The sequence below is a fragment of the Spermophilus citellus genome (assembly GCF_964194105.1).
Source record: "Spermophilus citellus genome assembly, chromosome: 10".
Taxonomy (NCBI): domain Eukaryota; kingdom Metazoa; phylum Chordata; class Mammalia; order Rodentia; family Sciuridae; genus Spermophilus; species Spermophilus citellus.
This window is the reverse complement of record NC_138197.1, coordinates 25330779-25619136: the sequence shown is the minus strand read 5'-3', so window position 1 is coordinate 25619136 and position 288358 is coordinate 25330779. Positions and strand designations below refer to the sequence as shown.

At 42.8% G+C, this 288358-nt stretch overlaps 2 protein-coding genes across 3 annotated transcripts; one reads left to right on the top strand and one right to left on the bottom strand.

Moving 5' to 3' along the window:
- The first annotated feature begins 63612 nt into the window (after positions 1-63612).
- On the top strand, positions 63613-161819 carry NINJ2 (ninjurin 2). The gene is made up of 3 exons (XM_081311183.1): positions 63613-63971; positions 160805-161036; positions 161639-161819. Exons 1-3 carry the CDS (start codon positions 63801-63803, stop codon positions 161803-161805), a joined length of 570 nt encoding a protein of 189 aa, XP_081167309.1. The 5' UTR covers positions 63613-63800; the 3' UTR covers positions 161806-161819.
- A 2323-nt stretch (positions 161820-164142) lies between these two features.
- B4GALNT3 (beta-1,4-N-acetyl-galactosaminyltransferase 3) lies at positions 164143-270317 on the bottom strand. 2 transcript variants are annotated; one of them, XM_081310162.1, is made up of 20 exons: positions 269732-270316; positions 196590-196693; positions 195207-195284; positions 188102-188197; positions 187543-187633; positions 186724-186824; positions 186190-186257; positions 184889-184967; positions 184697-184763; positions 181987-182130; positions 180593-180702; positions 179557-179657; positions 179266-179327; positions 177313-178093; positions 171945-172264; positions 170799-170952; positions 170474-170546; positions 169400-169553; positions 168683-168809; positions 164143-166261 (listed from the first exon to the last, which is right to left on the bottom strand). In XM_081310162.1, the coding sequence occupies exons 1-20, from the start codon at positions 269898-269900 to the stop codon at positions 166153-166155; spliced, it is 2988 nt and encodes a 995-aa protein (XP_081166288.1). In that variant the 5' UTR covers positions 269901-270316; the 3' UTR covers positions 164143-166152. The 2 variants fall into 2 exon arrangements, with proteins under 2 accessions (XP_081166288.1, XP_081166289.1); XM_081310163.1 differs by lacking the exon at positions 195207-195284 and having other exon boundaries at positions 269732-270317.
- Positions 270318-288358: the final 18041 nt, after the last annotated feature.

Here is a 288358-nt window from a genome sequence, read left to right as displayed (position 1 = left end):
CTAAAAAATAAATATTAAAAATTCTCTCTCTCTCTCTCTCTCTCTCTCTCTCTCTCTCTCTCACCTCTCTCTTTAAAAAAAAAAAAAAAAGAACAAAATACTTAGGAATACATTTAACATGAGGACAAAACTGCCAGACATGGTGGTACACACCTGTAAACCCAGCAACTTGGGAGGCTGAGGCAGGAGTATCATAGGTTTGAAGGCAGCCTCAGCAATTTAGCAAGGCTGTAAACAATCTAGCAAGGCTCTGTCTCAAAAAATAAAAAGGTCTGGGATGTAGCTCAGTAGTTAAGCACCCTTGAGTTCAATACCTGATAGAAGGAGAAAGAGAAGGAAGAGGAGGGGGAGGGGAAGGGGGAAGTAGAAGAGGAGGAGGAGAAGAAGAAGGACAAAACTCATACTTAAAAACTTAAAAAAAAAAAAAAAAAAAAAGCTAGACATGGTGGCACATGTTTATAATGCCAGCAACTCCAAACACTGAAGCAAGAGGATTACAAGTTTAAGTTCAGCCTTGACAATTTAGTGAGACCCTCAGTGATTTAGCAAGATCTTGTCTCAAATTTAAAAAAAAAAAAAAAGGGCTGGGGATGTGGCTCAAGTGGTAGCATGCTCGCTTAGCATGCATGAGGCACCGGGTTTGATTCTCAGCACCACATAAAAAAAAATAAAATGAAGATATTGTCCAGATTTAGAATGATCCTATCAAAATCCCAGCTGGCTTCTTTGCTAAAGTTGACAAGCTGACACTAAAATTAGTGTGGAATTTCAAGGGAATAGTCAACACAATCTTGACAACAACTAAGTTGAAGCACTCACACTTCCTGATTTCAAAACATACTACAAAGCTACAGTAATCAAGGGAGTGTGGTACTGGCATAAGGATTAATCTATACATGAAAGGAATAGAACTGAGAGTCCAGAAACAATTCCTCATATTTGTGATCCAATTGATTTTCAGGAAAGGTGAAGAGTAAATTGAATGGGGAAAGATTTATCTTTTTGACAAATGGTGTTGGTGCAATTAAATAGCCATCGGCAAACCAATGAAATGAACACAATCTCAAAATGGATTATAGACCTAAATGTAAGAGCTAAAACCATAAAACACTGCCTCAAAATAAAAATTACAAAGGGCTGGGGATGTATTTCAGTGGTCGAGTACTACTGGGTTTAATCCTCAATACCAATGGTGAGTAGGGGAGACAGATTCTCCTATTTTAAAATAGGCTAAGGATATAAATAGACATTTCCCAACAAAAAATATACAAAGTGCATGAAAAGATTGCTAAATAGCATTAGCCATCTGTGAAATCAAAGTCAAAACCACAATGAGGTACTATTCTTCCACTGAGATGACTATAATCAAAAGGAAAGGTAATAACAAATATTGGTGAGGATGGGGGGAAATTAGAGCCCTCATTCACTATTGGTGGAATGTAAAGTGGTATAGCTGGTTTGGAGAACAGTTTGGTACTTCCTCAAAATGTTAAACACAGGTTTACCATCCAGTTACAGCAAGCCTAGCTGGATCCAGCAATTCCACTCCAAGATATATACCCAAGGGAAATAACAACAAATACATATCCATGCAAAAACCAGTACATGAAAGCTCATAGCACCATTATTCTTAATAGCCCCCAAATGGAAACAACCCCAAAATCCATCAACTAATGAATGGATATGCAACGTGGTAAATCCATACAATTGAATATTATTTGGGCACTAAAAGAATGCAGTATGAGTAAATACTAAAATATGGATAAACTTCTTTCATGTCTCTATTTAATCTTTCCTCTAGCATTTTGAACCTGTAGAATAGAATTATAATAACTATTTTAATGTCCTTGCCTACTAAATCTAATATCCCCATCAGTTCTGAGTTTGACTAATTACTTGCCTCATTATAGGTCATAGTTTCCTATTTATGTGCTCAGTAATTTTTTATTTAATAACATTCATTGTGAATTTATTTTGAAAGGGACTAGATATTTTCGTAGTCCACTTAGTATTTTTTCTCTTTTACATTTTTTGGAGGGTGAGGTTGGGAAGAGTATTGGGGATTGAACTCAGGGGTGCTCTATCACTGAGCCACATCCCCAGTCCTTTATATTTTTTATTTTGAGACAGGGTCTCACTAAGTTGTCCAGACTGGCCTTGAACTTGTGATCCTTTTGCCTCAGCCTCCAGAGTTGCTGGGATTATAGGTGAGCACTAGCATACTGGCTCACTGGCATTCTTTTTTTTTTTTTTTTTTAAGTTGTAGATGGACAGAATGCCTTTATTTTATTTGTTTATTTGTATGTGCTGCTAAGGATCAAACCCAGTGCCTCACACATGCTAAGCAAGCACTCTGCCACTGAGCTATAGGCCCAGCCCCACATCCACTGGCATTCTTGAGTTTGTTCTGGGACATAGTTATTTGTAAATAGTTTGATCCTCTAAGATCTTGCTTTTCTCAGACCAGTCAATTGTCCCACCAATCTGACCAAGCATTCCCCTTCCCAACCCATTCACATCTGCAGGAAACTTCAGGTTTTACAACTTTGCTAATTTGATAAGTGAAAAGTTGTGTCCTGATTCTTTAATTTGTACTTTTATTTACTTGTGAAATTGTATACCATTTCTTATATGCATATCCTACTTATAATTGCCTAATTGTGTCTTTTCATTTTTACTAAGGGGTCTTGGTGGTTTTTAAAAAATAAATTATAGAGCCAGGTGTGGTAGTGCATGCCTATAACCCTAGCAACCTGATAGATTGGGAGGCGGAGGCAAGAGAATTCCTAATTACAGGCCAGCATCAGCAACTTAGACTGTGTCTCAAAATTAAAAATAAAAATAAAAAGGCTAGGGGTGTGGTTCAGTGGTAGAGAACCCCTGGATTCAATTCCTAGTACCAATAATAATAACATAATAACAACAACAAATTATATTAGTTCTTAAAAAAAAAAACTCAATTTGACCTTGTGGGGGTGGGATTAAGATTTGCTTGACAGAAACAGCAACATTTAGTCTAGTGCCAATTTTGTCCCACAACCGAGGCAAGACCCTTCTGAATATTTTACCTAATGCTCTGTGAATGATGGGAGTGCTGATCTGGCAGGTGGAAACAGCCACCACTTCTGGCCCCACGTGAGTTGTAGCTATTGTTTCCATGATTTTTTCAGGTGATTCTTTCTCTGACTTGGAGTAGTATCATACATTCATGAGTTCTTGAATACGCTGCTTAATATCCATTGAGGACCCTCTGAAGATCTTTCAATTTGGTTGCTGCTAGTCTTTTTTCTCTCTGTGTGCAAATCTCTCCTGTTATTCTACCCTGTAAACCTTAGCTATTTGGGTTTCCCTGGACTCTCAGCTCCATCTCCTCATCTCAGGGAATCTGCCAGACTCTACTTAAGTTCTGCCTTTTGCTACCACCTAGAAACTCTCCAGGCAGTAAACTGGACAATCATAATGCTTACCTCATTTGCTTCCCATCTTTGGGGGTTATTGTCTGATGTCCAATGTCATTTTTAAAAGTCATTATTTTCTATATATAAAATTATAGTTAGACTGTGTGACTCTCTCTATATATATGTGGGAGCTGGGGATGTAACAATGATAGGAGCATGCATAGCATACACAAATCCCTGCATTCAATCCCAAGCACTAATAATAACAATACAACATCAACAGTAACAAAGAAACATTGAAAAATATTTTTCCATGTTTTTAGTCATTTCAAGTGGCTGGATAAATTTGGTTATTGTTATTCTGTCTTCGCCACAAGTAGAAGTCTACAATCATACTGTGTTTAGCAAAAAGATAGACTTAATTGGTTTTCATAATAACCATAGAAAGGAAGAAAGTACACTGGCCATCACGTTAACCACATCAATCAGCTCAAATTACACCAGAACACTTTCTGTCTTTCCATGTCATTTATTTCTTAGTTCTAGAATCCCTACCTTACAGCCAGAAAGCCAAGAGCAACTCCTTTTTCCATTTTCAACTTAACCCTGTGAAAGAAAGAGTGGCCTGATGTATACTCCTCCCACATCTGTTTTGGACCAACCATCAAGGTTAGGAGTGTACATCTAGAAAGAGGATCCAACAAACAAAAAACACACATCATCTACATTGCCATTATACACAGAAGTTTGAGAATTTGTAACATTTTCTTGGAATAATTTCCTAGAAATGAAATTGCTCTGTCAAAGATTTTAGCCATGGGGCTGGGAGTAATAGCTCAGTGGTAGAGCCCTTGTGTAGCATGTGTGAGGACCTGGGCTTGATCCCCAGTCCTATAAAAATGGGGGTGGGTAGGGAAAGTTATTTTTTTACATGTTATCAACCTGCCCACCAAAAAGCTTATCCCACTTTTTTCTCCCATCAAAAGTGTGTAATATTACACATTTCCCCTCAGTAATTCCAGCACTGTTTTATATATATTTTACTGTTGCCAAGCCAACAGATAAAAGTGGTATGTCACTGTTATTTTAATCTGCAGTTCTTGATTAGTCCTAAAGTCAAACATTTTGCCATATTTATTTATACAGTGCCAACTATGCCTCATGTAGAATTTTTTAAAAATTTAAGTCATCTGCCTTTATTTTGCTTTTCATACCTTTCTGATATATAACATTTTAATACATTTGTGCCAAGTTTATCAATCATTTCCTTTATGATTTATGCCTTTGATGCTAATATAGTCTTCACACACTTCAGCTGGTCACATTTGGCATGTCTGCCAGTTTCTACTTAAGATTCTCCAAGTCATGTATAGAAATCAGCTTTTGGCACATATCTCCGCTAGAGATTAAACTATTCCTGTCTCTTGCAAGACTCCCAGGGCTGCAGGTAGGCAATTCAAAACATGATTGCTCCCAAAAGGCTAATTAAGGGAGGCAGTACTGTTTACCAAGTTCATTAACAACAATGAGTTACAACCAGATAGTCTAGTTGATGATGCTTTCTGATTATTAAGAAAAATCTTTGGATGATAATACTAATAACTAACACACTTCTCATTGAAGACCTTTTAAAATGTCATTGATAGCTAGCTTATTTCCTGGTAATCTCTGAAGAAAGCAGAACTATTTCCTCCACCAATGTACATCTGCAAGAGCTGTTTGTCTTTTACCTTTTAATCAAATACCTTGCATATCCAGTAAGAGTAACCACCAGAACAGGAAGACTGGCTTATTAGCCATGTCAGAGGGTGCATTCTGAGGTTTGCTGCAAATTTCACAGTTCCAAATATAATTTTTTTAAACCTGTGAAATACACAATACTTTTGCTTAGCCAAAGATATGTCCAGTGGAATTTTCTTTGATGATGGAAATGTTCTATATCTGTGCTATTCAAGATGATAACTAAAGAGCTAAGGGGGTAACTCTGAGAGTACTTGCCTAGCATCTGTGGATCTTGGATTGGATCCCCATCACTGGAAAAAAAAAGATGGGGACTCAGCTGGGCTCAGTGGCACACCTGTAGCTTCATCTACTCTGGAGGCTGAAGCAGAATCCCTTGAGCCCAAGAGTTTGAAGCAGCCTGGGCAACATAGTGCAAGACCAAGGATAAAAAAAAAAAGTAACTAGGAGATGTTATTTTAATTAATTTAAATCGGAATGGTCATGTGCATAGAATTACCAGTTTTAACAAATAAGTACAGGGTGCACAATTAAATATCAATTATAAGCCAGCTTGGTGCACACGCTTGTAATCCCAGCAACATGGGAGGCTGAGACAGAAGGATCTCAAGTCTGTTTTGTTTTTATTTTTTTAAATTAGAACTATATAGTTATGTGTATTAGTTTGGTTCATCCTAACAAACTCATACATGCATGGAATTCAGTTTCAGTTCATAATCTACCCTCCTACTCCTGGTTTTTCCTGAGGAACTCAAGTTTGAGGCCAGTCTCAGCAACTCAGCAAGATTTTGTCTCAAAAATAAATAAATAGGGGCTGCAGTTGTAGCTCAGTGGTAGAGCGCTTGCCTAGCATGTGTGAGGCACTGGGTTCGATCCTCAGCACCACATAAAAATAAGTAAATAAAATAAAGGTATTATGTCCACCTACAACTAAAAAAATTTTTAAAAAATAGTAAAAAAGAGTAGGTTGTAGCACAAGGGTAGAGCAACCCTAAGTTCAATCCCCAGTACTGCAAAAAAAAAAAAAATAATTAATTAATAATAATAATAAATAAATTACAGATACTCAACAGATAATTTTGTAGTTTAAGAAAACCCCAAGCAACACAATTATGCTACAATTATACTACAACACAATCATACTATTCTTTTTTATCTGAAATTCAAATTTAACTGGGAATCTGATATTTTATCTGGCATGTGGTTTGTGGTTACCATATTGGATAACATAGGTATGGAGTGTCCTGTTTCTTGCAAAGCTCTTCAGAGTTATTCACAAACTCCTATTGAATCTAGATCAAGGAGGAAAAAAAGATTATGATCATATTTTGGCAAGAAAAGCCACCTTACTTCTAAGATGAGTTTATTATATGTCAAAGCCAGGACTACTAAGACAATGAAATTCGAGTCAACCATTGTTTATTGGATACCTTCTCCATGAGAACAAACATTCAGCTATACACACTAGTGTGGACATAAGACTTACTTAAGACCTAGGTCCACTTGAATTAGTTGGGCCTTTGCTGTACTGGATGTTAAACCTTTTTTTTGTTGTTGTTGTTGTTTGTACTAGGGGTTCAATCCAGGGCTTCCTTACTGTTTATCTACATCCCCCCAACCTTTTTTATTTTTTATTTTGAGACAGATTTCACTAAGATGCTTCATACCTTGCTAATTTGCTGAGGCTGGCTTCCAACTTGTAATCCTCCCACCTTAGCCTCATATATTAACTATTTTGAATATCATCCTTCATTGTGAGGCAAGAAGGAGGACTAAATATTTAGATCCTCTTCTCTAGGAATTCACAACCTGGTGGGAAAGTCAAGACCCTTATGTTATTTTATTATTTTAATTTTTGGTCCTGGGGATCAAACCCAGGGACTTGTACCTGCTAAACACATGCTTTATAACTGAACTATACATCCAGCCCCAAACCCCAACTTAAAAATAAACAAAATTAAAAAGTTATTTAATATAAAACAGATTCTGTGATATATACAATGAAAGTGCTATAGGTGTATAGGGATCCACCACAGAAGAAACCATGGTGTGAGGTTGACATTGTTGTTTGAGGTTTTTGTGTTTTGTTTTTTTTTTTTTTGCCAAGGTATAATAAACTTTTTTTTAAAAAAAAATAGTTGTTGATGGACACAATACCTTTATTTTATTTGTTTATTTTTATGTGGTGCTAGGAATCGAACCCAGTGCCTCACACAAGCTGGGCAAGCATTCTACCACTGAGCTACAACCTCAGCCCCCTAATAAACTTTTATCTTCTTTTCATCCAAGGACTTGACAAAGTAAAACTTTTAGACTCCTGTAGGATTAAATCAAGGTGGGCATATTTGTGCTGTATTCAAGAAAATTTTGCCTACAAGGCCAGGTGTGGTGGTGCATGCCTGTAATCCTAGTGGCTCCAGAGGCTGAGGTAGGAAGATTGTAGATTCAAAGCCAGGCTCAGCAATTTAGTGATCCTGTAAGCAACCTAGGAAGACCCTGTCTCAAAATAAAAAATAAAAAAGCCTGGAGATGTGGCTCAGTGATTAAACATCCTTGGGTTCAATCCCCAGTACCAAAAAAAGAAAATTTGCCTACTTTCTTCAAAGAGAGTCAATGAATCTCCCAGTCAGGACCCCTGAGCCAATGCCATGCAATTCAATTTAAAAAGACATTTTTAGAGTTGGGGTTTGGGATGTAGCTTAGTGGTAGAGCATCTGCCTAACATGCATGAGGCCCTGGGTTCTATCGTCAGCACCAGGGGGAAAAAAATTTACTAAGTTTCTACACTGTGCAGTGGATGACTCCAGGCTACTGGATCACTCTTATTCCCCCTACCTACTTTCTATACTCCAAAAGAGACACACAGATTTCTCTATTAACTATTCCACCAGGGCTGGGATTGTGGCTCAGAGGTAGAGTGCTCACCTAGCACATGTGAGGCCCTGGGTTCGATCCTCAGTGTCACATAAAAATAAATAAATAAAATAAAGGTACTGTGTTCAACTACAACTAAAAAATTAATAAATATAAATAAATAAATAAATAAATAAAAATAAAAAATTATTATCACCATAGCTGCCCTCTGCTCTAGGGTCATTCAGCCCTTGCTCTGCCCATGTCTAATGCAGAAAGTTACCAATACATCCCTTTCCCCTCCCCTTTCCTAATTTCAGCTCCTAGATGAGGTTCTTCCATCTTCCTCTCATTACTCCCCTCTTACTACCCTCTGGAGAGCGGCAAAAGTTCTCTTACATTTCAAACTTTAAACATGACTCACTGCTACCCAGCAGGTTATTGGAAATACTGGGATTCTCACAGCTGCAACACCTCTCTGGGAATGGCTTCAGCAAGGGAGCTACCCTGCACAAGGTACCCCTTCCGTGGGGGCAGCCAGCATCAAATGACTGGTCACTAGGGAATATAAAAGGCCTGCACTGCCGTTCAGAGCTCCACACAATGGGCAGGAACCCTAACTATAGTTTAATTTCTTCCTTCTGAGACCCTTATTCCCTACAGGTGTAGCCACTCTAAGCTCCCCATAAAAATAAATACATTAATTAATTAATTAAAAAAAACAATTTTGCATGCACATCTCTTGTCTAGAGTTCTCTTTCTGAAGAGCCTTACCTAAGACACAGGTTGTTGAAACATCTCTTAAGTAACTGTCCAGATTCTTAGAACAAACTTAAAACTTTGTTAAGATTGACTTTTTCCTACTGCTTGGGAAAAACGAGAACTGGTCTGCCTTTTTCCAGACAGATGTGCAGAAGACGGACGAGCAGTTTCTGGAATGAGAGAGGAATTTTTCCGGTTTGGTTATGTTGAGTGGGATGATCAGACTGGCAGGTGCCTGCAATTAATCTTCCCATTCCTCAGTAAAGCACAGATGACCCAGGGAGATTTGTAGATCTTTGAATACCCTTAAACTAACCCAATCCTGTCCAATAAAATATTCATTACAGAGAAGGGATTCTAAGACCCAATTTCACTCTGTGAGGAATAACTACTTCCTCCTTCTATGAGGTTTCTCATTTATCCCTCTCCTGACAATTTTCTTGCAAGTCTGGAAGCTGCTTTGTGGAATTCTGGGAGTGGACTCGACACCTCTGATTCACAACCACTTCACCACAGGGAATTTGACTAACCTCTCTTATAGTGCCACCTGTCATACATTCATCTTTCCTCTTGGCTTTGTCTTCTTTCAACTTAGCTGCAAAGTGGGAATGAGGGTAAATTCCTTTTCACCAGAGAATGGCAAGTTCCTATTGGGTACCAAGCACTGACCTAGGTCCTTCGCGATATCTCATTAAATCACATAATAACCACACAAAGTATGTACATCTGCCCTCTGCCCCTAACACACACAACACCAAGGTTCAAAGAGTTATCTAATCTAATTCCTTGCGATGTGGAACCTCTCCTCCATAGGAAGTGAGACTCAGCCAGGTCTTTATGGGATTGTGAAGTGGTGTCTTAGGTTAATTATAATGTTGCTAATGTTAGTCTTGGTAGAACTTGATTTGATAATGGTCAGACTGATTTTACTCCTGAATCTTTTACAGCCTTAACTGTTCAAATGCTATGAGGTTAAAAGAGATATCTGAAGTGATGGTCTACAACATTATTGTATCACCAGCTGATTCATGAATCCATTAAAGAGATGTTTACAGCATCTTTATTGCTTAGAGTATGCAGGAGGCGTTATGGAAGGATCTGAGGGCCCAGTAGTTGAGAGCATAGACTTGATGGGCACAATTGCACACACCTAAAATCCCAGTGACTCAAGAGGCTGAGACAGGAGCAACAAAAGTTTGAGACCAGCCTCCACAACTTAGAAAGACCCTGTCTCAAAATAAGATTAAAAAGGCTAGTGGTAGAGGGTCTCTTGGTTTAATCCCCAGTACCACAAAGAAAAAGAAAAAAGACTTTATTACTTAGTGGCCAAGTGACTTTATACTTGTCCTCAGGTTTTTCAATAAAAAACTGAAAATGAAAACCATAATTTTCAGTAAAATGAAGATAAAAATGCTTGTTTCATGGGAAGGATTTGTTTTAAATAGAATTGTCTGTGTAAAGAGCTTGGTACTTGAGTAACTGCTTGATCAATGGTAGCTGTTATCTTACTATAAGACAAAGTAACTGAAGAATAGATCTGGATCTCAGGAAACAGTCTAGGAGAGGAGATAAGATACCTACCTAAGTAAGTATAGTATCAATTTAGAAAGTAATGATTGATGCAGAGGTAAAAATTATGTACAGTCAAACTAAAAAGAAGGAAATCTTATGTCTAGGTAAGGAGGTCAGAAGAGGCTTCGTGGATGAAATAAATTCAAGCTGATGGGTGATATTCACACTATTCAATATTAAATCTGTGATTGGCAACCCTGTTGTAAACCAGTAAACACCAATCAAAGCTTAAAATAATTCCAAACATAGCAGGGCACAGAAGCCCACACCTGTAGTCTCTCAAGTGCTTGGGAGACTCAGGTGGGAGGATCACTTGAGCCCAGGAGTTCTGAGTCAACATAGGGCAATACATGTCCAGCCCATAGATCTGCTTCCCAGTTAGTTCCCTGAGGGTTATCCTGGCCCAGGCAAAACAAAGATCTCTTGACTAGTGACCTTAATCAGGACTATCTCTGGAAAAGATCCAAATTACTGTCTGTTAGTAAGGGTTTTACCAAGTGCCTACCATGAATTCTAAACCATAGGTATGGGAATCCCTTCTCCACACAGGAATACAAAACTGACCCCTCTCTCAGGGGAGTTTGTATAATCTAGTTAGGATGGTAACCTTAACATAGCAGTTTTTTTAAAGAGAGATAGATAGATAGAGAGAATTTTTAATATTTATTTTTTAGTTTTTGGTGGATATAACATCTTTGTTTGTATGTGGTGCTGAGGATCGAACCTGGGTCGCAGGCATGCCAGGCAAGAGCGCTACCACTTGAGCCACATCCCCAGCCCCAACAGTTGTTCTTTTTCCTGTTTGTAAAAGCAATATAAATTCACTCTAGAAAATTCAGGAAATCATACAGAATAAAAATGAAACCATCCCAAACCCTACTACTCAACATTAACCATAGTTAGCAATTCAAATTATGAACTTTTATTACTCCCCTCACCCCAGACAAGCATATTACCCCTATCTTCACCTCACACTTACTCATAGGAGGAGGTTCTTAGACGAGTAGATCATACATTTTCCTATTTCCTTTTTCCCTTCTGGCTATGTCTGCCTGGGAATGTGATTTGGCTCAAAGTACAGAGAAGGGAGTTATTTTAAAGCTATTCCAGGTCCTCAGTGCAGCCATCAATCAACAGTGAGCTCTGTAAAGACTGATTTTTTGCTCAGGTGAGGCTCATTGCCTTGTAAGGAGACAAGAAAAGGAAGTGATTGACACAACTCCCACAGAAAAGTGAAGCTTGATTCCCATTTGGGCAGCAGAGAGGTCAGTAAAAATTATGTTGCATGTGCGAAAATGGTTTTATTCTGTGAATGTATCTCTAAACTGCACTGAAATTTTATGGTTGTTTTGTAGGTTTTGGTCTTTGATTTGTAGTGTCAAGAATTGAACCCAGGACCTCAAGCTCACTAGGCAAGACTTATACCAATGAGTAACACCCCCAGGCCTCAAATTGTACTGAAACTGAGAGTTGATATCAACTGGGTATGCCTGTATATGTGTGCATGCACATGCGCATATGCATGCACAGGTTCATGTGTGCCTGAGTACATGATTCTGATAACTAAGAAATTCTCATTTTGCTTTCTCACCTGCTGACCTATTAAAGGGAAGGCCCCCTGTGGTGGTAATCTAGACCAGACACCCTGAACTAAGAGCCTCTCATAATGTTGGTCTGTGTAGTGTTGACAATTTAATTTTCAACATGAAACCAATGGAAGATATGATATAAAAATCTGGAATTCTAGGTCCTACTGAGAGAAAAAGTGAGGGTGGAAGGAGAGGCAGCAGAATAGAGAGAAAATCTGGAAATTTTAATTATTTCTTAAAAATAAAATTAGCCCTTTGAATGTCATTCCCCACCTTCCCCAGCTTATTATTTGTCTTTGGATTTGGAGGTGTGTGTTTTGGAGAAGGGGAGAGGACAGAGTCTTGCTTTGTTGTCCAGACTGATCTCAAACTCCTGGGCTCAAGCAATCCTCCTGCCTCAGCCTCTCTAGTAGCTGGAATTACAGGTATATGCCACAGAGCCCAACTTGGAGATTCTTTTTATTATTGTTGTGTTTTGTTTGTTTTTATTTCTATGTAGAAATTTATAGCAAAACTTATCAATCATTTCTCTCGAATACTGAATTTTGCATATTAAAAAGATCTTAGTTGTCTATGTTGGTTTGCTAGGACTGCCATACTGAAGCTCCCCAGATGAGGGGCTTAAACAAAACAGATTTACTTCTTTACTGTTCTGGAGGTTGGAAGTGCAAGAACAAGGTATCAGCAGGTTGGTTTCTTCTGTGACTCCTCTCCATGACTTGTAGATGGTGGTCTTCTTGTGTCTTCACATGGTGTTTTTGTCCTGATCTCCTTATAAGGACATCAGTCATATAAAATTAAGGTCCATCTTCATGATCTCTTTTTAACTTTACCTTTTTAAATACCCTAAATACTCTAATTCCAAATATACTCACATTCTGAGGTGGGCAGTTAGTATTTTAACATATGAATTTTGAGGAAACACATCAGCTTATAACATTAGAAAGGATTTTTTTTTCCTGATTGTTTGATTTTTGTGGTACTGAGGGTCGAACCCAAATGCACTTAATCACTGACTATATCCCCAGACTTTTTTATTTTTTATTTTTAGAGAAGTTCTCCCTAAATTTTTATGTTGGCTTTGAGCTTTTTTTGCAAGTGTGTGTTGGGGTGGTAGAACTGGGGATTGAACCCAGGGATGCTTTACCACTGAGTCACTTCCCTAGTCCTTTTTATTTTTTATCGTTGAGACAGGGTCTTGCCAAGTTGCTTAGGGTCTTAATAAGTTGCTGGGGCTGGTCTCAAACTTTCAATCCTTCTGCCTCAACCTCCTGAGTCTCTGGGATTACAAATGTGTGCCACTGCACTTAGCTTGTTTGTTTATTTATTTATTTATTTATAGTGTTTGATGGGCCTTTATTTTATTTATTTATTCGTTAATTTATTTATATGTGGTGCTGAGAATTGAATCCAGTGCCTCACACATACTAGGCAAGATTTCTACCACTGAGCTACAACTTCAGCCCCTTTATTTTTAATTCTCCCATGTTTTCTTCTAGTACTTTTAAGTTGTTTGTTTGTTTTTTTAAATTTAAATCTATGATCCATGCAAAGTAAGATGGCACATGTCTACAGTCCCAGTAACTTGTGAGGCTGAGGCAGAAGAATCCCCTTAAGCCTAGGAGTTCAGGGACAGCCTGGGCTGTTGCCTGAATGACAGGAACAACGGGAAAACCCCATTTCTTCAAATATATAAATAAATAAATGACCCAGCTGGGATTTGTTTTGGCATAAGAAATGAGATAGGAATCCAATTTTTTTGGTTTTTAAAGATAGCAAGCTAAATGTTCTTACTCCATTTATTTCCCTCCAATTATTGAAATTCTGTCTTTGTTTTATACTAAATTCTCATATATTTTGGGTCTACCTATGGACACTATTTTATACCTCTAATATGTCTATTCCTGTGCCATTACCAAATTCTGATTATAATTTCTTTATATTTTAATCTTTGAGATCATATCTTGCCCTGTTTTATTTTTTCAGAATTTTCATCACTACTTTTGTATATTTACTTTTCAGTAGATGAATTTAGGAAATCTTTACATTGCTTATATTATTGAGAGACAGCATTGTATACCCCTCTGTAATGCTTGAATTTTTAACCATGTACATGTATATGTGTGTGTGTGTGTGTGTGTGTGTGTGTGTGTGATGCTGGGACTTGAACCCAGGGCCTCATGCATGCTAGGCAAGCACTCTACTGAGCTACACTCCAACTCTACATGAATTATTTTTATGACTAGGAACATATTCATTTTTACTCTCTTTTTTTTGGGGGGGAGTGTACCGGATTGAACTCAGAGGCACTCAACCACTGAGTCATATCCCAGCCCTATTTTATTTAGAGACAGGGTCTCACTGAGTTGCTTAGCACCTCACCATTGCTGAGGCTGGTTTTGAACTTGCAATCCTCCTGCTTCAGCCTCCTGAGCTGCTGAGATTACAGGCATATGCCACAGCACCCAGCTCAGGGAATATAGCTCAGTTGATAGAGTACTTGTCTTGCATGCAATCCCCAGTGCCACACACACACACACACAAAAAGAAGATATAGGGTTGAAGGTTAACTTCAATGGTGGAACATGTGTGTAGCATGTGTGAGTTCCTGGGTTTAAACCGGTACACACAAATATATAGATGGATAGATAGGTAAGTAGATATAGATAAAATAAAAAATAAAGGGATACAGCAGAGGTAATCAATGGTAGCAAAGGTAAGTTTATCTAGTGAAGCCATTTTGGAGCTTCTTAAAATCTCCACTCCACAATCATGACTTCTCTTTTGTTTGTGGCTAACTCGTGCTTTCCCATGGTTAGAATAAAATCGATTCAGCAACACATTTTGACACAGTCTGTGTGTTATATTAATGAAAAATATTAGTTCTCCCCTCTGCTCAGTCTCATTTCTTTATATTGAAAAGCTGCACTCCTCTCTCAGAGGCTGTCTAGGCTGAGGGAGGCTGACTGTGAACTTGGCAGTTTTCCCTAACAGTCTCTGGCCAAAACTGTCATTGTCTGGCTGAACTGAAAAGGGTCAGGTTTCCAGTGACAAAGGAGCTGCTGCTTGGGATCCTCTTCCAGTCTCACCAGCAACCAGCTGCTTTTCTCTCCCAGCTCAAGTGTCTTTGCTGCCCCTCCTGCAGCATGCAAGCCTAAGGGGAGATCTACAGCAAGCTGGCACCTTGAGCAGTCTTGACATCTTTAACGTAAGTGAGGAAGTGCATTGGGAGTTACACTTCTCTTCAAGAGGTCATTTAGTTGATTCTTGGTTCCCAGATTAACTAAGGTCTGTATTTCCTTTTCTGTCCCATTTTCTTCCACTCATTTGCTCATTTACATGTGAGACTGATCATAGTATAGTACAGTGTAAGTCAGAGCCTGGTCATCCCTATGCTCATAGCCTTCCATTAGCTTTTCACCTTGGAGTAAGAACTGACGTCATTACAGTGGCCCATTTCCAGTTCTGCATGATCTGTCCACCAACCCTCCACATCATCTCATCATTCGCTCCACTCTAGCCCCAGTGGTCTGCTTGCTGTTCCCTCAATGCCTGGAACACCTCAGATAGCCACATGTTCTCACCTCCTTAAATTATTTATGGAAATGTCACCCATCAGTGTAGGAAGACGGTGTAAATAGAGAAGATGGTCCTGGGACTGAGCCCTGCATGGTTTAGTTACTTCACATATCATAGTATTAGAGTTTGAGTAGAAGACCAGGAGCCTGCCAAAAATGAGCAGGAAAAATGCTCAGAGACCTAAGAAGAGGAATACAAGGAGATTGCGGTATCAATGAAGCCAAGAAAGGAACTTGAAGGTTCTGCCTGGTGTGGTGGCACAGGCCTGTAATCTCAGCTACTCAAGAGGCTAAGGCAGGAGGATCACAAGTTCCAGGCCAGCCTGGGCAATTTAGTGAGACCCTGTCTCAAAGTAAAAAGGGCTGGAGATGTAGCTCAGTGGTAGAGAATTTGGCTTAGCATGCACAAGGCCCTGGGTTCAATCCCCAGTAAACTTCCCCCCACCAAAAATGGTGAGAATTCCCAATTATGACAAATGCTGCTGAGAGGTCAAGTAGAAATTTCCAGAACACTATTCATATGTTCAATTAATACTCAAGCCATGGGCTGGGGATGTGGCTCAAGCGGTAGCGTGCTCTCCTGGCATGCGTGCGGCCTAAGTTCGATCCTCAGCACCACATACAAACAAAGATGTTGTGTCCACCAAATACTAAAAAATAAATATTAAAATTCTCTCTCTCTCACTCTCTCTCTAAAAAAAATACTCAAGCCATATATTAATTATAAATATGACAAAAGCCATCTCTGAGTGGAGAGACAGGAAGAAACCTAGAGAGAGACGAGGAGTCAACAGGGACAGGAGTAAGGGAATGGTAAGAGATGGAGTGAACTAATGACATAGGAAAGGGAAGGGATACCAAAGAGCAAAGTTCTTGGGAAGTGGAGAGGAGATGAGGCCTGGTACTGGGGCATAGGGAGGAGAATATTCATCTCAAAGCTAATGAAACTGAACTCTTGGGGCTCTTCACTTGCCTGGACCCCTTTCAACAACTTTTTTTGCTTTTTCTTTGGGTGGGGTGCTGGGGATAAAATCATGGACCTCATGCATGCAAGCAAGTGCTCTACCACTAAGCTGCATCCCCAACCCAGGGCTATTTTTTTTTTTTTTTTTTTTTTTGGTACTGGGACTTGAACCCAGGCATGCTTAATTACTGAGTCTCATCCCCAAATCCCCAACCCTTTTCACCATTTTTTTTTTTTTTTTTTGAGACAGTGTCTCACTAAGTTGCTTATGGCTTCATTTAGTTGCTGAGACTGGCCTTGAACTTATGATCCTCCTGCCTCAGACTCCTGAATCCCTAGGATACAGGCATGCACCACCACACCTTGTTGAGAGCCACAGCCGAAGGGGCCCCAGCAAACTTCCAGCTGGCTCAACTGAAAGGGCTCCAGCAAACTTCCAGCTGCCGGCACCGCTGCCAGCTGATGATTGGCTCACAGCGGCCCCAGCAAACTTCTAGCTGCCAACTGATTGGCTCCTCTGCGGTGTTGCTCATTGGGCTGTTTCCCCCGCCCTTTCAGACCATGGAGCTGCTCATTGGGGGGCTTTTTTTTGGCTCTGCCCACTCAACCCAGCCAATAGGCCTCAAGAGCAGGAGGAGTGGGGGAGGTTGAGAGGCTTGTGGGAAGCCCGTGGTGGCAGTTGGGCTTTGAAGGTTTTCCTGAAGAGCTGTGTGGTTTGGTGTGTGTGTTCTAAAAATAAAGTTCGTTTCTTTTGACAAGTGGCTCCTGAATTGTGCCCAGCCAGACTGCAGCAACACCTGACCAGGACTGACTTTGATAAGACAAGTGCCCCAGTATTTCTCAAACTTGAGGGATGATAGGAAAATAAAACAACCAAAATTACTTAACTGGCATACAATATATATCAGAGGAACCCATGGAAATTCTGTTCTCCAGTTTGAGAACTGCTAGGCTCCTTGAGACATTCATGTACCTCACTGGGAACTAGGAGGCCTTCGGTCAATGTCTGGCTTCACCTGTACCATGTAAGCTTCACCATGTTAGCTTCATGGGCTGGGACCTATACGATACCTTGGGGCCCAATGCTTGGTTTAATGCCCTGCTATCAGTGTCTTGAAATTTCTCATAATATTTGAATAAGGGGCCCACATGTTCATTTTGTATTGGGCCCAGCAATTTCAATATCTGGTCTTGGTCAAATGATCTTGTAGGGATATATTATGACCTTGGGCAAGGTGCTTGACTTTTTAAAAAATTAAGATATAATTCTCTACCATAAATTGAACTATTTATGACTTGATTTCCTCATTTTCAAACACCATAATAAATTTCACTTCCTGAGTAGGACATGTGATAATGAAAGTAAAGGTCTGTCACCTCCTCCAATGAGGTGACTCTTTCCATTCAGTATGCTCTCATACTTGTTGCATACCACTACTTATCATGCAGTGGTTTCTTGCAGCTGCTGGTGTGGAATTTATTTTATTTTTCATGCTGGGGATTTACTGGGGATTGAACCCAGGAGCACTTAACCACTGAGCAACCTCCCCAGCTCTTTTTATTTTTTAAGACAGGGTCTTGCAAAATTGCGGAAGCTGGCCTTGAACCTTCGATCCTCCTGCCTCAGCCTTTGGGACATTCCTATTCTTAACTAACACTAATGTGATTTTTCCCCCCTTCCTTTTCATACCCAACAAACTTTTTGAAATGAGACCTACATTTATCAATCACATTGTGCTCTTTTCCAAGTGGTCTCTGCTTGCTAGGGTTTAAATCTATAAGTGCTTCCCCTATGTGGGAGGAAGAAGTGATACAAATTCAAGTTGCAATTGAGGAATGTAAGTGTTTTAGGTCCCCTTCTCTTTATGAAAGTGCATAAAACAATAGCTCCACAATTAACAAGAAAAAGGAAAAAAGATACCCAGTTTGTCCCTAACATTTGTGTGGCCCAAGGCATGAATACAGATGAAAAAACAAATTATAAACTTAATATTTAAAATTTATAAATTAAGCTAACAAATTATTAAAATCTTATTTAACCTTGAAAAGTATGTTTTCCTAATGTTGGCCAAGTTTAAATTGAGAGTTTTGGGCAGGGTGTGGTGGTGAATGCCTCTAATCCTAATGACTAATGAGGCTGAGACAGGAGGATTGCAAGTTCAAGCCCAGCCTCAGCAATTTAGAGAGACACAGTCTGAAAATTAAAAAAAAATTAATAAAGGCTGGGGATGTAGCTCAGTGGTAAAGTGCCCCTGGGTTCAATTCCCAATACCTAAAATAAATAAATAAGTAAAAATTGAGAATTTCAGGGCTCTTTGAAGTTCTTGCTGCTGGAACATGATTGTGTGAGGTGAGACAGATTCTGGTCTTGTCCACTTCTCTTCCCAACCCTGGCTCAGAAAATGTTAGAGGATTAGAGAGAAGTAGTTGCAGAGGGACAGAAGGCAGAGGGAATCAAGAACTTTCACACTTCATCCTTGACCTGAGCTGAGTTTGAGGACATCCTAGATTTTATTATTATTGTGGGGATTCATTTCTTTGTATTGGAAAATATTAAGCCCTATTTCAGGACTTCTATGACCCCACCAGGAGGGATTGGGTCAACTGAAGAAAGAACTCAGGTTGTTCTCTGGTAGGCTTGCCTCACACACCCCTGGTTCATTCTTACCTGCCACTTAATGTTCTTTTCCAGGAATGGCTGTCCCACAGCACCAGTTTCCTTTCAGGACAAAAAAGCAAGACCCAAAGCAAAGTTCAAGAAGGGAAGCAGAGACCAGCAGGAAGTTTTGAAGTATGAACCCCAAGACACTATTATTTTCTAACCACTCCACGGTGACATCAGCCTATGTTGCTCATAAGAACAGACAGAAGTAGGTGCTTGCCATTCGGACATGAGGTACATGTTGTGGAGCCTAGAATTTCCAGAGGAAGTTGTGGTGAGGAGAGAAGTGGTGGTGTGATGAATGGCTCTGAGTTTCCACCCTAAAAGAATGTTAGACTACTATTGTCATCAGCAGGTTCGTAAATAGAACTTAGCTCCCGATAGTTGTCTTGCTTTCTAGTATTTTTTTTTAATTTTTTATTGATTATTTAAAGCATTACATAGCTCATGATATATCATCTTTCATACATTAGACTCAAATTGTGTTTTGAACTCCCATTTTCACCCCAAATATAGATTGCAGAATCACAGCTGTTACATATTCACATTTTTACATAATGCCATATTAGTGTCTGTTGTATTCTGCTACCTTTCCTAACCCCTACTATCACCCCTCCCCTCCCCTCCCCTCCCATCTTCCCTCTCTATCTCCCCTGCTGTTGTTCAATTCTCTCCCTTTTTTTTCCCTCCCCCTTGCCCCTCATAGCCTCTTGTAATTTTATGTATCCTTGAAGGTCTCCTACCATTTCCATATGCTTTCCCTTCTCTCTCCGTTTCTCTCCCCCCATTCGTCTTTGTTATCTGTAGTCTTTTCCACATGCTCTTCCTTCCTGTTCTGATCTTAGTTGTTCTCTTTATATCAAAGCAGACATTTGGCATTTGTTTTTTCTCTTCAGATCGTATAAATCTTTCGCTTTCTAGTATTTTTATGAAAGAGATAAGAAGCAAAGGGAACTTCCAGGGGACATATTACAGCTAGGTGGAAAGAAGCCTTCTTTCTCTCTTCCTTATTTATTTGGCACTTGGGATTGATCTCAGGGGCACCTAACCGCTGAGCCATATGCCCAGCCCTTTCTTATTTTTATTTATTTATTTTTAGAATGCCTTTATTTTGTTTATTTTTATGTGGTGCTGAGGATCGAACCCAGTACCTCACATGTGCTAGGCAAGCACTCTGCCACTGAGCTATAGCCCCAGCCCTTATTTTTATTTTGAGACAGAGTCTCACTAAGTTGATTAGGGCCTCACTCAGTTTCTGAGGCTGGCTTTGAATTCATGATCCTCTTGTCTTAGCCTCCCAAGCCTTAGAAAGAAGCTTTCTTAGGATAAAGCCCAGACAGAATAAAGCAGAGCCAATAGACTCAGGAAGACATGAGCATGAGTAATCTGACAACAGGGAGCCATCCCTGCTGGAAGTTTAGGAATTCTGATAAATAGAGCGAATAAACTTTCCCTCACTTTTATTATTTGGTCTAGTTTAATTTGGTATTTTGATCCATTTGCTGTTGTCAACAATATCAGATATGTTGTAAAGGAAAGAGGCTGGAGATATAGTTCAGTTGGTAGAGTATTTACCTTGCATGCAAAAGGCCCTGGGTTCAATTCCCAGCACCACTACCAAAACAAAAATAGGATTATTTGGATTCAAGATTTTGGAGGTTTAAGGACTTGTATCTGGTGATGACCTTCTTGCAGGCAGAGTCCACAGAGACCACACAGCAAAAGTCAGGGAGGACCTCTATGCACGTGTGTCTCTTCTGGTCTCTCATTTTTCTTATAAATCCACTAGGGAGCTGGAGGTGTAGCTTTGTTGTAGTGTTTGCCTAGCATGGCGAGACCCTGGGTTCTATTTCCAGCACTGAAAAAACAAAAGACAAGTCACTAAGATTCAATCATGAGACTTCACCCTAATGATTCTATCTAATCCTAATTGGTTCTCAAAGGCCCCACCTTAAATTTAAAAAAAAAAAAAATTTTTTTAAAGTGCCTGCCTAGCAGCTAATTTCTTTCCCTTGTAGTAGTACTTTAGTACTAAACTACCTCCCCAGTTCTTCATCTTTTTTATTTTGAGACAGGGTCTTGCTAAATTAGGGCCTTAACTGGGTTTCTGAGACTGGCCTTGAACTTGCTATCTTTCTGCCTCAGTTTTGTAGTTGCTAGGATAACAAGCGTGCACCACCACCCTGGCTCCATTTATTTTTTCTTACTCTACAGTTAATGAGGGAAAATCTAAATAAACCCCCTAGCTTCACTTGTTCTTAGTTGACTTACAAATAACTAATTTTGGAGGTCACACAGCTGGATGATACATTATTAGTTTCTAACCAGCTTTGTTGTAGATAATACCTCTGATGTGTGAGTTATGATGATAAGAGTTGCCTAGTTACTTTTCAGGGATTGAAGGCCACTCTTGCTGAAAACCCTGATTCCTCTATTGGGCCTGCAGATGTCTGACTGGAACAGGATGAAAAGGCTTGGCCTCTCTGCCTTGCTACTTTGTTTTTCTCCTTTTATGCCTTAAGCTTTGTGGTCAGAATGTACTCAGTTTTGCAGGTAGATATGCTGATCATTTAAGAAATGTTTTCTCCAGAACTATAAAACAGGGTTAATCTAACCTAGACTTGCCTGGTCTTTCTTTTCTTTTCACCTTTCAAGGCTAAAGATACCTGCCAGCAGCCATGACAGGAAGCACCAGACCATGGAAGGAGTTCCACCTGTTCCCAGAAAGAATGTGACTATTCCTCCCCATTTATTAATCTCTCTCTCTCTCTCTCTCTCTCCCCCTTCCTCCCTCCCTCCCTCCCTCCCTCATTATTCCTATCCCATATCTGTGATTCTTCAACTCCCTGGAGGGGAGAAGCTGATTTGCCATGAGAGCTCTCACTTCTTCATTCTTTAGCCACTGAATAAATCACTTTCTTGCCAGGCCTGGTGGCACATGCCTGTGATTCCAAGGATTCAGGAGGCTGAGGCAGGAGGATCACAAGTTCGAGGCCAGCCTCAGCAACTTAAACAACTAAATTTCTTCTCTTGGCACTTTCTCTTTGAGTCACTGGCTATATCAAGCAGCAGCAGCAGAATCAGATCTTTTCTTGGTTACACCACCACCTGCCAGCCACCATCAGCACACCATCTACCCCTCATTCAGTTACCTGAATTTCTCCTGTTATGTAAGGAAAGCAAAGAAAAGCTATATGTAGTTCATCAACCAACTGACAATAAGACCCAAGAAAAAGGGCATATTGTCTTAATTACATGGTCACACACGAACACTTCTAGAGTATAAGGTACTAGGATAGATACAAGGCAGATGTGGAGAAGAAGAAACTCTTCCCTTAAGAGTATATGAAGTAAATTGGGACATAAAACCTAATTAGTATCCAAAAAAGTTTTTAAAAAGAAAATACAAGCACTTTGGGAAGTAGTTCAACAGTTTGGTTCCTCAAAAAACAAAATAAACAAAAACAAGACAAAAAAGCCATGACATTATTATTAGATTCAGCAATTCAATTTCTAGAGTTAAATAAAGATTATAAGAGGCCATTGTTTTGGATTGAGCTCCTGCACAGATTGTGCTTAAGATAAAAAAAAAGTCACTCGTGCAAAGTTCCATGTCACCAAACTGAAACTAACTTGTCTATCTGCCCTTCCAAGGAATGGAAATATTGAGAAATTGAGAAATTGGAGTTAGAGAGATAATGGCCACATTTCCCAAACAGGCCAGTTCAACTGGCGTGAGAATAAAGTTCCCTCTGCCATAATCCTTACACAAAAAAAGTTAACCTAAAGTAACCTGATGTTAGCCAATCAGTTATTTTTCTATTGTTTTGTCTCCCTGTCCCTGCCTTACAAGGAAATTATCTTTGAAATGACCAAATCACATTTTGTTCTTTGTTTCTGCCTTTCTTTGTGTATAAAACCATTTTTTTTCTACTCAGCCCATTGGAACACTTAATCTATTTTATGGAATAAAGTGTTGCCTGATTCTAGAATTGTAATTTTATCCTTTGACACTAGATGTTTACTTAGTAGAAACAAAAACATGTGTCTACAAGAAAACTTGCACATGAGTGTTTACAGCAGTACTATTCACAATAGCCAAAAGGTGAAACAACCCAAGTGGTTATCAACCAAGGAATGGAAAAAATGTGATACATCTGCTGGGCATGGTAGCACATGCCTGTAATCCTAGTGACTCAGGAGGCCAAGGCAGGAGGATTGCAAATTTAAGGCCAGCCTCAGCAATTTAGGGAGGCCCTAAGCAAATTAGTGAGACCTTGTCTCAAAACTAAAAATGAAAAGGGCTGGGGATTTGGCTCAGTGGTAAAGCACCCTCGGGTTCAATCCCTGGTACAAAATTTTTTTAAAAATGGTGCATCCATATAACAATATTATTCCATGGGATATTATTCATCCAAAGAAGTGAAGCATTATGGGATAGTTGGTCCTCCATATGCCAAGGTTTCACATACATAGACTAAACCAATCACAGGGGGAAAACACCCACCCTCCAAATTGCTTCTATATAGAACATGTGCTCACTTTCCCACCTATATCATTATTCCTTAAGCAATGCAGTACAGCAATTATTTACATGACATTTACATTGTGGTTTATAAGTAATCCAGCCAGGCTTGATGGCACACACTTATAATCCCAGTGACTCCAGTGGCTTGGGAAAATGAGGCAGAAAGATAGGAATTCAAAGTTAGCCTCAGCAACTTAGCAAGGTCCCAAGAAATTTAGCTAGACCCTTTCTCAAAATAAAAACAGGAAAGGACTGGGGATGTGGCTCAGTGGTTAAGTGCCCCTGGGTTCGATCCCCAGTACCCCCCCCCCAAAAAAAAAAGTAATCTAGAAATGACAAAAGTATACAGGAAGATTTTGTAGGTTATATGCAAATACAGTATCATTTTATACAAAGAATATATAGAGACTGTGGCGGGGCAGGGGGCGGGGCACCTAGAACCAATGGCCTATAGATGCTGAGGGAGAACTAAAGTGAGAAACACATTTGGATGCCAGGTGTGGTGGCACATTCCTGTAAGTCCAGCTACTTGGGAGGCTGAGGTGGGAGAATGGCAAATTTGAGGCCAGTCTGAGCAACCCCTAGTGAGATCCTGCCCCAAAATAAAATTTTAAAAGGGCTGGGGGTGTGGGTCAATGGTAAAGCACTTGCCTAATATATTGCAAAGTCAAAAGGGAGAAAGAGAGAGAAAGGAGAGATTTTTGTGTTTGTTCCCAGTTCCTGAAACAGAGCTCCTAAACTCCTTGGAAGTCATGAAGTGATAGGGGTGCTATTTGTTATTCATAATGAGTTCCTTTCAACCATACCAGGGTCTAGGATGGGAGCTGGTGTGCAAGTCAGAGAGTTGGAACTGTCAGCCCTATTCCCCACATTCTACTTCCAGGGAGGGGAGAAGAACTGGATATTTCAATTCAATTACCAGTCAATGCTTTAGTCAATCATGGCTATGTAATGAAGTCTCAGTGAAACCCCTAAATTATAGTGGTTGAGGAGCTTCCAGTTGGTGAACATATTAAAATGCTGAGGGAAAGGTGTCCTGGAGAATCATCCTCCTCCTTACCTTGCCCTATGCATCTCTTCCACTTATATATCCCTCCCTCCCTCCCTTCCTTCCTTCCTTCCTTCCTTCCTTCCTTCCTTCCTTCCTTCCTTCCTTCCTTCCTTCCTTCCTATATGAACACAGAGGTGTTCTACCACTGAGCTACTTCCCCCAGCCTGCCTGTCTTTCTTTTTCTTTTTTTCTTTTCTTTTCTTTTCCCTCCCTCCCTCCCTCCCTCCCTCCCTCCCTTCCTTCCTTCCTTCCTTCCTTCCTTCCTTTCTTTCTTTTTTGATTTTGAGACAGAGCTCGAAAAATTGCTCAGGCTGGCCTGAAATTTGCAATCCTCCTGCCTCAGCCTCCCCAGTCACTGGAATTACAGGCATACTTCCCCATGCCTGGTGAGTTGTATCATTTATAATAAACTAATAGCAATACATAAAATGCTTTTTGGAGTTCTATGAATCATTCTAGTGAATTATTGACCCCGATGGGACATCATGGGAATCCATGAATTTGTGGTTGGCCAAGAAGAAATGCAGGTAGCATGGGTACCCCATTTGTAGCTGGCATCTGAAGTGGAGGCAGATCTCTGGGACTGAGCCCTTAGCGTGTGTGATCCGATGCTGACTCCAATAATTAGGTCAGAATTGAAGGGAACTGTAGGACATCCAGCTCATCTCAAAGAATTGAGGTCAGGAAGAAAGAAACTCAGAAGTGTTGATACATGTTACAACATGAATAAGCCCTGAAAACATTCTGCTAAATTAAACAATCCAGACATAAAAGGCCACACATGAATGATGCATTCTATTACCATTGAATGTTCAGACCATGCCAATTTGTAGAGTTAGAAAGCAGATTAGTAGTTGCCAGGGACTAGGAGCAGGGTAGGAGTTGCGGGGTTGGAAGGGAGTTACTACTAATAAATATGGTTCCTTTCTCCTCTTCATACTGGGGTTTGAACCACTAAGCTACATCCCTAGCCATTTTTACTTTATTTTACTTTTTATTTTGATACAAGGTCTTGCTAAGTTGCTTAGGGCTTTGCTAAATTGCTGAGACTGGCTTCAAACTTATGATTCTCCTGCCTTAGTCTCCTTATTTGCTAGGATTACAGACATGTACCACTGTGCCTGGTCAAAAATATGGGTTTCTATACCCAAAGAAGTTGAAATGTCAAATAGAAATCTATACTCTCATGTCTATTAAGACACTATTCACAATAGCCTAGATATGAAATCAATCTAAGTATCCATCAACAAATGAATGAATTTTAAAAAAATGTATTTACAATTGAATATGACTCAGCCATAAAAAATACAATCCTTTCTTTTATGATAATATTGATGAACCTGATGGCATTATGTTAAGTAAAAAAAAGCCAGGCAGGCATCAAAGAACAAGTACTGCCTGATCTCATTGAAAGGTAGAATCTAAAAAAAAAAAAAAAAAAAAAAAAGCTAATCTCATAGAAGTAATGAGTAGAATTGTGGTTACTAGAGGACATATGGTGGGGAGGAAGGCTGGTCAATAGACACAGTTATGAGGAATAGTTATGTGTCCTATTGCACAGTAGAGTAACTATAGTTAACAATAATGAATTGCATTTTTTTCAACTTACTTGAACAGAGAATTTAAATGTTCTCATCTCAAAGAAATAATAAATGTTTGAGGTGATAGATATGCTAATTATTCTGATTTGATCCTTATGCCCTATTATGATTTGGATCTTTAAGTCCCCCCCCCAAATTTATGTGTTAGCCAAAGTAGAATGTTCAAGGTGAACTGATTAGATTATGAGAGCTGTAACCACACCAATGGATCAATCCACTAATAAATTAATAATTTGAGTGGAGTATTAGGTGGTAACTGTAGGTAGGTGGGGCATAGCTGGAGGAAGTAGGTCACTGTGGGCATGGCCTGAACTATATCTGTCCATGACCTTATCCCCCACCCCCATCTCTACTTCCTGGTTGCCATAGCGGAGCAGCTTCCTCTGCCACATCCTTCCACCATGATATTCTACCTCACCTCAGGCCCAGTGCAATGGAATTGGCCAAATGAACCTCTGAAACTGTGAGTCCAACCTAAACTGTTCTCCTGTAAATTGTTCCTGTCAGGTTTTTAGGTCACAGAGACAAAAAGCTAACACATACATGTATCAAAATATCATACTATGCCTAATAAACTTGTAAAATTATTAGGTGTCAATTAAAAATAAAACAAAAAAAATATGGGTTTCTATTTGAGGTGATCAAAATATTTAGAAATTAGTGGTGGTGATTGCATGGCTTTGTGAATCTACCCAAATCCACTGAATTGTATTGTACATGTTTCAAACAAACAAACTTTAAAAAATAAAGCAAGGAGATAGATATTTGCAAAGTTATCACACCAGCTTTCCAAATAGAGCAATGCTTTGTAAAAGAGGCAGGATACTGACAGAGAAATTATAACTCCCAGTCAATGGACAGTGATTTTAAAATAGCTGATCCCATAAGAGTGGCTATTTCAGACTCTTGTCTTCTTTTAGTCCAATACAGAAACCGTGTGTTTCTATCTTAATCACATTGCCAAATCCCTACTGAGTCCTAAGAGTAAATTCCTCTTAGTCTTATATCCCTGGTTGCAAGAAATAATTTGTTCTTATTTTTTGAAAAACAAAACAAAATAATAACAATGACAAAAGAAAGAATATCAAAAGGTGAAAGCTTATATATTAGCTTGTGCTCTTCCCGGAAAACAAGTTCTGAGACCAAGACTTGAGTGAAAGTATTGGGGGGAGGGTAACCCCATGGAACTGGGGAGAATGAAAATTGGGAAAGAAGAGAAAACCAGTTTATAGGTGTATTCTCACATTGCTCATTTAGGAAACACACTTTATCACTTGAGGGCCTTCTGAGGAGCCATGTAGTATGGCCCCAGAATTTCCCCCTTGATGCAAGGAAAGACTTGTTCCTGCCCCCATTGGTCAAGATTTGCTTCCATGAGGCACTGAATCCCCGCTGCACTGCTAGGTTGTATATGCATGAGTGATGAATGGGTTTTCTGGGCATCCCCTACTCTGGGCTCTGAATTCTGTGGCAGAACACAAGAATCATGCCCAAGAAAAGTTGGTCCTTGGATTGGGAGTTATCTCAGTGGTAGAGCACTTGCCTAAGCCTAACATGCTTGAGGTCCTGGGTTCAATTCCCAGTACCTTAAAAAAAAAGAGTTGGTTGTCTCAGTAGTAGCTGGAGTAATAGTAGAACAAAATAGGGCTGGGGGTGTGACTCTGGTCAAGTACCCCTGAGTTCAATCTCCAGTACCCCCCCCATCCCGCAAAAAAGAAAAGAAAAAAACAGTATTATAGACAATGAATGCTAAGAGATCAATGTAAGAGCTCAATGATAGAAGGGAATTATTTTGGCTGGAGCAATAGGACACCATCAATTAGATAAAACTGTATTTGCAATATTAATAGTGTTCTATAAATAGTTACCTGGCTTCATTACCATATTTACTTAACTATAACCTGTGTTTCTTATATATTATAATTTAAGTAACCCGCCCTTTTCTGACCAGCAGGGAGAATAAAATCACAAATATTTAGATTTGTCCATCTAAAACATATATATATATATATATATATATATATATATATAGAGAGAGAGAGAGAGAGAGAGAGAGAGAGAGAGAGAGCGAGAGCGCATCTGGGAAAGAATAGTCTTTTCAACTAAGGCACTGGGAAAATTGGATATCCACATATAAAAGAATGAAGTTGGATCCATACTTTGAAGCATATATAAAAATTAACTCAAATGATCAAAGACCTAAACATAAGAGCTAAAACTATAACATTTTTAGAAGAAAATATAGGGGAAAATTTGCATGGCATTAGATTAGTTAATAATCTCTTGTGTATGACACCAAAATCACAAGCAATTAAAGAAAAAAAAAGAAGATACACTTGACTTCATCAAAATTAAAAATGTTTGTACACCAAAAAATACTATCAAGTGAGTAAAAAGACAATCCATCAAACAGGAGAAAATATTGCAAGTCATATATCTGATAGGGATTAATAATCAGGACTGTAAAGAAATTCTAACACTGAACAGAGTAGCCTCAGTCAACTACCAACCTGAAATAACTTCTCAAAGCATTGTCACTATCACACTGTGTAACTATGGATGCAGCCTGTTATGGTTTGGATGTCAGATGTCCCCAAAAGCTCATGTGTGAGACAATGCAAGACGTTTCAGAAGAGAAATGATTAGGTTGTGAGAGTCTTAACCCAATCAGTGAATTAATCCCCTGATTGGGATTAACTGAGTGGTAATTGAAGTGGTAGGGTGTGGCTGAAGGAGGTAGGAATTGGGGCAGTGGCTGTGGGGTATATATTTGTATCCGGCAAATGAAGTCTCTCTCTTCTTTCTGATCATCTTGTGAGCTGGTTTCTCTGGCACACTCTTCCGCCATGATGTCCTGCCTCACCTGGAGCCCCAAGGAATGGAGCCTGCTGTCTATGGATTGAGACCTCTGTAACCCTGAGCCCTTAAATAAATCTTTTCTCCTCTCCAGTTATTCTGGTCAGGTCTTTCAGTCATAGAAGTGAAAAAACTGATTAAAACACTCCCTTTGATGCACCAGTGAGAACTACCCCTTCTCTACCCCTTTGAAACTGCTTAAAAAACAAAACAAAAACCGAGCATAGGACTTGAATAGAAATTTCTCCAGAAAAGACAAGCAGATGGCCAATAAATATATAAAAAGATGCACCTGTCACTAGTCATTACAACAAATTAAAATCACAATGAGTTATCACTTCAGACCCATAAAAGGATAGCAATTATCAAACAAATAAAAATACAAATGTGGTGAAGATCTAGAGAAACTATAACCTTTATGCATTGTTAGTAGAAATGTAAAATGGTGCCTCTGCTATAGAAAAATTTTCCATGGTTCCTCAGAAAGTTACACCTAGAATTATCATGATTCAGCAATTTCATTCCTAGGTATATATATCCAAAAAAATTGAAAGCAGAGATTCAAACAGATACCTATACACCAATGTTCAGAGAAACATTAGTCACAATAGCCACAAGTTAGAAACAATTTAAATGTCTATCAATGGATAGATGACTAAATGGATAAGTGAATAGATAAATTAATTACGGTGTATGCATACAATAGAATATTGTTCAGTCTTGAAAAGGAATGAAATTCTAGTCAGGCATGGTGGCATGGGCCTGTAATCACAGCTGCTAGGGAGAATGAGGCAGGAGGATTGCAAATTCAAGGCCAGCCTGGACAACTTGACAAGACCCTATCTCAAAACAAAATTTGAAAAGGGGCTGGAGATTTTGCTCAATGACAGAGTGCTTACCTCGAATATATGAGGTTCTGGGTTCAATTCCTGGTTAAAAAAAAAATTCTCATATATGTTATAATGTGGATGAACCTGGAAAACATGCTAAGTGAAATAAGCCAGACACAAAAGGACAAATATTAGATTATTCTATTTATCTCAAGTAGAATAGGCATATTCATAGAGCCAGAAAGGAGATTACAAGTTACTGGGGCCTGGGGTGTTACTATTTAATGTGTGCAATTTTCTAATTGGGGTCATGAAAAAGTTTCGGAAATAGATATTTGTGATAGTTTTGCAACATTGTGATTGTATTTAAAGTCACTGAATGCACACTTAAACATTGTTAAAGTGCTGTTATGTTATAAATATTTGACCACAATGCAAAAAGAACACTGAAAACAACAAGAACAAAAACTAGAGAAAGGAAACAACATTGAAAATACTTTAAAGGAAATCCCCTTTAGCAACATCCAGGGAAACCTACACAATTTTAAATTTATAAGGTGATTTTTTTTGGGGGGGGGGCGGCACTGGAAAAGGGAATCAGGTGAATTGAATTCATGAGCCAGACAGGTAGTTTTCACCTGTGCATCAAATAGGGCCTCCATGGTTACAGGGCCTGGTTGGGACATTGCTATGAGAGAAGTCATCTCAGAGTGGCAGTTGGTTGGAGTTACTTTGAAACAGAACCCCAGTGAAGCTTAAGTTTCCTCTTGATTGTTTGTTTGGCTCCTCTTTCATTGTCATGAGCCAAGGCCATGGCCAGAGCACCACCTGGCATCCAAGGAATCAAGAGAGACTTTGATCCATATCACAGTGTCTCCTCAGCTTCTATCCCTGGCTGCTAGAATCCTCAGGCTGATACCTGCCTATTGTTCCTTCTGTCATCTTTGCTTTCAAAACTTCAGTCTTTGAGCCCTTCTAGGCATTTTTTTTCCCTCCAGAGCTGCTGAACTGTTTTTCTGGTTCTTCCTGTTTAACACCTGCTATTGTAATTGCCCTCTTAGAGTCACAACAAATGGTTTTTCCTTTTTTCATTCTCCACTGGCTGTGGCACAGAACCAACTCCAGCTGATGAGCAAACACTCTTCTTCCTTCTGCTTTCAGATTGTCTTTGCAGGACACAAGCAGTGCCTGTCACAGCCACCACAAAGCAACACTGTGGCAGGCTCTCCTGCATTTCACATTATTTCCCCTAAGAACTTCCAACTCCCCTCGCCTCACTTGCCCTCCCTACCCAGGTCTTGTTAAGTTGTCCAGGCTGGTCTTGAACTCTAGTCCTCCTGCCTCATCCTCCCACATAGCTGAGATTCCGACTTAATCTTCTGTGGTTCTTCAAGACTTTATCTTCTCTGGTCACATACTTTAGGGAAAAATTGATCTCTCTCCTTTCAAAGCTTACACTGAGCAGGATTTTGGATATACAATCATCTTCAAAGAGTTGCATACACAGGAACAAGTTTGAGAAATGTTAAGTGTTCTCCTAGTTTTTGTGTTTGAATTTTTAAACTATGGTAAATATACATAACATAAAAGTTACCACCTTACGAAGCTCAGTGGTAGAATGATTACTTATAATGTGCAAGGCCTTGGATTCAATAACCAGCAGTGCAAAAAAAAAAAAATCCTAATTATTTTTTCTTTTCTCTCTCTCTCATTTTTTTGGGGGGAGGGCAGCTACTGGAAATTGAATCCAGGAGTGCTTTGCCACTGAGCCATATCCCCAATCATTTTTTTTTAATTGGGGAGAGAACTCAGGGGCCTTTTTCATTTTTTATTTGGAGACAGGGTTTCACAAAGTTGCTCAGGGTTTCGCTAAATTGCTGAGGCTGGTCTTGAACTTGCCATCTTTTTCCTCAACCTCCCAAGCTGCTGGGATTACAAGTGTGTGCCACGGCCACCACACCCAGCTCATCTTAATCATTTTTAAGTGTGCAGTTCAGGACTGTGAAGTATACACATTGTGTGCAACTGATCTTCATAATTCTTTTCATCTTGCAAAACACTAAATAATAACTCCCCTTTCTCCTATGTCCCCACCCTGTAACAACCACCATTTTACTTTGTCTCTATGAATTTGGTTGCTCCAAGTACCTCATGTAAGTGGAATCATACAACATTTGTCTTTTTGTGACTGGCTTATTCCACTTAGCATAATTTCCTCAGGCTTCACCAAGTCATGGCATATATCAGAATGTTCTAGCCTTTGAAGGCTGAATAATACCTCATTTGTACATGTAATACCTTTTGCTTATCCATTTATCGATCATTTGGGTTGGACATTTGGGTTGCTTCCACTTTTTGGCTATTGTGAGTATGCTGTAATGAATCTAGATTGCTGGTCCACTTGTAATTATATTTTCAACATTTTGAGGATTTTCTACATTGTTACACCAATTTGTTTTTTGAACTGGGGATTGGACCCAGAGATACTCTATTACTAAGCCACATTCCCCCAGCTCTTCTGTTTTATTTTGAGACATGGTCTTAGTAAATTGCTGAAGTTGGCCTTGAACTTGGGATTCTCTTGCCTTACTCTCTCAAATCACTGGGATTATATGCATGGACCACCATACTCTGCCATTACACAAACATTTTAGAGAGCTCAGTGGAGCTGCAGCAGTGGAGGATCAGCTGGATGACTGACTGGTCCAGTGCCTAATCTCCATGGCTACCTGTGTCTGTCCCATAGGTCCACTGGAGGCAGTCATTCTGCAAAGTTGGAGCTGGCCCAAGCCCTGAGGTGCTGGAGTTGTATAATGAGAGTGGAGATTGTACTGTCCCACCAGGCAGTAAGATGCATTTCCTCATGGCAATGGTGACTCTTGTTACAAGGATCTGAGCCCCCTGCAAGGCTGGTCCACATGGTGCTGTCTGAAGAGTTGGATTGGCTGGTTCATGCTCTAACCATCTAGGCTCCAGCACCTGCCCAGTGAAGGGAAGACCCTCAGTAGCACACCAGCACCCCCTGCCTGGGTGGGAGCCAGAAAACTAGAATAAACCTCAACCCCAAGTAAGGATGAGTTTATATCTGAGCAGGGTGTGGTGTTGTAATCCTAGAGGCTTGGGAAGCTGCCGCAGTCTTGGCTGGGCACAGAATCTCGAGCCACTCAAGCAGGAACAAAACTTTATTTTTGAAAAAGCCGCCAATACTCCGTAGGCGCCGGCAAGCTAAACCCGGTCCTCCCACGTGCCATCTCCAGGAACCGCGGGGCCCGAACCTGCGGGAGGGCCCCCCCCCAGGGCCCCCCCACCTCCCCCGGAATTCCCTCTTACTATCCTTCCCCAACCAATGGGAACTCTCCAGGAGTCCCGTAACATGAGTCCCGTAGCAGGCCAAGGTGAACAGCAGGAGTCCAATTTCCATATGAATGTAAATCTTAACATAACCATATCATCTCAGTGGCTAGCTGGCTCACTTTACAACCAAAGGTGCTATGCATCATATTATTTGCTTGTGGCTCCTAGCAGGAAGCTAAAACAGGAGGACTGCAAGTTCAAGGTCAGCCTCAGCAACTTAAGAAGCCCTAAGTAACTTTGTAATATCCTGTCTCAAAATTAAAAACAAAAAGGACTGGGGATATGGCTCAGTGATAAAGTGCCCTTGAGTTCAATCCCCAGCACCCCCAGCCCCCAAAATGAAGATCCAAATGGGCTGGATGCGAATAAATAGTAAACTACTACCTAAATAGTGTGATTTTTAAGAACAAGGACTTCTGAGCCTCCATTCTGCTGTAAGGTACATATTCACTGCAGTGAGAGAGCCTCTCACAGCAGGTCAGAGCTAACCCTACAGAACATTTGCTTCTGCTTTTAGCCAGATTCTTCAGGAAGGGCTGCCTAGTTGTTCCATATTAAATTGTGACTAAGGATTTGCACTAGTCATGATGAATTAGAAACAATCCTGTGCATTAAAAGAGAAAATACCTTTAAAAAAAGTTTCAGAGGAAAACAAAAATTAGCTGGAGATGACCAATGGAAAAAGAAGGATTAAAGTGATATAAGATGGGGCTGGGGATGTGGCTCAAGCGGTAGCAAGCTCGCCTGGCATGCGCGAGGCGCTGGGTTCGATCCTCAGTACACATACAAATAAAATAAAGATGTTGTGTCCACCAAAAACTAAAAATAAATATTTAAAAAATTCTCTCTCTCTCTCTCTCTCTCTCTCTCTCTCTCTTAAAAAAAGTGATATAAGATGATAAGTCTGGTATTATGAATAGTTTTTCTTTTTTTCAGTTTTCTTTTCCTTTTCAATTCCTTTATTTTCTTTTTTCACAACCTCTCCCTGCCTACTTTTCTATAACACCTCTTTCTCTTCATTCTAGCCTGTAAAGATTGTACTCTTTGGGGCATCCTAGGCCTATGTAGTAGTCTCAGGTTGGGCTCTCAAAGAAAGGAACTCTGAGACAGACTTGTGTATGGAATGTTTATTAAGGACTCCCTGAGGACCAACAACTTAAGAAGAGGAGCCAGGGAGCAGTTTGAGTAGAGGGAGGAGCTTGCAGCCCTGAAGACAGCCTTCGCCAGCCCCGTGGAGAGCTCTGCAATGAAAAGTGGCTCAAGTTATCCCACTGTTTGGCTGCAACAACAGAGTCATTATACCTCCTGCCTTTATTGGTAATTGGATATGGGCTGCCTTGGGAAGGACCTGACCTTGCGTTAGGGGGCTATTTATAGCTAAGACAATCCCTGAAGTGTTCAGTTACATTTCCACCAGTGAGGTTGGGGCCACAAGTCCATCCTTGAAGCCAGGTTTTGGTGTCATAACACCATATCCTCTGCAGCAGTTTTTGTGAAAATCTGCTAAGGGAAAGCTTTGGAAGGACAGAAGATCAGGGCCACAGGCATTAGGGGAAATGTGGCAGGGCTAGTACAAGTTTTGTCATTCACTATGCATAAGAGGACCTAGGGGTGGTTGCTAGGAGCACAGATTCTAGAGCCAGACTGCTGGATTTGTCTCCTCAGTTCTGCTACTTTCTTACTGGGTGGCCTTGGTCAAGTTACTTCACCTCCTTGTGCTTTTTTTTTTTTTAAATGAATCCATAGTAGAATCTTCCTCAAAGGACTGTTATAAAAATTAAATGACTTAATATAAATTGTTTAGAATAGTGTCATGAACATAGCATGTACCCTGTTGAAAAATATATAGAGTTTCATGAAGACTCTGAATGCAAACAAGGTTTTTAGAATTTGTGGAAGATGCGGGAAACCCAAAGGAAGTTGAAGGGTTCAGATACCTATGTGTATACTAAACAATGCAAATGAGCAAGGAAGCACTAGAGGATGAAAAATGAGAATCACTGAGAAAATAATACAAATCACAGAGAAAAAACTGTCTAATCAACATTAAAATCAAAGGGCAATAAACAAAATAAGTTGAGAACATGACTGAGAAGTTGGTTCTCTGAATATTGTCAATATATTTTTTTTTAAAGAGAGAGTGAGGGAGAGAGAGAGAGAATTTTTAATATTTATTTTTCAGTTCTCGGCAGACACAACATCTTTGTATGTGGTGCTGAGGATCGAACCCGGGCCGCACGCATGCCAGGCGAGCGCGCTACCACTTGAGCCACATCCCCAGCCCTATTGTCAATATTTAAAGGATCTTACTTGAAGCAAAATTGCTTCAGGTTCCCATTCCGTTATCCCATTAAATATCACTTTCCTCCTGCCCACTATTTAAGCCCCAACCCCCTAGTGACCAACTGCCAGGAATTGTCATTATAGCACACGTTTCAAATGCAAATATAGTACCTCTATTAATAGAACATAAACGTTGCCACGAAGCAGATCAAGATGAGACAAGATCGATATACCAAAGATGTGCACAAGCACATTATTCCATCAAGTGGTGGCTGACAACAAAGAGAATGTGCTGCAAGAGAAATGGTGAGTGTCCAAACCCATAAGCATACTATTGAGAAAATATACACTCCCATCCTCTTTCACAATGTGCCATCAAGTGTCCCAAGGGGAAAAAAGAATAGCTGGCAGAAGTGTAATAGAACTGTCAAAAATACAGATTGCAGACCCTGACAATGTACACAAAAATCACATGTTTTCAATAACATAAAAATGAAGAAAAATTGGACTGTGTCATTCCACTTAACTGACAATGATCTTTAGTTCTGACTGACTGAAAGTCCTGCCACTCTCCGACCCATGTGAGCAGGACTTCTCCCCAAACACGTTTGCCTTGATATGCTTACACTGAGGACTGTAGGATTCTCCATCCAAATCTGTTGAGGGTGGAGTTGTCTTTAGTCAATAAATGTCAAGGCCACTTGTTTGCCTTCTTAGTGTGTATGTGTGGTTCTGGGTTGTATTGGATGTGGGATTCCTCTCCTGGCTTCTCAGCGTAATAGCACATCTTTGAAAGGTGGCTATGCTTCTGAAAAAGCACAGAACCAGAAGAAAAGAGGAAGAACTGTTCCCCAAGTTCAGAGCCCCATTTTTAGCTGCTATACCAACAATGGGAGTATTATTCTCATCCTTCCATTAGAAGGATCCATTGTTCTCTGGTTACAACAAGAGTGAGCTAAACAGCAGCTGGGAGGCCCTGGCCCTTCCTCCACTAGGCCTAAGCAATGAGTATGAGAAATGGGCATTATTGGCATAGAGGGTCTGATTGTTGAGAGCCACAGTTCAGTCGGAATGACACCTGGCATTTTGCTAGAGGGAATGGTTGAAAGGTGACCCTGCTCCAGGATTAGGGTGGCTCCAGGATTAGGGAGGATCCTGCTGCCTCGGTTGCCCGCTACTTTGGAGTTCCCGTTGAGAATGCGCGCAGAGCTGGTGAAGGGTGTGTTCCCGGGAAGTGTGTGTAGAGTGCCGGTGAGAGTTCGGGAATAAAGAGTTGCTGTTTGAACCTACAAGGCTTTGTGGCGGCTCGGTTATTTTGTGCCCAGACAGACTGCGGCATCTGATAGTTGTGGACAGACAGTGTTGATGAAGATGGGAGCATTGGATGCACTTTTTAAAAACAAAATATTATCTGCTGGGGTAGTAAGAGAAGGCTGAACTGTTAAAATAATTGCTATCACCAACAATTTCCTATATTTTGGCATATGAAATAACTAAGTTTTGCATATAGTTTATAGATGATTAATCTATCTGCTAAGTCTTTGAGTCAATTTTCAAGATATTCTCCTTTTTTTTTTTCATGTTTTGATCTTTGTGCTTCTTTTCTGCACTTCAAACTCTCAGATTCCCTATAATATATGATGCCCACACCGTACAGTGCTTACCTTCTTCTATGAGGTTACTGTGAACACTGAAACATTGCTCCTGGGGGCGATACCTGGGAGCCTCAGGTCATAATATCTTCCTCAACCAATTATGTGTATTTCTGTTTAAATGTATATTATTAATGATGAACTGTTGATTCTTTAACATTGAATTTGTGAACAACAGCACTATAAATCATGCCTAAATGAAGCTTATTTAACACATCTTTTTTCTCTGTTAGGCACATCACAATCTTGTACTTAGAAATACTAGACGGCTCTTCAGAACCACAAAGGAGAGGACCCACTTTTTTTTTCCCCAGTGCCAGGGATTGAATCCAGGACCATGTGCATGCTAGGCAAGTGCTCTACCACAGACCCACATCCCTCAGCCCATGGGGCCATTTTCAATGGTATAAAAGGGCCAGGATGTAGCTCAGCGGTACAGATGCTTAGCATGCATGAGGCCCTGATTTCAATCACCAGCAGTAAGAAAAACAAAGAACAAAGAAACTACAACAAACCTAGTGTGGTAGTGCATACCTGTAATCCCAGAAACTCTGGAGGCTGAGACAGGAGGATGGCAAGTTCAAGGTCAGCCTCAGTAATATAATGAGGCTAAGCCTCAGCAACTTAGTTGCCCTAAGCAATTTGTCTCAAAATAAAAAACAAAAAGGGCTGGGGTTATAGCTCAGTGGTAAAGTACCTCTGGATTAAATGTACAGAACTCCCCCCACCCCATCCCCAAAAAAGAACTAAAACAAAAAATAGCATAATCACCAAGAAAAATCACCAAAATAGCAAAGAACATAGTACTAAATATACTGTACATTGGAAGGACATTTTTTTATGGTATAAGAGCTCTGTCTGACCTCTTCTAGGAATGTGCATTGCTGTGTTTATGGTGAGTCAATTTTTTTTACTTTGTGTGTATGTCCTCGAATGACTGCAAAAGCACTGTGAGAATTGATTTTGGGATCACAATTAAATTTTAAGGAGTAGGCAAATTCACAAATACAGAATCTGGGAATAATGAGGATCATCTGTAAACACATTAGATAATGTGAATATTTTGTGGGTGAAATCTTGCAGTGGGACCAGAAATCAAGAAAACATGATACGATCCGCTCTCAAAAAATAGAAAATTATATTCTAAGGGTACTTGGGGATGTATCAAGCCTTCACATACAAAGATGACACTGCCACATTCCCTAATCCACTGTCATTAGAACATGTGCTGGGAAATGAATTAGCTCTAAGCCAGTTGTTTTCAAGCTCTGGTCCTGTTGGACCCACGCATTAGAATCACCTTTTTATAAATGCCAATTCCCTGGACCCACTCCAGACCTACAGAATCAGAAACTCTAGGTGAGGGGGTCTGATAATCAGTGTTTTTTTTTTTTAACTTTTAAAATTTTTAAAATTCTAATTTGTTATATATGACAGCAGAATGCATTAAAATTCATATTACACATATAGAGCACGATTTTTCATATCTCTGGTTGTATACAAAGTATATTCACACCATTTGTGTCTTTATACATGTACTTAGGTAATGACAGCCATCTCATTCCACCCTCTTTTTTACCCCAATAACCCCTCCTTTCCCCTCCCACCCCTTTGCCCTATCTAGAGTTTGTCTAATCCTCCCATTTCCCCCCTCCCAACCCCACTATGAATCAGCCTCCTTATATCAGAGGAAACATTAGCATTTGGTTTTTTGGATTTGGCTAATTTCACTTAGCATTATATTCTCCAACTCCATCCATTTACCTGCAAATGCCATGATTTAATTCTCTTCTATTGCTGAGTAATATTCCATTGTGAGTATATATATATGCCACATTTTTTTTTCATCCATTCATCTATTGAAGGGCATCTAGTTTGGTTCCACAGTTTAGCTATTGTGAATTATGCTGCTATAAACATTGATATGGCTGTGTCCCTATAGTATGCTCTTTTTAAGTCCTTTGGGTATAGACCAAGGAGTAGGATAGCTGGGTCAAATGGTGGTTCCATTTCCAATTTTCTGAGGAATCTCCATACTGCGTTCCATATTAGCTGCACCAATTTGTAGTCACCAGCAATGTAGGAGTGTGCCTTTTCCCCCTCATCCTCGTCAACACTTATTGTTGTCTGTGTTCATAATAGCTGCCATTCTGACTGGAGTGAGGTGAAATCTTAGAGTAGTTTTGATTTGTGTTTCTCTAATTGTTAGAGATGTTGAACATTTTTTTCATATATTTGTTGACTGATTGTATATCATCTTCTGAGAGGTGTCAGCTCAGTTCCTTGCTCCATTTATTGGCTAGGCTATTTTTTTTGTTGTTGGTGGTGGTGGGTTTTTTTTTTTTTTTTGGGTGTTTAGTTTTTTGAGTTCTTTGTATACCCTAGAGATTAGTGCTCTATCTGATGTGTGAGTGGTAAAAATTTGCTTCCAAAATGTAGGTTCTCTATTCACCTCACTGATTGTTTCTTTTGCTGAGAAGAAACTTTTTAGTTTGAATCCATCCCATTTATTGATTCTTGATTTGAATTCTTGTGCTATAGGAGTTTTATTAAGGAAGTTGGGGCCTAATACAACATGATGGAGATTAAGGCCTACTTTTTCTTCTAATGGGTGCAATGTCTCTGGTTTAATTCCTAGGTCTTTGATCCGTTTTAAGTTGAGTTTTGTGCATCATGAGAGATAGGGGTTTAATTTCATTTTGTTTCATTTGGATTTCCAGTTTTTCCAACATCATTTGTTGAAGAGGCTATCTTTTCTCCAATGTATGTTTTTAGTGCCTTTGTCTAATATAAGATAACTGTAATTATGTGGGTTAATCTCTGTGTCCTCTATTCTTTACCATTGGTCTACCAGTCTATTTTGGTGTCAATACCATCCTGTTTTTGTTACTATTGTTCTGTAGTATAGCTTAAGTTCTGGTATAGTGATGCCACCTGCTTCACTCTTTTTGCTAAGGATTGCTTTAGCTATTCTGGGTCTCTTATTTTTCCAGATGAATTTCATGACTGCTTTTTCTATTTGTATGAGGAATGTCATTGGGATTTTGATTAAAATTGCTTTAAATTTGTATATTGCTTTTGGTAGATCTTTCCATCTTCTAAGGTCTTCTTTAATTTCTTTCTTTGCGTTCTGTAGTTTTCGTTGTGGTGGTTTTTCATCTCTTTCATTAGGTTGATTCCCAAGTATTTTATTTTTTTAGGCCATTATAAATGGGATAGTTTTTCTCATTTCCCTTTCAGAGATTTGTCACTGATATACAGAAATGTCTTTGATTTATGGGTGTTGATTTTGTATCCTGCTACTTTGCTTAAATTCGGTTCTAGAAGTTTTTTGGTAGAAGTTTTTGGGTCTTCTAGGTATAGAATCATATTGTCAACAAATAGTGCTAATTTGAGTTCTTCTTTTCCTATCTGTATCTCTTTAATTTCTTTCATCTGTCTGATTGCTCTGGCTATGTTAAATAAAAGTGGTGAAAGAGGTCATCCCTGTCTTGTTCCAGGTTTTAGAGGAAATGCTTTCAGTTTTTCTTCATTTTGAATGATGTTGGCCTGGGGCTTAGCATAGATAGCTTTTATGATGTTAAGATAGGTTCCTGTTATCCCTAGTTTTTCTAGCGTTTTGAAGATGTATGGGTGCTGTATTTTGTCGAATGTTTTTTCTGCATCAATTGAGATGATCACGATTCTTATCTTTAAGTCTATTGATGTGATTAATTGCATTTACTGATTTCCATATGTTGAACCAGCCTTTCATCCCTGGGATGAACCCCACTTGTTCGTGGTACACTATCTTTTTAATATTTTTTTGTATTTGATTTGCCAGAATTTTATTAAAAATTTTTACATCTATGTTTATTATCAATATTCGTCTGAAGTTTTCTTTCTTCGATGTGTCTTTGCCTGGTTTTGGAATCAGGGTGATATTGGCCTCATAGAATGAGTTTGGAAGTGTTCCCTCTTTTTCTATTTCCTGAAATAAATTGAAGAGTATTGGTATTAGTTCTTCTTTAAAGGTCTTGTGGAACTCAGATGTGTATCCATCTGGTCCTGGGCTTTACTTGGTTGGTAGGTTTCTGATGGCATCCTCTATTTCCTTGCTTGAAATTGATCTGTTTAAATTGTGTATATCATCCTGATACAATATGGGCAACTCATATGCCTCTAGAAATTTGTTGATGCCTTCAATAGATAATCTGTGTTTTTAAAAGCCCTCCAGGAGATTCTGCCTTGTGCTCAAGGTTAAGAACAGGAACTCAAAGCCATTCCAATTACCTATTCCCTCTTGTTAATGGCCTGCAGGAAGCCTGATTTATTATCTTTTGATGTGGACAGAGCTGGGCTTGATAGAAGAATTCCACTTCCGTCAGACTGATGGTGCATGCCTGTAATCGCAGTGACCTGGGAGAAAGAGGCAGCAGGATCACAAGTTCAAGGCCAGCCTTAGCAACTTAGCAAAGCCTTCAGCAACTTAGGGAGAGTCAGTCTGTCTGTCTGTCTCTCTCTCTCTCTGGACTGGGTATTGAATCCAGGAGGCACATTACCACTGAGCTACATCCCTAGCCCTTCCTTCTTCTTCTCCTCTTCCTCTTCTTCCTCCCCCTTCCTCTTCCTCCCCCTCCTCTCCTCCTTCTTCTTATTTTTTGAGACATGGTTTTGCTGAGTTGCTGGGGCTGACCTGAAACTTGTAATCCTCTTGCCTCAGCCTTCCAGGTCACTGGGATCACAGGTGTGTGCCACCACAATTACCCTAAGAATCCCTTTCAGCTGGCTTGCTAGGGGTTTTAAAGACTTTATTTGAAAAATGGGTAAATACCAGGCTACTGCCAACCATGCCTCCAGCTTCTCCCCAGTTTAGCTGAGGGAGAATATAGGTCTCAATTTGACAACCCTTTATCTTGAGCCAAGCAGTAACTAAAACAAAAATAGAGCCTAGCAGGTTGTAGTCAAAGATTGGAATTTTCCATATTGAAAGGATTTTTTCCCTTCAAAATTGCCTGTTTTTGGTTCATGCTATGATTTGGATATGGTTTGTATGTGTTCCCAGAGGTTCAAGTGTTAGGTCCTCATTGTGGTAGGGTTGAAGTGATAGGAACTTTAAGAATTGGGGACTTAAGAAAACTAGGGGCATACCCTTGACAGTGATTATGTTTCTCTGGTTTTTGGTCTTGTAAAGTGATCTTTTATTCTGCACTACTGCCATTTGTAGTGCATGCATTTGAATGTCCTGAACTGTGAACAAAATAAACCTCTTTTCTTTATAGAGTTAACCAGCCTCAGGCATTTTATTGTAGTAATGGAAAACTGACTGATACAGTTTCTCTGTAAGGACTGTAGTTCATCTTTGGCTGTATGCAGTAAGCCTGTCTTCTATTTAGACTCTGCTGGAGTCATTGTGTAGACTTGCTGTGCTGCCGATGTGTTATGGGCTCTGTTTCAATCTCTACTCCTTTCTCCTAAGCACTGGCTATGACCAATAGATTAATCAACATTTACAAAGAGAAAGAGAAGCTTATACTCTTGGAATTTTAATAATAAACCAAAGGAATTTAAATGGTTAAATTTTTTTACCCTATTTAAAATTGGGAAATATCCCTAACACAGATTTCAAGATACCTCACTAGCCTTCCCTGAACTTCCTCTTACTCCAACCCATCTTAATTTTTTGTTTATCTATACTTCAACTTAGATTCTACTCAGACAAACTGATGGCCATTTCCTTCCCCATGTGATTAGGCTCTTCCTATTGCCCCAAACCTGGTCTTTTTCTTTCCACCGAATCCTCAAACATTTCAAATCTCTCTTAAAGATTCATCTCTAAGAAACCAGATCTTGCTGATCCCCATCTGGCTCCAATTACCTCATTTATTCCAAGATCCTCTTTCTCCTCCAGGCATAGAGTTATAGAAATTTTTGGCTTAGAGAGTCATCTTGTTTTTATGTGATGTGTTTGAGATCTCTAAGCTAGTCAAGGGACAGAGCCAAGATTAGAACCTTCTAATTTCTTTTATCTCCATCACCACCACCACCACCATCACCACCACCATCATCACCATCTCTTCAGTATTCTCCACACAGTTTTGAGTAATGTATTTATAACCATTACTGATTGCTTGGATCCTTAAAAAAATGTTTTTGAAATAGAGCTCTTCACTGTGTTGCTCAGACTCATCTCAAACTTGTCCTCCTTCCTCAGCCTCCTGAGTAGCTGAACTCTTTTTCTTTATATCCCAAATGATTGCTGTTTCATCATTCAGTATGTGTCCATCATGCTTAAGCTTCAAGGAGGCCAGAGTTTGTGCAATGGAAGAAGCATAGATATTGATGCAGGAAATCCAAAGATTTACATATGAAATGTCAGATATTAAAATACAACTTACTGAACTGCAAGAACAGGAAAGCTAAGGACCATACTTAAGGAAATGTGACCCTACTCTTGCCTAATAGAAGTCCTAGGAGTCCATGAGTATGAAGACTCTAAATTCAGATGGGCCTGTCAATTGCTGATAGGGTGCTGTGCTAACCTTGGCTATTGTACACCTGACAGCAATGAACTCCTGACTCTAGCTAACCCAATATGATTGGCAGCTCCACTACTTGTCCTGTAGGGGCTAAAATGGTGAAGTGATATAAAGCAAGTGCCTCCATGGTCCTGATGATGAAGCTGAGAGAATGAAGCAGAACTTCAGAAAAGCAGAGATGAGAGGCAGTAATCTTGGGTCCAGATTCACACCCCATCTCTTTGTGGGGTCTATACCAAACCCAGTAAATCCACCAGACCCCTTCTCCCCGCATCACACTTGAACCAGTTGAATGTGTTTCTTTTGCAACCAAGAAGTCTTGACTAAGGCCCTCATCTTCTCCATGGAGCTGAAAGATGAACCAGGGTTGCCAAGGACTCAGGACTTTGTTTCTTCTCTTAGGAGGCCATGCTTATCAGTCTGATCTTCTGTGATCAGATCTCACAGTCACGGTTATTTTTTCTCAGTCCCATCCCCCATCCAGGCAAACACAGCAACCATCCCCAGTCTTCAGCCTTCACTAACTTCATTTCCTCTCAGTTACTTCCTTCAGAAGAACTGAGAGGAGGCTTATTGGGTTGGAGACAGAAACAAGCTCAAAGCTTTGTTAATGTGAATCTAACTGGCCTTTAGCTTTTTGCCTTTCCCTACCTGTTGGGAGGCAGAAGGGTTATTGGTCCAGCTTTCGTCACTAGCACCCCACCGTCATGATTTTTGACATTTTCACATAAACCTGTATAAATATTTTCTTAATTTAAAAAATGGACTTTCTTTTATCTTCACCTATGACATTCATGAGACCCCTATGGGTTTGCTATACATATTGTATTTTTTCTAATATATATTAAAATGCAAAACTATTAAAATAAAAAAATTACAATTTTATAGCATCTTTTAAAAAATATTTTTAGTTGTAGATGGGCATAACACCTTTATTTTGCTTATTTAGTTTTATGTGGTGCTGGGGATCAAACCCAGTGCCTCTCATGTGTTAGGCAAATGCTCTACCACTGAGCCACAACTCCAGCCCCACTTTATATCATCTTAAGAAACATTAATATGTGTGTGGGTTTTATGGCCAGACAGACCTGGTTTCAGGTCTTAGCTGTGCCTCATAACACTTATATGTCTTTGGATGAGCCACTTTCTCTGGACTCCATTTTGAAGCTCAGTGATAGAACACTTGCCTAGCATGTATAAGGGTTTGATCCAGAAACACAAAATAAACACACTACAATTTTGCCATAAGTGTGTATTCCTTAGAATCAGATTGAGGGTTAGATGGGATAAATGTATGTATTTACTTATTTAATTTTTTTTTTAAGAGACAGGGTCTGTCTATGTTGCCCAGTCTGGCCTCAAACCGTTGGACTCAAGTGATCCTCCTCAATCTCCTAAGTACTTGCAACTGCAGGCATAAGCACCACATCTAGCTTTTTTAATTTTTTAAAAATGGAATAAATTTAAACGTAGTGAATTTCCACTGCTTAGCACAAACCCCAGCATACAGTAGGTCCTCAGGTGATGTTAACAATCACTGGCAATAATATACCCTCGGGCTGGGGATGTGGCTCAAGCGGTAGCAGCGCTCGCCCGGCGTGTGTGCGGCCCGGGTTCGATCCTCAGCACCACATACACACAAAGATGTTGTGTCCGCCGAGAACTAAAAAATAAATATTAAAAATTCTCTCTCTCTCCTCTCTCACTCTCTCTTTAAAAAAAAAAATATACCCTCTGCTCCACTTTGTCTATTCCTCTTTATTTCCTTTTTTCCCTTCTCAATCTGTTTGAAACAGACACCAGCATGAAATGGGTTTGTTTACTGAAGTATATGAAACGGGTACAAATCCCTTCAGCATAGAGATCTGGCTGTGGTGCATCCTCTAGTTCCAAGTTTATAGTATCTAATAATGTGACATATCACCCCATTGTGCTTAGGCAGCTGAGATAATGGCAGTTTGTTATTATATAGTTTCCAAGGTGTTCAGAACCCTCGTGGACATTCTATAATGTCTCAATTAGGTGTGAATGAACAAATGTAATGTCCTAATTTTTCTGGTGGGGAACCAAGGACACTCTGCAAGGCACCTGGTTCACAGGCCAAGATACTGCCTTAGAACATTCCCATATTGACCTGGAAGGTGTTCATGGAAGTAAGCAAAAAAGTGTTCTATGCACAAATAAATCTGTGAACACTGAATTTTAAAAAATTAAAACAGATTTCTGCAAGACTTGTCAATCTTTAATAAAAATGATATGAATTATGATTCTTCAACAGAGAGAGAAAGCATATATCATTTTCAAAATCTGACCATTAAGTATACCTACTTAGGAATTCTTTTTTGGGGGGAAGGGGTGGGTACTGGAAACAAAACCTAGGGGTGCTTAACCACTGAGCCACATCCCCAGACCTTTTTATTTTATTTTATTTTTTATTTTAAGACAGAGTCTCACTAAGTTGCTTAGGTGGGCCTTGAACTTGCAATCTTCCGGTCTCAACCTCCCATGGTCACTAGGATTTTAGGCATGTGCCGTCATGCCCAGCTCTACTTAGGAATTCTTAAGACAGGAATTCTGTTGGTTTTTGTTGTTGTTGTTGTTGTTTGTTTGTTTTGGGGTTTTTTTTGGGGGGGGTTGCCTTTGTCAATGCTTTATTCACTCAAATCACTCAATACAATTTCATTCTATAGGTTCTTTTTTTTTTTAAGAGAGAGTGAGAGAGGAGAGAGAGAGAGAGAGAGAGAGAGAATTTTTAATGTTTATTTTTTAGTTCTCGGCGGACACAACATCTTTGTTGGTATGTGGTGCTGAGGATCGAACCCGGGCCGCACGCATGCCAGGCGAGCGCGCTACCGCTTGAGCCACATCCCCAGCCCTCATTCTATAGGTCCTTAATCAAGAAAATGACAACCCCTTAATGCACTGCAATAAACATAATAAATTCACAGCAAATAATTCTAGATTAATTCTAAGCAATGCAAATCCGCTTAATCATGACAGGCTCATGACAGACATTTACTGAGTCAAATTATGTGTGAAGACTAAAGATAGGAATTCTTAAGATCCTCAGAACACTAGTTTGGGAAGCAGGACCTTCACTGATTATATTGGCATGAATTCTACCCCTCCAACTCCCTTCTGTTATAAAAGCAAACTGTTCTTTCTTGCTAAAACCAAACCAAAAAATATCTGAAATAATGCTACCCCCAGATCACTTAGTCCTAACCTAAAAATTAAGATTTAAGTCTTGTACTGCTTATTGCCACATGCCTGGAGAATTAATATCCTCCATAGCTTATCTTTTTATTTTATCTTATTATATATGGTCACAATAACTTCATTTATTTACTTATTTTTATGTGGTGCTGAGGATTGAATCCAGTGCCTCAAAAGTGCTAGGCAAGCCCTCTACCACTGAGCTACAACCCCAGCCTCATAGCTTATCTTTGATCACCTACCTGTTTGCTGATATATAATATTTCAACTCTCGTTTTGGTTCTTAACTTCTTTGGTTAATTTGAAATTTTTCCTTTTCAAAAATTTTTGAGAACTTTGGGCTGGGGCTCAGTGGAAGGGCACTTGCCTTGTATGTGTGAGGCATTGGGTTTGATCCTTAGCACCACATAAAAATAAAAAATAAAATAAAGGCATTCTGTTCATCTACAACTACAAAAAATTCAAAAAAAATTTTTTTGAGAACTTGAAATAACATGAGAAATCACTTCAAATTTTAAATAATAAATATTGATTGAAAGAAGAAATGCATATATACCTTATCCAGAAAGAAAGACAAATCATACAGACTTAATCATAAAGACTGAAAGACAATGACACTTCTAAAGTGGTTCTGACAAATGGAATCAAAGAATCTCATCTCTTGACACAGTCTATTTTTCAATTCTGAAGTGATTTCTTTATGCAGTTTGTTGTTCTTTTTACAGAGCTGTGGATCAAACCAAAGCCCTGAGTATGTTAGGCAAGGAATCTATCATGAGCAACATCTCCAGTTCTCCTTTGTTTTAGTTTACAGATGAGGTGTATTATGAATCCTTGGAATTATCTTGACTCTGTTTCTTATTTGGGTGTTTTTTTTTTTTTTTTTTTGGTACTGGGGGTTGAACTCAGGGGTGCTTTACCACTGAGCCACAATCCCTAGCCCTTTTAAATTTTTATTTGGAGACAGGGTCTTGCTAAATTGCTTAAAGCCTCACTAAGTTGCTGAGGCTGATCTTGAACTTGTGATCCTCCTGCCTCAGCCTCCTGAGCTGCTGGGATTATAGGCATGTACCACTGTACCTGGCCCTCGTTTGAATGTTTAATATAAAACACCTCAGGGGGACAAAAGAAAATGATAAGTATTGAAGCATCTGATTTAGAAATATGAAGTATATCCTAAAATACATAACCACAGAGAGAACTCCTTTATTATACCACAGTGGGAGATCAGAACTAATCCCAGGTTATAGACTCACCTTGATTATATCAGACTTTTACTTAGCAAAGTGGCCATGTTAAGGATTGACAAGAAGTTTTCTCCTGCAGTTGAGGCTTCCTTGTTAGAAGAGGAATGAAGTTAATGGAAAGAACCTGAAAAAGAGATAGTGTGATTAAAAGAGGACTCATGCTTTGTTCATTTTTGCTTTTATTTTGGAATCAGGGATTGAACTCAGGGGCACTTAACCACTGAGCACATCCCCAGCCCTTTGTTTGTGTTTTGTTTAGAAACAGGGTCTCACTGAATTGCTTAACACCTCAATAAGTTGGTAAGGCTGGCTTTGAACTTGTGATCCTCCTGAGCCGCTGGGATTACAGGCATTTTTGCTTTCTGAAAAGGTTTGAGACAGCTTGAAAGAAAAACATGCATATTATAAAGTTAGAATCCGATTTTTTTTTTTATTTGAAGTACTAGGGATTGAACAAGGGCCTCCTGCATGCTAGGTAAGTGTTTCACCACTGAGTAACACCCCCATCCCTTTTTATTTCATTGTGAGACAAGGTCTCACTAAATTGCCCAGGTTGACCTCCAACTTTTGATCCTCCTGCCTCAGCCTTTCCCGCAGCTGGGATTACAAACATGAGTCACCATGCTAGGCCTTTTAGATTTTTATCTATTTCTGAATCATGCCTCATGTTAACTGTGGGTCATTTGGGGCTCATTTATACATTGCCCTTACTTCAGGACCCAGCTGATGAAGACTGTCATTACTGAATAGGAAACATTGATGATAGCTAGAGCAAAAGAAAAAAGAACACAGTGAATTGTACATATGGTTCTCAAATCTTTTGCCTGGAAGTAACACTTCCACTCATATTTTGTTGACCAAAGTAAGTTATCAGGTTATGCCTCATTTTAAAGGACATAAGGATGAAGAAGTTCCCTAAGAGTTTTACGTCAGAACAATAATTATCAGAATCCCATAGCCTCAAACTATATCCCTTGCTGCAGAGGCTGACACTGTCATGAATGTGATGCATATTTAGATCCTATTATATATTTTTACTATAAATACACTATACTGCATATGCAATATAGTTTTCATTTATGTATTTTATAAAATACTTGTGAATGTCATCAAACTTTTTTTTTTTTTTTTGGAGCGGGGGTTACCAGGGATTGAACTCAGGGGCACTCAATCACTGAACCACATCACACCCCAGCCCTATTTCATACTTTATTTAGAGGAAGGGTCTCACTAAGTTGCTTAGCACCTCGCTTTTGGGGAAGCTGGCTTTGAACTCGTGATCCTCCTACCTCAGCCTCCCAAGCTGCGCCACCATGCCTGGCATCATCATACTTTTTATAATGTTTTACGTGTGTGTGTATGTGTGTGTGTGTGTGTGTGTGTGTGTGTGTGTGTGTTACTGGGGATTGAACCCGTGGACTTGCACTTACTAGGCAAACACTCTACAATCCTCAACCCTTTAAAAAATTTTTTTTTTTTGTTTTAAGACAGGATCTTGCTATGTTACCCAGGTTGGCCTTGAAACTTGTGATTCTCCTGCTTGAGCCTCCCAAGTAGTTAAGATTACAAGTGTACACCCTGCAATGTTTTAAAAATTTTAATTAACATTTCACTCTCAGCATTTATCTATGTTGAATCATACAGATATGGTTCAATTACTTAATTCTGCACTATAAATATGCTGTGATTGGAAGCAAATTACTTCCAATTTTTTTTATTATTACTGTTAGCTTTAAGCAGGTATTTTTAGGGACAACCATCAATATGCTGCAGGGATAGGTGGAAAGCTGCTCTTCCTTTAAGTAACTGTTTACAAGTCTTCAAAGTTATTATTATTATTTTATTTAAGTAAGGCCCTCCAGAGAAACTTATAAGGAACCAGCCAAAATCTCTGAGTCACTCTGACCCACCCTTTCTATATGACCTAGAATAAACTTTGCTCATTATAATACTAAATTCTCCACCCAGAGGCATTCTTGTTGGCCATTTTTTGAACATGAAATGTATAAAGAACATTATCTCCAACTGAGCCCAGGAATGTTTCCACCTCTACATGTGGTAATGAGCCTTCCTTATATGAATATGCACAAGTCTCCCAATAAAAGTCCCTTGCTTGGGGAGCCACTGCATTGAGAAATATCTCCAGTGCTCCCCTTACTTGCTGCAAGTGACAAAGTTTCCTTCAGTCATTTATTTCCTGATTGTACTTATGGGTTTGCATTCACCAAGGGCAAACCCATTGCATTCAGTTACATTACTAATAGTGGGGTATTGTAAAATATGTTTGGGAAATTCCCTGGTATTCTTTCTCAATTGGGTATAATAATACAAACACTAATGTCATAATGCAACCACTGTATGTGATAAATCAACTTCTCTCCTGTGCAAGTAGAATGATACTAGTTATATGCCATCCTTAGAAACAGTTATTCTAGTTCTATGCTATAGTTCAGAAGAAGAATGTCAGTTTGAGAAAGGTCATTCAGAACTCTAAAGTAGATGTGAGGTGTCACAACTACAAATATTTCCAAACTTGCTAGATATTTTCAAATTATTCTAAAAAATGGACCTTGTGATTTACCCTTCTGTCAGATGTGTATGAGTTCTCATTTTTCTATGTATGAACCAATGCTTATTATTGTCAGAAAGTTTAATTCTAGTCAGTCTCATGGGTGTGAAATAGTGTCTCATTATCAGTTGAGGTTGCATGTCCTTGATTACTAGTCAGGTGACGCAATTTTTTCATATCTGACTATTCAGTTTCTTTTTCTGTTCATTATTGGTTCAAACGTCTGGTTCATTTCTCTGCTGTTTTTTTTTTTCTGTTGATGTAGTTTTTTTATACCTTTTGAATCTGTTGCTTCACCTGTTACATATATGGCCACCTTCAGGTGATTCTGATATATCTTCCACCTATACATCATCCACAACCACCATGGACATGACTTCTATCTCTCACATTTTATATTTCTATGTATTGACTCTCTCTTTCCAGGTATGTGCCCGTGAGTTGGGCTCGTTCTCTCTCTCTCTCTCTCTCTCTCTCTCTCTCTCTCTCTCTTATCCAAGCTAGGAAATTTTAAACAATACTACAATGAGTTTTATTAAATATATAGCTCCTTTTTTTACTGTTATTGTTGTTGCACTCCTGGGATTGAACCCAGGGGTGCGCTACCATTGAACTATATCCCCAGTTCTTTTTATTTTGAGACAGGGTTTTTAAAGATGCCTAGGCAGTCCTAGAATTGCAATCCTCCTGCCTCAGCCTCCTGAGCTTCTGGGAGTATAGGCATGAGTCACTGTGCCTGGCTAGATGCATTTTATATATTCCTTCTATTTCTAAGTAACTGCTTCTGTGAACAGAGGTCATGTTCTAGTCTCACCTAAATTGCAAGTGATATTTGAATGGACAGATCTGTATAAGGCTGTGTTTGATGAAATACATTTAAATTGTTATTTAAAGATGAGGCTGTCCAATGCCTTCCTCATAGAGGCTATCTTTGACCCATCAGCCAGTAGAACTGTTAAAAATAAGCTGACTACTTGTTTATTTATTTATTTTTAAAAAAATATTTATTTATTTAGTTTTCGGCGGACACAACATCTTTGTTGGTATGTGGTGCTGAGGATCGAACCCGGGCCCCACGCATGCCAGGCGACCGCGCTACCACTTGAGCCACATCCCCAGCCCTGACTACTTGTTTAAATGAAACTGGATTTGTGGTCACCTCTGAACAGACCAAGGCTGAGCTGTCAGTGGTGCCCCGTTCCCATGAATTGGCAGTAGTATCTTGAAAAGGGAGAATTAGCTTAAAAGATGTTCTAAGTGCAAAAATAGTGTAGTAATTACAGGAGTGAGTGGAGAGTCAAACTTTTCTTAAAATATCAACCTTACTAAAATAGACTGAGTGTGGTGGTGTGTTAGGATCATGAAGTTACTTGTGGTATTTTTTCTCTATTTTCCAAATGTCCTATAATAGATTTATACTCTATTAATTATTAAAAAAAATCATAATGAGAACCAAAACTGAAATGTAACCCATTAGGATTCTCTATTTCTCAAGTAGGCAGGTGTTTGCCTTATGTGGGAAGAGAAATCAAAGGCAGAAAGGTGTAAGGGTCCTTCCCATTTGCAGGATTTGAAAGTAAAGTTGAAAGTGCTGGAACGCTGCAGGCTTTTCTAGGTTGTGAGAGGAATTAGCCAAACGCTGAGAATGAGAATGTATTGAAAAATTACTGGTGAAGGAAGGAGAGGAGTGGAAAGGAGCAAGAAAGGAAAATGGTGGCTTGGCCAAGTTCAAGGGTATCCTGGAATAGAAAGCAACATTTGAGGAAAAAACATCTTCTTGATTATTGGGAATATGCAAAGAGCTCCTCTTTAATGTGCAGGGCATTCAAAGCAGGGAGAACAAGATGTTTATGTTCCATAAAAATATAATTAATTAAATAAACCAGTTTAGCTTTTGACAAGTTTCTGCTAGCCATGTGCTTCTGCTTTGGCTCATTGGTGCTTTGTATTCAATATAATCATGCAATGAAATTATTCTCAATGTGTTGTCATCTATGTGTTCAGTGTTTCTCAGAAATAGCCAACATTTTTCTCCTGTATTTATTTTTGGTTTTTTGGTACTAGGGATTGAACCCAGGGGCAATTAACCACGAGGCACATCCCTATCCTTTTTTATTTTTTATTTTGAGAGAGTTATCACTAAGTTGCGGAGGCTGGCCTCAAACTAGTAATCCTCCTGCCTCAGCCTCCCAAGTCCCTGGGGTTACAGGAGTCCACCACCACACCAGGATCTCCGTGTTTATTGACATATAGAGAAAAAGACACTCATGATATAAAATAAAAAAGAATGCAATATAAGATTTTATATATATAGGCCTGGGGTTGTGGCTCAGTGGTACAGTGCTCACCTAGCATGTTTGAGGCAATGGGTTTTTATCCTCAGTACCACATAAAAATAAATAAAATAAAGGTGTTGTGCCTATCTACAAATAAAAAATATATTTTAAAAAGATTTTATATATAATATAATCTTGATCTTATTAAAAGTCTCTCATACTGGGGCTGGGGATGTGGCTCAAGCGGTAGCGCGCTCGCCTGGCATGCGTGCGGCCCGGGTTCGATCCTCAGCACCACATACCAACAAAGATGTTGTGTCCGCCGAGAACTAAGAAATAAATATTAAAAATTCTCTCTCCCTCTCTCTCTCTCTCTCCTCTCTCACTCTCTCTTTAAAAAAAAAAAAAGTCTCTCATACTGATTTATATGAATCATTACGAGAGAGAATGTGCGTAGAGTAAAAAGCATGGTCTTGCTGTCAGGAAAGACAAGGGTATGAATATTGTTTCTGCCACTTACTAGCCACTTGTCTGAACTTGGGCAAGTTTCTTAAAATCTCTGACTTCCATTTGTTTTGTCTGCCAGATAGAGGGGCATCAGGGGAAGGATCACATTTATTTTAGGTAAATTAAATTAGAATACATTGAATAGAATACTTGACACACAGAAAGCATTTGATAAATGATCTTATTATTTTGAGAAGAAAATATAAAAAGTCAGCTTCCTGTGTGTAAGACTGTGTAGTTGCATGGGCTCCATATTCGGTTTAACAACCAACAACAACAACAACTCTGCTGTTGCCCTCTTTTGATAATTTTAGAACAAGGAGACTTATATTTTCATTTTTCACTAAGCCCTACAAATTTTACTCATGCACATGTATTTGCATGTGCAGGAAAACATTAAAAAGCAATAAACCAAAATATAAACAGTGTTTATAAAAACTGGCTTTTATTTTATTTTCTCCCTTATCCTTCTGAATAATCTATATTTTCTATAATGAACATATATTACTTTTCTGATGAGGAAAAATAAGTGAATATGTACATGTTCTTTTATAAAATTATCCTCCCCATTTTTCAGATGAGTAAAACCAAGGTAACACAAAGGAAATGATTCATCTAACATCACACAGCAATCAGTGTCTTGTTATGACAATGCTCAGGAAACTGCACTTCCATTTCTGCACCAACTCGCTTAGGTCTGTGCCACCAACAGTTTTTTTTTTTTTTTGATAAGAACCTCTTTGGGCATCTGCTTGGTTTGGGGACCCAGCACTATACTCTGCAGCCGGGGGTCCACCTTTGGAAGCCCCGGATCAATTAGTAGGCACTCATCTGCTGGGACTTACTGCTAGAGGAGGTACAGAAGTAAGAAGCAGGGCTGGGGATGTAGTTCAGTGGTAGACTGCTTGCCTAGCATGTGCAGGGCTGGGTTCAATCCTCAGCACCGGAAGGAAAAAAAAAAAAGTCAGAAGTAGAAGCACAATCTCTGTTCTCATAAGGCTTTCAGCAGATTCTAACAGTTGTATAGGAAATAGTAACATCAGTAAAACACACAAACTCTAAATGTAAGAACAGTGGTGGAAGCAGAAGAGTAAGAGGTTGCCAGAGGAATAACAAGAACACTTGACACAAAATCTTTTCACTAGGATGTTCACAAAGAAAAAGGCTACAAGCTTTGCTCCTTTTGATTTTCCCCAGATACCATCTGTGAAGGTGTCCAAAGCCGAAGGAGATATAAATGTGGCCGTGAGTATGCATTTTGCATATTCCATAGTTCACATGTTGAAGATCTTCTTTGACAAACTGCTGGAAAGGTATATTTCACTTTCACAGTAGCTGCAGCAACAGCTCACCCCTGTGCTTTGGCATTTTCCCTCTACACTTTCTCTTCCCGTTTCCTTTGGCTGGTAGTCCAAATCTGAACCATTTTTGCACTGTGGCCCACCTTGAGGGTCTTGTGAACATCCATGCATTTTATCTCTGCTTCCCTGATCCTACCTCCTCCAAGAATTGTACTTACAATTCAAGTTTCTTTCAGCAGTACAGTAAGGAGGTCTTCAAAGACTAGTACCTTTAAGGAACTTCTTATGATATTTCTGGCAGAGGCTCTGGGCTGATGTAAAGGAGAAGAAGGGAAAAGAAGGGAAAGACTCAGGAGGGTAAAACTGCCAGGCTTATCTCAATGACATTAATATTAGCTTCATGTATTGGGTTCTTCTTCCTTTCTGTCAAGCAGGTAATTCTCTTTACATTCATGATCTGATTTAATTTAATCATCACAATGATCTTTATAAACTAGATGGTGTGTTCCCCATATTTATAGGGTGAGAAGAAGCAAAATAACTTTCAAAAACATAGCTTGTCAAAACCTACAGAATGAGGTGTTGCCCATTTGGTAGAGTTTGTGCTTAATGTGCACAAGGCCCTGGGTTTAATCCCCAGCATCAAAACAAAACAAAACAAAACAAAAAAAAACCCAAAATAATAAACAACAATCATAAAACAAAACCCAAACAAAATAAAAAACCCCATACAATACCAGAATGCACAATCCTTGTGCTAAGCTGGTGTATTTAATTCATGTCTCCTGTCTAATAAATGGAACATAAACATCTCGCTCTCCCTTTTCTGAATGTCCTTCACGTTAAAGAGGAGCTCTTTGCATATTCCCAGTAATTAAGAAGATGTTTTTTCAAATGTTGCTTTCTATTCCAGGATACCCTTGAACTTAGCCAAGCCACCATTTTCCTTCCTTGCTCCTTTCTACTCCTTCCCTTCCTTCACCAGTAACTTTTCAATACATGCCCCAGAATTCTGAAGAAAATATAAAATATAAAAATATAAAATATAAAAAGTTCACCAAGAATGAACCCTAATGTAAGCTATGGACTTTAGGGCATAGTGAAGTATCCAGGTTCATTGTTGCAACATGTATCCCTCTGGTGTGGGATGTTGATAGCCTGGCAGATGGGAAAGTGGTATATGAGAGCAGTCTGTACTGTATGCGTAATTTTACTGAGAACGTAAAACTACTCTACAAAATAAAGTTCATTAAAACAACAGTAATGGGGGCTGCTGGGAGAGATAGCTTAGCGACAGTGTTGGCCTAGCATGCACGAGGCCCTGGGTTTGATTCCCAGCAACACAAAGCAGCAGCAACAACAACACAGTTAGGAAATAGCGGGACCATTGTCTTTGGAAGATAATGAGTTATTATTATCAATGACCTATTAAGCTTTACTGCATAGCAGCAATAATAACTGTGTGTGTGTGTGTGTGGTGTGTGTGTGTGTGTGTGCACGCATTTGGTGTGAGTTAAAGATATATGTTAAGTAGCATCATGTGGAGAAAAATAAGAGTTGGAAGAAAGAATTTTCAAACTGAGTCCTGGTTCTATTACCAGCTGTGTAATCTTGGGCAGGTCACTTTCGTTTTAGATCCCACTTCCGTGAATTGCAACTAGGTCATTGTGAGGGACAAAAGAAATCATGTACAAAGTCCTCTGAACCTGTCAGGAACTATTCCCAGATTAGTTATTACATGCTCACAGATGAATTATTATACTCACACATTTACATGCACTTATCCATGTGGTTAAAGAGGTAACCAGGAAACTTTGATTCTAAATCTCTAATTCCACATTCACCACTAAAAATTCATCTGTGTGTTGAAGGGATTGAATTGGTACCTTCATCTTGGAGGAGTTTTTGAATTTTTCATCTCTTATTTCCACTGCACTCAGAACTCCACCACTGTGTCCCTTTCTATCCAACCAATCTAGGGACTTGTGCATGATCTCTCTGTCCTTATACCTTTTATGTTGGAAGAGCCTAAGAACCATTTCTATGGCCACTTTCTGATGTTCATCCCCCACCCCCACCCCCACCCCAACTGTGAGTCCCCTGTGCTCTTTGGGAAATAGTGCAAAAGGGATATTCAGATTCCTTTGTCTGAGGAAAATTTTGTCAGTAAGAAAGACCCCATGGGCAAGCATCCCATCTGTTGCTGAAATAAGTGAACATAATTTGCTTTTTAAACTTTCTCATTCATTATTCATTATTCATATGTGTGTGTGTGTGTGTATATATATATATGTGAGATGATCTATACATGTATTGAGATATGCATCTCTTACATACCTCATTTCAAGGCTTGAAAAACTCCATATAATTTTGGATTACTTGTGATCCTTAACCCTAACACAATTGAAGGAACTTGTCTAGAATTCAAGTCTGAAGAATGTCCAGAATTCAAGTACCAAGAGGTACCTTAAGGGTTGGCTTGAGAAATGGACAGTGAGCAAGCAGGACAGATTTGAGCAGTTTCATTTTAATCTACTTTATATTAACTTCCACCTAAGATTACATTTAAGAAAAGGGTTTCAATGGTTTAAAAAGTTTGAAAACCACTGAGATCTTGCTCTGTCCTACTGCTGAGATCAGTCTTTACCCTATCACATGCCACCAAAAGAGTGCCAAGCGACTTTGAACTTCATCTCAGGGATGAGAGGTGAAAAGTGTTCCACATCAACAGAGGGAGGCTCTGTTTCTAATCAGTCACTGGAGAGTGAGTCACAGTTCAAATCCCCCTACTCTGAATTCGAAAGAACAAAGGGAAATTTTGCTTACCACAACCAAGAGCAAACCCAGGTTTCATGGGGCATTCCCACGAGAGCTGTGTACCCTGAGTTCCTATTTATGTCAAATCAGGCTTTGGCCTGATGAACATCTAAAAAGTTAAGAGCAGCAAGAAAAGAAGTGGTAAATATGATTTGGCCACTGCTAAACAATGTTTTGAATAGATCAATTTTGGCCTACAGCTGCACTGGTCAATATGGTAGTTACTAGCTATTTAAATGTAGCTAACTATTTAAATGTGAATTTGTAAAGATTTAAATAAAATTTAAAATTCAGATCCTCAGTAGTGTTGTGACTACACCAACAACATTTCATTTGCTCAACACCTCCACATGACTAATGGGTACTGTATTGAACAGTGAAGATGGAAATGTGCTCTAAAATATTTATCATTACAGAAAGTTCTATTGGATAGTGCTAGTCACCTAATTGTTAATCATCCTCTTGGCCAACCTGGTACCCCATCAGTCCCTGCACTGCTAGCTTCATTCTCAGGCCCTCAAAAGCTTCCTTTTGCCCTCCGTCCTGGCCCCAGCATTCCCAAACAGTGAATTTAGAAATAGCTGAGTTAATTTGTAAATGATCATAAGTGGGTTTGTAAGCATGTTCTGAAATTTGCTTTTATTCTCACTTCTGTATCTTGTTTGATGTGTATCTCACTAGCAGAAGTAATGGGTAATTTCCCCTAAAATATTTTCTAATTACATTAATATTCCATTAGAGAGGGTTTTGTTGGCAATATCAAACTGAAGGTACTGGATTCTTCTTGCTCTATTCATATGTTCAGGGGCATTCAACCACTGAGCCATAACCCCAGCCCTTTTAAGATTATTTTTATTTTGAGAAAGGGTCTTGCTAGGCTGCCTAGGACCTTGCTAAGTTGCTGAGGCTGGCTTTGAACTTGCAGACTTCTTGTCTCAGCCTCCCAAGTGGCTAGGATTATAGGTATGCACCACTATGCCTGACCTTAACTTTGATACACTAAAATTTAGAATTTGATCTGATTTTTTTTCTTTTATTATTATTTTTTTCAGTCATGAAGATTGAACTAAGGACCCATGCGTGCTAAGCAGGCACTTCACTAGCTCAATTTAGCAGGGTCTCACTAAGTTGCCCAGGCTAGCCTTGAACTTGTGATCTTCCTGACTCAACCTTCTGAATAGCTGGAATTGCAGGTGTGCACCACTGCACCTGGCTCAGACCTGGACCTGAGAACTTCACTGTTACCTAGGAAGTGTTGAATCTAAACACACACTTAGAAACAGGATTTAAAATAAACACATATTAGAAAAAGGATTTAAGAACCTTAGGATTTGCCTCTTGACAGCTTCACTTTTCACAAAGGGGAATATAAAATCCAGAGGAGTTAAATAACTTGCCTAAGAACACATAGTGACTCAGCAGACAAAGGAACCCAGGTCAACTGATTTCACCCTAGGGCTTTTCACACTACTCAAAAGTAAGAGATCTTACACATTAGGGTGATTAGAAATAATGATAATATACTACATATTTCAATGAAGCTGGGATTTTAAATATTTTCACCATAAAAAATGATAAATGTTTCTAGTACTAGATATGCTTAACCTTGATTAAAACATTACACAATGCATACACATACTGGAAAATTTCATGGTACCCCATAAATAAATACAATTTTTATTTTTAAATTTTATATCCCTAGGCCTTTTAATTTCCTATTTTGAGACAGGGTATCTCCAGGAGGGTGGCACATACCTATAATTCCAGCAACTCAGGAGGCTGAGGCAGAAGGATGGTAAGTTCAAAGCCAGACTCAGCAACTTAGCAAGACCCTAAGCAATTTAGTGAAACCCTATCTCAAGTTTAAAAAAAAAAGTGGAGGGGCAGGGAATGTGACTCAGTGGTAAAGCACCCCAATCGCCAGTACCAAAGAGAGAGAGAGGGAGGGAGGGAGGGAGACAGACAGACACAGACAGGACCTCGATAAATTGCTGGGGCTGGCATTGAACTTGTAATCCTCCTGCCTCAGTCTCTAAAGTTGCTGGGATTGCAGGGAGTGCCACCATACCTGGCTTTTACAATTTTTATGTTAATTTAAAAAAATAATTTTAAAAAAATAAATTATAATTAAAAATTTAGACTCTTCTTTTACTTTTACCTTTTTTTTTAAGCAAAATGAAAATAAAAACTCCTGTGATCCTGCCACATCAGCCTCCCGAGTAGTTGGGATGACAGGGGCATAGCCCTGTACCAGGCAAAGTCTCTTATTTCAGCTTCTTCAACATTCTACAACTCCGTTACTCCTGCATAGACAAATATAGGGTTTAATTTTAGCCCCACCCCCTATCCCACAGCTACTTTCTAAGTTTCTCTGTAAGTTGTCTGTAAGTGTGTGTTCTTGAACATATACTTTTTAAAGAGACAAGTTTCCCTAAAAATTTCCCTTGGGCTTCACACTGAAAAAAATCACCCTAGCAGTAAAGAGAAACAGAAACCTTTCCCCTCTAGATTGAATAGCCTCCATGTAGGTACAATTTCAGTACCTGAGCCAAATGTCAGAAGCACTCTCCACCTCAGCCTCACGTACAGGCCTGTGTTTCACCAGGGCTGCATTGGATGCCTGGATGTCCCCGCAGAGCTTAACACAATATGCATTCAGTAGGGGTTCCACAGTTACCTTTCAAGTGAGAATTAGATTTGAAAGACTCTTTCTCTTAAATTCTGGGATGAAAGTCAGCAGACCACAACCTGTGTGGCCAAATCAGGTGTTGTTTTTATAAATATGACTACTAGGTTTTTGTAAGTAAAGGTCTATTGGAACACTGCCATACTCATTCATTTATATATTATCAGCGACTGCTTTTACACTGAAATAGCAGAGTTAAGTAATTGCAGTTAAAAACATAACCCACAGAGGCTAAAAAATATTTGCTCTTTGGCCCCTTACAGAAAACATTCGCTGACCCTGGTCCAGAGTCACAGTGTGATAGGGTAGATAAACCACTTTCCAAATCCTACTTTCTGTTTACTTCCAAGTGGTGATTATGAGATAGGAAAGATTCAAATCCAGAAAGATCTTGGCAACAAACACATTATTATAACCAATCACAGCTGTTTCCTTTTGAGGTCAATGTGCTTATTAATAGGGAAATTTCTTTGAAAATATATTCAGGTGCTTTTCTCTTTTGCATTTTCTTTTTCTGGTTTCCCCTCTGTTGATCCAGATGCATCCATATTATCTACAGATTAGTGGGAGTTACCATAACAAGGACACAAAGAAAACAGGTAGTATTTTGCTCTGACACCCAAATTAAAATTTTCCAGCAAGACTACACACACACACACAAACACACTCTCTCACACACACACAGTCACACATTTTTTTCCAGTATTGAAGTTGAACCCAGAAGCGCTCTACCACTGAGCTATATCCCCAATTTAAAAATATATATATTTATTTATTTTGATTATTTTTTTAAATTAATTTTTTGACATGAGGTTGTCCAGGTTGACCTTAAACTTGTTATCCTGCTGCCTCAGCTTCCCTAGTTGCTGGGATTATAGGCATGTAGCACTATGGCTACCTAAGACATATTTTTGATGAGAAAGAGAATTTTTTAAATTTCTCTATTTTCCTCTTTGAATTATTGTCATATAATTCCACATAAGATACATTCCAGTCAAACAGGAGAAGTGAGAAGACAAAGCCCCTCTTTTCTGATCCCAGATTGTGGGGATTAGGGGAAGAAATATAGCAGAGGAAGGGAGAGCAAGCATTCTGAGATGTGGTTCAATCTCTCCTCTCTAAGCCAAAATTGTGGGTAATGAAAGACTGAATCCAGAATGCCAGGGTTTAAATTTCAGTTTAAGTTTGGCCAACTACTTAACCTCTACTGTTTCTCTCTCCTCCTCTATAAAGTGGTAATAAAGGTATCTGTATCCCAGAATTGTTGTGAAAATTAAATAAGGTGAGTATGAGCTACAGTGCTTCTCACTGTGATTTGGATCTGAAGTGTTCCCCACAGGCCCAGGGGTTAAAGGCTTGGTCACAGTCTGCAGTGCTATTGGGGAGGTGGTGGACCACTAGGTAAGACCTAGTGGGAGGAAGTGCACCCTTGAAGGGGATACTAGGAACCCAGCCCCTTTCTGTTCAATGATTGCCATGACACTGCCGTGAATCCTTCTACCAAGCGTTCCTGCCATGATGCACTATGCTGCCATAGTCCCCAAATAACAGGACATGTGACCATGGACTGAAATCTCTGAAACCATGAGCAAAATAAACCTTTTCTCCTTTTAAGTTGGTTTTCTCAGGTTTTGTGTTGCAGTGGTCAAAATCTGACTAACACAGTTATTGTTATGAGGAGTGGGGTGATAGATACTGGTGGTAGATTTTCAAAGGAATGGGCTCTACATCTCCCATTTGGGAATCTGGAAGGAAGTCACCTCAAAAACTGAGCTGCACCCACCTTGCATAGCCTTATAAGAAGACTGTTTGCCAGCTTTGGTACTGGGCTTGCCTTTCTCTAGTTCTTCCTTACCACCCCTCAGCTCCATGAGCCCAGGGGGGAATAAGCTGAGTATCCGGTAGGAGAGTTTCCAGAGGAGGCCACCTTAGAGAGCTGTACCACTGAGTGGTATGTCTGGGATATTTTCAAGTCATGGCCAGGTTACAGGGTGGTCCACGTCACCACAAAAGTGAAGATAGGGCATTCAACTAGGGAGACCACTGGTCTTTACATGGAGAAAGAGAGCGAGTTCTCCTGGCCATAAACATCCATTGCCAATGTCAGCAGGAGGGCATGGAGTAGGACCAGACTCTCCTCAGAGACTAGCAAATGTAGCCATGGGGAAGCCCTGCCCCTTCTAAGCAGCTTCATAACAGAAAACAGCAGAAACTAAACAGAGAGGCCATGGGATAATCCCAAGAACCATCCCTCATCCACCCATCTCCCTCGGCCTAGACGCCCTCTTTGGGAAAAAGAGGTAGAAATCCAAAAGACTATTCTATCTATGCTGGGCTATTCACCATTTAAATTATTAAATTCAACTATGCTTATTAGATTATACTAAAGCTGAATTCTCATCCCATTGTTCAACACTTTCTCACACCACTGAATAGTAAGGTGAGAACTTAAAAAGACATTTAACAGAAATAAAGAAACTGCCCTCCAACTCCGTGCACTGAAGTATAGTGAGGGTAAATTTGTGACTCTGCTTCTTCCCTACCACTACCACCTCTTTAAACTCTGAATGAGACTTCTCCCTGACAAACCCCTCCTTCATGCACATTCACAGACATACCCACACCCACACCAGCTTAGTTCTAAAATGAGCTTTAGGAACAAGTCAGGAGAGTTTTGGGCTCTAGGTAAACAGGAGAAAGAAGTACTTTCCAAAAAAAGACTTAGCCCTGGTAGCTTTCTTTAAAAAGTAGAGAAAATGCAACCAGTTTCATGAAAAGGATTTGAAGGTACAACTTTTCCCTGCTCCCTCTCTCTCTCTCTCCTTCTTTCATAAAGGGAGAAGTTAAAGGTATCAAACAATATGTCAACAAAAATTTGTTGTTTAACCACTTTGTAGAGTAAGGCTTATGCTTTGAGCCTATTAAAGTAAACTACCATTAAAAAAAAAAAAAACTTTTAAGCTTTGTTCAAAGCAAAGAACCAGAAAAATTCCTAAACTTCAGTCTCAAGGCTATGCTGAAGTCTACCCCACCCTTGGACTAGGGACCCTGCTCAGCTCAACCAATGTGAACTCAAAAAACATCTTCAGGCTGACTTTCAAATTCCTTGATAAATATGCAGGATTTCTTTCCTAGTAGTAAAACTACTTACTCAAAGCAGGCTGGGTGACCTCAGATGGCTCTGCTGGGACTGGAGGGGCATTGGAAATGCTGGTAAAAATGATGTTGTCACCACCAACTCAAAAAGCCACCCATTAATGAGTGAGCCCCACGCCAGCCTCTGGAGCGTACACATATGCATACACACGCAGAAACACATGCTTGCACGGGTGGACAAGTGTACACCTCCCCCAGGGGCTGAGGCCAGGATGGCCATCCCGCATCAGCCGGATGAATAGCAGGTCTGTCCTGCCAGCTGTGTACTCTCTCCCACCCAAGGAAAGCAGCAGAGACAGACAGCAGAACCTGGAGGAGCCCACGCAGTCTGTTTCTGGCACCCGGTGTGTGAAGGTTCTGGAGGGCAGTAAGATGGAATCAGAAAGAGAAATCATCAACCTTCAAGTAAGTTCTGTCTGGGAGAGAGAAGGGAAATTGGGAACAGAGATGAAGCTAGAAGAACAAAGGACTGATATTTTGGTCATTTGATATTCTCCCCTTCCCTATGCTTTTTCTTCCCCTCCCCCTTCTCCATAGTCTCCCTAGGCTTTTTTCTCTTTATTCCCCTTTTCTCTCCATTTTCCCGTCTGGTTCTTCACTTGTCTTGAGATATGTGAGACTGAATTGTTTAAATCCCTCGTGGCCTCTGCTTCCTCCTGTCAGTCAAAGAGCTAATTAGATCTGTGTTACCAGAAAATGACTTCACATTCTGTGCAGTGCTTTTCCCAAAACCCCAGGACAGTCAGACGATTTGAGAGCTGCCAGACAGCTCTCTGGAGACAAGGGAAGATATGAGTTTTGGGGTTGGAAGGGAGGCAGCTGGCCAACTTTGCATTTTACAGGTTGGAAAGAAACTAGTCCTTCATCAGCTACCTGCACAAAGCTCTCTCCTGTGCAGGACAGAAAGCATCTCATTCAGACAGAGCAAGCTAAGAAGCCAGCATAAGCTATTAGAAAGAGGCAGAGTCAACATCCTTTCCTACCAGGCATATGCTTAGAGGGTACCTTAGAGTCCAACCCACCATGACAGGAAAAGGGAATGGAAGGCTCTGGTTGAGAGCAGAGTCGGGTTGCTGGAATCTGTATTCCCTGACTCTCTGTCAATCAAAACAAGTAGAATCAAGCTTCCTATAGCCATCACAGAGGTTGTATGAAAACTTCATAGAGCTTGAGGAAGAGCAGAAAATGACTTGTGCAGGGGGTGGGGGGAGGGCTGCTGGGGATTGAGCTCAGGGACACTCAACCACTGAGCCATATCCCCAGCATCCCCCTCTCCCTTTTTTGTATTTTATTTAGAGACAGGGTCTTGCTGAGTTGCTCAGGGCCTCACTGAGTTTCTGAGGCTGGCTGTGAACTTGAGATCTTCCTGCCTCAGCCTCCTGAGCCACTGGGATTACAGACATGCACTACCACACCCTGCTCAGAAAATGACTTTTGAGATCAATAATGTTTTTAACCTGGTCTTCTTCCAACTAAATCTTAAAGCAGCAATGTAGGAAATACTTTCGATTAAAGAAGAGCTGCTTTTGTTTAATCAGAGAGGGTGTGTTGGAGGTGGGGGTGTTAGAGTGTATGAAAACTTCATAGCAGAGCTTTTGCCCTTGGTTGACCCCCGACACAACACCAGAAATTTGTAGGATTATTTGGTGTCTTTTGTCAAAATCATTCAGCTGAGGCTGCGCACAGTGGCTCATGCTTGTAATCCCAGTGGCTAGGAAGGCTGAGGCAGAAGGATTGCAAGTTCAAAGCCAGCTTCAGCAAAAGTGAGGTGCTAAGCAACGCTGTGAGACCCTGTCTCTAAATAAAATCCAAAAAAGGGCTGGGGATTTGGCTCAGTGGTTGAGTGTCCCTGAGTTCAATCCCCAATACCAAAAACAAACAAACAAACAACAACAACAACAAAAAAAAACCCTCAACATCATTCACCTGATATAACTGCATACGTAGTATTATTTTCCTGGATTATCAGCCAGCCCCAAATGTGGTCTTCTTGAAGGACTTACTGATCCCTCTTCCTGGAATATTCTTTCCCTGGCTTATTCCTTGCCCTTGGCTGGCTTCTTTTAGGACATTCAGCTCAAATGTTACTGCCTTAGGGAGACCTTTCCTGACCCCTCTCCCCATTTGTCTTTATCATTTGCTTTATCTTTTCCATAGCACTACTCGCCATTTGAGGTTATTCAATCATTTATTACCTGTCACTCTTCACTAGAAGATACACTCCATTTAAGTGGGTCTGCTTGGTTTTATTCATTATTGGATCCCTAGGGCACTGAGCACTACTTGGTACTCAGTAAGTGCTTAGAAAAAAATTTGTTAAATGAACGAGTTAAGGAAACCCATGAGAAGAGATCAGTAATAGGTATAAGAACACTCAATCAAGACCTTGACAGACTTAGGACTCCAAGCAAGGTCCTCTGAGGTGTACTTGCACTTAGTTCTTGCCTCCATTCCTAAGTAGCTAAGGGAACACTCACTTCCAGTGTATGAAGAACATGTTTCTTATGTGCCAATGGGTAAAACAATCCTGAGTTTACAACCTATGGACTTAAATTTGATTTAGAAGGAAAGAGACAGGTGGAATGAAGAAGTTTACTGACCAGATTTGATCAATGTTCTACCTCTAGCAAGTGACTGAAAAGTTAGTATAGCTTTCTCTTCTTCGTTAGAATCATTCTCTCAATATACTAGCTTAGGGCTGGGGAAGTAGCTCAGTGACAGAGTGTTTACCCAGCATGTGTGAGGCTCTGGGTTCAATCCCTGGTACCACAAAATAATAATAATAATATACTAGCCTTTTTTTTTTTTTGTACTGGGATTGGGGCACTTACCCACTGAGCCACATCTACAGCTTCCTTTTAATTTTTTTTTTTTTTTTAAGACAGGGACTCACTATATTGCTCAGGCTAGCCTTGAATGTGCCATCCTCCTGTCTCAGCCTCCTGAGTCCCTGGGATACAGGAGTGTACCACCATGCCTGGCTTATTTTCATCTTTATTCATACCTTCCTTTGGTCATTTATGAGTTTGGTTGGTCAGAAGGTGTCCATTATTCACTACACTTCCTGTTCAACTCTCTGATAAAATTAGAGCTCGTATCCTTTGGAAACTATGGTCTTCCAAAAAGGCAAACTTTGGTTAAAGACAGGTAGGGTTGTCTATCCTCATGAAATCTGGAGGAAAGACATAAAGGCTCTGGAATATTACATATTGAATAGCTATTAGTTCTTCCTCCATTTTTCTTTGATGGTTTTCCAGGGGTTGTAAATTGACTGTGGCTAAATCACTTCATACATTCATTCAACTAATATTTACTGATCAATGACTATACATTTCACTCCTTGCTTGCTAGGCACATACTTTTACTCTATCTTGTAGCCCAAGATGAAGTCTTAAACTTGTATTTTATTCATCCTAGGAAGAACAAGGAGAAAGTATGTGAGTATTTTTAAAAAGTATTCACTTTTTAAAAATCCTGTTATTATAAAAACACCTTTAAATCCAAGTTCAAATAATGAAGGTATAGCATTGAAACCAGGGCAATTTCTTTTGCCATATAAATATTGCCCTCTGGGGCTGGGGATGTGGCTCAAGTGATAGCTCGCTTGCCTGGCATGCGTACAGCCCGGGTTCGATCCTCAGCACCACATACAAACAAAGATGTTGTGTTCGCAGAAAACTAAAAAAAAAAATAAATAAATAAATATTTTTTAAAAAAAGATTCTCTCTCTTTAAAATAAATAAATAAATAAATAAATAAATAAATAAATATTGCCCTCCTATTTGTGATACTGATCTTGTAGGTGTAACTTAAGTACATAGATTAACTCCTAATAATCTCAACCCCATCACCCAAACAAACCAAAGAAAGAACAAATATTTATTGAGCTTCAATACAGTACTAACCATTGAATTAAACATGGTCCCTGATGTTAGGAAGCTTATAATTAAGTGGAAAAAAATATACACAATCTATACACGATTAGCTATAATATTTTTTTTGTTGGTTGTTCAAAACATTACAAAGCTCTTGACATATCATATTTCATACATTAGATTCAAGTGGGTTATGAACTCCAATTTTTACCCCAAATACAGATTGCAGAATCACATCGGTTACACATCCACATTTTTACATAATGCCATATTAGTAACTGTTGTATTCTGCTACCTTTCCTATCCTCTACTATCCCCCTCCCCTCCCATCTTCTCTCTCTACCCCATCTACTGTAATTCATTTCCCTCCTTGTTTATTACCCCATTCCCCTCACAACCTCTTATATGTAATTTTGTATAACAATGAGGGTCTCCCTCCATTTCCATGCAATTTCCCTTTTCTCTCCCTTTCCCTCCCTCCTCCATGTCTCTGTTTAATGTTAATCTTTTCTTCCTGCTCTTCCTCCCTGCTCTGTTCTTAGTTGCTCTCATTATATCAAAGAAGACATTTGGTATTTGTTTTTTAGGGATTGGCTAGCTTCACTAAGCATAATCTGCTCTAGTGCCATCCATTTCCCTGCAAATTCCATGATTTGTCATTTTTTAGTGCTGCGTAATACTCCACGGTGTATAAATGCCACATTTTTTTTTATCCATTCATCTATTGAAGGGCATCTGGGTTGGTTCCACAGTCTAGCAATTGTGAATTGTGCTGCTATGAACATCGATGTGGCAGTATCCCTGTACACTCTTTTAAGGTCTTCAGGGAATAGTCCGAGAAGGGCAATAGCTGGGTCAAATGGTGGTTCCATTCCCAGCTTTCCCAGGAATCTCCATACTGCTTTCCAAATTGGCCGCACCAGTTTGCAGTCCCACCAGCAATGTACAAGAGTACCCTTTTCCCCACATCCTTGCCAGCACTTGTTGTTGTTTGACTTCATAATGGCTGCCAATCTTACTGGAAAAAAAAAACTATTTGGTTAAACCAGTTCTTCCCCAAAATGTGGTACGATTAGTAAAGGTGTTACCGATGACTGACAGCTTTGTATTATAATGGATACCTTTGTTGTTTTAATATGTGTTGGAAAAAGAGTAACTAATGCATCAAACCTGTGATTTCAAGATTTTTACTGCTTAGAAAGAGGCTAAAGTGAGAGACATGATGTGACTTAACACTTTTATGCAGTCCTCAAGAGTGACATGGGCCATATACTGCATGCTTTCAATAGTTACATCTGTCATAACTGTTCAGAAGTGTGGCTAGTTTGGCTGATACAGGTCACAGGGATACATGACTGCATACTGCTGCTTTCTTTTCACTAGGACCTTGAAATCATGAACATGGCACAATGTAAATCTGGGAAACTCCAATCCTAAAACATACACTTGAGTATCAATAATCATGTTCTAGGTTGTTTGCTCAGGTCAAGACCTGTGAGACTAGGATGTTAGTAGCGATACAAGTAAGTAAGAGTGACATGTGGCTGTCTCTATCTACTAAATACCTGGAACTCCCGCTGTCCTTCTACACGTGTGGTCTTCAAGCCTCTGCCCTTTTCCCTGCCCTTGGTGGAAGCCCTGCCTGTTTGCTCAGGCTACTCATTTTCCATGCTCTGGACTTGATTAGTTTTCCATCTTTCTCCACCTCCCAGAGTTCAGATGTGAGGAAGGTTGAGTAAAATCCCTTTCTAGTCCTTCAAGAATGGGGTTCAAGCCTGCAGTCTGGTTCCTTCTCAAAGGGGAGCTCCTCTTCTGCTTCCAGATTCCCCCATACAGCTTCACATACAGCCCCCTTTTCTACCCACGGGGGGTATAGAAGGATGTGTAAAAATGGTCTCCTATAAGAGGAACTAAGACTGTCAACATTCAATATGCAGATTCAATGTGGAAAGGGTTAAGTGTAGCAACACACAGAATGAAATGGGTATGGATGTAGAAATTAGTTATGAATAGAAGGGCTATAGAGTTAAGTACTCTGAAAGTATTTTTATAGATACGTATACATTGTAAATGTATCTTTTTTGAAAGTGTTTTATTTATTTTATATATATATATATATATTCTTCATGGTGCTGAGGATAGAACCCGAACCCAGGGTCTTGCATATGTTCAGCATGCATTCTACCACTGAGCTGCACCACCAATTTTCCCTTATTTATTTATTTATTTATTGGTACCAGAGATTGAACATGGGTGCTTAGTCATGTCCCAAGCCCTTTCTATAGTTTGATTCAAGGTCTCCCTAAGTCACTTAGGGCCTTACTAAGTTGGTCAATCTGACTTTGACCTCACCATCCTCCAGGTTCAGCCTCTTGAGCCATTGAGATTACAGGCATGCACCACTGCTCCCAGCTGCGTCTTTTTGAATATATATATAGAGAACTTCCCAAATCTTCTGTACCTGTATATGCCTAGATTCCATCATAATCAACTTCCTTCACCAAAATAGTGCATTGTTTTATAATTGATGAATCTATGTTAACACATCTTTAAAGCTATAGTTTACATTATAGCTCACTCTTGGTGTTGTACTTTCTCTGTGTTAGGACAGATGCATAATGGCATGTTTCCATTGTTAGTACTGCCCTAAAAATTCTCTGTGCTCTACATTTTCATGCCTCATTCTTCTCCCATGCCCTGGGAACCACTGATCTTAATACTATCTCCATAGTTGTGCACCTCTTACAGAATGTCATATAGTTAGAATCATACAATATGCAGGCTTTTTATATTGGCTTCTTTCACTCAGTAATCTAAGATTCCTCAATATTTTCCATGACTCAATAGCTTATTTCTTTTTAGCACTGAATAATATTCCACTGCTGGATTTACCAGTTTATTTATCCATTCACTTACTGAAGGATATCTTGGTTTCTTTCAAATTGTGACATTATATATAAAGCTGCTACAAAATCCATGTGCAGATTTTTGTGTAGACATAAGTTTTCAGCTCATATCGGGGGAAATCAAAGAGTGTAGTTGCTGGATTATATGGTGTGTTAAGGGTTTTGTGTCTTTTTTTTTTTTTTTTTTTTGGTACCAGGGATTGAACCTAGGGCTGCTTAACCACTGAGCCACATCCCCAGCCCTTTTTATATTTTATTTTGAGACAAGGTCTCACTAAGTTGATTAGGGCTTAGCTAAATTGCTAAGGCTGACTTTAAACTTGTAATCTCCTACCTCAGCCTCCTGAGCCACTGGGATTACAGGTGTGTGCCACTGCACCCAGCTGATTTATTTTTTTAAATTCTTTCAGTAGTTGCCCTAGCATCTGTACTATACATTTACAATTAATGCAAGTGCATTTTAAAATAATACTATACCAGTTCATGGATAGTGTGAGTACTTTGTAATGATAAAACAATCCCAAACCCTCCCTCCATTCCTTGCATCATGTTGTCATTCACTTTAATATCATACAAACACATACATAGGTGATTTACACATAAACATACATAAACTGGGCATCATGGTGCACACCTGTAATCCCAGCTACCTGGAAGGCTGAGACAGGAAGATCACAAGTTTGAAGACAGCTTGGACAACTTTGGGACCCTGTCTCAAAATAAATGATATAAAAGGGGTTGGGGATGAAGCTCAGTGGTAGAGTGCCTCTGAGTTCAATCCCCAGTACCACAAACAAAACAGAAAAATAATAAATGAAAATACCAGAATGCTCTAGTGCATTTCAAAATGATTCCTTCTTCCGCTTTCTACCAGAAACATGAGACTTTACTCCAACATTTAATGTGAGAACTTGGTGCGTTTCCTAGAGATAAAACTCACAAAAGTTTTCCGCTTATTCTCACCTCATGACTGGGTGTCTCTGGAGTTCTTACCTCTCATATTTGTCCACTCTGAGGCTTTGGCAATTCATCAATACAGTTCTGCTTTTCCTACCTGGTGCTGACTTCTGTAGAGATTTGTACCTTGAGTCTGCTCTGTTAAGCCATGACTCCCTGTATTCACCTGTCTTTCCAGTTGTGGAGGCTTTGGTTTGCCCTATATACTCAGCTGTCTGTTATATCCAAGAAAAGATGTTGATTTTTCACTTCTGTTGTTAAGACAGAAATGGCTACTCCCAAGCTCCTTACATGCAGAGCCAGGAACCAGAAATCTCTTCTGGAAGTATTTTTCAAACAGGACTTCAGAAAACAATTTAGTAGTATGTGTCAAGAGACTTTTTTGTTTCTATCTAAGAAAATCAGAAATGTGTTCAGATATGCAAGGATGTTCACTGAAAGACTACTTATAGAAAAAACTGGAGCATACAATAACAAATGGATGGTTAAAGTTTGAGGCATCTGTAAATGGATACTATGGAATAATTTTTTGTGTGTATGTTTTCAAAGAATGGTTAAAAGAATACCAAAACATGAATCACATGTCAAGTTAAATATAGAATTGCATAAACAGTTAACCTTGAATTCCTTTAAAAATTATATAGAGGGGAATTGCATGGAAGATGGAAGGAGACCCTCATCATTATACAAAATACATATATGATGGTGTGAGGGGGGAAGAAAAAAAAGAGAGAGAAATGTGTCACAGTAGATTGGGTAGAGAGAGGTGATGGGAGGGGAGGGGAGTGGAGGGGGGGATAGGAAGGGGAGCAGAATACAACAGACACTAGTTTTGCTGTATGTATATACGTGACTGTATAACCAATATGATCCTGCAATCTGTACACGTGGAAAAATGAGAATTCATACCCCATTTGAATCAAATGTAAGATGTGTCAAGATCATTGTATTGTCTTGAGCAACTAATAAAAAAATTATATAGAACAAATATGAGAATTTAACTACCGGCAGGAAATATATCAAAATGTTTACTAGTTATTTCTGGGTTTATGAATGACTCACTTTCTTCTTTTACTTTACTTTTTATTTCCTTTGCATATTTTCTACCAACCCATATATTATATTTAGAATAGAAAAAAACCTGTAGTTTAAAAAAGATTTAAAAAGCAGTTGTGTCTACATGCAAATGAGTAGATTTCTGAATATGGGACACTTTATATATATATACATTTTGTGTGTGTGTGTGTGTGTGTGTGTGTGTGTGTCTGTCTGTCTGTCTCATGAAGTTGCTCAGACCAGCCTCAAACTTGTGATACTCCTACCTCAGGCTCCTGACTAGCTGAGCTTACAGGTGTGCACTACCACACCTGGCCTGAAGCCCTTGTTTTATAGAGGAAACTGAGGTACAAGATGAGCTTAACTGGGCCTTAGAATCCTCACATATGATCTGCCCAAAGTCAGCCTCAGTATTAGGTAGAGTATCTGATAGACAGGAGACAAAGTTTGTTGACTTACTTATTTTTTTGTGGTGCTGGGGATCCAACCTAGGATGCGCTCAGATATGCAAGGATGTTCACTGAAAGACTACTTATTTAAAAAATTGGAGCATACAGCATATGAAGCAAGTGCTCTACCACTAAGACACATACCCAGCCCTGATACCCAGTTTCCCCTGCACAGTGAAAGGATCTTTCAAATAATAGATGCAGTCTAGCTGGACACAGTGGCACACACCTGTAGTCCCAGCTCTTCAAGAGACTAAAGCAGAAGGATCACAAGTTCAAGGCTAACCTCAGCAACTTGGTGAGACCCTGTCTCAAAATAAAAGATTTTTAAAAGGATGTAGCTCAGTGGTAGAGCAAAATGAAACAAAAGCAAACACATGGTGCAATTGAATCCTCTCAACTCCTTGCTCACTCCTTTCCAGGACCTTCGTCTGAGAGCCCAGGTGCCTCTACAGAGCAAAGACCATTATTCACCAGAGTTATTTGTCAGTTTCTCCCCAGTGAACTAGTTATAGAACAAAGCCCTTGGTTTTGTTTTTGGGGTACTGGGGATTGAATACAGGGGTGCTGTACCATTAAGCTATGTCCCCACCCCTTTGATGGATGAGGAACTGAATGAAGCTCAGAAGTCAAGTGTAAGATCTCAGAACCAGAAAGTGGCAGGGGTAGGACTCAAACCTAGGTTTTCTTTTTGTTATACTCTAAGTCACTGGTTTTCAGATGTGAATCCTAAAACAACAGCATCCTATCACTTTGGAATTGTTAGAAATATAAATTCTCAGCCCCCAATCCAAACCTATCAAATCAGAAACCCTGGGTATGAGGCCTAGCAATCAGTATCTACCCTCTATTCCAAGGTTTTACTTCCTGAGAAAACAGTTCATGAGGTCAACCATGGTCAAAATATTTAAGTGGAGGGGCTGGGGTTGTGGCTCAGCGGTAGAGTGCTTGCCTAGCGTGTGTGAGGCCCTGGGTTTGATCCTTAGCACCACTTAAAAACAAATAAAAGAAGATATTGTGTCCAACTACAACTAAAAAATAAATATTTAAAAAATTTTTAAATGGAAAATTCCAGAAATAAACAATTTGTAAATTTTAAATTGTGTGTTTTTCTGAATAGCATGATAAAAACTCACACCCTCCCACCTAGGATATGAATCATTCTTTTGTCCAACGTCTCCATGTTGTCTAGGCTACTTCTCCATTAGTCACTTAGTGGCCATATTGGTTATCTATGTTGGCTAACTATTACAGTATCACAGTCCTTGGGTTAAAGCAACCTTTATTTTACTTAATAACTGCTCCAAAGGACAAGAGTAGTGATGCTGGTAATTCAGATATGCCAAAGAGAATCCATATAGTGCTTTCTTTAAGTGAATAGATAAAAGCTTATTATAGATATGTATGTATAGGAAAAAAAACATAGTATATATGGGGCTTGGTACTGTCTACAGTTTCAGGCATCAACTAGGAGTCTTGGAATATATCCCTTGAGGGAGCTACTATATTTTAACAGGCCCCTGGTGATTTGATGCATACTAAAGTTTTAGAACCTCTTCTTAGAGCATGAATTACTGATGGATGGGGGATATGGAAGCTTCAAGACTAGAACCTTTCTCCCAGGTAGGCCTAGATATGCCAAGGCTAGCACTTGCACTAGACCTAGATAAGGCAGCTTACCCAGGACTGGGTGGAGATGTTGGCCAGTCAAGCAGTCCAGGCTGGAGAAGGAGCTGCTAGTGGCTTTTTGAAAACACAAAGGATCTTAAGCCTCACAAGTTCAAACTTCTTGTTTCAATTCAAGGCACCACCATACTGTCACTGCTGCTACTTGCCTGCTACATGCCTGTGGGGATTTACACCCACTCAGTTGAGAGATGGCTCTGGATTACTCCAGCCTGGGAATGAGGTGTGTTTGACAGATCTACCCCACCGGGGAGATTAAGCATAATGAAGAGCCCAGGTAAAGATGGATGTCTCTCTCCTGTCACCCAGTACTGCTTTTAATGTGATCTGTGGGAGAGAAGAGAGCCACTAAAAGCATGCAAATTTCCCATAGGGCACCTGGGTTACCGACATCTAAGAGATAGGAGGACTCATTCTACAGAGTGAAGGAAGAAGAGCAGAAGGGACTTAGTATCCCTGTGTAATCTGCAGCACCTTGGGAACAGGGAGGGGAGGGTAAAGAGGAATATGGGAACATGAGCCAGGTGGGAGATTATCATACCCTAAAGTCTGCAGTGTCACTTCTAACCTCTGCAAAAGAGCTGCCAGCATCTTGACACAGTAAGATTCTAAACTAGAAGTTCACCAGGCTTCAGGTGAGGAGATTGGAAACCTCTAAACCCCGCCAGATATGAACCTCCTGTTTCCTCCAACCACCATGGAGGGAAGAGAGTTTGTTGACCCCGGATTGGAGAATCAGCCTTTGGTCTTTTTGTTTTTGTGTGCTTGCCTTGTGCCCTAGGCATAGAGTCCAAGGACCAATTGTCTGCCGGATGCATGCTTCCAGTCCTGATCTGTACACAGCCTCACTCACTCAGCCAGGACCTTTCCCCTTTAGCTGAAGTTTCCTAGAAATGTGGACGTCCAGTGTTATGATTCAAGTGGGGCTCAGTCCTGAGGGACAGTGTGTCAGGGTGCAGTTGGTACTGTTGGATCTTTAATGCCGCACCCTGCTTCTGTCCCTGTCCCTGTCTGTCTCTGTTTTTCACGGCAATCTGTGTAATTTAATGCTCATCCACACCCCTTGTTGTGAACTGCTGTCAAGAGGGTTTGGGGCGGGGAAGCAAAATCATGCAAAGCCTATGACTTGTTCTGGTTGCCACAACAGCATCTTGGTAAACGGGATCCCAGGCTGCTGCTGCAGGCAATCACAGCCAGTGCCTTTCTGGCACTGGGGAGACTCCAAAATCCAGAGACCTGAACTTTCAGACAAGAGTCTTTGAAACTCCAGAAAAGCTGAGCTTTCTCTTCTCCATACAGGAGAAAGATGCAACCTGAGTGTAGAGGGGGTAGCTTGAAGAGGAGACAGGTGGGTAGAACAGCAACAGGTAGACAAGCTTTCTGCTCAATACAGTTTTCATAATATCTCCAAACCCTAAGAACTCAGTATTGCCTGTGCAGCCTCCAAAATGCTTTCCACTGTAATAGTGGCTAGCAGGGACTGTCACTGTGAAGGGGGAAGGGAATGAGAGAAAGAGCAAAAAACCCTCTTATTTTGTTTCCCACTCTCCTGCAGTATTATAATGGGATCTGCAGTATTTTTCCTCCTCCCATAAGAATTTGCCTTCCTCCCCCACCATCCCTATGTGACCTACTTATCTATTCCCTTTAAAGGGAGGAACCCTGGAAGGCATCCCAATCGAGGGTGGTTCTGTCTGAATTTCAAAGAGGCAAATTCTTTAATAAGGAAAAATCGGAGGCTGTGGTGGGGGGCAAAGAGGTAGTAGGAATATTGTGAAAGGTTGGGGAGAGATGGAAAATTATATTCAGTGGAGTCAGAAAACAGTATTTGGTGACCTGCCATAGGCCATTCATCCTCGTGACTGATTTGTGCCATGACTAAGGGGAATAGGTTTTGGATCCATCATAGAGTGCTGGAAACAGCAGATGTTGACTGCTGGAGAGAGTGCACACCAGATAAAAATAAAATGAAATACCAGCTCTTATGGGTTTACCACTTTCTGCCCCTAGTTCACTGAGCTCTGATCTAATTTCTGACCTCATCTACAAAATGGGGATATTAATTTTACCTCAGACAATTAATAAGATTAAATTATTCACCCCATTCTCTGTACTCTTCTACAGAAATCTAGACTAGGTCTCAGAACAATGGCACATAGATGATGGCATTTATTTATAAGTTCTATGAGAGGCACTGCATATACATTTTCTCTCTCTTAATTCTGTGAGGAGAGCATTATGCCCACTATATCAGTAAGGAATCTGATACTCAGAGAAGTCATTTGTGCAAAGTTGGGCAGGTAGCAAGAAGCAGAGCTGAGGTTCAAACTCATGCCTATCTGACTTAAAGCATGTGCCCCTGTCCTCTTCTAGATTGTAATATCATTGGCCTTAATGAGGAAGGATTTGTAAAATCCTCATCCTCAAATCTTAAGTAAATTTAGAATGCTGAGTCAGATTGATGCTAGAGAAATAAAATAATAATTGGGTTGTATAATGCTATCATTTTATGCTAATCTTGGCACTGAGGAGAGATTCTCTTTCAGTCTGGAAGAAATTAACTGCCTATCTGGTCTCTAGCCGCTGGGCCTCCAGGCTGGCCTGCCTCCAATTCATTCTCCTCACTGTAGCCACAGAGAACATTACTCTGCTTCTATCAGTGGTTCTCAGCTGCCCTCAGGATTACATCCAAACTCAACATAGCCATGGCCTAGTCTGTTCTTTGTCCTACCCTATTTTTATCAAATGTATTCAAATATGCCCATATTGCTCACTAAATATGATTTTATAATGTAAAATTTTTGAAAGAATTTTTAATGATTTGAATTTTGGAATTATTAATTAAAATTTCAGTTTTCATATGTAGGTTCCAATATTTTTTTCTCAGGTCTGAAATATGGAGGACCTCTGGAAAGCTCATAGCCCCAAGTACTGGGCCGACAGTGTGTCCTGGGTGAAACAGACCTGTGTATAGTCCTTGTCTATCTCCTCTGCACGCCAAGCTTTGTGTAAATACTGTTTCCTCTTCCTAAAACCTACAATTGTACACTACCCACATAGTCTCCATTCCCTTACTGCCCTGTAGTCTTTTAAATATTTTTTTAAATTAATCAATTAATTAATTTACTCTGTGGGGGATCAAACCCAGGGCCTTGTCCAAACTAGGCAAATACTCTAATTCTGAGCTAGCTACACACCCAGAGCATTATTTTGACACATATATGAAATCTCTTGGTTTCTTCATCTGTAAAATGAACCAACTTCATAGGTTATTAAGAGGATAGGATCAAGGGTGGGGATATCACTCAGTGATAGAGTGCAAGGCCCTGGGTACAATCCAAATGTAAAAATAGATAGATAGATAGATAGATAGATAGATAGATAGATAGATAGATAGATAAATTTAGACACCAAGGCCTTGCTATACAAATTATGATCCATGTATTATCATTTGAGATCTTTTCAAGAATGCAGAATCTTGGGCCCTACCCCAGATGTTCTGAGTCAGAACCTGCATTTTAAGGAGATTTTCCAGGTGATTCAGTTGCACTGGTATACTTAGAACAATACCTGTTATATAGTTATATAATCAACACTGATTAAATGATAATCACTATTATTGTTGTCAGGATTATTATTTTAGGGGATAGGGGTCTTGCTATGTTGACCAGGCTGGTCTTGAACTTCCGGGCTCAAGTGATCCTCCTACCTCAGCCTCTAGAGTAGCTGGGACTATGGGCACACACCACCACACCCAGAAGTTGTTAGGGTGATTAAAGGTCAGGTTTTTACAGTCTCCAAGTTTCCTTTTTTCCCTTCTTTAACTTCCAAACACTAGTTCAATGGTTTCCAAATGGTAATCCTGGGGAACACTGGCATCCTGGGAGCTGGACTATTGAATTTCAGCTTAATGCAGAGGTTACAGTCAGAGCATAGTTCATGCACTCAAGTAGCTACTTACCTCCACAGGGGGTGTCAGATAAGAAAATAAGCAATTTCAATAGGTGGTGTACTGAGGGCTACCAAAAAAAAAAAAAAGGGAGGGGGGAGTAGAAGTGCTGCAGGAGGCTTGTGGAGTCAAAGAAAAGTGTTAATTAAGACCTGAGAGAAGAGTTGGTAATTTAAGATTACCCACAAAAGTGTCAGAATCCTCTCAGACTGTTCCCATGATGTGAGGGGAAGGGGGTTCCAGAATAGATGTGGGAGGAAAGTAAGAACACTCATCTGATGACAAAGAGCAGCATGGGGGGTGTAGTCCAGTGGTAGAGCATTTAATGGGCAAGGCCCTGGGTTCAATTCCCAGCAACAGGGGTGGAGGTGGGGGGTGTGGGGGGTTGCAGATTGGGGTGGTGGGTGGGCAATAGCCTATGGAAACCTGTGGCTCAAACTACTGTTTGACAGTCCTCATAGGGGGGACTCTCCCATAGGGGGGACTTTCTTTATGTGTGGGAAGTACCCACCTTCTTCCTCCCACTCTCTACTAGAAAGAACTTTAACCTTGCTCCAGGAACATCTATTGCCCCTGATGTTTGCTCCCCAAGCAAATAAGGGAACCCAGGGGGATTTGAATCTGGACACTACTTGGTGTCCTGGTATGAAGCTGAGTCACTAAGAATTGGCTGCTTGCAAACCAGACTCTCAGTAGTTGTGATTTGCGAGGGTAGGGGTGGGGTGCGAGGAAGAGGGGGAGGGCCTCAGGCATCCTACCAAGTGTCTTGCTTTGAGCTGCATCCCCAGCCCAATTACCGTATTCTTAATATCTCAGAGCCTTGGTTTCTCCAGGCCAGGAAGATGCTACACACTCCCTCAGGGGGTCTCGGGAGTTTTAAGAGAGAAGATATTGTGTAAAGTTCTGGTTGCACAGCGGTGTTCCTGAATCCAGGGTTCCTTCTCATTTCCCCTTTACTTAGTTTGTGAACTGTGTAGCTGGGTTGATTTAGGCCTGAAGGCTGGAATTTCTGGAAATGCAAACATTTCTTCTGAGTACTTCCAAATAATGAGATAGGCTGCCCCTGTGGAGTCTGCAAACAGTGGAGGCCACTGAACCAGCTGGAAGGGAGGAGGGTCAGTTAGGGCCGCAGGTGGGGTGGTTCGGAAAGGAAGAAAAGGCCCACTGTTTCCCTGGAGCCCTAACCTGGATAGAGGTTCCGAAAGCCCCCAGGGGACAGACCCAACACCGTGGGGCCCTGGTGCTTCTCGGGCAGCCTGCCTGCCCTTCAGGGGCGTCTTCCCCGCCAAGGCCTTCCTGGGGATGTGAATATTCTTTTCATCAGAAGGAGGCCGTGGCCTCTGAAGGATCATTCGGGAGAACAGGCTCCCCCCTGCCCACGCTGGCGCAGGGAAGGGCCAGCGCCGGGCGGAAGAGGCCGCGGCCAGGGCCCGGGAGGCGGAGGCCTCGAGCGCGCCGAGGAAGGAGGAGGCTGAGGCCGGCGCTCGGGCGGCGTGGAGCGGGGTCTGAGGACCTGTGGCCCGCATCGTCCCGACCAGCAGGGGTCGGAGCCTGCAAAACACGACCAGCCGACCCAGGCAGCGCCAGGAGCGGAAGTCGCCCCGGGGCACACTTCCCCCCATCCGCCCCGGGGCCAGGGGGTGGCCTGGAGCTTCGGTTACTCTGCTAAAGTCTCTCCACCTTCTTCCCCCGCGGAAGGCCGAGGGCATCCCCTCACCCTTTTCTAAAGCAAAACCAGCCCCGGCGTACTCCCCCCTCAGCCAGCCCTCCGCGGGCCGAGGACCGAGCCGCAGGCCGGGGGAGGGCAGAGTCCTCTTCCCGCCCGGCCCTCGCGGTGGAGGCTGGCTGACGGGGGTGGGTGGAGCTCAGCAAGCGATTTCGGTTCCTTTTTTGCAGAAGAGTTTTTGGTTTCCTGCCGAGTTACCCCCTCGGCTTCCCTTAGGTTATTAATAATGAAGCTATCACTTTCAGAGCGCTCTGTATGGAGCCAGCATTTTTACATTTTTTTTCCCCTGATTTTTTTTTTCAGGGTGAAGTATCATTAACCCCAATTTACTGATGAGAAAACTTGAAGTTCAGAAAAGTTCATTTATAGCCAGCCAGGGACTCTTACCTGAGATTCACAGCCCAAGTTGTCCCATTCTAGGTGAGGCCTCTGCAGGACCACGTCAAAGACTAAATAAAATTCGACTCTAACCCTGTTGACTCTAGCTTTGTGCTCCAAGACACATATTTCCTGGGCCCTACTAGGAAATGACCTACCTCTAAGGCAGTGTTAGAAAGGATTTCCACTACAGACTGTCTTTAGCACTAGGGTCTGATAAACCTAGGAAGCTGGAAGGTTTTCCTGAATTCCATGAGAAACATCTTGGCTTGGGGCACATCTTCCTCCCCTTCTCAGGACCCCTGCTCACCTCTTTAGCCTTTAAAAAAGTTTTGTTTTTTTTTTTTTTTTTTAATAAAAATTGAAACTGACTGTTAAGATGAGAAGTCACAAGGCACTTGAGATGAATTGACTGTAGCTGGTACTGAAGCCTTGGAATCACAATACCTTTATTTGTTTATTTTTATGTGGTGCCAGGGATCAAACCCAGTGCCTCACGCATGCTTGGCAAGCGCTCTATCTCTGACCCACCATCCCAGCCCTCTTTAGCCTTTCACAGAAAATTGAGGCTTTGCTTTTGTCCCAAATTGAGAAAGCCAGGAGTGGGAAAAGCGGGCCAGGTTCAGAGTGCTCAAGAAGGACCACAGTTTCCTGGGTCCTGTCCTGCTAGTCAGGACATAATAGAAACCATGTCCCTAGAACATCTCTTCCCAAGTGAGAAGGTAAGTCTGTTTGAGAAGATGTAAGTGGTGGTTTTGCAAGCCAGAAAATACTGTGCACATGGGAGGCAGGATTTTTTTTTTTTTTTCTGAATTATCAGTAGGGTGATAGCTGGATTTTTATTATTTGAAAATCGTATAAGCAGATTGTCAAATAATTTCATCTCCTGAGCATGATTACTTAGAAAAAGGCCTGAAAACCACCTGGAGGACCCATACCTTAAAATCTCTAGACATGAAGTATGCAGATAATTTATGCAGATCACATCTAACCCCCATCTACTACCTAAAGCCTTTTGTTTGTGTGGTTCTGATGTTAGGAGCAGTCTGCAACATTGGAGCTATGGGAGAGAGGGGTAGGATTCTTCTTTACATATAAGTAATCACAGTACAGGACACTTAAAAATAAAATTGGGAACACATTCTATTTTATTAAATAAAATGTTGTTTCATTCTATAATAGGAAACAAAGCCAAATAAGAAAAATAAAATAGTCTGGGACTGTGGCTCAGTGGTACAGCACATGCTTAGCATGTACAAAGTTCCAACACCATACCAAACCAAACAAATCCAAAAACTAAAATAAAAATTGAAACTGACTGTTAAGACGAGAATAGAAGTCATCAAGTACCTGAGGTAAATTGATGACTGTAACTGGTACTAAAGCCTTAGAGTTAGGGAGAAGCCCACAGTAGTTTTGCTCCAGAATGAACTCTATTGAAAGAATTAAATTTTTCTTAGTCCAGAAGTCCTGACATCTCTCTTTAAAAAAAAAAAAAAAAAAGCTTCAGTTTTCCATTTGCAAAATGAAGGACTTTGGATATGATGGTTCCTAAGTTGCATCTGAGTTTGGAAACTTCTGATTCTTCAATGCTCAGATATTTTCATTAAGTGATGTTCAACTCCTCCATTTTAAGAACGTGTTAATCATCTGACTAACTGCTCAGCTTTCCTGCTTTATGAGATCATCATTTGTCAGTTCCAAGTGCGTTTGGCTGCCAGAGAGCAAACATTCCATGTGTGAACAGGGAATACATATTGCTGTGACAATAGGTCTGGCAAATTGGAGGGATATTGATTTAATCCCAAACAGCACTACATACAATATCATTTCTAGCAACCCTTAGGGATCTGGACCTGTATAAAACTTCCTAGTTTGCTTTCAGGTAGAATGGATCTTAATTTCTCAGGGTTTGAGAAGCCAAGAATTAGGGTTCTAGAAACCTTATACCCTATGCCTACATTTCTCAAAAAGTTATCAGGGCAACATCTCACCCTCAGTGATTTAGTATGTTTGTGCCATCATTAGCCTAAGCTGAGCTTCTACTTGATATAATCTAGGACGGGGCCTAAACCTTGTCCTCAGGGTTCTTACCTGGTGATCTCTGTATATTACATGACTAAATACAGTCACAACAAATGGTCAAGTTCTTTCAGTAACACTCTCACATAGTTTCCAGAAGGCATCAGTAACTCCTTAGAGGTACCTCAAACCTTCAAGTTCATAGAAGGATGGAGCCATATATTTGGCTGAGGCTGGGGGTTTTCTTTCTTTTTCTTTTTCTTTCTTTCTTTTTTTTTTTTTTTTTTTTTGGTTATTTCTCACAGTGTTGAAAGTGCTATCATAGAGGCACATGCAAGATATAGAAACAAAGAAAAGGGAGGAAAGGAGTATGGAAAGGGCCAGGTGCTGTGGTACACACCTGTCATCCCAGTGGCTTGGGAAGCTGAGGCAGGAGGATGGCAAATTCAAAGCCAGCCTCAGCAACTTAGTGAGACCCTGTCTGTAAATAAAAAATAAAAAAGGGCTGGGGATGTTACTTGTGGTTAAGCGTTCCTGGGTTCAATCCCTGGTACCAAAAAAAAAAAAAAAAAAAAAACCAAAACAAAACAAAACTAAAACCACAAACAAAAACAAAAAAAAAACAGGGGTGATGGAAAGGGGTACATTTATTGAGCACCTTCAGCACAGTGGTTAGGCATAGAGGCTCTGGAGCTGGACTTGGGTTTGAATCCTGGATTTGCCATTTTCTTGCTGTGCTGTCGACCTTGAGACAAATTACTAAATCTGTCTGTGCCTCAGTTTTTTTATAAAACTGTTGTGAGGATTAAATGATAATTCATGTAAAGGACTAGAGCAATGTCTGCCCCATGTAAGTGCTATGTAATTGTGACTTATTTTGACAAGTCCTATGCTAACTGCCTGATATATTATTTGACGTTAACTACAATTCCTTTCAAAAAGGAAAGTACATGAAATTACTGAGTTATTACCACACTAGTTTGTAACAAATGTCTGTGGCTAGAAATATATGAGGAAGGATGGACCAGGCCCTTGTGTCTTTTACTAGTTCCTTCTACATAAAGGGTTTCCTACTTTGCCTACTGGCTTTGTCTTTTCTTTTCTTCTGCACAATAATAATATGAATTGTAAATCTCTCTATGTCAGAATATATAGATACATTTTATTGTTGTTTTGAGAATTGAATCCAGAGTTGTGTGTGTTCAACCACTGACCTATATCTGTAGCTCCCTATTGTTGTTGTTGTTGTTGTTATTATTATCATTTTTTAGCACTGAACTACATCCCCAGACCTTTTTACTTTTTTTTTTTTTTAATTTTGAAACAGGGTCTCACAAAGTTGCTGAGGTCTCACTAAGTTGCTGAGGCTGATTTCAAATTTGCAATCCTCCTGTCCCAGCCTCCCCAACCACAGGGATTACAGGTGTACACCACTGTGCCTGGCCCCTATTATTATTATTATTATTATTATTATTATTATTTTCCTAGCAGAGGTTGAACCCAGGAGCACTTAACCACTGAGCCACATCCCCAATCCTTTTTTATATTTTATTTAGAGACAGAGTTTTGCTGAATTGCTTAGGGCCTTGCTAATTTGCTGAAGCTGGCTTTGAACTCACAATTCTCCACTGGGATTACAGACATGGGCCACCATGACCAACCCCTCTTATTATTTTTAACTATTGCAGAGACTTGCATACCATGTATATGCACTAGACAATTTACATATTTATAAAACAGCACACAGCATCATTCCCCAAAAAGTTTGTAATTTTGGAGGGGAATCTCGGAACTTATATGAAATCTTCACAGTACAAGAATCTATGTAAAAAATATTCGATTTGATTTGAAACTAAGTGTCAATGCTAGTATGATACTTGGTGGCCAGTGAAAAGTTACAATTGAATAGAAAAATAACAAGATATTGAGTATATGTTAGAAATGGGGTCTGTCTCCTGGAAGCCCTGGCTAGAATAGAGAAGAAATTTACCCTCTAGGTCTTGCTGAAAAATTACTCAAGACAAGAAGGACAAGTCTACACTCCCTTAACAAGCTGCAACACAGCAGCACAGGGTGTCTGGGCTGGAGGTGGAATGCAGCAGGCCTGGGAGCTCTGCAAGTTGCTCAGCATGTGGGCAGCACCTTCCTTCTGGAACAAAGCAGGGGCAGGTCTTGCTCCCACCTTTTCATAGAGCCTAGCCTTGTTCTCCTTGAATCACACTTGGTGCATGTCCCCCAAGGCAGTGTCTCTCTACTCAAGGAGCCAGAATGAGAACTCCCTTTTTCAGGTCCTTAATCCTTGGTTTGGCCCTGATTCCTTGGGAAGAACTCATGGGAATGAGACAACAGTTGCTCTATAGGGCAAAGCAGGGGACATACTGTGCTTAGGTATTCATAGGCTTTTGCCAAGGCTGTATTTCTTTTACCCCACCCCTAAGTATTAATCACTCCCTAAGCCAGTAACATCTGTTTGCCACAGAGAATTAGGTTGTGTCAAACCCTACACTTGGCATTTCTTCCACAAGGTCCTACCCAACAGCCTTTTAATAACTTAGCTGGGCAAACTTTTCAACCCCAACCTTGTCCACCTATACTTCCATATATGCCTTTATTTTTATACTGACGGGATTAGTTAGTAATCAATTAATAGAAGAATATTTACTAAGCACCCACTATGTATTTAGCTCTTCTGTACCAAGCAAGGGGTTGGAACATTGATATAAGAAGGTTAAAAGAAGTGAACATGGCCCTGCCCTTGGGAGCTGACAACCTGGGCACACACAAGACACAGCTCTGTAGATCCTGAAGTGGTCAAGGTAGGTGGCACAGTGAGCTGTGGGTGGGCAGAGAAGTAAGCCCTGGGAGGCAGTCAAGGGTCAAAGTGAGGAGTCACAGTTGACAGAAAGAAGCATCTATTTCCACCTCCCAAATAATCCATGTCAGCCCCTCTGGGAACCTTGCCAAGTGAGTTCAATAGAGGATGAATCAATGTGGCAACAAGTTCAATATCTTGCTCACTGATTCACAGAAAACTAGTGCTTCCCTGGTCACTTGACAATCAAAATGAGTAACCCATTTTGTCCTCTTTTTATTTCTAATATAGAAAAATGGAAATACTGGTACAGTGAATACCTTTGAATCCTTCATCTACATTTATTGATATTGCCACATTTTTCTGTTTCTAGAGATACATTATATATATATTTTTCCATTTGAAAGCATTTTGTAGGGCTGGGATGTGTCTCCATGGTAGAGTGCTTCCCTGGCCAGTATGGGGTCCTGGGTTCTATCCTCAGCACCTAAATAATAATAATAATAATAATAATAATAATAATAATTAATTTTTATCATTATTCATATTCACTTTTCCCAATTGTCCATAGCTTTTTGTTTTTAATCAAAATGTAAGGCTGGAGTTGTAGCTCAGAGGTAGAGGGCTTGCCTAGCACATGTGAGGCACTGGATTTGACTCTCTGCGCCACATAATAATAAATAAATAAAGGTATCGTGTCCATCTACAACTAAAAAAATTTTTTTAAATGTAATCAAGGATTACTCATGGCATTTGCTTGTCCTTTTTATTAAGGTCTCTGTTTATCTGTAACAGCACCCTACTCCCTGTTTTTGTCCTTTTATGACCTAGACATTTCCAAGAGTGTAGATCAGTTTCAGAGAATGATGTACTGTTTTGGATTTGCTTGATATACTCCTTTATTGCTGGATTCAGTCTCCATTATTTTTTAAATTGTGGTAAAATATAGTAACAAAGCCTATCATTTTAGCGATTTTTAAGTGTACAAATCAGTGTTACTAATTATATTAACAGTGTTGTACGACCATCACCGATATCCACATCCAGAACTTCATCATCCCAAATGTTCTTCATGCACCCATTAAAGAAAGACTCCTCGTTCCTCCTCTCCCCAGCTAAGTAGCCTCTCTTCTATTTTCTTCCTTCCTTTCTTTGATCCTCCTTTTTTTTCCCATCTTTTTTTTTTCCTAGAGATGGAACCTAGGGAATTCTGTTTTTTTTAAATTTGCCTATTCTAGGTAACTTACATAAGCAGAATCATACAATATTTGTTCTTTTATGTCTGGCTCATTCGCTTAACACAATGTTTTCAGGCTTTATTCATGATGTAGCATGCATCAGAATTTCTTCTGTTTTTTTTTAAGGCTGAATAATATTCCATTGTATGTATGTATGTACCACATTTTGTTTATTCACTTATTTGTTGATGGATACTTGAATTGTTTCCAACTTTTTTTTTTTTTTTTTTTGTACCAGGGATAGAATCCAGGGATGCTTATCCTGAGCCACACCCCCAGCCCTTTTTAATTTAATTTAATTCTTAATTTTGAGACAGAGTCTTGCTGAGTTGCTTAGAGCCTTGCTAAATTGCTGAGGCTGGCTTTGAACTTGTGATCCTTCTGTCTCACTCTCCCAAGCCATTGGGATTATAGGCATGTGCTGTTTCAACTATCCTAAATAATGCTGCTGTGAGCATTGGTATATAGCTATCTGTTTGATTCCCTGCTTTCAGTTCTTTTGGGAATACTTCTAGGGGTCAAATTGCTAGATTATATGGTAAATCTATGTTAAACTTTTTCAGAAAGGATCAAACTGTTTTCCACAATGGCTACATCATTTTGCTTTCTTATTGGCAGCATGTAAAGATTTCAATTTCCCTATATCCTTGCCAATTCCTTAAAAAAAAAATTTTTTTTTAATGGCCATCATCCTGAGGGGTGAGAGGTGGCATCTCATTATGATTTTGATTTGCATTTTTTTTATTGGTTGCTTAAAACATTACAATGATCTTGACATGTCATATTTCATACATTTGATTCAAGTAGGTTATGAATTTTAAAAATATTTATTTTCTAGTTATAGGTGGACACAATATCTTTACTTTTTTTATTTTTATGTGGTGCTGAGGATCGAATCCAGTGCCTCACGCATGCCAGACAAGTGATCTACCTCTGAGCCACAACCCCAGCCCTTGATTTGCATTTTCCTAGTGACTAATAATGTTGAGAACTTTTTTTATATGCTTTTTGGCTATTTGTGTATCTTCTTTGCAGAAATGTCTATCAAGTCCATTGCCCATCTTTGTATTTTGTTTTGTAGCATTAGGGATTGAACCCAGGACCTCACACATGCTAAGTAAGTGCTCCACCACTGAGTGACATCCGCAGCCCTTTTTATTTTATTTTTTGAGGCAGGGTCTTACTAAGTCACCCAGGCTGGCCTTGGAAATATGATTTTCCTGCCTCAGGCTCCCAAGTAGCTGGGATTATAGGTGTGAATAGGGTTGTTGGGTGTTTTTGTTGTTAAGTTGTAGGAATTTTTCATATATTGAATATGAATTCCTTATTGGATATATAATTTATAAACATTTTCTTTCCTTGTGTGTATTGTCTCCCTCCACCTCTTACTGAAGATTAGACCCAGGACCCTGGGCCTGCTAGGCGTGTAGACTACCACTGAGCCACATCACCATCCCTCTTTTCACTCTCTTGATAGTGTCCATTGATGGAAAAAAGTTTTCATTTAGATGAAATCCGGTTTATCTGTTTTGTCTTTTGTAACTTATGCTGTTGCTGTCATAGTCTAGAAATCACTGCTAAATCCAATGTGGTGAATGTTTTCCATTATATTTTCATCTAGAGATTTATAGTTTTGGCTCTTAATTAAGTTTAGGACTTTGATCCAATTTGAGTTAATTTTTGCATAAGATAAAGGTCCAATTTCATTCTTTTGAGTATGAGAATATCTAATTTTTCTAACAACATTGGTTGGAAAAACCCACTCTTTCCCTAATGAATGATCTTGGCTCCCTTGTTGAAAATCAATTTACCATTTAGGTGAGGGTTTGTTTCTGGACTCTATGGCATTCTACTAGCTTTTATGTCTGCTCTTTTCCATTTTAAGAAGTATATGGTTTCTTCCAACCTCTTTCTCATCTGTCTACCCACTCTCTGCTAAAGACAAAGAGAATGAGAAGGAAACATCTTAAGCACACAGGAATCTGAAATTATGGTGACCTGGATTTGGATGACATAAAGAGTGAACCATTTTGAAGATGCCCAATTTTCAGATAAGCATTTAAAACGTCAGGGTTGGACAGGCATTTTATTCATTCCTTCACTATCTGAGGCACAACCATTCTCTGTATTCTCTAAACAGAGAGGTCCCACATCATGTTGTCTTGAAATCTCATAGGATTGGAATGAGATCATTGTCTCTGTGTGTATCTGTTTAGCCTTTAACTTGTAGAAGACGAGGAACTACATTTAGTCAATAGTTAAATTTATCACTGGTCGAAGTGGCACATGTCTGTAGTCCCAGTGGCTTAGGAGGCTGAGGCAGGAGGATCACTAGTTCAAAGCCAACCTCAGGGTACAGTGGTAGAGTGCTTGAGTGCTTGCCTAGCATGTGTGAGGCACTGGGTTCAATTCTCAGCACCACATGTAAGTGAATAAAAAATAAAGGTTCATCGACAACTAATAAAGAAAGAAAGAAAGAAAAAAGCCAGCCTCACCAACTTAGTGAGGCCCTAAGCAAGTCAGTGAGACTGTCTCTAAATAAAATACAAAAAAGGGATGGGGGTGTGGCTCAGTGGTTAAGTGCCCTGGGTTCAATCCCTCGTACCCCCCCAAAAAAAAACAAAACAAAAATCAAAACAGTTATTTATCAAGCACAATATAAGCAAGGCACTGTAGCATAAAAGTCACAGGGACTTACAGTCTACTGACGAGGAACATATGTCATGGAATGACTTGGTAATTACTTGGAGATGGAGAGATGAAAATTGACATAATTGGCAAATTCTCCAAAGGTGGGCTCTTCGGAGATTATTAAAGAAGTTAAGAGTAAACTCAGATTCAGGAATGAAGGTGAAGAATGCTGAGTATTGAAACACAAAGGCAGGTATGAGGAAGCCACCTGAGGACTGTGAGAAGGCCCGCCTCACTAGACCAGAGCATGTGTGTGAAAGTGTACTGGTCAACAGGTGGGGTGGCACTAAATTATGGAGGTTTTTTAAATAATAAGCAAAGGAATGTGTACTTAAGTAGTAGCAGGATAGATTTACAAGACAGGAATAGACTCAACTCTCATAAGACTTCCCTGGAAAGGAAAGAACTAGATCTTTACCCCATGTTCAATGCCAGGCTGAGGTATGTTTCCCAACCTTTCTGTTTGGAACCTACCGTCAGAAAAGGCATCAGATCCAAGATCCTGTGAGATCTTGCCCAAATTCAACATGGCCCACTAACCTTTTGTGCTAATGTCATGAAATTTCCAAGCTTGGTTCTGGTTTGGGTTGGCAGCCTCCCCAGCTGGCCAGGCTTTCAAGCTACAGGCAGGGCTATAATTTTAGTTTCCTCATTTTTACAAAAGGTCAAGTTTTCTGAAGCTATTAGTGGATCAATGGGAATCTGTCTATGTTGGTGAAGGTGCATGAAAACTGGGGAACACTGCAGTTGCCCTTTAGAGCCTCCTTCCCCAGTCCCAACTCCTTTCCCCTAGAGCTAAGATTCATCAGGATCTTGTACTCTGTCCCCACTCTATCCTTCCCACAACAGCTGAAAATTACCTGTGACTCACACAAGTGGTTTAAGCTGCTCAGTCCCAGACAGGAATGTTGGGCCTTGCCAGTTGACATTTGGGGGGTCACAGGAAAGAGACAGTAGGCAGGAAGTCTCCTGTGGGCTAGAATCAGGGGAGCTTCACAGACACCCGGAGAACATTCCAGAGTGCAGTGCTAGAGGAAGGCATGTGAGGGGCCATTAGTCTGATTTCCCCTGTGGTCAGAGGCTGGCTGCCTTTTTATCTTCCTTTCCTGACATTGGAATCTCATCAAATGGCTACCATGTTTGGTTTTAAACCAGGAAAACACAGAAGAGAGATTTGTTTTCCTGTCTGCTTTTGCTGAATGGAATCTGATTCTACTTACTGGTGGTGCCTTAGAAGCCCTGGGGCTGGTGAAGACTTTAAACCCTGAGCACACAGGACTCCAGCATTACCAAATCATTTCCCATATCTTGAGTCTGAGTTCAGTCTTCATCCTCCTCTGTCTCCCAAAGTCCCTTCCTTCTGTGATTTATTCTGCAGCCTGCTAATATTCCACCCACAAATTGCTATTTCAGCTGACCTTCCCCCAAACTTGAGCATCCTTAACAAATATCTTAGACACTCTCACAATCTGGTTATGTTCTCATCTGCATGATTTTCTGGAATAATCATAAAGGGATAAAAAAATCTATAATTTTCAAGGCCATGCTATAAATTCAGAAATATGGAGTTCTACAGTGTTCAAACCTAATTCTAATCTTCCAGGTATTTTAGATGAAGTTTCCTAGAAACTGTTTTTCTTGATTTTTTTGACTTTGTTTTTAAAATTTTTTACTCACTTCTTTTCCACATAACTGAAATTGGAGTGAAGACCGAGAAAGGGGATTGTAAGTTAGAGTGATTAACAAACAGCCTGTGTGCACGCGCGCGCACACACACACATACAGAGAGATGACTTTGCATTTCCCATTTCTGATCCCACAGATCAGGAAGTGAAACAACTCTCAGGTGAGTAACTTTGCAGATGCCCAGGCATGGCTGGAACATTTCCGTAGGGTCATTAGAGACTGTCCAGAGGAGGCGTAGGGGACTGTCTTCCGTTTGGTTTTCTTTCTGAACTTTTGTCCAGAGAGCATCCTGTTCTGTTACATACTTACCCACTGCCATCTCCAAATTGCTAGGTTGAGTACCATACTCAAGTGCCTGACATTGGGTTAGAAATAGAAAATGAGCTGGCAGGCCCCTGGTCGCCAGACTGTGATAGGGGCTTTTGCTAAGTCCTCCTGCAAGGGACCTTCTGTTCTTTAGGCCTCAACTTCTTCCCGTTCAGAACCCACAGGCTTAACTCCTACCTCAGTCAAAGGTGGAAGGCATTTTTAAATGTTTTTAAATGCACCCTTAATCCTTGCACATATTGAAGAAATAAGTCCCTCTTTCTCCTCCAGAACATTAGGCAAAAAGCTGATCCCTTCCTTCCCCCCAACCCCACACTTGGGTGGGTGGAAACACCGCCCACCCCCCTGCAGACTGCTGGGGCAGGCAATGAGGCTGAGTGGGGTTACTGCTGAGGGAGATGGCAGCCCAGGGTGTGGGCCTCAGCCCTCCAGGGAGGAAAGGAATGGGCTGGAGGCTGCATTTTGCAGGCTATATTTAGAAGCAGTTTCCCTGCTTATAGAAAGCAGTGGCCCTCTGTGCTATAATTATAAATGAAGAGTCACTTTCTTTCAAAAACTCTATTTTCAGGTGTTTACCACTTTCTTTAAAATGGAAAAAATTTAAAAAGTGGCCTAAAGGCAGGCAGCCCTCAGAGTATTCTCAGTCTCCTGATGAAGGAACCTGGGAGTGGTCTGGTAAAATTCCATCCTGCCATCTTGTAATACCTGAGGACAGGAACTGGTGTGGGACAGCAATGACTGACATCATCATCTGGACTATCTGTGAAGACTTGAGTAGGTTAACTGCTTGGAAGAACCTGTGAGGCAGGGTTCCTGGGTTGTGACCTGCTCTCCCCCCTCATCAGACCTTTGCTGGCTTCATCCCGGTAGCATTATAGGGCGGCTGACCATGGGTCAGATTCAAATCCCAGGTAGCTAGTTGTGTAATGTATTTATTAATTCACTTGTGTGAATTTAGGCAAGTTCTTCAACTTTCAGGCCTCAGTTTTCCCATATGAAAAATGGAGACAATGATAGTCCCTAATTCATAGGACTGTTGTGAGGATCAAATTATACATGAACAGTGTGTAGGCTAGGGATTCATACTTACTGTGTAAGCATTACCGTAATTATGTGTTTTTTTTCTTTCCCTCTCTGAAAAATAAGGAAATGTTATTAACAGTTATGTTGGTTATTCTGCATCAGACAGGAAGACCATCCATTCATTGTGTGTCAAACACTCATGGAAAGTGATGCTATGAGGAGACACAGAGGAAAGGAAATATCTGGCTCCCACTCTCTGGGAGAGAAAGATATACTGCTTATGGAGATTTTCAGAGTACCACAGAGGGGGAAACAGGCTGAGGTACTGAAAAGGGGAAAAAAATAAGATTTTTTTTTTAAAGGAGGAAAAATTCTGCACCTCATTTTCCTTGATGATAGATATCATGACACAGGCCTGCCAGAGGCATGGGAACATGTGGCCCCTTCTCCACCCAGACCAGTGTTCCAACTCAGCCTGGAGGTGGGGTGGTACCAAATAAAGCTGTGGAAGGATCACGCAGGCCTTTTACACATTTGGCCTTGACCTTTGGACTCCAGCTCCTTGTCCCCTCAGTCAATCTTCTTACTCACAGGCCTCCTAACTGGCACAGGGTGTTGAAAGAGGAGCTGGGAGGACAGACAGGGCTTGGCCTTGCACACTGAGACTTCGGCAAGGGTTGAGCTCCTGACATTGGGCCCAAAATCTGCCCCAGGGGATTCTGGCTCCACCTCCAGCCCTGCCCTCCTAAGCCCACCCTCAGATCCCAGGCTCTGGGAACCCTGGTGCCACCACCTTTAATGTGCATGTGCTACAGCCATGACCACCCTGCCTCTCTTGAACCCCTAACTCATTCTAGGCTTTCAGAATCAGAGTCCTCACCCCCTTCATGAAGAATTCCTTCCCACGCAACTATACCAGTCTCCCTGTCCCAATTCTCTTAGTTACCTACCTATTCCATTAGTCTGGGAATTAGAAATGTATATAATTATAATCTCAAAAAATATTTGAACATCTGCTTGATTGCAAAGCACTAGAGGTGGGTGTAGGGAGATCTATAAAAGCAAAGGTCAGGATCTTCTTTCGTCAAGAAGCTTAGCTGGGCAAGGTGGTGCACACCTATAGTCCCAGGGGCTCAGGAGGATGAGGCAGGAGGATTGCTAGTTCTAGACCAATTTCAGCAACTTGGTGAGAATTTTTCTCAAAAAATAAAAAGGGTTGGGATGTAGCTCAGTGATAGAGCACTCTGGGTTCAATCCCCAGTACCGAAAAAAGAGGACAAAAAAAAGAGGTTAAAATTGCTTGCTTAGCATGTGCAATACGCTAAGTCCAATTCCTAGCAAAGAAAGAGAAGGAGAAGGAGAAGAAGAAGGAGAAGGAGAAGGAGAAGGAGAAGAAAAAGAAGAGGAGGAGGAGGAGGAGGAGGAGGAAGAGGAGGAGGAAGAAGATGATGATCTGGGGTTATAGCTAAGTGGCAGAGTGCTTGCCTAGCACATGTGAAGCACTGGGTTTGATCCTCAGCACCACATAAAAATAAATAAATAAAATAAAAGTGTCCATCTACAAATAAAAACTATTTTTAAAAAAGAATAAGAAAAAGCAAAGGCTTGAAAACCTAAAGGAGTGAAAAAAAATTCTAAATGGTCTGGAAAACTCCCTATTGCCATATATTACTTTCCAGGTTGAATGTTATTATTAAACTGAATAATAATAAAGAGTTATCAGACATTAGGTGCTTGTTAGGGGCCATACTGTATTAAGCATTTTATGTAAGTTATTTTATTTAAGCATTAATAGTACCCCTATATGATAAATACTATTTTTATTTCTAATTTAGAAATAAGGAAACTAAAATGCAGAAAAGTTAAGTAATTGCCCAAAGTTAGCTAGTGAGAAAACCAGTATTTGAACCACAAAGCCTGACTCTGTTGTTTATACTCTGAACCACAACACCATATTTCTCCTGGGTTTTGCCCCTCCTGTTCTTCTTCTCCTTCAGCTGAAATGAAATTCTTTGAAGCCAGATCCACTGTCTCCACCTTCCTAGAGGGTTCTAGAGTGTAGGACTGCCTTTGTTGGGAGGAGGTATTTCATCAGTATTATGGGATGCCTTTATTAGTAGGCCCTGCAGCAGAGAGAAGAGATTGACCAAGGTTTCTTAGTTCTGGGTAAAACAATTGTAAAGAGAGGTTGGTGATGTAACTCAGTGGTAGAGCAGACACATAGCATGTGAAAGGCCTTGGGCTCAATCCCTTGTAAGCACTGTGTGTACTCATGCGCGCACACAGGAACAAGAATTAGAAAGAGATGCCTGTGATCCCAGCAGCTCGGGAGGATGAGACAAGATGATCACAAGTTCAAAGCAAATCTCAGCAAAAGTGAGGCGCTAAGCAACTCAGTGAAACCCTCTAAATAAAATAAAAAATAGGGCTGAGGGTGGGGTTCAGTCATTGGGTGCCCCTGAGTCCAATCCCCAGAACAAAAAAAAAAAGAATTAGGAAAAAGACCAGAAACCCAAATGCTGCTATGCACTAACTCTTGGCTCACACTGTCTCCTTGCTAACCTGGCTCTGGTGGACACCAGCTGGAAGGACTTTATGCAATAACTCTTCATGGTGAACATAGGCCCATTAGGAACAAGCCCAGAGGCCTTAGTGGTTTCTAATTAATGCCTACCAGGACCAGTGAGTCAAAAAACTTACCTGGAATTTGGACTTTATTCCCTGTCTGGAGGACAGAATTGCCCATCCCTCAGTATTTCCCATTATATCTGTCAAGTTATAGTGATTGTACTTCTGAGAATAATGGGCACTTGGAGCAAAGAAAATATCAGTCCTTATTCAAAAGGATGGATATTTCTATATTTAATGAAAATCTTGCAACCCCAATCATTCACCTGCCATGTTACCCATTTTTTTTTTCATATTCGTTGGTTGATTAATTGGAATAAGAAGCTGTGCAAGCACCAAGACAGAAAAAAACATGGCTTCCTGCTCTCTGGCAGCTTACAATCTAATAAAGGAATGCTACCCCCCAAAAAACAAACAAACAAACAAACAAACAAACACGAGGTTTTGTTTTTTGTAGTTCTAGAAATGGAGCCCAGGGCCTTATGCCTGCAGCGCAAGCTCTCTGCCACTGAGCTACACCCCAGCCCCTGATCCTAGCTCTATACACAAATATCTACAACATGAATCATGGAATAATGATTATCATATCAAATGTTTATTAATTGCTTTCGTTGCCTCTATTAAGTGTATTAATAAATTTTATGGCTTTTAACCTTTACAACAAAGCTGGACATAATTATTTCATTTTATATGTAATAGATCTCAAAGCCTGCTCCTAATAACCAGAGTGTCCTGCTCCTCATGAGAGACCCAGGCATGAGAACCATTGAGAACAGAGGTCAAGGTCACTTTGGGTTTGTTGGCCAGAAACAGCTTGTTGGAAAAGTCTCCTGTAGAGGTCCCTCTTCTTAAGACTGTTCCTACTGCCGCCTCCCAATCTCTTTTCTTTCTTTTCTCCAGTATAGCCTCCTCAGAATGACCAGATGAATCTTTTGAAGACCTAGCAGGATCTCCTCTACTCAAAACCCTCAGGGCTCTCCCTAAAAGTCCCAAATTCCTCTTAAGCCTGTCATTCAAGGTCACCCACATGCTGACTCTACCCTAACTTTCCAACTTTCTCTCTCTCTCTACTCCCCTTCTCTTCATTCTCACCAAATAGAACAAGTTGCTCTTCTACATGGAGGCCCATCCTGCTGCTCCCAAGGCTCTTCTCAGGCCTTCCTCCGCCTGGAATGCCTTTTCCTCTTTGTTTCTCTAAGTCTTACCTATCTTTTGCTGTCCAGCTTAAATATCACTTGCTATGTGACAATTACTATGCCAGGGCAAATATATACGCATGCATAAATGTGTGTGTGTGTGTGTGTGTGTGTGTGTGTATCCATATATCCATATATTTGGGCCTCATATGCCTTGTTTTTCAATCTCCTTGAAAGCAGAATAAAAATCTCATTCACTTATACCTAGTACATCTTTATTTCCCCCATATTCTAGTATGCTAACCTAATTAAATACGTATTCGATAAATTAATTTTTAAACTCAAAGGGTTGGTGGTACAGCTCAGTGATAGAGTACTATCCTAGCATGCACCAGGCCCTGGGTTCTATCCCCAGCACTAAAGGGGAAGAAAAAAAAAACAACCACTTAATAAGAGGGATTTGAATGTGTAGAAGTGCTCACACCTATATAAAACCTGTGAAGACACTTGCAGCCATAGGTTTAAGGTCCTTGAAAGCCAGGATAAAGTTGAACTCAGTGGGGTAAGCTTATAGAGAACAATGAGTCATTTGATAGTACACCGGAGAGGAAAAGGATGGGACATAGAGTTCAGGGTGGGGGTAGAGGAAGGACTGTAATAGCAATGAATTTCATTCTTTGCAATATTGCCCAACATCCTGGTATTTGGGGAATTAAACTTCTTTGCCTGGTGCAAATTGCCTAGCCGCCTAACCCATCTGTCACTGGTGGACCTGTTGGTTTTCCCCTAATCCCTCCAGACTATGCCTTCCCATTTGTCCCAAGGAACATGTTGGATGCAAACCAAGTCCAAGAGTAGATGCTTTGGGGCCAACTGAGCTTGGGCTCAGGGTGATAAATAACCACTGAGCTTTCACATTCAGAGTTTGAACAACAAAAAGAGTGAAGGTTTGTGTGGATGGGAACAAAACTTCCCTGATAAGCAGGAAGATGCACTCTAGATTTTTCTAGAGTGTGTCTTCATGCAGGATCTGAGGGGAGAGGACAGTGAGTGGCTGGGAGGAGACAGGAAGCTAGGAGATCCTGCCTGGAGCAGCTTTCATGTCAAGGGCCACAAGTCTACAGGCCTAGAATAGAAACCTACAAAAACTGCATCATCAGGAGAGATTCCTATTCTATTCTATTTTTGAGGTGGGGTCTCACTATATTGCCCAGGTTGGTCTTGAACACCTGGAATCAAGCAATCCTCCTGCCTCAGCTTCCTGAGTAGCTGTGACTGCAGGTGCACACAGAATCTCTAATAGACTCTGTTCCCAAGCTCCTGTCTTGGTTTCATTCACCTTATGCTTGTGACCCAGAGAACCTACCCTTGAGGGAAAATGTACCTTTGCAATTCTCCACCTTAGAGCATGCAACCTTGTGCTGACCCTGTCTTCCAAAACCTAAGATACCTATAGCAGCAGAACAGGAAATGGGACATACAAAGGTTCCATGGCACTTTGTGAGCTCTATAGAGTTATCTATAGAAAACTAAGACAAGTAAACTGAAACATATGGAAAGCAACTCACTCAAATGCAGAATTTTCTAACTTCAGGTTTATAAGTCCCCATGAAGCTCTATGTGGCTTCAAGGGTAGTGGACCTGCTGAAATCATGTGTAAAAATTTCCCACATATGTGTGTGGATGGCTGCATTCTGAGGTGGGGGAACAGAGTGAGGGGCCACAACCTTGATCAGGTCTGAAATGGTCTGTGACCTCCTGAAAAGTTGAACAAAACAACACATTTTTCTAGAGGATGAAGGTGGGAACTTGGTGTCAGGGGAATTCGGAGGACATTCCAACTCCTCCCATTTCCCATGTGCTGCAAACATGTGTGCAGTTGGAAACAATGACAAATACAGGGAAGCGATGGGCCACTTTTTGAAAATGGGTAGAAACCTGAGTATTTCTCAGATTTCTTTAAAAAGTTGTCTTTCTCTGTTTAGGTAATATTCATCTATCTTACCTGTCCTTCTTCCTTCCATCTTGTCTTTCCTGCCACAAGGGAACCTATTCAAATACCTGCTAGCCTCATGCTGAGGCTAAAAGGGGAGCAGTGCTTGTTTTTTGGGTTGGAATCAGGAGCACGGGTCCAGGAAAAGGTGGAGCATATCCTTCATGTGATAAAATTGGAGCCAAACTTTACAAGTACCTCTTTAAAACTTCAAAACCGTTTTTGGATTCCTCCAAGTAATGGTAATTGTTCTTTGAGTACCCATAAATGAAAGATTGCATGCTGATAAAAAGCTACAGTGCATTCAATAATCCTTTAAATATATAATTAGAAAGTTTAGCAGCATCTCTGAGTATTTTAAAACTAGCACAGCATCTGTGTGTGACATGCATTATTTATTTGGTTTATTGGCAATGTTTGGTGTGCATCTGGTTTCAGAGACCCATATCTGGAACCGAAGGCCCCCTCCTCTTTCCACAAAGAAAGAATCACTGGTCTAATTTAAGTTCTTCACTTTATAGATGAGGAAACTATGGTCTAGCAAAATGGAAGTTCTTTGTGAGGTAGAATGAAGTCTACTCCAAAACCCAGAACTCCTGAATATCTCTTGGGCACTTGCAGGATGTTCACACACTCTTGGAATGGACTTAGTCTCCCAGACCCACCCCTTCTGCACTCTCCTCTCATTAAGAGATCTCCAAAGGGCACCTGAGAGAAGAGAGAACACTCTAGCCTTTGCCTGACCTGATCAACAACCAGACAAGAGAGCCAACCACACAACATACCAGGCTTTGGCAACAAAGTGGAACATAAAGCGATGGCATAGCTGTCATGGGCTGAGGGTGCCAAGCTGTGGGATAAGCCTTATATCATTTAGTCCTTCCTATAAGCCTGTGAGTTAGGATTATTATTACTTCACTTTAGAGATGTGGAAACCGAAGCTTAAGGAGGTTAATGACAATGTCACATGATTACTAAAAGCTTGAGATACAATCCAAAACCAAGCCTAAATCCAGACCCCGAGATGGTAATCACTATGCAGGAGTGCTTTATTCCAGGCTCACTGGGCTCCCGATTCCTAAGTCTTCTTTATGCCTAAATTATCTTGCTACCCTTTAACCCAAGGAATCATTCTGAACTCAGCCACAGCTTACCAGTAATGCTAAGGTCCTGTCTATCTACTGCATCTTTACCACATCTTTAAAGCCTCTGGAAGACTCCATAAGCAAGACTCAACCCTGGAGGGCCAGAGTGTTATTTAAAATTCTGATTTCAGCTCACAGCCTATGGACAAGGGAGTCTGGGAAGAGTGCATTCCTATGCTCATCCTCCTCTGATTATCCTCCTCTGTCCTACCTTCTAGTAGTAATTAAAGAGCATCATCCTGTGTAGAGATTTCCCTATGAAGCCCTTCAGAACTGTGTGAGTCTACATTGATTTTTCACATTCCTTCCAGAACATTTTGTCTTTGACCTTTAGCATAGCTTCTATTTTTTTTTCTTTTGATGCATGTGTGAGAGTCTTAAATCCCCAACAATCTCCTTGAAAGCAGGTGCCAAGTCAAACCTATTCTGCATTCGCTACCTGAAGTGCCCAACTTGGAACTGGACACAGCCTTATCTCTTAATAAATCCTTGCTGGATTAAATCCATTCTTGAGAACAAAGTTCCTCCCTCCTAGACCATTCATTCTGGCTACTATGCCCCTCAAAAAAATTGCTGGCCCCCTCTCCCTACCTAATCCCCCATGAGGCTCACGACCTTTGAAAGTGCTGGGATTTGGTTTTGCTGTCCCCTGTCAGAAATAAGTCTGAACTTTCTAAGAATCTTTTGTCTGTTGGGGTCCAGAGGCCAGTTTTTCTGCACCTGAGCAGGGCTCTCATGGAGCTCTGAGAGACCTTTCAAGGCTTTGCCACCTCAAACTTTTAAAACCAGGTGTGGGCTTAAGGCAAGACATGGAGAGGTGTTTACAGTTTCTCTGCCCTCTTGTCACATTTCAAGGGCTCCTGTTAACCAAGTATGTTTGTCTTTTGCTACACTGTGAGGCCAAGAGCCTCTTTTTCTCTGCAGATTGAGACAGAATGTCTGGGGTAAGAGGCAATTCAGCTCCTGATCCAACACTACAGCCTCCTGGGAGCCCAGTACTCTGGCATTATGACTGAGCAGCCCTTGGGCCACAGTGCTGCTGGACTGACCTTCACTGGGTCAACCCAAGTGTCTAACTATAGCCCCCCAGGAATCTTGATGAAGTTATATACTTCTCTGAACCTCAGTTTCTTCATCTGTGAAATGGGAAGGGCGGGAACAATTGATCACTAAGTCCCTTTCTGCCCTAGCATTCCTCTGCAGTCCTAAAATTCCTCCCGGGTTCCAGACATCACACAGCTTTCTCTACACTCCCCCATATCCACACCTTGCCACTGATTCCCATAAGACTTTTAACCACTTGCCACAGTTAAGACTGAACTTTCTCATGGTCCACCTGGGAAATTCCTACTGGTTTAGATAGGTGTATTGACAGAGCACAGTAGCTGCCATCCAGTACCCTAGAAAACTTCAGAGAGGGACTGAGGGGGATTTTATGCAGATTGACATTAAATCAATAAATCAGATTCTCCCCTATTGCCTTCAGATTCTTCCTTGTCATCTTCAGACTATAAGACTATATTCTTTGAGTAATGTTAAAAATGATAATAATAATATCTGAAAATTTTACCTGTTCTTTGAAGTTCATGGAAAGATTTTATTTCTATTAGCTCATTTCAAAATCCACATGACAATCTTATGTAGAAGATAGGGGAAATTATTTCCACTTTATAAGCCAGAAAAACTGAATGACTTATGCAGTTACCCAACCAGAAAAATAAAGCTGAGAATGAATGTGTATGTCCTAAACAGAAGCCAGAGGGACCTTGGAGCTCAGAGCAAATGCACATCCTTTCCAGGACACATACTTTGCTATGGAAGAACTCAGTGTATTTGAAGGGAGGTCTCAGGCATGTGCAAACTACATGCGAATCTTAGGCAAACGTGGTTCTGGAAGTTTTGAGCCACCTTGGAAGTACTTTGCAAAGTGACACTCTACCCCTTCCCACAAGCAGGATCCAGAGAAAGCAGAGGAGCTTGTGAAGGAAGAGAATATGGGGTATTTGTTCTGTCTCCTTTGTTGTTGTTGTTGTTGTGCTGGGATGAAACCCAAGGGCCCTCAGACATGGTAGGCAAGCACTCTATCACTGAGCTACACCCCCCAGAACTCTTCTGGTAATTTTTGTGGGAGAAGAGATCAGAAGGGAGGTGGGATCAGTCAAGGACATGGAAAAAAGAAAAAAGCTTCCTGCATTTGGCTCCTTTTGCTTCCCCATTGCTCTTATGGGTTCTAGGTAAGATAAGGAAGCCCTCCTGAGGTTTGAGTCTCTGAGTTTGCCCCAAGAAGCCCACACAGGCCTCTGGTCCATGTGGTCTTGCCCTGAAATGGCCAGACCAAGGCTCCCCACTAGAAAGTGGCAGAGTGGGACAGGTACAGTAGTCCATGCCTATAATCCCTGTGACTTGGGCTGGGAATGTGGCTCAAGCGGTAGCGTGCTCGCCTGGCATGCGTGTGACCCGGGTTCGATCCTCAGCACCACATACCAACAAAGATGTTGTGTCCGCCGAGAACTAAAAAATAAATATTAAAAATTCTCTCTCTCTCTCTCCTCTCTCACTCTCTCTTTAAAAAAAAATAAGAAATAAAATAAGTTAAACTAATAGAAATCAATAGTGGAAATATTTAAAAAAAATAATCCCTGTGACTTGAGAGGCTGAGGCAAGAGATCCCAAGTGTGAGGTCAGCCTTAGCAATTTAGTAAGACCCTGTCTCAAAATAAAAAAATAAAAAAGACTGCAGAGAGTGCAGAGATCGATTGTCTCTAAATTTGATCCCCAGTACTCAGGGAAAAAAGGAGGAGGAGAAAAGAAAAGAAAAAGAAAGTGACAGAGTATAATTCCTTTCTCTAGAAAAGATTGAAAATGGCCCATGATAAACTATATCATCACCTTAAATTGAGGAAAGGAAAACAAAGTGGTTATTAAAAAGGCAATGCGAGACCTTCACTTCACAGAATGGCCCTGTCTGGAGAAGGCAGCCAGGTCAACTTGAGGCATCTCCTCTGTGACTTTACATATCATTCAGGAGGCTCAGTTAGGAGGTGCAGAGGCCTTGGTGGCCCCAAAATCTGGGCCTTCACCCCGATACTCTGGTTCCATCTGATGCAACGTAACTTTGCTCTGAGGCAGGAAGAACCCTAGATGAGTCATAAGAAGTGGTTTGTTTTGGCCATTCAAGGAAGAATTACTGATCTGAACCTATAGGGTGACTATGGGACTATAGGGACATCATTTCTCAGAACACAAAGCCACTTTGACCTCATTGGACAAATGCCAGGCACTTTAGACAGGCCATCACTTTCAACCCTCACATGTCTATAAGACAACCTTCATTTTATAGGGGGATGTGTCAAGTTCACAGAGCCAGCTGGCAGCAGGTCCAGGAGTCACGTTTAGGGAAGGTGACCTCAGAACCTGCCCTCCTGACCAGTGTCCAGCACCACCACCATCGGAGCTGAGTACAGATATGGCAGTGCCTGAAGAAAGAGTCACCCTTTGTTAGGTGAAGCCAGAGTGTCAAGTGCCCAGGTTGGGGCACAACAAAGGCCTCTGGAGAACAAGTAACTTCAGAGTGACCCGTGAAAGAGAAGCCCTTTCCCAGGAAGCAGGCCTCTGTCTGACCCTACTGCCCAATGGTTGTTGCTCAATCTTTGTGGCTAACAAACAGCCTGAGGTGAGGAAATCAGAACATCCTGAGGAATGAGCAAAGAGAACAGAAAACATTCTGATACCAGGAGGGCCAGGAGCTGGGAGCTCCTGGGCTGCAGTAGCCACCTGTGCAAGCTCGGGGAACCGTGAGAAAAAGCACAGGGCCAGGCTGGGCCTTTTATCCCCAGAGCTTGGGAGTTTCACACACACACACACACACACACACACACACACACACACACACACCCTAATTACAAGCCTAGGAAGAAAGGGGAGGCAAATTGTTGTGTGCTGGCCAGGACACTTGCCTCATCAGCTGCCGTAAAGGCAGGTGTGGAAGGAGAGGGAATGCTCAGGTGGTGGGTATAGACAACAGGCATCCGAAAGAGCTTCTAAGCAGGGTCCATGGCTTTAGTTGCAAGTGGGGAGATCAGGGAAGCCTGTGTTGAGGACAATGTGCTCTATTACATAATTATGTCCGCTTTCCACCACTGTGACAAAATACCTGAAATTACCGACTTATAAGGAGGAGAAGTTTATTCTGGCTCATGGTTTCAGAGCTCTCAGTCCATGGTCACTTGGCCCTGTTGCTTTGGGCCAGTGGCAGCACAGTACTCCATGGTGGAAGCACGTGGTGGAGTAGGGCTGTTCCTCTCATAGCAGTCAGGAAGCAAAGAGAGAAGGGGAGGGGCCAGGGTCCAATATCCCCTTCAAGGGCACACCTCCAGTGGCCTCACTTCCTCCCACTAAGCCCCACTTCCTAAAAGTTCTACCACCTCCCAATAGCATCACAGGCTGGCAACGGAGCCTTTGGCAGGCGGGCATTTGGGAGACATTTAGTATTCAAACCATAACTGTAATATTCCACTGATGCTTTTCTTCTGATATCTTCTTAGCTCACACCAGGTGTCACTAGAACAATCTTGCTGAGGTTAGAAGACCTAGGTCAAGAACAGGTGACCATGCTCTTTTAATGAAATGGAGGCAATTTTAACTTTGCAAGTGCTAGAGATGCCCAGGTAATCGCAAAGGGAATTTTAATCCCTTACTGGCTTAACTAAGCATCCCTGTCTTCAGAATTAGGTCACATGAGTGATTATTGTGTGGATGGGCGTTGCATTCTGGACAAATCTTAGAATTGTGAGAAGCAGAGCTTCCTTATACCACTCAAGAATTTTGCTTCTAATTTATGAACTGGTAGTTCAGCCCATCTCATGGTCATGCAGTCCCAGTTCTTGGCATCTTGACCTCTTTTCCATTTGGAGAGGGGGTTGAGGGTGAGTTTCCTGTTGATACTGTGTAATCTGTATCACTGTCACTATCCTTGTCCCTAGAATCAGAACAACCATGTTTTGTACTAGAATGAAACAAGCACCCACAGAGACAATCTTCTAGCACTCTATCCCTGAACAATTTGTACCAACAACACCCAAGCATCCAGACTTGTGTCCTCCCCAGACCAAGTTTCTAGACTTATACATGTTCCTTTGCTTATTTGCAGTCCATAGTTCATCAGGAGAATTCAAGAAAACAGGAGGTATAAGCCATAGGGGAGTAGTAAATGGGTAGGTACACAATCCGGTTCCTCAGTACAGCTTGACACAGCTAATCCCAATGATCAGGGTATTACCCTGCTTTTGCTTCCGTCTCTCCTGCTCTAGCTTGTATCACTGGAGAAGTCCATGCTTGCTTCTAAGGTCTTCCTATCTCAAAAGACAGTTAGGGCAATCATTTGGAATGGCAAACCAGACCTTAACTTTTCTTAGAATATCTTCTACCCCAGTAAATTCTCATTAGCTTTTTCTAACCAATTTACCTCTGGCCCATTAAAAGCACTCCTTTCTGTAGCCTCCAAACCTAGATCAAATCCCTGTGGCATAGATTCTCTCTCTCACATTCATGTCGCTTCTCTTCAGTCCTTTCTTCCCACATGCTGCCTACACCAGCACCGACTCACTGCCAATCATCAGGGCTCTTCTCTTGCCCTGAAATGACCCTAAAACATGTAGGTGAAGTTGTGTGAGACAATGCTTTGGGAGCATGCTGCCCATAGAGTGACAATCTCACATGTAGCCCTCCGTAATACCCTATGGTGAGTGGTATGCTAGAGGAATTAATCAAATGCTCTGGGAGAACTGAGGAAGAGGGACAAAGTTAGCCTACAGGAGCTGAGGAAGGCTTCCCCAGGGCTTAGAAAGTCGAGTTGGTCTTTGAAGAGTAAGTAGATTCTTTTTTTTTTTTGGTACCGGGGATTAAACTCAGGGACACTTGAACACTGAGCCCCATCCCCAGCCCTATTTTGTATTTTATTTAGAGACAATGTCTCACTGAGTTGCTTAGTGCCTTGCTTTTGCTGAAGCTGGCTTTGAACTTGCAATCTTCCTGCCTCAGCCTCCCCTGCCACTGGGATTACAGACATGTGCCACCGCACCTGGTGTAAGTAGATTCTTTGTTGTTGTTGTTGTTGTAGATGGACACAATACCTTTATTTTTATTTATTTGTTTATTTTTATGTGGTGCTGAGGATCGAACCCAGTGCCTCACACATGCTAGGCAAATGCTGTATCACTGAGCTACACTCCCAGTTCGTAAGTAGAATCTTCTTTTAAGTAGAGAAAAGAATGGGAAGAAGTACCACCTTCACAAGGAACAAGTCAGTTTTGATTTTTTTTTTGTACTGAGGATTGAACCCAGGGGGTAGGAGCACCCCAAGTTCAAGGCCAGCCTGGGAAACTTAGTAAGACTTTGTCTCAAAATAAAAAGAAGGATATAGCGCAGTTATAGAGTGGCCCTGTGTTCCGTCCCCAGAACCACTGAGCTACATCCCCAGCCCTTTTTCTGTTTTATTTTGAGACAGGGACTTGCTAAGTTTCCCAGGCTGACCTTGAACTTACCATCTTCCTTCCTCAGCCTCCTGAGTAGTTGGGATTGCAGGCCTGGGCCACACTATCTAGCTTGAGTCAGTACTTTTTAAAAATTATGTTCTTTTTTGCAAATAGAACATGTTTTCATTTATCATCTGGATCTCTGAGATTCTGATGTACCTTCCTAATGGGGCCCTATAACTCTCCTTGAAAATCACTCATTTTTTGAAAGTGAAATGTAACCATAGATTAGTTCTATAATCCACAATGAAATCAGAGAGGATCCTTTTCCACCAAACACCTTTATACATTCACACAAACACTCTCCCCTGAATCATCAGAGAGACCATGGCAAGCAGAATCCTCCTAGGATTCCTGCATGGCCTCTGTGGGTGATGTTAGGAACAGGAGCTTGTGTGCTAAATGGTAGAGGTCAAGACCTCAAGACTACATCTTTTGAGCTCAGGATAGGAGCCTCCCGCAGCTGGGCAGCTTCCTTGTCTTTGCATGACAGCTATTTGTTTTTCATAGAGCGCTGACAGTGCACGCCACCCGGCGTGTGAAGACATAGTCCTGCCCTTAGGCCCCTGGGAATCTGAACAAGACACTCATCTCTGGCTGCAAACACAGCTCCCAAAACAGACAGGTTGAGCCCTGAGGTATGAAGCCTTTGTTTTCTTCTCTGAAGAGAAAACATGAGCTAACCAGATGACTTCTGTGGACAAGGTAGCACTCAGGAGGAATAAGCAGGTCATTGAAGATCAGAAGGAGGCAGGATCAGGTTAGGTCATAGGCACCAAAGAACATACAAAGAAAAAAAGACGTGGTCAGAGGCAAAAAGGAAACACGTCGAGTGAGGGGGCCAAGCCCCAGAGAGGAGGCAGTAAGAGGGCAGGACTGCAAAGGAAGAGTGCCATCTGTTGAACCTTCCATGAGAGCTACCAGGCATACCACTCCTCCCTCAGGATGTCCCCTGTGGCTCAGGCCCAGCACTGGTGACGCAAATCAAGCCTTGCTGAGCAAATGCCCATGGAGAAGGCTGGAAAATAAAGGCAAAAATGATCAGTAGGGATGGATCTTCAGGAGGCAGCATGGCGTGTAAAGGATACTGGGTTAGCCAGGGGCCACCTAGGTGGTATGTGCCTGTAATCCCAGCTATTCAGGAGGCTGAGGCAGGAGCACCCCAAGTTCAAGGCCAGCCTGGGAAACTTAATGAGACTCTATCTCAAAATAAAAAGAAGGATATAGCTCAGTTATAGAGTGGCCCTGGGTTCCATCCCCAGAACCTGAAAAAAAGACACTGAGTTTCCAGATAGACCAGTATCTGGGTTCCTCCCTAGTGCCATTCTTACTAGCTATGTGTCTTGGGCAAGTAACTTAGTCTTTCTCAACCTCACATTCCTACCATGGGAAAGGTCTCTTGTACAATTTAAATAAAATAATACCTGGAGAGTATGGTCCACATGGTGGAGGTACAGATGTTCCTCCTTTTACAAGAAAAAAAACAATTTATTCTTTTATTGTGATTAAAATTCAGCATTTAATATTGAAGGGTTTGTTTTGTTTTCTTTTCTTTTTTTAACTATTTATTCTTTAAGATATGTGGTGAGATTTAGGATTAGAAAGTTCAAGAAAAAAGGATAAGTTTTCATATTTCCTAGGAGCTATAGAAATGACAGATTTGACATACCTGTCATAGGGAGTTTGCTCATTAGCATATGGGAGCTCCTCCTGGACCCTCAGAGTCTTCTCCAAAGTAGACCAGCCAGGGATGGCAGGGGAGGAGGAGTGGGCTTGGGATCTGGTCCAGGTTCTGCCACTGAACTTCATGGATTTGGGCATGTCACTAAATCTCTCTGGGCACGTTTTGCTTTTTACCTTTGTCTCTTTTGCCCCTATAATTCTACAAGAATTGCTTGGAATTCCCTGAAAAATCCATGGATCAATTCACTCAATAACCAATTGAGTGATAACCTATCAGTGCATTATAGTTCACCTCAGATCTTTATTCATTGCAAGGATGGAAAGGATCCAGTGTGCCAAGGGGCAGGCTGCAGAGGCATAGGTCCCTTGTCTCATAAGGATGCACAACTCTACAAGGATCAGAAGAGAGGCGCTTCTGGTTATAATTAACAACAGCAAACGGAGAGCATCTAAGACCAAAGCAGCAGGAGTTATTATAAGGGCTCAGGGTCTCTCCAAGAACCACAGGCAGGGAGATCAGGAAGCTCCTTTCCCTGAGCCTCTGACCTTTCATTCTGGCTTTTCTCCATGCGTCTTGGCTTAGGTATTCAGTAGAGATTGAAAAGTAGAGTGAATCTCATTTCCAAATGGTCTTGCTTGGAGGGAGCGCCTACCCCCAGTCTACTCAGCTATAGCCAGCCACACATAGACCAAATACAACATCGATAGCCTGTCTCCTAAGAGAGTAGAGCTAGGGGAACTTCAGATAAAGGGGGTTATGATGGTTGTGATGCCTCAAAGCATGCTGTTTTGGGATAAAAAAAATCTGACTGCAAAAACAAGGCCCCAAAGGATTAGAGAAGATGGAAGTTCATTTCTCTCCTGTGTGCACACAGTCTGGAGATGATATGGTGGCTCCACGGCGTGAGGGACCTGTTCTCCTTCTAGCTTGTTGCTCTGCTCTTAGGATATCTGCCTCACATACACATGGTTGAAGAAAGCATGTCACAAAGTCCACCTTCCAGCTGGGGAAAGAGGAAAAGAGAGGATAGGGAAAGCATGTTCCTTTTAAGAGAACACTTGTTCCTGCTAAGTTCCTATTAACCAGACCTTGACCATATGGCTGTGATGCAAGAGAAACTGGGAAATGTTGACTTTAGCTAGGCAGTCATGCAGCCAGTCAAAAATTCTACTATCCTGTAAGAAGGTCAGACAGAGCCAGGTGTGGCGGTGCACCCCTGTAATCCCAGTGTCAGGATGATCACAAGTTTAAAGCCAGCCTCAGCAATTTAGTGAGACCCCATCTCAAAATAAAAAATAAAAAGGGACTGGGGATGTGGCTTAGTGGTTAAGTGCCCCTGAGTTCAATCCTTGGTACCAAAAAAAAAAAAAAAAAAAAAAAAAAGAAAAGAAAAGAAAAGAAAAAGAAGGTCAAATTAATATTGGGGGACACCTCCTACAGAGATCACCAGTGTTCTTGGTTCCTTAAAAACCCACAAAGTTTTTATCTCTTCTGATTCAGACTTGGAAGCAGGTTGTTGCCAAAGAAGAGATATAGTGGGCATGGGGGAAATATCTACAAGGAAATGCTTCAGAAAATGTGACTAGGACTTGTTTAGATTCAATGATTTCTAAAATCCATTTTCACTCTTATGCCATTTCAAGAAGGGCATGGGGATGTTGTGCCTCTTCCTCTGTCCTAACTTGGGGCACAGAAAAGGAAGTTCTTGGGACAGATTACAGAGGTGAATTTGATAGTACAGTTTTCTTTAAATAGACTTTCAGTGCTACAGTGTTCCTGTCATAGCCCAGTTCTGCGAAACAAGAAGGGTGAAGTCATTTCCTTCAGACTGCAGACCCACATTCTATATGCTGCCTAGCAACCCCATCTTGCAGCTGTGCTGGGCAGAGTAATCCAGAGCAGCTAATCCACTGCCGAAGCTGGGTTGAGTGCTCACTGGATGCAGGGAACCAGGGCTGGCTGCTTTGGTGGAGCTTATAGAGGTACAAGGGGTGTCCAATAGAAGGCTGTGCCTGCTGACCCCTTCCTCTCAGCCAGAAGACTGACCTTATCTTTAACGAAGGACTTCCTGTTCACCAGTAATTACTTGGTGGAGCAAGAGGCTTCAGTTCCGAGTCAGCAGATGGGATAATGAGTCATGATGTATATGGTAACTGTCTTTGCTCATGTACCAGGCTGGGCTTTGGATAGGAAAAAAAAAAAAAAATAGGGCTTGGGGTTGGGATGTAGCTGAATGGTAAAATGCTTGACTAGCATGTGTGAGGCCCGGGTTTCATTCCAATAAATGCAAATAAATAAATAAATAGAGTAGGGCTTCCAGAGGTGGTTGATTCTTATGCACTTAATAGCATTGATTCGGTGTGATTTGGGGTGAAGAGCATTGTGGTATGTTTGCACTTCTCGGGACAGGGAAGGCAGAAACATGGTACGAAAATGACTGTGGGAAGTTGGGAACTCAAAGTGGACTTTGTACCTTTTAATCACAGTGATGTCAGGATGAGGGAAGAATGTGAAGAACAGGAAGAGTCCTGTCACCCTTTAGTGACAAATGAACAGTGTGCATGTCCATGTTCACACATCATTTCCCCAAGTTTTAAATAAGGGGATAATGATGACTTGCTCAACTCAAAAGGATTCACAAAATGAAAAAGAATTGGACTGTGAACCTTGCAAAAGCCGTCTGCTTTTGATTCCTCTCTGAGGCCCCTTGGCTCTTGGTGTAGCACCTGCACACACACAGTGACTCTTCAGTGAGCGTTGTTAGATTCAATCACAGACTGAAAATTTAAAAATAGGGTCATGCTTGGTGGTGCATGCCTGTAATCCCAGCATCTCAGGAGGCTCAGGCAGGAGGATCACAAGTTCAAAGTCAGCCTCAGCAATTTAAATAGGCCTCAAGCAACTCAGTGAGACCCTACCTCTAAATAAAATATAAAAAAAGGCTGGAGATTGTGGCTCAGTGGTTGAGTGCCCTTGGGTTCAATCCCTGGTACCAAAACAGGACAACAATAGAAACTGGGAATGTGTAGCTCTGTGGGAGAGCACTTGCCTAGCATATACAAGGTCCTGGGTTCAATCCCCAGCATGGCAAAAACGACAAACCAAAACAACCCTGAAATTGCCTGGTTCACTTTACTTATAAGGAAACAAAGACCCAGTAAGGAACAGGGACTTGCCTAAGGTCACCCGGGACAGCTGGTAAGATTAAACCTGGAAGGTGCCCAGGATCTGACACATGCTCTGCCTTCAATCAGCATTAGTACCTTTCCTTTCTAAGTGGCAGTACTAAGGCTATCATCCAATCTTTGCCCTCTGACACCTCTGCTCTTGCCCCTCCCCATATTGCCTCAGAGTTGCTTAACTGAAATCAGACAGTTCGTCAAGGTAAAATGGGATTAGTTAGCAGGAGCCTTGTTGCCAACAGCTTGCCTACCAACCTGCCCCTCTGCCATGGATCAAGGACCAAGGTTCAAGAGCAGGGATCTGGAGCCAGACTACCTGGGTTTGAATCCCAGTTCTCTCACTGTTATTGTTTGGATCTGAAATGTCTCCCAAAGGCCATTGTGTTAAAAGCTTGGCCTGTGGTGCTACTGGGAGATGGTAGAACCTTTAGGAGGTGGGGCCTCTGGATACCAAGATAGGTCATTGCAAGTGGCCCTCAAAGAGGATATTGAAACCCTGGTCCCTTGCTCTCCCCTTTTTCTTCCTGGCTACCATGAGGTGAGAAGCTTTTCCCTAACACACACTTTCCACCCTGATATTCTCTTTACCATAGGCCTAAAGTAGCTGTAGGCCCAAAGAGACAGGGTCAAGTGACCATGGACTGAAATCTCTGAGACTGTGAGCTCCAGTAAATCTTTCCTCCTTCAAATTAACTGTATCAGGTGTTATCTTGACAGAAAGCTGACTAACACAGTCACAACTAGTGATGTGACCTCATTGAATCTCTTTATTCCTCAGCTTTCTCATTTGTAACATGGTGACTAAAATTTTATTTAATCTCATAGGGTTGTTGTGAGAATTAAATGAGTTAAAATATGTACTTAGAAAAGTGCCTGGCAGGTAGCAAGCAATTATTAAATGTCTGCAACTTTTTTAGGCTACTTTTTGGCTTTTATTGCTATAACGGTGGCTCTAGAGGCAAAAACTGGCCATCTTCATAAGACAGTCATTCAATGATGGTAGAATTTAATACTGAATAGGATAATATTTCTATAGATTCATTCATTTATTTATGTAATATTGGAGATTGAACCCGGGGGGCTTAACAACTGAGCCATATGCCCAGCCCTATTTATTTTTTATTTTGAGAAAAGGTCCTCTATTGCTTAGGACCTCGCTTAGTTGCTGAGGCTGGCTTTGAACTCACGATCCTCCTACCTCAGGCTCCCAAGCCGCTGGGATTACAGGCATGTACCACCACACCCAAGTCACTGGATGTTATGGTTTAGATATGAGGTGTCCCCCAAAAACTCATGTGTGAGACAATACAAGAATGTTCAAAAGTGCAATGATTGAGTTATGAGGGCCTTAACTTAATCAGCATATTAACCTTCTGAATGGATTTACTAGGTGGTAACTCGCAGCAGGTTGGGTGTGGTGGGAGCTGGTGGGTCATTGGAGGTATGCCTTTGGGGCTTATATTCTGTTCTTGTTGAGTAGAGCTGTCTCTGCTTCCTGATTGTTGTGTCCTGAGCTGCTTTCCTCCACCACGCCTTTCTACCATAATGTTCTGCTCTATCTTGGGCCCAGAGCAATGGAGTTATTCGACTATGAACTGAGACCTCTGAAACCAGGAGCCCCAAATAAACTTTTCCTCTCTTAAGTTGTTCTTCTCAGGTCTTTTGGCCATAGCAGCAAAAAAGCTGACTAAAACACTAGGATTTCAGTTGTGCCCCACTGTGCCTGGCTCCTAGGGATGGTTTAAAGGACTGGGGACTCTATCATGTAAGGTTTTGGAAGGCTGAGGTATTTTCTCTTTTTGGTGAAAACTTCTAAGGATTGAGTACAGAACCAACCGTGTGACTGGTGGACAATTAGAAGGGGGTGACCAATAATTGCTGGGAAGATCAAAACCTTGACTATCCATCCTTCAGGCACGGGACACTGAGTGCTGGGATGGGACACCAACTATCCACAAACACATTTCCTTTTTCCTTTAAAATCTTTACAATCGCAGCTTCCATTCAAATTTGCTCAGCATTGGAAAATCAATGGAACCCCTAGCACAAAGAGGATGGCTGGATGCCAAAGGACTGGAGCCAGGAAAAGTATGGTGAGAGGCAACCTTGTTCTTGCCAAGAATGGGGATGTGATTTCCTATCCCCACCCCCGCAGTGGGCCCCCCAACCTCCTCTCATTCCCTTTCCTCTTCCACCCCCAGTCCTACGGGCCACAGGTTTCTGCCTGAAAAAGCAATTAGGAGCTGCTAACTCAGGATATTTCCTCTTGACCTACTTCCTGAGTGCAGGGGCAGAATGCTTGCTCTGCTGAGAAGGGTAGCATTAGCTCAGCATTCCCCTGGCCAGGCGTCATCCCGGATGCTGACTGTCAGTCACTCACAGCCAATTGCCACACCTGAGAGGTGGCTTTTCTTAATGGTTTCCATGTTGACACCTGGGCTAACTGACCTGACAGGTTCCTGGAGCAAAACTGATATAAATGTGATATAAACGTGCTTTCTGCTGTCCGGGTTTTGGGCTTGTTTTTGTAATTTGGAGCAGGGCTATCATTTGCTAAGGTCTTAGGAACTCTTCCTGAGACGGTAATTCTAAAGTAATCTACGTTCAATCATCCCGATAATCGTCATCATCATCATCATTGTCATCACATGAATACCTTAAAAAGTCTATGTGATCAGTATTTTACTATTATCTCTAATACACCACAGTTCCCTCCCTTGCAAGGTAGATATATGAGAACAGTGCTTCTCAGACAATAATGTGCATGGAAATCTGGAGGTGGCCGGGGGTGATTCTTGTTAAAGTGCAAATTCTGCACTTTAGCTCAGCAGTGGAGCATTTGCCTAACTTGTCCAAGACCCTGGTTTGGGTCCCTAGCATGCAAAAAGCAAAACAAAGCAAAACAAAAATGCAGATCCTGGTGGAGTATGTCTGAGGCCTGAGATTTGGCATTTCTAACAAGCTTTAATGCTTGAGACTGCTGGTTCTAATTGCCTGTGTAACAAAGGTACTGGGAGGAATCTTGGTTACAGTGACTGAGATATACTGTGAACCAGTTAAGCAAGGAGTTTATTACAAGGAGATGGGCGTCTCACAAAGCTGAAGGGCAGGATTGCAGCTGGGCCTCAGGAAGTGGAGGCAGGGATTCCAATGCCTGTCTTGATCTATTGACTTCTCTTTCCATGCACTTAATTCAGTTCTGTGTTCCCCTTCCCTTCCCACATTCCTTTTTTCCTTTCCCCTCTGTTCTGCTTGGTGCCAAGGCAACTCTACCCACAGACCTGGGAATTGCATTTCTGCCTCATCCTTGATTTACTTTCTGTTTCCAGTGGTGCCACTCTTCTGATAATTCCCTATGAAAGCTAGCAAAGAAATACAATGCCTGAGTAGTAACATGACTGATATCATATTTATACTGCTTGAGCATGTGGCTGAGTATTTGTTATACCCAGTGCCACTCAATTTTCTCATGTCTGAAAGCTTGTAGATTCTTCTGTCTGATCTCCAGTTCTGAGAGTCACTATGCCTTGTGCTTTAGAATGGGCATATCTTTTCTCATTTATATACTTGTCAAACCCTTTTGACTTGGAAATTAATATCCTCTTGTTATGGTTTGGATATGGGGTGTCTCCCCCCAACAAACTTCACTGTTAATGCAGGAATATTAAGAGATAAAATTATTAGATTATGAGAACTGTAACCTTATCATTCCATCCTAGTGTAAATGGACTAATCAGATGGTAATTGTAGGTAGGTGGGACATGGGGGGAGGAGGTGGGTCACTGGGGGTGTGTCCTAGAAAGGTTCATTTTCTCTGTGTTCCCCTTGTCATTGTACTCCCCCACCCACCCCCGACCCCTGTCTTCCTGATCCACATGAGGTGAACAGATTCCCTCCACCATGCCCTTCTGCCATGATGCTTTGCCTTGCCTTGGCCCCAGAGTCATGGACTCCTCTGTCTGAGACTTCAGAAACCATAAGTCAAAGTAAACTTTTCTTCCTCTAAATTGTTTACTGTCAGATATTTTGCCCGCAATGATGTAAAACTAACTAACAAATATCTGCTCTAGAAAAAGTAATTCTGAATTGTTCATTTAATTTTTTTCTTTCCTTCTCTTTTCTCTGTTCAATCTATCTGGAGCCTGTTGTTTGTATGTCAGCTCTCCTGAACAGAATTCTTAATTTTCTTGTTTTTCATATTTAACTTTCCATCCCTTTTTTTTTCTCTTTATTTTACTTTCTGTGATTTTATAAACTTGTTTGTAACTATTTGGGGTAAGTTTTTAATTTTCATATTACATATGTGTGTGTGTATGTGTGTGTGTGTGTGTGTGTGTTGGTACCAGGGATTGAACCCAGGGGCACTTAACTGCTGAGCCACATCCCCAGCCCTTTTTATTTTTTATTTTGAGACAGGGTCTCACTAAGTTGCTTAGGGCCTCGCTAAGTAGCCAAGGTTGACCTGGAGTTTGTGATCCTCCAGCCTCAGCCTCCTAAGTCACTGGGATTATAGGACTATACCATTGTGAATATTCCTTTTTAAAATAGGATATTGTTTTTATTTCATTTCCTTTCCTAATCTCTTTTTTTTAAAATTCTTTTTCTTATTTTCTCCCTGATTTCTCTCTTTTCTCTTTTTTTTCCTTTAATATTTTTTTAGTTGTTGATGGACCTTTATTTAATTAATTTATATGCAGTGCTGAGAATCGAACCCACTGACTCACACATGCTAGGCAAGCATTCTACCACTGAGCCACAACCCCAGTCCCCCTTATTTCTTATTTTGGTCTATCATATAGGATTGCTATGTATATTCAAGAGCGAGGCATGATTTGGGCACAGTGGTACACTCCTGTAATCCCAGTAGCTCAGGGGGCTAAGGCAGCAGAATTGTGAGTTCAAAGCCAACCTCAGGCATGGAGATAGGAAAGATGGTGGAAGGAGATGGACATCATTATCCTAGGTACATGTATGATTGCATGAATGGCGTGACCTTACTTTGTGAACAACCAGAGAAGTGGAAAATTGTGCTACACTTGTGTAAAATGAATTGAAGAGCATTCTGCTGTCATGTATAACTGATTAGAACAAATAGATTAAAAAAAAAAAGAAAAGAAAAGAAAAAGCCAGCCCTCAGCAAAAGCGAGGTGAGACCCTGTCTTTAAACCCTGTTTATACTTTTTAAAATTTAAAAACTCAGTGAGACCCTGTCTCTAAATAAAATACAAAACAGGTCTGGGGATGTGGCGCAGTGGTTAAGCACCCCTGGGTTCAATCCCTGATGGGGAAAAAAAAAGAGCGAGGCACAAAAAAAAATCTACTGGAGGGGGAACTGAGTCATGAAGGATAGTTAAGGAGTGTAGACGTCTTCATTGTACCTTTTGAATCTTCTGAATTCTGAATCATGTTAATATAAAACCTATTCAAAACATTTTTTTTATTTTAAGTTTTATGCATTGGGGAGATTCACTGTGGAGATGTATGGAGGAGCTAAGTCAGTTTCTTTGCTGAGGGAACGCCAAATGTCCATGTTTAAATGTCTTCTCTCTAGGCCACTTAGTCTTCCCTGATCGGAATCTTCTAGACTCCTGACTGGGGATCTGTACTGGAGGAGGGTGGAAGCCTGGCTGCCATTTTCCTGGAATGAGAGTGGGAGGTGGTATGCCACTGTTTGGAATGCAGACTTTGAGCCAGGGGCTCCAACCACACACACACACACAGGCGCCTGTCAGCCCCTAACACAGCACTTTTTCAAACTATCTGTAATGAAGGGCCAGTTTTTAAAATTTTCCAATCTGTCAGGGACCCTTATACGTGGTCCCACTGTACATGACCAACCCACATCTCACACTGTGTAAGCCTCACTGTCGAGTGCAGACATCCAAACTGTCTAGACCCAATCCAGCAACAAGAATCCCCTGATCACCCACTGGAAGGCTAAGGTGATGCCACATTGATGTAAAAATCCTAGGTACTTATTCTTGCTTTCTATACTTTTCTTATTGGGTTGAGTAATAGTTTATGGATCCAAACCAGTTCATAGACCACATTGTAAGAGCCCTGTGCTAAGAAATAAAGAATATCTGGTCTTTTGCTTTGGGGAGAAGCTGTCACCAGGCTTGAGAATGGTGGAGGAAACCTGGAGGGTTGAACTGCTCTTTAAATAGACTTCAAGCCCATTTCCCTTCTCAGTTTACTGCCTCATTCCTACTTTCTTTAGTACCTTGTCCCTCCCCATCCAGCGCTTTCCTGAATTGTTTGTATCCCTTTGGTTCCTTTCTGTGGCCTCAGGTTGCATCTTCTTGCTTGGCCAAGTTGTTTATTTACCTTGTTTTACTTGTTTCCTTTCCTATTCTCTTTGATCTTGCAATTCATATGCTTTTTTTTTTTTTTTTTTTTTGTACCAGGGATTGAACCCAGAAGGTTGACCACTGAACTACATCCCTATCCCTTTTTATTTTTTTTGAGAAAAGTTCTTGAGAAGTTGCTTAGGCCCCCACTAAGTTGCCTAGGGCCTCACTAAGTTGCTGAGTCTGGACTGGAAATTGCGACCCTTCTGCATACGTCACCATGCCCAGCACAATTTATACTTTTAAAAATCACCTTGTGAGGTGGGGAGGTATACATCTATTATCCCAGCAACTCAGAAAGATCTCAAGTTCGAGGCCAGCCTCTGTACCCTAGCAAGACCCTGTCTCAAAATAAAAAATAAAAAAGGCTGAGGATGTAGGGCACAGTGGTGCACATCTGTAATCCCAGCTACTCAGGAGGCTGAGGCAGGAGGATCATGCCTCAGCAGATTAGTGAGGCACTTAGCAACTCAGCGAGAATCTGTCTCTAAATAAAATCTTAAAAGGGGTTAGGGATGTTGCTCAGTGGTTAAGCACCTCTGGGTTTATTCCTGGTACCAAAAATAAACAAAAAGGCTGGGGGTGTAATTCAGTGGTAAAGTGCCCCCAGGTTCAATTCCTGGTACCAAAAAATTTAAAAAGAGGGTGGTAGAGTACTTTGCCTAGTATGCATGAGGCCCTGTGTTCAATCCTTATCATCCGAAAAAAAAAAAAAAAAAAAGAAAGAAAGAAAGAAAAAGGAAGGAAGACAAACGAGAATCCTGGCTCAGTGGTAAAGTGCTTGCCTCACATGTGAGGCACTGGGATCGATCCTCAGCACCACATAAAATAAATAAATAAAGATATTGTGTTCATCTACAACTAAAACATAGAAAAAAAAAAGAAAAAGAAAAACAAGACCCCACACAATAGAAAAAAATATGTATGCTGTATGTACCTATTGTTCTCATATTAAAGTCCTGCATAATATTAAAAAAAAAGAAAAAAATATGTACAGATTATACATCTGATAAGGAACTTGTATCCAAAATATACAAAGCACTCTTACAACTCTATGATAAAAAGACAACCTAATTTGGAAATGGGCGAAGAAGCTGAATAGACATTTTTCCAAAGAAGATATGTAAATGACCAATAAGCACATGGAAAGATATTCAAATTAGCCAGAAGAGAAATACAAATTTAAAACTCTTGCTGGGAGGCTATTTATATACATAAGATAATAACAAGTGTTGGTAAGGACATGGAGAAATTTAAACCTCTTCTATTACTGGTCAGAATGAAAGTAGTGCAGTCTTTTTGAAAAACAATCTGACAGTTCCTCAGTTAAACATAGAGTTACAGTATGACCCAGCAGTATCAACACCTTTGAACCGGAAGCCTCCAGCATATCTTAACCACTGTGCTTCTCTATCATCACCATGTTAGATTGCATCTGAAGTGACACATTTTTAATTGAATAGTGTTTATTTAAGAGATTGCCACTGGCTTCGTTAGGGGATGGTAATATCTTAAAATGATGTTTATTGGGCTGGGGGTGCAGCTCAGGTAAAGTGCTTGCCTAATAGCATGTATGAGGCCCTGGGTTCAATCCCCAGTACTGGGGAAAAAAAAAATTATCAAGTAATAGGTTAAAAAGATGAATTTGACTTTGTTTTCACTTCCTTAGAAATGATTATTTTAATTTCAAAAGTTAATTTTTATTGTATTTGGAGGGTGTATACAAGGTATTGAACCCAGGAGTGCTTTACCACTCAGTTATATCCTCAGTACTTTTCATTTTGAAATAGGGTCTTACCAGTTGCCAAGGCTGAACTTGAATTGTGATTTTCCTGCCTCAGCTTACCAAGTAGGGGGATTACTGGCATGTGCTACCACACCCAGCTAATTTTTTCTTTTGTACTACAAATTGAACCTAGATGTACTTTACCACTGAGTCATATTCTTAGCCCATTAAAAAATTTTTTTTAGTTGTAGATGGACACAATACCTTCATTTTATTTATTTATTTTTATGTGATGCTGAGGATTGAACCTAGTGCCTCACATGTGCTAGGCAAGCACTCTACCATTGAGCCAAAACCCCAGGCCCCATTTTATTTTTTATTTTGAGACAAGGTCTTGCTAAGTGGCTTTAGGGTCTCACTAGGTTGTTGAAACTGGTCTTGAATTTGTAATCCTCCTGCCTCAGCTTCTGGAGTCACTGGGATTACAGGTGTGTGTCACCACACCCAGCCTAAAGTTAATTTTTTAAAAACATCTTTTATTGGTAGAAAATAATGCAAAAAGCAACACCTATTTGCAAGCCTGGGAACGCATTCCAAGTGAGATGCAAACCCAGTTCACTGATGAGCTAAATAACAAGCATTTAGGTCAATATAGGCCCATCTATCAAAGGACAGGGATCTCCCTACCAGAGGGATTGGGGATGTTTTAACTATTAAAGGATTCAGATAAATTTCTACATATCTTTTTAAAAAATTTTTTTAGTTGTAAATGGACACAATATCTTTATTTTATTTATTTATTTTTTATGTGGTGCTGAGGGTCGAACCCAGTGCCTCACACATGGGAGGCAAGTGCTCAGCCACTGAGCTACAACCCCAGCCCCTCTGCATACATTTTTTTACCCTTTGAGAATTCAAGATTGATTTTTTAAAAATTATTTAAATATTCAAACAACCCTAACAAGTAGGAAAAGAAGAAAGTCAACAATTCTGCCACCTGCCTTGTCACCAATCTAATTTCAAACCATTTCTCCACTGTTTTGTTAAAGCTTCTAACTCCATTTCTCTCATAGCCTCCATCACCTTTCCCTCGTCAACTTCACTGCATGTCTCTCAGAAGGACCCAGCTCCAAGGACCTCCCAAGACTCACTTTGAGGAATTCAGACCTGGGGCATTGAAGCTGGGTAGCAGCCAAGACCCCCCACTTGCTCAGGAGGTTGGAGGAAATAAAGGAGTTAATGTGACTCTCAGTGCCAATTTGCTTCTGGGCACATTCCTCAGGCAGGGGAGGGAAGAACATCAGGGCCCTGCCAGGTGGGCAAAAGGAGATGCAGCTGATGCCCGAGGTGAATAAATATTGATTTAGAGTACACTCAATAGGGGGCTTGCTGTGCCCAGAGATGAGCAATGCTAGTAATTTGTGGTGGCGTGTGAGACCCCTCAGGCACACTGAGGTATAGGTCCAAGTGAGCTGAAGAGAGGCAGAGGGTCAAGCCCCAGTGATAGGCATGGAAGTCTCTCCACACTTCTTGACTGGCAGAAGCAAGTCAGGATTCAAATCCCAAGGAAGCCATTTACATGCTGTGAAATCTTTACAAATCTGAGCCATTTATTTTTCTATAAATGCGGGTAAATAATCCCCAATTTGCAGGACATTATAAGAGTCAGAAATCATATTATAAAGTATAACCCAGCACAATGCAGGATCAGTGCTAGGTATAATATGTGTTTATTATAGAATCTTGGAAATTTCAGGGAAAAAAAAAACTCACAAAATCAACGTAATCTATAACCTGACTCCTCAGAAGTAACCACAATGAACCTTTTTTAAAATTTATTTTTTTAGTTGTAGTTGGACACAATACCTTTGTTTTATTCATTTTTACGTGGTGCTGAGGATAAAACCCAGGGCTTTTCACATGCTAGGCAAGTGCTCTACTGCTGAGCCATAACTCCAGCCCTACACAATGAACATTTTTATGTTTAGTCTCTTTTGTTCCACGTACACAGCATCATAAAGTACATACATTTGGTGTCCTAATGAAGTTATTTGATAACACCTATGTCATAATAAATCTTATATCATTTATAATAACTATCATCTAGAGATCATTGCAATTAATAGTTTGGTGGATATGAGGAATACCTCCAATGACTGATAAGAGATTTAGATTCAATTGATGATCATGATTTAAATATCTCCCTCCCTTAAGCTTCATTTCTCACAAATTCAGGCTGAGTCATGGATGAGCTACTGCTTTGAAGGTGGCTTGTGGCCAGGTCCACACCATTCAGCCCCTGGGATGGCCCAGGCTGGTAACTTGGGCAAGCCTGGGCAATCATCTCCAGGCCTTTCTGGAATCCACTGCCAGCTTCTTCTCTCTGAGCAGAGGAAGAGCAGGAACGGGATGGGGGCTTGTGTGCAAAATGGAGTTATGGACACAGTCATCTGGTAAATGCAGGTTCCAGCACTCGGCCCCCTGATGCCCAGGGGGTAATAAGTGAAAACACCTGTGATCCAGCCAAGTTTGAAAACATCCTTGGGCATACCAGAAACAGGTCATTGGCAAAGTGCTATCTGTACATATCTACATGCACATGAAATTACAGCTGTGAGCTCACACACAGCGTCAGTGTGTAGATTTTGCATGTGAGCAGCTCTTTATCTCCCCATCCATTAACGAGCTCATTTCTTGACAGGAAACTTATCTGCAGATGCTTATGAAATGTGTTTATATATGAAAGATTAATTTGTCTCTGGAGGGGATCTTCCACCTACACAAATAAGCCCAGAGTTACCAAGAAAAATCCTACTGAGGAGCAGAGAAGTCTTTAATACTAGAACAGGCAACATTATACTGGAGGGGTTAAAAAGGCAAAGGCCTTTGGGCCCTCTGGCCTCTAAGATCAAGTGTGGCAATGCCCCAATCCCTCCATGCCTGAAAATTAGGCCTTTTTAAAAATATATATTTTTAGTATAGATGAACACAATACCTTTATTTTCCTTATTTATTTATTTATTTATTTATTTGTGGTGCTAAGGATTTAACACAGTGCCTCATATGTGCTAGGTAAGCACTCTACCACTGAGCCACAACCCCAGCCCAAGGCCTCCTTTTGATATAAGCTCCTGTAGCATTTTTTTTCTTCTTTTTTTTTTATTAATTAATTTTTGGTACTGGGGATTAAACCCAGGGCACTTAACCACTGAGCCACATCTCCAGCCCTCTTTTGTATTTTATTTAGAGAGAGGGTCTCACTGAATTGCTTAGAGGCTTGCTAAGTTGCTGAAGTTGGCCTTGAACTTGTGATTCTCCTGCCTCAGCCTCCTGCCCAAACCGATAAGATTACAGGCTTGTGCCACTGTGCCCAGCACTCCTGTAGCATTTCTTAATGTGAATTGTTATAGGCTCTGTGGTAGAGTGCTTGCCTAACGTACATGAGGCCCTGTATTTAAGCCCCAACACCTCAAAAACAAAACAAAAAAAACACCCCAAAATCATAAGCAGAGCCATTGTAAACCAGGGACCATCCACGAATAATATTTCTTTGGCTTGACATAATATAGATAATAGCTGCTGCCTTAATTCTTTGATTTATCTGATTTTACTTGTCTATTGCTAATACCTTTAATTATGTCAGTGTCAGACAGTATTCTCACATGTCACCGTGTTCTCAGTACAACCCTTAGCATCCCAGGTCAACACAATCAAAACTCCAAGAGCCTGCCTGTAAAAGAACATAGGATAATAATAGCAAAGTTAAGATTTTACTGAGTGTTTATTATGTGTAAGCACTTTAACGCATTAACTCATTTAGTCTTCACTACAACCCTACCGGGAACGTGCTGTTACTATTTTCATCCTACACAAGAGCAAATTGACACACAGAAAGGTCAACTGACTTGCCTAAGGTCACACAGATGGTGGTTTTTCAATTACTTCTTGGCCTTTTGGCTAAGATCAAGTGTAGAAGTTTTTCTTGTGGAAGAAGTTTAACATGTTTGATGTTTGTTAACCATTTCTGCTGTGATTTCTACCATTTTAAGATTTGTGAACTTCTTCCCCATTATAAAGTCTCTGTGTTATCTTCTGGTTTTATTTCTTCCTCTTTGTAGCTTAAATTTTTTAGAGCAGTTTTAGGTTCACAACAAAACTGAGAGGAAGGTACAGAGGTTTCCCAAAGACCTCCTGCTTCTATTATTGCATAGCCTCCCCTGCTATCGACACCTGTCACAAGAATGGTATGTTTGTTACAATTGGTGACTCCACACTGACAGATCATTATCACATAAACTCCATAGTTTACATTTCGCTCTTGGTGTTGCATGTTTCCATGGATTTGGACAAACTCATAATGACATGTAGAGGAGTTTACTGCCCTCAAAGTCCTTTGTGCGCTGCCTACTCACCCTGTCTTTCCTTCCCAATTCCTGACAACCACTGATCTTTTTACTGTGTCTATAATTTTGCCTTTTCCAGAATATCTTATAGTTTTTTTTTTTTAAAGAGAGAGAGAGAGAGAGAGAGAGAGAGAGAGAATCTTTAATATTTATTTTTTAGTTCTCGGCAGACACAACATCTTGTTGGTATGTGGTGGTGAGGATCGAACCCGGGCCGCAGGCACGCCAGGCGAGCCCGCTACCGCTTGAGCCACATCCCCAGCCCAAGAATATCTTATAGTTTGAACTGTACAATATGTAACATATTCAGATTGACTTCTTTCAGTAGGTAATATGCATTTAAGATTCCTCCATTCCTTTTTTTAAATATTTATTTACCTTTCTTGTTAGCTGTAGTTGAACACAACATCTTTATTTTATTTATTTATGTTTATGTGGTGCTGAGGATTGAACCCAGAGCCTCCCATGTCCGAGGCGAGCGCTCTACTGCTGAGCCACAACCCCAGCCCCTCCTCCATTCCTTTTAATGATTCACTAGCTCATTTCTTTTTTAGCACTAAATAATATAACACTGTCTGGATTATCACAGTTTATTTATACATTTACCTACTGAAGCAACTTGATTGTTTCTAAGTTTTGGCAATTAAATATAAAACTTCTATAAATATCTATGGGCAGGTTTTTGTGTGGACCTAAGTTTTTGGTTCTTATGGGAAAATATCAAGAAGCACAATTGCTGGATCATATGCTAAGAGTATGTTTACTTTTGTAAGAATCTGCCAAACTATTTTCCAAAGTGGCTGTACCATTTTGCTTTCCCAATGAATAGAGTTCCTATCATCCCATATCCTCACCAGCATTTGGTGTTTCAGTGTTCTGGATTTTGGCCAGTCTAATCAAATTGTTGTTTTAATTTGCATTTCCCTGATGACATATTATATGGAACATCTTTTCACATGCATACTTGTCATATGTATATCTTTTTGGTGATGTATCTGAGGATTTTTTTTTGTTTTCTTTCTTCCTGTTTCCCAGGCTGGCCTCCAACTCCTAGGCTCAAGGGATTCTCCTGCCTCAGCCTCCCCAGTAGTAAGGACTACAGGCATGCACCACTATACCAAGTTTTGTCTGTGAAGGTCTTTAGTCTATTTTTTAATCAGGTTGTTTGTTTTCTTATTGCTATCCTAAGAGTTATTGATAGATTTTGAATAATAGTCCTTTATTGGAAACATCCTCTGGAATGTTTTCTCCAAGTCTATAGTTTGTCTTCTCATTCTCTTTTGCAAAGCAGAAGTTTTTCATTTTAATGAAGAACAACTGTTTTAGTCAGCTTTTCCTGCTGCTGTGAATAAAAGACCTGACAAGAAAAATTTTAGAGGAGGAAAAATTAGGGACTCACAGTTTCAGAAGTTTCAGTCCATAGACTCCATTCCTCAGGGCTCGAGGTGAGGCAGAACATCATGGAGAAAGAATATGGCAGAGGGAAGCAGCTTCCATGATGATAAGGAAGCAGAGAGACAAAGACTCTACTCACCAAATACAAAATACATACCCCAGAGGGACGCCCCCAAGGCCCTACCCCCTCCAGCCACACTCTATCTTCAGTTAACACTCAGTTACTCCCATCAGGTGCTTAATTTACTGATTGGGTTAAAGCTCTCATAACCCAATTATTTCACCTCTGAATGTTCTTGCATTGTCTCACACGTGAGGTTTTGGGGGACACCTCACATCCAAACCATAAAAACAACTTATCCATAATTTTCTTCATGAATCATGCCTTTGGTGTTGTATCTAAAAAGTCATCATCACAATACCCCAGGTCATCTGGGGTTTTTCCTATGTTATCTTGTAAGAGTTTTGGAGTTCTCTGGTAGGGGTGGGTGGATTGTTTGTTTGTTTGTACTGGAAGTTGAACTTAAGGGTGCTTTACCCCGAGCTACATCCCTCAGCACTTTATATCTTTTATTTTGAGACAGGGTCTCACTAAATTACAGAGTGTCTCTGTAAATTGCTGAGGCTGACCTTGACCTTGTAATCCATCTGCCTCAGCCTCCTGAATTTTAGGGATTACAGATGTGTGCCACCATACTCAGTTTATAGTTTAATGTTTTATATGTAGGTCTATGACTCATTTTGAGTTAATTTTTTTTAATGTTTTTTTTTCACATTTATTTTATTTATTTATTTTATGTAGTGCTAAGGATTGAACCCAGTGCCTCGAGTGAGCTGGGCGAGCGCTCTACTGCTGAGCCCCAGCCCTAGCCCCTTGAGTTAATTTTTATGAAGGGTGTTCTGTGCAAAGATTCATTCTTTTGCATATGGTTACCTAGTTTGGGCAACATTTGTTGAAAAGACTGCTTTGCTTCATTGATTTTATTGTCATTTCTCTCTTTTGTCAAAGATCAGTTAGGTGTAGTTCTATAAATCTGTTTCTGGACTTTCTATCTTGTTCCATTGATCTATTTGTCCATATTTTTTTGCCAATATCAATCTCTTTTTTTTTAACCTTTAAATTGCATTTTTATTTGTTCTTTTTAGTATGCCACTGTCTTGCTTAGTGTAATTTAATAGTAGAAGTTGGATAGTATCAGTTCTCCAACTTTGTTCTTCAGTTTCTATCCTGGGGTCCTTTTAAAGCTTCTCCATATAAATTTTAGAATCAGTTTGTTGACATCCACAAAATAACTCCTGAGATTTTGATTGGAATTGCATTGAATCATTGGTCAAGTTGGGAAGAACTGACATCTTGATAAATTTGAGTTTTCCTATCTATGAACATAGCTTATCTCTCCATTATTTTAGTTTTTTGATTTCTTTCATCAGAGTTTTATATTTTTCCATATGTAGATTATGTACATATTTTGGTAAATTTATACCTAAGTATTTAATTTTGTGAGCGATAATATAAATGGTATTGTGTTTTTAATTCTTAATTGTTTATCAGTGTACAGGAAAATGATTGACTTATGTCTATTAATTTTGTATCCTGCAACTTTGTTATAATCATTTATTAGTTCTGAGTATTTTTAGATTTTCTACATAAACAACCATGTTAACTGTGAAGAAACATTCTTCCTTTCAATCTGTATATCTTTTCTCCTCCTCCTCCTCCTCCTCCTCCTCCTCCTCCTCCTCCTCCTCCTCCTCCTCTTCTTCTTCTTCTTCTTCTTCTTCTTCTTCTTCTTCTTCTTTTTTACTGGGATTGATGCCAGGGATACTCTACCGCTGAGCTACACCCCCAGCCCTTTTTTAAAAATAATTTTCAAAATTTTGAGACATGGTCTTACTAAGTTGCTGAGTTTGGCCTCAAATCTTCCTGACTTAGCTTCTGGAGTAGCTGGGATTATAGGCATGCACCCCATAGTCTCACATCTTACTATCGAAGAACTTGAAATGTGGTTAGAGAAAATGACAATCTGAATTCTAAATGTTTACTTCACATTTTCATTGACTCCCCAAAAAAAACCCTGTGCCAACTTGTGATCAATTTCCAGTCCCGGGGGCTGGGGTTATGGCTCAGAGGTAGAGCACTGGCTACCATGTGTGAGGCACTGGGTTTGATCCTCAGCACCACATAAAAATAAAATGAAGATATTGTGTCCACCTATAAGTAAAAAATAAATACATAAATCTAAAAAAATTCCAATCTCACTCCTACCCTAGGTAGTTCTAATATTGTGTCTCAATAGATTTGCCCATTCTGGACATTTCACAAAAATGGAATGATACAATTTTTAGTCTTTTGTAGCTTCTTTCACTTAAAGTTTTTAGGTTCACTCATAAGGTAGTATGTATCAAAACTTCATTCATTTTTATTGTTGAGGACTGGGGATATAATATAGCTCAGTGATAGAGCACTTGACTTTCTTAGCAAGTGTAAGGCCCTGAGTTCAATCTCCAGTACTAAATACACACACAAACACAAACACACACACACACACACACACACACACACACACAATTGAATGGTATATTGTATGGTTGTATGAGTTTGTATGTCACATTTAATTATCCATTCACTGGTTGATGGGCATTTTGATTGTTTTGATTTTATTTGGCTTTGATTAATTTTTTTAAAGAGAGAGAGAGAGAGAATTTTAATATTTATTTTTTAGTTTTTGGCGGACACAACATCTTTGTTGGTATGTGGTGCTGAGGATCGAACCCGGGCCACACGCATGCCAGGCGAGCGCGCTACCGCTTGAGCCACATCCCCAGCCCCTCGATTAATTTTAATTCAAATTCTAAAGCAGATAAAATATTTTTCCTTTAGTCACAGCTTCATTTTATTGGTAGGTCTACATTTCTCCTTAATCTTTGAAAATTTAGGATATGAATAGAGAAATTAAATATAAATATTCAAATATAAAATACACACTGAATTCTAAAGACTTAGAATTATTAATAGACTTAAAGAAATAGATGATTAGCCAGGTGCAGTGGTGCACGCCTATAATCTCAGTGACTTGGGAGGCTGAAACAGGAGGATCTCGAGTTCAAAGCCAGCCTCAGCAAAAGCAAGACACTAAGCAACTCAATGAGTCTCTAAATAAAATACAAAATAGGGCTGGGGATGTGGTTCAGTGGATGAGTGCCCCTGAGTTCAATCCTTAGTACCAAAAAAAAAAAAGAAAGAAATAGAAAATTAAAGGATGAATAAAGAACAGAAAATACCAAAATCAATTTGAAAAACAAAATAGAACTTCTAGAAATGAGAAAAAGCACTAACAACCCAATAATCATTTCAAATAACAAGGTAGACAGCCAGAAGAGGTCAGAAGAGGTAAATAAAGAATTGGTAGACAACCAGGCATGGTGGTGCATGTCTGTAATCCCAGCTACTCTAGAGGCTGAGGCAGGAAGATTGCAGGTTCCAGTCCAGCATGGACAATTTAGCTGTACCCTGTCTCGTAAAAAGGGGCCAGGCGCGGTGGTGCATGCCTGCAATTCCAGCAGCTTGGGAGGCTAAGGCAGGGGTATCATGAGTACAAAGCTGGCCTCAGCAATTTACTATGGCCCTAAGCAACTCAGTGAGATCCTGTCTCTAAATAAAATACAAAATAGGGCTGGGGATGTGGCTCAGTGGCTGAGTACCCCAAGTTCAATCCCAGTATAAATAAATAAACAAACAAATAAATAGATAAATGAATAAAAAGGTTTGGGGAATATAGTTAAGTTGTAGAGCACTTGCCTCCCATGCCCAAGGCCTGGGCTCGATAACCAGTACTGGGGGGAAAAAAAAGAATCAGTAGAGAGCATGGAAGAAAAAATTGAGAATGCAACATAGATAGACAACATGATGGAAAATAAGTTAAAAGATATAAAGAGGGGCTGGGTGTGTAGCTCAGTGGTAGAGTGCTTGTCTAGTAGGAACATCCCCAGCAGTGACAGAAGAAACAAAAAGATATTGAGAATAAAAGGTCCAATTGGTATCTAATCAGAGTTCTAGACAGAGACAATAGAGATGATGCTAGAGAGGTAATATTTGAAAAATTAATACTGAAAACTTTCAGAGTTTATAAAATATGCCAATATTCAAATTTAGAAGTCCAACAAATCCATCAAGGAAGAGAAGGAGGAGGAACAAGCCTGTTTTTTTAAACATATTGAGCTTAGATATAGTGAAGCTAAGAACATCAAAAACGAAGAGATTTAAGAAGCATCCAGAGAAAAAAAGACTGACAATTCAATAGCAAAATAAAAGCCAAGTGACAATAGAATAAATTTTTTAAATTATTTTTTATTGCATATGCATAAGAAAACATCTGTAATGTAGAATTGTATATTCAGTGGGACTACCTTTTTAGAGAATGTCAAATAAAGAAATATTCATATAATCAGGGCTGGAGATGTGGCTCAAGCGGTAGTGCGCTCGCCTGGCATGCGTGCGGCCCGGGTTCGATCCTCAGCACCACATACCAACAAAGATGTTGTGTCCGCCGAGAACTAAAAAATAAATATTAAAAATTCTCTCTCTTTCTCTCTCCTCTCTCACTCTCTCTTTAAAAGAAAAAAAAAAAGAAATATTCATATAATCAAATACTATGCCTATAATCCCAGCTACTTGGGTGGCTGAGACATGAGACTTGCAAGTTCAATGCCAGCCTCAGCAACTTAGTAAGACTCTGTCTCAACAAACAAAAACATAAAAAGAATAGGGGATGTAGCTTAGTGGCAGGGTACTTGCCTAGCATGTGTGTGAGGCTCTGGGCTCATTCTCAGTACCAAAAGGGAAAAAAAAAAATCAAACACTGAGAAACAACCAGATATTATGTGCATCCTGATAAAAATCACCTATGAAGTCTTTTCCCCCACAAAATTTGCCCAGAATCAGAATCCACCTCTAGCTATAATTACCTGTTTATAGGAAATCCAGAGGACAGAAAAATAATGAACAGAATCTAGACTATGTATCAGCTAGGTATCACTGTGTAGCAAATTACCACAAAGTTTAATAGCTTGAAATAATAATAAACATTTGTTCTGAGAATTTCTGTGGGTTAGAGATTCAGGAGTCCGTTAGCTGGGCTATGGTTCCTTGAAGGCATCATGAGATTGTATTTATGATGTCATACAGGCCTGCATCATCGAAAGGCTTGGCAGGAGCTGGAAGATGCACGTTCTAGATGCTCACTCAAGACTGATATAGTGAAGTACATCTGTAGTCCAAGTGGCTCAGGAAGCTAAGGCAGGGGATCTCTTGAGCCCAGGAGCTCAAAGAAGTCTTGGCAACATAGCTAGACCCTGTATCAAAAAGCAAACAATCAGCTAGGTGGTGCATGCTTGTAATCCCAGCAATTCAGGATGTTATGTCAAGAGGATCACAAATTCATGTCCAGCCTAGGCAACTTAATGAGACCCTATCTCCAAATAAAATTTTAGAAAGGGCTGGGGACAGCCATATTCAGTGCCAAACACCTGTAATTCCTGAGACTTGGGAGGCTGAGGCAGGAGGACCACAAGTTCAAGGCCAGTCTCTGCAATTTAGTAAGACCCTCCTTCAAAAGTAAAAAATAAAGAGGGATGGGGACATAGCTCAGCAGTAGAGAATCCCTGTGTTTAATCTCCAGTACTGCAAAGAACAAGCAAATAAAAGAAAAAGATGGCTCACTCATGGCTGGAAAGTCAGTGCTTCTAGTTCATGCCTCAGTTCTCGCCCCATAGATCTTTCTATAAGATGCCTGGACACTGGTGATATGGCTGTTGGCTTCCTCTAGAGCAAGTAATTCAAAAGAGAGCAAAATGGAAACCACAATGTCTTTTATGACCTAGCCCTGGAAATCACACACCTCTGTTGCAGCATCCTTCTGTGAGTTGCTCGGGTCGCTTTATGCAGCGTGGGTAGGGATAACATAATATATGAATACCAGGAGGCAAAGGTTACTGGGGGTCACCTTGCAGGACTACTACCACACTGAGTGACTCTACAGGACATGTGAGTTGCTTTGTTCCAAAAAATAGATTTTAAAGAAAAAAATAAAAGAAAGGATGGGCTGGGGCTGTAGCTCAATGGCAGAGTGTTTGCCTGGCACATGTAAGGCACTGGATTTAATTCTCAGCACTGTGTATAAATAAATAAAATAAAGGTCCATCAACAACTAAAAATATATTAAAATAAATATACAAAAGAAAGGAGGAGAACCTATAGATTAAATAAAATTGAGACATTGACCAATTGCAATGTGGGTAAATGGAGAAATTTGAACACTGACTAGATATTTGATGATATTAAGCAATTAGTATGAACATTTTTAGGAGTAATAATAGTATTGGATAATATTATTTTCTAAAAGTCTGCACTCCCTCCCCTTTAAGTGTGAGTTGGACTTAGTGATATCCTTCCCAAAAATTAAGAGTATGGAGAGGTGAAGAAATATGGTGTCTTAGTATGTTTTGTGTTGCTATTACAAAATACCCAAGGTTAGGTACTTTACAAAGAAAATTGGTTTAGCCAGGCATGTCTATAATCTCAGTAACTCGGGAGGATAAAGCAGGAGGATTACAAGTTTGAGGCCAGCCTCAACAAGTTAGCAAGACTCTGTCTCAAAATTTTTTTAAAAGGAGATGGGTGAGTGGCTAGGGATACAGCTCAGTGGTAGAATTCTCCTGTGTTCAATCCCCAGTTCTGTGCGGGGTGGGGGGGGGCATAGGTTTATTTACATTCTAGTTGTGGAGGTACAAGAGTATGGCACCAGCATCTGCTTCTGGTGGGGGCCTCAGGGCAGATAGTGTCAAACTGGGGGAAAGCGTGTGTGTGTGTGTGTGTGTTGGGGGGCACATGGCAAGAGAAGAGCAAGAGGTGGGGGAGGGGCCAAGCTTGATCTTTCATGCCAACCTGCTTTCTCAGGAACCAGTTTGCTCCAGTGAGGCCCAACCCACTTCACGGGATAAGCATTAGTCCCTTCACAAGGGTAGTCATGACCCAATCCCCTCATAGTAGGTCCTACCTCTTAAAAGCTCCACCACCTTTCAATAGTGTTACAGTGCAGAGTTAAGATTCAACATGAGTTTTGGTGCAGATAAAACCCATCCAAACCAGAGGGCCTGAAAACATGTCCTTAGCCAAGTGATCAAAGCATTGCCAGTAATAAGTCTGGTTGATAGCATGTATCCCCTAACATGATACTCTGAGGAGGACACTTCACCTCTGGGGTATTAGTTGCCAAAACCCATAGTTCCCAGTCTAATCCTGAGAAAAACAATAGACAAATCTAAATTAAGGGACGTTCTGTAAAATACTGGACCAGTACTCTTCAAAAATGTAGGTCATGCCAGGCACAGTGGCACAGGACTATAATCCCAGGGACTAGGGAGGCTAAGGCAGGAGGATCACGAGTTCAAAGCCAGCCTCAGTAAAAGCAAGGCACTAAGCAACTCAGTGAGACCCTATATATTTTAAATAAAATATAAAATAGAGTTGGGAATGTGACTCAGTGGTCGAGTGCCCCTGAGTTCAATCCCTGGTACCCACCCCCGAAAAAAATTAAGTTCATGAAAAGCAAAGACTAAGAAATTGTAACAGACCAGAAAAAGACTAAGAAGACATGACAACTAAGCACCATGTCCTGGATTGAATTCTTGAATTAAAAAAAGGGGGGGGGCACTAGGGTTGGGGGTGTAGCTCAGTGATACAGCACTTGCATAGCAGGCCTAAGGCCCTGGGTTCCAGCCCAGCACCTCAAAAATAAAGAGGGGCGGGAGAGGTATTAAAAATGTATTAGCATGGACTGGGGTTGTAGCTCAGTGGTAGAGCACTTGCCTAGCATGTGTGAGGCACTGGGTTCGATCCTCAGCACCACATAAAAACAAACAACCAAACCAAATAAATCGTATTCTGTCCATCTACAATTACAAAAAAATGTTAATGTATTAGCAAAAAAAAAAAAATCTAGTGAAATTCAAATAAGGCCTGGAATTTAATTAATGTTTTTTTAAAGTATATCAACAAAATTGATTTGGTGTGTGTGTGTGGGGTGGGTATTGGGGATTGAACTCAAGGGTACTCAACCACTGAGCCACATCCCCAGCCCTATTTTATACTTTATTTAGAGACAGGGTCTCACTGAGTTGTTTAGCGCCTCACTGTTGCTGAGGCTAGCTTTGAACCTACGATATTCCTACCTCAGCCTCCAGTGCAGCTGGGATTACAGGCTTGCACCACCATGCCCGGCTAAAATTGATCTTCTTTAGAGCTTAAAAAACCATGGGCCAGGTCTGGCACTGTGATGCATGCCTGTAATCACAGCAGCCTGGGAAACTGAGGCAGGAGGATCACAAGTTCAAAGCCAGCCTCAGCAACAGCAAAGTGCTAAACAACTCAGTGAGACCCTGTTTCTAAATAAAATACAAAAAAAAGGGGCTGGGGATGTGGCTCCGTGGTATAGTGCCCCTGTGTTCAATCTCCAGTACCACAAAAGCAAAACAAAACAAATACAAACAGACCCGAGCTGGTTCAGTGGCAGCTGCTTGGAAAGAGGGAGAAAAATCATTTGACCCCAGAATCAAGGCCAATCTAGGCAACATAGTTAGATCACAGCTCACCAAAAAGAAAGAAAGAAAGAAATTGTGACCCTTCCAAATACTGCCTCTCTTTATGTCTGGGCCTAAGCAGTTAGTTACCCTATTTCTTATATATTTCTAATATCATTCTCCTTTTGTTCAACACCATTGTGTTGGATATTCCTAAGAATGTATGGCGGTGGTTCAACAGTGGATACCTCCAGCACTGATGATAACTCCCTTGTATTTAGCAGGCACTGACTGTTCTCTATGGAGTGTCTCTTTTTATCATCATAGCAACCAAGTGAGGGAGGGATCATCATTCTCCCCCACTTTGCAGACGAGAAAACTGAGGCTCAGACAACTTAACTTGTCCAAGGTCACCTACCTAGCAAGTATTAAAGCCAGATTTACCTCTGACTGCAGAGTCCACACTTTTCATCTGTTATAGCTTAATCAAGAGTCCACCAAGATTGCAAACAAGATATGTATTTGGCCCCAGCTGGTAGCTGGGTTTCTAGGTCTTTAGGTTTAAGGAACAGTTGGAGGAATAAACAGAATGGAAGGAGCAAGGGGTTTGATGGTCTGTTAAACAAGTGGGGGCAAGGGACTCTCTTTGCTCAAAATTGACCAGTTTTTCTACATACCATACCTATCACCAGCCTGTTCACTCTTTCAGAAGGCAATCCTGTTAAAATGAGGCCTGGATCTTGAGCAATACCTCAGAAGAAACACCCACAGCCCTTATTTACAGGCAGCTCCTAGGAAGCCTCAGGCCGACTGCACAATGAGATCAGATGGGCAGGGAGACCTGAAGCAAGAAGCCAGCCTGGTGACACAGTGACATCTGTCCACTGCAGAAACTGTCCCTCTAGGGACTCAGAGCTCAACCAAAAGGCCTCTGGTTGTAAAACCAACTCTATGGAGTCCAATAGCATTGCCCTTCCAGAAACTTCTGCAATTAGAATCACCCCCAACCCTCTGAACAAAATAGCAGATAAGTCAGCATATGGTCTTGGGCAGTAGGATCTTGGCAGCAGTGGGTCAAGAAAGTCTGCAACCCAGGACTGGTGACAGGTGTGGAATAGGCATGTGAATGTGACAGGGCTATTTTTGCGCCAGCTGAATGCTGTCAGCAAGGAGGAGGTGACAGCAGATGCTGTAGGGTATTGTAACATCCAGACTCAGAGCCACTTGAACCCAGTTGAAGGCTGGGGCCCCAATGACCTTGGTTCATAGAAATCATGTGAAGAGGAGGGGCTTTAATAGCCCTGAATCCGGAGACAAGAGCCAGAGAACTAAGGAACCATGGCACCACTTTTTTTTTAATACCTTTATATTTATTTATTTATTTGGGGGGTACCAGGCATTGAACTCAGAGGCACTCGACCACTGAGCCACATCCCCAGCCCTATTTTGTATTTTCTTACAGACAGGGTCTCACTGAGTTGCTTAGCACCTCACTAAATTGCTGAGTCTGGCTTTGATCTTGTGATCCTCCTGCCTCAGCCTCCCAAGCTGCTGGGATTACAGGCGTGCGCCACCGTGCCTTTTATTTATTTATTTATTTATTTTTATGTGTGTCTCTCACATGCTAGGTGAGTGCTCTACCACTGAGCCACAACCCCAGTCCCCAATGGCACCACTTTAAAAAAGAAGGATCACTCATGATCTTTTTTCTCTCCAATCTCCTATGATCCTGATTGTAAATGGTATTGTCCTGGATTCTGTTCAGCATTGAACACTAGTCAGAAGAAGCCCCTGGCAGGCTTCCAGATGCTGTGGCACAGTGGTCAGTGGACTGTTGCACTTGGCACCAGGCAAAGGTGCCCATGCATAAAGAGTATCAAAGGTGCCCCTTATTTACACAAGAGCTGCGTTCCTGGAAAGTTGTTCATAAATTGAATCTTATTGCCTGCAATGCGGAGGGTGAGATTATAGACTGGAATGCACAGAGGTTGTCACCCAACCAGAAACACGGGGTGTCATTCTCTAACCCTCCCTTTCCCACACCCTCAGCACCCAGTCATTCACTAGTCCTGCCAGTTCTACTCCCTTGACATCTCTTTGGGCGGCCCCATGTCCATACTACCACCCCTGCTGTGCTTCAAACAATAGCTACAAACAATAGCTTCAAACAATAGCTACTTACAATGGCATTTACACGGATGAGTTACGTCATCTGGAGATGACTTAAAATATATAAAAGATTAGGTAGGTTATATGCAAATACTACATATAGCATTTTATATAAGAGAATGGAGGCCTGGGATGTGGCTCAGTGATCATGGGCTTGCTTAGCATGTGCTAAGGTTTGGGGTGGATCCTCAGCACCACAAACAGAAAAAAAAATGTATATAATAAGAGAATTGAGCATTCAGGGATTTTGATGTTCAAGGTGTGAGGGTACTGGAACCAATCCCTCAGGATATCAAGGGACAACTACATTTCACTGGACCCTCTCCAATCTGTTCCACTCCATCCAGCTTCATCTCTGTCTCTTCCTCCTACCGCTTACCTTCCATTCACACCCAAGGACCCCTTGGGTCCTGGGTTTTGAGCCTACTGCATCCTGAGACTGCTGCCCACTAGCTGCTCATCTTTCAAGGCTGTAATCCAGTAGCAACCCCCTTCACCACAGAAGACCTGAACCCTGGAGGCTGGAGGTGTAGCTCAGTGGTAGAGCACCCGCATTAAATCTGGGGGAGGGGGAGTTCCTCAAGGCAGAAGCTATGTTCAGCTGTTTATCAATACTTGCATTCCCAACATCTAGCATCAGTGCCTAGGACTATATTAGCTATATTTAGTACACGCTTGTTTAATAAATAAATAAACAGGAAAGGGTGGTTGTGCAGTATTTATTTACCATATATTTAATTGTGTCTTCTTATTTTTTCCTAATTATAAAAGGATGACATAGTACTTGTCAAAAATTCAAAATGGGAAAATATATAACTTAGAGAATGTTCTAGGGTGTTATAAATTCCTCTCCTGCTTGTTTCCTATTCTTATACTAATGCATAATTCAGAATACGAATACATAATATAGAAATTTGAGGGCGGGGATGTGGCTCAGTTGTAGAGTGCTTACTGAGCACACACAAGACCCTGGGTTCTATTCCCAGCACCACTGAGAGTAGTAATAATAATACTAGTAGTAGTAGTAGTAGTAATAATAGTTTGATTTATGAACATTTTATTTAGCTCAGTTTACCAATGTAGGTTGATATATATATATATATATATATTTTTTTTTTTTTTGGTACCAGGGATTGAACCCGGGTGCTTAACCACTGAGCCACATCTGCATTCCTTTTTTATATTTTATTTAGAGACAGGGTCTCACTGAGTTGCTAAGGGCCTCACTAAGTTACTGAGGCTGGCTTTGAACTCGCCATCCTCTTGCCTCAGCCTCCTGAGAGGCTGGGATTACAGGCATGCACCACCGAAACTGGCTAGGTTCATATATTCTTAATGAACTTTTCCTCCACTAAATACACTTTAGATAACTTCCCATAGATATTTACTTTATTATTTTTTTTTAAAAGTATATGGGCATAGCCCATTTTCTTTAGCCAACATACTTCCAGTTTTACAATTGGGGTCATTTCCAATTTTTTGGCATTACGAACAGTGTTAAACAATGAATTATCTTGTTTGTTTGTGTGTGTGTATGTGTGTGTGTGTGTGTGTGTGTGTGTGTGTGTGTGCATGTTTGGGGAGGATATTCTCTGTGGGAGAAATTCCTTGAAGTGGACTTATTAGGTAAATAGGAAAGAATATTTAAAATGTTAATAGATAACCTCCAAATTTACCTCCCAAAAATGATTGTGGTAAACCAGACACTATGATATGTGCCTATAGTCCCAGCTACTAGCCAGTCTGAGCAATTTAGCAAGACCTGGTCCCTATCAGAAAAAAAAAAAAAAAAAAGAAAAGAAAAAGAAAAAGAAGAAGAAGGAAGAAGAGGAAGAGGAAGAGGAGGAGAAGATTGTGGTAATTTTGCTTGGTACATTTGATAGTAACTTACATTCCTTCCAAGGATGTGAATATGCTCTGCTGGCCACACCTATATCAACATTGAGTATTACCAGTCTCCTAAACCTTTACCAAGCTAATAGGACATACACATTTGTGATGTTTTGGGGGGGCTTGTTAGTTCACATACTCTACACATTTTTGGAATTACTTATTCTTTAAATACTCTTTTAAAAAATGCTTTTATTAGTGCATTATAATTGTGCATGATAGTTGGGTTTATTTTGACATAATCATACATGCCTGGAATTTAATTTTTTCCATTTCAGTCCCTGGTGCCTCTTCCTTCCCTCCTTTCTCTGCCACCCCCCACTCCTCTTACTGCATTCTACTAGTCTTGCTTCCATTTGCTTATCTACTTATTTTTAATTGGTGCTTTATAGATGTACATAAAGGTGGAATTCACTGTGGTATATTTATACATGCACATTGTGTAATGTTGTCAAATTCACCTCACATTTCTTTCCTTTTCCTGTCCCTTCTTTTCCTCCCTCAATCTCCTTTTTACTCCACTCATCTTCCTTACATATTTATGATATCTGACCCCCCCTCAACTTTTCCCCTCTGTTGCTCTAGCTTTTGCATATGAGAGAAAATATCTGACCCTTCATTTTCTGAGTCTGACTTATTTCACTTAGCATCATGCTCTCCAGTTCACCTATTTACTAGAAAAAGCCAAAAGTTCATTCTTCTTTATGGCTGAATAAAACTCTATTGTGTATATGCTACATTTTCTTAGTCCATTCACCTATTGATGAGCATCTGGACTGGTTCCATATTTTGGCTATTATAAGTTGTGCTGCTATAAACAATGATGTGGCTGTATCAGTATAGTATGCTGATTTTAGTTCTCTTGGATAGATACCAAGGAGTGGGATAGCTGGGTCATATGGTGGTTTCATTCTTAGTTTTTTTAGGAATCCCCGTATTGCTTTCCAGAGTGGTTCTACTAATTTTCAGTGCCACCAACAATGTATGAGTGTACCTTTTCCCCCACAATATCAGCATTCATAAATCAATAGCTTCCCGGGCTTTCTTTAATCCAATAATTTAAGGACATGTTATCTCTCAGAACAATAGAACTTTCAAAGAAGAGGAACAAATCACATATTTTATATTAAATCAATAAGAAAAAAAAACAATAGCTTCCCTATATTCTAATAGTGATTCTGCTGAGAAAGAAATCAGGAAAACTGGGTTGTGGCTCAGTGGTAGTGTGCTCGCCTAGCAAGCGCGAGGCCCTGGGTTCGATCTTCAGCACTACATAAAAAAATAATAAATAAAAATAAAGGTATTGTGTCCAACTACAACTAAAAATAAATATTTTTTAAAAAAAAAGAAATCAGGAAAACTATCCCATTCACACTGACCTAAAAAAAAAAAAAGGAAAAAAAAAAAAACACTTGTGAATTAATCTAACCAAGAAGGTAAAACATCTCTACAGTGAAAACCATAGAACACTGAAGAAAAAAAATATTGAAGACGACCTTAGAAGATGGAAATACCACCAAGCATGGTGGCACATGCTTGTAATCCCAGCAGCTGGGGAGGTTGAGAGAGGAGGATCATGAGTTCAAAGCCAGCCTCAGCTAAAGTGAGGTGCTAAGCAACTCAGTGAGTCCCTGTCTCTAAAAAAATACAAAATAGTGCTGGGGATGTGGCTCCGTGGTTGAGTGCCCCTGAGTTCAATCCCAAGTACCCACTTCTCCCTGCCAAAAGATGGAAAGACTGTTAATGTTCTTGATAGGCAGACTTAATATTGTCAAAAGGCCATATTACCAGATGTGTTATACAGATTCACAGCATTACCCATCAAAACACCAATGATATTCTTCAAACAACTAGAAAAAAAATCGTAAAATTCATTTGGAAGAATAAAATAGAATAGCCTCAGGATAGCCAAAGCAATTTTGAGCAAGAAAAGTGATGCTGGGGCTGGGGTTGTGGCTCAGTGGTAGAGCACCCGCCTAGCATGTGCAAGGCCCTGGGTTCAATCCTCAGCACCACATAAAAATAAACAAATAAAATAAAGGTATTGTGTCCAATTACAACTAAAAAATAAATATTAAAAAAAAAAGAAAGAAAAGAAAAGTGATGCTGGAGGCACCACAATACCTGGTTCAAAAACAGCATTGGGGCTGGGGTTGTAACTCAGTGGTAGAGCACTTGCCTGGCACTGGGTTCAATCCTCAGCACCACATAAAAATAAATAAATAAATATATATATATATATATAAAAAAAAGAAAGTTATTTAAAAAAACACCAGCATGGTATTGACATCAAAATACGCATGAAGACCAATGGAACACAGAGACAAACCCACATACTTAGCGTCATCTGATACTCCATAAAGGTGCCAAAAATATGTGTTGGAGAAAAGATGGCCTTTTTAACAAACAGTGCTGGGATAACTGGATATTCGTGTGAAGAAGAATAAAATTAGATCCCTATTTTTCACCCTGCACCAAAGTCAAATCAAAGTGGACCAAAGACTTAGGAATTAGACTAGAAATTTTGCCACTGCTGGGAAAACAAACAAACAAAACAAAAAAATATAAGGTCAGCATTCCAACTTATTGAAGCAGGCACTGACTTCCTCAACAAGACCCTTAAAGCTCAAGAAATAAAACCCAAGAATTGAAAAGTGGGACAGCATCAAATTAAAAAACTTCTGCACAGAAAAGGGAACGATGAAGAGCATGAGGATAGAGCCTAGAAAATAAGAGAAGATCTTGGCCAGCGGATCCTCTGATAGGGGGTTAATATCCAGAATATAATCAGAACTCAAAAGGCTGAGCACCAAAAAATAAATTAACAAACCAATCAATACATGCATGAAAGAATTATAAATACTTCTCAAAAGAGGAAATACCAACAGCCCATATATATATATATTAAAAAAATGGCCAACTTCCCTAGCAACCAGGGAAATGCAAATTAAAATTACTTTGAGATTTGATCTCACTCCAGTCAGAGTGCCCATAATAATAAATGCTGGTGTGGAGAAAGGGAACAAGATATTCTCTATACTTTTAAGAGTAGAGAATATCTTTAGAGTAAGGTTCTAATAGACTCACTTTTAAAAAAAAAAATTTAGTTGGAAATGGACACAATATCTTTTTATGTTTTTACTTTTATGTGGTGCTGAGGATTGAACCCAGTGCCTCTCATTTGTGAGGCAGGTGCTGAGCTATAGCTCCAGCCTTAATGGTCTCATTCTTGAGACTTCTACGTGTATCAGGGGATTGAAATCAGAACTTCATCATGCTAAGCACGTGTTCTGTCATAGAGCTACACCACCAGTCTTCTGACTTTTAAAGTCAGAAGAGTAGGGAGTGGCTAGGTCACAGATTAGACAGCAAATGCTTGGTAATCTGGTTTCATCTCCAATTTACTAGCTGAATGACCATAGGTTGGTTCCTTATCTAAAACTAAAATAATAAGAAGTACTTATACCATGAAATTATTATGAGAATGAAATAAATTAATGTTCAATGCAGTTTTTAGCATAAAATAAGTATTTATGAAATTAATTTTTTTATTATTTTGCGTTCAAATAGTGGGGTTTTTTTTATAAACTTGCTGACTTTTTTAAAAATTTGTAGTCAGACACAATACCTTTATTTTATTTATTTATTATGTGGTGCTGAGGATCGAACCCAGTGCCTCACATATGCTAGGTGAGAGCTCTAGCGCTGAGCCACAACCCCAGCCCAGTGGGTTTTTGTTGTCGTTGTTGTTTGTTTTTTTGGTACCCGGGATTGAACTCAAGAGCACTCAGCCACTGAGCCACACCCCAGCCCTATTTTGAATTTATTTAGAGACAGGGCCTCACTGAGTTGCTTAGGGCCTTGGTAAATTGCTGAGGCAGGATTTGAACTTGTGATCCTCCTGCCTCAGACTCCAAGCTGCTGGAATTATAGGTGTGTGTCACTGCGCTGGGCTAATTTTAATTTCTATTCAATGAAATGTATTGATCCTAGCCAGATGGTGTGACATATACCAGTAGTCCCAGCTACTCAGAGGATCACTTGAGGCCAGGAATTTGGGATTAGCCTGGGCAACATATCAAGACTCTCTCTCTCTCAAAAAAAAAAAAAAAGTTTATTTATCCTTTATGGCTTCTGAATTTCTTGTCATGCTTATAAAAGTTTTCCTTATTCTTAGATTAGAAAAATATTCACAAAGGGTGCTATTTAAAGAAGTCTGTGAAGGGGGTAGGGATGTAGCTCAGTGGTAGAGCACTTGCCTAGCATGAGTGAGGTCCTGGGTTCCATCCCCAGAACTGAAAAAATAATTTTTTTTTTTTTAATGAAGGAGTCAGTCTCTGGCATCCACCTGCAACATGAATTCTCCTCCCTTCCTCCATTTTGCTATATTTTATTATTTATTTTTTTTAAAGAGAGAGAGAGAGAGAGAGAGAGAGAGAGAGAGAGAATTTTTTAATATTTATTTTTTTAGTTTTCGGCGGACACATCTTTGTTTGTATGTGGTGCTGAGGATCGAACCCAGGCCGCACGCATGCCAGGCGAGTGCGCTACCGTTTGAGCCACATCCCCAGCCCCAATTTTGCTATATTTTAAATTAATTTAAATTTGCACATACTAGTGTATTTTTTTCAAGGGGAATCCTATCTATGCCTACATCATATGCTAGGACTAGGGAAGGTATCTCTGTGGCACACTGGTCTGAGAAATGGAATGTATAGTATCAGAGTGGGACCTTTCATAAACCAAACTACTAGTTGTTGATAAATGCCAGCCTCATACCACGGTACCTATCTGGAAAGAGCTCACAGTCTAGTGAATAATCAGATCAATCACCAGATAGAAGGCGTCACCAAAGTCCTCATGCTGGAAACAACATTCTTCATGGAAGGAAGAGCTTACTGGGTTATGGCCAGGAGCAGGTCCAGAAGGCATTACAGACAGGGGACAGGATGTTCAATTCTTACCCTACAAATATGTATGACGTGCCTGTGATGTGCCAACCCTCAGCTCCACCTCTGCACAGGGGGACTGAGAGAGGGAGGAGCCAGGAAGAAGTAGAGTGATGGAAAATGGTGGTCAAGGGCCCAACCTCAGAGCAGGGGACTAAGACCAGGAAAACCTGGTTTCTCTGGAATTTACCTAGTCAGGTGGCCCTAAGAATGACTTCATTGCACCGAGGCCCACTTTGTTCATCCATAGAATGCAGCCTCAGCTTCGGTCCTCAGAGAGCTGTGCAAATTCTGTGAGATTGCACATGTGCAAACATTCTGTCTTGTGCAGCCTAAATATTTGACGCCTTCAGGGAACTTTCTCTGCTAATTGAACTGCAGTTGCTCCTAGCTTGGGGGCTTTATGATTCAGCCTGTCTGCATTCCTTGAGCTCCTTGAGCTCCTGAGACAGCTTCCTGTAGAGGGGGTGGCTTCACAGGTGTGTGCCACCACACCTGACTTCAGACAGGTTTTTGATAACAATTTCCCTTTGGTTGAATTTACCTCAGGCATTGCTATGGGCTTTCTCATCCCAGGCAGTTCTACCATCTGCTCACAATGAAAGTTACAGGCTTAGAGTTGGGGCAGGTGGGTATCTTCTATCCAGACCTCAAGTCCTCTCTAAAGTCCAGTGACTAGTGTACTCTAGTGGGCAGCCGCAGTTCTCTTCTGTAGGCAAGGTCCGGGAGGTGAAGATCACTGCACAGGGTAGCCCACCCTGGGTCCCTCCAGTCCAGTCAGCACAGAAAGACACCTGGCTGGTAGGGAAAGGGCACTTGATGGGCCTGATGGGAACTGGTGCTCTGGTTTTAGGGCGGCCTGTTTGTGTGATCTTAGAAAGTGTCCTCCCCTTCTGGTTGTTCCCCAATTTATAAATGGAAGTTGGACATGGGGCTAAAAATAATGCCCTGTTGGCAGATGGAAATATATAAGGTTCAAAGTTGAATGCCTTTAAATGGAACTGGCCCTTCACAGTGAGAAGCAGGTCCCATCACTTCTACCAATGAAGGCCCCTGAGGTTTTGTTCTTTGCTACCCCAGTATAGGCTCTTGAGAGAAGAGCTAAGAGCTTCTGGCCTTGATGGCACCTTTACCTCAAAGAGACAGAACTCTGCACTGGCCCCAAAAGGAAGAGCCAAGTATAGAACCTGATCTGGATTAAGTGATCTCACCTTCTGGGGGCAGACCTTGACCCAGGTTGCAAACATAGCATTCGCTGGGTTGCCCAAGGTCTGTGGTCCTCTTGGCAAAAAGAAATTCCTAATCCTGATCTCCAGTACTCACCAGTCAGCTGGACTGGGCTTACTTCACAGAGCCTGCTCAAAAGGGCCCAGCACTGAGAAGGACCCCACACTAGGTTTAACACTCTGCTGTTGCCATCTCTCCCCCCCCCCACCCCCGCCGACTATTGCCATCTTAGTTGGGTTTTTTTGTTTGTTTGTTTTTCTAGTACTAGGGATTGAACCCAGGGGAGCTCTGTCTCTGAGCTACATTTGCAGACCTTTTTACTTTTTTATTTTGAGAAAGGGTCTTACTAAGTTCAGACTCCCAAATCTCTGGGTTTATAGGTGAGTGCTACTGTGCCCGGCACCATCTTGAAATTCTTAATGAACTTGAATGACAGGTCTTGTATTTTTATTTTGTACTAGGCCCTGCCAATTACTATTGGTTACATTAATACCCCTTTGGAAACCTCTTACCAGTATCTTTACCAGTTGTTCTCATTAGGGTATTGGATCCCAAGGGAGGGATTATGTCATTTTACCAGAGAAAGAACACTCAAAGATTCTTCTTATCCTTCAAGATCCTGTTGAGCTGGCTCAGTGGCCCACATCTGTAATCCCAGTGACTCAGAACACTGAGAAGAATCACAAGTTTAAGGCCAACCTCAACATCTTAGGGAAATCCTGTCTCAAAAAATAAGCTAGGTGTGGAGGCGCGTGACTGTAATTCCAGCAGTTTGGGAGGCTGAGGCAGGAGGATTGCAAGTTCAAAGTCAGCCTCAGCAATTTGGCAAGACCCTTTGGTGAGACTCTGTCTCAAAATGTAAAAAAGGGCTGTGGATGTGGCTAGAGCACCCCTGAGTTCAATACCCAGTACAAAAAAAAAATCACTCTTGAGATGGCATTGAGGTCCGTAATATCTCCTCTGATGTCTCTCCCTGGAGAAGCTCCTGTTTTCTCACTTTTTTCTCTCACACCATCCCTATAATTAATCACAAATCCCCCTTCTAAATTATTCATCTCTGTGCAATGTCCTCTGCACACTGACTTGCCCAAAATAGACAAATGCTCAAATATTTGTTAACTGGCTAGGGAGCAAACAGAGCTATCTTCTCAGAACAGAGTACAGAACAGTGCATACAGTGGGTGCTCAATCAATGCTGCTGATTCATCCAGAGAGCAGGCTGGCTTGTTGACACCACATGGTCATGCCCTTGCCTTAGCCTTCCTATCTGAAGAGGATAGAATTAACATTGCTGTCCAGGTGATCTGTATAATTAGGGATTTCCTAGTGTAAGGGTAGAAGAAAACTATTCTCTACCCATCCCATAGTTTCAAAATGTCCTCAAGGGCCGGGCACAGCCATGCATGCCTGTAATCCCAGAAACTTGAAAGGCTGACACAGTAGGATCACAAGTTTGAGACCAGCCTGGGCAACTTAATGAGACCTTCAGCAACTTAGCGAGACACTGTCTCAAAGTAAAAAATTAAAAAAGGGCTGGGGATGCCAGGTGCGGTGGCACATGCCTATAATCCCAGCAGCTCCAGAATTCAGCAAGACCCTGTCTCTAAATAAAATATATAAAAGGGCTGCGGATGTGGCTCAGTGGATAAGTGCCCCTGGGTTTAATTTCCAATGCTGCAAAATAAATGAGTAAATAAATAAACAAATATAGGATAATATTCTCATTGTTTTGTAATTTTATTATACGCATTTTTAGTAAGTGACTAACAGCTGTCCCAAATTGTATGGCTGCTAAGGGGTACCAAGCCTTGACACTCGTATCCTGACCTTACGTGTCCATATCCCTGTAAAAAGCTAGTACTTGAACTGCAAAAGGAGCTGGTGGGATGGATGTGTTCACTGTATGGCTATGAAAATGGAACCCAGGTCAAAAAGAAAGGCTAACTTTGTTTTGGGCTTAAAGGAAAAGCCCCAAACTTGTCCTGGTGTCCTACAGTTCAGCCTGGGTGAGGCCAGACTGGGCTGGGCCTGGCTGCTCAGGAGCTCCCACCTCTGCAGAACTGGACTTTGCTTTGCAGTAAACAGTCATAGGAATGACAGGGGTCAGCTGTCAGGCAGGAGGCCCAGAGGGAGCAGATGCCAGGTGGCAGGACAGGGCTGAACAGCAGTGACCCTAGAGAGCAACTGGATGGCTGTTTGGTGGCCTGGAGGGCCCATGCTCTTTAGTATTTTTAGAAAGGGGGTGAGGGCACAGCAGCTACCCAACAACTGCATCCTTGTCCTGGGGCATTGTCCTGGGCTGTAGGAAAGTGCTTGCAGACTGGGTCAGGGCCAGTAGCTAAAGGCAGGACTCACACGCCTCCATGTCTGAGTTCACTCACTTATTCATTCCTGAGCACACACTACTGACCAGGTCCTGTGTTAGGCACAATTTTTCCAGGGCTCCAGGCTACCAGGATGGTGGCAAAAGTGCAAGAGCTAAACAGTGGCAAGCAGAGTGATATGGTTGTTAGGAATTCAGGCTCTGGCTTCAGACAGACCTGGGTTCAAATCTTGACTCTCCTATCTCCTAGCTATGTGACCTTGGGCAAGTTAATCAATCTCTTTGAGCTTAAGTTTCCTCTCACAGGTTTCTGTGAAAAATAAATTAAAGAATGCATAAGAAGAATGTAGAAAGAATGTAGTAAGTTCTAAATCAAAATGGGTATTTAAAAAGAACATATGTGTATTTATATTTAAAAGAAACATATATGTATGCAGTTCCGCTACTTGGGAGACTGAAGCAAGGGGATTGCAAGTTCAAGGCCAGCCTCGGCAACTTAGTGAGAACTTGTCTCAAAATAAACATTAAAATTAAAAAAAAAAAAAAGGACTGGGGAGCTGGGGATGTGGCTCAAGCGGTAGCGCGCTCACCTGGCATGCGTGCGGCCCGGGTTCGATCCTCAGCACCACATACCAACAAAGATGTTGTGTCCGCCGAGAACTAAAAAATAAATATTAAAAATTCTCTCTCTCTCTCTCTCTCTCTCTCTCTCTCTCTCTCGCTCTTTTAAAAAAAAAAAGGACTGGGGATGTGACTCGGTGCTAAAGCAACTCTGGTTCAATCCCTATTACGGAAGGAAGGAAGGAAGGAAGGAAGGAAGGGAGGGAGGGAGGGAGGGGAAAAAAAGAGGCTGAGAACTGGATTGAGCTCAGTGGTAAAGCATTTGCCTAGCATGTACAAGGGCCCGGGTTCCTTCTCCAGCATAGAGGAAAACAGAAAATGCTGGGAGTTTGGAAGAACACTGGAGATGTGCTATTTAACATGTTCAGCATCCATGGGGACCCTAGTTGTAGGACTGCCTAGGGTTTGGTTAGAAGTGAACTGGGACTTGTGCAGCATTTTCGTTATGGGATTTACTGAGTTTTTCAATGGCTGGTCCCTTCCATCCCCATGGTAGTTTCTCACCATGTGAGGGAGAAAGGGGAATTTCTGAGTGAGGAAGCTGAGGAGCAGTGAGATTGCACAGCCTGCCTGAGGTCACCCAGGGCAGACATGGCAGGCAGGCTTCATTCAGATCCCGACACCAGGGCCAATGCCATCATTCACTCTTTCACTCAACCTCAGTTTTCTTCAGACTTAGCTGGCCACATCAGAGTGCTGATCCAAGTGCTGGTATCAGGGGGAGAGTGCTTTCACCTCACCGGCCCACACTCAAGTTCTGAGAAAGGAAGGGAAACACCACCATATGAGGACCCAGGTTGCATCTGAGGGTAGGAGGGCCACCAGGTGACAGCCCCAATGGGCCAGCGCCTCTTCAGATTGGCAAAAGTAGGCAGGGGACGGCTAACTCAGGGCTGGCAGGCCTATGGAAGTGGGGGAAACACTGAGAACTGTTTCCAGCCAGGCATGGAGGCACCTGCCTGTAGTCACGGCGACTAGGGAGGCTGAGGCAGCAGGAGCACAAGTTCAAAACCAGCTTCAGCAACTTAGTGAGGCCCTGAGCCACTCAGTAAGAACCTGTCTCTAAATAAATACAGGGAAAAAAGGGGGGGGGGCTGGGGATGTGGCTCAGTGGTTAAAAGCCTCTGGGTTCAATTCCCAGTACTCCCCCCACCCCACTAAAAACTGTCTCCACCCTGGCTGTGATCCTGGGACTCAGTGCTCCATCTCTATCTTGATCTCATCTCACTGTATCTCAGCCTCATCCACAGTCTGTCTCATCCATGGCCGAGACACGGAAGGCTGCTGACCTCAAGGACAGAAGACACATGCTGTGTGTCTGAGGCTGTGATGATGTATGTTGTAAGACAGGTCTGACTGACACCCCCAGAGGGCTCCAAGTACGAGGGTCATGGACCTCAGTTCACTGTGGTCCTGAATGAATGCAGTGAATGACAAACGCTTCATTCATTCATCCTTCTGCTCATTCTTCATGCCAGGCTAAAAGCCAGGTTCTGATATACAGCAGTGAACCAGACAAAGCCCTTGTTCCCATGAAGCTTATCCATCAGGGTGGGATCAAAACAATATTTTTATCTCCTGTCTTCCCCCTTTTATACACTTTATTCTCTGCTAAGCCTTGTCATTTTAGAAGATTACGAGAATAGGGTTATTCGGTAGGCGGGAATCTTTATTGCATCCTAGATGCTTAGCACATGATAGGAGCTAGAAACATGTTTGTTGAACTAGACTGAATAGGAATCTTGGCAGGCTCTCTGCAGGGCTGGGTGGGGTGGGAAATTCACCACCTTCCCTTTTTCCCATCTCACTGTCAGAAAGGATCTACTTCGTGAGGTCCTCTCACCTGGAATGCAGCCAGAGACTGTAGGCTCGACTGTTATTGCTTCTTATTCCAATTGCCTTAAAGTCCAAGGAAATCATTCTTGCCTTGGGGAGCAGGGCGGGCATACAATCTAAAGGGAACACACAAAACTCATACACCATTATGTGGAATGTTGATATTTTGCTTTACAATTATTGTTCGGAAAGTCACTTTCACTTACCTATCTGGATCTAGGTTCCCTCACAAAACCTAAGCCTTGACAGAAACAAGAGAGGCTGAGGGGTTGGAAGAGTAGCTCAGTAGTAGAACCCTTGCCTAGGAACTGCGAAGATCTGGGTTTGAGTCCTAGCACTGCAAGGTAGAAAAAAGCATTAGACCCTCTGAAACAGACCCATGAATAGGGGAACAGGAGCTGCTAGGGCATGAAGGCTACTGGTATGAAATGTAGGTTTTGATCAATTTTCTAATCTATAGAAATATCTAGAAATACTACCTATAAATACTTTAGACTGGTCCTACCTTCGAGGGGTTTGTATCCTGTACTTCCAAGGCTATATGGTGTGTGGTTAAGATCATGAAATCAAGGGCTTGCCTGTCTCAAATCCCATCTAATTCTTAAAAAATGGGTGAGCAAAATTCTTGAATTGTTCTGAGCCTCAATTTTCTCATCTGTAAGAGAAAATTCAATGACAAAATCAATACGAAAGTGTCTGGCACCAAGCTTAGAAGAGAGCAAGCACAGACACATTCTGCAGTTATGCCAGTGGGCCTCAAACTTGATCTTGCATGGGAATCACCTGGGGGGCTTGTTAAAATACTGAAAGCCAATTGAGGGCTTTCTGCTGAGTGTTTGATTCAAAAGGTCTGGAAAGAACCTGAGAATTTGCTTTCTCTTTTTTTTTGGCACTGCTGGGGACCAAATCAATGGCCTCACACATGCTAGGCAAGCACTCTATCAACCAGCTATACCCCCAGTCCAGTGTTTGCATTTCTTATATGCAAATGCTTAAAGCTTCTGCTTTAAGACCTACACACTTTGAGAATCATTGGTATATAGAAGAAAGAATATATAGGCCTAGGATACTGGAACCATCCCTTAGTATCTGGTGACTTTGGGTAATTAATCTCTTTGAGTCTCAACTTCTTCACTTGCAAAATGGGAGTATTAATACCAACTTTGTGAGAGTTGCACCTGGCATAGATTATGACTATTTGATTATTATTAAAGTTTAGCTGCTTGTGTTGGCTTTTGGAACATGAATAGGGCTATAGACAGCAAGGGGGGCTGAGTGGGCTTGGAGAAAGTTTCTCTGAGGAACCCCAAAGCCAAAGTGGGCCATAAAGTTCGAAGCCAGATGAGTTCAGAAGTCTCAGAGCAAGGAATTAACTCAGCAAGTGCTCATTTGGGTTGGGTATTGGGAAAGACTAGATATACTCTGTGGAAATTTCTGTATGGTAAACCTATGATTCACTTTGAACTTTGTGATGACAGTCTTTCCTGAGAGCAAGGGGAGGTAGAAAATGCTTCCTATATTTTTTCTTTTTTAAAAAAAAAATTTCCCCCTCCAGTACTAGGGATTGAACATAGGGATGTTTCATCACTGAGCTAAATCTCCAGAGCCACTCCCACCACCACTAATTTTTTGGGACAGGGTTTCCCTAAATTGCCTAGGCTTGGAATCCTCTAGCCTCAGCTGAGATTTCAGATGTGCCCCACAGAAAATGCTTCCTAGAAAGAGCAAGCAGGCCTCCTGGGGTTTCCATTGCAGCCCCTCTTCCTTCCCGTCCCTCCCCCAACACGTTCTGCCTCAGTTTATTAGGAACAAATCCTGTCACAAAGAGGGCAGATCTTGGATCCCAGTTCCCCAGCAGGGTGAGCTAACTTGAGTCTTACTTACCTATTTCAGAGATAGGGAGCCCTAGTGGACAAATGAGGTACTGTAGACCTTCCCCCGGAGGCCTCTCCCTGATTCCTGAGTGTTGCAGCTCTAAGGCCTCATTGTGCAGCCTGGAGCAAGTGAGATTGTGCCCAGGAGATGGTGGAGGTTTTTGGGCCAGTCAGGGATTATTACCAGAATAGAACGCAAAAGACACCCCACCCTAACATGGATTAGAGACTGTTGATTTTTAAGGGCGAGATTGCTGCTCTTGGCACAGGGAAGGCTGTAGTCGAACTGTCTACATGTAACTTGCCCCAAACAGAAGGCCTCAGAGGTCTGGGTTTTTGCAGGTTTTGACCTGACGACCAGCCTTAGTAATTCCTTCCCTGAGGCTCCCCATCAGGACTGCCACTGACCCGGTCCAAGGAGAAGGGGCTGCCCCTGGCTGGAGCTTTTCTTAAGTCAAAGATTCACGTCCCAAACACCGCTCCCTGCACTTTGGAAGCCAAAGTGCATAAGACCCCACCCTTAAAGGGCCTTTCTTTTTCTTTTTTTGAAAAATCTTCTAAGTATTTCTTTCAGGTAAAAAAATAAAGTGCTGGGCTTGGGGTGCAGCTCAGTGGCTGGCCCTTGCCTAGCATGTGTGAGACTCAGTTCCATCCCCAGCACCAAAGAAAGACATGGGTAGAGGGTTGGAATCAGTGCTACTATCACTCACTGTGCACCTAATGTGAGTAAAGTGCTGAGCTAGGCACCCTGGTGACCCAGGAATATGGAAGATGGGGTCCAAATAGTAAAGAAGGCAACAGAATGAGCCATCCAGAGGCTTAAATAAGACCTAAGGCTAGTACAGTCTCCCCTGCACCCCCACCAACAGGGCCTGGTAGTGCACGCAGGGCTATGGGCTAGAAGGGGTGGGAGGCTTCCCCCAGGGGGCATGGGGAAGAAAGCCTTTGGAAGCAGGCCAGGAAGGGTCGGGTGTGTGCAGGGAGCAGTGAGTAATTTGGTGTGGCCTACCACTGCTCCTGGCACAGGCAGTGCCTTAAGGAAGGTTAGCTGTCTGCTCTCTCCCCTGTAGAGAGTTGGGTGGGGCAGAGGGGAGAGGTCTGCAGCCCAAAAACAGAGACCTGGAGACCCTCTGTGGGCTGGCTTGTGTAACCATTTCCCTCTCTGAGAGACTGGTGCAGCTCAATGGTGAGAGCCAGGAATCCAAGTCAGAGGCTTTCAGATGAGCAGGGAGAAGCATTCCAAAGACACTGGGGGTGGCTGAGAAGCTAAATGGTGCCTACATTGAAATTTGTGCTGAAATCACATTGTTATGTATAATTTAAATGCACCAATGAAAATATGGAAAAAATATTTGGGCTGGGATAGGCCATGAGTCAGAATGTATTATTTTAAAAAAACATACCAGGTACAGTAGTGCAGCCTAGTAACTAGGGAAGCTGAGGCAGGAGGATTGCAAGTTCAAGGCTAGCCTAGGCAACCTAGTAAGACCCTGTCTCAAAATAAAAAGTAAGAAGACTGGAGATGTGGCTCAGTGGTAGAAGAAAGCCCCTGGATTCTATCCCCAATACTGCCAAAAAATAAAATAAAAATGCCTGTAGACCCACTGGTGGGAGTATAGTCTTGAGTAGGAGAGATTTCTCTCTCCTCATATTTGTTTAATACTTTACAGTTCTCAAAGCACATTTGTTCATTTTATCTCATGGATATTTTTTCCTTTCCTTTTTTTTTTTTCTTTTTGTGATGCTGTAGATGGTATCCAGGGCCTCCTGCATTCTAAGCAAAAACCCTACCACTGAGCAACACTACTAACCCCTCATGTATCTTTCTAAGAATGCTTCGTGCTAAGCAGGGACGATATTCCCATTTCACAGATGGAGAAGCTAAGGTCTGAGGGAGATGAAGTTATAAACTCAGTTGTATTTTAATTTGTTTTATTTTTTAAGGTGCTGGGAATGGAACCCAAGGCCTCCAGTACTCAGCAAGCATGCCACACTGAGCTACACTTCTAGCCCTATTTATTTTAACCATTAGACCCTTAGGGATGCTTTATTTTATTTTATTATGGTACTGGAGATTGAACTCAGGAGTGCTTTGCCACAGAGCTACAACCCCATTTCCCTTTTTTTAAATTTTTTTTTTTTTGAGACAAGTTCTCACTAAGTTGCTGAGAGTCTCACTAAGTTGCTGAAGCTGGCCTTGAATTTGCTATCCTCCTGCCTCTGCCTCCCAAGTCCCTGGGATTATAGGCATGCATTACTGCATCCAGCTGTATATTTTTTTTTTCATATTTATTACAGGCATGGTGGTGCATGCCTATAATCCCAGGGACTTGGGAGTCTGAGGAAGGAGGATCATGAGTTCAAAGCCAGCCTCAGCAACTTAGTGAGGCCCTAAGCAACTCAGGGAGATCCTGTCCCTAAATAAAATATTAAAAAGGGCTGAAGATGTGGCTCAGTGGTTAAGCGCCCCTGGGTTCAATCCCTGGTACCAAAAACAACATTCTAAATTCAAAATTCAAAAAAGACAAGGCTAGGGGCTGTGGCTGTGGCTCAGGAGTAGAGTGCTTGCCTAGCATGGGCGAGGCACTGGGTTCAATCCTCCGCACCATATAGAAATGAATAAATAGGATAAAGGTGTTGTGTCTAACTACAACTAATATATATATATATATATATAAAGACAAGGCTAAAGGTGTAAAACTCAATGGCAGCACACTTGCAAGGCCCTGAGTCCCGATGCCAACATCACAAAGAAGAAAAAATTAAAAAGACAGATAAAAGTCCCTTTCTCAATCCTGTTCTCCCAACTGCCCCAGACCCAAGCCTTCTGCCTTTGAGTGTAGCATACTTCCTGCCCAACAGCACAGGGGCTCAGGCATGCAGCCTCGCTGCAGACTCAGGAGAGTCTCAAGCAAATTTCACTCAGGCAGAGGATGAGCAAGTGTACGTATGTACCCTCACGGGACTATGGAATTGTCTTCCTTTATCTTAGGTCATGTATGTTTATCTTTAGCTCCTAAACTCCATGGAGACAATACACTTCTGGGACGACATAGAATAGGGGTCAAATTACAGGCTCTGGCACACAGAGAATGGGAATAAAAACTGCTGTGTCATCTTGGACAAGTTACTTGGGCTCCCTGAACCTCCATTTTCTCAACTAGGATGGTGATGCCTTCATCTACTTCACAGAACTGGTGTGAGGACTAGATAAGGTGACTCATGTCCTGTGTTTAGCCCTGTGCCAGTCACAAAGGCATGTACTCTGTAAGCAGGAACTGCAACAGTCCAATGTGCTGGAAACCTCCTACACGTGTGCACAATGGGGCAGATCCATTATCCCTCCAGACTGAATTCTGATGGGTCATTAGGGATCTTAGACACGGGGGTTAAAAGCAAATTGGCACTGAGGGCCACCCAAATCCATTTGTCTGAACAGATTGCGTTTCCTGCGCTGGATCTGCCCTTTCCCTGGATGGGAAACTAGCTTTCTCAAAGCCTGGCTTCCCACCATCTCCTTTTTAGGGTTTCCTGGGTGTTTGGTCATTTTGAGGCCAATAGAGGGCCACCAGCCAGGTTTCCTGGGCTTACTTGTCTGTAGCCCTTGGTTCAAACTGACCCACAGAAAGACTGCCATATGGCTTTTCTCAGGGCTAACAGGCATGACTCACTCAAAGGTCACCAATGCCCTAGAGCTGCCGGGTTCAAAGTGACTCACTAACTCGGCCTGCCCCCCCACCTTGCCTCTCTTGGGGGAATGTCCTCAGTCCCTGAGACTCTCCTCAGAGGAGGGGGCTTCCCCATTCCTAGATCACTCTGCTGGAAAAGACCCAAGCCCTCAATCTCACAGCAAGAAAAGGAGCCCTGTGAGGGGAACCAGCTTTACACATGTAGCAAATGGCTTGTAGCAGAGCCCGGACTTGGACCAAATCACTACCCCTCAGCCCTCTCAGGCTGGCCTTCCCCACAAGGCGTTGCTGCCACCACAGGCTCCAGGTCCTCAACACACAGAGTACAGGATCCCATGGCTTTTTGGTAGAACAGTTACTTACTTAACTTCCTTGACCCTCTGGGACAACATCCCTATAATCTTGTTTCCAAGAAAGGGCAGAATGAACCATTGGAGCTCCTGGTCCCGTGACCATAATGTCAATAAACAATGTAAAAACTTATTTACTTTTCCGTTTAAAAGGCATTCCTTTCTTATCCAACTTTAGTTTTGTAAAGAAACAAAAATATAGGCCAAAGATTAGGGATAAATAATTGTCTGGCAGAACAATGAAGCCATCCATGATTTCAAGGGATGGAATCCACTCCTGCCTTAGGAACTGGGTGGGACTTGGCAGAAGGGCCCTGGGTGACAGTGAATCTGAGCTGGGACCTACAGGATGGAGGAAGAGGGAGGGAAATGATGGTGACTGGGGATGAACCAGGAGTGGCAAACGGGAAATACCATGGAGTGTGTCTATAATGTCCCCACCCCCTGCACCAGCCCACCCCAGTCACCAAACCCACGTCCTTTTGTGGCCCCAGAGTTCCAGTTTGCCCACAGCCAGCCCTGCTCCAACTCATATCAACCAGAAGCCCCGCCTGGTGGCCTGGAGTTTGGGTGCCACTGGCTAGCAGGATTGTAACTGGTTACCAGAGCTGTAACACTTCATATAGGGCCTCTGGGAGCCCAGGAAAATCGGTCTCTGGCCCAGGGTCCTGCTGTCTATGAGTGGAATTGAGGGGTCAAGTGCAAGAGAGAATGAGCCATAAAAGAAAGATTCTGAGAAACAGAGCGTCATTGAGACAGATCTCAGACTGAAAGGAAAAAAAAAAAAAAAAGAACAACTTGGTTTCTGTCCGTCGTTCTGAGGAGGAACAAAGTATCATTCACTTTCTTCACAGTTTCCTCTCCTCCAGAGACAGGATTTTTTCCTCTCAGTTTATGGATGTGGAAACTAAGCACCAAGCAGCAAGCCCAGGGGCAGAGGGGAGGACAGGAGTCCAGGCCCACTGGCCCCTGCTCTGAGAGGCACCAGAAGCAGGCAGAGGGCTTGTAGCTTTGCGGTAAGAGGAAGTCTCCAGCCTGTCCAGTGCAAGATCTGGCAGACGGGCCCTGGAGGCTGCCCCTGAGCCCTGGGAGGAGGCCGGGGCCAGGGCCAGGGCCAGAGCCAGGGCCAGGGCCAGGGGAGGGCAGCAAGTGGGAGCCAGCAATTCCCAGTCCGTGAAACATGAATGACTCACTCTGGGTGGCTCTGTTCCCTGGTCCAGCCCACATTCCCGGGCCTTTGTTCGCAACCAGCCTGGGCCTGGCCTTAAAGGGCCAGCTCCTCTGAAGGCAGGAGCAGGGACCACCCTGCCAGCCACCCACCCTCTCCTCTTTTATCCTGACCCTTGGTGGAGTTGCTTGCGGGCTCTGGGCGTGGGTAGAAAGGATGGCATCCTGCAGGATTTGGGTGTTTATCTAATCTATTCCTCAGGTTGCAAGGGAGGGCCCACAGGTGATTTCACCCATCTCTGCCTCTGAGCTGGGCTGCCAATGAACTGGCACAGCAGGATTAAGAAAACTCTTTCCCTACTTTTAAAGATGTTACCATGAAGGGGTCCCTTCATCCAGGGTCTCAGAGCCAGCCCCTTCTAACTGCCAGCTCCCAGGCTACAGATTGTGCTAGGGCCCCTCCCCTGGACCCCTCCCTTAGTCATTCTTCTACCTAGCCTTGGCCCTGCTTCAGAATTGGCTCATTCTTTATACGTGTTTGTTTGTATTATGGTACTGAGGACCCAGGGACACTACCACTGAATTACATCCCTTGTTGTTCTTTACGTTGAGACAAAGTCTTGCTAAATTGCCCAAGCTGGTCTTGAATTTATGATCCTCCTGCCTCGGTCTCCATGGGATTAGAGGTGTGTGCCACTACACGTGATGGTATTGGTTTCTTCCTCTTCTTTTTTTCCATAATGCTATTTTTAAAAAAATGTTCTTTTTTAGATATACATGACAGTAGAGTGTACTTTGCCGTATTATACATACATGGAGTTTAACTTATTCTAATTAGGATCCCATTCTTGTGCTTGTATATGATGTGGAATTTCTCTGGTTGTGTATTGGTTTATTCTTTCTTTACCACTGAGCCACCACCTTTTTATTTTTTTATTTTAAGACAGGGTCTTGCTAAGTTGCTTAGGGTCTCACTAAATTGCTGAGGCTGGCCTCAAACTTGTGAACCTCCTGCCTCATTCTCCTGACAGAAGGAGGTGTGCACCTCTGCACTTGGCAGTATTGGTTTTATTCTTGAACTCTCCTTGGACACTCAGGTCTGGTTGGTTTTCGGTTGACCTATTCAGACTTGTGTCCTTTTCAGGCTCCCATCCCGGGGCCTCCCAGGAGTCCTGTCCTGTCGGTGGATTCCTGGAGGCAGAAATGCCATCCTGGCTGCTTTTTTGGATCCTGCACGCCACCATGTGGACATTCTGGAGAACTGGTGCCTTGAGAAGATGAGAGACGACAGGCACCTCGCCCGGGTCACCACCTTAAGCAGACCCTGGAAAAGCACCTTCAGTTAGAAGCAGTCCAAAATTAGCACTCCTTAAATTGAATTTAGAGAGGAGAGGAAGAGGTCTTGAATTTAGTAGAGGATGAGATTGAGGCGTGCAGCTCCTAGACTCATTGTGAATTTCCACAACTCTGTGGAGCTCAGGGCTTTCCAATTAGATTCAACAAAAGCCAACCAGCTCTTAAAAGTTTGCAGAGACTGGGGATGTAGTTCAGTGGTAGAGTGTTTGACGAGCACTCGCCCTGGGCTCCATCTCCAGAGCTGGGGGAAAAAAATAAAGTGAAATTTACAAATAACAATAGTCTATACCCCACCCCCATTCCAAACTGAAGATTGGACCCAGGGTGTTCTACCACTGAGATACATCTCAGGACCTTTTTTATTTTTTCATTCTGAGACAGGGTCTTGCTAAATTGCTTAGGATCTCACTAAGTTGCTGAGGCTGGCTTCAAACTTGCAACCCTTCTGCCTCAGCACTTGAATCACTGGGATTAAAGATATGCACCACCAAGGCTATGCCCAGATTGGGATATTTTATGTAGAGGCTGAGGAAGATCTCTCTGTTCCCAAGTACTCCTCCTATCACCATTTATTTAGTCAGTGCTGAAAACACTGTTAGAGGTTTGAGTTTAAGGTTTTGTCTACTCTTCATATGCAAATATTCAGAGAAAGGTGTCTCCCTTGAAGCTAGATGGATCTATCAGATTCTGAGCTTTCTAATTGGGTTTGGAAGGAAGAAGCTACTGAACAAATTCGAGTGTAGGGTGGGAAGAGGAGGAGTGAGTGGGCATGGGGTAGGAACTGGGTAGAAGTACTCTGAACACGTAGGTGGGTGGCTGAATCAGAGACTCTCATTGTGACGGGAATGGGCTAGGACCACAGGTTGTAAATGACCTCTGGCCTTTGTGAGGTGTTGGCCCTGGGATCTCTGTCCCTAATCAACCAGACTGTTGGTCCCTGACAAGCCCAGACTGGCTTGGCACTCATTTCCAAAGGCTCTGAATGAGGTGTGTGGCCTCCCAGGTCCACACAGGTCCTCATCCTGACACTATCCCCACCTCCTCCAACTCACAGCCCCCAGTACTGGCTGAAACCCAGGCCCCAGAAAAATCTAACAGAAAGGAATAACAGAGGCAGGTACTCCATTCCTTCATGTCTACAGCCCTGTTTCCTATTTCCCTAGGCTGTGGGCCCCAGGCTGATGTTGGTACCTGTGAAAAATAACTGGCAACCAGGGTCTGGTATGAATGACCAGCAGCCCAATGGGTCAGTGCTCATCAGGGACCTGGGAAAGAAGTAGCAAAATGCTTTATCCCACCTTGGGGAGACACAGTCCTGAGCACCACCTGACATGTATGGTCAAACTGTGTTGAATGAATGGTACCTGGAAGTTGAGTATATACAGATTTTGATGATTTAATAATGTGCAACCACTTCCCCAGAGTGGTTCCTTTGTGCTTGGATCTTCCCGTGGGTGCATTGGAAACAGAAGTCTCAAGGCACGCACGCGGCCAGCACTGATGCCATCTCTCAGGGCAGGTGCTCTTTGTTGGCATCCCGGTGACCCAGAACCTTCCTTGACTAGATACATGGATCCTCCTGGCAAAGGGAGTGAGGGGCCTGGAGTTTAAAAATGAAGGTCACATAGAGGCTGAACTTCAAAGGCAAACTTTAGGAGGACTGGGAGACAGGGACCCCTTTCTGTTGACTTAGGACAGATTTGGTTCAGTCTGCAACAAAAAGAATGTGTGGATTAGAGGTGGGTTTTTTGTTGTTGCTCTGTTTTGTTTGTTTTGTGATACCTTAAATTGGTAAAACAACTGAGCTACATCCCCAATCCTTTCTTTCTTTCTTTCTTTCTTTCTTTTTTTTTTTTTTTTGAAACAGGGTCTCTCTAAGTGGCCAAGGCTGCATAAAATATATAAAGCTTATGGTCTTGATTTAGGGTGGATACGAGAGGGGACTGAAGTGGCTGGTCATGAGAAGGGAAAGGAAGAGAGAACCGTGAAAGAATAGGAATAGATGCCTTTTCTCCCAAAATGACATGGTCCCAAGGGAGGGTGCATAGCTCAGTGAATTAAACACGAGCTGCCTTTCAATCCACTCAGTCTCTGAACTAAGAATCCTGAAAGGTTTTGTGTCCAACTACAACTAACAAATAAATATTTTAAAAAATAAACAAAATTTTAAAAAGTGAAATTTACAAATAACAATAGTCTATACCCCCACCCCCACTCCAAACTGTGATCCTCCTTGACTTAGGACAGATTTGTGATCCTCCTCCCTCAGCCTCTTAACTTACTGGGATGACAATAGTGTGCCTGACCCAAAACAATTATTAATGCTAATTCTGAGATTATGCTATCAGAAAAGTTTGGAGGGGCTGGGGATATAGCTCAGTTGGTAGCGCTCTACCAACTTTCCCTGCATACACAAGACCCTGGGTTAAATCCCCAGCACCACAAAAAGAAAGTATGGAGATCGTTGCATTTCAGAACATTTTCAGGGTTCTTACAGTCCAAAGTTCTGGTTACATGGGTTTCTCCTCCATCTTAACTTACCTCTGTAATTACCTGTTAAACAGAAAAGTGAAGTGCCTTGCTGTGGTCACACTGAGTATAAGACACACCCAGATCCTCTGAACCTGCCCCATCCACCCACCCACCCATCCATCCATTCATCCATCCTTCCATCCACCAGACCATCTGTCCATCTGTCTGTCCATCCACCCAAATAGAGAGCCATCCTGCTATGGTGACCTTCTGGGTCAGCTTCCCTACCTCCAAGCAGTCACATCTTTCACGTTTTTCTCTTCCTTTCCCTTCTCATGACCAGCCACTTCAGTTCCCTCTTATATTCACCCTAAATCAAGACCATAAGCTTTATATATTTTATGCAGTGCTGGGAATCAACTCAGGGCCTCACCATGCTAGGCAAGCACTCTACCACTGACTCACATCCAGAGACCACAAGACCATAATGTTTAAATGAGTCTCCTTACATCTGGTCCATCCTGGTTCAATCTATCCTAAGCACCACTGCTAAGTCAATCTCCCAAGTGTTCTTAAATGACTGCAGATGGCCTGCAGCATCCAGTGTGAATTTCTTGGACCACCCCAGAGGACCTTACCATATGCCCTGTATTGCGATTACATCCTTGGAGTTAGAGGTTTCTTGAGAATAACAGTTTTATTTTATACTCCAAAATCAAATATAAATTACATTTTAATAAGCCCTAGCTAAAAATTATTTAAAATATTAAATTAGCTTGGGAGGCTAAGGCAGGAGGATCAGAAGTTCAAGGCCAGCCTTGGCAACTTAGCAAGGCCTTGTCTTAAAAATAAAAATAAAAGAAGGGTTGGGGATGTAGCACAGTGGTATAGCACCCCGGATTTAATCCTTGGTATTGAAAAATAAAATACTGTTTTTAACTAGCATGAACTAATTACTGTGTGTATATATACATGTTTACATACATGTATTCTGACAGCCTATACTTAATGGCCAATATGTTTGTGAACAGGGCTGAGGCTCCAGGGTTCTTAGTTCAGGGACTGAGTGGATTGAAAGGCAGCTCATGTTTAATTCATTGAGCTATGCACCCTCCCTTGGGACCACGTCATTTTGGGAGAAAAGGCATCTATTCCATTTTACCCAAGCTTCAAATCACCTATTGCTGGATGTATCAAGGTGTGAGGGAAAGTGGTCCTCCGTAAAGTAGACGTCACAGCATAGCATCACTTCGGAGCTCAAAGTTTCTGTAGTCCAATGTTTTATTTATTTGTTTATTTTAAAAAATATTTATTTTTTAGTTGTAGTTGGACACAATACCTTTATTTTATTTATTTATTTTTATGTGGTGCTGAGGATCGAACCCAGGGCCTCGCAGGTGTTGCTAGGCAAGTGTTCTACTGCTGAGCCAGAACCCCAGCCCTCTTTTGTTTATTATATGAATTTATTTTGTCTGTGCTTACTTATTTATTGAAACAGAGTCTCCCTATGTTGTCCAGACTGATCTCAAACTCCTGGGTTCAAAAGACCCTTCACCTCAGCCTCCCAAGGACCTGGGACTGCAAGTCTGGGCCACAATGCCCAGTAGCCCTTTCTTTTTCTTCAAGCCATAAACCCATAAACCATGCAGGGCCTCACCATCAATGGTGAGGGCATTCCCACCTGCTTTGGGAAGGGAATTAAAATCTCTCTCCACTTTCCTGTCTCTCCACTGCTTCCCTTCTGAAGTTCCCTAGGTTAAGTCTGTGCTTTCTCCGTTACAGCCTGGGAACTCCAACCCCAGGAGGAACCAACCCATCAACCTGAACCATTATGCCACCAAGAAGAGTGTGGCAGAGAGCATGCTGGATGTGGCTCTCTTCATGTCCAATGCCACACGGCTGAAAGCAGTGCTTGAGCAGGGACCATCCTCTCATTACTACACTGCCCTTGTCACCCTCATCAGCATCTCTCTGCTCCTGCAGGTGGTCATCGGAATCCTCTTGGTTGTCATTGGTGAGGAGCCAGTCCCCTGGGTTGGCACATGCCAATTTAGATACTTAGTGTTAGCCCACTGCATCTACAAGTGCACAAATAACTCCTGTTCAGCAAGACTAGAAATCTGTTCTATCCTGATATCCCAGAAGATGGACACTCCACAATACCTGCCGAATGACTGTCTTTACTCACTGTGGCAGAGTTCCCTACAGGCATTTTGGTTTTTGGTTTTGGTATGGAGGATTAAACCCAGAGGTGCTTAACCACTGAGCCACTGAGGCTGGCTTTGAACTTGTGATCCTCTTGCCTCAGCCTCCTGAGCTGCTGGATTACAGGCGTGAGCCACCGCACCCAGCTCCCTATAGTATTTTGTGATTATTCATCTCCACTCTTGGAAGAACCTGTTTAAATTCCCAAATCCTATCCCATGAAGTACCATGTGCTGTCAGGAGGGCCAAAGGCATTTCAATTTCAGCCCAACAATGACCACTTCCCTTGATTTCTGCCATGTGGATCTCTGAAGTGCCAGATTTTCTCCAAGCTAGTGCATGTGGGGAGGGAAGCTCCAGGGTGTGGCTCCTGCTCTGATCCTCCCTTCCCCGCTCCCTACTCCTCCACAGCACGGCTGAACCTGAATGAGGTACAGAATCAATGGCGACTAAACCAGCTCAACAATGCGGCCACCACCTTGGTCTTCATCACTGTTGTCATCAACGTCTTCATTACAGCCTTTGGGGCACAAAAGACAGGCTTCCTGACTGCCAGGGCCTCAAGGAATCCTCTTTGAGCATAGCCTGGGACCTAGGTGAGGAAGAATGGGAGGTTCCTGATCTAAGGGCTCCCCCAGGTGGCCCATCTGTCACCTCTGGGGGTTGGGGTAAGAAGAATCTCCCTTGCCAAGCCAAAGGGGAAGGCCTATAGGTCTAGGGCCAAAGGGGTGTCTTGAAGAGTGGGGACTGGTTCTTTTTTTTTGGGGGGGGGAAGAGGGTACCAGGGATTTATCTCAGGGGCATTTGACCACTGAGCCATATCCCCAGCCCTATTTTTTTTATATATTTTATTTAGAGACAGGGTCTCATTGAGTTGCTTAGCGCCTAGCTTTTTGCTGGGGCTGGCTTTGAACTTGCGATCCTTCTGTCTCCGCCTCCCCAGCCGCTGGGATTACAGGCGTGTGCCACCGTGCCAGGCAGGGGACTGGTTCTTAATAAGACCTACCCTAAGTCCCTTCTCCCAATGAGTGACTCCTATAGTTCTTAGGCTCAGATTATTCCACAGCCTGGGATGGGCTGGAAGCTAATGTGGCTAGTATTTGGTTCAGCCCATCTAGCAAGAGAAAGACAGAAATGTGAAATGTCTCTTTGGTATTGTCTAGCAGCTCTTGTTACTCAAATTATGGTCCGTGAGCCAGAAGAATCTACAAAATCACTTGGGAGCTGGCTTTAGAAATGCAGTACTTCAGGCCTCCATTCCAGTCATGGAATCAGCACTTGCATTTTAGTAAGACTGCCAGGTGAACAGTGTCTGCATCCAAGTTTGAGGAGCACTGGTCTGTCCTGCTCTCCTCATTGCCTCTTGTCTGCTTCCTCTACAGGTTACTGGTCCTGGAACTGCTTCTGCCTCCTTCCTCCTTGATCTGCCATGCTAATGGGCACTTTCCACAGCCCCTGGGAGAGCTTCTAAAAGGGCAATATAGATGTGCTGGCTTCTTCCCTAGAGCACCCGAATAAAGATGTGATACTTTACTGGTCTAAGGGACTCCACCTTGTTCCACATTCCTGAGCTCTGACTCCAGTACTGCCAATCTTCCCTCCCTGGCAGCATCTCCTGAGCCTATGGCAGGTTAATGTAAGATCAAGCCTTTGGTTCTGAGCCCACCCCATGCCCTCCCTCTGCGCCAGGCCTCAGTTTTCCCTTTGTGTAAAATGGATTAACTTCTATCTATAAAAATCTCTGTGAATCCAGAGTCAATCTCCTTGTCTTCAGTTGTGAAGGCTCCAGTATCCAGGCTGGTGTCTGAATGCCCTCTCTGTGTCCTGGAAAGGGATTATTATATCTCCTACCTCAATCACAGATTAATGCATTTATGCACAAACCTTTTCAAGGACCTACTGAAACCTATAATAGCTTTCACATTACAGTGTCTCCTGCTGGGTGTGGTAGCACATACCTATAATCCCAGCAATTGGGGAGGCTGAGACAGGAGGATCAAAAATTTTTCAGGCCAGCCTCAGCAACTCAGCAAGGCCCTAAGCAACTTTGTGAGATCCTGTGTCAACATAAAAATACATAAATTAATTAAAAGGGCTGGGGGTGTAGCTCAATGGTAAAGCCCCTAGGTTCAATCCCTAGTACCCCCCACCTCCAAAGTGTCTCTTAAGCACATGTTTACTAAATACAAATTTTGATCTTCGCTCAGGCCAAATACAACGAGGACAGTCAACTTGCAAACAGAAGTGATTTTTCATTTTTATTGGTCTTGCACATGCTAGGCAAACACTCTACCACTGAGCTACATCCCCAGCCCTATCTGCTATTTTAATTAATTAATTAATTTTTTTTTTAATTTTTGCAGTGCCAGGGGTTGAACTCAGGAGTTCTCCACTACTGAGCCACATCCCCAGACCTTTTTATTTTGATAGTGTCTTACTAAGTTGCTGAGGCTGACCTTGAACTTGTGATCCTTCTGCCTCAGCCTCCTGAATCTCTGGGATTACAGGCATGGACCACAGCCCCATCTGTTAACTTAGAATAAGCTACCCCTTGGCTCTTATCCACTGCTCACCAAACCATCTGGCCCTATAGCTAGCCTTCTTCACCCAGGGTGTCTATAGTCATTCTCAGCTGAATGGCCAATTTCCATTAATTTACTGAACAGAAAATGCCTGGTCTACTATCAGACTGTGAGACACCAAGGACAATGTTATATCCTTGAACAAACCACAGCATAGAACTCGGCAACTTCCCCAAACTAGCAGCAAGGGTGGAGGGCAGTGAGGGAGGTCCTCGGCATACCTCTCAGAGGGATGGAGATGCAATCCTTGTGCCCCTCAATTCAACCCTCTTCCATGATGGGCAACAGGAAAACACAAGAGCCATTTGTTTTCTAAGAAGATGCTGTATTTAATGCTTTCCCTCCCTTCACCCACTCCCTCCCCTCACCCAAGACATTTCTCTACAGAGTAGGGGCCATGTCTGGCCCTTCTCATTAAGGCAGATGGTGGGGAGGTAACAGACATCAAACACAAGGCACTGGCCCAAGGACAGAGGGGTGTGGGCAGGGCAGGGAAGGCTGGGCTGGCTCCTGGTCCTTAGGAGAGGTGGATAAAGAGGGCTGTTGGGACTGTTGCCTCCAGTGCAATGCCAAGAATAAGAGTGGCCCTAAAACGAAAGCTGGCACCCCAATCAGCCAACTGCAGTCCTAGCCTACCTCCTATGCGGTCCTTTCCAGAGGGTACAGTCCTGAGCAGGGACCAGTAAAAGCCACCGCCCAGGGGGGCAGGTATGGCATACAAGCCACGGCCTATTAACGAAACGTCTTGTCCTTCTTGATTCCTTAGAGGAAGGCAGGATTCTCTCCAAAGTCCAGAAGGTTCTCAATGGGCTCCGTCCTCCCACATGCCACGGTTTTGCTCTTGGTGAATGCAGAGCCCACCAGGTAGACCCTAGCTCTGAACGTTGTGATGTAGACTGTCACAGCATGGAGCTCCTGGGCCCCGCTGCACCTCCCAACAGGGAGGCCCTGTGCTCAGCTCCGTCCACAGACTCTGGAGTTCAAGATCCAGCATCCAATGCACCATTGGTGAATTCAACAGCAGCAGTAGAAAAGTCCCCAGCCACAAAAGTACCCGGGGATTATTAGTGCAAGATAAGTGCATGATCATCAGGTGACATAAAGGGTGGTCGCAGACTGAAAAGGCCAAGGGTGATTTTCCCTGAAACTGCTTTACTTTTCAGTTCCTCCTGCTCCCCTCCCCTTGGGGAAGATACCTTTCAGGACAATACCCTCAGCTCCCCACACCTCTTGCCTTGCCCACTTCCTGTCTCGAGGTCTGAGGTTTCACCCACACCCCTTCCTCCTCTTCCCCTCAGGGACAAGCAGCTGGGGCTCTCCATGCAGGAGGGCAAATTCATAGGGGAGCTGGGCTTCTGGGATTCAAGTTTTCCACTTCCCTTTCCATCCCTCTCTGCCTGATTTCTGCCTCCTCTTCTCATCTACACAAAGTTGATGGATTACGTCCACATCCTCTTTGCTTGCCTCTTTCTATCCTCTCCAGAGGCCTTATCTCACAGGTGAGCTGGGAAGGGAAGGGGCATCTGTCTCTGGTCTTTTTCATCTTGTGGGTTCTGCATGGCCCATATGTCCAACACTGGGCAAGGTAAGCCCAATGCTCATTAGTTCCCGATCTCCCAACCCCACCTTTGTACCTGGACCTGGTTGCCAGTTCTGTGCTTCCGGTCTGAAGTTAGTGCCACCTGGAGGGATTAGGTTAATGCCCTAACCGACGGCCTGCGGTTCAGGGGCTACCAGGAGAAATGTATGTGTGTTTAGAAGGCACAAGCCTGGGCTAGAGCTAGACCTGCTCCACGTGTGGCCAGCACCTCTGGAAGGGACAGTGCCCTAGGGACACATCTCTACACACAAATGGATCTGGGATCTGCGACTGGGATTACTCCTTCAATGTACAACTTCACCCCATTCGCAGTCAATGCTGGGTCTGAACAGCAGTTTTGGTTCTTGGGTTAAAAAAATAAACCCCCCATTAAAATATGTCCAGCGGAAGTTTCCAGTTTCAATAGCCAATACTCCCAAGAGGAGCATTGGGTGGGGGTGGGGGTGACTGGAATGCACCTTCATGGATAACAACAGTATTGCTCAAGCAGGTCTATCCTTCCTTGACCTGGCTGCCCCGTCTGTCTCAGGAGCCGTTCTCTCTCTGTTGATTGAGTGAGTGGCAGAGGAGTTTTGGCACCTGTCTCTGCATGAGGGGACAGCTCCGGGTGGAAAGGGGAATTGGCTCTGAGGCCTCTCGGGGCCTAGCCATCGCTTCTGCCCCCCTGCCCTCCCCTTCTCCAGCAGCGAGCAGGGGCGCTGGGGAACAACAGCAAGTCAAGGAGCTGCACGTGGCTCCAGGGACTACGGCATCTTCATTTGGCGTCGGTTCCACATGCCTCGCTTGGAATGGAAATGATGGAAGAAATTCCTGAGGGAAAGACGCTCCACTTCCAAGCCTGCTTGGAGGATCCTGAAAGAGGGAGGGGCAGGATGAGCCCACGGAAGCACACACAGCAACTGGGAAGCAGTTCGGGCCCCTGAGGAACTGACCCTCTCACATCTACGTCAGACCCTGTTCCTCCTTCCCCTGGTCACCTCCCGTGGAACGGAGGAAGTTGGGTGTAGTGGAAAGAGTGCGGGCTTTGAAGCCCAGCTGCTGGTGTTAGAATCCCAGCAACGTGTCTGGGCAAGTCACGTCACCTGTCAGAACCTGTTTGCTATCTTTAGAAAGAGGATAACAATTTTATAAATATATGTGCTATTTGCATCCATCATCTCTTGTCTTCACCACTACTTCCAACATACATACACATATACATACATATTATACATAATATAATACACATAAGTAGATATGATGGATGTAAAGCACAGTTCCTGATGCCTAGTAACAGCAGTTCAGCTCACAGGGCACTCATGGTAGTATCTGAGAGAGTCAAAGGGCTAGAGTTGGAGATTCTATCCCCAGGCCCTGCCTCTGTTCCTTCTCTCTCTCTCTCTCTCTCTCTCTCAGTGCTGGTGATGGAACCCCGGGCCCCTTGCATCTCCAGCCCTCCCTGTTCCTTTTCTATTTGCATAGCCCATCAGGTGACCCTTTCACAAGAAGGCCTGCACTTCTGACAGAGCTGCAAGTAGCTGGAATTGGAAACAGATTCATTCTCTTTGGGCCTTAAAGGAAGCAGGCAAGTTAAGAATCATGACAGACATCTGTGTCAAAGCACAAAGCCCAGCTGGGTGCATAGTGGCACACACCTATGACCTCAGAGACTGTGGAGACTGAGGCAGGAGAATTCCAAATTTAAGGCTAGCCCTGATAACTTAGGCAGATCCTGTCTCAGTGTAAAATAAAAACAGCTGGGGAGGTAGCTCAGTGGTACAGTGCTTGCTTAGCAAGTGTGAGGTCCTGAGTTCTATCCCTAGCACTGCAAAGGGGGGGGGGAGGAAGAAACGCCCCCAAAACAAGAAGAAGAAGCCCCCCACCCCCCCCACACACACAAACACACAAAGCACAGCACAAAGATCAAGGGTGATAGTAACCACTATACTGGGCTTCCCAACTTTTGAGATCAACTTTGACCTAGTTTTCTGAGATCTGAGTTATCTGACATAACATCCCTCGACATCCCCCTTTTCACTTCCAGTTCTCTGGGTATTGTCACCTTCCATCTTGGGGAAAATCACACACAGGCCTAGTTTTTAAGCTTCTGACACTTAAATGGGAAAGATCTGGGGCAAGTTATTACCTACTCTTCATGACTCAGTTTTCTCCTTTGAAAAATGGAGAAAATTACACCTACCACACAGGGGTTTGGGGAGAGAGAAACAAAGGAATATGTGAGTCACCTGCAAAATACAGGTGCTCAGTGATTGGTGGCTGAATCTTGTCCCATCTCTCAGGAAGAAGTGCATGCCTTTGTCAAGGTCCCCTGCCCCAGGTGCTCCTGACTTTGCCCTGTCCTCCTCCTCCAGTCACCCTTCCAGTAACTAAACCCTTTCCTCCCCCTCCTTCTCCTTTGCTCCTTTCTCTTAAGCTCAACTCTCAAGGTACCTCTTTCCTTCCCTTTCTTTTAGCAGCAAACTTCTTAAAAGAGGAATATCATGCAATTATAGGCAGTAACTTCCTCACTGCCCCTATGTTCCTTCCTCCCCTAAACTTGATGTCACTGCACATTTTTTTTTTTTTTTTTTTTGTGGTTCCAAAGCTTGAACCCACAGCCTCATCAGCCTCATGTGTGCCAGGTACACACCCCTGAGCCACATCCCCAGTCCTCACTGCACAATCTGGCTCCTTGCTAAAACACTCGCTCCCAGCCCTCCTACCACGCCTACAGCCTGTACTGTGTTCTCCTATGTTCCCCTTCTTCTCTAAATCTCCTCCCCCACTGATTCCCCAAATCCCACAACCTCCTGGATATCTTGTTGTCCTTCAATGCTTCTTTTGTGAACCCCAAAGTCTTTCCTGACCCTTGGCCTATGTCTCCCTTATCTATTTCCACACAGCCTCTGGCAGCTGTGGTGGGGAGATCTACCCAGTTTGGGGACAAGGCAGTGATATTCGCCAGAGCACCTCACCTGGTGTTGAGAACATTACCACTTGAACTTTTACAGATCAACTGTTTTTGCTTTTCCTCTGACAGTTTACTGAGCAGTTTAATTGTCACAGCAGCCTTGTGACACAGACAGCAGCAGTATCATTCCTCTCTGCTAGCTTACAGAGTGTGTGTGAGGCAGTCACCTGAGAGCTTCCTCAGAACCCATGCCTTTTACTTGTTCACTGGGAAATCGGCAGCCAAGGGGCACAGCTGGGTGATCCAGCTCTGTTCCTTCCTTAGAGCACAGTATGGAATGCAATTCCAGCAGATGTCTTGGACGCCCTCCTTTCCCTAGTCACCTGTCCAGCAGCTCCCAGTCTTCTCCACCCCAGCGGTCTCGGAACTCCTTAGTGTTCATGCCCCCGATCTTGTCTAGGTCTGACTTGTAGATGCCAAGCAGCCCAAATCCATTCACCTCCCAGTAGCCTGTGGACAGACAAGAAGCTCCGGGTGAGATGAGCCACGGTCAGAAGGAAGAAATGTAAAAGGCTTCTGGGCTGTGCTCTTAGAGGCTTTTCTGAAAGAGGGAGGGTGGGGGTGACTAAAGCTGAATGCTGTCTTAGCTGAACAGGTCCCTTGCCTGTTTGGGCAGAAGCCCTCTAAAAAAGGTTAGGGTCCACCAAATATAGTACTGACCACAGGCTGATGACAGGATCTGACAACAGCAGCCACACAACACACAGCTGCAGTTCAGTTTACTGCATTTTCCTCTTCCCACCTTCATATCCTCACAGGGGCACAGCATGCAGCACACAGTAAATTTCTAATAAATGTTTGGCAAATTAATGAAGGGGAAGATGGGTGGGAAATGTTCACTGCTGCATCTCTGGCTGTGGCTGTCAGCACAGCTCGGGGCACTTCTCTCTGGACTGTCCGGAGGCTCAAAGGTCATGGGTGGGGGGGCAGGGAAGGAAAAAAGGATGACGATGTTCACAAATATGACTGTTTTCAGCTCTGAGGTTGAGAACCAAGGCCACAAAGGTTTTTCCTCTTCCCTAGCTCAGAGCAGGGCTCACCCTCAGGCCACTGCGGGGTGGCTCCGCAATGCAGCCTCATCACCATTGGGGCAAAGGCCATCTTGCCCTCCACACAGTGCTTCCGGATGGTATCGATGACTCCAGCAGGGAAGTGGATATGGAGGTCGCAGAGGAAGATGATGCTGTGTGGGTCCTGGGGACAGAAAGGGCAGGGTCAGCTGTGCCTGTGTGTGGCATTGGGGACCAGGCTGCAGAGCCAGAGTACATGCGTGTGCATTACTGGGGCCACCTGCCTCCCACTGGCAGCCCTTTTAACTAAGAGCTGCATGACCATGGAAGAAAAAAAAAAGTGGGGGGAGGGTGCAGGGTCAGCAGAGGGCTGGTGGGAGGCCACTCTCTAGGAGAATCCCCAGGCTCTTCTCCATTAGAATGACTAACAAACTTGCACAGAACTAACCACTGGGCAGGTTTCCACACTACTGAGCATCAGAACAGAGTTCTTACCATCCAACAGTGAATTCTGACTCCCCCCAATTTTTGTGGGCTCTGAGGACTCTGGACAAATGCTCCATTGTCATTTGCTTAGTCCCACACTTGGCCTGGGCCTGCAGCATAGCAGGGAGAATGCTCCTGGCTACGCTTTGGATAAGTGTCCCTCAAAGATGCATGAGCTGAAGGTTTGGTTGCCCATCTGTAGTGCTCCAGGAAGTCAGTGGAATGTTTAGGAGGTGGGCCTGGGTGGGGGGAGCTAGTGCCCTTAAAGGGGGTATTGGGACTCTGGTCCCTTTGTATCTCTCTTTTGTTTTCTGGCCACCAATAAGTGAGGAGCACCCTTCATTCCACAATGATGTTTTGCATCAACCCTGGACCAAAGGCAATGGGGCCAAATGACTATGAACTGAAAGCTCTGAAACAATGAGATAAAACAAACCTTTCTTTCTTTTTAAGTTGATTCTCTCAGGTATTTTGTTGTAGTAACAAAATATTACTGTGGGACTAATACCAATGTGTCCCCATTCCCTTCCCTTTTCAGGAGCTGACACATCTCAAATGCCTCTCTACCTCTTAACCAGTCTCTAATCACATCTCCTAAGCCCCCTACAGACTGATTACCTTCACCAGATCTATGCCAGCCTGCAGTCCAGCTGAGCGTTCAAAGTTTCCACTGAGCTTCATATACTGGTAGCTGTAGGAAGAGGAGAAAGCAGGGGCTGAGGATTAGGACTCATCTGCAGCGGTCCCCTGGAGGAAGAGGAAAGCTCTTCTTCAGCACAGAAGAGATGGAGTGTTCCTGGGATGGGGTTCATATCAGCAGGTAAGTCCTTAGGGAGAACCTGGCGACTGGGTGGGACTTCTGGCTCTGCACTGGACTGAATAAAGCCTAGGACTTCAGGAAGGAGGCAGCCCAGGCTGTGGCCTGGTCAGGGGTCCTCCTCACCTCCGCAGCTTGGATCTCTTCAGAGCTGTCTCAATATCCATGTCCTCACTGCTATAGTCAGTGATGATGATGTTGAAGTGTGGGTCACTGGTGACTTGGAACAGGTTTTCCATGTCTCTGATGAACTGCTGCACCCAGCGTGCCTGGTTCTTCACTGCCCCGGTGGGCCAGGCAGGAAGAAATACATAGGTAAGTGAAAGATGATCATCTCCACTGTAAGCTCCAATGTGAGTCCGGAGTCCCCACTAGACCTTTGCTTAGGGAACAATGTGGCTATAGGAAATCATTTAGCAAGAGCAGAGAACCAAAGAGAGGGATTGCTGACGAGTAACCTGGCCTCTATATCCAGCTCCATGAACAACCTGAGAGAAGGCCCCTGAGAGAAGGCCTGGGGCTAGGGCTCATCATTAGCTCTCTCCTAGCAAACCATCAGACCTATTTTCTGTCTATATTACTACCCTTCAATCCTTTCCTGCAATACTGTAATTCTCCTGCCTGTTATAAGTTTTCCCTTCTCATTACCAAAACCACGTGGGACCTGGCACAGTGATGCACGCCTGTAATCCGTGTCACTTGGTAGGATAAGGCAGGAGGACTGCAAGTTTAAAGCCCACCTCAGCAATTTAGCAAGGCTCTTGGCAACTTAGCAAGATCCTGTCTCAAAATAAAAAGGGCTGGGGATGTGGCTCAGTGGTAGGGTGTCCCTGGGTTCAATCCCAGAACCAAAAAGAAACAAATAAATCAGTAAAAACCACTTTAGGCCTGGGAATATGGCTCAGTTGTGGAGTGATGGCTAAGCATGCTTGAGGCCCTGGGTTTGAACCCCAGCACTGAAATAAATAAATAATAATAAAGCCATTGTATACAGTATCCTCCTTATCTTATTTATTCAACAATCTCAGTTCATAATCACATCCAGTTCTGAAACCTAGTGTGAAAGAAAGGTCACTGGCCTACAAGTCAGCACCTATTCTTAGTTAATTTACCAGTCATGTAACCTTAAGCTCATTCCTTTTTGTGTGTGGGAGGCTCCATTTCCTTAATTATAGAGTGTCTTCTTCAACAAACTCTTGGGAGATGGAATCAGAGAAAACAGATCTGGGTGCTCATAATTATCCTTAGGATGCCCACCTTCCCGAGGCTTACCAGGCACGACAAAGTGGACCACAGCTCGGTGATTCCATGAGAAACCCTGGGGCCAGCAAAGCTTGGGCTCTGGATCCCGGACATTCAGGACATGTCTCCGACGTCTGTGTGGGCTCCAGACCAGGCCCTGCAGATTCCGGGCCTCTGTCTCCTCCCCACCAGCTGGATCAATACCTTGCCAGCCTCGTGTGGACACGTACTCGGAGAGCCGCACCAGGCGCTGGCCTTGTTCTAGTAGTTCAAGCTCTAAGAGGTAGCGACCGCCACGTAACTGATCCTGACGCTTCTCCACATTCACGATGCGCTGCAGCTGGTACCTCCTGTGGCAGAAAAGGTGGGAGACTTGAGTAATCCTCCCTGCACTGTGAAGGGAGCATGTGTGGTAGAAGCCCATGAGATCAGTTATCAGGAGACCCTGGGTTTTATTCTAGCTTTTCCATAAGCTAAGGGACCAAGGGAAGTTGCACAACCTCTCCAGGGCTCAGTGCCTCCATCTTTAAACACATACCTACTGAGCTGTGATAATCTCTAAGGTCCTTTATAGCTTAAACATTCTAAGTTTACAAGGTGAATATGAGGGGTCACTGTGAAGAGGTTCCTTGATAAATTGACTCTAGTTAATAAAAATCCTTTGTTCAAATTAACATTCTGATAAGATATGTTGACTGGTTGGCTCAACATCATTAGTCACTAGAGAAATGCAAATCAAAATCACAAACAGCATGGTATTGGCATAAAAACAGACACATAGACCAATGAAACATAATAGAAAACCCAGAAATAAATCCAGGTATTTGCAGCCAACCAAAAGCAGCAAGAACACAAATTATCTAAAGGACAGTCTGTTGAAATAAAGGGTGCTGGGAAAACAGGATGTGCACATGCAGAAAAATAAAACAAAACTCCTATTTCTCACCACATACAAAAAATCAACTCAAAAATGAATCAGACTTAAGACCTGAAACTATGAAAACAGGAGTAAGCTTTAGGACATTCATCTGGGCAAATATTTTTTAGATATGACCCCATAAGCACAAATTGACAAATGGGATTACATCAGACTAAAAAGCTTCTGGGAGCTGAACCCCTGCCCAAGGAGTGGAGGAGGCAGAGCAGACCAATGCAGCCCCACTGGCAGAGGAGGAGAACAATGGTACTGTGCCCCGCCCCCCTCTACCAATACGTGGCTGTTCTGGCCTGTTTCTATCTAGAGACAACAGCCAGGATGGGGAAGACCATCACCAAGGTCCCCACAGGCCTGGTTACACCAGAGGTGAGGTATTGGTAACCTGCAGAGACATTACAAAATTATAGTGTAGAAACTGTAATACCTAGGAGGAAGACACATGAACAACATGAAAAAACAAGGGAAGAAAATGCCCCAAACAAATCATGATGCTATAATAATAGAATCCATTGACAGCACAGGAGATGAAATGTCAGAGAAAAGTTTCTGGGATGGGGGTGTAGCTCAGTGGAAAAGCATCTGTCTAGCATGTGTGAGGCCCTGGGTTTGATCCCCAGCATTGCAAAAAAACAAACACAATGAGTGAAGAAACAACCTACAGAAAGGGAGAAAATATTTGCAACTTGTTCATCAATGAAAGTTTAACATCCAGAATATATAAGAAACACAAAACAACTCAACAGCAAAAAAAAAAAAACACCTCAATAATATGATTTAAAAATGCAAAGATGACCTGAATAAACATTTCTCTCCCTCCCTGCTCTCCACACCCTGCCCTCTCTCTCTTTGCAGTTCTAGAAATTGAACACAGGACCTTGAACATGCAAGGTAAGAGCCCTACCACTGGCTATTTTATTTTGAGACAGGGCCTTGCTAAGTTGCCAAGGCTGGGCTCAAACTTGAGATCCTCCTGCTGTAGCCTCCTGAGTCACTAGGATTATATGCATGCATCACACCTGAATAGAGATTTCCTAAAAGAGGATATATAAAAGGACAATAAGTATATAAAAAAATGTTCAACATCACTAATCATCATGGAAATGCAAATAAACAACAATGAGATATCATTTTAGCCTACCGTCAGGGCTGGGGTTGTGGCTCAGCGGTAGAGCACGGGCCTAGCACATGCAAGGCACTGGGCTCAATCCTCAGCACCACATAAAAATAAAATAAAGATACTGTGTCCAACTACAACTAAGACAAAATATTAAAAACAAGAATGTCTACTGTCAAAAAGTCATAATATAACAACAACAACAAGCTGTCCAGGATGTAGAGAAAGGGGAACTCTCACAGAGTCTTGGGAATGTAAATTAGTACAACCGCTAAAGAAAACAGTAGGAGATTTCTCAAAAACTCTAACTAGAACTACAATAGGATCCAGTAATCCCTCTACTGTGCATACATCCAAAGGAACTGAAATCAGTATGCCGAAGAGACAACTACATTCACATGTTTATTGAAGCACTATTCAACCAGCCAAGATATCAAATCAACCAAAATGCTAATCTTCAGATGAATGGGAAAATGTTGAATATATACAAAATTATATTGTTCAACCATACAGAGAATAAAATTCTATCATTTGCAGCAACATGGATGGAAATGGAGGACCTATGTTAAGTAAAATAAGTCAGGCACAGAAGGACAAATACTGCATTTTCTTACTTATGTGTGGAAGCTAAAAATTGATCTCACAGAAGTAGAGAATGGAACAGTGATTACCAGAGCCTGGGAAGGGGATGGGGGGAAAAGTAGGGATGGAGAAGGATGGTTAATGAGTACTGGGGTTCAGTGGATAGAAGGAATGACTTGTAATGTTCTATAGCACAGTAGGATAAATATAGTGGAAAAAATTAATTAATTATTTCAAACTTGCTAGTAGAGAGGATTTTAAATGCTCCTAACACAAAGAAATGATAAATGTGGAAGGAGAGATATATGCCAATTTCTCTAATCATTATACACTGTATACTTGTATTGAACTGTCACACTATCCCATAATTATGCATAGTTACTGAGCATCAATTCAAATAAAAAATATGGCTGGCAGGGCTCGTGGAGTAGCTCAGTGATAGAGTGCTTGCTTAGCATGCTCCAGGCGGAGAGTTCAATCCCCAGCATCATCATCAACAACAACAACAACAAAAAGGTCGGGGTGCCAGGTTGTGGCTCAGTGGTAGAGTGCTTGCCTAGCATGCATGAGGCACTGGGTTCAATCCCCAGCACCATATAAAAATAAACAAATGAAAGAAAGGTATTGTGCTCTTCTACAACTAAAAAAAAAAAAAAAAAAAAAAAAGGCTGGGGATGTAGCTCAGTGATAAAGCACATGTTTGACATGCACAAAGCCCTGCGTCCTAGTACAGTGTTGCCTGTCTTCCACTTGAGTCCACAAGTTCAAGACTAGCCTGAGCAACATAGTGAGACCCATCTCAAAAAAAAAAAAAAAAAAAGAAAAAAGAAAAGAAAAGAAAAAGAAAACTAATAATTACATGACTGGTGAAGAACTCAATAATTTATAATTACATTTAAGGGGAAAAAACATATCAATAACTTATTACACATTTAATTTATTCATATAAATTATCTGGGCTAAGTAAAATTTATGACAAATCCATGTGTGAATTGGAGCATTCAGCATTTATATTTTACAATAAAGTTCGTTTATTTATTTATTGAGCTGTGTTTAATTTCATGCATGTTAAGCAAGTACTCAACCACCTCCAACCTCTAAAAAATATTAAACATTGTGGATTATTGGGAGAAGACTCCTAAATCACAATGAGATTCCATTTTGTTCCCATTAGATGGTTATTTAAAACAAAATAAAATGGAAAATAACAAGTGCAGATGAGGATGTAGAGAAACTGGAACTCTCACATGCTGCTGATGGGAATGTAAAATGATGTGGCTGATTTGGAGAACAGCTTGGCAATTCCTCAAAATGTTAAACACAGAGTTACCACATGACCTAGAAATTCTACTCCTAGGTGTACAAATACCCAAGAGGAATGAAACATGTTCACACAAAATTTGATACATGAATATTCACTGCAGCAATGTATTTGTAATAACCAAAAAGTAGAAACAATCCAAATGTCTATCAACTGATGAATGGATATACAAAATGTGGTATATCTAACACAATGAAATATCATTCACCAGTACAGAGGAATGAGGTAACTGACATGTTCTATAACATGGATGACCCTTGAGAATATTTTGCTAAGTGAAAGAAGACAGATGCAAAGGACACATATTATATAATTCCATTTATATGACATGTCCAGAATAGGCAATTCTATAGCAATAAAAAGTACATTAGTGGTTGCCAGGGACTGGGAGGAAGGAGGAATGAGAAGAAACCACAAACAGATGCAGAGTTTCTTTTAAATCCCTTCCTTCTTTTAATTAGAAAAGTGTTCTTCCTATGTTGCCGAGGCTGGCCTCCAGTCCTGGACTCAAGCAATCCTCCTACCTCACCCTCCTCAGCCCCTTGGGTCATAGGATGTACCACAGCACTTGGCTATAAAAAAAGGTAATAAAGGTAATAAAAATGTTCTGGAATTAGTGGTGAAAATTACATAATATTGTGAATATACTTTTAAAACCAATGAATTGGCCAGGTTTGGTGGCAGAAGTCTGTAATCCCAGCTACTTGGGAGGCTATAGCAGGCCAATCACAAGTTCAAAGCCAGCCTGGACAACTTAAATGAGATTCTGTCTTAAAATAGAACTCCAAGGGCTGAAGTTGTGGCCAGGGGTAGAGCACTTGTCTGGCATGTGCGAGGCCCTGGGTTCGATCCTCAGCACTTCATATAAATAAATAAATAGATAGATAGATAAAATAAAAGATCTATTTACAAATATATATACATATATCCATCCCTAGACATGCCACATGACTGAGCCCTAACATTTTTATTTAATTTTTAAATTTGAGACAGAGTCTCGCTAAGTTGCTTAGGGCTTTGCTAACTTGCTAAGGCTGATCTGGAACTTGAGACCCTCCTGCCTCAGCAGCCACTGGATTTACAGGTGTATACCAAAAGCTTGGTTTAGCCCTGAGGTCTTAATTTGTACTTTTAGCCTCTGTTCTTCCTGTTTGTCTCTCTCTCTCTCTCTGAGGGAGGGTACCATATCTACCAAGCCTTCTCTGGGGGCCTGGGTCAGATACCCAGGTATTTCAGAACCTGCCCGACTGGAACAAAGGACTAACTGGTGCCAATCATTGCGGGGGCAGGGGCCCTAGGCACTTGTCCTTCTTAGGAGCCTGGGTTGGGAGGGAAATCCTACTATCTTGCAGCAGGGGCGCTTGCTACCAGCACTCAGGTCCCTGCCCTCCTGGTCAGCCAGCGGCACCCCACCCCTTGGCCCCAGGAAAGCCCTTTACCTTACCCCCGGCTCCTCTGGTTGAGCTTCTTCAAGAAGACCCGGGTGACCTCCAGGGCCTCCTGCTCTGGAAGCAGCAGATTGCCAGATGTGTTACAGTTCAGGTCGATCCAATCCGTCCTCAAGGCTTGGAAGTCGAGATTCCGGGCACTGAAGGTCTGGTCCCAGTTTACTACTGGGTCAAACACAGGTACATATTCGAACACCTCACTCATCTCCTCTTCCTCTTCTTCTTCCCCCTCTTCCTCTCCCTCCGCTTGTCCTTCCTGGCCTGCAGCCGCCACCACTTCCTCCTCTCCATGCCAACCCCATTTCGGGGCCAGAGGCTCCATCCTGTCACCCCTTCTCTGCTCTGCGATGTAGGATTCCACTTGGTTCAGCCACTGGGACTGCTCTAGAGTTTTCTGGGGTCGGTCACCAGTGGGCCTGGGTCTCTTAATTTGAGGCAGGTTCCCAGGGGCCCGTTTGTCAGAATGAGGTGAATCTCGGCTGGGCTCAGGGCTAGGTTTTCTCTTCCTCCTCGCTGGTGAGAGGACTCGGATGTCACTGGCCCTCACTGGGAAGGGACCAGTGGAGTTATGCTTGGAAATGGGAGCCAGCGGGGCCCCCCGAGGCTGAGCCAGGAGCTTCCGCAGGCTTCGGAGGCGGTAGTCAGTGACCTCCTGGCCGGGGACAGAGGCAACCATTTGTTTTCCCTCTCGTATCCTGGTATCCTGGTCCTGGGAGGCAGGGGTCTCCTCTGCCACTTCTTCATACTGGGATTCTTCTAGAAGGTCCTCCTCAAAACCTGTTAATAATAACCATTCCTCATCAGAGTTTTCAACCTTTTCCCAAGAAGACAGAGAAGGCTGCTGCTGAGGATGCGTGTGAGACACCAAGGGGCTCCAGATGGGGATGGGATCCAGGCTCTGCCAATGAATTGTGAGACCTTGGGAAAGTTTTTCAACTTCAATTAACCCCAGCTTCTTTATCTGCATTAAGGCTCCAAAAATCCACCTCTCAGAGGGTGATTATGAAGACTGATATAAATGTATAAAGTAGGGTTGGGGATGTAGCCCAGTGATAGAGCACTTGCCTAACATGTGTGAGAACTTAGGATCAATCCTCAGCACCACAAAAACAAAACAAAACAAAAGTACACTAATAAAGTACATAAAGTGCACAGCAGGTGTCTGACCCCTTTTAGGACCCAATAAATGGTCTCAGACATGCCATACTCCCTCAAGAAAAAAGGCCATGCATGTCTGTAATCCCCAGCAGCTGGGGAGGATGAGGCAGGAAAATCACGAATTTAAAGCCAGCTTCAGTAAAATCGAAGCAACTCAGTGAGACCCTGTCTCTAAATAAAATATAAAATAGGGCCCGGGATGTGGCTCAGTGGTCGAGTGCTCCTGAGTTCAATCCCTGGTACCTCCACCCACCAAAAAAAGAAGAAAGGGCCTCTCCTTAGCAAAACTTCCCAAATGGTATGCCAAGGATCATTTTCCCCTCCAGTAATCCAAGTAATCTCTAGGGCTCTAAATCTCTGCCAGCTAACCCTAGCACGCTGTTAAAAACGGTGTCATTCTTCACATGTACCTTGATATGGAAAAGTTGAGAATGTTGTTCTCTATTCCCTTGGGGGAGGGGAGGGGTCAATGCAATTTGGATTTTTTCTTCTTCTTCTTTTTTTTTTTTTTTTTTTTTTGCAGTACTAGAGACTGAACCCAGGTGCACTTTGTCGCTGAGCAACATCTCCAGCCCTTTTTATTTTGAGCTTTGCTGAATTGCTAAGGCTGGCCTTGAACTTGGGAACCTCTTGTCTCCGTCTCCCAAATCACTGGGATTACCGGAGTGCACCTCTATGCCTGGCTGTGACTGGAGTTTTTAAGATCCTCAGGGGCAGGGCTGCATGATCTGAACCCCGACCACGGTTGCCCCTCCCAGCCTGACCCAGAAGCCTCAGCTGTCACTCTGTACCTGGATGCTTGGGCCCCTCCTTCTCTGGCTGGTCAATCTTGATGTACTCCTGAAAACTGAACCTGTAGGAGGAACAGAGATGTGGATTGCCTTCAGGTGCCATGCAGGCTCAGCTATCGGCTGGAATGAAGAAGGAGACTAGGGAAGAGGATGTGTGTGTGTCGGGGGAGGGAGTTACCCAGGAAGAGCTAAGACTCCTAGGATTGGGAGGATACTTGGGACCACTCTAGTCCAAGCAGCTCTCCTGGCTGGGAATAAGGCTACCTTCTTGCCCCATTCAGTGCCACTTACCTGTCCTGGTAGTAAGCATTTTCCTGGTAGAAACATTTATTGTGGGTCTCCATGTGGCTCAGGCGGGTATAGTCATTGGGATAAACAAAGGACAGATGAACCTGGGAGTGGAGAAAGCAGAAGCAGAAGGAAGATGGTGGGATCCTGTTAAGGAACTAGTTAGCCGGGTTAGCCTATCCCTAGTTATCAAAATATAGAGCTCCTAGGGACCTGTCTATGGCAGGGAGCAATGGGCTACTCTGAATGAAACATTTGGTTACACTGCCTGGGATTCTCCTCTACCCATCACGTCTCTCTCCTGGGTCCTCTGGACCTAACACACCCTTGAGTCAAGTTGTCTAGTCCACATTGCCTCATCTCCTCTTCTGGATCAAACCCCCCAGCTATAGCCAAATCCATTCCCTCCTTCTCCTGTAGCCTCTGAAGGTTTCCTGCCACCTCCTACAGTCCAAACAGCCTGTCTTCTTACTGACTATACTGCCTCCTTTGCCCTCCTTAGACGAGATCACTGCCGCTAAAAACAATTCTCAGGCCTCATGATGACTCTGACCACTTCCTTCCTGCCCCCATCTCTCTCACAATCTCACAGCTGACTATACAGTGTTCACTCTGCCTCTTTGGCCTCTAAATGGGCTCTAGGTCCTCATCGTTGATTTTACCCCAGTGCCTTACTGGAGCTTAACAAATGCCACTGACTGGCAGGCCAGTGGGACTGAGCAGGACAATGTGTGGCTCTAGGAGCAGGGACTGTAGGAAGCCTCAGCCAGGCCACCTGACATCGTCACTGTAGCAGTTGGTGTGTGTTGGGGGGCGGGGAGTCCTAAGGCACAGCACCTATTTGCATCCCCTGCAGAACAGTCTGTCTGGGTTAGTCCAGGTAGAATGGAAGTTTTGCCCAGCCCAAGAACCTGTGGGACCATCCTGTCTGCTGGGATGGGGCCTAGGGAAACTGGGGAGTCAGCCTCAGGACCACCCACCCTAGTCACAGCCAATAATCCCTCCCCAGTCCTGCCCCAAACCCAGATCCAAGACTTACAAAGCGGAGGCCCTGGTAGCGCTGCAGAGGGAGCCCATCCACCAAGTAGCTAGGTTTGTAGGGACAATCAGGCAGGATGTGGCGGAGATGGGACTTGGGGATCAGAGGCACTGAGGACAGGAAAGGAAGAGGATTGAAGGCAGGGGATGAGAGCATAAATGGGGCTGGCTTAGAGCCATGGAGAAGGCACCTGGCAGCGAGTGAGGGCTGCAGTCCTCTGAGTAGCCACTTCTCAGTATTCACTGGTGCAGCTGTGAATCATGTCCATCAGCTGAGGCTACCAAATAGGCTGGCACCTCTCTCCAGGAGCAGGGGTGTTCAAGGAACACGTTGGTGGCAGAGAACAGAGGACATGCAAAGCACAATGTGACTTTGGAATCACAGCACTGGCCTATCCTATAAAGTCACTAATAAGGTCTAGAGACTTTTGAGAGGCCACAAGCCACCCTAGTGCAGTACCAATAACTGGATTTCTTTTCATAGGTCAAGAATCCCTTCATCTTCCAGTTGTCTTTTCTTCATCCCTCCCCCACTGGGGAAATGGGAGAGGAAGCATTGTTATCTTATAAAATATAAACACTACTTGGGATTAATTCTATGGTAAAACATATTACTGAACCCAGGTGCACTTTATCGCTGAGCAATACCTCCAGCCCTTTTTATTTTGAGCTTTGCTGAATTGCTCAGGCTGGCCTTGAACTTGGGATCCTCCTGTCTCAGTCTCCCGAATCACTGGGATTACTGGAGTGCATCATTGTGCCTGGCTGTGACTTGAAGTTTTAAGATCCTCAGGGGCAAGGCTGCATGATCTGAACCCCGACCACGGTTGCCCCTCCCAGCCTGACCCAGAAGCATGCTCAAGGCCATGGGTTCCATCCCCAGCACCAAACAGATAAAAGTAATGCTTTAGTGTCAACATATTTCTCATTAAATGACAAAGAGTTGGAATTTTATTTGTGGTACAGGAGGGATACATGGGGACTTCTGGATTCTGATTCTATTTCTTTTCCTGGGTAGTGGTTATACAGATATATTTGCTCTGTAATAATTTATGGAATTGTAAAATTGGACTTGGTGAGATCCTGTCTCAAAAGAAAAAAATCTTAAAAGGGTTGGGAATGTAGCTCAGTGGTAGAGCACTTGACTAGCATGTGGCCTTGGGTTTGTTTATAGCAGCACAAAACCACAACAACAACAACAACAACAAAGAAATGTCAAATTGGATGTAAATATTTTTGTGCTTTCTTGTATGCATGTTATATTGTATACAAGGGGGAAAGATCCTGGGACTTTTGGGATATTGTGGTAGAATTGCCAAGTCTCCTGAGTGTCCTCCATCAATACTGAGGGAACTGGCAGTGTGCTACCTCCAGGTGGGATGTGGCCAGCCTTACCTTGATAGAGGGTGTCCCGAGGGTCAGGCCGAAGCATGTCAGCAGGAGGCTGCTCATCTCTGGCAAGGGAGTCGGAGGAGCCCATGTGGCTGGCTGCTGTCTGTGGGATGTGACCCACCTCATCCATCCTTAGGATGGTCTCATCTTGGCCCAGGGAAGAAAGAAGAGAAGGGAGCTGTGAGTCTCAGAAGAATCCCACCTCCTTGCCTTTGAGGGACAAGGGAAGGGACCCTGACAGCTCCTGTATTCTAGAAGGTGCAGTCCAAGATGTGCTCTGTTATTTTTTCACAAAATGGATTAATGCTATCTTATAGAAAGTTCCCATTATATTTATTTAACCAACACCTATATAGTATTTATTTTGTACTATTTTAAGTGTCTTACAAATATTAATCCATTTAATCTTCAAAACTACCATATGACTTAGGTATAGGTTGAGTATCCCTTATCTGAAATAGTGTTTCAGATTTTGGAGTTCTTTGGATTTTGGAGGATTTGCATAGTTGAGCATCTCCAGTCCAAAAATCCATCAGGTGCTTAAAACTTTTAGGATTTCAGCTGTGTTTGTCTGTAATCACAGCAACTCAGGAGGCTGAGGCAGGAGGATTGCAAGTTTGAAGCTAGGCTGGCAACTTAGCAAGACCCTGTTTCAAAAACTAAAAAGGGCTAGAGATGTAGCTCAGTGGTAGAGTGCCCCTGGGTTCAATCACCAGTAATGCAAAAAATTAAAATAATAAAATGTTTTGGATTTCAGAGCACTTCAGATTTCACATTTTCAAATTAGGTATGCTCAACTGGTACTATATTTATTTCTATTTTACAGACTTCAGCATAAAAATCTAAGTCATTTGCCTAAGATCACACAACTGGCAAGTGGGAAATCCCAGCTTGAACCCAGGCAATAGAGTTCTAGCACCTGTGTTATGAGGCCTCAAAGACTGCATGCAAATCAACAACCACAATGAGTAGGGCGCCCCCTAGTGTGAAGAACAGCTCCCAACAGCCAAAATAGGAGATCAGCCTCTGGTGTCTTTATCAAGTTCATGCATATTGACCTTTTCTGTTCTGTTCTGTTTTGTTTTTGCAATACTGAGGATTGAACCTAGAGGTCTGCAAATGAGCTTTCACCACTGAGCCAAATCCCCAGCTGACCTCATCTCTTTTCTAACCACACCACTTGGGGTCTGCTTGCTTTTCTCTGCCCTCTGTTTTTTTTTTTTTTTTGTCTTCAGCCCCAGATAGCATGATAGAGTTCTTCCTTCTACACCCACGGCTAGCTACTGTTGGCGCCCCTTACTCGTTCTTACCTGAACTTTGCTATGAGCCTCTTTCTTGGTTCACATTGAATCTGTGGATTCCAACACCCCTTCATCCTCTTGCCCTATCCCAGCATCTCATGACCTGTACCCTCTGCCCTGACCTTTGGCCTTCTACTTTGGTCACCAGCAATGTCCTCCACCAACCATGCCACCTTCTCCTATGAGCCCAGACTGTCCTGTTCTGTCTCCACCCAACACACTGACTTCCCACCATCACAACAGTTTCCCTGGGCATGCCTTTCCCATCCTCCCATGGGGTTCTAGACCTGCCTACTCTTCTTGCACCTGCCATGGAAGTCCACGGATTTGGCGGGGGGAGGGTGTTGCTGGGGAGGAAGCCCAGGACCTTGCGCATGCTAGGTAAAGCACCAGAGAGCTACACCCCCCATATTCCACCATATTTATTTTTAGTGGGGTCTCCAGATACAAATCTTGATAAGGAAATGATAAGCAGTAAAAAAAAATACAACTAAAGAGTTCATTTCCTACAAAGTTAAAGGAGATTACTGTTTCTTCTTCTCTTGCCTTGGCTTTGCAAGAACCAGGGTTGCAATTAAGGGACTGGAGTGAGATATGGCGGCGCACACCTGATATCCCAGTGATTCAGGAGGCTGAGGCAGGAGGATCCCCAAGTTCCAGGCCAGCCTGAGAAACTTAGTGAGACCCTGTCTCAAAATAAAAAGTAAAAAGAGCTGGGGATGTGGCTCAGTGATATAGTGCCCCTGGGTCCCATCCCCAGTACCACAAAGAAAAGGAAAGTCCCTTATAAGATACATGATTTGTACATATTTTCTTCCATTGTGTGGATTCTCTCTCTTTTTTCAGTGCTGGAGATTAAACCCAGGGCCTCATGCATGCTAGGCAAGTGCTTTACTACTGAGCTATACACCTAACCCCTCTTTTTACTTAAATTTTTTTTTTCTTTTTACTTTTTTGGTACTGGGGATTGAATCTAGGGGCGGTCTGCCACTGAGTTACATTCCCAATCCTTTTTTTTTTTTTTTTTTTTAAAGTTTGAGTCGGGGTCTCACTAAGTTGCATAAGACCTCGCCAAGTTGCTGAGCTGACCTCAGACTTGTAATCCTTCTGCCTCAGCCTCCTGAGTCACTGGGATCACAGGCCTGTGACACCATGCCTGGCAATGGCACTGCTCTAAAGAGAGTGCTCAGAGAGCTTCCAGCAGGATTTTACAGGGGTTGTTGACTCTGGAAAATGAAAGACCCCTGACAGTAAGGTCCCTTAGGTTCATTGCTTTGGACCTTCACACCATGTCCCAAGCACTTTAGCCCCTACCCCTCCCACCTCAGCCTGGACCACATTCCCCAGGTGTGCCGAGCCCCATGCACGGGCACCCCAGCCCCCATTTCCAGTCCAGGGTAGAGCTTACTCACTTGTGAAGAGGGACAGGGAAGGGGAGTCAATTATGGTGAACCTGGCTCCAGGGTCATTCCTTCGCCACTGGGAAAGGAGAGAGGAGGTCGTGATGGATTGGAGGTAGCTGGACTCTGGACAGGGTTCAAGGGACAAGAGCGGGGAAGTGCCAGGAACTGAGCCGGGGTTGGCAGGGAGAGCAGGGCACTCACCGCGACCTCCACGTGGTCGGTGCCCTCATCGTTCTGCTTGTGCAGCACCTCAAAGTAGTACCTGTGGGAGGCTGAGAGGCTGGCAGAAGGGAGAGCAGGGAAATGGGGAGACAGAGCCTCAGTCCCCAAGTCACCACCCTCACCCCTCTCCCCTGCTCTGAGAATCCCAGCAGCCTGCCTTTTTTTAATCCCTGGGGTTAGAGGCCCCACCCTGGCACTTACTAACTGTGTGATCTCTTCTCTTCCGTCAGTGGGTAATCATAGTCCTCACTTTACAGGATAACTGGGGGTATCCAGCAGAGTAACAATCCGTTCACTGTTAGGAGCAGCCTGTGCCTGCTACTCTAAGTGCTTGACACATACTGACACCGAGTCACAAACTTTGGGTAATTTCTCAGAGTCTCAGAGGTAGTAAGCAGGAGTGGGGGATGCGAACCCAGGCAGCCCTGCCTCAGAGTTCGCGTCCTTCGCTGATGGGCTGAATTCTACAGGAAGCACTCACTATAACAGCTGGCACATATTAAGAGCTCTTTGCCAGCCAGGTGGTCTTCTTTTTCCTTCTATTTTTTTATTTGTTTGTTTGTTTTTCTTTTTTTGGTGCTGAGGGTGGAACCACGGATCTTGCAGGTGCTCTACCACTGTGTCCAGCCCCAATTATCATCTTCAAGCCAGTGCTTGTACAGGCCGCCAGGTGGTGCTCTGAAGTCGGGCTAAACCCTCCTTTTCCGCAGCACCTTAGATTCCAGCTATTATTGCTTTCCCTCCAGACTACCCAGGGATCTTCACGGCCAGGTGATCTGCAGTTCCCCGTAGAAATTCCCGATTGCCCAGGCAGAGCCACCAGTCAAGGATGTCACAAGTCTGGGTGTTTCCAGGGACAAAGAAAATGGCAAGAAGGAGGGCCAGGAGAAGGGAGACCTTTTCTAGGCCTGAGTATTACTGAACAGCTGTGTGACCTTCAAGAAGTCACAAGCCTTCTTTGGCCTCAGTTTCCTCATCTGTAAAATGAGGAAGGACAGATCGAATGGTTTCAAAGACTCCAGAGAGTGTGGGTACCAGGGCACCCTGAGCCTGTGGACTAGGAAGGCTGGGATGATGGAAAGGTGGGCTATCTCACTCTGATGTGGCCTTAGCCATTATGCACCTCATGATGTCTGTCGTGGGCTGGGGTGGGCTCACTCAATGGTAGAACACTTGCCTAATCTGTGTGAGGTACTGGGTTCATTCCTCAACACCATATTTTTTAAAAAAAATAAGATAAAGTTAAAAAAAGAATATTTATTGTAACCCTCTCTACTCACCTTACTGGCTTGGAAATTTGACTTCGAAATTTCCCAAACTCTCCAGGGGCCGTCCATTCCTTTCCAGTCTAGAGGTGTGGGGAGAGAGAGAAGAGAAGGAAAAATAGAGAACATGAAGAAGGATGGGAGGTGATGAGTGGAGACGGAAGAGGCAGAAAGGAGAAAAGCGAGAGGGAAAGAGTAGAAGATGAAAGCGATAGAAAACAGAGGAGAATCAAGGAGGGGGCTAGTCGGCTCAGGGAAGGCACTTCCCACCATTGCTAGAAGAGGCCTCAAGCTGTCAGCCAGCTCAGAGCCTAAGTCCTGTCTCAGCACAGAGCTCAGGAGCCTACAACCCAAAAGACGTCTGTGCCTGGTCCCAGTGCAGAGATAGGCCTTCGCGGGGCCCCAGACTCTGACTCCTCACTCTACCCCTTTGTGGCATGGGGTAGGGTGAGAGCTCACGCTCCTTTTCACCCCTCCTTCACACCAGAGTTGCTCACAGTAATGATCCTGGGACCCCTGGGAGAGCTCCTGGGGCCACGTCATCCCTACCTTGCCCACACTGGCCAGCAGCTGAAGGCCTGAGACCTGGTCGTCATGGCTCAGCCAGAATTCAGCGTTGTCATCTGCAGCAATGGCAAACTGGATTTTCCCTGGGCAGTGGGAGAGAATGTCCAGGTAAAAGCAAAGAAGGCATTGCATAGAACCGAAGGTCTCTTGTTATGACTCGATGAGTTCCTTTCAGGGGACTTGGTGCGGAGGCCTCCCTCTTTCTAGAGTGAGGGTCTCTACATTTTCTTCTTCTTCTTCTTTTTTTTTTTTTGCACTGGAGATTGAACCCAGGGGCCCTTTACCACTGAGTTACATCTCCAGTTCTTTGTCATTTTTTTTCCTTTTAATGAATTTATTTATTTATTTTAATTAGGTATTTTTGACAGCAGAATGCATTTGGATTCACTGTACATCATCTCAGCACAACTTTTCGTCTGTACGTGATGTAGCGTTGCACCATCGATGCAGGCACACATGGACCTAGGGTCATCGTGTCCATCACACTCCACCACCCAGTCCTTTTTATTTATTTTTTAAATTCTGAGACAGGATCTCACTAAGTTGCTGGGATCCCAGGTGTGGGCCACCCTGCCTGGCTGGGGGATGTTTCTATATCCTGGGGGCAGTGTGAAGATGGAGAATCCAACTAGCTCCAGAATACAGACAGGGAGAGAGGTTGCAGCCCCGGGGGGATCTGGATGGGTCCTCGCCATGACTCGATTTCCCCCCTCCCCTGGTGAGGGTCCAGTCAGTCAACAGCAGGTTTATGTCCCAACTAAGGGCTCACAGAAAGGAGGATGGGGCTTCGAGGTGCCTCACCATCAGTGAAAGGATGCAAGTAGCCAAAGATGCGGAGGCCATAGTTGGTCCATTTGGGAGACACAGCCAGCTTCCTCAGGGTTGTGCGGATCTATGGGAGGAAAACGGAAGGACACTGACTCAGAAGCGGGAAGAGGAAATTGAGCAAACTGATCTACTCAGGGAAAACCAGAAGGGGAGAGAGACGGACGGGACCAAGGGTGTGGCTTGGCCAGCAGAGCACAGATTTCAGCTCCCACTTGCCTCTTCATTCCAGTGACCTTATGCAGTGCACACCCTGCACAACTGTCTGTGGTGGCTTTGAGTAAACTATATCTTGAGCCACTATGATAACTGAAACTGAAATGATGCCGAAGGTGGTAGAGGAATTGAAAGAATCCCTGGGAAGGAACAACAGAGGTATTCCTGGCAGAGGAAGGGAAGACCCACGAGATCAAGGGAAGAATGTGGACCAGAAAAGAATCAAAGGAAGAGGAAGGAAGCAGAAGATGAGAGACAGGAATGGGGCAGAGGAACTGGGATGGAGGGAGGCAGGCAGGGTTGCCTGGCAGGCACTCACGTGCGGGTACAGTGGGAAATGGAGGTTCCTCCTGAGCTGCTGGATGGAAGTGCCACACCAATCTTCAAACACATGCAGGTTTGCGCGGCCACGGAACTAGACGGAGAAGAGGATGGTGGGTGAGTGTGAGCACCTGACCCATGTCCCGTGGCTCCACGGCTCCAGGAACACGGAGAGGCCAAGCCAGGGCTCCTGTGAGGTGTGGCTCGTGGTCATGCCTCCGTTCCTATTTGGCACCCCCAGCTCCTCTCAGGAACCGCCATAGTTTGGATCAGTGACACCCCCAAAGGCCCTGTGGTGAAGACTTGGTCCTCACTGATGGTGCAAATAGAAAGTGGAGGACCTTTAGGAGGTGAGGCCTAGTGAATGGAAGTTAGGTCACTGGGCATGTCCCCTTGATGGGAACATTGGGGCCTTGGACCCTTTCTCTTGCTTTTTGCTTCCTGGCTGCCACAAGGAGGCACAATTTTCCTCTGCCACATGCTCCCGTTATGATATACTGCCTCACCACAAGCCCAAAAACAAGGGGCCAAGTGACATGGCCTGAAACCTTTGAAATCATAAACCAAAATAAACCTTTTTTCCTTGTAAGTTGATTATCTCAGGTATTTTTGTTACAGGGATAGAAAGCTGACTAACACAACCTCCACAGCCTGGCCTAAGGATGGGTCTGTCTTTCCCGCCATGCATGTGCAAATACACACACACACACACACACAGACACACACACACAGACACACACACACCCTGCTTATTTCATGCAAGAAGGGGGCTGGTTTGCATTCCCCAGGCAAGGGAGGGTGGTAATAGCCATGACGGAATAGCAGAGATGATAGGGAGCTAGGAGGAGGAGCTAAGCTGGATTTCAGCTCAGAACTTGCTCCCCTCCACTGCCTCTACCACCTCTTAATGGGAGGAAAGCCTCACAGCTGTCTGCTGGTGAAACCTTATCTACGCAGTGGTCTTCACGCTTCTGGCTGGGGTTGGGGGAGCAGCTGGTAAAGAGCTACGGGAAGTATCTGGGGGCCCTATGGGCTGCTCCCACGCGGGGCCTCCTGCGGCTCTCCCAGGCACTCAGAAGCCTCTCATGCAGCGCTGATAGGTAGAAGCAGTCTGTCCCCTTCAGGCCATGGCACTGATCAGGGACAGGACTGGCCTGAAGGCCTGGAGTAGAGGCCCCCTTCAGAAGAAAGGGCTAAGGCAGAAACCAGTACCCAGGGTGGGTGGAAGGGCCAAAAGTTCAAGAGAAAAGGAGACGCAGGGATGCTGTCCCAGAAGATCCAGAGTTCCAGATTTTCCTCGCTCAGCTCTTTCCTCTTCCCTGTCCCCAGAGCTTCATGTCCAGGTGCCGGGGCCTCAATTAATCACACTATACAAACAAGCCCAGTCTGTCCCTCCCCTCCGTGGCCCATCAGATACCAAAATCTGAGCTGCCCTTAGGAAACCTGGGCAGAGGTGGGAGGGACACCCAGACGGGATGCCCAGACAGAAGGAAGTGGCAGGAGATCTGCAGGGAGAGCGGAGGAGGGGAGGGAGGGAGGGCAGAAGGGTAGCTCCTCAGCAGCCAAAGGTCTGGGTGTGGCTGGCAGGATGGCCACGGCCTTGGGGGTCACATGGCCCAATAACTGGATCCAGAAAAGACACAGGGCAGCCTGTCCCTTTCTGACCCTTCAGCAACTTGGCCCTTCCTGGGCCCGCTGGCCTGGTCAATGCTAGGAATGTGGGACCTTGGGAAGCAGCCCTTAGTCACAGGAATATGAGTTGGGGGCTGGGGTGGGTGGGAGAGGGAATGTGGGCTGGGTAGGTGGGAGGCGGGTTAAAGCCTTCAAGGAAGCAAAGAAAGGGGACATTGTGTTAGTTCTGGGGAAATTCCTCAAGTCCAGTTTATAAGACTCAGTTGTCTCCTCCCAACAGCCTGCTCTCTGCCTCCTCCCTGGGAGATTTCAGGGCAGATCCAGAAACTGAGAGGGAGGGCAATGGGAGAGGGCAGGCCACCAGAGAAGTCCACTGTGTGCAGCCTGCAAGTCAGAGGCTGCAGGGGGCTGGGGAGGAGGGAGGCTGGCCGGCCACCTGCTCCTGCCCCTCAGGGCCTTTCTTGCTTTAGGAATGGGAACCTGGGGCGCTTTGGGGCAGCCAGACCAGGAGAGGTGGGACTGTTGGAAAAGGACTGGCCTTTTCCTGGGAAGTCTAGACCCTTACCAGCATCAGGCTAGCCTTCGAACTGGGCCTGCCCTACCCTTGGCTATGGATAGGGTTATCTCAGGGAAGCGTTGGTACCCTCCTCCTTCCCCGGCCTGGACTGGGGACTCTACCTGGATTTGTGTCCCTCCAAGTGTGGGGGATCTTATATCTAGCAGGGATGTGGGACTCCAGCACACCAGCCCTGCCTTCTGCTCACACCCTCCCTGTCCAGTAGGGGCTAAGGAAGGGCCTGGGTTCCTCCAAGTGCCACAGCAAATCTATGGCCAATTATGGTCTGGAACTTCCAGTAAGAAATAGTGGAGAAGATACTCTTGAAATGGTCTCATTTTAGAGGTGAGGTTACTGAGGCTTAGAGAGGCAAAGTGACTCCCCAAGGATACACAGCAATTAACTGTGGAAATGGGGAGGGTTTAAGCGGGTATGCATCAAAAGGGTGAGGCCAGCTTGTTGGGTCCTCACACTGGAACATTCACCATCTTGATCTGGCCTCTGCTGGACCATGGCCAGGCTTGCCAGGCCTGCAGCAGACCTATGTGGATCTGAGCTTCTTCCCTTCCAATGAGTCCTCTCAGTGTCTCTAGAATTATCATTCTAAAACACGAATCTGATCAGGCTGCCCTGCTGCTTAAACCCCCAGACAGCTTTGGAACAAAACCTCTCTTTCCTTGGCTCAGCACAGTGATGCACACCTGTAATCCCAGCAACTCAGGAAGCTGAGGCAGGAAGATCACAAATTCAAGGCCAGCCTCAGCAACTCAGGTGCCCTAAGCAACTTAGAATCTGTCTTAAAATTAAAAATAAAAAAGGCTGGGGATTTGGCTCAGTGGTTAAGCATCTCTGGGTTCAATCTCCAGTATAATAAACAAAACAAAACAAAAACCTCTCCCTGGCCTTTCGGATTGACCTACTTTGCCAGTCTCACCTCACATTCCTCCTGATCATACCTACGCTCTACCCACAGCAAACTGTCTGTCTTTGCCTAAAGTGTCCCGCTCTTGACTTCTGCTTTTATAAATGCCATTTCCTGATTGAAAGGTCCTTTCAGGTTTCCCATGTGTCAAACTCCTATTCATTCTTCTGAGCTCTTCTCAAGTATTTCTCTGAAGTATTCTCTTCCTTCCCCAGGAAGAGTCAATAGCCCTCCCGGGTGCCCCCCAGCACATCTTAATCACTGAACGAACAAATGCTTGCAGAAGCTGAGCCCAGAACAACATGTCCCTGCATTTATTCTATAAGCACCAAGTGCCTTCCACCAGCCAAAGATGGAAAGAGTTGGGGATGTGGCTCCACAGTAGAGCACTTGACAAGAATGTGTGAGGCCCTGGGTTCCATCTACCCCAGCACCACAAAAAATTTTTTAAAACGTACAGAATATAAGACAAACTACAAAGATGGTGATTGAGAGATCTGAAAACAGCAAAGCCTGATCCATACAAAAACTTACACATAAATACTCACAGCAGCATTTTTCAAAATAGCAAAAACAAAAAACAAAAAAACAAAAACCCCAACAACCCAAATGTCTACCAACAGATAGATAAAATGCAGTACCTTAGCACCATCTTCCTAGAAATTTTTGAGCCCTGAGGGCCATGTGAAGAAGTGATTGGCTGAAGTGCAGAAGTAGAAAGAGGTCCAAGCAAACTGTAGCTCGTGGGCCCATGGAATCCAAAGAAGCAGAACTAAGGAATGCCAGAGGCCAGGGAGCTGGTATAAGCTGATGGATGTCATGCTGAGGACCAGAACTCTCTCAGGGGAGGGAACTCCCACCACCATTGCATCACCAAGACCACCTCTGGGAGGCCCATTGCTCATACAAAACATCCCCAGACCCGGGGCTTTCTGTTTTCAGTCATGGGCAAGCGTAACACATCTACAATAAAACATCCCTTTTGTTGTCTTAGTTGGAGAATTTTTTACAAATTTGGCTTATCTGTGCAATGGCATTTAATGAAGCCATAAGAGTGACATACCGACACCTGCTGCAACATGGATGAACCTTGAAAACACACTAAATAATGAAGCAGACACAGGACCACATATCGTATGATTCCATTTCTATGAAGTATCTAGAACAGGCAAATCCAGAGACAGCGAAAGTAGATGACTGTTTTCTAAGGGTGGGAGATGAGGGAGGGGAAAGGGGATGTAGCTAGGGAGAGCAGGGTTTCTGTTAGAAGTAATTAACAATAAAATTGACTATGAGGGATGCACAGCTCTCTGAATATACTAAAAGCTACTGAACTGTATACTTTCATTTTACTTATTTACTTTGTGGTACTGGGAACCTAACTCAGGGCCTCATGCCTTCTAGGCAAGCACTGTGCTGCATCCCCAGCCCTTTTTATTTTGAGACAAGGTTTCCCTAAATTGCACAGGCTGACCTTGTACGTGGGATTTTCTTCCTCCTGCCTCAGCCTTCCTTGTAGTTGGGATTACAGGTATGCACATCTCACCCAAGTACTAATAAGGATTTTTCTAAGCTTCTTTTACTATGTAAAAAAAACATGCAATGGAAACCAGTCATCCACCCCCAAACGGTCATACACGTGTACTAAAATATCAAGTTTCTTTTTTTCCTTTCAATATATTAGTGATGGAACCCAGAGGTGCTCTACCACTGAGCCACACTCTCAACCCTTTTTATTTTATTTTATTTGGTACCAGGGATTGAGCTCAGGGGCATTTGATCACTGAGCCACATCCCCACCTCTATTTTATATTTTATTTAGAGACAGGGTCTCAGCCTTGCCATTGCTGAGGCTGGCTTTGAACTTGTGATCCTCCTGCCTCAGCCTCTTGAGTCATAGAGATTACAGGTGTACACCACTGTGCCTGGCCTTATTTTTATTTTTATTTTGAGACAAGGTCTCGCTATATTGCTAAAGCTAGTTTCAAACTTGTGATCCTCCTGCCTCAACCTCCCAAATTGCTGGGATTACAGGTGTGTACCACCATGCCCAGATTCAAACATTTCTTTAAAAAATTAATCCTAATGGGTGATGCCACCTGTAATTGCAGTGACTCAGGAGTCTAAGGCAGGAGGATTGCATGTTTGAGGCCAGCTTTAGCAACTTAGTGAGACCCTGTCTCAAAATTTAAAAAAGTTAATTCTATTTTAATTATTATTTACTTTTTGTTCACTGTTTTTGTTTAATTACATATTCACACATGTATATATTTATATCTTTTGCAAAAAAATTGGGGGAAATTAATTATTAGTAAATGCAGAATAGTGTGTTGGTATAACCTTTTAAAATAGTTGGTTCATTAAGAAAAATGATCCAAGTTGCCCTCAAGAGAGGACTATATCACCAGACCAAATGATTTGTAAGAGAATTTCTTTTCAAAACGCTATCTCCAGATGGGGCAGGGCACAGTTACCTGGTGATGTCACCTAGTACAAGTGTGCCAGTATTGTAATCCATCCTCTCTCAGGGTTTTCAAAAGAGGTGGCTTCACAGGGTGGCTAACCTAACAACACATTTGGTACCGTACTGCCTCCTTCCCTCCTGCCCAGAGCAAGTGGGTAGACTGGAAATAAAACCACCCAGGCTAAAGAGATCAGCTGCGACAGGTGTGGCTGAAGACAATGAGCTGGCCAACACCACCCAATCAAGAAAAGAAACCTAGGTCCACTGGCCTCGAGACAAAAAGACACTGGATTCTAACCAAACTAAAATAAAACCCAATTTAAAATTTTTATCCCCAAAGCACCATATCCTAAGTCTTAGCACAAGCATTGACCGGACGTAATTTGGGTGTGCTCAGTAATTTCCTTGAGCCTCCATCTCTTACTCAAAAGAAAAGAGTACTAAAGCCTATAAATAAAGTGTATGAGGATGGTTGTGCTTTTTTGTTTATGCAGCGTTAGTGAACACACATTTCCCGGTTGGTTATGATTTTTATTCACACATTTAACTGTTTCCTAAGACATTTTGTAAAGCAGAGTTCCTAGTGCATATTCCTTGTAACCCTAGCATCATAGAATATTAATAGATAGTTCATGGAACAAGCAATTTGGGGGCACATAAGTTGGACCATGCTGAGCTCAACCAAATTGAACAGATGACTGCAGAACTTCTCAGGATCTTTCATATGCTAATGTCCATTTCCAAGAAGAGATGTAGTACACAGTTTTGTTTAACTCATTTAACAATAAACTCCTTTCTTCCTGGAATATCTTATGGGACTTACTGGTCCAAGACAGTTTGAGAAACTTGTTAAATCTTTAAGATTAGGGATTGGCCTGGGCATGAAAGTCACGTAATTTTCCTGAGCTTTGTTTTTCCCACCTATAAAACAAGGATTATGATTCCTATAGTTTGGATCTGCAATGTCTCCCAAAGGCCCATATGGTTGGTCCACAGCCTGCGGCCCTACTGGGAGGTGGAGGACCCTTTCGGAGGCAGGGCCGAGTGGTGGGAAGTTAGATGGTTAGGGGATATGGGGACTTTGGCCCCTTCCTCCTGCTCTTTGCTTCCGGCTGCCATGAGGCGAACAGGCCTCCTCTGCCACAAGCTCCCACCATGAGGTACTACTGCCTCATTCCAAGCAGAAGCAAGGGACCAAGTGACATGGACTGAAACCTCTGAAAGTGTGAGCCAAAATAAACCTTTCCTCCCTGTGAGTCGTTTATGTCAGCAATGGAAAGCTGACTGACACAAAGGTACTACCTTACAAGGTCCAAAAGCTGGCATCAGATGATATGCAGAGCCTGCACACAGTAGGCATGAGCAAATGTTAGGGCTCCTTCTCTAGGGGAAGAAAATCAAATGAACTGGGAACCCCAGGGGCAAACATTCATACTCCCGAGGAGAAAGTTTTCCATGATCTCTGGAATTATCTGTTAATTTAAAAAAAATGATATTAATAATAATCCTGTCAAACAAGAGTCCCTCACCTCTGAGAGCCAGGGTACGGGTTTGTTCCACCTCAAGTAGCTGTTGTTACTGTTCCCACTTTGGTCAATTTCTTGGTCCTAGTGGAAGAACAAAGAATGAACTTTGTGAGAATATTAGGGTGAGAACCTGGGAACAAAACAGGATTCAGGGACCGTTGAAAGTGCCTGTGGGGAAGCAGTCCCTGCCCCCAGGAAGCTTCTGACCTAAGGGACACTCCCAATCACTTACACATATTCCTCAGGAGAATATGTCCTTAACAGTGTCATCTGCATATGCTCCCAAGCTTTGAGATTTTCTCAATTTGTCCCATATGGAGAAAAGTGTTTTTTTCCTAATTAAATCAGGGCCTCCTGAGGGCAGGGGCTTTGACTCCTTCTTCCTCTACGTCCCCCAGGGCTGTGCCCAGATTTGTCACTACTTGTCTCAGTAAGTGGAAGCCCCTCCGGTACAAATCCTCCCTGACATGCAGGTACACAGATTCACTTTGGTTCTGGTCCAGTCTTAGGTATCCATGTCTGTTGCATATTCGATTAGGGCCTCCAGACTGAGCTGGACCCCAACTTCCCTAACCTATCATTGGCTCAAGAAACACTGCAGGAATTTCCTAAATCGAGCAAAATGCCGCCCCATTACAAACCGAACACCCAGCTATGTGCAGGGAGGGAAGTCTGTCTAGCTTGTCCTCTGGCTTTCAGTAGCAAGCATCTGGTTATTTTCACTAAGGGACAGTTCAGTCTCCATAACAGGAAAAGGCAGGACATGCTACTTGATTTGCCTTTTCTTTCTTTCTTTTTTTCAAGTACTGGGGATGAAACCCAGGAACTCTCTACCTCTGAGCTAACACCCTAGCTCTCTTATTTTATTCTGAGACAGGATCTTGCTAAATGGCCAAACTTAGACTTAAACTTGCAATCCTCTTGGCTCAGCCTCCAGAGTCACTGGAATTAAAGACCTGCACCACCATGATGCCTGTTTGTTTTTGTTTTTGTTTTTGATTTTTTGTTTTTTTGTGGTGCTGGGGATTAAATGCAGGGTCTCACAGTGCTAGGCAAGCACTTACCACTGAGCTGCACTCCTAGCACCGAGACGTGCGGGTTGACTTGGGAGGCTGCATGCATGGAGCAGGTTAGATTGCAAGGTAGCTTGAATAATGCGGCAAAGACAGAAATAGGAAAGCCAGGCCTAGTGCTAGCACCGGGTTTTGAGGAGGGCAGGATGGGCTCAGCCAGGAAATCCCAGATGGCAGACTGGGATTCCACTACTTGTTTCTCCTCTGTCTCTCACAGGACAGAGCAGAGGTTTCCCTAAAGCCAGGGGAGGTGAAACAACTGAGGGCCCATGTTAACACACCAGCAGGGAAAGGTGCAGCCCCTGCCACATACCTTGAGGTTCAGCCTCTGGGGACGGTAGAATTGAAGATTGGGATCCACAGCTGGGATGTTCCTGCTGGCCAGAGCCTTGGCCAATTCTCTCCAGCTGCCATACCCTAGGGAAAGGAACAAATAGAAAAGTAAGGTCAACATAATTTGAGGACCTCATAAATCTGTAAGCTTGGAGGGATGGAGATAGTACAAGTAATTATCTTCCCTTCTGCTCCTCACCCCCCTTCATATGGTAGGCATGAAGTGGGTGGGGCAAGAGATCATTAAAATTTTGGCCAAGTTGGGAGTGGTGGTACATGCCTGTAATCCCAGGAGTTACAGACATGCACCACCATGATGCCTGAGGAGGCTGAGACAGGAGGATCACAAGTTTGAGGCCAGCCTCAGCAACTCAGCGAGGCCCTAAGCAACTTAAAAAAATAAAAAGGGCTGGGGATGTGGCTCAGTGGTTAAGCCCCTGGGTTCAATCCCCAGTACCCCACTTCCAAAACAAACAAACAAACAAACAAAAACCTTGGCCAAGGTCCACAGGGTGGAAAGAGGAAATGAACTTGGCTAGAGTAGCTTAATAGTAAAGGGTCCCTGGGCTCAATCCCCAGTACCCTCCCTGAAAAAAGAATCCGCTACCTTCCAGAAATCACAAGAGCCAGGCCAGGTGTGACCTGTTGACTCACTGCAGGCTGAGATTCTTCCCCAGGTGCCCCTGGAGATTGATTTCTTCCCAAATGCTACTATGAGAAATGGACATGAAAAGAAGTGCTCTCAGGCTGGGGTGGTGCTCTCAGGCAGTAGAACTATTACAGAGGGCTTGCCTAGCATGTGTGAGGCACTGGGTTCGATTCTCAGCACCATATACAAAAAAAGTAAAATAAAGGTTCATCAACAACGAAAAAAAAATATATGTATATATAAAAAGAAGTGCTCTCTTTCCTCCAGCTTAATCCCCCTCCAGGGAAGCAGCAGGGGATTCTAGTGGGTAGGGGAGGCCCTCTGCCTACCCCACCATTAATTGATGGGTTGTTGGACAAAACCAGAGCTGGGAGAGACCAAGAAGGATAGGCTTGGAACTTGGAGTTTGTCAGACAAAGTTATAAACTGCTGGAGATATAAGGTCAGAGGCCTGGTGAAGCCCAGATTGACTTGGAAGCTGTCTGTGACCAATGTCATCTGCCTCCTGAAGGCTTTGGAACCATTTGGCTTATCCACATCTGGGAAGGCAAAAAGCCAAAAGACGGTGAGAGGGAGGGAGGGAGGGAAGAGGAAACTACTGGGGTGCATGCACGCATTCCTCAACAAGCCGAGAGGCAGGGGCTGCACCGGGGTGAGGGCGGGAGAGAACCAGAGTCTGGTGATCAACTACTGTTACTCACCAGAGGCCAGAGCTTCCTTCCTGTCAGGAGCGCTCTCAGGCATAACTGTGGGGCCCAAACAGCTGCGAGTCCTACCTGGGAATCATGGGCCATCAAGATCTAGATGGGACTTTCATTCCAATGAGGAAAATGGACCCAGGCTGGTGAAATGACAAAGCTAAGTTCACTTAGCAAATAGTGAAAATAAAACTAGACCCCTCGTGGTAGATTTCCACTGGGCTGCTCTTTCTATTCCAACAGCTTCATTAACATGCCCCACGAGGCCGAGGATGTAGCTCAGTGGTAAAGTGAATGCCTTCCACACAGGAGTTGGGCACTGCACAAAAGGAGACTGACAAATCACCCACCATCAGGAACCAACAGCTGGCAGTAAGCTGAAGTGTCACAGGATCCCTATGTGAGCATTAGCAGAGTCACAGGTAGCCACCAGACACAGAATGAAGAGCACAAACTGTGGCATCGACGGTGTGCAAGAGTCTTGTGGTAACTCTGGGAATGGCTGAAGATAGAGAGTCACATATTGGAATGCAGGGGTAGGGAGGGGGTGCTTCTCTTACACAGTTTTTGTTTTATACGGCCCCTTCATGTTTATGAGGCTTTTCACAGGCACAATTTCATTTGAGCCCTCTAAGAACTTCATGAGATAGGCCAGGTCTGATTACTCCCATTTTACAGACGGGGTAAGAGAAGACCAAACCCCATCAATAAACGGGCAAAGGAACTGAACAGGTAGTTCAGTTCCAACCTAGGTGCCCTTCAACAGATGAATGGATAAAGAAAATGTGGTACATATACACAATGGAATATTACTCAGCCATAAAGAAAAATGATATTATGGCATTTGCCAATAGACAGATGGAACTGGAGAGTATTATGCTAAGTGAAATAGGCCAATCCCCAAAAATCAAAGGTCTAATGTTCCCTCTGATATATGGATGCTAACACACAATAAGGGGTTGGGAGGGAAGAATAGAAGTTCATTGGATTAGACAAAGGGGAATGAAGGGAAGGGAGGGGGAATGGGAACAGGAAAGACAGTAGGATGAATCAGACATAACTTTCCTATATGAACACACCGACCAGTGAAACTCCACATCATGAACAATCACGAGAATAGGATCCTAATTAGAATAAATTATACTCCCAGTATGTATGTGTCAAAATACAATCTACTGTCAAGTATATCTAAAAAGAACAACTTTAATTTTTTTTTTAAAGAGGAGCCCAGTGTTCAAAAATAGGGCTAGTTAACACCCAGGACTATATTAGACAGAACTCTATCCCACATGCCTTAATGGCAAATCTATGCCTTTGGGTTTCTGCAGACCTTCAACCTCTGCTCCTGTTATAGGAACCCGTGCAGGTTTATCCTTCTGCCATCGAGGTCTCTCTTGTTTTCATGGCTGGCTGGCCAGCAGTCTAAAATAGACCAGAGGAGTTCAGTGAAGGGGTATGTTCTGGAGAATCTGGGTGCAGGGGACAGTGAGGTGAAGTGGAAACACGGGAAATAAGGGAGAAAGAGGAAGAAAGAGGAAGAACGCTCTCGGACCTGTACCCTCCATCTTCAGAGGCGCTCAGGGGCAAGTGGTTTGATGACCTGCGATTCCAGCTCAAACATTCGATCTCAAGTTCAGAGCCCCCTCCCTTACCAGCCCCCAAAGAACTGTTAGCTAGTGGCTGGGGGGCGGGGCTTCAGGGGCTTGAATGACAAATGAGTCACAGTGTAGGGAGGAGGGGGACGGGCCCTGCCTGGCTTCTGCATTTGGATGACTGGGTCATCTCTTTTGACCTTGCTCTTAATGACTAAATCCCACCTACTTTGGAGAGCTGTGAGGAAATCCCCACAGACACAGCATCGCCCTATCAGTGCAGCCATGGAGGCGTGTCTCGAATGCAGGTTCCTTCTCATAGAATTCTCAGCTCTGGTCCAATTCTTTGACTGTTGGAAGTCACACTAAGACAACTTATCCCAAGGTCAGTGAACTCTCACTATGGGTTGTCAGCGCCCCTGCATCTGCTGGGAAGTGAAGTCACTCTCCTGTGCTGGGTGCTCTTTGCCCTCTTTTCCAGGAGGTCTCATCCTCAGGCTCTGTCCTGGGCCTGCCCAGTTTTTGTTTTTTTTTTAATTTTTTTTTCTTTTTTAAGAGAGAGAGAGAGAGAGAGAGAGAATTTTAATATTTATTTTTTAGTTCTCGGCGGACACAACATCTTTGTTTGTATGTGGTGCTGAGGATTGAACCCGGGCCGCACACACGCCAGGCGAGCGCGCTACCCTTGAGCCACATCCCCAGCCCCCTGCCCAGTTTTTAGCAAGACTCTTGCTAAATCAGTTCAGTAAGAATCCTGCAACCCTAGGGGATCACTTTTGATATCTGATCAGCGCCTCACTTCCCACTCTTGCCTTTCAGCAACAATCCTGCTAGGCCAGTTCAGCAAGGGTCCCCTGAGGCCTCTTCTTAGTAATTGTCCATCCACTGACCCCTCACTCTGCTTTTTGGTTATAACCCCCCAGCTGCCTCTGCCGTACTCAGAATTGAGCTCAGTTCTACACGGAAGTCCCTTTTGCCTATGACAACAGTGCTGAGTAAAATCTGTCATCACTACCTTTAACAAGAGTGCAGGGCTATTTCTCTTTAACTGAAGGTAATAGATGGCTCTGTCTGTAGCAAGGGCAAATAACACTGAGGAGAAGAAAGGAGGAGAATTGCAGGGAGAAAATTCAGTGAAGTTAAACCTAGCCAGGCCCTGCCTGTGGGTCATAGGTGTGTCTGGGTGGTCTGAGACACCTGGAATCCTCAACAGCCTAGCCTTTAGCAATTTAAGGAGTACAAGTATCCCTTTGCAGACTTGGCCATATAGCAGGAAGTAAGGCTTTGGAGTGAGAGATGCAATTATGCAACTACCACTTATAAACTGTGACTGCTTGTAAAAATGGTTGTACCTCTTTGGCCTTGATTTCTTATCTGGATGGTGGGGATAAAAAACAAACCAAAAAACCCAAAACCCTGCCCTTCAGGACAGCTGTAACCAATGAACTATGTATGTCAGACCCAGCATGGGGTCTGGCACCCAGCAAGTACTCAATAAAATTCTTCCTTACAAGTATAATGGACCAATAAAAAAAAAAAATATATATATATATATATATATATATATATAGAAAGAAGGAGCTGGAATGTAGTTCAGTTGGTAGAGTACTTGCCTAGCATGTGCTAAGGCCCTGGGTTTAATCCCTAGTACTGGCAAAAACAAAAGAACAACAACAAAAAAAAGGGGGGGGGGGATTCCTCTTCCTAATAATTTGAATTTGGGAGTCGGGAGATGTAAGAGATATAAGTTTTAATCCCCCACCACTTCTTTTTCTCCCCCAGTACTGGGGATTGAACTCTGGGGCACTCTGTAGTGGAGCTACATCCCCAGCCCTTTTTATTTTCTATTTTGAGACAGGGTCTTGCTAAGTAGCCCAGGCTGGCCTCAAATTTGTGATCCTCCTTCTTCAGTTTCCCAAATTACAGGCATGCACCACCGTGCCTGGCCCCTTTTGAATTTTGTGAACTGCAAAGAGCAGTTTACACTCATTCTCTTCTCCCTATGCTTAATGACCAGAGAATAAGCAGACTGTGGGCCAGCAGTGGCTCTGTGGTCGCACAGCAGCAGACAACACTGCCTCTTGGTCCCACTGTGGCTGTCCTTCATACTTCCCTGCTGCCCATTAATATTCACTCAGGGCACATTACACGTAAGGCACTGTGCCGAGTACCTGGACCTTTCCTCCTCCCATCTTGGCTTCTGCATTAATCCTGCCAGTAGATATCCAGGCATTACTTCACCCCCTGGGGGAACTTGGAGCTAAAGAATGTGCTGATTTAACTACTGACACTTGTCACTTGCCCTCTGGTAAGCGAACTCCTGCTGCTCCTGGCCAGACCTCTCCTCCCAGAGCACCAGCTGCCAGGGCCTTTTTCTCCTGCAACAGGTGTCATATTTGTACCAGGAGACAGACACCCCCATCTCAGGTGACAGATAAAGCACCACCATGGGCCTCATATTCTGCCCTCACAAAGCTAGGCTTTCAGATTCGCCATCAGCTGGAGCTTTGCCCGCTTCCCTCCACTGGGCAATGCAGACTCATCAAAGGCCTGAAGATTATCATCTTGGCTCTTTGGTGAAATACGGCGCGGACACAAACACACACACACACACACACACACACACACACACACACACGTACGTTTCCTTTGTGCTTTTTTCCAGACACTTACATACATTATTTCATTGCTTCCTCTCAACCTCCCTATTAGGTGTTGTCAACTCCACTTTAGAGATTACAAAATCGAAACAGAAAAGTAGAGTTGTGGGCTCAAGGTCACACAGCAAATAAAACAATCCACCTAAAGAATTTAGTGCCTGCCACACAATAAGCACTGAACATATCGCAGCTTGTTATCTTTATGATTAGTCATGATATGGCAGATCTGAAGCTGGCATTAATTTCTTCTGATCCCTGCTCTGGTGTTCTTGCTTTTGATCATATGGTCATTAAGGTCATTCATGGGGGAAGAAAAAGGAAGCTCTTTGCTGCTCAGGCTATGGTTGATGTTGCAGATTCCTTAGTGAAACTGTAGACCTGTGCTCCTGACTCCATCCCAGGGACTGAGACACTTCAAAGCGCTTTCAATTCAGCAGGCAAGGGCTGGGGGTGTAGCTCAGTGCAGAGCACTTCCCCAGCTTGTGCAAGGCATCCCAGCACCAAAAACAAAACAAACACAAACAGAAAAACAATTTGGCAGGTGAAAAGTTCAGATGAAATCCACATGTAAGTATAAAGTCTGAAAGCCTGCTACTAAAGACCTCAGACTAACTAGCTAAGCCCCAACACACACAGCCATGGCCCTCTCCAGGAAATTTTCCTCCAATCAGCCAAACACATAAGAATGAATTCAAACCTCTACCTGTGTTCAGTAGGGCATTTTACCAGGTAAATAATTATAAGGATAGCAATAGTAATAGCAGCTAACATTAATGAGCACTGGTTATATACAAGGCACCATGTTAAGAATTTTATTTCACTGTGTAAAGAGGTAATAATGTGCACACACATGGCACTTCATGGTGAGCAGCAAGGGAACCCACTAACAGTAATATTGTCAGCTTCAAATGAGTTAGATTTGTCTAACCCCTCACTCCCATATCTTATTTCTTGCTCATGTGAAAATGGATTTTACCTGTCTGCAGATGGAACAGGGTGTAGACAGCCCAAACCAGTGGATGATGCAAGCCTATTCATAAGTAAAGGGGGTAAACAGTGAAGCAAAAGGGTAAAACCCCCTTCCTCCAGTGAACAAAACAAAACCCCAAGCTCTTGGTTCCAGCAGGGAACCTGGGGTGAAGCTGAGGGTAATGCCTGGAAGAGAAGCAGAAGCATGTGGGTTGGGGTGGGAGTGATATCCTGCAGGCAAAGTGCATGGAGGCAGTATCTCTGCAGTTCTGTCTCCAGTCTTGGGACATAGCTCCTATAGAAGAGTACACACCTAGCTAGTATGGTAGAGCATGCCTATAATCTCAACAACTCTGGAGGCTGAGGCAGGAGAATCACAAGTCCAAAGCCAGCCTCAGCAACCTAGTGGACTCTATCTCAAAATTAAAAAAAATAAAAGGGCCCCCTGGGTTCAACCCTCAATACTAAAAGAAAAAAAAAAAAAGTGAGGAGTGTTGCACCTTCCCTGAGCTAAAAGAGAGATTTACAAGAAGGCTCTAGAAGGTTGGGGCAGAGAGCATAGAAGGGCTGGTTCCACCTACTCAGCCAGACTCAAAGGACCTGAAGATGCAGGATGAGTACAGATTTGTAAAGAAGCCCCAAGAGTGCATACAGAGAACTGCTCACTAGAGACTAAAACTGCAAAGAGGAAAAGTGATGAAATCTAGTGACGCAGAATAGAGACGGAGCCCTTATCCCACTAGAGAAAAAAGGGTTGTCTAGGGCACGAGAGGCCATGACATCCAGGGCACAGCTTCATGAATGCCAGGAAACAGCAGAGTCCCCGGATGAAAAAGCAGTGGCTGGGGTTCTGCTCTTAGAGACCACTGGAGGGCCAGTCACAGATCCTCAGCAGGACAAAGCTGCTATGGCTCAGAGCCAGGAGGGCCTGGACCCCACCAGAAACCATAAGTGCCACACCCAGTCAAAGATAAAGCCAGGGACCTGTTACCCAGGAGGGCATCTTCAAGGCAAACCCAAGGCTCCAGTGACAGAGACAGGTGTGTGGCTAAGCCTTTCCTTTCTAGTCCACAACACCCCAGGGAACTTGATGCAATAAAAATTATTATTACTGCAACTATAACAATTAACATTTATGGAGTAGGCATATATATACACACATATATGTACCTATTTATTCATATGCCTATTACATTGAATATTTAATATTATATTTAAATGGAACATAAATTATTTTCTTTAATATAATAAACCTACAGGAAAACAGGACTTAGAAGTTAAAAATCTTGCCAAAAGTCAAAGTGACTTCCAGTATTTGGAATTTTTGTTTTGCTTTCTGGTGGTTTTGTTGTGGTGGTTTGTCTATTTGCAGTAATAGGGATTGAATTCAGGGGTACTCTGCCACCAAGCTATATCCCCAATGTCCCACACACACACTTTAAATTTTGAGATAGGATCTCACCAAGTTGTAGAGATTGGCCTCAAACTTGAACTTATGATACTCCTGCCTCAGTCTCTCAACTGGGATTTTAGGAATGTGCCACAATACCTAGGTCCATGCAAGTATTTGAATGAGGACAGACCCCTATGTACTTAATTCCATTACTCTATATGCTTGAATGTGCTTGAGAGTTTTTTCTCTGCCTCCAACATCACCATCATTATGTGTTAGGTACCTATTTAGTCACTAGCCTATCCATGTTCTCCTATCCCTTCCCCAATTACCTCCCATGCACCCACCTACCACACCCCCACTACCAGATAATTTCCCTACTCTAATTTGGCCTAAAATCTCTCATAAACACCAAAGAAATGCAAAGGGCAAGTGGAGACACAAATGTAATGGACATAAGCATATTTGAGCAGGGCTTACCACTTCCTGGTTTGTTTGTTTTTTTTCCCTGTACTGGGCATTGAACCCAGGAACTCAGGCATGTTAGGCAAACCCTCTATCACTGAGATACTCCACCCCCAGCCCTACCTTTTTTGCAGACAGAGTCTCACTAAATTGCTAAATTGCCCAGGCTCAGTAAGTTACTATTCCCCTGCCTCAGCCTCTGGAGTAGCTGGGATTACAGGTGTGCCTTACCACTGGGTTCCTTCTTTCTGGCTGAGCTATTTCCTTCTCGAGATAAATAATCTAGGGCTGGGGTTGTAGCTCAGTGGTAGTGCACTTGCCTAGCATGTATGAGGCACTGGGTTTGATCCCCAGCACCACATAAAAATAAATGAAAAAAAATAAAGGTACTGTGTCCATCTACAACTAAAATATTTATTTTTAAAAAATAAGTAATCCATTTGAGGGGTGTGGTGAACATCTGTAATTCCAGAAGCTCAGGAGGCCAAAGCAGGAGGATTGCAAGTTTAAGGCCAGGCTCAGCAATATAGTGAGGCCCTGAGTAACTTAGCAAGACTCTGTCTTAAAATAAAAAGGGCAAAAGGCTGGGAGTGTATAAGAGTAATAAAGTGCCTTTGGTTTCAATCCCCAGTACCAAAATGAATGAATGAATAAATAAATAATCCAGCAATATGTCCCTTGTACAGGCTGTCCTGGGAGATTATCAGTGGTTGCTCAGCTCTATCCCCTTCTCCCTCATAGCCCTGGTGGGGTAGGAAGGAATGTTGGTGGAAAGAGAGGAGCAGCAGAATGTGGGATCCTAAGGTTTCCCTGGCTCCTCTTTGTTGAGTAGATACATATAGGCAGGGCCCAAATAAGCTGAGCCTCTTCCCCTACCAGCCCCAAAGCCTGCTGCTGTTCAGAGCCAGGCCCAGAAACCTGAAGAACAGCCAGCTGCTTTCCCAGCTTCCTGCCAAACTGGCACCTGAGCTGCTGGAATGTTTGGGGCTGCTGCAGGCTGAGGCTTGCCAGCCAGTGACACAAGGACACAAGGACTCTACCTATTTCCCTATTGGGTGCTGCCTACAGGGACCCAAAACAGGGCATCTGAGCCCTTGCCAGGATGTGTCTAAGGCTGTCAGGGATTCATGCTCATCTAAATATCCAGAGAAAAGCACAGAAACCAGGAAGTGGATAAAGAGAGGAGATAGAGAAAATGCCCCTTCTATTCTGCTGCCACAGCTTTGGGAATATGGATTCTTTTCGCACACAGTCCAGTTTAGTACATTTCCACTTCTGAAACCAAGGGACTGAACAGCAGAGGCCCCAGACGATGTGGCCCAGCCCTGGGTCACCTCTAGAATATGATTACCACCATCATCATTACAAAAACCTAAAACAAACTGTCAGGCAGGGTGGTGCACACCTGTAATCCCAGTGACTCAGGAGGCTCAGCCAGGGGGATCACAGGTTCAAGGCCAGCCTATGCAATTTAGCAAGACCCTGTCTCAAAATAAAAAATAAAAAGTGATAGGGATGTGGCTCGGTGGTTAAGCGCCTGTGGGTTCAATCTCTCGTACAAAAAACACCAAAATTAAAAGGTCTGGGGAGCCAGGCACGGTGGTGCATGCCTATAATCCCAGTGGCGCAGGAGGCTGAGGCAGGAGGATCACAAGTTCAAAGACAGCCTCAGCAAAAGCAAAGTGCTCAGCAACTCAGAGAGATGCTGTTCTAAATAAAATACAAAATCGGGTTGGGGATGTGGCTCAGTGGTTGAGTGCCCCTGAGTTCAACCCCTGGTATCTCCACACATCCCTCAAAAAAAGACCTGGGGATACAGTTCAGTGGTAGAACACCCCTAGGTTCAGTTCCCAGTACCAGAAAAAAAATTAACCCACAACACTTAAAGGGCCCTTTACTAGTCAGTGTTGTGACAATTACAGTCATAAACGCCGCCCTATGCTAGAGAAATATGGACTTAAGACCCTTCATGAGCTGGAAGCAGTGATACATAGTTATAATCCCAGGAACTTGGGAGGCTGAGGCAGGAGGATCGCAAGTTGCTGAGGCCCTACACAACTTAGTGAGACCCTTTTTCAAAATAAAAAATAAAAAGGACAAAGGGCTGGGGTTGTAGCTCAGTTACCACTGAGTAGCCTGGGCTCCATCCCCAGCAGCAAAAAAAAAAAAAAAAAAAAAAAAAAAAAACCCAAACCAAAAAACAGCCAAATAACAACAACAAAAAATAAACAAAAAACAACACTGATGAAATGGGATGGTTTCAGGATAATTTAAAGATAATAGGGGGCTGGGGATGTGGCTCAAGCAGTAGCGCGCTCGCCTGGCACACGTGCGGCCCGGGTTCGATCCTCAGCACCACATACCAACAAAGATGTTGTGTCCGCCGATAACTAAAAAAAAATAAATATTAAAAAATTCTCTCTCTGTCTCTCTCTCTCTCTTTAAAAAAAAAAAATAAATAAATAAAGATAATAGGGTCCAGGACTTCATAGACTGGCCCATGCTCAATAAAGAGGTGCTTTAGTCCTTGGATGGACCTAGATAAGGGCCACTTAGGTCTTTTCAGGACCCCTAGGATCAGGACTGACTTTTCAGAACCTATTGGGCATGTTTTCTTCTGTCTTCATGGAATGGGACAAAGACAAACAATGCATGTCAGGGAAGATGTGGGACTATCCTGGAGTTTTTCAAAGAAGGTCAGGGTTGGGGGTGTAGCTCAGAGGTAGAGCACCTGCCTCGCATGTGGGAGGCCCTGGGGTCCATCCCCAGCATGGGGGTTGGGGGTATGGAGTTCAGTGAGCAAACAGCAGATTGGGAAAAAATGAGCAAGTGGATCCATGAACTAACCAATCACCAGGTACCCACTGAGCACCTGCTGTATAGTGAGTAGTGTGCTAACTGCTGTGATAGGAAGGTACGATGGGTGGAGACATTCAGCTCCACCCATTCCTAGGTGCAGCTCCATGGTAAATGCAACAACCAACATCTCTGGACTTCTGTGTGTTTTCTGGCACTCACACTTGTGCCCACTCACAGGCATGAATAAGCCAGTTCTGCTGAATGCAAACAAGACGACACACACTAGACAGCCGAGCTAATTGGATGCCATTTTCCAGACTTGCGGGAATCTCAGGCAAAATGTTCTGCAAATGTTTTCTGGGATTAGAAAACTGATCTTCAGCTTCCCGAAGAGTCTTGGAGAAGCTACAGAAATATAAGAAAACCCTGATTCTATAAGATGGCAATAGAGTAGTCTCAGCAGAAACAGTGACTAGAACTAGCCCAAGGCTTGACACTGCCCCAGGAGGCCCTGAAGGAATTGGGACAATTGTCTGGTAGCTGGTTCAAAGCCTGAGCTCCTTCTTTTACCTATTTCCAGGCGGAAAGGAGGGATCAGGAACTCTCTTTCCTATCAGGGTGGAGGTGACTCCATTCTGACTTCAGAGAGGAGTAGTTTCCATAGTTGGAGGTCCTAAATGGAAAGGAGGCATTTTAGACACAGTAACCAGAATGAAACAATTGAAGACTGGAAGAGGAGAAGAACAGGAGAACAGAGTTGAGAATGTGGCTTTTAGAAGGATTAAATGAGTTATGAGGAAAGCCAGGCATGATACCATGCACCTGTCATCCCAGCTATGGGGAGGCTGAGGCAGGAGGATCACTTGATCCCAGGAGTTCAGAGCCAGACTGGGCAAGATAGTGAGACCCCTGGGTCTCTTAAAAATTTTTATTTTTTAAATTTTAAAAGAGAGACAGGAGGGAAGAAGTGGGTAATACTTGATAACTGCTAATTATGAAAAAAAAAAGAGACTTAGAAAGAAATCCACACTGTTTACAAAGCCTTTCTTCATACATTATCCCACTCACCCCCACTAACGGGTTAATACCATGTGCATTTAACAAAGCTTAACCACAACAGCAAATAAACGTGTATTTGTTCAGGCCAACCATTGTCCTAAGAACTTGCCATATATTGTCTCATTTAGTCTTCAAAATAATCTTTTAGTTATGCTTCTCTTTGCACAGATGAGAAAACTGAGGTCTTGAGTGTAAAGAGGATACATATCTCCCTAAGAACTCACAGCCTCTAGATTATTAATAGAGTTGAGATTTATCTCCTGTTTCCTTTTTCTTTTATTCTCCTAACAAGTGTCTTACACAGGTCCTTTTGTTAGTTGAATGAAAACGCAATGGCATCCAAGGGAAGCAGAAAGAGGTAGGGGCCCCAAAGCCAAGAACGTTCTTTACACATGCACAGGGATTAGTTTGGGGACCAGCAGCCAAAAGCGTCATCCTCATCCTCCCAGCCTTCTTTCTCCCCACTTGCTGGGATGAAACCTAGGGTCTCGAGCATGCTAGCCAAGCATGGTGCCACTGAGCTACACCCCCTAGTCCCTGGAACAACACACTCTTAAGCATCTTGTGCGCCTTCTCTTTTCTGAATTAGGCTCCAAAACAAATAAGGTGCTTTAACTAATCTGGAGAGCTGCCTCCTGCAAGACCTGCAAGGTCTGATGAAGGTGATTTGCCAAAGCCTAGCTGAGGTTGTTGTAACCTGTTCTTGGAAGAAGAGAGAATGGGATAGGAGGGCATATATGACAGTAACTGTGTTCCCTAAGAGAGGAAGATGGGGACTCTGCTACCCTCCTCCCCACAAAAGATTATATTAATATAACTTCAAGGGTTAGATCATACCAGGGGAGAAGCCTGGTCACAGGGATTAGGCCCCCTCCCAGAATCAATAATGCCACCACAATCAACCTGATGATTTTTTTTTTTTTTTTGGTGGGGGGACAGGGGGCTTGGGGATTGAATCCAGGGGTGCTTTTCCACTGAGCTACATTCCCAACCCTTTTTATTTTTTATTTTTACACAGGGTCTCATTAAGTTACTTAGGTTAAGTTGCTGAGGGTAGCTTTGAACTCGTGATCCTCCTGCCTCAGCCTCCCAAGCTGCTTGAATTATAGGTATGGGCCACCATGTCCAGTTTCATCTTTATTTTCATCCCAATGCAATGAGTCACTTCCATTTTACTGATAGGGACACAGAGACCCACAGTTAAGTTAACTGATTTGTCTAATGTCAAAGGGAAGTCAGTGTTAAGGACCCGGTTAGAGTCTTGGCCTTTACTCTTGGTTCAGGGCTGGATGTGCTACCACAGTGTTTAGCTGTGCCTGTTGGAGTTAAGTGAGATACAGGTGGAGAATCTGGATGAGGACACCCACTGGGCCTAATCTAGAAGAAGACAGAAAATTAGCATGATGCAGGCAGAAATTAGTTCTCGCTTATTATTATATTTTCACTGCGTAAATGAGTTGAAATCAGCAATTCTCAACACCTAGCCTCAGAAAGGTTACATGACCTGGATCTGATTTTATATTCCCATTGTGTAAATTAGACAGTTGATGCATTGGGAGTAAATGACTGAATGACAAGGAAAGTTCACGTGAGGGGCCTGGCATATCTGTCATCGCAGATTAGGCATCCTCCAGGCACAATTCTGGGGTAGGGACTGGCTGAAGTGGGCCTGACATTCTGAGAAATTAACAACCAATGAGCTGACGGCTGTCTCAACACCTAGGGACACTCCTGGTGCCTTTTAGGGCACTCTTTCTCTTCCTTTCTTCCTTTCCTCCCCTCCTTTCTTTTTTTCCCTCTCTCCTTTCCCTCCCTTCCCTTCTGTGGTGCTGGGGATCAGGCCACAGACCCAGGTCCCTTTTTTTGGTGGTGGTGAGGGGGTGGAGTACAGGAACTTAACCCAGGAGCACTTAACCACTGAGCCTCGTCCTCATCCCTTTGAGACAGGGTCTGGCTGAGTTGCTTAGGGCCTGGCTAAATTGCTGGGGCTGGCCTTGAATTTAGGATTACAGAGTCACTAGGATTACAGGTGTGCCACCACACCTGGCTCCTCTCCATTTTTTAAATGCAATTTGTAGGTGTGTGTGTGTGTGTGTGTGTGTGTGTGTGTGTGTGTGTAAGTATATGTAACATAAAATTTAACATTTCAATTATTTCAGTAGTATAAATACAGTCACATGGTTGTGCAACCATCACCAATATCCGACTCCAGAACTTCTACATCATTCCAAACTGAAATTCTCTATACATTAAATAACTCTCCAAGTTCAACTTCTCTAAGCCCCTGGAGACTACTGTTCTACTTTGTTTCTTTTAGAAAAAAAAATAATAGGAATATTATTGTTAAAAGCTTCAAATTTATCTAGGTGAAGTCAACTTAATTAAATACTAAATTATAATATCAAAGTGTCAGTTTATTTACTTTTATTTTTTTTTAAAGAGAGAGAGAGAGAGAATTTTTTAAATTTTTTTTTCTTAGTTTTCGGTGGACACAACATCTTTGTTTGTATGTGGTGCTGAGAATAGAACCTGGGCCGCACGCATGCCAGGCGATCGCGCTACCACTTGAGCCACATCCCCAGCCCCAAAGTGTCAGTTTATTAACTGACCAAGTTCTGGGTGCTGTGGCACATGCCTGTTATTCCAGCAATTCTGGAGGCTGAGGCAAGAGAATCCCAAATTCAAGGCTAGCCTCAGCAACTTAGCAAGATCCTGTCTCAAAACAAAATTTTCTGGGGATGCAGCTCAGACCATTCTCAGTACACCACCACCTCCAAATCACATCAAATTGTGAACATAGAAACAAAAATTGAAGTTTATAAGAATAATAGTGGGTTTTTTTGTTTGTTTTTTTGTTTTTGGTGGTGCTGGGGATTGAACCCAGGGCCTTGTGCAGGCTAGGCAAGCACTCTACCAACTGAGATATATCCCCGGCCCCAGAATAATAGTGTTTTATTACCAAATTATCTAGAACACATACAATTCTCAAATCAACTTTGTTTTTGGCTATGGATTGAATTTTTTTAAATTAATTTTTAATTGGTGCATTATAATTATACATAATAGTATAATCATTGTGACATATTATTATGTGTATGTGCGTGTGTGCGCGTATATGTACATATATACATATATACACATATACAAATAATTTGGTCAATTTCATTCCCAAGTACCTCCCCTTTCCTTCCTTTTCTTCCTCCCTGACATATATATTGATATATATTATATATGTTTATATAAACACACATATGTATATTTTAGTTGTAGATAGACACAATACCTTTATTTTATTTATTTATTTTTATGTGGTACTAAGGATGAAATCCAGTGCCTCACATGTGTTAGGCAAGTGCTCTACCACCGAGCCACAATCCTAGGTCCTGATATATGTATGTATGTGTGTGTGTGTGTCTGTGTGTGTGTGTGTGTACCCAGGGCCCAGTACCTGCTGGGGAAATGCTCTACCCCTAAGCTTTCTGTTTCTGTGAGTTCTACTCTAGATACATCATGCAGGTAGAATCATGTCCTTTTGAGTCTAGTTTATTTCACTTCGCATGTTTTAAAGCCCAGCCATGTTGTAGCATACGTTAGAATTTCCTTCCTTTTTTAAAGGCCAGGCAATAATCCATTTTAGGTATATACCACATATTTATCCATTCATCCATCTATGGACACTTGGGTTGTTTCCATCTCTTGCTATTTTCCATATGGATGTGCAAATATCTCTTACAGATCCTGCTTTCAGTTCTTTTGACGGGACACTTTCTTTTAATAACACTTTTTTTTTTTTTTGGTAGTTCTCAGGTCCAACCTAGGGCTTCAATGCTCTTCCACTAAGATACACCCCAGTTTGCCCTCTGTTTTATTTTATTTTTAAATATTTTTCTATGTATTTTTATTGGTTCTTTTTAGTTATACATGACTATAAAAGCATGGAATATATCTTATTCCAATTAGGACCCCATTCTTGTGGATGTACACAATAGTGGGATTCACTGTGGTGTATTCATATATGTACATAGACGAGTTATGTCAGATTCATTCCACAGTCTTTCCTTTTCCTATCCCCCCTCTCTTCCCTTCATTCCCTTTTGTCTAATCTACTGAATGTGTATCCTCTCCATCCCTGTTATGGGTTAGATTCTACGTATCCGCAAAAACATTCCACTTTTCTGCCCGCTCTTATAAATTGTAAAAACCAAGCAGGTGCAGAAGGCTATGGGAAGCCACACTGCCACCCTCTTAATAGAAACAAGGTGGAAAACCTCACGTTTGAGAATGTAGGAAGTGTGGGGTTGGAAAAAGGAAGAGTGATGTGTGAGTAGAATCAGTTTGGAACAATCCCAGGCAACAAGAGGAAAAGCAGAACCTCTGAGTGGGCCCAGGGTGGGCTTTCCCTAGAACAGTAGCCAGAATGGACTCGGGAGTTTCAACACTATGAACTTCCAGCTTCAGAAAGCTGATAAGTTACATGGCCCCTTAGAAACTCCCACTCAGAGCCTTATGGGTCTGCAAACTATTGGTTATTTATCCTTGATGAGATGTAGGAACTTAGAGTAAACATTTAGAATCCTTTAGTACAATTTTTTTTTTTCTTGATGGTACTGGAGATTGAACTCAGGAGTACTCTACCAATGAGTTGCATCCCCAGTTCATTTTATTTTATTTTATTTTATTTTTGTTTTCAGAAATGGTCTCACTAAATTACCCCTGTTAACTTCAAACTTCTGAGCCTCCTGCCTTAGCCTCCCCAATAACTGGGATTACAGGCAAGCACCACCGCACCCTGCCCTTTCGGTGCAATTTGACATTTCAGCAACATCAGCAAGTGACAGTGTCATCATCTCATTGAACATGGTACAGATCATTTTGGATGTTTTGAACTACTATGGTGAGTCATGTCATGCAGGCTGGATTCTGGTGATGTATAGTATGACCACATACCTGTCACTGACAGATGAGGAACTAAAAACAAAAACAGGAAAAACTAGTCGTTCATTATAGTTTATGGCATACTGGGCCTGCCTGCTTGCCTGCCTTCTGCCACCTTCTCTTCTTTCCTAACTTGAAGGAAGATAGGAGAGAAAAACCAAAATAAAAATTTAAAAATCTTATCTAGGGCTGGGGATGTGGCTCAAGCGGTAGCGCGCTCGCCTGGCATGCATGCGGCACTGGGTTCGATCCTCAGCACCACATACAAACAAAGATGTTGTGTCCACTGAAAACTAAAAAATAAATATTAAAAAATTCTCACTCTCTCTCTCTGTCTCTGACTCACTCTCTCTCTCTTTTTCTTTTTTTAAATCTTATCTAGGTTAACAAGAACTCTTTAAAAATAAATGAACAAGGGCTGGGCACATAGCTCAGTGGTAGAGCACCTGCCTACCATATGCAAGGCCCTGGGCTCCCTCTCCAACACAGCAAAAAATAGAAATATAAAAAATTAAAATAAATAATGAACAAATGAAAGTATACTACTTGAGAAGTGAGAAGAATTTAGATTCAGTAGGAAAAAAAAAAAACTAAGCAGGAACACCAATAGTTAGCTTGGTTGAAATTATTTGCTTTATACCTTCACAAATAAGAATTTGAGCTGGGCATGGGGGTGCATGCCTATAATTTCAGCTACTCAGGAGGCTAAGGCAGGAAATTGCAAGTTCAAGGCCAGCCTGGGCAATTTAGAGAGTCCCTGTTTCAAGATAACAAATAAAAAGGGTGGAGGATATGGGATGTAATTCAGTGGTAAAGCACCCCCGAGTTAAATCCCTAGTACTTTGGGAAAAAAAAAAAAAGAAAGAAAGAAAATGGCCAGGTACGGGATACACACTTGCAATCCCAGCTATTTGGAAGGCTGTGGCAGGAGGATTGCAAATTCAAGGCCAATCTGGCAATTTAGTGAAAACCTGTCTCAAAATAAAATAAAAAAGGATGGGCATGTAGTTCAGTGGTAGAGTGCTCCTGGGTTCTATCCCTGGTACTGCAAAAAAAAAAAAAAAAATTAAAATAAAATAAAAAGAATCTGTTTATTGAGCTGAAGTGTAAATGTGATAACATCTATTTTAGTTCAAATACCACTGGTCACAACTCTATAAGATAATCTTTACTATTCTACTCGAACCTTCACAAACACAATGAAAACATTCTTAGGATGGCTGAATAAACCATTGAGTGATGGTTTTGATATTCCATATAATCAAAGCACTAGCTCTATATCTATGGGGAAAAGTAAAAATTTCAACTAAGTCAACTGGTTGAGTGTTAGTGACCATAGTTTTTGAACCCCAAATCAAGATATGTGGTCTGATTGTAGCAAGAGCATGTTTGAAACAGTTCATCTTTCCTGGAAACCCAGGCCAAGAGTCGAGTAATTTGACATCCAATTATGAATTTCAAAGACCTCTATTGTCCTTAGCTTCACACTTTGCTGAATTGTCTAGTTGTTCAGATGAACAGACAGGACTAATCTATACAACTCTTTTCTAATCCATTTATAATGCTAGGTCAATAGGAATGTTAGCTTAAAATATACAACAGCTCAGGTGGATAAAAAAGCTCATTTTGGCTGGCTGGTGGTGCACACCTGTAATCCCAGTGGGAGGTGGAAGCAGGAGGATCACGAGTTCAAAGCCAGCCAGCTTCAGCAATTTAGCTAGGCGCTAAGCAACTCAGTGAGACCCTGTCTCTAAATGATACAAAATAAGGCTGGGGATGTGGCTCAGTGGTGGAGGGCCCCTGAATTCAATCCCTGGTACCCGCCCCCCCCAAAAAAAAAAACTTATTTCAAGACTTTGTATCACGAGATTTGGTCCTCAGCACTGCATATATATAAATAAAGGCCCATCAACAACTAAAAATATATTAAAAATAAAATTTAAAAAGACCCTCTATCACATGTTCTGCGCCCCACCCCAATGATTTCTCCACCTCTCCTCTTCCTGAGCCAACAGGCTGATCTAGGACTAATACTGTGCTGGGATGGAAGTGACATCTGGCCCAAACCATACACAGAAGCGGGGACAGCATAGAGCTGTTGTTGGAGTTTGAAATTCCCAAACATAGAGGACACAAGTAAGGAGGAGGTGGAAAGCCAAGAACATGAAAGTGACTAACATGACAAATCACAGAGTAAACATGCCGGGAGTTATTCCCAGCACTGCTATAAGCAAGGGAGGAGTTCAACTCCCTTCACCTTTGTTCAGGAGACTGAGCTGAGAAACAGAGGTCATTGGCTTAAGGAACCTCCCAGAACCAACATATCAACAATGTCTGGTGTGAACAAGAGAAGAAATCAAGGATGTCTAAAAAGTTGAGCTGATAAACACAGCTCAGAAATGGATCAGACTACTTTAATCCTTACCCCCCAAAAGGAGAGAGAAAATAAAGAGAAAGTCCTTTGCAGAAGGAGCCAATGCTAACAAAAAAGTTCCAAACGAAGCGAAGGGGCACTTATTACCTCTGAGTCTTGTGCTGCTACCAGTTTAACATTTCAACCTTCAGATCACTGTGACTTTCATTTTACCTGCATGAAAATGGTTTCTGAAACTTTCTCCTACTTGGGGTATTCATAAAGACAATATTTTTTTTTTTGGCTTCTTGAGCATAAACTTTGATATTTAATGATCCATGATAGCTGTTGGTATCTTAGTATACATAAAACCCTTGGGAAGCTATTAACTGTTTAGCCTTCTTAGGTCTTAGGGGAATATGTTCTCCATCTTTCAAAAAGAGTCTGTTGTAGGCAATTTGTAGGGTAAGATGCGATTTATTCCCTTGAGCTGGCTGAGGCACTGAGTTGGGTTTCCCTGGAGTTCACCACCGTACAAAAACAGATACAGGTTTCTTACAAAGACTGCACAGTTTGTTATTTATTTTTAATTGGCTTCTTGGATCAGTTTATTACCGTTTTGATGGTTGCATAAAATGGTCCACAGTGGAAAGGAAGCTTAAAAAGAGAGATCTTAAAGGGGAAGCCACATGGGCAGTCCACAGGCTAGATTAACTGAACATTGTGCCTAGCAGCTCCATCTATTGATCAAATATGGTGTAAAGAACCAGGTTAAACCAGGCACTGTGGCTCAAGCCCAAACACCTGTAATCCCACCAGTTTGGGAAACTGAGACAAGAGGATTGCCAGTTCAAAGCCAATGTGAGCAATTTAGCAAGACCCTGTCTCAAAATAAAATAAAAAGAGCTGGGAATATAGGTCAAAAGCAGAGTGCTTACCTAAACTGAGCAATGCCCTAGTACCAACAAAGGAAAAACAAACCAGGTTCAGAGCCGGAAAGATCTACACTGAATCCCTGTCTAGCCACTTTCTAACTGTGTGACCTTTGGCAAGTTCCTTACCTTCTCCAAGCTAAAGTTATCTCATTTCTCTACTCTAATCTTTCAGCTGGAAACATTAATTAGGTGCATAAACCAATTAAATTAACCTGTGTTCAATGCAGACACGGTAGGAAGCAGCTCCTCTAGCATTTGTGGTACTAGTTATGGATTATTGATTGTTTACTCTTCACCAGGCATTTTACTCTAATCTATTATATATACCCTGTAAGGAAGGGTGGGCTTGAAAACATGAGGAGAAATGCAAAGAAAGGTAAAGTATTTCTCTCCCCATTCTCCTAGTGATAAGATTGAGGTTTAAAGAGTTCACACAGCCTGCTCCAGATCTTGTAGGTGGCTACACTGAGGTTCAAACTGGTCCTGTTTGGCTTCAAAGTCCACAGGCTTCCGGTTAATCCTTGCTACTACCCTGTAAAGCCAGTAGTGTGGTGCCTCATTTATGGTGAGGAAACAGAGGCCAAAGAACCAGTCCAAGTCAGGCATTAAGAAGTCACAGTTGGGTCTGAGGCTGTGGCTCAGAGATAGATCACCTGCCCAGCATGTGTGAGGCACTGGGTTCTATCCTCAGCACCACATAAAAAAAAAATAAACAAATAAAAATAAGTTACTAAAATAATAAAATTGCTGTCCTTTTAAAAAAAATAATAATTTTTTTAAAAAGTCACTGCTGGGGCTGGGATTGTGGTAGCTCAGTGGTAGAGCACTTGCCTAGCATGTGTGAGGCACTGAGTTTGATTCTCAGGACCACATAAAAATAAAAGGTGTCTATCTACAACTAAAAATGTTTCTCCTTTGCTAGCAAAGCAATAAACCTTCTTAAAAAAAAAAAAAAAGAAGAAGAAGAAGAAGAAGAAGAAGTAGTCACAGCCGCCAGATCTGCGTGGCCCTAATGTGAGGTCGGGTTGCATTTCCAAGCCAGGTCTGCCTCCCTCCTGCACCTTTTCCCTGGCAGTGCTCTGCCTCACTCTGGGAGGGTGGGCTTGAGAACATGGGGAAAAATGCAATGCAGTACCAAAGAAAGGCACCTGGGATTCAGTGAGGAGGATGCTGGTGTTCAGGAGGATTTCATGGTGAAGAGGTCTGGAATAGGTATTCTGGGGTAGAGATCCTGGGTCTGGGAATGGAGGTAAGTCATGCCCCTAAGGAGACCTTGATTTTATAGGGTGGTCCCTCCAAGTCCCACCCAGATTGGAACCCAGAAGGGTTTTTTGTTTTTTAAAATAAAACTAACACAGCTAGGTGTGGTGGCATACGCCTGTAATCCCAGAAGCTCAGGAGGCTGAGGCAGGAGGATGGAGAGTTCAAAGCCGGCCTCAGCTACTTAGCGAGGCACTTAGCAACTCAGTGAAACCCTGTCTCTAAATAAACATAAAAAAGGGCTAGAGGTGTGGCTCAGTGGTTCAACACCCCTGGGTTCAGACCTCAGTGGTGGGGGGGAGGGAAACATCTAACATAGGCACACTACCATCTCCAGAACCACAGAGCACAGAGGCATAGCCAGCAGAAAGTTATGATGCCGTGACTCCTGTCCTCTCACAGGCCTCTCCTCTATTCTTGGGCTGGATGCTCATTTTTCATACTTTTAACCCTTGAATAACTTACATTTCAGGTTAGTCCTGGGTCTGTTCTTCGCAGCTACACTCCTGCCTGGCTAATCTCATCTGTCCTTTTGAATATCACTGGTATGTTGTCAATGTCTCTAGGTTTGGCCCTGGGGGGCTTGCTGGGTTCCTTACTTCCTATATCTAGCTGACTCACCCACCACATGGATATCATCGAGGCATTCCATTTTAGTGTATCTAAAACTATACTCAATTTTTCCTCCTCAACCTGGGTCTCCCCTAGTAAATGACAATTCCTTCTTCCCAACTTCCCAGGTCGGAAATCTTCAAATCATTTGATTTCTTTTCCATATGCAATCCTTCAGCATGTCCTGTGAACTCCACCTTCCAAACCCTATTCAGAATCTGCTTACTCCTCCTTCCTCCATCTCCACCACTCTTGTCCTAGATGTCATCTCTCCTCTAGTCTCTTTGCCTCCACCTTGGGACCCTACAGTCTAGCAGTCAAAGTGACCCCACCAAAATGTAAGTCAGGCCACGTCAATCTTCTGCTCAGAGCCTTCCCAAGTCACTCAGAATATAAGATAAAGTCCTTTTCATGGACGACAGACACGCTGCACCTCTTTGCCTTTGAATTTCGCCTACCGAGAACATACTTCCCTTGGATATTTACATGGCTCATTTGATCTCTTGACCCAGGTCTAGGCTGGAATACCAGAGGGCTCTTCCAATCATCCTATTTATGTTAGCACTCTACCCTCAGCTTATCACTCTCTCTCTTACACAGCATTTTTTTCTTTTTTTGGTGGTGGGGTGGGCAGCACCAGGGATTAAACTCAACTGAGTCACATCCCCAGCTCCCCCACCCCACTTTTTTAAAACTTTATTTAGAGACAGACACTGAGTTGCTGCTTAGCGCCGAGCTTTTGCTGAGACTGGTTTTGAACTCATGATCCTCCTGCCTCAGCTTCCCAAACTGCTGGGATTATAGGCATGCACCACTGTACTCGGCTTGCATTATTTTTCTTAATAGCACTTATTATCATTTGACATATTATGTGTGTGAATGTGTAAAATCTATCTCCTGTAGCTTAGTGATAGAGCACTTGCTTTTCATGTTTGAGGCTCTACCTTTGATCCTCAGAACTGCAAAATTAAAATTTACCCTCTCCATAAACACACACACACACTAGAATATATGCTCTGTGAGAGCAGAATTTTACCTGTTTTGTTCATTATACCTAGCACATAATAGCCATTGTTGAATAAATGACATCATTGTTAATAGTATCCATCTAGTTTTGCTCAGTGATTTAAGAGTTAGAAGAGCCAGGCACAGTGGCACACACCTGTAATCCCAGCAACTTCAGAGGCTGAGGTAAGAGGATCACAAGTTCAAGGTGAGCCTCAGCAGTTTCAAGAGACCCTGTCTCAAAATAAAAAAAATAAAAAGAACTGGGGATGTAGCTCAGCAGTAAAGAGCCCCTGGATTCAATCCCCAGAAAAACGGCAACAAAAAAAGCCAAAAGGTAAAACTATATAACCTTAATCTCTAAGGTCAGCTTCTTCTCTGTAATACAAACAGTGATGTTAGTGGAATTATTATGAGGAACAAATGAGAATAGCATATAGTAATCCTGGAGACAGAAGAAGAATCAACACATTTAGCGTTCACAATGTGACAGGTAGTATGCTAAATGTATTACAAATATTATCGCATTTCTCTGGATTCAGGAACACCTGTAATCCCAGCAACTCCAGAAGAGGATCACAAGTTCAAGGCCAGCCTAAGCAACCTGGTAAAACCCTGTCTCAAAATAAAAATAAAAAGGGCTGGGATCCAGCTCAAAGGTAGAACATTCCTGGGTTCAATCCCCAGTATTAAATTTTTTTTAAAAAGGAAAGGAAAAATCTCATAAAATCTCATTTAATTCTCATAAAAACACTGTGAGGGGATTGGGGACATAGCTCAGCATGCACAAGGTCCTGGGTTCAATCCCCAGCACTGCCAAAAACAAAACAAAACAAACAAACAAAAAAAAACCCAACCCTTTGAAGTAGGTAGTCTTATTATTTCCACTTCACAAGTAAGGACATTGAACTTCAAAGATTTAAAGTAACTTGCTCAAAGCCATATACCAGATAAAGTGTGGAGCCAGGAATTGAACCCAAAGTCTCTGGTCCCAGAATCTGTTTTTATTTACTATTCTCCTTTGATTCTAAACTCTTCCTATGCATGGATTCTTTTTTATTTCCTAAAAACTCCAGATATTCATCGCAACTAGTGAAAGACCAAGATAAATAAGAAAAAACAATACCTCCTCTCTTCCTATCTGTCCTTTGATAACTGATGTTCACAGTTAAGCAACCTTACATACCTTCTTTCCAGAGACTAATAGATTTATTAGTTTTCTTTTAACAAGTAGGCCCATAGTATGCTTTAGCAAACTATTACCCAATTAATGGCCATTCAACTGTTGCCAAACAATGCTTCAAACGTGTATAGCTGCTATGCCTTCTATAGATCAAATTCCAAAATGATATCTCTAGGTCAAAGGGTGTGAATAGTTTTAGAATTTTAGTAGATATTGACATATTATGTTCCAAAAAGTTTTGAAAACAATACACATCATCATTTGGTATTGTTAAAAGTGTCTATTTCCAAACAACCTCATTATCACCACATATTTACCTTTAAAATTTTTGTCAATCCAATGGGAACACATACTTTTTAAAAAAATATTTGTTTTTTTAGTTGTAGGTGGACACAATACCTTTATTTTACTTTTATGTCACGCTGAGGATCGAACCCAGTACCTATCGCATGCTAGGCATGCACTCTATCACTGAGCCACAATCCCAGCCCCAGGAACATATACTTTTAAGATACAGAAGGCCTTATATCATACACATTATTTTGAATACCCCCCCCAACAATAATATGAACATTTCTTCAACAGTTTTAAATTTTTGCTCTGTGGCCTGGAGCATGTTTCTTGATATACCTTAACTGGCAAGAAGAAATTATCATAAAACAACACAGAACCCCATCATACCCACTAGAAGTTTGTTTTTTTTTTTAAGGCAAATTAATAAGTATTGGCAAAAATGCAGGGAGATCTGAACCCTCACACATTCTGCTGCTAGGAACATAAAATGATGCAGCTAATCTGAAAAAACAGTTTGACAGTTTCTCAAAATGAAACCTAGAGTTACATTAAGGGCCAGCAATTCTACTCACAGTTATATACACGAGAGAAACAAAAACATTGGTGCAGCATTCTTCTTAAAAGTCCCAAACTAGAACAACCCAGATGTCCACCAACAAAGAATGGGTAAACAAAATGTCTACCCATATAATGAAATATTATCCAGGGAAAAAAAGGGAGAAGAAAGAAATGAAGTACAATCAGCCCTCCATATCTAAGGTTCCATGTCCAGATTCAACAAACCTTGGGTGAAAAATACTCTAGGAAAAAATCGAGTTTGTACTAAATATGTTCAGACATTTTTTTCTTATAATTATCCCCTCAACAATATGGTATAACAACTATTTAAATAGTATTTACAACTATGTTTAACTATAAACTATAATAAAAAACTACAATTATACACAATGAAAAAGTAGCATTTATGTGGTATTAGTTTCGTTTTGTTTTTGTTTTATTTTGGTACTGGTGATTGAACCCAGGATGCTTTACCCCTGAGCTACATCCCCAGTCCTTTTTATTTTTTATTTTAAGGAGGGTTTTTTTTTTGGCATTACACATATATTACACATATAGAGCACAATTTTTCATATCTCTGTACATACAGTATGTTCATGCCAACTTATGCCATTATACATGTACTCTTTTTTTGCATTACAATTCTTAATCACATATATACCACAATTTTTCATATCTCTGTTTGTATATAAGGTATGTTGTCCCAAAATTCAAATCTTCATACATCTATTTTGTATAAGGATGACCATCACATTCCACCATCCTTGTTAAGAAGGGTTTTGCTAAGTTGCCGAGGCTATCCTTGAACTTGTGATCTTCCTGCCTCAGCTTCCTGAGTCTATGGGATTATAGGCAAGGGCCACTGTACCCAGCTACATTATATTAGAATTATAAATTGCCTAGAAATGATTTAAAATACTCCAGAGGATGTGCTAGGTTATATGTAAATACTACAGCATTTTGTACAAGGTAATTGAGCATCCTTGGATTTTGAGTATCCTGGGGGAGGTGGGTCCTAGAACCAGTTCCCATGATACTCAGGGATGACCATACTGACACATGCTACAGCATGAGTGAATGTTAAAAAAATATTGCTCTATATTAAGTAAAAGAATTCCAACACAAAAGATATATATTGTATGATTCAATTTATATGAAATGCTTAGAATAAGCAAACGGAGAGATTCACATTTGCCATTGCTGGGGGTGGGGAGAAAAGGAAGTGATTGATAATAAACATGGGGGTTTATTTCTGGGGTGATAAAAATGTCCTGGAATTCATGAGATTATTGCACAACCTTGTGAATATACATTTGAATGAATAATTTTATGAATATTCATTAATTTGATGAATAAATAATTTTTTCAAGATGGGCACTGAGAACCTATAGGACCTACCCAGGGCTCTATTTCACTTTCCAACCCCCGACATCTGGGTCTCGCCATTCTCTCTCTTTCCAAAGCATCTCCACCCCTGTTTAATTATCACAGATCCCTAGAGAGCTGGCAACAGGTTTCCTTTCAAAGCTGACTCTGTAGGATTTGTAGATAGTACTAACCCTCCCTCTCATACCCAACCCCCTCCTCTTTGTATCCAGATCATTTACTTATTAAACCAATTAGATTAAATGACTCACATTGCACCCAGGGGCATGAGGCGGGGTAAACAGCTCACAAAAGAGTCTGACATGCACTTGAAAGAGCCTGTTTCCCTTTCTGCCCAGCCAACTCCCCTTACCAGCCCCTCCTTCTTCCCCCCCAAATGTTTCTCAGATTATTGCAGGAAGAAACCTGAGGATCAGCAGGGAGTTGCTGGCCCTGCCCACAGTGCTGTCTCACCTCCAAGGAAGACCACACCGCACCAACCCCTCAAAGAACCCCTCAAAGAACGGACACAACAGCCTTCTTATTTCCATGGCTTACAAAACCAGCAGGAAACCAGCTCAACACCTGGGCAAATGTGTGCAGAATTCCAGGTTCTTCAAAGGCTTGTCATGTGCAAAAAGAAAAAAATATATCTATTTTTCTTTCTTTTTTGGTGGTGCTGGGGATCAGGGTCTCAGCGTGTGAGGTAAACACTCTACCACTGGGCCACATCCCTAGCCCCTCATGTGCAAAATTATCCAGAGCCCTTTTGTCCACCTAGATACTGTCTCATCTTAGCACCACCCAGCAGGACCCCTGTGACACTGTTTCTCTGGGTGCTCTACCCCTGTCAAAACCTGCTTTGAGTCAGAAGCCTTGAGGATGGCATGTTAGAGGCCTGAACTGGCTGAGGCAACCTGGGCCCATCACTCACCTCATCTGCAAAAGGGAAGGGCTTAAGGGTCTAAAACCCATGTGTTTCTAGTTCAATAAATGTGAACCGGACTTGCTAGGCCTGGGAAGGGAACTTGGGTATGTGAGATAGGTCTCCATCCCAGAAAAGAAGCAGCAGGTCTACTCAGGGCCTCCAGATACGTGGATGATCTCAGTGTGACGCCAGAGGGATAAAAAAAGAAATGCTTGTGGAGAAAAGGCTTTCAGTTCTCCTTCTGCCTCTCTCCACTTCTCTGACAGGACACACATCAGTCGGGCTGGCAGGAACCTCTCTAGGAGATGCTTAGAATGACTCTAGCTCCGCTCTCAGTGCCTCCTTCCAAATGCCCTCTTGGAGGCAACCCTCCCGACAGCCTGAAACCCAGGAGGGAAGTGTGACTTGAGCCAGATCCTGTCCTGGAGTGGAACCACATCCTCTTGCCACCCCCCACCAGGCATTTCCGTCTTTGTATATTTATAAGACTCTCTTAAAATAGGTCCTAGCAAATAGGAGCGAGACCTGATTTAGGTCAATGAAATCAGCATTTGGGAGAGTAAAGACCCACTGAGAGCAAAACTGCCATTTTTTTTTCTCTGATTCTATAACCAGGTTTCAGTATCCTCGAAGTCCCCTAGGAGGCCACTCCCTCTCCCCATTCAGTGCTGCCTCCCAAGTCTCTCCTGACCTGGAAATCTCCCTTTCTTCTGTCCTCTTTGTGCAAAAGGGTTTCCTAAAACACAGTGGCCCCAGGTTGCCTTCTAATGTTCATTTATTATTAAACACTTGCATTTTGTAAAGCACTTATCTGCTGTCAAGTCTTTTTCGCTCAAGGAACCCATCTACCTCCTCCTAAATCAGGACTGAGTTCTATAAGGGGAGAGGGGCAAAGTGCTGAAGGCCAGTAGGTGCAAGTGTCTTCCACTCCTTCTGCCTCAGGATAATTTGCCCATCATCTTTGAAGCATTGGAGGGCAGCAGGTGATGGGGGGAAACAGTGTCACCAGAGTGTGTCTGTCTCAAATACCTGCTGGGACCTGGAAGAGATTCTCTGTTGGGTGAGAAAAACCAGCTAAGTGTGTCTCCACCTTTCCTAAGTGCAGCAACTCCCTAGCAGGCCTTCAGAGCCTGGCGCTTCTGCCAAGGCACCACTCACATAAAGTCAGCTTATAAGGTGGAGTGGAGGGGAAGGACCTTGGCTTCCTGGATCCTCTGAGAAATGACTGGTTCTACTTAGCAGAGTTGTCTAGCTTTCAAGTCTCAAGTCTGAGAGGGTCAGTCCAAAAAGATGTCCCTTTCTATCACTGTTAGTAGAGAATAACCAGGGAGCACTGTTGCAGAAGCCTGGGTAAACAGAAGTCAGAGGTGGCCAATCTGGTGGTTTGAGGTGGTGGGGAAGATTGAAGTGGGAGGGCTTAAGGCAGATCAGAAGCTCTGACCAATTCCAAGGGAGATCTGCAGAGACTCAAACCCAAGGTAAAATTTATAAGTGAAAAAGTTGTTTCAAGCCAGACACAGTAGTAGACACCTATAATCCCAGAAACTAGGAAGGCTGAGGCAGGGGCATCTCAAGTTCTAGGGCAGCCTAAACAAATTTAGTGAGATCCTATCTTAAAATAAAAAGGACTAGGGCTATAGTTCACTGTAGAGCGCCCCTGTGGTCAATTCCCAGTACTTTAGAAGAAAAAAATGTTTCAAAATGGTACTGGCCCCACTGAGTTGACAAAGAAAGTGTGAAGGCTCTGGGAATTTTATCTTAATTAATTAGTATAAACTGGATGCCCTGATAAATAAGGGACTGGGGCTGGAGGGGAAGTGAGAAGGACATAAGTGAAGACATCCTGCCAGGCATGGTGGTACACGCCTGTTATCCCAGTGACTCGGAAGGCCGATCAGAAATTTGAAGTCAACCTCAGTAATTTAGCAACACCTGTTTGAAAATAAAAAATAAAAAGGGCCAGGAATAGTGGCACACACTTGCAATCCCAATGATCTGGGAGGCTGAGGCAGGAGGATTGTGAGTTTGAAGCCAATCTCAGCAATTCAGCCAAGCCCTAAGCAACTTAGTGAGACCCTGTCCCAAAATAAAAAGGGCTGGATATGGGGCTCAGTGGTAAAGTGAGTTCAATCCCAAGTACCACAAAGAGAGAGAGAGAGAGAGAGAGAGAGAGAGAGAGAGAGAGAGAGGAGATAGAAAGAGACGGAAACAGAAGATAAGACATTCTGCCTAAACCAGCTGTGGGATCTGGGACTGGGGCACTTTTTAGATCTCTTCCAGATATAATTGTTGAGCACCAGAAGTTTCCCTCACAGTTAATACCAATCTCTACTCAAGTACTCCTGACAGGCTGCCAGCCAGAAATATCCAGTGATGGAGAATGTTCCACATGCCAAAGCTGTTACTGCCATTGTTGGATGGTTCACATTGATATGAAGTTCTTCTCTTTTGTAGGACTTGTCCTAGGAGGCCTTTTATGGAAAAGCACTTCAACCACAGGTGTGAACCCTCAAATACACAAAACTGCTTGTGGAGTAAGGGGTGACGGGCAGCAGTAGCAGCATTAATACTACAGGCCACTCGATTTCTTTTCACTGAGCTCTGTCAGGTCACTTACACCAGAGTTCCTGCCTCTGATAGTGTCGAAACTCCAAGAGAGCAGAAAGCATCTGTTGAAATTCGCTAGACAACATCTAGGTCCTATGTCACTTTCAGACACTCTTTGCCAAGGAAAGTTTATAATTATGGGGTATGGCCTCTCAATAGAACATGGTGGTATTTAAAGGTGTGGAGAGGACTGGGTGTGGTGGTGCACACCTATAATCCCAGCTATTTGTAAAACTGAAATAGGAGGATCACAAATTCAAGGTCAGCCTTAGCAAATTAGCAAGACTCTGAGACTTGTCTTAAAAAGAAATTTTTTTAAAAAGAAAAGATAATAAAGAAGAAAGAAAAATGAGAGCTGGGCATGTACCTCAATGGTAGAATATAATTTACCTAGCAAGCTATTTGTAAAACTGAAATAGGAGGATCACAAATTCAAGGTCAGCCTTAGCAAATTAGCAAGAATCTGAGACTTGTCTTAAAAAGAAATTAAAAAAAAAAAAAAAAAGAAAGAAAGAAGAAAGAAAAATGAGAGCTGGGCATATAACTCAATGGTAAAATATTTACCTAGCAAGCGTAGCAAGTGCAAGACCCTGAGTCCAATCCCCAGTACCACACACACACACCAAAAAAAAGTATGGGAGAGGGTGAGAATGAAGCTCAGTGCTAGAACACTTGACTAGCATGAATGAGGCTCTGGATTCCATACCCAGTGTATGCGCACAAACGCGCGCGCGCGCACACACACACACACACACACACACACACACACCATAATAAAAGTGTGGAAGATCTTACACACTAACCCAGAAAGACGTTCACAACATAGTCATATGAAAAAAGGTTGCCATATATACAAGTGAAGCTCTCAAATATTTAAAACTTTCCCAACCAAGAGGAACCGTAGGAGACATGTTAACCAAATGTAATGTGGTAATATACACGGGATCCTGGAACAGAAAGAGGATATATGAAAGGAAATTAAAATAAAATCAAAGACTAGAATGTATAGCTCAGTGGTACAGCACTTGTTAGCATGCTCAAGGCCCTGGGTTTCAATCCTAGAGCTCAAAAAAAAAAGTTATAGACTTTAGTTAATAATAAGATACTGCTATTAGTTCATTGTGTCAAATAAGACATTATCAATAGAGGAAACTGGGTGTGCAGTAGATAAGAACTTTCTGTAGTATCATTGCAATTTTTTATAAATACAAAACTATTCATTATAATGCACCAAGGAAAATATGAAAATAAAGAATAAATAAATAAAAATAAAAACTTTGGCTGTGTATGTGTGTGTGTGAAAGTGTCGCTGGGGATGGAATCCAGGGCCTCATGCATACTAAGCATGTACTCTCTCACTTAGCTACACTCTAACCACTCAGTTTTTTAAAATTTTGAGACAGGATCTCACTATGTTGGCCAGGCTTGGCACCAAACTTTCAACCCTTTTGCTTCAGCCTCCTGAGTAGCTGGTATTACAGGTGCATACCACCACACCAGGGTCAAAATGTTTTTATGTAGAAGTAAAGATCAGGGGCAATATCTGTAATCCTAGCTACTGTAATCCTAGCTACTGGGGAGGACAAGGCAGGAAAGATGGCAAATTCAAGGCTAGCCTGAGCAACTCAGCAAGACATTGTCTCAAAATAAAATAAAAAGGTCTGGGGATACAGCTCAGTGATAGAGTGACCCTGGTTTCAATACCCAGTACTGGAGAGAGTGGGGTGGGGGAGGGAGAGAGAAGTGTGAAAATTAAAGTACAGGAGAATAAAAACTAGAAAATTCTACCAGGTACAGTGGTTCACTCCTGTAATCACAGTGGCTCACTCCTGTAATCTCAGTGGCTTTCTAGAGGCTAAGGTAGAAAAATAGCAAATTTAAGGTCATCCTGAGCACCTGGGGTCATCCTGAACACCTGGGGGTTCAATCCCCAGAACTACAAAATAACAAAATAAAAACTGGATAATTCTTTCATATTCATTGTTCCCATGCCTGAAAGAGCACTGTGCTAGGAGTCAGGAGACAAGAATTTGGGTCCTTCTATAACTCACTAGCTTTGTGATCCCAGTGACCTCCCTGACCCTGTGTTTCCTTAACCATAGAAGGATGGCATTTTTGGACCATTGAAAATGTTACATTCCATGATTTGACACAAAACACACACAAATGAAAACTTTGTGTTACTAGCAAATCCATCATGGGTCCCTTTAAATAATAAAGCACCCCGAGAATTCTAATTTAAAATATTTCAGTCCCTAGGTGGGGGCATATGGCTTAGTGATAGAGCTTTTATCTAGCATGCTCAAGGCCCTGGGTTTGATCCTCAGCGCTAAAGAAAAAAAAAAAAATTTTTTTTAAATAAAAAATAAAGCTGGGTGCAGTGGCACACACCTGTAATTCTAGCAGCTCAGGAGACTGAGGCAGGAAGATTGCTGGTTTGAGACCTGCCCCAGCAAATTAGTGAGGCCCTAAGCAACTTGATGAAACCCTGACTCAAAAAATTAAAAAAGAGTGGGGCTGGGGATGTGGCTCAAGCGGTAGCGCGCTCACCTGGCATGCGTGCGGCCCGGGTTCAATCCTCAGCACCACATACAAACAAAGATGTTGTGTCCGCCGAGAACTAAAAAAAAAATAAATATTAAAAATTCTCTCTCTCTCTCCTCTCTCACTCTCTCTCTCTCTCTCTCTCTCTCTCTCTCTCTCTCTCTCCTCTCTCACTTTGGAAAAAAAAAAAGAGCTGGGGAATGTGGCTCAATGATTAAGTGCCTCTGGGTTCAATCCCCAGTATTATAAAAAAAAAGAAGAAGAAGAAGAAGAAGAAGAAGAAAGAAAAAAAATCAGTCCCTAAAATAAATAAAATCTGAATCATATAGAAATTTTCAGGGATGTATCTGTAGGTATAGCTGTACTGTACCTGTGCAGTTTCAGAGGTTAAAAAAATGAGAGACAAATTGGGTTACAGTCTGATTTATAAGAAAAGTATTGGCTGATGCTTAACTGGCTCAAATCTATGCAAATGAAAGAAGACAAAAAAAGATGGATGGAATTGCAAATGGCAACTATCCCACTTGTCACTGATCTCGGACTCTTCATGGGAGAGGGTTGGAAATCCTTGGCAGGCTCCACACAGCTTTGTTTCCAGTACCCCATTCTCCCCCCCCTGCGCCTATCAATCCAGATGCAGGACGATTCAAGAGGCAGACCTATTCAGACCCCTATCTCTCTAAAGATAGAGATCCTGGGCCTGGGTAACGTGAAACAAGGGTCTTCAGGGGACTCTCCCCGCTGACAATGAAGTGTGGTGGGCAGACAACATCTCACACAGTGGGAACGTTCTGAAAATGGGACAGGAATCGCAAAGGCCAAACCCAAGGATGGGGCAGATTTCTCCCTCAAACACATCTCAGCCAGCGCCGCCCAGCGCCGATTCTTGATCTGGGGCTTATCCAAAACACTTTTCCAATCCAAGGAATTGGGGTGGGGTGGCTCTGTAGCTGTGCCTTCCTTGGGCTTTCAAGATCCCTGAAGGCTACAGTGGGAACAAAGGAGAGGGGGCTGCTGTGAGAGCCTGATGCTGTTGTCATTTCTCTGCGTGAGGTCAGCATGGTGGCGACCCTTCTAGGAAGAGTCAGACTCAAGTTGCCTCAAAGCAGAGCTACCAAATAACTAATTCACTCATTATATGTCTGAGAAGTCCTGTGGTGAATTTTTTATAAGACTGCATATGCATGAGAAGTTTTTTTTTTTTTTGGTGGGGGGGGCAGGTGCAGATTTGGGTACTGCAGACAGCAGGATAAAGAATAGAAGAAATAGAAGATTTGACAACATGGCAACTATAGTTATTGTAATATATTGTTGTTGTTGTTGTTGTTGTTGTTGTGTGTGTGTGTGTATGTGGTGCTGGGGAATAAAATCCAGGGCCTTGTGCATGCGAGGCAAGTGCTCTACCTCTGAGCTACACCCCTAGCCTAGCATACTATATTCTTGAAGAATGTTAGCAGAGTGACTATTTAGTGTTCTCATCACAAAAATTCTAACTATGTGAGGTAATGCATGTTACTTATCTAGACTTAGTCATTCCACAATGGATATACATTTCAAGACATCACATTATACATGATAAATATATACACTTTTATCTGTCAATTAAAATAATAGAAAATTTGGCCCTCTAACTTCAAGGAGTTTATCCTCTAATTTTAGAATACTAGACCAATTTGAAGGAAAAAAAAAAAACAACAAACTTACAAAAGCACTAACAATTAATACAGTACAAACTATGACATGCAGTAATGGTGTAATTGAAACAGAATGAAGCTAAACTAAGAAGGCTATTCAACATGACAATTCCCAGCCCCTATTTAAATTTTTTAACTGATACATTATAATTATATATGACAGTGGGATACACTGTGACATACTCAAACATGCACATAACATAATTTGGTCAATTTCATTCACCTCCCCCTTCCTTCCCCTTCTCCCTCCCCAGGTCCCCTTCCTGTACTCTGTAGGTCTGCCTTCTACTTTCATCAACATGGTAGATTTTTATATGTGCCCTGCAAGTCCCTCCTTGTGATGAATGTGCTAACCCTGGGATTCAAGGCAGGAAAAAAAACTCTGGATCGAGAAACAAGACCTAGATTTTCTTTCTTTTTTTTTTTTTTTTAAGAAAGAGGAGAGGGAGGGAGGGAGGGAGGGAGGGAGGGAGAGAGAGAGAGAGAGAGAGAGAATTTTTTTTTAATATTTATTTTTTAGTTCTCCGCAGACACAACATCTTTGTTTGTACGTGGTGCTGAGGATCGAACCGAGCCGCACACATGCCAGGCGAGCGCGCTACCGCTTGAGCCACATCCCCAGCCCAAGACCTAGATTTTCATCTTGGTTCTGCCACTCATCCGTGCTGCCACCTTTAGGGAATGAGTGGTGAGCTGTTTTTTTTTTGTTTTAGTTTCATGTCATCTCTTTCCAGGATGTTAGAGGAATCAATAAGAAAAAGAATAAAACAAATACATCTAGAACACATATAACATCTATTACACAAAAAGTCTGTGCTTTGATGTCTGGAGGGGGGCCAACTAAGATCATGTCAAAACAGTTCTGCTTGTGAATTTCCAATAACAAAGACCTCACAAGCAAACTTAATGGAGTTTGTAGTTCCTACGCCTGTGCATAGGTGAATGTGTACAAGGACTCCATCAAAGACCCACTGCTTGGCACAGAGAGGAGAATGGACCAAGTTGGCAGGATACCATTCTACCCAGCTTGTTTCCTTTTATCTCAACAGACATTATTTCCAATGTGAGGGCACCAAACCCCTCCTCCTTCTCCCCCTTCCCCCCGCCCAGGATTTTTAAACTGTGACTGGACAACCCCTTTAATTGCCTCCTACTTCCCATAAAACCCATAATCACGAGTAGTGCTTTCCGGCAGCTTTTGGATGATTCTGGATTTCAAAGATATCAGAGGCTTCTGGCAGCTTTCTCTAGAAATGTTCTGCCTTCACTCCTGGTTTTCCTCAGCTCCTTTCCTTTTCTGCCTCACCCTTCCTTCTCTGCTTACCCTTCTCCAGCCTTCTTTCCTTCCTTTTATTGACTCATTCTTTTTTGTCCTGAATTCCTACTCACTACATCCTTCAAAAACTCAAGGCTTCCAGTCCATGAGGTCATAAGATCCCTCGGTAAAGAAAGGTAGGGGTCGGGGCTGGGGATGTGGCTCAAGCGGTAGCGCGCTCGCCTGGCATGCGTGCGGCCCGGGTTCGAGCCTCAGCACCACATACACACAAAGATATTGTGTCCGCCGAGAACTAAAATATATATATATATATATATATTAAAATTCTCTCTCTCTCTCTCTCCTAAAAAAAAAAAAAAAAAAAAAAAGGTAGGGGTGACATAGGAGACCCTTCCTCCAATTTTTGGCTAAGGAGGTGTGAAGACTGCCCTCACTCCTCCCTTCTCAGCAGGCAATGGGGACATCATTTTCACCTTCTCATCTCACTGCATTTTCCTCTGTAACCAACTCTGTTTATGAGGAATGGCATTAAAATCTAATTGCCAAAAGGCTGCCGCTCAGCTTCAGGCTATGTACCACTTGATATCCTGGGGTGCAAAGAAATAGGCCACACTTGATGATTAGTGGCCGAATGAGAGGTTGACAGAGGCCCCAGGCAAAGTGCCAGAGAAAGGGACCTGACTCGGTGAAGGGGCTTGGGTATCACACAGACTTGGGTTTGACTCTTGGCTTTGCTACTTAAGAGGCACACATCCTTGGACAAATTCCTACTCTCCCTGAGCTTGGGTCTTCACAGTTGAAAACTGGGGCCAACAAGACACAGGAGGATTTTAAAAAAAAGGAAAAAAAAAGCTTCAAGAGGAACTTCTGAGCCAGACGATATATTTTTAATTAAAGATCATGACCTGATGGCAGAAATCAATTTGGTGGGTCACAAACAGTATCTTTCTTTTCTTTTTTTTTTTTTTTTTGGAGCTAGGGATGGAACCCAGAGCCTTCCACATTCAAGGCAAGTGCTCTACCACTGAACCACATCCCCAGACCAGCAAACAGTAGCTTTTAAAAAATAACAGAAAAGTATCCCAGTCATCCCACATAGTTAGTGTAAATATTGTTTTGTTAAACGGTTGTTCCAGATATATCTATAATGTTAAGTGCCTGCTTGTGCTGTGTTTGTACTGGCAATGTAAAGTGTATTTGTAGGGGATTGGGGAGAGGCACGGAAAAAGTCTGAGTCTCTGATGCGGGAGGAGCAGCTGACATTTGGAGAAGAGGTAGCAGATGAAGTCACACATTGAATATCCTGTCTGAGCCCATGAAAGTTGGCCTCAAATTCATTCATTCAAAAAATTCTTCTCAAACTACCCAGCTCTCATCATTTCACATTCCCCCTTAAACTCTCTTCCTGTTAACTTCCTCTGTTGTCCCTTCCCAAACATGTCCCGGTGCTCAGTATCTGTAGTGTATGTAGATTCACTGGGCAAGGCTTGGCGGCATCTCCCCAAGGCCAACCCTAAGCTCCCAGAGGGCAGGCTGGCAACTTCTCCTCCTTTCCACTGCTTAGTACAGGCTCTAACCAGCAGGAACATTCACTCTCAGGATCGGGGGTAGGCTGCCAGTCTGTAATGAAAAAAGGGCCACTAGGTCCCTTCTAAAAGGGGCATCAAAAGACCCCTAGGGCAGCAGGAAGGGCATGAAGTAGTATCTCAATTTTAAAGGTAAAGAAATGGAAGCTTTTGAGTTGGGCTGAGGCAGGAGGATGGTGAGTTTGAGACCAGCCTGGGCAACTTAATGAAACTCCATCTCAAAATAAAATAAAATAAAAAGGGCTGGAATGAACTCACTGGTAGAGCATTTGTCTAAGATGTATAAGGTCCTGGACTCAATCCCCAATATGAAGAAGGAGGAGGAGGAGGAACTGAGGCTCTTTTGGAAGGTGCAGGGAGGGGGGAATAGGATTGAACTCAGGGGTGCTTTATCAATGAACTACATCACCAGCCTTTTTTAAATTTTTTTTTTTTTTAATTTTGAGGCAAGGTTTCACTAAATTACTGAGGCTGGCCTCAAACTTGCAATCCTCTTGCCTCAGTCTCCCAAATCACTAGGATTATATGTGTGGGTCACCATGCCTGGCTCCAAACTGAGGCTCTTTTAGAAAGAGTTTGATTTTCCTAATTTTACCTGAGTAAGCTGCAGAGCAGAGCAGAGATAGGAATGCAGGTGCACTTTTCCTTTTTTCTTGTATATGTGATACTGGGGATGAAACCCAGAGCCTCCCACATGCTAGACAAGTACTCTACCACTGACCTATACCCCAAGCCCACTAGTATGCTTTTTTTAAAAAAGGAAGTGGGTGGCCTGCAGTGTGGAATGTTTCAGAAGTGGTAGGACGGAGCAAGCGTCTTAAGAGGTCAGTTAATTGGGGGAACTGAGATGTGACAAGGTTCATAGACCTTTAGTGACTTGCCTTTGGTCATCAAGGGCTTATCAGTGTAGTAAATAGTAGCAGGAAAGAGTGGTTGTCAGATGTGCAGAGTGGGCGGAGGGGGGAGTAAAAGCCGATTTTTATCATCTTTCATATGATGAGCCACAGGTTCCATAAAGACGTAATTCACGTCCACACAGCAAGGAGTTAGCAGTGAGCCTCCGATTCACTTTATAGGTCAGAAACCTGAGACACGGACAGGAAAATGCTCTGTCCAGGAGTCTGTGGAGGATTTGACAGCTGATCACAGAGAAGTCACAGCTCCTAGGGATCTCAGGCCTCCAAGAGGAAGGAGTCAATAGAAGAGAAGAAAAGGGTAGGGAGTGGCAGTCCTGACCTGGTGGTGGAGGAAGCAGAGCTGAGGATATTTGAGATCCTGGGGTGTGCCCCTGAGTAGGTGGTAAGAGGTGTGTGAGTGAGAGGGAACAGGTATGAAGGCTGAAGCTATAAACCACGGAGGCCCTGTAGTCAGGTGAGTCACTCGCACACACCCTAAAATCCCCAGGATCTCACTGCTGGGAAACATGGGATGAGACTGCAAACCCCCAAACTTGCTCCTTTATTGCCTCTGTTGAGTCACTGAATCTTGTCTAGCTAAGAGCTCCCACTCAGGAACTTCTTTAACCAAAAGACAGAGAGATTATGGATGTCTTTCCTCCTGAAATAATGGCAAGGATTATCCTCTGCACACTCGGTTTCATTGCCTTATGGGTTCGTTAGTTTTTCTTACTGGAGAGCAAATCCAGGACCTTACACTTGAAGCCAGGCAGGTGCCTTATCACTGAGCTACACACCCAGCCCTCCCTGCCTTCCAGGCTTTGACCTCTTTGTTTCTTGGCCTCTCTCTATGACTTCCCCTTCCCACCCTCTTTTTTCCTTCTCTGCATCTCTGACCTGTCTCTCAGCCCCATCTCCCTATGGCATCTTCCAGGTCCTTATTATTTGGGTGGAACATAGGGAGCAGTATCTCTATGACTGCCATCAGATAGTTTACTTCCAGGGGAGGCCCCAGAGTGTGTAAGGAGGCACTGAGTGCAGCTGCCAGGAAGAAGAGGGGCTCAACAATGACAGCTGCGGGGAGTCAGAGCACCTGACACAGAGAGGGCAGACTGTGCTGGGGGCCCAGCTTAGGGCACAGGAAGCCCTCCCTGTCAACAGGTGGCCCACACAAGGTCAGCCAACTGGGTCCAGGCCCTGGGGGGATGTGTTGGAGAAAATGCTCATAAACAAGCTAATCTTCCTCTCCTTCCTGGGGAAGAAACCTAATCCATACCCCTGGGTCTGGTTTACCCTGAAACTCAACAAAACACTCAGGCTTGGTCTCCTCCTTTGCTCTCAGCCTGGGAGTAGGCCTAGAGTCCACCAGAGGGTGAGATAAGGTCTGCAACCAAGGGTGGGTGAGGTCCTATCCTAACTGGCCCATCACTACTCATAGGCTGACACAGGCCCAGCAGGATAGGATATTAACTCTCCCCTGACAGAACAGGATGGCTCCCAGATTTGGCTATCAATCAGGATCATCAAAGGGCACTTGATAAACATAATGATACCCAGATCCCATCAAGACATGCTGAATTTGAATTTCTCAAGGGATCTATATTTAACAAGCTCCCTAGATGGTTCCTTAGCAACCAGAACCATCAACTTTTGGGACCCAGTGGGTTCTCCCGCTGTGTCATCACCAGCCTCTAGACCTCTGATACCTAACTCCAAACTTTTGTACAAAAGACAAGTTTAGCTCAGTGTAGAGCATAAGCATATGTGAGGTCCCAGGTTCCATCCCCAGCACCACTGGGTTGGGGACAGGAGCAAGGTAAGAAAGTGGGGGACTAGGGTGTAGTGGTAGAACACATGCCTAGCGTGCACAAGGTCCTGGGTTTGATTCCCAGCAATGGAAAAAATAATAATAAGAAGAAAGGATCCAAGCAACGGAAAAAAAAATAAGAAGACAGGATGAGCTGGACATGGTGGGTGAACTCCTGTAATTCCAGTAACTAGGGAGGCTGAGGCAGGAGGATCCAAGTTTGAGGCCAGCCTCAGCAAATCATCAAGGCCCTAAGCAACTTAGGTAAAACCCTGATTCAAAATCAAAAATAAAAAGGGCTGAAGATGTGGCTCAGTGGTAAAGCCCCCGTGTGTTCAATCCCAGTATCAAAAGAGAGAGAGAGAGAGAGAGAAGAAGGAGGAGGAGGAGGAGGAGGAGGGGAAACAGAAGACACACTATTTTCCTGTTTAGAGTATGGGAAATAATAATAGTAGCCTTATCCCAGTCATTCTTCACAACAACCCTGCAAATAAAAGTATAATCCCCAGTATCAAAAGCACCCCTACCTCCAAAAAAAGTCCTGTCCAAAAGAAAAAATACAAAAATGAATGTGTCCCTCAAAGTTCATGTGGTAGGAACTTAATCCCATTTTATGGATGAAGAAAGTTAAGCTTCTCAGCGGAAGTAATTTGTCAAGGTATACTTAGCCAGGTAAGAAGCAGAGCCAAGATTCAAACTCAGGTTTACCTAGACTTGAGTTCAAAGTGCTTATCCAGCCCCATGGAATGGACACCAGCCCTGGCCATGGTGCAGAGTGCTGGAGCCCCACTAATGGCCAGTCATTGCTCTTTTGGTTCATGTATTATGTGGAGATCTGAAGGATCCAGGGCTGAGGTTCCCAGGGGACTCAGCGGAGAAGCCATTTGCCCTCCTGCCAATAGTGCAGCATAAGTTGAATGACTGGATCAGTGTGCACCTGCTGAATGTCCATCCATACTCCAGAGTCCATGCTCCTTCTACTATACCATTCTGCCTACTCACTTATCCTGCCTCCTCTGCCTGCCACTGCAGCCTTTGCACAGGCAGAACTGAACTCACAGAAAAAGACATGTAGGAACCAAGCCACAAGCACCATTCAAGTTGTTAAAATCTTAGCTGGCCTCCTTCCATGAGATTCCCCACTTAAACCTGCTCTCAGAGCCTTTGTGCAGCTTGACAGGAGAAGGATGACATTGTAGAGGTGCTTCTCCTAAAACCCTGTGTATCTGCTAGAGATCAGAGCCTTAAGTTAAGAGTTGCAAATTCCTTGTAGCTTGTGGTACTTAAGATAAATTTAAGCCGACATTTAAAATTTAAGAAATTGCACATAAACCCCCCGGTTTCTACCTTGTCTTGAAAAGTAGGGCAAACTGGCAAAACAGGCCCATAACTACATGGAAATAAGAGGTTGGAGCCAAGCAGTGGCCACTCCTTTATTCACTCATTTAACAAATATTTTTCTTGAGTGCCTACCATGGGCCAGTGCTGTTCTAGATGCTGAGAAACAGGCTCTGACATTATGCTTCATTTACTTAAGTTACCTGCTTGGATCCCTGAGCTAAATGCACTGAGAAAAGAAGGACCATTTCCATGATTTCACCCTTTCCCAGCTGAAGCTTTCTGAAGCGTCAGTATCAAAAGCACCCCTACCTCCAAAAAAAGTCCTGTCCAAAAGAAAAAATACAAAAATGAATGTGTCCCTCAAAGTTCCCATGGTAGGAACTTAATCCCCAAGGCATCAGTGAGGTGATGTGGAACCTCTAAGAGCTGATAAGTCATGAGGGCTCTGACCTCATGAATAGACTAATGCCATTATCGTGGGAGTGGGTTAATTATCAGTGTCCCCAAGTCCCCTTGGCTGTAATCCCAGAGAAGTGTGTAGCTGGTAAAAAGTTCAGCCCCTTTTCCTTCTCCCTCTCACACACATGCTGTCCATCCCCATCTCCTTTGGTTTTGGGAATTGTGCACCCAGGGACACTCTACCAGTGAGTTATATGCCCAGCCCTTTTATTTTTTTATTTTTTTTTAATTTTGAGACATTGTCTTGCAAAGTTGCTGAGTCTCTCCTCAAACTTGTGATCCTCCTACCTTGGACTCCCAGTCACTATGATTATAGGCATTTGTTACAGCCCTTTGCGTATGCTTTCTTGCCCTTCAACCTTCTACCATGGGATAATGTAGGTTGTAGCAAGAAGATTCTGGCCAGATATAAGTCCCTCCACTTGGGGCTTCCCAACCTCCAGAACAATAAGAAATAAATCTCTGTCCTTTATAAATTACCTATTTTCAGGTGTTCTGTTATAGCAGCATAAAATAGACTAAGACACAGATTATGAAATAAAGATTCTTTCCAGAGCTGGGCAATGTCCCTATGTCCCCTTGGCTGTAATCTCAGCCGCTGAGGAGGCTGAGGCAGGAGGATCACAAGTTCAAAGCCAACCTCAGCAACTTAGGGAGGCCCTCAGCAATTTAGTGAGACCCTGTCTCAAAATAAAAAAATAAGTAAATAAATAAATAAATAAATAAAACTGGGGATGTGGCTCAATCCTTGGTACAAAAAAAAAAAAAAAAAAGATAAAGTTATAAGTGATGCCTCATTAATATAAATTCCTTAACCTGTATCTCCTGATCCAGCTGGATCTCTAGCTACCTTAGCCCCACATACCTGATTTCCTCAGTTTGTTATCCTAATCTGGAAATTTCCTTTCATCCCACTCATACTTACCTCTTCATCTTACTCCAAGCCATTATCTCACACATGCTGAAATCTTTGCTCTCTGAAAGCTGATTGAGAACCAACAGGAGTGTGAAACAAAATAGAATCAGGCCCCATTTAGGGGCCAGAGATACAGTTATTTAAATTTACCATATTTCATAGAACATCATTCTAGTGTATCAAAGAGATCACTGGTTTGGAACACCCAACATCAGCATGCAGTGTGATCCTGGAGTGACCTGCAGCCTAAAATGTCTGGTTTTGGGGTGGCAACTGAACTAGGATGGAAATGGTGATGAGGCAGCTAGAGAGAAACAATATCTCATTCAAAGCAATCTCTCAGCAGTAAGATCCTGAAGGCTGACTTCATGACACCCAATCAGAAGCAACATCAATGCAAAGACAAAAGAACAATCTCTCTTTAGGGGAAATTGTGGGGGTACCACCAAGCTATTAATAAGCTCAGGAGACAGCACAGAGAACTTGGCAGTGGACAGGGCAGTGGAGAGTGTATGTGTGTATAAAACTGGAAGTGAACAGGCAGATCTGTTTATTGTTCAGCCACTGGGTGAGAAATCTAAGGTGGGTGTGGAAGTGAAGAGGTAGAGGAAGAAAGAGACTTAGAAATCCGGTGTGCATTGTACCCACAAGGGGACTTCAGGATCACAATGACTGCAAACAGGCTGGGAAATGCTTAGGGTGAAGAATCAAAACATTTTAGAGCATGGCTGTGCTTCAGAACAAGAGAGCAACGAGAAAATGGTAAACAATCCTCACAAAGAACAGCCCTAGCAGGCACATACCTATATTCCCAGTGATTAGGGAGGCTGAGGAAGGAGGATCAAGAGTTCAAAGCTAGCCTCAGCAATTTATTGATTCCCTAGGCAACTTAGCAAGACCCTGGTTCTAAATAAAACATAAAAAGGGACTTGGGATGTGGCTCAGTAGTAAAGTGCCCCTGGGTTCAATCCCTGGTACCAAAAAAAAAAAAAAAAAAAAGGAAAAAAAATGTCTGTATCTAGTTCAAATGTCTATATCTAGGCTTAGAGATGGGGTGAAGGTGGAAGAGTGCAGAATGATAAGTCAAGTGTGGCAAAGGAAATTTGCCATCTGGCTTAGTGCTCAGAAAGTTAGAGTTGCCACATAACCTGGGAATTCCAATAATTGAAAATGGGTATTCAAACAAATATTGATATGCTAATGTTCACAGCAAAGTTATTCACAGTTGCTAAACATGGAAGCAATCCAAATGTACTCATCAACGGATGAGTAGGTAAACTAAATGTGGTACTTCCATATAATGGGATACTAGTCAGCCATAAAATGAATTAAGTTCTACCATGATACAATGTGGATGAATATTGAACACATTATGCTAAGTGAAAGAAGTCAGGGCTGGGGTTGTGGATCAGTGGTAGAGCGCTCACCTAGGATGTGCGAGACCCTGGGTTTGAACCTCAGCACCACATAAAAATTAATTAATTAAAGGTATTGTGTCCAACTACAACCAAAAAATAAATATTTTAAAAAAAGAAGTCAGACATAAAATAGGTAAATCCTCAGGGATAGAAAACAGATGAGAGGTTGCCAGGTGTTAGAGAGAAGGGGAACAGGAAGTGACTGGGCAAACTCTTGTGGGTGTGTTAAAGATGCTTTGGAGCTAGACAGAGGTGATGGTTGCACAATATTGCAAATGGTCTAAATGCCAGTGAATTGTACACTTTATTATTTTTGTTTACTAAGCGTATTTACTAAACACAATAGGCAAGTGCTCTACTGGGTTATACTTCCAGTCCTTTTTAAAATTCTATTTGAGACAGGGCCTCACTAAATTACCTAGGCAGGGCTGGGGATGTGGCTCAAGTTTGAAGCCAACCTCATCATCTAAGCAAGGCCCTAGGCAACTTAGCAAGACCCCGTCTCAAAATAAAAAATAAAAAGGGGTGGGGATTGGTCAGGCATGGTGGCGCATGCCTATAATCCCAGCAGCTCAGGAGGCTAAGGCAGGAAGATCATTTCAAAGCAAGCCTCAGCAAAAACAAGGCACTAAACAACACAGTGAGACCCTGTCTCTAAATAAAAAAAATTTAAAAAAAGAAAAGGGTTGGGGATGTGGCTCAGTGGTTAAGCACCCCTGCGTTCAATCTCAAAAAAAAAAAAAAAAAGACTTAATTCTGAATTGATCCATCATAGTCAAGGCTACCATTAGCCTACTGATGCCTCTGTGCCTTTTGTTCAGACATGCATCTTGGCAACTGGGGATTAACTGGATTTTGCTTCCCACTTATCCCCTGGGAAGGGAACATCTGTGGATAATCCTACTGTATTGCTATATTGCTGAAAATAGGGAACAACCTTAGAGGTGATCACATCTCATCTATTTGCATGCTGGAGGTCTAGGGGATCCTTCAGTTTTTTATTTCAGCTATTACATTTGGAGAGTGGGACAATGGATCAGCTGAATTAAAGTTTACTAAGAAAGTCAGGGTGGGGCTGGGGATGTGGCTCAAGTGGTAGTGCACTCGCCTGGCGTGCGTGCAGCCTGGATTCGATCCTCAGCACCACATACAAAGATGTTGTGTCCGCCGAAAACTAGAAAATAGGTATTAAAGGATTCTCTCTCCCTCCCTTCCTCTCTCTCTTTCACACTCTCTCTTTAAATAAATAAATAAATACGTTAAAAATTTAAAAAAAAAAGAAAGTCAGGGTGACTAAAGGGAAAGAAAAAGTCCCAAAAATTCAGGAGAAAATGAGGAAGCTTAAAGAGGGCAACTAAAAAGGTTCACCCTAGTAAGGTGAACACCCAACCCAAATCATTTTGAGTGGCAGTATACCAAAGAGATTAAAGATGATTTCAAATCCTGGGTCCCTTACAGTGTGATTGCAACTTGGGACAAGTTATTTGACTTTTTTCTGAACCCCAGTTCATTTAACGTATAAAAGAAAATAATATCTGTAATCCCAGCAACTCAGCATTAGCAATTTAGAGAGATCCCTGTCTCAAAGTGGAAAAAAAAAAGTGTTTTTTTCTTTTTTGTTTGCTAGTTTGTTTGTTTTGGTCCTGAGGATTGAACCCAGGAGTGTTTTAGCACTGAATTACATCTCCAATCCTTTTGATTTTTGATTTTGAGACAGTGTCTTGCTAAACTACTTAGAGTCTTACTAAGTTGCTGAGGCTGGCCTTTAACTTGCACTTCTGCCTCAGTCTCCTGAGTCATGCGGATTAGAGACATGCACCACCTTACCAGACTCAAATTTAAAAAAATAAATAAATTAAGGAGTTGGAGATATGTAGCTCAGTGGTAGAGCACTTCCCTAGCATGTGAAGACCCTGAGTTCAATGTACAATACCAAAGAATAATAGTAATAACAACAATACCTACTTGATAAAGAGGTCCTGAAGATTAAAATGAGCTATTACCTATAAAATGCTTCACATTTCCCTGGAACTTGGAAGGTCCTCCACAAATACTAGTTGTTTTCCATATGCCAGCTCTATGTTTATGCTATGCAGAGCCAGAACTTAGGCTAGGTCTCCTTTTTACACCCCAAATTTCTTAACACCCAGCCAAACAGGTAGGAGCTTTCCACAATATTTCCAACACAAGTGAAATCTGAACATCCATCCTGACAATGTCCTCGTTATTGACTGTTGTTATGATTTGGATGTGAGGTGGCCCTCCCCGACAAAGTTCCTGTTAATAAGGACTCTTCGGAGGTGAAATGATCAGATTCTAAAAGCTGTAACCTAATCAGTGCATCGTACTTTGAATGGACTAATTAGGTGGTGATTTTAGGCATGTGATGAATGGCTAGAGAAAGTAGGTCCCTGGGGGTAGATCATTGGGATTTATATTTTATACTTTTCCTCCTGTAAATTGTTTTTGCCAGGTATTTGAGTCACAGAGAGGAAAAGCTAACACATTCTGTTAGCAAAGAATGACAATAAGGATGCTCCACACAGGAGGTCACAGCGTACCCTTCCCAGCCCCTCCCCATCACTCCTCTCAGGACTGTGCTCCAGTCTTCGGTGTTTCTATCCCTTGCTCATTGACATGACTGGTGGCAAGGGGCTGATCTGTGAGTCTTCCTACCCCTGTTCTAATGCTCCCATTTCCAAGAGTACGATGAGCTTCTAAGATGGGGAAAACCCTCTCTCTCAGGAATTCTTCCAAGCCACACAAGTTACACCTGGATGTTGGCCTCAGTGCCTTAAGTGATGATCCCATGTGCTATGATCTGGATATGGTTTGAGTCTGTCCCCTAAGGGTTCATGATCTGGAAGCTTGGTTCCCACTGTGGCAGAAACATTAAAAAGTGGCCTAACAGAAAGTGGACCATGTCTTAGAAGGGATTAATGCTGATCTCAAAGAGTCCTTATAAGAGTGGGTTGTTAAAGAATTTACCACACCTACTTGGCCCCTTTGGTACACACCCAGTTTCCTTTCTGTTTCTCTGCCATGTTGTGATATCTGGTGGCTGGATAGTTTATCACCCTGCTATTTAAACCCTGCAGTCACCAGACTAGTGAGCCAATAAAAACCTCTTATCATTACAAAATACCCAGCCTCAGGGATTCTGTTATAGACATAGAAATGGACTATTACACCATCCAATCCTTCATTGCTGCTATGAAGTGGTGGAAAATATGAGAAGAGGGAGAAGAGACTCCAGAATCATGGGAACTGTCTTAAACTCTTAGCTGCTAAGCGCACTGTGAGGGATGCTTACGCAGAATTCTGTTTAACATAGGGGTTGGTTATTTGAGACCCCAGAGCCTGTAAAATGAACAATCTGATGATGCTAAGATCCTTTATACTTGAGAATAGATAATGGACCCTTTCCATAGATGATCTATCACACTAAGTGACTTGTAGGGAAGTATAGTTTGAGCTGAGCATAGTGGCACACACCAGTAATCTCAGAGGCTTGGCAGACTGAGACAGGAGGATCGTGAGTTCAAAACCAGCCTCAGCAAAAGCAAGGCACTAAGTAACTCAATAAGACCCTGTCTCTAAATAAAATACAAAATAGGGCTGAGGATGTGGCTTGGTGGCCAAGTGTCCCTGAGTTCAATCCCCAGTACCCCTGCCCCCCCACGAAAAGTATGGCTTGCCTCTCCATTAAAGATCCTCCCATTGTTTGGACCATGTTTCCAGAAGATTTATAAAACTCACCCTCCACCTCTATCCATTTTCACTGTTTATCTTTTTAAAACCCCATTCCAAGTCTCTATGATTTTTGTTTCAATCAAAGGAAAGCTGCCTGAAGCTATATAACAAGTATGCGGATAAAAGCAGAAACCATTGAGTGGCTGAGATATTGTCATTGTTTTTAGAATTTCTGCTATACCAAGTTGTGACTCTGTCTCTGCCTTTTCTCTCCACGGGGGCAGCAGGTTCCCCTGTGACTTCGTTTCTCTGAGGTATCTGAGAAGAGTTGTTGATTTTTCACTCTGTTCAGCTTTTCACTTGTTAGGACAGACAGAGTGCTAACATCTGAGCTCCCCACATGCTGAACTTGTTTTGTTTTTTCTTTTAAGTTTCCTAGTATGCACGTCTAGTATACAGCCAGTGTGAGGACCACTGTTCTTCTCATTCTTAGCTGTCATTTGGGCCCTAGAGACTATGATTCTGAAGTCATTCACTCACTGAGTCATGATTTCTTCACATCTCTTGTTCCTGGATGACACATTTGTAAACACCACCATGAAGTGGAGAGAGAAAACTCATTGAAGTGGTCAAGTAATTCATAGATCCTTCACATTATCGATTGATCCGGTACCCCTTTCCCATAGCTGGTTCCTCCCTCCACTTCTCTCGAGTTTAGCTGCCCTGGGACTATCAGTACCTCTTTCCTCTCCCAGCCCACCCTTCCTAGTGAATGTGGTAGCCTCCTTGCCCATCAGGCGAGGATCCTCCTCATGCCCTTAGAGCATCCTTGTTGGTTCCCTCTGTCTTCATCCTCCCTCATCTCCACATCGAAGTCCTTCACATCATTTAAAACCCAGTTCAAGTCCCACCTCCAACACAAAGGCTTCCTCCTCTATGATAAATTTTATTTCTTGTAAAGTGGTTTCTGGATGCTGGGGAGAACATGTCAAGGGGAGGTAATTTTTTTTATTGTCTACATTTTATCTTTGAAAGAACAATTTAGCTCTTGGAATACTAACTGGATAGAAGTCATGCTTCTTTGTGTCCCCTGCAGCCCATGTGGTATACCACACATGAGCAAATGCTTATTGGCTGGACCTGAACACACAGAACAGGTACCACTGGAAAGGCCTGGGGTCACTACAGGGGCAAGTTGGCATCCTCCAGCATGAAACTTTTTCATTTTCTTCTCTTTCTTATTGCCTCTTTCTCTGTTCCTTTTCCCATTACCAGCCCTCCCTGATGTAATCTGTTTAGTTTTTGGTTGTTGCTTGTTTTTTTTTTTTCAGTGCTGGGGATTGAACCCATGGGTTGTCACATGCTGGGCAAGCGCTCTACCACTGGACTACATCCCTAACCCCCAGTATAATCTTTGGACCAGCCAGAGGCCCACAGGCATTCTGGTCATTACTTCTCTGTGTACTTCCTCTTCGTTGCCTTTTTTTTTTTTTTTTCAAGAAGAAAAAGAACACACAAAATTTATTACATGCCTAAAGCATGGGAGTATTAAACTCTCTTCATTACCTTTTATTTCTGGAATCATCCCATCATAAAAGAAAGTGTACCCCTGAGATTCTCTATCTTGGGTGTTCTTTATAATCACCTGGAGGCTGATGCTTAGCTCCCCCTCCTCTCAAATCTCAGCGATTGACTTGGGATCAGATCTTGGAGTGGACGTGGGGGTAGGGGGGAGTGTGCACACATGTGTGCTGGGGATGGAACCCAGGGCCTCACTCATGCTAGGCAAGTGCTTCCCACTGAGCCACACCCCTGGCTTATTGTGAATAAATAGTCTCTCAAAGCTAGAGGTTTTAAAGTTCCTCAGGTGTTTCAGATGTGCAGTCAGGTTAGGAACCAATGGGACAGATCTAGGGTTTCAAACTGCAGCCTTCTCAGGTAAGAGGGATAGGCCACCAGAGCACAGGACCTGGCAAATATCACTGGCACTAGGGTAAGGACCGGTGCTTTATTATGTCTGACATCTCAGCCCCAGCAGGACCCTCACTGACAAAGTGGAGAAGCCAGCTTGTTGGGAAAGGCAGGGAGAAGAAAGATTTGTTAACAGAGGAATGCTGGGATCATGTGCTCTTGGTGGGAATAGAGGGAAGATTCAAGGAGGTACCATATGAAAAGCAGCTGGCACAGGATTCATTCTCAATAAATGTCAGGTTTTACACTGATATAGTATTTTTATATTCAAATTATTTGCACAAGAAGGAGTGCCAAGTAAAATGAGTTCCATTTTATAGATGTGGAAAGAGAAGTTTAAAGAGAAAAAGTAACTTTCCTGTATTTCCAGCCCACCCTCAGGGCCAGCTCACTGTGCTGGCCAACTGGCCTGCACTCCATTATAGTAGCATTAACAGTTAAGATCTGAATGCTTGGGGCTGGGGCTGGGGCTGGGGCTGGGGCTCAGTGGAAGCACACTTGCTCAGCAAGGGTGAGGCACTGGGTTCGATTCTCAGCAACGCATAAAAATAAATAAAATATAGGTCTGTCAACAACTGAAAAAAAAATTTTTTTAAAAAGATGTGAATGCTCAAATCTGACTGCAAAGATGATTCATCATGAAACCTTTGAACAAAGTGAGTAATATCTCTGAACTTCAGTTTTATCTCCTATAAAATGGGAACAATAGAAAGATTCCTGTACCTCATGGGACCATCACAAATATTAAGGGAGATCATACCTATCAAGTGCATTATTATTATTACAGTTCTGCTTCAGCACTTACCACCCTGCCTTGTAAAACAGTTTACTTCTGGGCTGGGAATGTGGCTCAGGCGGTAGCGCGCTCTTCTGGCATGCGTGCGGCCCGGGTTCGATCCTCAGCACCACATACCAACAAAGATGTTGTGTCCGCCGAGAACTAAAAAATAAATATTAAAAAAAAATTCTCTCTCTCTCTCTCTCTCTCCTCTCACTCTCTCTTTAAAAAAAAAAAAAAAAAAAAAAAAAAAAAAACAGTTTACTTCTTACCTGATCCCTAGGACACTTTCTTCAAGTTTGTAAACTCCCTCTATTTTCTAATTACTTCTTAAAAGAAATACATCACGCATATAAAAGAATATATACAGATGGTTTAAAGAATAATATCTCTCAGCTTATGAAGCAGACATAATCAATTGCTTTGAAGCCCTCTGTACCTCTCTTCAATTGCATACCTAACTCTTTCCCTAGAAATAACTGCCTACCTGAACTTTGTTTCCTTGAGGGTTTTTGTTTGCTTGCTTGCTTTAGTGGTGCTGCCGATAGAGCCCAGGACCTCATGCTACACAAGTGCTCCATCACTGAGTCACACTCCCAGCCCTTTTTTTGTTTGTTTGTTTTTAAATAATTTTATATTTTATTTATTTTTTTAATGTGGTGCTGAGGATTGAACCCAGGGTCTTGCACACGCGAGTCAAGCGCTCTACCACTGAGCCATAACCCCAGCCCCTGTTTTGTTTTTAAACCAAATATAGATGAACCCCAGAAACTATATTTGGGCTCGCAGTTTCAGAGGTTCAGTTCATAGTCAACAAGCTCCACTGCTCTGGGCCTGAGGTGAAGATGAACATCAAGATGGAAGGGTGCTGTGGAGGACAGATGCTTAGCTCATGGCAGCCAGGAAGCAGAGAAGAAACGGCAAGGTTCCAGAGATAAAATAAAATCCCAAAGGCATGCTCCCAGTGACTCCTTCCTCCAGCCAAACCCTGCCTGCTAGTTGTCCCCCAGTACGTGGTCTTTTCAAATTATTAACGCATCAAATGAGTTAATCTTCTGATTAGGTTATAGCTCTCGTAATCTAATCATTTCACCCTGCACATTCCTGCATCACCACAGGAGGTTTCGAGGGGACACCTCATATCCAAACCATACAACCTGTAATCCTAGCTTCTTGGGAGACTGAGGCAGGAGGATCACTTGAGTGCGGCAGTTCAAGGTCAGCCAACATACAGAGACCCCACCTCAAAATAAATAAATATACACATGTATGCATAGATAATTATATAAATGAGAGGGTAACTATCCTAGCAGAACTAGAACCAGGCTTTTTTTGACTTCTTAGTTACTTAAACTTAGGTGAAATTCTCTGGGCTTCAGTTTCCTCATCTGTAAAAAGAAGAGGAGCTCAATGTTCTCTAATTCCCTTCCAGCATAAAGTACACAATTAACCTAGGAGATGTTTCTTGGGCTGGGAGTTGGCAGTTATGAATGACTGTAGCAAACTGCTAAAGAACATCAGAACTTCCCAACAGTTGTGCATGGCTCATTGGTGGGCTTCAAATGGGTAATAGATGTGCCAAAGTATCAACTCTTTGGGGTAGCATAAACCTAGGACTGGCTGCATCCAATCACAGAAGCTCTTATCTCTACTCATGAATGGTACAAATATTATCTTTTCTTATCATTTACTTGAATGCCAATTGAGAAAGACTAAAAAGCATTAAATTCGATTTTTAGCTTCATGTTAAGTGGGAGGCTGCACTTACCCTGTAAATCCAAGATGGTTTGCTCCCTAATGCCCCTTCCTGCCCCTTTTTGGATGCTTACTGGCCTATTCTACTGGATGCCATTATCAATATTTCCTGGTGTCCAAAGTAACCTGGAAAGACGAGTGAGTCAGAGGATGAAAATACCTTAATGCAAGAAGGAGAAAGGAAGCCTTGGAGAATGGCCTCAAGGTCCCACCCTCTGGGAAGAACTCTTTTCCCAGGCTTTCTCTGCAGCAGAGGCAGAGACAGGAATGTGGTCCCAGAGCAGAGGGGTATGGCTGCATCCAGGGATCCCTGTAAGAAGACTGAGACCTCCCCACAAGTCATCCCAGCCCAGCTGCCTGGGCCCAGCCACAGCTGTTGGCAGGGAGTCTCCAGGTCTAAAATTAGCCTACAGCTCTCCACCCAGGCAGTTCTACCACTCACTCTGGCAGACAGGGGCCCTGTGGTGAGGTAATGACTGGGAGGCTGTCTGCCCTGCCCCAGGACAACGAGGGGTTAGGAGAAGGCAGCACAAAGAAACTGCCCACTCTTCCATCATGGCCAGCCTCTGGCTAGGCTCTGAAAAACACATGAACAACTAGGCATCTGGCTGCTGGGGGCAGGGGAGGGGGGGGTGCCTTTGCTTTCCTTCTGCTCTTCTCCACGTCTGCATCCACGGGGTACACCCTGTCCCGGCCTTAACTCCAGGCGCACCAAGGAATGGAAAACAAGCTTACTGAAAGCTTTCGATGTGCCAGGTTTTCAACTCACCAGCACAACCTTGTGAGGTCAGGATCATTATTCCCATTACACACAACACCACGGGGATGCTCATCAGATTAGTAGTCGGTAAGCCTGCAAGGAGGAATCCAGAAGTACCTCCCCTTGTCTTTTAGAGGGGAAATCTGCTTCCCAGAGGGGCAACTCTAGCAAAGGCTCCCTCCCCAAAGCAAAGCCCATGACTCACTAACTCCCACCTCTAGTTCCCTCCACTTCTGATGGTCTGGTCAGGAGGCCTGCAGTGGAAACTGCCAAAATAAGCGGCCAATTCCTTGGCCAGTCCATGGCAGAAGTCCCTCCCATCCCTGGTCTATTCACACAGTGGCATTTATGAGATGGCTGCCCAGCAGGCAGGGAGGAATAGGGGGCCAGGCCAGGCCCTGGGGTGGGGACTGGACCAGTCCATAGCCCAGAAGTACAGAGGAGGACTATGAGAAAGATGACCATAGTCACCATGGCCTGTGGAAATGCCCACCAGATTACTGAGCCTCTCCCAGAGATACTCTAAAGGATTATCACCACAGTTCAACCAGCCTCAGCCCCTCCCTCCCAGCCCCCACCTATGGAACCCACCCTTCTATCCTGGGGGAAAGAAGAAAGTGTGAGAAGGGGAAGGTGGAGGACCACCACTGTGTCTGGGGATAAGCTGGGCCCAGCTGCCCTCCTGCCAGACTGAGAAGGCTGCACAGCTAAATGTGGGCAGAGCCAGGATCTGAACCTATGCATCTTCCCTGAGTCTCATTTTCCAATCTTTCTCCATCTACATCCAATTCAGAATCTTCAGAGATGAGGAAAATAGCATTTTCTTTGGAAATAATGTCAGAGTCAGAGGGGACCTCAAAAACCATGTAGTTAAGCCTCTGCATTTACAAAAAAAGGAAACCGAGACCCCAGTACTGCAAAAAGGAACATGATACGTGCCTTTCCCCACACTCCCAATCTTTTAAACACTTACTGGCCTCAGAAATGAGGTACATCAGTAAAGCCAGGAGAACCCTGACCTGACTCTCCATGGACAAAACACATAAAGCATAAAACTTTTGAGGAGTAACCAAAACAGCAAATTACCAGTGATTTATGTTTTCACCACTCTCCCCTCTGTGTTCTCTAACAGCTACAGCAACTCTTCCTTACCACAGAGCAAAGATGTTGATGCAGGAAGTGGTGCCAATATGAGAGCTGTAATGTTTGGTACCAGGATTGCTGCTGAATCCCCCTCCCTCAAGGCTGAAGTGCTGAACCAGGAAAAAAGAACATCTATTGAAATCCACTCACCACCAAATGGCATCGATAGGCACCGGAACACACTGTAATCCCAATGACTGAGGAGGCTGAGGCAGGAGGATCAAAAGTTTGAGGCCAGCCTGGGCAACATAGCAAGATCCTATCTCAAAATTTTAAAAAGGGCCAGGTGCAGTGGTGGTGCACGCTGTAATCCCAGCAGCTCAGTAGGCTGAGGAAGGAGGATCATGAGTTCAAAACCAGCCTCAGCAACTTAGCAAGGCGCAAGGCACAAAACAACTCAGAGAGAACTTATCTCCAAATAAAATATTTTTAAAAGGCTGGGGATGTGGCTCAGTGGTTAAGTGTACCTGGGTTCAACCCCTGGTACAAAAAGAAAATTTTTAAAGGACTGGGGAGAGGCTGGGGATGTGGCTCAAGCAGTAGCACACTCTTCTGGCATGCGCGAGGCACTGCGTTAGATCCTCAACACCACATAAAAGATAAAATAAAGATATTGTGTCCACCTTAAAAAAAACTAAAAAATAAATATTAAAAAAAAAGGACTGGGGAGGTAGCACTCAGTTAAGCACCCCTGGGTTCAATCCCCAGTACCCGCCCCCAAAAAAACTCACCTAAAGTCAATTAATAATCCTAAACTCTAAACCACCCCTACTACCCTTTCATAGGAATAAAACTAGCTTCCTTCTTTGTTAAAGGAGGCAACTTGACACTCCCTTGGCCAGTGCTATCTCCCGTTTCTGCTGGCATAAGAAGTCCCAAGAGAGTCTTGTTCTCTTCACAGTGTGTTTTTGCCTGATTCTTCTGATGGAGAGGACAAGAACCCACTGAGCCAGTAACACAACCACTGAAGTTCACAGTCTGAGCACAATGGGCGACCTCTATGTTCTCTTTTAGCCCAGACTCCTATGACTATCTAAGGCTTTTACTTTCCTTTGACAAATCTCAGTTGATTGCACAAGTTCACCTACTTTCCTTGCTGGTTTCTTCTCAGGTCTCATCCTCCTGGACCTTTCAGTTACTTGCTCATCTTGCCCCTATCAAAATTCCTCGGGCTGGGAAACAGCTCAGTGGTTGAGCACTGGCTTAGCATGCCCCAGGCCCTGTGCTCCATCCCAGCACCACACCCTCACAAAAGGATTCCTTAGAAGTATGATCCCCTTCCCCACACTTCTTTAATTGTGCATTTTGTCCCTGTCATTGACCAGTGACTGGCACCCATGGTAGGCAATTCCTTTTTCCAATGAACAGATTCAAAATCCTCTGCCTTTATCTTAATAGCTCTGTTAGTCCAAAGAACACCAGCTCACTCAAACAGAAGGATCTGGGCAGAGTGGTACAGTGACACCATCACAGCCACAGCCATGTATCAAAATGCCCCCAGCAAGATCTAAATTACTCCAGACAGGCACAGTGGCGCACACCTGCAATCTCAGCTAATCAGGAGGCTCAAGTAGCAGGATCACAAGTCCAAGACCAGCCTAGGCAGCTTAGCAAGACCTTGTCTCAAAATTAAAAATAAAAAGAGCTAGCAATGTAGCTCAATAGTAAGTACCCCCTGGGCTCAATCCCCTGTGGCGATTAACTTGAAAAAAATTGAGTTAAGTTACTCCAGAGATTCTAGAGTATATCATGTGGCCTGCTGAGCTTCTGAACCATCCCATATACCTTACCTAATGCAGGTGATCAGAACAGTCTTGTGAGTCTCCCAACTCACTTCAGTGATAAGATAGGTAAACTTAATGAGATCTGTCAGTGCCAGCCCCCTCTTGCTTTAGTTTCTCCTCTTAATAAGGGGTAGCAAGCTGTGCTTCCTTTCTTCTCAGCAAACTCCAGAACTCTTCCTTCCATGGGGGTCTCATTTCTACTTTCAATGCCCCATAGGAATCATTAAGCAGCAACAGAGGACAAATTCCCAGATGGGTGGAAAAGGACCAAACTTCCTTCAAGAAGAAGAGAGGTGGAACCTCTGATCCTAAAATGCCAGACTGCAGAGAAAGGTCCTACAGAAAACAATGTACCACTGCTCTCCCTCACCTTCTGCTCCTCTCACGTGACTGGTTCATGAAACCCCTGCCAACTGGGGAAAGTGTTCATTGCTCTGAAACTCTTCAAGCCTTCTTAGCAACGTAAAGAATCAGAAAAAAATATATAGAAAAACAATTCTTTCATGACAATTTTTTTCCCTTGCATGGGGGGGGGGGCGGGAGTTGCTAGAAGAAATTATTTCAGTGGAGCTTTCTACCCCACCTGCCTCTCAGGTCTTCTGATTTCTCAACATAAGAAGCCTAATCACTTCTAGCAAGCCAAACGTTACAGTTTAAGTATGAGGTGTCCCCCAAAAGCTCACGTGTGAAATAAGGCGAGAAAATTTAGAGGTGAAATGATTGAGTTGTGACAGCTTTAAACTAGTCAGTGCATTAAACCACTTGAATAGATTAACTGGATGGTGGAACTGTAGACAGGTGGAGTGTGACTAGAGACAGGTCCCTGGGGGTGTGCCTTTGGGGTTTATATTTTGTCCCTGGTGAGTGGAATTACTCTCAGCGTGTTCTCTCTCTCACCATCCTGATTGCCGCGTCCTGAGCTGTTTTCCTCAGCCACACCCTTCTGCCTTGATGTTCTGTCCCAGAGCAAGAGTCAGCTGTCTATGGGCTGAGACCTCTGAAACCGTGAGCCCCAAATAAACTTCCTCCGCTAAAAATGTTCTGGTCAGGTCTTTTGGTCGCAACAGCAAAATAACTAAAACACTAAGTTACATATAAAATGTTTATCTTGGTAAATTAACAAAAAAAAACTACTTTAGATTTATAAAGGCTGCTAAATAATTTCATAATTGCCCCCCCCACAAATATCATAATATACTTTCATTTCCCAGAAATTGAACTGCCTTCCACTTTAGTTTTTCTATCAACAAACACCTTGGGTAGTGTATAACCTCTTTTCTCAAAGTGGTAAACACCATTTCCAATTTGACAGCTCTTGCTTCATTAAATATCCCCCCAATAATGGCCAGGTGGTGGTTCCTGAGTCATATAATTAAAGCTTTACACCTGTAGAATGTTCCTTATGTAAATATTTTTCTAATTTTCACGCATCAAGATTGAACTCTTATTCAAAATGCTAAATCAACCTGGAGCATTATTTGATCGCCTTCTCTTTGTAATCATCCAAACATGACTGAACCCACTTGTTGCCACCTCCCTGTGTTTTTTAACTTGTCACCCACTTCATCTACTCCCACCCCCGCACATAGAATTACCAGTGATGTACTTTTACTTGCTACCTAAGACCAGGATTATGAAAACTCAGCCCACATCAACTTGTATCTTTTTAGAAAAGACTGTATGTTTTAAATGTTTTACTACATCTTTCTATCAAAGTGTTTCATGATCCAAGTGTCCCAGGATTCTTTGGATTTGAAATCAACTTCATCCATTCTATTTCTCAACTCTCCTCAGTTCAACAAAGTGAGATAAGACAGCATGAATCCATTTGTGCTTTTTTTTCTTTTCTTTTTTTTAAAGAAGCACCAGTAGCTGGTGATATAGCTCAGTTGGTAGAGTGCTAGCCTCACATGCACAAGGCCCTGGGTTCAATCCCCAGCATCATTAAAAAAAAAAAAAAAAAAAAAAAGCAGCAGCTCTACACTGAAACAGGCCCCGTTTGCAGGATGGGAGCCTACAACAAAGGGATCTGCTGCTTGAGGAACAATAAATCTTTTTTTCTTTTTTTGTTTTTGTTTTTGTACCAAGGATTGAACCCAGGGGAACTTGACCACTGAGCCACATCCCCAGCCCTCTTTTATATCTTATTTAGAGAGAGTTCTCGCTAAATTGCTTAGGGCCTCGCTAAATTGCTAAAGCTGGCTCTGAACTTGTGATCCTCCTGCCTCAGCCTCCACACCCAGCTAGGAACATCAGATCTTGCCCCTTGCAATGTGAGAATTCAACAGCAACAAGAACTTCTTTGAAGGCTACTCTCAACCATTAATATGAAAGCAGAGTATCACCAGAGAACTTTCAGGAAACCCATAGATTGCCCCCAACAGTAGTTGAACTGAGAACATGATCCACCCCCAAACTAAGTGCCAATAACTCCAGTTGGTTCACTGGTAAGAAAAGATAAATGAGGGCTGGAGGTATAGTTCAGTGGTAGTGGGCTTGCCTGGCATGCACTGGGTACTACAGTACCACAGATCAGGCTGGGCACAGAGGCACAGACCTGTAATCCCAGATACTCAGGAGGCTGAGGTAAGAAGATTGTGAGTTCAAAGCCAGCCTCAGCAACTTGGCGAGGTATTTAGCAACTCAGTGAAACCTTGTCTCTACTTAAAATACAAGAGAGGGCTGGGGATGTGACCCAGTGGTTACGCACTCCTGAGTTCAATCCCCAGTACCCCCAAAAAAATAGTCAGGTGAGGTGATTTACGCCTGTAATCCCTGTGAGTTGGGAGGCTGAGGCAGGAGGATCTAAGTTCCAGGCCAGCCTGGGCAATTTAGCCAGATCCTGTGTCTCAAAAAATAAAAAGGCCTGGGGGTATGGCTCAGTAGAGTGCTTACCCTAGCATGTGTGAGGTCCTGGGTCCAATCTCCAGTATCAAATAGGAGAAGGAAGAGGAGGGGGAGGGGGAGGGGGAGGGGGAGGGGGAGGGGGAGGGGAGAGGGGAGGGGGAGGGGGAGGGGGAGGGGGAGGGGAGGGGGAGGGGGAGGGGAGCAGCAGAAGCATTCTCAGCAAACAAAAAGGGAAGGAGTAAAGTGAATGAAAAGTGGTACAAGTGGTGCAACGAGCAGTCTACCCATCAGAATTTCTTAGCCTGCCACTGCCATCTGAGCAGGTTGACTAAAACTCTCTAGGTCTTAAATTCTTCATTGTTAAAATCAGGAGGTTAAGCAAATTTTATTTTAAGGGGCAACTCAAGTCAATTCATAGCAACTACCTGGGGAGCTGGGTTGCATCGGAGCTCAGTAAAAGAAATTGCATGTTGTACTGGAGGAGTCTGCAATGGGCCCACACATTAGCCATCTCAGAATTAAAAATATATGTGGGTTGGGGGTGTAGATCAGCAATAGAGTGTGCCCTTAGCATGCATGATGCCCTCGGTTTGATCCCTAGCATGAGAGAGAGAGAGAGAGAGAGAGAGAAAGAACACTATTCCTGTCATAGAATTATTTATGATATGGGAGAGACAGCACCCTAAAACCAATCAAAATAATGGGGGGGGGAGGAATTCTCTGACATAAGGATGCTGATTCCTAATGGGGTTGTGGGGGAGCATGGGAGGGTTAGATGAACTCTAGATAGGGCAAAGGCATGGGGAGGGAGGGAGGGGCATGGGGGCAGAAAAGACGGTGGAATGACATAGACATCATTACTCTAAGTATATGTATGGAGACACGAACGGTGTGACTATACCTTGTGTACAACCAGAGATATGAAAAGTTGTGTTCTATATGTGTAATATGAAATGTAATGCATTCTATTGTCATATATAACAAATTAGAATTAAAAATTTAAAAAAAAGAATGAGGGGGGCTTTAATAGTCAACTAAACAAAATAGGTACTATTAAGAGTCCCATTAGCTAGGTGCAGTGGTGCATGTCTGTATTCCCAGCAATTTGGGAGGCTTAGGCAGGAGGATTACAAATTCAAGGTAAGCCTGGGCAACTGAGCAAGACCTTGTCTCAAAACAAAAAATAAAAAGGGTAGGGGAAAGCCAGGCATAGTGGTACATACCTATAATCCCAGCAGCTGGAGAGGCTGAAGCAGGAGAATCATTAGTTCAAAGACAGCCTCAACAAAAGTGAGGCGCTAAGCAACTCACTGAGAACCTGTCTCTAAATAAAATACAAACAGGGCTGGAGAGGTGGCTCAGTGGCTGAGTGCCCCTGAGTTCGATCCCAGGTACCAAAAGAAAAAGAGAGGGAGATGTAGCTTGTAGATCAGGGGTACAATACCCCTGAATTCAATCCCAAGTATTGGAAAAATAATTTTCATTTTACAGGAAAGGAACTGGCTCAGTAATCTATTCAATGAGGTACAGTTTACTAAATTGGAGCTGGGGCTCAAACTCAGGAAGGATGGCTTCACAGCCTTTTTCTTGACCACTTAGCCATGATGAAGGAAGGTGTGCAGACTCAGTGCTAAGTTATCTGCCTGCTTCTTGCTGGCATTCCATCAAAACCTGTAGGGAAGGAGAAGCAAATTTCCCTAACCAGGGACTCTTGAGCCATCTTTGGCTTCTCTGTCAATCTAGCTGGAATATACAACACCAACCCAAATGAAGTAGAAGTGAAGAAAACTGAATACTCAACTATAAATTTCAGACAACTTTAGTGAAAAGAAATTCCAAAAAGGGCTATCTCAGCTCATTCTCAGATATTTGAGGAAGGGTCCAGGGAAGTGATGGGCTAACAGAGCAGGCAGAGTTTTGAAAGGCAAGCAGAAGGGCTGTCATGATCCTGGACGAGCAAAGGCAAAAAGGCGAGAGAAAACCAATCCAAGGCCCAACTCTGGTTCTGCAACAAGAAGTGATGGTGTTGCCGCCGTTCTCTGGTTGCCTTATATGCTCTTCTGCATCTCCTAGCAGTAGAGCTGTTTTCTGGCTTTTTCTCCCACCTAACATCTGTCCACTGCAACTAAAGGAGACATTGAACATTGAGAGAATGTTCCCAAGTCAATCAGACTCTCAGTACTTACCACATTACATGCTTGGATAAAGCACTCAGGTAGAGTTACTAACTATGGTTTCATGGACAGGGTCAGGGTACCTGTGTACCTGTGTACCTCTCCCCAAAATTCTAGGCAAAATATCTGGAGGTGCAATGGGCAAACTTCTGGGGAGAGGGTCAACTGTTTTTTCCTCAGATTCTTTTTTTTAATATTATTTTAGTTGTAGATGGACACAATATCTTTATTTTTATGTGGTGCTGAGGATTAAACCCAGTGCCTCACACATGTGAGGCAAGTGCTCCACCACTGAGCTTTAGCCCCAGCCCTCTTCATCAGATTCTTACAGTTTAATGGGATCAACAAAAGGTTAAAAAAAAAATCTCTGCAGATGTGGGCATGGGGATGATGCCCAGGTCTAGCACTCCAAAAATTCACAATCTCATGGGGAAAGACAAATTCAGACATAAATAACTCTGATGCAAGGCAGACTTTGATAAGTGCACTAATGGAGGTACCCCCCCCCCAAAAAAAAATCCTATCTGGGAAGGGAGAGCAGAAGTTAATCCCAGCTGGACTTTCAATAGGACACCCAGCCCCCTCCCCATACTACTTTTGGGATCCAGGTTTGTAATGAGGGAAGAACAACCTCTATCAGTTTCTCCCAAGGTCTAGACAGAGCCTTTAGCCAACACCTTTTTCAAGCACTCCACATGGAGAGCTCAAAGTCTGAGAGTAACTCCTGCCACTAGGGAGAGGACATTGTTCTCAGGACAACAAGAAGGGCAGGAGGAGTGCTTAACCTGAAAACCAGCAATGACCCTGCTCTACATTTGCTTCCTCTCTACCCAGCTCCCATTTGCTAATCCTGGATGCCCACAGGTGCTTCATTGTGTCCTCTACCCCTAAAATATCTGCTTTAGGAATGTCACTTCTTGGAAAGCCCCCTCACCCTCCAAGCTAGTCTTTTCTCACACCTCCATCCGGTCCCTCTTCACAACTATCATGTTTTTCTCCCCCAGGAAAAAATCCCCATCTGAAATTCTTAACTATTTCTTGATGTCATTATTATTTGTCTTTTCTTCCCTACAAATGTAGGCTCCATGAGGGCAAAGACTTTAAATTTCCCATTCCTTCCCACATCCCTAATACCTAGAACATTGCCTATCATTTAATGGGTGCTCAAAAAACATTGGTTGAATGATTGTGTCTTCCTGTCCCTTTTGTATTCTTCTCCAGGACCAGCATGGTAACCAAGTCTCACGGGGAGGACTATGCAAGAAGAAATAGATATTTTTTTTTTCCTCATGAGAACATTTTGAGATGTTGGGTGGGTAAGGCAGACCTTATTGAAACTATCATGGCAGAGTGCAGGCAGAGAACCATGTGTGAAATCCAGAACTTTAGTATTTTCTCCCATTCTACATTAGCTCTGTCTCTAAACTCTTGTCACTTCCTTCCTTGACATGTTTCAGCTTTCATCTATCCCCTTTTCAGCTGGATGCTCATCACCCACCATTTGATGATATAAAAACCACGTGAGTGACCGCTGTACGTCAAGTCATCTTACAAACTTCCAGTAGCTAACCTACCTGCAGTCACCATTCCTAAGACATTGTTGGTCAATAAATATTTCAAGAATTAAAATACAAATTAGTAGATAAAAAAAAGACTCCATAATGAGGTTGCTACCACCTTTTCAGCCTCATCTCCTTCATTCCATGTGAGCCTCTGCACTACAGAACTTGGGTTCCCATAACTTTTATCTAAACAAATGCTTCATAGGGGAATATTCACCTTTGCTTAGACACACATACTCCGATAATCACAGACTGCTGGAGAAGGAGGAGATCTTAATTGAAGCCAAAGGACTTCCTTTTTGAATACAGTAAAATCACTGTATGAAGTATAGCTAACTTATTTTTATTGACTTAAACTCTTCATAAAGTAAAAGAAATCACCAAGGGCCAAAACATGAAGATGTGACAATCCTGTCTTCAGCAGAAGATACTGATCACATCAGCAAGCACATGCTAATGCTCTGGCAGTCCCTTAGAGAAAACAATAATTTAGAAAACAGATTAGATCAAATTAATTTTTTAAAACTTTAAAACCTTAAGATTAATACAGTATTTTAAGAGATGTAACAAGTTTGAAATAGAACCAAATAAGACTTACAGACCCTCCCAAAATATAAGTCACTAGAATGAAATAAATGGGATAGAAGTCTCTCCCTCAATTTCTCTTCCTCTTATTTCTCCCCCATCTTCTGCTGCTACTAAAAGTCATTCATTTGGGATATACCTCCATCTCCATCCCCCTTTGCCCAGGCCTTTAGCAGAAATGAAAAAAAAAAAAGGAGAACCAAGGACTGAGAATGAGTCTTGGCACTTTGTCTCTGGTTCCGGAGGAAATCCTCACTGTCCTCATACTGGTGGTCCGCCAGTGAGAACAGCTGACTAGTTAGGGCGGGTGTGCATGAGCAATGCTGCACACATCCATTTGAACACTGGGTTGGCAGGCAGGCTGGAAAGGAGTGGATCAGAGGATTTGTAAGAAGATCTCAGCAGGGAGATCTTTAATCCTCTAGGCAACTGCTGTGTGGAGACCATGTTGTCAAAGATGACCTTGGAGGCCAAAGTGGCCAGAGGCCCTGGGATAACTGCCACCTCCTGGTTCAGGCAACTGAGTCTTGAAAGACCAGTGCCAGAACGCCAAAGATAGACTGTCCCCTTGGCCCCTGAGTGGCACAGGAAAGTGCCAAACCTACTCTTGAAAGAGGCATCCCTTTCCAAAGATTATGAAACTAAAGCTTTCACAAGCCAAGTGCAGTGATGTAAGCCTATAATCCCAGCTACTTGGGGGGCAGAGGCAAAGGAGGATTGCAAGTTCAAGTTCAAGGCCAGCCTGGGCAATTTAGTAGAATTCAGTCTCAAAACAAAAACAAACAAACAAACAAAAAAAAAAACTCCATGTTTTTTTTTTATTAACCAAATAATACAAAAGTTTTATTTGGTTATTTCAAGCTTATTATGTTCCTTTAAAATACAATATACTACATTAATATTATGTTTTAACCATTTAGTGCAAATTTATTTTACCTAAATCTATTGCTCATGGTAACTCAGTTACAGAGCTAGGATTTTAAACTAAGAAAACTGCCTAGCATTTCTTCAGTCTGTGTTAGTCAGCTTTTTTGTCCATTGCTATGACAGAATACCTGAAAATATCGACTTAAAAGAGGAAACCTGCCAGGCCCAGTGGCGCATGGGAGGCTGAGGATTGCAAGTTCAAAGCTAGCCTCAGCAACTTAGCAAGACCTTGTCTCAAAATAAAAAAGAAAAGGGAGGGGGGACAAAACATTTATTTTGGCTCACAGTTTCAGAAGTTTCAGTCCATGGTCTCTCGACTAAATTGTTTCTGTGCAAGGCAGAATATCAGACTGGTAAAGCAAGGTTATTTACCTCATGGTGGCTAGGAAGCAAAAAGAGCTTGCTTTATGACAAACTCCTCTCCCTAAATCCATTAAGCTATAAGTCCATAAACAGTTTACTCTATTGATAAGGCTAAAGCCCTCATGATCCATTCATCTTCCAAAGGCCCCATCTCTGAACACAGCTGCCTTGGGGATCAAATCTTCAACATAAGAGCCTTTGGGGGAAATTTCAAATCCAAACCATAACAGAGTTCCTGAAGTCCTCATACTTCAGGGGACATGCAGCAAAGTGGCAAATTACTGTGTCCCAATTGTGCCCTGGTACATCCTCCAAAATATCTCTTTCTCATCAAAAACTTTTTCCTCCTACCAGGCCAAGTGAGGGGCACATGCCTGTAATCTCAGCAGTTTGACAGGCTAAAGCAGGATGATCACGAGTTCAAAGCCAGCCTCAGCAAAAGTGAGGCACTAAACACTTAGTGAGACCCTGTCTCTAAATAAAATACAAAAAAGGGCTGGGGATGTAGCTCAGTGGTCGAATCCCCCTGAGTTCAATCCCCAGTACCCGCCCCCCCAAAAAATGAACTAACAAACCTTTGCCTCCTAGCCTACCCCCAAATCCCCATTGCAAGTTTTTGCTCAAAATGAGGATTAAAGATGAAAGCAGTAAAAAAGAATGGTTAGAGGATGTGTATTTGGTGGCAGGTGCTGGACATGATGGCCTAGTGACTGTGGTAGGACTAGACAGAGAAGTTGAAGTATTGGCAAAAGAGCCAACTGGGGCATGGATCTAATCATACCTGCCTGCCCAGCCATTCTCCAGTTTCTACCAGACTGCAAACTCTGAAGGGAAAGTGATGGGAAATAGCACTCACTGAGTTTCTAACTTCTTTTAAATCTAACCCAGCACCTATTGTAAACTTCTGTTACAAGCAAAGCTCTAACAGGGAGGGCATTCAAACCCCATGACCAAAATGAAGCATCTGAAGTTTGGGATAGAATAAGTACTGGATATGAGGTCCCACAACTGGTGAATAATAGATCTCAGATTTGAACCCTACCCTAACTTCAAATTCCACAATTTTTCCACTCAGTACCCGCCAAAAAAGTGGTATTCCATAAATAATTTGCTTTAAGTTTTAAAATGAATCACCTCTGCCACCATTCAAGATTTGCAAAATAAAAATTGAAAAATATATATCACTCAGTTTCCAGGGCACTTATATATAAAGTCCCTTGGAATGTCATTGCTCTATTCCCACACCACCTTTCTTTTTCTTTTCCCATCCCTCTTAGGCCCTCTTCCCAGGCCCTAATGCCACAAAGCACAATTTTATCCACTATAAAGTGGGACATAAGCATAGCCTCTGCCAGGCAAAGCAAAAACACAGTTTAAAAGAAGAAATCAGGGGGCTGGGGATGTGGCTCAAGCGGTAGCCCGCTCGCCTGGCATGCGTGCGACCCAGGTTCGATCCTCAGCACCACATACCAACAAAGATGTTGTGTCCGCCGAGAACTAAAAAGTAAATATTAAAAATTCTCTCTCTCTCTCTCTCTCTCTCTCTCTCTCTCTCTCTCTCTCTCCCCCCCCCTTCTCTCACTCTCTCTTTAAAAAAAAAAAAAAAGAAGAAGAAATCAGGGGCTGGGATTGTACCTCAGTGGCAGAGTGCTCGCCTCGCACGAGTGAGGCCCTGGGTTCGATCCTCAACACCATATAAAAACAAATAAAAATAAAGATACTGTGTCCATCTACAACTTAAAAAAAAAAATTGGTAGAAGAAGCATATGCAGTCTCGTCTCTGGGCCTGTTTTTCTCAGCTGTTTATAAAGGGGCAGAATCTCTAATGTTTGTGCCTGTGTCCATAAGCCTCAGGCCAGGCAACAGCCACAGATCTTCATGTTCATAGTCTCCCTGGTGGTCTGAGGGTCTTCCTCCTACACCTTTGGGTGGGGTGGTAGGTATCCACATGACGAACTTTTTAGGTCTCCAGATTTCCTGGCCAACATCTTCATTGTTTTACCTGTCAGGGGTGCCTCAAACTTTATTGAATTTGCTTTGTGTTTATGTCATTTTTTTCAACAACAGTGGCTCAGGCCCCAACATCTCTCATCAAATTTCAACCTCTCCATAGTCTTTTGATGCCAAAGTTGATATAATCCAATTTTTTTCCCTTTTTTTGTGGTGGTAAATATCAAACCCAGGATCATTCTACTTCTGAGCTATATCCCAACCATTTAGCAAGACAGTGTCTTGCTAAATTGCTGAGGCTGGCCTTGAAAATGTGATCCTCCTGCCTCAGCCAACCAAGTAGCTGGGATTACAGGGATGTGCCAACAGGCCTGGCTGAACTTTTCAATTAGCCTAAATAAAGATGGCGGGGAGAAAAGACCATGAAAATAATTTTCCAGCTTTTGGGGATTTTAATTCTAGAATTCTTGTCTAAGAATTCCAAAATCCAGCCAAGTACAATGGCACACATCTGTAATCCCTGTGGCCTGGGAGGCTGATATAGGAAAGTTGCGAGTTCAAAGCCAGCCTCAGCAACTTAGTGAGGCCCTAAGCAACTCAGCAAGAACCTGACTCTAAATAAAATATAAAAAAGGGCTGGGAATGTGACTCAGTGGTAAAGTGCCCCTATGTTCAATTCCTAGTGCCAAAAAAAAGTGTGGGGGGAGTGCTAGAAATATAGCTCAGTGGTAGAATAGTTTAGAATGCTTGCCCAACCTATGTGAGTCCCTGGGTCTGAACTTCAAGACCACACACACACACACACACACACACACACACACACAAAGAGATAATTAAAATTTTCATTTTTGTTTATCTATTGGCTACTTTAGTATTCAAAGCAGAACATAAAAGTGTAAAAATTTAAAGATCTACTGTCACCAGGCAAGGCAGTGCACACCTATAATGCCAGCAATTTAAGAGACTCGGGCAAGAGGATCATGAATTTGAGGTCAACCTCAGCAACTTAGCAAGACTCTGTCTCAAAATTTTAAAAATTTTAAAAAAGGACTGTAGCTCAGTAATAAAGCCCCCCTAGGTTCAAACTGTCATCTTTGCTCAGAATGTATAACATATTCATTCAGCCCAAGTCATCCAAATTTTTCTTCTTCCAGTAGTAGTAGTATTTTATATCAGCTAATCTATAAATAAATACTACTTCTTCTAGTAGTAGTATTTTATGTTAGCTAATCTATAAATCTATTAATTATGTGGCTCACAAGGTCAAAGGGGGATTACCTGAATGTTGAAATGTATCATTGGCCTAGTTTGGACCTCATCATCTTTAGACACAAGGAAAAGTGCTTGTGGAAAATTTAAAAAGGGAAGTTTCTAAGAGTGACGAATCTCTTAAAGAACTAGACAGTGAGCAGCTGACTCCAAGAACAGCCTCTAGGTCCCCTTCCAAAGCAAACTTGCTATGGCGGCTGCTCTGCTCTGCTTCATAAAGCTCAGCACTAAAGGGCAAGACCAGGCTCTGTGGCCTGGAAAATTACTGCAGCATACTTACCTACCAGGCTCTCCTAAAACCGGCAGAGAAGTGTCTATTTCAGAAGACCTCATGCTACAAAGCAATGATAACCATGCCAGGTGTCCAAATAACTCCTAGGACAGCGAGCGGCAAGCAGCCCCAGTGCCTCCAAGTAGGAGAATGGGACCTTAACTCAGATGAGAGTCCTTGGGTGGTGGGGAGGATAAAGACAGTGGATGTGTTGCTGAGATGCTGCTGGCCACATCAGAACAGAGGCTGTTCTAGGGAAAGGACAGATACCAAATGTGGATATGATCTGCTATTGTCACACACATTCCTGCTACAGGCAATACGAGGTCCAAAGAAAGCATGCTTTATAAATGAAAAAACATTGATGGTCTAATTCTTACCTTTGATTTGTATGCAAATGCTATTATGGATTTTAAGTACATAGTACAAGGAACAAGAATTTCTAGGTTCTAATCCTGGAATAGGCACAGATAAACAGATATCTGCTAGTGGAAAATATCAGGTGCTTGGAAATTCAGAGCTGACTGTTCATAACCAGGAAGTACCTATGTGAGTACTTAGTATGTGCCCAGAATTAAATAATTTGAAGATGCACACAGCAGGCAGGTCAAACAAATATCAATGTAAAGAAAGGTAAGTAGGACACAGGAAAAAGACTCAGAGGTTCCATGGGAAAAAGAAGCAGCCCAGCCAGGCTGCATGAGACGTGGTCCCAGCCCACAAGAAGCACACAAGGCAGTTGTGCCCTGCCTCTGCTCGAAGTTTCAACTCTAAGCCACATTATCCCTCCTAGGCCCACACATCTGTCTCATTTGCTTCTCCCTCCCTCCCTGTGTCTCAGATTACTGCTCTGCCCGGGGTTACCTCTGTTACTGGAGGGTTTGTATCCTTTCCAAAGCAGAGTGGCTGTGGTGACCCAGGAGCTGAAGTGCCTGCCTGACATCTGTGGGTGTGCCCCCCTTAGCCCACTCAAGTCAATCACAAATCATAAGGGCCAACCAGAGAGATGATGTATAGATAGAAGGCAGCAAAAGCCAATTAGTTCCTGAGCTTGAGAGCAATTTGGGATCCAGGTAAATCTGGCACATAAGCAGGGACATGCCAAACCCACCTTTGGGAGATCTAGAAGGAGGCCAGTGCACAATATCCCTTTGCCCTGGCTTTCTGCCCAAATTGTTATTTCTTGGATGTAGCTCCAAGTTGATCCCAGCAGTGGGTCAATTATAGAGCAAAGAACATTTTAGTCCAGATCTTTACCTTCAAGCAAAACCCTAGCTAATCCAATCTGAACAAATGGGTATAACTTGTTAAAACCTGCCTAGATATATAATCTTTAACTTCCAATAACAGTTTGTTCCCAGAGCTGCTTTTCAGCCAGTATACACCAGTATAGCTATATCAGGTATTAAAATACTGAGCTGGGCATGATGGCATACAACTGTATTCTCACTGACTCAGGAGGCTGAGGCAGGAGGATCACAAGTTCAAAGCCAGCCTCTGCAACTTAGTGAAGCCTGCAAGACCCTGTCTCAAAATAAAATATAAAAAGGACTGGGGATGTGGCTCAGCAGTTAGGTGCCCCTGGCACCAAAAGGAAAAAAAAATTAAAAGATTGTTATTCAAAATTTTTCACAATTAGCACCATTCTTTACTCTTCTTTCTACTTTTTTGTCCTACCCAACCTAGTTGCTCCATATTCCCAAACACTAAATTTTCCCTGATGCTTAGTCTTTGTTTATGCTGTTTTTTTCTCCCTGTTTTTTTCTCTTTCTGGAATCCATCAAAATAATATCAGCTCAGACAGGGGTTGTGGCTCAGTGGTAGAGTGCTCGCCTAGCATGCATGAGGCACGGGTTTGATCCTCGGCACCACATAAAAATAAAAAATAAAGATATTGTGTCCATCTAAAATTAAAAAATAAATATTTAAAAAAGAATCTATCAGCTCCTCAGGATCTCTACAAATGTCCCCACTTTCATGAAATGGATTGAAAGCTATGCTCCATTTCCAGAAGCATCACAAAAAACATCTAGGTTCTATATTTGGAAAACTTGATGACTATTTCATAATCTGATTCTTTTTATATAAACACATTGCTCTCATCCTAGATAGAAAGTAATAGAGAGCAGAAACTATATCATGGTCATCACATCTAAATGACTTAACACAATAGGTATGCATTAAATAAATATGTATAAGTAAGTGAGTGAACATCCCTAATTCTTTTGTCCAAGGGATCCATTTTCTATTTTTTAATGATTTTGGTTGTTTTTCTCTGAATGCTAGCCCAACTGTGGCTGTTATCTTTTTCTACATATGGAACCCAAATTGCACACCATACATATCTTAAAACTACTGGGTTATTTCATGAAGATGAAGCAGGAAGGAAGCATGCTCCCCTGTCATTACTTTACCACCCTGGAGTTTGTGACTGCCATCTCTCTGTACACTTCTTCCAGCGCTAGACCAATACGCCCCTCACACAGGGACAGGCAAATGACAGGTTCTGGGCAATGGAGGCTGGCCTTACAGATGACAGGCAAGCTGGTGGTAGAGTGAGTTGGCAGAGATTGCTAGAAAGAGGAGGCAGAGTGGCTTATTGGGAAGCAGGGCCAAGATGGGGCTCTGGTTGTCATGGTCAAGGGCCTGGAGTACAGTACTGGAAGGGGCAGTTTTACTATTTTTGTTGCCATTGATGTGGGGTGTGGAGGAGGGAATGTTAGCAACCTCTTTCCTATCTCTTCTTTCCCAATTTCTTCTCCCCAACTCTCCCTTCAAAGAAATAGCTGTGAGCTGATAATAAGAGCTATAGGACAGGAAGGAACTTTGATGCAAAATGTCTGGGGTTTTTAAACAACAAAAAAGAGATGGGGGGGGCAAGGTGCCAGAAACCACAACCACTGTCTAAATCTCATCCCATAAGGAAGTCAAGGAAAGAGTTGAACACTTTGCATAGCAGATGGATTCCAGGGTTCTAGGAGACTGAGAAGAGGAAAGAAGAGATCCATCAGCACCTAGGCTCAACCTCTTGATAAAAATTACAGGAAAACAGAAAGCCAGTTCTGGAATAGGAAGTTGGGAGCATTTTTCTGAAAAAGGTTTGGAAGAAGAAAAAAAAGAATAAGAAAACCAAGTCAGATTCATCCACTAGTAGAACCCAACAGACCCAAGAACTGACTGCTTAGGATGAGAAAATCAACAGGAGATAAAAACTGGAAGCCAGAGTGTGAGATTATTATCATGGCAAACAGGTTTTTGGTCTTGGAGGAGTAAGCACACCTGAAGTAAAAGAAAAGTAGGGATGGGGAGAAAGGAGGTCACTGACTTTGGAGTCACACACACACACAAAAACTGCCTTCCTCTCTGTCTTTAATTTGTGCAGAAGATCCTAATGACTGTCACATGAACAAAATGAAGGCCACACAGGGAAGGTGTATTCTGAGGAGAGAAGGGAGATCCCTCCCAGGCCTCCCACCTGTGTACACTCGAACAGAGCTCAGCTACTTGGGACTGAGTAGCCTTGTGTAGGTAGAGAGGTTCAAGGGAGGGAAGAACTAGCTATGAGAAGGCAGTCTGGGCTTATCAGAATTCTCCTAGGTAGAGCTGTGGGACTGTGGCTGAACACAGCTTTCCTCCATATGTTTTGAGATCTCTGGGCCTGGAAGTGCTCAAGTGGCAAAGGTTATACAATATCAGGATCCAACTAAAAGGGACCTTGGAGATCATTTAGACTAAATTTCTTTGACCTGAAAAACTGTCACTTTCTCCCTTGATTGCCCAAGTTACTTTGCTTGGTGACAAAGTCAGTCTTAACACAACTAGAATTATCTCCACTGGCACAGAGTAAGAGGTTAGGCCTTAAATATATATTTCTAACCTGAACCCACTCAGTTACTGTTCTTAGTAATTCCCTCTTTTTGGCCACAGGAGGAGGCAAAGCACCACACCCAACTCTGGGGAGAGGAGTTAACACAAATACAGGTCAGAGCATTTTCTCCAAGGTTTAAGGAAAGGGGAAGTGAAGCCATGGGATTCAATGAGCTAGAACTTTGAACCAGGGCCCGGCAGGCAGGTGAAGGGCACCTCACCATTCTGGGAATTTCTCCACTCCTTGTGGCTATTACATTGATCTTTTACTTTCTTAAGTCCATCAAAAGTCCATTGAAAGGCACTTCGGGGAGAGTCACACCTTTTGAAGTAGGGAAAGAGACTGTTTCCTCCCATTTTTTTTTTTAGGAGGAAATTGAGGCAAAGTTAAAGATAAAGATAGACATAATAATCTACCCACTACCGGGTCCACTGTGCTGTCCATCCCCTTCTGAAGTTTGCAGATTCTGTAGGATTTGCAAGGAGGGCTTCAGAAAACTAGCAGGAGGTGACCTGAACGAGAAGTAGGGACTGCGCAGCGAGGTGGTGGGAAACTTGAGAGTACAGGCTGGGAGCCGGGTGAAGCATGGGATGGCGGAAGATGGGGGAAGATGGGGTGGCTCTCCGAGGAATTATTCAAAAAGAACCCAAGAAGACACAGCAGGAGGGGAAACGCAGCGAGCCAAAGACAAGAGGGTGGGCAAACTTTGGGTCGCTCCGACTGGAGCGCATGGCCTCGGTGGAGACCGCCGAGGGCAAACTACAACCGAACCTCAAGCCCCCGTGGACCGCGCGTTTCTTTCCCGCGGAGCTGCAAGCCTGGAGAGGTGGGAGGTGCCCCAGGTCTCAGCCAGCGTTTTGGCAGGGCAAACCTGGAGCCTCCTCGTGTCCTCTCCGAGGGGAGAAACGAGAAGCCCCGAGAATGTCCCGGCCCCACATGGCCCGAAAGGCAGAGCCAGGCTCGGGAATTCGGAGGTCCGGCCCTGAAGCTGCTCCCCACCCGCGTCCGCCTCTCTCCCCCTGTAGCGCGGGGCGGCGCCGGGCACCTGGAGACGAAAACGAGTTGGAAATCGAGTCCAATGTTGACGCGGTTCCCCCCAACGCGCGAGCCACTGGTGCCGCCTCCTCCCACCTCGGCGCTGTCCCTCGCCCCGCGGCGCTACTTACTCCGGTTCAGGGGGTTCCCGCCGACCTGGGCCGACGCCACCAGTTCCAGATACAGAGTCCAGAGCCCCACGGACACCACCGCGAGTACCAGCAACAGCCGGAAGCGCCTCCGCAGCAGCTTGACCGGGCGCAGGAGCAGCAGGAGCAGCGCGGCCCGGGGGCTCCCCATGGCGCTGCGCCGAGGCGGCCGCCGCCAGCGCGGGCTGCTCCCCACCCAGCCTCCGCCCCCCGGCCGGGCCCAGCGCCCAGGGCGCCCGGAGCCCCAGCCCCAGCCCAGCGTCTCAGGGCTGCGCCGAGGCCGTCTTCCCCGGCCGCTCTCCAGCGGGGCTCCTGTTCATGCTCTGTGAGCAAGGGGTCTCAGGCTGCGCGGGCGCCTCAAAGGTCTCTCTCCACAGCAAAGCCCGGCTCCTCCTCCACTGAGTGTCCTCAAGGCTCAGCTCTCCACTCCACGCCTCTCCTTGTCGCAAGCTCGCTGCCGCCCTCCCTCCTCGTTCCCTCGCTCGCTCGCTCTTACAAGCTGCCCAGAAGGAGGCTTCCCTAGGTGCCCGCCCGTCGCCTTCCTTTCCTCTCTCCTCCTCCAGCTCGGGCTGTTTCTCCCGGCTCTGGGCACTACCTCACACCCCACCTGTCCCGCCTCCGCCGAAGCCCCGCCCCCGGAGCACAGGTGGGCTCCGCCCCTGAGGAGCCAAGGGAAGGGGAAGAGCCCCTCTGATGGCAGCCGGTGGAGGTGGAGGTGGAGCCAAAGTACCGATCCCTGGTGCCTCCGCGCACTGAGGATGGGTTGGGTAAAGGAGGGGTGAGTTATGATCAGGATTCTGTGACTGAGGGAAACCGAGTCACCGCCGAAGCCCTTGATGGTGTTCCTCCCAAGCAGAAAAGTGGAGCAGAGGCCCGTTCATATTGGGGTGATACCCATAGCTTTTACTTCAAAGCCTTTCATTGCCTACAATGACCCTGCTCCCTACTTAAGGAAACAGGAGTGGACATGATATGAGTTGGGACGCAATTATACACTTAATACAGCCCTACTTCTTTTTTCAAGGTCAGTTTTGAAGACCCTCCGTTCCCGGCTTCAGTCATATCTCTGAGAGGCCCTGAGGGAAACCCCAACAAGTAGTTTTACCCATTCAGGGATGAAATCACTGTTGGGAAAGAATATATGTTGGAAAGTTCCAAAGAAGAATTAAAGACCAAATAGGGGTAGGGGGGCTGGGATTGTAGCTCAGTGGCACAACATGCTGAACAAGCCCCAGGCTCTGAGTTCAATCCCCAGCACCAAAAGAAGTCAAAAACCACAGGGGGATGGGAGAAGCAAAAAAGCTAAAAAAGATCATTAAGATACCCTGCATTCCAGTTCTCTGTACTCCAATTCTCTGCCTTCGGTCAAATAAAGCATTATTATCTGATTTAAATGAGATAAAGTACAAAGGGGCAGAGTGAACTGCCTGAGGTCAGTAGTAGACTTTTTTTTCCACCCTCTCTGGGAGAAAAGGCTATGGAGAAAGGTGGAGGTCTAAAGTTCCTGGTGCCTGACACCATCTCCATTCTGCAGGTGATGTTCAAAGTGTCTGGTCACCTGTGTGACACAGCAATGAGAATGGATGCTGCCCTACCATAGGGCCTGATTCAGGTCCAGGAGAGCCCCAAGGGGCCATTTAAAAAAAAAAAAAAGTGTTCCTGGATCAGGAACTGCAGCACATGTCTGTAATCACAGCAGCACTGGAGGCTGAAGCAGGAAGATCACATGTTCCAGCCTAGCCTCAGCAATTTATTGAGGCACACAGCAACTTAGCAAGGCTCTGTCTCAAAATAAAAAAATAAAAATAAAAGGGGCTGAGGGCATATCTCAAGGGTAGAGCACCCCTGGTTTCAATCCCAGAACCAATAGATAAATAAATAAAATGTACAGAAACACTTTTTCCTTCCCCTTTGGTGCAGGGGAATGAACCCACGGGCACTCCACCACCAAGCTGAACTCCCAACCCCCCCCCTTTTTTTTGGTACCAGGGATTGAACTCAGGGGCACTCAATTACTGATCCACATCCCCACTCCTATTTTGTATTTTATTTAGAGACTGGGTCTCACTGAGTTGCTTAGGGCCTTGGTAAATTGCTGAGGCTGGCTTAGAACTCAGATCCTCCCGCCTTAGCCACCTGAACCACTGAGTTTACAGATATGCACCACGGCTCCTGGCTCCCTTTTTCTTTTTTGAGACAGGGTTTTCCTAAATTGCTGAGTCTGGCCTTGAACTTGTGATTCTCCTGCCTCAACCTCCTGAGTCACTGGTACTACAGGTGAGTGCCACAGCACCTGGTTACTAATCTAACTTTTCCTAATTAGCCTCCCTAACTCCAAGCTCCCTTACCCTAATCCAGCCACCATTCTATCATCAGATAGTCTTTTTTTTTAAATAAGTGCCTTTTAATTTGTATTTATTTATTTTGAGAGAGAGAGAGATAATTATTTATTTATTTTAGTTTTCGGGGGACACAACATCTTTGTTTGTATGTGGTGCTGAGGATGGAACCCGGGCCTCAAGCATGCCAGGCGAGCGCTCTATCACTTGAGCCACATCCCCAGCCCCGATCATCAGATAGTCTTGAGTCTTTTCTTTCTTGTTGTCATTTCTTTGTTTCCTGCTACTGGGTATTGAACACAGGGCCTCATTCATTCTAGGCATGTGCTCTACCATTGAGCTATATCTCCAGCCCTTTTCTTTTCCCTTTGAGACAGTGTTTCACTAAATTGCCGGAACTAGTCTTCTTTCAATCCTCCTGCCTCAGCCTCTGAATAGCTGGGATTATAGATGTGTGCCACTGTTCCTAGCAACAGTTTCCATCTTTATATGACCATATGAAACCTGCCCTCCAACATAATTTTTTGTTTTGTTTTGTTTTATGACATTGGGGATTAAACCTACAGCCTCACCAATGCTAGGCAAGTGCTATATCACCACTGAGCTACATCCTCATATTTTCTTTTTTAGTTAATAAAGATTTATCATTTCTTGATAGATGTAGTGTGGCTCATGCCTGTAATATCAGCCACTTAGGAGGCTAAGACAGGAGGATCTCAAGTTCAAGGCAAGGCCCTCAGCAACTGGGTGAAACCCTATCTCAAAAGGCTTAAAAAAAAAAGCCTGTCATAGTGGAGCACCCCTATAATCCCAGCAACTCTAGAGGATAAAGCAGGAGGATCACAAGTTCAAAGTCAGCCTTAGCGGGCTGGGGATGTGGCTCAAGCGGTAGCGCGCTCGCCTGGCATGCGTGCGGCCCGGGTTCGATCCTCAGCACCACATACAAACAAAGATGTTGTGTCCGCCAAAAAACTAAAAATAAATAAATAAATAAATAAATATTAAAAATTCTCTCTCTGTGTCTCCCCTCTCTCACTCTCTCTTAAAAAAAAAAAAAAAAAGTCAGCCTTAGCAACTTAGCATAGACCTTGTCTCAAAATGAAAAACACAAAGGGCTGGGAATGTGACTCAGTGGGTAACTAAAATATAAATAAATAAATAAATACAACAGGGGCTGGGGATGTGGCTCAAGCGGTAGCGCGCTTGCCTGGCATGTGTGCGGCCTGGGTTCGATCCTCAGCACCACATACAAACAAAGATGTTGTGTCCGCCGAAAACTAAAAAATAAATATTAAAATTCTCTCTGTCTCTCTCTCTTTAAAAAAAAAAAAAAAGAAAAGAAAAAATAAATAAATAAATACAACAAAAAAAGGGCTGGGGATGTGGCTCATTGGTAAAATATCCCAGGGTTCAATTAATCCTCAGTACCCTGCCAAAAAAAAATTTTTTTTACCCTTTCTCCAAGATCTATTTCAGATTCTAGTAAGCTTTCTTAGATGAGCCCAGTCCTAAGCAACCCCTTCCTCCTTGGAACTTTTCATTTGTCTCACCATTTGATACACTGAGAGTTAACTTTGAATGTTGGTCCTGATTCCTCAGTGTCATTGTAAGCCTTTAAGAGTGGGAACGTGTGTTCCCAATATGCGGCATAATATAGCACAATTTAGCACTCAGTGATGTTTGAGGATGAGGGTAACACTTTGAGCAAACATCTTCCAGAACATTCACTGGAGTTCTTAAGCAGAAGGTGAATCCAAAGGACAATTCTCTAATAGTAGCCCCTAGAAAGTGTCTCTGCGATGTTCCAAAACCCACAGATTTGTGCACTTTGCAAACCTTCCTTTCTTTCCAAAAGTCCAAAACAGGAGCAGACAATATGTGCACGCTTTGGCTGAGTCAAGTGTGAAGTGAGCAGGGCCCCTGTAAATAGTCTCTTTCTCACTGGGAGCAACACAACTGCAAGTTAGGCTGAGTCACTTGCAGCACTTTGTCATGGAAACAGGTGGAGCCCCACCATGATTCTCTCCTCAAGACTGGCCCTCCTGAGATAATTCATGCAATCATTTCATTCTACCAAATGCTCTAAGTACCTCTTATGTGGGAACTGGGAGAGAGATAAAACAGAGAATGCTGTTTAGTTGAGGAGAAAAGGTGGTCTGCAGAAAAAGAAATCAGACATTTTAAAGACCAGATTTCGGGACCAAACAGTGAAGTGTAAAGAAATTCAGAGGTGTAAAGAGATCACCTTGTGCCTTCCTCTTTCACTTTTACTGTTTGATTTGCTTTGGATCTGGGAATGTAACCAAGGTTCCATTTTGCTCCACAACTGAGCCATACCCCAACCCCTGTACTCTGTTCTTACCACTTGCCCTAGTATGGTGATGTTGGAGTGGGGTGAGAGTAAGAAGGACAAGAAATTCTTGTAGCTAGCTCTCCTCCTTTCCTCTTCTGTTCTCCTTCCTGCCATGGTGGCCAAGGATAGAATCCAGAGCCTCATTCAATCAAGCAAAGCAACAAAGCAAGCAATCAAGCAAAGCAGCAAAGTAAGCACTCTGCCACTGAGCCACACCTCCAGCTTCCACATCCCTTTGTGTGTGTGTGTGTGTATGTGTGTGTGTGTGTATGTGCACACACGCTGCTGGGAATTGAACCCAGGACCTTGTGAATGAAAGGCAAGAACTCTACCAACTGACCTATATCCCCAGCCCCACGTCCCTCTTTGACTTCTAATGATATCACAGCAGGGAAGGACTTAGACTTTGGCACACAAATTCCTTTCTTAATCAACTGAGTTCCAGAGCTAAGTGTATGGATTGGGTTATTCATGATGGCCCATTTGGGTGGCATAATATAGTGTCACCAATGTCTATTCATTTTGTCAATTTAACCAGATACTCACTAGTCTGATGGTTTTCCTTGTCCTTTTGTCCTTCCACATTCAGCCCAGAATGACCCAGGGTCACAACACACCTGAAAGGAAAAATAATTCTCATTATTTTACCTCTAATGCTATTGGGAGGGGCTCTGATCTTTGGCTTGGCAAGGATATTGGAGTAAGGGCAGATCAAACCACAGAGATTCTTAGCATTCAGTTACAGGGGCTTGGCAAGATTTCTAAAGTGGGCCAAAGTTAGTATAAGCCAGACAATTCAGAATTCAGAAGGGAAAGGTGGACCTGAAGGAATAGCTCAGTTGTAGAGTGTGTGCTTAGCATGCACAATGCCCTTGGTTTGATCTCCAACGCGCGCGTGCACACACACACACACACACACACACACACACAGAGGCACAGTGTTGCATTCCTGTAATCCCAGTGACTCAGGAGGCTGAGGTAGGAGGATGTCAAGTTCAAGTCCCGTTCCAGCAACTTAACAAGACTTTCTACCTCAAAATAAAAAATAAAAAGAGGGCTGGGGATGTGGCTCAAGCGGTAGCGCGCTCGCCTGGCATGCGTGCGGCCCGGGTTCGATCCTCAGCACCACATACCAACAAAGATGTTGTGTCCGCCGAGAACTAAAAAATAAATATTAAAAAAAAATTCTCTCTCTCTCTCTCTCCTCTCTCACTCTCTCTTTTAAAAAAATAAAAATAAAATAAAAAGGGTTGGGGGTATAGCTCAGTGGTAAAGTGACCTTGGATTTAATCCCCAGTACCAGAAAAGAAAAAAAAAAGAAGAGAAAGGTGTCAAGTGACCTGTTGGGGGGTGACAAAACTGTTGTATTTAGAGTGATTCTTATTCTAGTCTACACACGAGCCAGAGGATACCAAGTAGCAACTGTGCAATGCCTTCTTTCTTGTTTTCTACATCATAAGGTTTTACCTGTGAACTTTCAGAAAACTTTGTATTATGTGTGTCTTACTTCTTACAACCACAGCAGAACAGCAGGAAAGGAAATTCCCTCTAACAAAAACAAGCTTTGCAAGCCTCAGTATTTTCAAGGTGACCTGCACCAAGTTCACATGACCAGAAAGTGATAGGATCAGAACCAGATCCAGATCTGTAGTTTACTGGTCTTTCTTTCCAGAAGATCTCCCCATCTCTGGTCTGATCTTACATTAAAAAAAGAAAAATACACACACACACACCTTCACTCTCCCTCTCCTCTGCTATTCAAATGCATATCATGGAGATCTCCTGGTAGTAGAAATTCTGATGATAAATCAGTAAGAGTCTCTGTACCATCAATATGTCAACAACTTAGTCTGAGATGTGCATGGATTGAGTTCCTTTACTTTGAGACAATTCCTTTCATGCACTGGGAATTGAACCCAGGGGTGCTCTACCACTGAGTTACAACACCAGTTCCTTTTATTTTTTATTTTGAGACAGGGTCTCACTAAGTCACCTAGGCTTTCCTCAAACTTGGGATCCTCCTACTTCAGCATCCAAGTCACTGGGATTACAGGCATTTGGCACCCTGTCTGATGAGACAATTTCTCAGAGCAAAAAGGGCAGTGCTGGGGAGCCGAGTCATCTTGGCAAGCGTTTGTTTATTTTATCTCTGTCAATTCATGCAGATCATTTTTATAGAAACTATAGGTTTCACTTATCTTTAGATAAGGACATGGACTCAGAGATATTAAATGACTTGTTGAAGGTGGTATAAGGTGACCCATGTATCTTAGATGGGACTCCAACTCAGGCGTTCTAACTTCAGACCTAGTGCTTTTTTTAATTCCCCCTTTGCCCTGTTGCTCCCCCTGGAAGTTCCCCTGGAGAAATAAAGTCACCCTGGAAACTGTGAGCTCTCTCTCAACACATCCACAACTCATTCAGCCCCGTGATGATCTTTCCCACCCTCCCCTCCCCACCCTCATCAGTGCTGCCTGCTGTACTCTTTATTGAGATCTTTTCTCCTATCCCTCCTTCCATGAATTCATCATATCCAAATCTTTCTGCAGAGTTTGCTGCAATGGAGGGATGAAGCTCAAGAAAGGGTGAAAACCCCACTTCTCCTTGGTTACTTCTCATGATTTCCTATGTGCTCAGGCCCTTCTGTCTGGGTGATAGGGACAAAAAGGTAGGAACTTTTTCAAAGCCCTAAGCTTTAGTTTCTCCATCTATGGGCCTACACAATTTTGCATACTAGGCCCAGAATGAACGCTCACCATCTTCACAGAAGAATATGTGCACTGGGCGTGGGGCATACCTGTAATCCCAGCTTCTTAGGAGGCTGAAGAGGGAGGATTGTGAGTTTGAGCCCAGCCTGACAACATAGCGAGCTCCCTCTAAAATAAACAGCAGCAATAAATGTGAAGATCACATCACAGAGAATTCAAAAGAATCAGATGAAGGAAGTCAAAGAAAGGAAGAAGAGAGGGCAGAAAGGTTAGGCCGAGAGTCAAAATAAAGTTCATGGGCTAGGAAAAGATCTCCGGCAATTCCCATACAGAGAGCTTATGACTTCATCGCACTCCCAAACTTGAATTGTTGATAGAGTATTCAACAAAAAGATAAGGGATAATCCAAACCAGAACCATGTGCTTTGAAGTTGTAAGCAATCTATTGCTTGCTCTTGCTTCCTTTTTCCAATCCATAGTGTGACTGCTTCCAAGTTATTATTTTTTAAAATAATTTGTAGTTGTCCATGGACCTTTTATTTATTTATATGTGATGCTGAGATTAGAACCCAGTGTCTCACGCATGTTAGGCAAGTGCTCCACTACTGAGCCACGACCCCAGCACTGCTTCCAAATTATTACGATCACTCTTTCTGCTTTCCTCCCTCAGGAAAAAGGATTCCCCCGGCAAATCAAGAGACAATTATCCAAGTCAAAAAATTAACTTTGGTTTGTTCAAGCTTTTAAACTGAGTAATACCAATTATTTCCCTCCATTCAGGTTTGGTTTGTTGCTGGGAAAACCACAAAGGAGCACTTTTTTTAAAAAAAAATTTAGCTTCCAGTCCTCAAGATTAAACCCAGAACCTGAACCTTATGTCCTGCTAGGCAAGTAACTGTACCTCTGAGGTCCAGCTTCAGCCCCAGAAAGGCTTTCTTGATTTCTCTTTAGTTGGTGCGGAGACAGAAGCTATGTGAGAGTCCTCTGAAGCTCTGTCTCCTATCTCTCTGATTCCTAAATCCCACTGTGGGACTGAGGGTGTAGCTCAGTAGTAGAGTATTTACCTAGCATGTGTGATAACCTGGGTTTAATCTCCAGCATTGAAAAAAAATGTTTTTTTTCTAAACCCCACTTGCAAGAAATTCTCTTCTTCTCCAGAAAGACATTCTCTCCTGCCTGCATTCTGCAACCTGCTATTATAGATAATGGTGCAGGGATCTATAGCTGAAACTAATACATAACAGCTCACAGTTCTCAATAGTTTCTTGCTTACTCCCAAGTCATGACACTTGTCTAATGTCTAGAAGCTGTGCAGCTCGCTGTCACTCCAGGTAGTGCATAAACGTTGGGGTGAAATCTTAGTGCCTCCTTCTTTTCTCCCAAGAACACATCCCAGCTCTTGTTCCCTAGAAATCTGAACCCACACAGAGGATACTCCTCTTCGGTAAGCTGTGTAAATGGTAGACTCTGGGGCAGCTTTTGAGTATGCCTCAGCTCTCTGTTACCGCCTTCTGTGGCTCTGAGAATATTCCCAGCATTTTCAGAATAGGCTGTAGGTATCTAGGCCTCTGAGTGAAGCTGTATTTCCTACCTCTTTTCTTTCATATGGGAGAAATAATTTCTTTTTATGTTGTAGTACTGCAGATCAAACCCAGGGTGCTTTACCAGTGAGCTACAGAGCTAGTCCAATAAAGGTCAATGGACCTTTATTTTATTTATTTATATGCAGTGCTGAGACTTGAACCAAGTGCCTCACACATGCTAGGCAAGCCCTCTGCCACTGAGCCACAATCCCAGCTGGAGGCAGTCTTGTTAAATTGTCAAGGCTCACCTTGAATTTGTGACCCTCTTGCCTCAATCCAGAGTAGTTGGAATTATCGGCATGTGCCATCACATGTGGCTGGAGAATGTTGTTATTTTCCATTCCTCTGAGGTTCCTTTTCCTCTACAATCTGCCCACTTATGGATGCCTTCCCCTAACGAAACTAAAATGGGGACCAAAAATAGTAGTGCATGTCTGTAATCTCAATGACTTGGGAGACTGAAATAAGAGGATGGCAAGATTGAGGCCAAGACAACTTAGCAAAATCCTGCCTCAAAACAAACAAAACAAGTGAAAACCAGAAATGGGCAAGATGGGAATGTAGCTCAGCAGCAGAACACCTGCCTAGCATGTGCAGGACTCTCAGAGCAATCCCAGCACTGCAAGAAAAACAAAACAAAACCAAAAACAGAAATGGGGTATGGATGTTCCTTTCCTTGCCTCAAACACAATTGAATCCACTCACCTGCTAGGGATGCTGTAGACAACCCAGGCGAGTGGCCCTTGTACAGCTATATTAACCTACCTTATGGCTTTGCTAGGGAAGAACAATGGTGCTAAAGCCCAAGACATGTCCAGAGTGCCACAAAACAGCTCAAGTGCTCAAGCCCAGACAGACTTTCTGAAAACCTCCTTTGTCTAAGTTCATAGGTCCAGGCTATAAACCCAGATGAGCGATCCCCTGCCTTGCCACTTAACACTCAATCACTGTGGCATCTCAGCAGCAGGTCTCAGTTTCCAGACGGTGATGCTGGGCCCTGATGAGAGTCAGAGTTGCTGGTTTCAAGTTTCTCAGCCATGTTATCTAAGGACCGGCTGCTTGGGATTTGATCAGGGCTGGTTTGGGAGAGAGGCAGACGCCGTCTTTTCCCCAGAACAGACTACTCTTTGAGCCCTGCCGCCACCCGGACTGGGGATGGAAGAAAGAAAACAAAAATCCCCACTGTATGTGGTTCTCTGGAATTTAACTTGGCCCTGGAGAGGGAAAATTAAAGAGCAACATTGCTCTCCTAGCCTCAACGCCCTCTGCAGGCACCAGATCCTATTGAAGCTGAGCCTTGTCAAGATTTAGAAGGGGTTAGGGTTAGGACAAGAATATTTCTTTTCAGCAGAGGCAGAGGCTCCCATCTCACTCCTAGGTGTATATTAAAATATCAAGTGAAGAAGTCTGATTTGTGTGTGTGTGTGTGTGTGTGTGTGTGTGTGTGTGTGTGTGTGTAGTGCTAGGAATGGAACCCAAGGCTTCGTATTTACTAGGCAAGAACTCTGGCCCTGGTCCTAGAAGTCTGATGTCAAATCTATTTGCAAGAACCATTTGAAATAGAGCATTCTCATCTGGCTAAGAAACTATGAAGAAAGGAGATGAACCCCGTTTAGTGATTGGGATGAGGAGAGTGGGTGAAACGACATAGTGGTATAAACAGATATTTTGTTTTGTGTTATGTTCCTTCATTCATTTGCTGCACTACCCACTGTAGGTGTGTGGCAGGGAGGAGTGGTCAGGGCAGGTGTTTTCCTGAACTTTATTTTACCCTGGAGCTTCTAAAACATTATTCTATCTTGAGGATTCAGCTATTCAGCCAGGCATCTGATCCTCAAAAGAGGGCTGTCCTGAAGGAGGACAGGCTGAAAGGGGATGTACCTGAATCCTGTCATCCCTGATTTGTATCTTTGTTTGTTTTTAGTAGGGATTGAACCCAGGGGTGCTTAACCACTGAGCCACAACCCCAGCAATTTTTATTTTTTATTTTGAGACAGGGTTGCTGAGGCTGGCTCTGCACTTTCGACCTTCCTGCCCCAGTCTCCAAGTCACTGGAATTACAGGAGTGCATCACCACACCTGGCTTCATCACAGGTCTTTTTGGGGGTCATGTCATACTCTGACTTCGTTCTTCAGAAGTTGGGGGGGATTGCTTGTTTTGTTTTGGGGTACCAGGGATTGAACTCAGGGGTACTGAGCCACATCCCAGCCCTATTTTGTATTTTATTTAGAGACAGGGTCTCACTGAGTTGTTTAGTATCTCGCTTTTGCTGAGGCTGGCTTTGAACTCTTGAACTTTTCTGTCTCCACCTCCTGACCTGTGGAATTACAGGTGTGTACCACCATGCCTGGCTGTTTGTTTTTGAGATAGGGTCTCGCTGTTTGCCCCAGGCTGTCCCTGAACTTCTGGGCTCTAAAGATTCTCCTGCCTCAGCTTTCCTAGTAACTGGGACTACAAGGATTTGCTACTGTATCTGGTTTCTCCTTCAGAGGATTTAGAGTGACCTCAAGGACTTGCAGTCTTTGAATTAATTCCTTATCTAGGTTAAAATACCTTTTTGCTCTATATTTTCAGATCCCACTGAAAAATTTGACTTTCTGGGCTAAAATTTTGCCAACAGGTGGGTGTTTCCTTATATTTTATACTTTTTTTGTACTAAAGAGTTAACTCAAAGGAGCTTTACCATTGAGCCACATCCCCAGCCTTCTTTGTTTTTTTATTTTGAGACAGGGTCTACTAAGTTGCTTAGGGCCCCCACTAATTTGTTGAGACTGGCCTTGAATTTGTGATCCTCCTGTCTCAGCCTCCCAAGTTGCTGGGATTACAGGTGTGCCTCACCATGTCCAGCTTCATACTTTTTTCAACGGAGATTACTCTGGCCTTTAAGAAAAGAAATCCCATAACATTCTTTCCATCAGTAAGTGGAGTCATAGGACTGATAATACCTAAAGAGAAGATGTGGGTGGCTTGCTTTCCAGTGTGGTGCTCTTGGATGGTGGTGGACCTTTAAGAGGTGAGGCCTAGTGGAATATCTTCAGATCGTAGGGGCTTGTCCTTAGACGGGTAAACAGACTCACAGCCCCTTCCTTTTTCCCCTGACCATGAGGTAAGTGGTTTTGTTCCTCCATATGTTGCTGCCAGGATGTACTGTTTCAACACAGACCCAAGACAACATGGGTCAATTGATCATGGATTAGAACCTCAAACAGTAAGCTAAAATAGCACTTTTTTCTTTATAAGCTGATTATTTCAGGTATTTGTTATAGTGATAGAAAGCTGACTAACTCACTTCGGAAGAGAGCCCAAGTCCATTCCCAGACACATCAACACTGGAAGAATAGTTAGAGGTAAGGCATAGGCAAGTACAGGAGAAGCAGAAGTCAGATAGGAAAGTGATTTAAAGGAGCCAGGAGAGCCAGAGGCAATGTCAGTGCTCAGATGGACAGGGCAGCAGTTTCAAAATGTGAGTGTTTAGGAGAAGAAAATAGAAGACCAGGGGCTTGAGGCTATAGCTCAGTGGTAAAGTGCTTGCCTTACATGGGTGAGGCACTGGGTTCAATCCTCAGCACCACATAAAAATTAAAGATACTCTGTGTTCATCTACAACTAAATAAATATTTAAAAAGAAAATAGGGAGCTGGGGATGTGGCTCAAGTGGTAGCGTGCTCACCTGACATGCACGGGGCGCTGGGTTCGATCCTCAGCACCACATAAAAATAAAGATGTTGTGTCCACTGAAAACTAAAAAATAAATATTAAAAATTCTCTCTCTCTCAAGAAAGAAAGAAAGAAAGAAAGAAAGAAAGAAAGAAGGAAGGAAGGAAGAAAATAGGAGACCAGGTGTGAGGCAGGGAAGAGGGAATGGGTGGGGGTCTTAAGAGACATCTGGGAAGGTTGACTTGAGGCAAAATACAGAATTTCAAAGATGAGGACAAAATAGGCTTCAAGAAGCAGGCAGGAAAATAAAAGAAGCAGGCAGAGAACATATAGCAAAAGGAGTTTCATAAGATCATCTTTGGGGAAAAGGAGTTCAGAGAGAGAGGGGGGAGGAGCATGGTTATTTGCACATACAGAACAAAGCTATTTTTTGCAGGAGCTTATCAGGTGCTGGCCTGGCCTGTGGAGTAACACAGAGATATGGGTCTGGAGTGGGGAAACACTCTAATAAGGAAAAGAGCCCCAGACATACCAGTTCAATCTAGACTGATTACTGAGTTTGGGGTTGAATGAAATCTTATAAAAATTTATATGAAGATATTACATCAGGCTCATTCAGATTCTGGATCCCTCTATTTAATATTTAATGATCTTTTCCAAATGTGAAGGCAAGGTTGACAATTAAAAGGCTCTGGAACAGTCAACATAACAATATTGAAGTCATACTAATTTAAAATTAGCACTGCTATTGTTAAATGCTGAGGTGATTAGTGGATATATCCATGGTGAGCCAAAAGGGGGAAAAAAATGTCACAAAGCCAACACAAGGGTAATCAGAAACACTGAGGTCCAAGCTGGAGTTACAGGGGCATAAATAGCTATAAGGTACCATGTCAAAAAGGAGTCATCAATTGGGGAGACACTGGGAAAAATGTACACAGGATCGCTCTATTGTTTCTTACAACTGCTTGTGAATCCACAGTTTTATGCATGCATATATATATATATATATATATATATATATATATATATACACATAATATAAATATATATGCATATATGTAAATAGTTGAACTGAATTATCAAGCATAATAAGTATTTATCCTAGCCTGGTCATTAGTACACACCTGTAATCCTAACAGCTCAGGGGGCTGAGACAGGAGGATAGGAGTTCAGTGTTCAAGCACCCCTGAGTTCAATCCCAGATACCAAAAATAAATAAATAAATAAATATTTGTTCCAACTTAAAAAAAAACCCAAAATATACATATTTGGTCACTAACTTGAAATGCCTCTATTATATAATATGTGATGTTATATAATAATATCTAGTATTAACTGGGTCTATCTATATAGAGATAACTATCTGTAATATTAATCAGGTCTATTCTACTTCACATGCTTTGCCCATTGGTTGGTCTTTTTATGTGTCAGGACAAGTTTTTCACGTTTGCAGTGCTGGGATTCATTCTATGGCCTTTCATGTTACACAAGTGCTCTACCACTGAGCTGCACTTTCAGTCCCAACAACACAATTTTTTTTTCCTTGAGTACCAGGGATTAAATCCAGGGGCATTTAACTACTGAGCCACATCCCCAGCCCAATTTTGTATTTTATTTAGAGACAGGGTCTCACTGAGTTGTTTAGGGCCTCACTAAATTGCTGAGACTGGCTTTGAACTCACATTCTTCCTGCCTCAGCCTCTGGAACAGCTGGGATTACAGGCATGTGCCACCACACCAGGCTCCAACAACACTGTTTTGATTAAAAAAAAAAAAGAGAGAGTGGCTGGCTTAGTTTGGAAAAAGAGACCATACAGCTCAAGAGACAAAGAGGGAGAGATGCCAAGAAGGTCCACAAACAAAAACAATAATAGCTGCCATTTGAAGGTCAAACTCCCCTGAAAGCAGCTAAAGCAGAGGCAATGGGGTTCTCAGAGCAGTCTTGCTCCACACCCACTTACATGCCAGTTAAGATGAGAATATTATTATCTAGAAGTTCCAAAAAAATAAGTGCATCATCTCCAAAGTAAAGAATATCCTATACATAATAACACGAATATACTTTGATGTCACCTTAAATACGACGTGATTAAGTAATTGCTCCAAAAGTCTGGGTCATGTTCAGTTGCTTGTGTAGGGCTAATTTGAAACTAAGCTACCAGTCAGCCCAGGAGTGAATCACTTTAAGCTTAAGCCCCAGTTCTCCAAGTAAAATGAGGAAAATGAAAAATAGAGACATTCAATAAAATCTGTGAGATAATAAACAAACAAACTTAAGCCTGTAAAGCAATGTTTTCATGTAGAGATTTTTTAAAAAGACTTTAAAAACTTGTGTTCTTGGTGGGGGAGTGTACTGGAGATTTAGCCCAAGAGTGCTTTACCAATGAGTTTTACATTCCCAGAACTTTTGTTGTTTTATACTCGGGATTGAATCCAAGAGCACTTAACCATCGAGCCACACCTCCAGCCCTTTTGAATATTTTATTTAGAGACAGGGTCTTGCTAAGTTGCTTAGGTCCTCATTGAGTGGCTGGGGCTGACCTCAAACTTGTGACCTTCCTGTCTCAGCCTCAGGAATTGCTGGGATTACAGAAGTGCACCACTTCACCTGGCTTAAAAAGCAGTTTGGCTTCTTAAGGGTTTTCTTTGTAGGGTTTTCCTTTGCTTGGCCATCAAATCTTCTCTCCAGCTTTATCCCTTCACCTGCCTTTGTTTCTGGCTGGTCTGCCTAGTCTAGACTCATTTGGCTCTGTGCCCTTCCCTACTGAGGAAGTTAGGAGGGCAGATGAAGCAGACTGTGACTTGCTGCTATCCTAGACATTTTTCATTGGCAGTCAGTTCAACTCAATAAATCCTTCATCAAGACCTGCTACAAGGGGATGGGGGTGTAGTTCAGTGGCAGAGTGCTTGCCTCAGATGTGCAAGGCCCAGGGTGCTCCCTAGCACCCAACTACTCCTAACAGTTTTCCACTTGCCCTCATCAGTCCCTTTCTGTCTTTCCAAACACTGACTCTTCTCAGGCACTAAGCATCACACCAAGGCCTCATCTCACTTTCAGTGGATGGCTTTGATTTTATTCCTTCTATGAAATACGAAGTAATCATCCTTCAGAGTTACCAGTTTACCTACTCTTCCTATCTCCATCAGTACTGGATCTTATTTATCAACTTCCCCTCTCATTCTTATATCTTCAGTTCCTTTCTCTGACCTTTTCCTTTCAGCCTACAAACATGATTAAGTCTCTCCAGTCTAAAACTAGAAGGGTCTCAAGCACAAGAACTCCATTCCCATGAAGTTGAGGTATGCTACCCTCCCTGCATGTAGATAGATTCTCGATAGCCTTTTTATAAGCCTCCACGTGTTCAGATGTTCAGAACCTCTTAAAAACCTATATGTGGCTGGGTGTGGTGGTGCATACCTATAATCCCAGGGGCTCAGCAGGCTGAGACAGGAGAATCTTGAGTTCAAAGCCAGCCTCAGCAATGGTGAGGCTCTAAGCAACTCAGTGAGACCCTGTGTCTAAATAAAATACAAAATAGGGCTGGGGATGTGGCTCAGTGGTCAAGTGTCCCTGAGTTCAGTACCTGTACCAGAAAAAAAAATTCTATATGTGGGCTGGGACTGTAGCTCAGTGGGCAGAGCACTTGCCCAACATATTGTGAAGCACCGGATTTGATCCTTAGAACCATATAAAAAAATAAATACATAAACAAAATAAAGACATCCTGTCCATTAAAAAAAACTATGTTTTATTGTTAGTATTTTGGAGACCTCATTGCATAGGCATGAATCCCAGTAGCCTGGGTGGGGAATCCCAGCAAGGTCTATCTGTTCAGAGTCTTCTTCACCTCTGTGCAGCATTCCTTCCTCCAGGTTATAGAAAGAATTACTGTGGAATGAAGAAGGACATGTGACCTACTATTGACCAATGGCAGATCAGGAAATTTCTTTATGGCCAGCTCTAAGACAGAAAGGCAGAAGAAGACTAGAGTTTCTATGACGCAGCTCAGGGAGGGAGCTATGAGCCAGGAACAGTGGATGAAAACCAAAATATGTATCATCATCTCACAGCCCATCTCCTGGCTTTCAAACACCAATCCCTTCTATCAAAAGGCTATATAACTCAAAGGATAACATGCTGGGTATGGTGGAGCACACCTGTAATCCCAGCAGTTTGGGAGGCTGAGGCAGGAGGATCACAAGTTTAAAGCCAGTCTCAGCAACTTAATGAGACCCCATCTCAAAATAAAATATAAAACTGGCAGGGGATGTGGCTTAGTGGTTAAGTGCCCCTGGGTTTAATCTCTGGTACGGGGGGGGGGGGGAAGGCTGTGTGCATGGTGCATGCCTATAATCCCAGCAGCTCAGGAAGCTGAGGCAGGAGGATGATGAGTTCAAAGCCAGCCTTGGTGATGACCAAGGCCCTAAGCAACTCAGCAATACCCTGTCTCTAAACAAAATATAAAATCGGAAAGGGCTGGGAATGTTGCTCAGTGGTTAAGGCCCCTGGGTTCAATCCCTCCCACCTGAAAAAAAAAAAGATAATGCCACATTACTAGAATCCCATTCAGTTGTTAATAATTAGTCCAGTTCATCATTATATTGAACAATATGTCTCGGGGTGTGTGTTGGGGTCACTCAGATTTGCAATTTTGGCAGGTCCTGAAAGCAAGAGTGGTTTCCTACAAACATAGCTTCCCCCTTCCAGGATTCCAGTGTAATTGAGATAAGAGACAATCTCTTGCTCTGAGCCTCTTTCAAGATGTTAGTGAAATGTTGAAGTTCCTTCCATTCATAACCCATTTATTCATTTCTTTACCCTCAGCTATCAGTTTTCCTTCTCTTCATTATTACCCAAACTTTCCCACCTTTGGAAAGACGTTAGGTTCAGGCACTGTGATAGTCGATTGCTGGCAGCAATGAGAGCAGTTCACTCCCATTTGTATAAGGTAGGATTACAGAGGTGCGGAACCAGTGGGCTATCCCCACTGCTAGGCAATATGGTGGCATTTACTGCTAGCCCTAATTGCCAGCCACTAGGAATGAAGGCACAGTTCACCCTATCAGATTTTTAGAATTTTTTTTTTTTTTTTGTATTTTTAGGTGTTGGGGAATCAGACCCAGGGCCTCACCAATGCTAATCAAATCTCTACCACTGAGCTATACCCCAAGAATTTAGGAATTCTGACAGGAGTTAAATGAGTAGTTTTAGTTTTCTGTTTAGGAATTATCCCTGCTCTTAGTACCAGCAGTTGTATCCCTACTCCTGGGACCACTGTATCAGGCAGGAAAAAATAAAATTTGAGGTGATATGAGAAGAATTATACAGTTGCACCAACATCCTCCCCACTCCTACTCCAGATTCTCCAGAAAAGTAGGGGAGTTTATGGTAGGAACCCTCCCTTACCAACTTCTTTAGGTTGAGTTCACTCTCATGAAGATGTATAAGCCAGTCCCTCATATCTTTTATCTCCCCATTTTAGACAGCAAGTGTTTTAACTGCCCATTCAATTTTCTTACTGAACCATTACTCTGAGGATGAAATGTAACATATGTTCATTTGGTCTATTTCTTTGTTCACTGTTGGGCATCATGGACCATAAAGTGTGTCCCTAGGTCCAAAGAAATGTAGCTTGGAGGCCCAAGTTGGTATGGGATCTACTGCTGCAATCCATTTGCATCTCTTACTGGGTATGCAGAGCCCAATCCAGAGTAAGAGTAAGTATCTATTCTTGTCAAGACCCATTTATAGCCCCCCCACCCCCCCACCCACCCCCCCCCCCCCCGGGCTAATAGCACTGGTCTATTGTAATCCACTTGACCATTATGTGCAGGGCCTCCCCTGGGCAAACTTCCCCACGTCCATTGGCTGTCTCTCTTTTTCTGGCAGATAGCACAGTCTTTACTGGTGTTTTGTGTCTGAGAGGGTATAAGAGGAACCTATCTAGATTTAGCTCATCTCTGC

Coding starts and splice junctions, on each gene's coding strand:
- NINJ2 (XM_081311183.1), top strand. CDS start 63,801: ATGAATAGCAGGTCTGTCCTGCCAGCTGTGTACTCTCTCCCACCCAAG. Junction 63,972..160,804: donor GAGAAATCATCAACCTTCAA/GTAAGTTCTGTC, acceptor TCTCCGTTACAG/CCTGGGAACTCCAACCCCAG. Junction 161,037..161,638: donor AATCCTCTTGGTTGTCATTG/GTGAGGAGCCAG, acceptor ACTCCTCCACAG/CACGGCTGAACCTGAATGAG.
- B4GALNT3 (XM_081310162.1), bottom strand. CDS start 269,900: ATGGGGAGCCCCCGGGCCGCGCTGCTCCTGCTGCTCCTGCGCCCGGTC. Junction 180,703..181,986: donor TCGGGACACCCTCTATCAAG/GTAAGGCTGGCC, acceptor TCCTGTCCTCAG/TGCCTCTGATCCCCAAGTCC. Junction 166,262..168,682: donor GACTGGGAGCTGCTGGACAG/GTGACTAGGGAA, acceptor TCCCTCTTTCAG/GATCCTCCAAGCAGGCTTGG.